General features: G+C 38.8%; 1 protein-coding gene across 50 annotated transcripts; it reads left to right on the top strand.

The window, feature by feature from the left end:
- Positions 1 to 98,274: 98,274 nt before the first annotated feature.
- Positions 98,275 to 276,205, top strand: CLASP2 (cytoplasmic linker associated protein 2). 50 transcript variants are annotated; one of them, XM_073902391.1, is made up of 43 exons: positions 98,275 to 99,041; positions 114,812 to 114,890; positions 124,807 to 124,910; positions 127,310 to 127,401; positions 128,561 to 128,636; positions 130,209 to 130,306; positions 136,524 to 136,594; positions 157,472 to 157,618; positions 173,161 to 173,243; positions 175,382 to 175,474; positions 178,560 to 178,705; positions 181,651 to 181,786; positions 188,368 to 188,438; positions 191,888 to 191,947; positions 193,364 to 193,441; positions 194,409 to 194,576; positions 197,000 to 197,055; positions 197,870 to 198,043; positions 204,763 to 204,786; positions 206,441 to 206,458; positions 208,534 to 208,635; positions 208,788 to 208,814; positions 211,733 to 211,759; positions 214,356 to 214,526; positions 214,960 to 215,067; positions 218,633 to 218,695; positions 219,660 to 219,766; positions 221,513 to 221,536; positions 222,906 to 223,150; positions 224,812 to 224,875; positions 235,057 to 235,220; positions 236,230 to 236,308; positions 236,441 to 236,491; positions 240,349 to 240,492; positions 252,466 to 252,609; positions 253,777 to 253,883; positions 255,286 to 255,439; positions 258,554 to 258,782; positions 266,638 to 266,831; positions 267,351 to 267,479; positions 269,914 to 270,120; positions 271,641 to 271,757; positions 275,353 to 276,205. In XM_073902391.1, exons 1-43 carry the CDS (start codon positions 98,847 to 98,849, stop codon positions 275,437 to 275,439), a joined length of 4,713 nt encoding a protein of 1,570 aa, XP_073758492.1. In that variant the 5' UTR covers positions 98,275 to 98,846; the 3' UTR covers positions 275,440 to 276,205. The 50 variants fall into 50 exon arrangements, with proteins under 50 accessions (XP_073758492.1, XP_073758493.1, XP_073758495.1 ...); XM_073902392.1 differs by having other exon boundaries at positions 98,276 to 99,041; positions 173,164 to 173,243; XM_073902394.1 differs by lacking the exon at positions 211,733 to 211,759 and having other exon boundaries at positions 98,276 to 99,041.
- The last annotated feature ends 12,153 nt before the right edge of the window (positions 276,206 to 288,358 follow it).

The raw sequence follows: 288,358 nt of genomic DNA, 5'->3' as shown, positions 1-288,358 counted from the left end.
TGTGGTCTGTTTTGATTGGGGCTATTTACATGAGGTGTAGGCCTGCTTTGCCTATATACATGGGTGTTACCTTGGCTTATTTCCTCAGCTGTTCTTACCAAGTCAACCAGTTCCGTGTTGCTGGTGCCTGCAAACACTGTAAATAATGTTGCTCTGTCCTGTGGGGGGCGGGGTGCAGCTTTTAGACTCACCTTTTAATTTGTTCTCTTGTTTTCATATGCAGAGGTGAGAGTGTCTCGCCTACCGGGTGTAGTCCCTACTCTGTGAGCTGGCCTTAGGCTCCAGGGGCCACTCCAGGCCTGTGCAGCTCAGATAAAACTCTAACCAACTGACCAGCCTCGGGGTAGAGACAGCCCACGCTCTGAAAGCTTTCTGATGCGCCATTTTTAGCTGGGGCCTTTCTGTTTCCATTTGGACTGGCTGCCTCGATGGGGTCCTGGGCTTCTCCAGCAATCAAGCCTCCCAGGTATCTCTTCTGGGACAGGACTCCCAACCATCTCATGCAGCCCTTCCAGGTCTGCTTTCAAGGGAAATAATGCACATTTGTCTAGGTTAAGCTTTGGAATTAGGCGGATGCCAGCTATCCCTAATAACCTGCTCCTGTGACTGTCGCTCTTCAGCTACCGTCCCTTGTTTGCGTCCCTGGTCACCATGACTTGCAGTGCCCTGCCCATGCTTGCGCAGTCAGCACGCTGGCAGTTGGCCTGGGGCTGCAGGGTGCTCTCCAAATCTGTGGTGCTCGAGCTGGACCCCAGCCCCTTGAATGGGCTCAGGATATAGGGAGCCCACACTCTAAAAATCTTTCTGAGGCTACATTTTAAAATGGGTGTCTTTTCTTGGATACGAGAACTATTGGAATTAGGTGCGTGCCAGGTACTGCAAATAGTTTCCTGGAACCCAGCATCTCCCTGCAATGGCCCTGTAGGGCCAAGCTGCCAGTAACAGCGAACAGCGGACCTGTGCCTATATGCTGGCTTCCCAGGTTAGGTAGCCAGGAACCTCGATAAAGCCATGAAATGGGAAAGACAAGGTCACAGTGATGTGGGAAACAAAGGCAAAAGAAAAAAATTTCCGTGTAACCTGCAGTCATTGACAAATACTAGAGGCAGGCAGAGTATGACATTCCTCCGGGAGACTCCCAACTGCCTTACTGTTAATGCCTTGCTAGAGGGAAAACAACCTTAGCTTGACAATAGCTAGGCCCCTGGGATCCTGTAAGTCTTCTTTAACATATGAAAATGCTTTCGGAAACTTCCTTTATCTCTACCCTCCCCAAGATACATTTTAGAAATCATCCTGCAAGCTGTGGAGAAAGGGGAACCCTCCTATGCTGTTGGTGGGACTGCAAGCTGGTGCAGCCACTCTGGAAAACAGTATGGATTTCCTCAAAAAGTTGAAAATAGAGCTACCATACAACCCAGCAATTGCACTACTGGGTATTTACCCCAAAGATACAAATGTAGTGATCCGAAGGGTCACGTGCACCCCAATGTTTATAGCAGCGATGTCCACAATAGCCAAACTATGGAAAGAGCCAAGATATCCATCGACAGATGAATGGTAAAGAAAATGTGGTCCATATATACAATGGAATATTAGGCAGCCATCAAAAGGAATGAAATCTTGTCATTTGCAATGACATGGATGGAACTGGAGGTTATTATGCTAAGCAAAATAAGTCAATCAGGGAAAGACAAGTATCATATGATCTCACTGATAAGAAGAATTTGAGAAACAAGACAGGAGCATAGGGGAAGGGAGGAAAAAATGAAACCAGAGAGGGAGACAAACCATAAGAGACTCTTCATCTCAGGAAGCAAACTGAGTGTTGCTGGAGTGGTGGGGGGTGGGAGGGATGGGGTGGCTGGGTGATGGACATTGGGGAGGGTATGTGCTATGGTGAGTGCTGTGAATTGTGCAAGACTGTTGAATCACAGACCTGTACCTCTGAAACAAATAATACATTATGTTAATAAAAAATAATAATAATTAAAAATTAAAAAAATAAATCATCCTGCAAGCATATGGCCCACTGATATTCATCTGAACGGTCTCATGACTGAGGGTTTACTAAAAGGTAATAAATGACCTTTTCCCTAAGAGCTAGTCCCCTCAGGATCCGGGAAACGTTTCCAAAATACCTGGGAGGCTTGTGCTGTCGTTAACCCCCCTCCCAACTTGAGAGTATATAATCAGCCACTCCTCATGACCCCGGTGCAGCTTTTTCTGCCCTCTGGTCCTGTCCCATGCTTTCATAAAACCACCTTCTCGCACTAAAAATGTCTCAAGAATTCTTTCTTGGCCGTCGCCTCTGAACCCCAGCGTTCAAACCGCATCAAAAGGAGTGGGCCTTTGGGAGTACAGTCATCTCTTTAATTCCAAGCCCTCTCCAGCTCAAATAGGCATATTATCCTGAAGGCAGAGCTGTAGGAAACTGGAATGCTTTGCCAGGGCAGGGTCTGGCAGGGTGGCTGGGTAGCCCCCAAGAAGAGAGATTTGTGGGCCTTGCTACAGGAGAGGCCTGAGTGCAGATTAGGCAGCTGATTCAACTGGGGACTGTCACTGATTTGAGCTGCTACCTCAGAGTAGTTCTTAGGGGGTTGGGCTCCAACCAACCTTAAAACTATGCAGTCCTTTGGGGCCATGCTCAAGCTCCCTAGGCCTAGAAGATTCCTTCTGCCCCAGGCCTGCTGAAAGACTACTAAGCATAAGGAGGCTTCACAATTCAGGGTCACCAGCTATCTGAAAGAGGAGAGGTTTGCAGAAGCTGAGGGACAGGTGTTGCCTGGGGCAGCAGGGTATGGCTAATCCCAAACCCTAGCCTGCATATTTCCCCTGCAGGCACCAGTTGGAGGACCCTGCACTGCCTAGTCAGGGTAGGTCAGGGCTGATGACTGGTGACTCCTCCAGCGAGAGTCACCTGGGTTCCCTGGTTTGGGAGGAACCTGGGGCCTGTTGGGGCAGCAGGTCCAAATGAGGACTCACCCAATTTGCAGCTGCCAGATCAGAGTGATTTTAAGGGGGTGGGCTTGCATCACCCCTGGGGACTGCAGTCTTTTGTGTCCTTGTCCTAGCCCCACAGGCCTGGAGGGCTTTGTCTGCCCAAGGCATGCTGGGGGGGTGGGGGTTACTGCGCATGTGCAGTTGAGCACTTCAGGGTTGCCAAGGTCAACCAAGAAAAGGAGGTGAAACTTTAAAAAGCCATTGTATTTGGGGTCTCAGACGGGGAGTACAGATTATCCTTGCAGGCAAATCCAGGGGAGCCGCTTTGGGTTACTGGACCAACTATTCTATTGGCGTAAACAAAGGAAACTATTCCTGGTATGCATTAGTTAACTATACTGTGTTCAGAGAGTTCAGACCAACAGTTTTATGGTCTAGATGTCAGTGGTCCTGTTGAATTTTAGAGCAACTGCTTGTAAAACAGTTGCCTCTTCTGTTCCAGTTCAAATGTCTTTTTGCCCAGTTCGAGTTCGTTAGCTATTTGTTTTAAAAAGGAAAATGGAGTTTTTGACATACAGAAGCTGTATAGTTTCACTCCAGACACTGGTCACAAGAGATGACTCTTAGAGGACAGGGGGATGCCTAATGACAAGCCCCGGCCTGCACAGGTGTATTTACCCACAGCCCCCCCCCCCCCCCGCCCCAGAAGGCACAGCAGGAAGATACGGGACTGCACAGGCAGAGGGGTGAACAGGAAAAGCTGAAGAGGAGAAAAGGTGAGAGTATGAGGGGGAGGGTTCAGCTGAGCTGGCTTCTAACCTCAAATACTGAGACCCGCGCCCCCTCACCGCCCCCCCCATGCACCACAGTTCCCATGACTGAGGCAAGATGGGGTGGTGCACAGAGGTCTTGGTGTGATTGGTGCGGTGTTGGAACCCTGGGGCCTGGGTTTAAATGTGAGCCCTGAGAGGACTCCCCTGCCTGGTTATAGCAGCAACAACGTGGGGGTTGCCTTTTGGACCTGGGGGTTTCCCCCTGTCCTGCTCTACGGAGCAGGAAGGTAAAGCAGCTCAGGGGCACCATTCTGGAGGAGGCACATTCTGAGGCAGTGAGACTCTGCCCAGGACCTGGAATCAGCGGCCCCTCCCCTGCACCCACTCTGAGGCTCCCAATCCCACCCAGAGAAGAGAGCCTGTGGCTCCTTTAACCTTCTCCTTTGTTGACAGAAGGGCACTTGGGATGGCTTTTTGGGGATCCACCCTTTTCTGGCCTCTCACCTCCCCACAACTCCTGGGGCCAGGAGCCCTCCCTGCAGGGGCCTCAAGGGGTCACCGGCATCCTTCCAGTTGGAGCTCAGCTTGCAAAAAGCAAGGGCTCAGTCTGATCTCTGTTTCCCTGGGCAAGCCTGTGAGAGCTGATCCCAGACACCAGCTGAGGTAGGCAACCTCCTGTCACTGCTCCTTTTTAACCTGCAAAGTCCAAGGGTGGCCTGGAGCAGGCTAAGCTTCTATACACTGCCAAAATATCTTTCAAAACCAAAGGTGAGCAAAAATAGTGTGGAAAGAAAGAAATAAAACCATCTCTCTTTGCAGATGAAAAATCCCAATTAATCTACACAGGGGGAAAAAAAAACAACTACTAGAGTCAATAAACTAACTGTAAAGTTGTAGGGTAGAATATGGACAAAAATCAGTGGTGTTTCTATCCACCAGCAATGAACACTCTGAAAAGGTAATTAAGAAAACAATTCCAGTTACAAGAGTACCCAAAAGAACAAATTATCTAGGAATAAATGTATTCAAGGAGTCCAAAGACTTCTACACTGAAAACTCTACAGCATTGCTGCAGGCAGTTAAAGAAGGCCCAAAGAAGTGGAAAGGCACCCTGTGTTCTCGGCTTGGAGGGTTTCGTGCCATGAAGGTGACAGTACCACTCAAATAATTCAACACAAGTCCTAGCAAGTGTTTTTCTTCATTTTCTAGTTGCTGTCAGTCCCTCGCAGTACATTTCCTTTCAGCCAGTTTTCATCTCTCAGAGTTAGATGGGATCTTTTTGATATGTTGCATTTATCGACATAACATCTTAAATTTATGGACTACAGTTATAAAACATGTTTGAACGTCTGCCTCTGGTGATTCGAACATCTGTGTCAGTTCTGGGTCATTTTCAAGTGATTGATTGATATCCTCCCTTAGGAGTCATTTCCCCCAGGGGTGCCCGGGTGGCTCAGTCGTTAAGCGTCTGCTTTCAGCTCTGGTCATGATCCCAGGGTCCTGGGATCGAGCCCCGCATCGGGCTCCCTGCTCAGCGGGAAGCCTGCTTCTCCCTCTCCCACTCCCCCTGCTTGTGTCCTCTCTCTCGCTGTGTCTCTCTCTTTCAAATAAATAAATAAAATCTTAAAAAAAGAAAAAAGGAGTCATTTCCCCCAGCTCTTCACATACCTCAAAATCTTTGAGGGAAGGCCAGACATTCTGAAGTTTACTGTGTTGGTTGCTGGTTATTTTTATATCAATTTTATTATTTTTATATAAACCTATGAATTTCAAGCTTCGTTCCAGGATGCCTTTACATTATTTGGAAACAGTTTGATCTTTTCTGGTCTCACTTTTATGATTTAAGTGGTCCAGAGGAGTGCTCAGTCGAGGGCCAATCAGTTCCCATGACTGAGGCAAGACCTTCCTGAGGGCTCCACCCACACCCCATGAATGATGAGGGGTGTCTTTTCTTCAGTCTCTCTGTTGGGAACAAGCACCATTCCCAGTTTGTGTGAGTGCTGGGCACTGTTCCCTCTAATCCTTTCAAATGACACCCCCCGCCCCCGTAGTTGCCTTACTCGGAGGCGCTGGTCAGGACAGTTCTGCATGCTGGCGGGGGTTGGGGAGGCCCTAGACAAATCTTTCTAACTGACTTTCCTTAGGTCTCTTCTCCCTGGCACTCTGACCTGTGGACACCAGCTACCTTCGACCCCCAGGACTCTCAGCTCAATGTCCTCAATTCCACGAGGTCCACTGGGCACCTCTTCAGTTTCCCCTCCCCCACCTTGCTTGGAAACTCGCTCAAGGCAGTAAATTAGAGCAATTGCACGGCTCACCTGTTTGTTTTCCATCCCTCAGGGATCACTGTCCTCTTTGCCTGATGTCTAATATCTTGAAAATTTGTGTTTCATGTATTTTGTCTGGTTTTGTTGTTTTGTTATTTCAGGCAGGAGGGCAAATCCAGTTCCTATTACTCTGCAATCGTGTGGCACCCCTATGTTAAAATCAAAGTTGGAAAATGTCAATGTAGATTCTCAATAGAGACTTTTACAGAATACAGAAAACAGCCAAACCCAGGGTGAAAGTGTCACCAGCTAGGCCCCAAGACCTGACATTTACTGCCCACCTGCTTCTACTTACTGACCTTTGTCCCGCATTTTTCCTTAAGCTCTTCTTTCCAGCTTATCTCTTATCTCAGACAAATGAAAATGAAAGCACCCTCAAAGGATAGGGACTTCCCTGCCATGACCACCCAGAGTAGTTTGTACTTAACCCCTGACTCACACTTGCACAGATGGACCATGGAGTGACCTGTAGAATGATCAATGACTACCTTTACCTCATTATAAACACTCATATCTCCACCCAAGGAGGAGCCTGAGCCTCATTTACATAAGATACAATGTATAAATAGGCATGTTTCCTTAAGGCACATGCACGACCTTATGCCCCCCTCTACATATGATGACAACACTTCTCTATCTAAACGTTACAGGACTTTTTCTCCGTCAGTGCCCATGGTTCTGGGTTACACCGCTTCGAAGAATGAAGTAGACCGGACAGAGTGGTGGGCAGCAAAGCAAGGTTTATTGAGCGATAGTGAAGTGATAGTACAAAGCTTCCAAGGAGGGAGGGGACCCCCAAGAGGGTTGCCACTGGAGTTTCTACGTCTAGGGGTTTGTATGGGCTTGTTGGCAGGCCCATAATCTGCTTAACCCTCCCTGCACCTGTCATCCAATCGGATTTTTGTCTTCTGTCTATCATAGGGAAAGGGTGGAGGGCTCCTTCCAGGGTGGTGTAAAATCCTTTTAAGGGTGGTTTCCATTTAGGACGGGGCCCCTTATTCCTGCCTGCCTGCCTTCCAACTATCCTTCATCGTAAATATTCATCCTAACTCTAAATAAAAGGAACCCATCCACCGTTACTAGGGAGTCAGGGCTTTGGAAGCCCTTCCCCATGATCTCCTTTGTTGCAAATGAAGTTTTCTTTGTGAGACAAATCAGTCTGGTACAATTTCTGACTCACCACAGAGCAAACTCACATTGGTTCGGTTACAAAACCCTGAAGTAAGAAAAACCCTTAAAGCTTGTATTTAAAAAGCACAGTGCCAGTTCGAAGAACAGTTTTTGCTTGACTCTGTCGGGGAGCATCGGAGCCCCATCTCCCTTGTCCAAGAGCTGAGGGATAGAGAGTTCCTGGGAGGTCTATGGTAAAGTTGGTCTTGCCAGTGGACAAGCCCCTTGAAAAGCACTGTCAGCCTTGATCATTTCTCTCAAGGGTCCTGCGAAGGAAAGATGAACACGACTACAAAGTGGCCTGAGGGGAAGTGTCAGCTTTCTCTGAGCTTTTATGGGGTATCCCCAGCTGACACTGGGCCCAGGCTAACTTCTTCGTGGAAATGGATGGAGAAACAACAGCTTTGCCCAATCCATGGGCTGTAACCTGAGCACAGAAGGAGGGGCAAAGATGCCCAAACCCTCTCCCAGGCACCTCTCTGTACTGGCCCAAAACAGACCAGGAAAGGCTTCTACTCACAAGGTCATGATAGAATGTTTGCCATCCAGAAGTGAAAAGTCAAGAAAGAATTCTTCAGATGTCTCCGGTGCAATAAAAGGTGGTTTTATTAAAGCACAGGGACAGGACCTTGAGAGAAAGAACTGCACTGGGGTTGTGAGGGGTGACTGATTGATTAGATACTTTTTAGTGGGGATTAGGGATAGCATACGTCTCTAAGGAATTTGGAAGCAAGGCTTCCAGGATCTTGAGGGGCCAGCTGCTGTTAAAATAAGGTTATTTATGGGATGCCTGGGTGGCTCAGTCAGTTAAGCATCTGCCTTCAACTCAGGAGTAAATAAATAAAATCTTAAATAAAAAAAAGATAAGGTTATTTACTACTGTCTAGTAAAATATTAGTCATGAGACTCTTGAGGTATATCAGTAGGCCATATGTTTAGAGGATGATTACTAACATATATCTTGGGGGGGGTGCGGTGAGATAAAGGAAGTTTCCAAAGGGATTTTCATATGTTTAAAGAAGACTTACAGGATCCTGGAGGTGGGGCTCATGTCAAGCTAAGGTTGCCTTTTGCCTCTAACAAAGCGTTAACATTGAGGCAGTTGAGTTCCTGGAGGAAGGTCACTCTGCCTGCCTCAAATATTTGTCAACGGATTTGCCTTTGTTCCCCACATCAGATCGGACTAAAAAGTTTGCAGACCTCACCTGCTAAGCAGCAAAAATGGGGCTAGATACCATTTATAAACAGGGGGTATTGCTGTCTGCACTCCTCATGCTGCGAGACACAGCACGTGTCCCCACGGGTCTTCCTCATTCACTGACTGAAGCCAGTTTTTGTCCAACCCAGCCCCAACTGCAGAATGGGAGTGGCCCGAAAGTCGGAATCCTGGCCCTTGGATTTTATTCTTTATGAAAAGCCTCTTCCCTTAAGCATTTAGTAGCACCTCCTCCACGCTAGCATAACTACAGCTTCTTGAGCGCTCAGTGCAGGGAGGTGTGCGGGCGTCCCCCCGCTGCTGCAGTTTGTGTGGCCACATCCCACTCGTCTGGGGAGGTAGCATGCACCCACGTGTCTCACGTCAAAAGCAGACTTCAGCTCCCTCCATTTTGACCTCAGTCTGTACTTTCTAATTGATTAAATTCTTTCCAACTTATCTCTGAACGCAGGCAAAAGACTCTGCGAGCAAAACATCCCGTGATGGGAACGGAAACTAACCCCTCAAGCAATGAGGACCACCTGAGCCAGCTAGCCACCACCTGTGACAATGATCAACTTGACACTCGGTGCCCCCTTGCACGTACCCACCAACCTTTGTCCCGCATTTTCCTTGCACAAACTGCGAAGTACTTTGGAGACAGTCTTTGAGACACTAGCTGGTATCTTCCTGGAACTGGCCTCCCTGAAATCAATTCCTTTCTTGTTTCAGCACCGCTTGTCTCTCTGCCTCTGGATTTTGTCAGTGGCTAGAGGCCAAACCCGGTCCGTTGCACCCCTGCACCCTGGCTAGTGTGCAACAGGTAAGCCCCAGACTGAGAGATGTGCCCTAGTGTAATTGTAGGAACTCGTCCATCCAGGACAGCTTCACACCCTCCCACTGTCCACACACAGTCACTTGGCCCCCAAAACCCTCAGCACCTGCCCCCTTCTCTAGCCTCCCAGCCCCCACGCAACTCTTCCTAATAAAATCCAAGCAACAGCTCTGGTACTTCCACAGCCCAGGGAATTCTATGGAGCACTCTACCCTTGGGCTGCGTGATTCACATCGGTGACATCTAGGGCCACCCCCTTCCTCCAGCCCACACCCTGCTTCCTGCCCCCAGCTCCCACCTGGTGTTCCAGCTCTGGTCCTCCCCCCGCCCCCGCCCCCACCAGCCTCCTCATCCTCTCCTCTGGAGGATCAGATTAGAATCTGATCACACGGGGCCAGTCCCCCAACACACACACACACACACACACACACACACACACACACACACACACACACACACACACACACACACACACACACACACACACACATACAGAAGGTCAGTCCTCACCCCATCTCTCGAGAAGCCCGGGCACATGTCTCTGCTCTCTCTGGCCAGAACCTGGTTTTGTGGAGACAGAGGAAGATAGCTTCGCCTGAGGAGCTCAGCCTCCACAGCCACAGGCCTGGGCAGCGCCTACCTGAGGACAAACTGGCAGATGTGTGGCCAAAAGTCAGGAACCCCTGGGCACTCAAGGCTGACACCAGCCCCTCAAGATCCCCACACACTGAGAATCCAGGTGCCTGCTTCTTTACAAGGCACGTTCTGAGGGCAGTACCAGGGCGCCCCACCGTGGCTCCCTGGGGGAGGCGCACAAGGATCCCCAAGTTCAGGCAAGGGCAGATCCAAAACCATCCTGTCTGCTCTATTTAGACCCAGCTGAGATTTCACAGCAGGAGGTTAGTGGGGGTCCCAGGAGCCTGGACTCTCTCACTGCCTTCCCTTCCTCCACCACTGAGCACTTCGCCCAGGAGGAGATTTCTGCAAAGTCGGCCCTTGGAGGAAAAAAGCCATCTGAAAACAAAGCAAAACAATTAACTCCAAAGGGCCTGGTACTTGGATAATTTTATGGTCATCCATGGAGCACTTCTAGGGTTCTGATTTGCCTTTTTTTTTTCTTTAAGATTTTAATTGTCAGAGAGAGCATGCACACAAGCAGGGGGAGTGGCAGGCAGAGGGAGAAGCAGGCTCCCCCACCTTGAGCAAGAAGCCCAATATAGGGACTCAATCCCAGGACCCTGGGATCATGACCTGAGCCAAAGGCAGACGCTTAACTGACTGAGCCACCCAGGCGTCCCGTGATTTGGCTTTGTTTTGAATTGCTCTTCTAGATTGCACCTTGGGGTAGTGTCTTAACTTGACTATTGAAATTAAAAAAGATATATTTTTAGTTCCAATTTTAGTAGTTGGCACCAGAGTTCATAGTGTGGTGGTAGGCAGAACAACATCCCCCACCCCCAGCTTCCTAGGAGATCCCCATTCTAATCCCTGGAGCCTATGAGTATGTTACACTGCATAGCAAAAGTGATTTTGCCTGTGTGCTTATGTTAAGGACGCTGAGATGGGGCAATTCTCCTGGATTGTCCAGGTGACCCCATGAGATTACACAGGGCCTTAAACTTGGAAGAGGCAGAAAAAGAGGTCAGAATGATGCTGTGTGAGGATTCTACCTGCTGTTGTTAGTGCTGAGGATGGAGGAAGGAGCCACCAGCTAAGGACTGTGGGGGACCCCAAAAAGCTGGAAAAGGCAAAGAAACAGGTTGTCTGCTACAGTCTCAGAAGGGAAGGCAGACTGATAGACACCTTGATTTTAGTTTAGTGAGATGCTTGTTAGACTTCTAACCTACAGAATCATATAATAAATGTGTATTCTTTGAAGCCAGTAAGTTTATGGTAACTTGTTATGACAGCAGTAGAAACCAATACACGTCTAGATCATTCGCTTGAGCAGTAATAAGGTCTGTGGGATGTGATAAACCCTATATAATTCTGCAGGTTGTCCATCGGAGACTGGCCGTCAGAGCTACTTTCACTTCTCTGGGTGTTACATTAAGCATCTGCCTCTTTTGTCCTTTCCATTCTTTTCTGTAGGATTGCACCCTCTTCCCTGCACAGAGCGCATGGTTCTTATGTGAATTATGCAAACTGAACATCATAGATGGTCACACAGGCGGATTTTTTTTTTAAAGAATGGGCTCTGTTTCGGTCACATAAGGGAAAAGGATATAACTTACAAAAAGCTAAATATTGGACAATCCTCCTCACATCCTTTTTTTTTTTTTTTTTTTGCAAGTAGTTTTACTAAGGCACAGGGCTACTTTTCAACATTTCATAAGGTGAGTTTGTGACTGGATCCTGAGCAGATCTGAGGTTTACGTGATATCATGTGGTTGCTTTCATACATGTTACGTACATAAAATGAGTTTCTGTCAAGAATATCTGACTCCTGCATTGGTTACTGATTACATTATCAGTGCCACCAACCCTGGCAGCTCAGGGAAGAAGGAAGAATTGCTGGGATGCTGGAATAAGCATCGGCCTAGAAGGGCCTAGAAGGCTTCAGATGTTGTTCCTTTGTCTTAAGCGATACTTAGTGGTTTTGCTGATTTGTCATCGATTCTGCGGATTCTGCCAGCGAGTTCCTGTGGATTGACAGCCAAAGACACTCATGAAAACACTTAACCCAACTTAACTCAACACTTAAAGCAGAGGCTGAGGTCCCTGCATCTACTATGAAAGTTGGGTGTGTCTCCGCCTCGGGCATCAGTCTGGTGGTGGTGGTAGTAGTTATGTTATAGTGGTTGCATTTTTTTGTTCTTGTTTATTTTAAATTTTTAACTTTCTCAGAAATAATTGTGACATGATAGCTTTATTTTAATTCTGGAAGACAAAAAGACATAAGGAAGGACTTTTCCCAAGGAATATTTTAAGACCTTTATGTCAACATTTATGGAACGACTTACACACTTTTCAATTAAAGGTCCTTAATTAAGTTTATTTATAGTTTTGATTCAACGTTAAAGAGCTATGTTTTTTAAGCTGTGGTCTGCAGCCCATCTGCATCAGGACTTTCTGGGGTGTTTCGGTAAGAAATGCAGATTGCTTGGAATTGGAGACCAGGACGTAGCTTCTATCTCCACCACTGACTCTAGGGCTCCCCAAATCTAAGAACCACTCTCTCATCTTTTTAGGTTGGGGATTCTTACAAAATGACAAGGGAAAGCTTATTCTTTTAAGCTTAGACTTCAAGCATTAAACTACAAGCTTTTTGTCTTCCCTACTTTTCCACACTCAGCCTGGAGACTGGCGCAGAACAAAGCAGGTGAAGAAAAAATGTTTATTTCTATATCTATTGCTTTAAGAGCCACCAAAAGATTGCATTTCATTTCCTCTAATAGACCCTGTCCACTAGTTACGTTGTCCTTCAACATAGCGCTATGGTAACACATGTGCATATGGATTATACACTTATATACACATATGCACATTTCTAAAGCACTGTGAGAGGCAGACTGGGCTTTCTCACAACTCCTCTTGCGTACCACGTAAAAATCATCGCTGGTTTGCTTGATACAAGACTTTCAGTGGGCTGTTCTAGCCATTGGTCCCAGTTCCCCCGAAAGGAGTTAGGATGATCAAATGGGACAGGGTATTAGAGTGAGGTTGCCACCGTTTGGAGATCGTAAAGGAATCGAAATAGGAGATGCTAGGCTAAGCAGGAGATGGCATGTGGGGAGCCCCCTCTTTCACGATGTGAATTCAAAGCACTCAGGTGCTGCAGTGTAGACTGACGTCCAACCTGATGGTGAGCCGGCTGAGCTGGCCCCAGGTGGGCGTGGACCAACCTGGGAATAGTCCTGGCTGAGCCCCCCTGCCCAGCAGGGCACCGCTGTCCATCACGTGCGTTAGAACTGCCGAGGAGCTCCCACGTGGATCCGTCGGGCTCACCACCTGAGGATGGGCGCTGAGGTGAGAAATGGCTCTTGCAAGTTCCCAGGCCACTGCGGCATTCAGAAGCAGTGTCATGAGGTCCCCTGCAAACCACGCAAGTTTCGCTGAGTGTGGGGCCAAGCAGACCTGGGCTGATGGTGTTCCTTATCTGCAGGAAAGGCTATCTGCCTTTCGCCCTGCCCTACCAGGCCACATCTCTGGCTCCTTCTGGATTCCTCCAGCAGGTGTGGAAGAGCAGAGCCAGATCGCCTCAGCGGAGAGGAAGCTGCACAAAAGTGGGCGAGGCTTATCCTTCCTGCTGTTTGAAGGACCTCAGGGGGCTCTGCCTCCCGTGTGGCTCCTAGAAAGCAAGGGTCACAAGACTGGGATGCACAGCAAGGCCCAGGGGATTTCACTGGGTGACAAAAGTAAAACAAGCTGAGAGTCCATTATCTGCCCTGCTGGTGGCTCCCTGAAGCTGCAGAGGGACTGGAGTGCAGGCATGATGAGAGCCTGTTTGGAGGACGAACTGAGGGGAGGCACTGCGGTGTGGAGGAGCCCCTGGTGCTACCAGGTTAGAGGCAAAGCTTCCCCCCCCCCCAACTCGGGTGACAATGGCCCCACTCAGAGCTCTGCACACCAGGTGACCAGATCCCACCACTCCCTCTGCACAGACCAGTTTACTCTGTAATTCACTTTGGAGCAAAAAGATGGCTTTTGGGACCTCCCAGGAAAAGAAGTGCTTACAGTGAAACATGGACATGTAGAAACAGCCTGTTGCAGGAAGGAGAGGACATTTTGCAGGAAGTCCGTCTGTGAAGTTCATGTCCCCTTTACTTATGAAGAGAGGGAGGGTCCACATCAGTGGGGAGCTCAAAGACCACCTAAGTCTAGTGCCACCTCTTAGAGACGAGGGGAAAGCCAGTTAGTGACAAGCCTGGGGTTAGAATCCAGGCCTTCGGGACTTTCCAGTGACCTCCTGGAAGTAGAGGAGTAACTTCCAAATGGGGAACTTGTGGGTAGTGGGGCTGTTGAGTTACCTTTGCTGGGGCAGAAATGAGGCCATCTTTTAAGAGCTCTTCTAAAAAGACTCAGGAAAAAAAGGAATCACCAGAGAAAAACCAAAGGGGAATTAGAAAAAAAAAAAAAAAAAAGGCAGGGAGAAATCATGGCCTGACCCATTTTCACTGCAGGATCAATATTTTCTCAGGTCACAGTCAAGAACATTCTGAGGAATATGCTCAATTGCTTATGGCAAAGCTTTAAGTCCAAGTTAAAAAGGCTAGTTTCTGATTTTTAAGCCATGTCATATACCTCAGGTCTTTCTTCAAAGCGCTTGCTGGGAATGTGTTAGTGTTTAAATCAATCTACAGAACATCTTCCCTGAAAGTTTCAGTTTTCATTTATCAAATTCTTTTTTAGGCCAATAAGACTCAGTGGTTTTCTTTTGTGATGTTGCTTAAAGAAAAAGACATATCCAAATCCCATTGCTGTTCTCAGCCCCACAGTGGGCAGTGAAATTGATTCATTAGGTTGCATGCTTTTGTTTTTCTCATAAAGTGGTATAGGAAACACCAGAGTTCACAACAGGCCTCAGCGTGCCTTTACTGGATGCTAATTCAGAGGAGGATTCCCAGATGTCTTCTGACACCGAGAACCAACTGATTGCATTTCTCCAGACCCCAGAAGCAGCCGAAGGGAGGGGTGAGTGGGGTGAGAGGAGGACGACAATGTGACAGGGGACCAAGATGGCAGGGGAGGAGGGGTGATGGGGAGGGAAACTAGAAGGATGCTTACTGAGGGCCTGTGCCCTACAAGTGGACTGGAAATTCACAGCAGGTCGGGGAGCACCTGCAGACTCCAGGCAGATGGGGATGGGTTGGCGGCTGGCTCTGTGGCTCCGGCTGGCAGGGTGGTTTCCTTACCTACACATTAGTCCTTGCCTTTTTCAAAATATCGTGTGTCCTGGCCACTGAATGAATAGGACAACCCCACAAGGCAGAAATGACCACCTGGGCCATATCAGCAAAACACATCCTCTCCTGGAATTAGCATAGTTGGGTCCCCTAAGGGGTCAACAATATTAATCTGCCCCTAGAATCCCCGGGAGGGACTGGGAAACCTTCACAACCAGAGGGGGCACTTGGGGGGGTTGACCCTCCCCAGGCCTGACCCAGGGATGCCAGGGTAAGCAATGTGTTGGCATCCAGTGGGTGGCTAAAAGTGGCTGTTGTCTCCTCAGCAACACACGTCCCTGAACTTCAGCTCAGCCAGACTTCAGAAAGCGAGAAGCAGGTTGGCGCGTTCCAAGGTGCTCATGTCTCTGCCTTCTCCATATTCTGTCATTTCTGTCTTTCATTTCCTCTCCTGGGGGTCAGGGGCAGGAGGAGAGGGTGCGTCACTGAAAAAGTCGCACTGAAAGCCACCGTGGACGACAGGTCTCCCTCCAGAGGCACTCGTCTACGGTCCCATCTGTCCCAACTCACCATTCAGCTCTGATCCGTAGGACCCTCAGGACAGGAAAGGACACTGCCTCTCACCACGTTGTCGGGCAGCGCAGGGCTGTGGGCTTGGCCAGGCTGCTGTGGGGACCAGAGCGGAGAGAGGCCGACCCCTCCCTCGGGGTGCGGGTCCTGGTCCCGCTCCCCAGCTCGCGGCCACATCTGCTGCCAGCACATGGGGGGAACGGGAGTAGCCAGGGGCATCACCAGGGCTGAGAGATCCATATTTTTTGAGACGAGGTTCAAGCTTCCTTCGTAAGGAAGGCACAGGAATGGGCCTGCTGGACCCGGTGAAACCCTCTTCTAAATCTGAGAGCACAGGATCTCCACCTCAGCAGTGACCTCCCACTTGCAAGAATTCACGACATTCCAGCTTCCCCCACACTCCGGAAGCTTCTAATTCTGCTCTACGCTCTGGAGTCTACGCGCCCTGATTTTCGCACTGGCACTCCGGTCCTACCCTAAATCACACCTTCTGCCTCACCTGGGCTGGATGAAGCTGTAGCTCCAGGGACTGAGAGGCAGCTACCGGCAATGCCCTCCTCCACCCAGAGAGCCCACACATCCCCCGGGGGCTCCTCCTGAGAGCCCGAGATAAGGGCTGCAGCTGCGAGCACACCTTCACACCCAGAGGGGGCCTCTAGCAAAGGACCTTGTACTCATCGCCTCAGATCCGTGGCTTCCTCTCTACTGGGGGAGCGCCCGGGGACAGGGTTAGTGGCTCAGACAGCTCATCAGCGGATGCCCTCCTCAACAGTGAAGTACTCTGAGAAGCCTCACTGTCTGCTTCCCTCCCTACTCAGTCTGCACAAAAACAACCCCACGACTGCCTGGCTTCCCGCCCCTTCCACACGGGTGGCCCGCAAGGATGTGAATCCACCATTTACAGCCGTCTGCTTAAGTGATTTTATTCTGCCTATGGATGACAACATGCCAGAGTGACCGTAACAGATAATAAGGTACCAAAGGGGGGGGTCAGGACAGCGCATGTATATGTCCCTGCTCAGCAAACGCTCTATGGAGGAGGATGTCCACGGTGCACGGCTTTTCTGTGGTTCTGAGAGGAAATATCAAGTCAGCTACATCTGGAGCAGAGCAGTTTATAGTGAAAACAGGAGATGGAGAAGAAAAGCCTGGCTGGGTGTCAGCAGAACATGTATCTTCAGTTCATAGGAGATGTAAAGCATTAAAAAAAATAGTGGGAGAAGTTGCTGAAATCAGAAGAAGAAAGGGCACAAAGGAAAAGTACACGTAAGAGCTATGATGTAATCAGCTCTGTGCCCTGAACTTCTGGGCCAGGGAAGGTGCAGGCTGATCACACAAGAGACATGATCTTTTTGACCAGCAGTTTGCCCTCCCCCATCTGCTGTCCAAGGGAGCCACAGTCATCAATGTGGCCAATGACATGGCAGCTCACCGTCCAGCTTGGAAGGGTTCTTCATTACTGGAGAAGCAGCCAAACCCCACTCTGAAAAATAAAACCACAACAACACAGGATCCACTTACCTGTAATCATGCCGTCAGTTCACTTCGAGTCAAAACAGACATCCTACCGTGAAAGAAGCCAGTCGTGGGAAGAAGTGTGACATTAAGTCCATAGAGGTCCTGGGTTCTATGTTTTTAGAATCTTTCTTACATCATCTCATAATGATAAAACTGTCAGGAGGCAAATTTTGTCCCTATTGACCAATGAAATATATAGGACAAATATTATTAATAAAAATATTAAAATTTCTGGGGAGAGAAGATCCAAAGAAATTGAGCTGGATGCGGAGAGCACTTTCCAGAAGGGAGAGATCACAGTGCAACGAAGCAACAGCAGAGCAATAAGTAAACCACAGGAGGAAGAATAAAGATAAGAAAGGTGGCCACAGAAGATACAACAAGCCAGACTAACGGCCTCGGATTCCACAGAGAAAAATCTCTACATTCAGATAATGTGTTCATTGGCGACCAAAGGTTACTTACACTAATAATTTTCCATCATCAGTCCCTGAGTCCTTCAGTGGCCATATCTACCATCTGCGCTATTGATGATGGGGGTCTCTGAGTCATGAGCAGTGGAAGAAGAGCTGGAGAGCTGGAGGATTCATGCCAACGTCCTGAACAGGAGAGGAGGAGAGGAAGCAACTGAGTCTAGAGAGAAAAGACAAAAACAATTTTCAGGAACCCTGGAACACAGGGCTCACCAGGCCCATGCACAGCCTCGTCTTCACCAGCGGAAATTTAAGGCAGCATGGTTCATCTCCACAATCACAAGTAATAGCAAACAAACCACTTAGTTTGTGTAGAGGCCACTTTTAGGGAACCAACTTGAGCACTGGAAACCTGAGTCAGGTAGAAGGGCCCACAGTGACCCCCAACCCGTTGGCTGAATGCAAATAGGACCATTAGGCGACTCACCTCAATATAGCCATGAGCCCTAGTTGACCAACGGGCTACTTACAATAGGGCACAGGTACCAAAAAAGGAAAATTCCGTATGTTCCCGTACCTCCTCACCTTCCTCCTTACCTACAGCTCCCAGCACTGCCTCCAGGCAGTCAGTTTGTCCTTTGCTGTCCTGCCCATTGCTTCCCTGTGGTGGTTTGAGTGATATTTAAAGGTTTTTTTTACAAACATTACACTGGTATGGCCTCTCTCCGGTATGAGTTCTTCGATGTTGAGTTAGATTTGAGAAACGGACAAAGGTCTTTTTACAACTGCTGCACATGTAGTGTTTCTCTCCAGTATGGATGTGTTGATGACGTTGAAGATCTATGTGCACACATCACCTCCACCACCTTCTCCACAGTTTAGAACAAGAAGATATTCCTTTAATGGAAGGGTGTTCCATGAGAAAGCAATTTCTAGTTTGATAAATTACCAGGCACATTTTCTAACCCCCCTTCTGAATATAATCGTGTATGCAGTGTCTAATACAGTGCCCTGTAAGTAAATACAAGTATGCATGCCTATATGTAATACAAATGTTAAAAATAGTAAGTCAAAGAAGGAATGGATTTGTGGACAATTAAACTCAGCATTCTAACCACGATGCTGATGAGTTCGTGCTAGAAAAAGTATAGTAGTATGAGAAGAGCAGATGGAAGTCATGGTGGGTTAGAGATGCCTTCCTGGAGATCAGGCAGCAATCCGCTGGTGGAGGAATTAGAAAATGTCACAGAGAAGACAGAAAGGATCCTGCTCAGGCAAACATGGCTTAGAGCACATTCTGTTCTCCAGCTCTGGCCTTTGTGGTGTGTGAGGAACAGGAGCAATGGCTGAGCCAGTGGGGCTGAGTCCTGCTGGTGCTGTGGGGATGCAGTGAGCAGGGAAAGGCTGGTAGGAGGGCAGAGGGGGAGACATAACGCTACAACCATCATGGCGACCGGAGTGGAGCCAGGCATCCACCTAACGTGGCCGAGCAGTTTCTATAGGCCAGGCCTGATGCTTGGCAGTCCACATACACTTTCTTATTTAGTGGCCACATGCTGTGACCTCGGGAGTAGCACCTTCACCTGACAGATGAGGTCATTGTCTGATAAATAAAACTGTGGCAGAACCAGGGGGAAAATAAGGATTAACATGCCCCAGGAAAAGCAGACATGCAAGTTTGAAAGCTCTTGAGATAATTCTGAGCAGAAGCAGCTCCTGCTTAGGATACAACTGAGGATATGGCGGTGGAGGTAGGAGGAGACGGTGAATTAAATGGTGCATCACAAGGAAAGAATGAAGAGGAAATAGAAATCTATGTGTGGGAGGACTGGGAGTGGGGTGGGTCAGCATTAACATTCATATTGAAATGGGGAACTGAAGCAGATGAAGGACATTGAGAAGAGAGGGAGAGAACTGGTGAAACATTTTTTTTAAGATTTTTATTTATTTATTTGAGAGAGAGAGAGCATGAGTGAGGGGAGAGGAAGAAGCAGACTCCCCACTGAGCAGGGAGCCCAACATGGGGCTCGATCTCAGGACCCTGGGATCATGACCCCAGCCGAAGGCAGGTGCTTAACCGACTGAACCACCCAGGCGCCCCTGGTGAGACATTTCTAAAGGCAGACACGGGCAGGCAGGGAGGTGGATGACGGTCACCAGGAATAAACAAGGTTACCGTGCCCTGCCTTCTCACAGCCAGGATTGCCTCAGGGACAGGAATGTTTTCCACCCAGCTGAGCTCCCCACAAATTAGAAAATGGGAAGTCAGCCTCGGGATCTGGGAAGGCCAGCAATACCAAGACAGAGCACAGTGAGGTGGAAGGACAGAGACTGGGGGTCACGCCATCAGCTGCACGGGGCGCTGGGCTGGCTCAGTCGGTAGAGCGTGTGACTCCTGATCTTGGAGTCGCTCGAGTGCAAGCCCCACACTGGGTGTAGAGAATGATGTGGGGAACAAAGGCAAAAGGAAATGTAGACAAAACTGAATCTCCTTATACCTTGTAGCCCATTGACAAATACTGGAGGCAGGCAGAGTATGACATTCCTTCAGGAACTCCCAACTGTCTTAATGTTAATGCCTTGCTAGAGAAAAAAATAACTTGGCTTGTCAATAGCCAGGCCTTCAGGATCCTGGAAGTCTTCTTTAACGTGTGAAAATCCTTTTGGAAACTTCCTTTGTCTCTACGCCTCTCAACTTAAAAGTGTATAACCAATCACTCCTCACAATCCCTGAGCACCTCTTCCTGCCACGGGTCCTGTCCCTGTGCTATAATAAAACCACCTTTTTTGCACCAAAAACATCTCAAGAATTCTTTTTTGGCCATTCATTCGCTCCTGGCCCACATCACATCAGAGAATACTTTAAAAAAAGGTTTAAAAAAAAAATCAGGTTCACATCCTGGGTCAGTTTCTTAGCTGCTGCAGACCTTAGTGTGTCAGTTAATGTCTCAATGCCTGAGTTTTCTCATGTGAAATAGAGAGAGTAATCCTGCCCTACCTCAGATGAAAATATTTGAAAAATTGTTTGAAGACTTGGTAAGTTTTTTGTTTTTTTTTTTTAAGATTTTATTTATTTATTTGACAGAGAGAGCACAAGCAGAGGAAGAGAGAGAGAGAGAAGCAGGCTCCCCGCTGGGCAAGGAGCCTGACGTGGGACTCGATCCCAGGACCCTGGGACCATGACCCAGGCCGAAGGCAGCCGCTTAACCGACTGAGCCACCCAGGCGTCCCAAGACTTGGTAAGTTTTAAAGCACTCCACAAATACAAGGGATAGATACTAACGTACAAAACTGTTCATTGTTGAGCAATTCTTATTGCGACAAACACTTGCAAATTATTTCACATAATGCTCCAAATAACTGTACACTCTAAATGTTACTATCCTCATCTTAAGGATGAGGAAATGGAGGTTTGAACACCTGCAGAGTTAAAACACTTTGCCCAAGGCAGGCAACCTGTATGTGGCAAACTCCAAATCTGAGCCAGGTCGGACCCTAAATCCCACCCAAGACTCTAGATTGAAGCACTTCGGATTTCACCCTGACCCTAAGGAGACTGGAAGAGGCAAGTCTGTCCCTTCTGCCACAGACATCCTGGTGACCGTCCCACTGGCTGTGGGCTTCCTGGTGCCCTTTTCCTTCCTCCCTTGGAAGAGCTGCTGCTTGCTTCCAGGGTCTGTGCGGGCTGGCAAGTCCCGGTTGACAGAGGAGGGGCTGAACCTGGCTTGCCCTTCCCCCCCGCCCCCCAGCCCCTCACTATCCAAATACTGCTCCACCGAAAGTCAGTTGTTCATCTGGATGCTCTCCTCCAGCTTTCCTCACAAAAGCTCCCAGCTCTGCCACCAGGTAGCTCAAGTCCCTGCTCAAAGGGACCTGGTGACAGGCATCCCAGGCAGAGGCTAAAAGAAGAGACAGGAGGGTTTATTGGCACGGATCCAAGCATTTCCAAGCATTCGTCTAAACACTCCTCTAGGACATTCCTTTCTGCTCAAGACTGCACAGTCATCTCGGGGTCCCAGGTGACACATCTGGGACAGAGCTGCCACCCTTCCTGTGTGGGGCCTGGCACATACTGAGATACTACACACTCCTGTCTGGAAATTTCCCTGAGGCTTATGTGCCCCACGGGTACTGGGCAGATGAAGTCAAGCCTATCATTCTATCTCCACCTTAGTCCTGCAGACCAGACAGCGGGGTCTTCCAAGACAGGGGTCAGCATGGAACTCCTCCCTGAGGAAGAAGGAGAGTCGATGCCTCCACACTCAGGCAGCACAGAGCAGTGGGGGAGGAGGACTCCAGGCCTTTGGTAGCACGTAGGATGGGAGGCCGGCACAGACCAGGGGTCACAACTCATTGACTCGTTCGACTTCGCCATTTCTTTTACTTGCACTCACCACACTGTGTGTTTTTATGTACTGGGGATGAAGAGATCTAAGAAATATTCTACGAGATCACAATCTCTTACCTGAAAACTTTGAAGCCATGTTTTTTTCAAAAGATAGAAGTTGTTTTGGTTTTTAGAAAGGCAATAGGATGCATATGCCATACATACCCATATAGCATATGCACCCAGCTGCATCTGGGTCACAGGCTTTAATCAAGCACATTCATATTTCTATGATGAGTTGGTGAATATTCTCCTAAGTGGGATACATCAAGACTGGGAATACCCTTTTGTCATTCGGTTAGGTTTTGTCACCAAATGAATATATGGAAAAGATTTCAATTCAGACCTCTTGCTAAATTGTAAAATTAAGGTAGTGGTAGTAGCTTTGAAATAAATCCTAAAAGACCCTAAAAAGGGAGAAAGGCACAAAAGGGGAGGTAGTTCAGGATGAAGTGATTTCCAGATACTAAAGTTCCTGCAAAGTTCCACGAAGCTCCTCCCTGTCTTTCTTTCCCTAAATCTAAATTCTCACAAAGTTTGCCCGTTTTATTTTAAATTTTTTCCTTCTATCCATTCTGCTTTATCTTCCCAAGAGCACCTTAGATTAGACTCTTATCTCTAATGCCCAGAATATCTCTGTACCCACTCAGCAGGTTTCCCTGGTTCTAACGTCTCCGGACTCTAGATGTCCCACCTGTCTTACCCTCTGAGAGTTCTGTTCCCATCAAGTACCTGTTTTGCTTGGAAAAAAGAAGAAGACGAAGATAGCAGGAGGGGAAGAATGAAGGGGGGGAAATTGGAGGGGGAGATGAACCATGAGAGACTATGGACCCTGAGAAACAAACTGAGGGTTCTAGAGGGGAGGGGGTGGGGGGATGGGTTAGCCTGGTGATGGGTATTAAAGAGGGCATGTTCTGCATGGAGCACTGGGTGTTATACACAAACAATGAATCATGGAACACTGCATCAAAAACTAATGATGTAATGTATGGTGATTAACATAACATAATAATAAAAAAAAATACTCGTTTTCCACTGTCCACTTTGTAGAATGTGAATTTTCATCCTACCTTGTAGACCTACTTCTCACACCCCCAACAAAAAGCTACCCCACAAGCAGGTTATTCCCAGCACTCCCCACTGACCCAACACTCCTGTGACTTTGCGCAGAAGCTATTCCCTCAGCCCTCAGACTGCTTGCACCACCACATTTCTTCAAGTTCTGGTTCACGTCTCATCAGCAAATTAGGAAATTCAATCAGGTTTTATGAAAATTCAAACTTGGCTGAATATTGAAAATAATTAAACTGTATTACTCAAGGAACTTTTAAACATATAATCAAGAAAACTTAGAATTGAAAACTTACAAGTCAACATCCCACCCAAAGCAAGAACTGCTTCTATGGCATCCTTGATAAATCACCTCTGTTTCAAGAGGGCCTGGATGGAAAGCTTGCTCCTTCACAAACCAGCTGTTCCACGCTTAGAAGGCTCTAGTGATAAGGAAAGCATTAGCTGTATAGGTCCACATTCCACTGAAGGTCACCCTTTGACCCTTGTTCAGCCTTCTAAAGGGAAACAAAACACATCAGCTCTTCTTCACCTGACAGTTCTTCACATAAAATTCCCATCTCCTCATGATCTTTTCCAGGCCTAATTTTTTTAGTTCCTTCAACCATTTCAAGATGTCTGGCCCCTCAGCAATGTGGGCCCTATCTTCATTATGGTGTCTAATTTGTCAGTGTCCCTTTTACAAAATGGTGCCCCACAATCTAGCAATATCTCTGACATGGTCTCACCATATGGACACTGTACTTACACTACTTCAGTCTCAGGTTGAGTTGGCTTTTCCAACAACCTTGGCCAATGGGTTGCTTGTGTAAATGTGTTTCTACCTAACTCCCTCATCCTCATGCCCATGAATGGTTCCTCTCCAGTACTTCTACCATTGATATTTTTAATCAACCTCAGGATTTTTCTTAAATCTTTGCTAGATTTCATCATATTGACCTCAGCCCTCTGTTCTAGCCTGCTTGGATTTATTATGTTTAGAAAACCCTCTCTCATTTGTAGAAGATTCTCAAATACTAGATTACTTCAGCAGGTGGCAAAAGTCCTTAATAAAAGAGTTTAAAATTTAAATCCAGGCTTGAAATCCAAGTCCTATTAATGGTATTTCTGTAAATTTTTTTTGGATATTTTAATTTTCTCCCTGGGGAATGGGTCAGGGACAACACAGGCTCTCTACTCTACCAGCTGCATGGGCAGTCAGTATGCATTATTCACAATATTTGAGAGCTTTTCACATGACGATCAGGACAGTTTTTTGTATTAAAAAAAATCACTGTATAATCTGGACTTCAACTTTTTTCTGGCCATCTAGGTGGGTGGAGCTGAACTCTTATGGCCTATTTTTAAGGATGCCTGAGCTGGATCTTGCTCGTGTCACCAACCTCTGGGCTTTGTATATGAGAGCTCCCCTCTCTTCTTCTTGGGAACCCCAGGGCTAGCTGGGGTTTTTTCTGAGACAGAACTCTGTAGCTTTCCAGAACTCCACAACCCCCAAGACAAAGACCTCATTGCAATCCTAAGTATGGGCAGGAAGCTCATGGAGAGGGGGAAGGAGGGAACACATACCTTTCAGCCCCTTCTGGAATTTCCATAAAGTGCCGGGTCTATCTGTAGCTCTGACTGGAGGGGACTGGAAGAACCATGGTTTCTCTTGACGCAGCTGCTGCAGGAGGGCCAGCTCACGCTGCAGGTGCCAGGGGAGAGGCAAGGGCCTGCTGAGCGGCTGGGGAGCCTCAGCACCCCCAGAGCAGCCGGCTTTCAGCCAGCCTTTGCATCAGAGAGTTGTAGTCCTAGCTGTCAACCTGGGGATCACGAAGACCATCACTTTTATTTTAACAATGTGGAAACAGAGGCCCAGAGAAGTGAAGTAACCTTGCTTGAAGTCATGCCATTAAAGTTAGCTAGGAACAGACACGGCAGCCTTGTATTCTCACTGCTCCTGCGGGGCTCCTCCCACGTTGGCCAGCTTATGCTGGGGATGGGCATCATGGCCGTGTAAGCGCTTTCCTACCTTGTGGTGAGACTAATATCCTTAAACTAACTGGGAGCACGAGTACATCCTTTCTCCAGTATCTGATATGCTGAAGCCTTCTATAACAAGGTTTTTTAATCTATCTTTGGAGTAAAAAGGACGTTCCCAGAGAAGTCCTTTCTTCTGCTCAAAGTCATTCATAAATTGGGAATAGCAGAGGGGGGTGGGCAACAGGTTTTGAAAAGGAGCCAGTGACTGTCTTGACCATATCCCTTCTTCTAAATCTAAAAATGGGGCCGCCTTCCTTATCAATGGGCTCCCTCTTAACCTGGGGTCTTTCTCCTGGAGGGATAGTTGTTCTTCCTGGAAATGCAAGATCTCTTGCTGCTTCTCCTTCAGGTCAAAAGCCACTGCTGCCCCCTACCCCTTTATGGTGCTCCAGCTCCCTCTCCAGCCCTTGAAGCCGGATCGGGATTAGGATGGAGAGGACAGCAGAGCTACCCTCAGGCATTCCGTCTCCTGGGAGGGCTCTGGTGAGCAGCACACAGGAGCCCTGGGGCCAAAGGTCAGCAGGAAGAGGAGCCCAAGCACATCCATACAGACACACAAAGCTAAGGCAACAGGAAGGCCAGCGGATGCTTCAGCTGCCCAGGAAAGCAGAGAGTGTCAGCTCACTAATGGGGAACAGGGAGGCTCCGTCTTTGCAATGCCCTTGATCTTCTGGTTTAATAAAGCCTACTTTACTTGTAGGGAAAACACTCTGGTTTCTAAAGCTCACTATTTTCTAAGTTTTCACACACCCTCTGTGCAACAACCCACTCTTGAATTTTGCCGAAGAATCAACGTCAAGACTTCTTGCCTACGGTTTTTAGACTAGATCATTATCATCTTTTTGGAAATGGGGACATCTGTTCTTTTATGGGCTTGCAGCATCTCTCTGCTCTTCATGATTTCTCAAAGACCACTGACAGGGACTCTTGAGAATCAGGCTGCAGTGCTGTCGGGCTTCTGGGGGAAGTGCCCGGGCCCGTACTCATGGAAACCTTACTATCTTCTCCCCTGTGAGGTCTGTGCTAGGCTGTCCAGGCACAAGAAGGAGGTTTAATCACTGTGCTTTCTCTCTTATCTGTTAACTCTGGGGACAGAACTTTTGTTTCTTCCCTCAGCAGTAACCTGTGCTCACACCTTCCTGCTCTGAGGTGGCTAACTTAGAAATATCACTCACTGTCTTTTCCTGATTCCACAAGCCTTCTTTCATTCTGGGCTTAATCCTTTTGGACACTATTCTTCATCTTTTATGGCGATTTAATAAATATTTGTAAGTAAAAATAATTTGTTATTGCTAGTATATTGATTTGATCGAGTCAATTCGCCCTAAGGTCAGCTGCCCCACGGGGCCACACACCCGCCCGTGGATGCCCATTGAGTAGGATTAGAAAAGCTCTGGGGGACATTTTGCCAGTGCTTACAGACCCAAAGTTCTGAGGATTACAGACAAGAGACAAGCCCTGAGAGCTTGAGTGAGGGGAGGTGGTGAGGAGATATGGGGACGACACATCAGGACCAGGAGGGACACACAGAGCTGCAGTAAAGTCTGCAGGGGTAGAACAGACACCTAACTGGTATCCAGTTTGAGAACTATTGATTCCGACTACTTGAATATCTGTGGGTTGCATGGGGGTGGTGGATTTCCTAGAGCTATTTGTCCCTGGAGCCCACAGTTGGGACCTCTCAGGAAGTAGCCCCTTCTAGACTGAGAATAGCCATGGGACTTTGGGTTGGTGGGTCTGGTTAGCTCTGTCATCTCCACCTCCTTCTTTTTGCTTCTCTGGTTGGTGATTGGTGTGGCCAGGGAGGAAAGGGACCTGGGAATGAGCGCAGTTTGTGGCTTTTACCACCTCTGAAAACATGACCCAGCTGAGCCCGAAGGCTCTGGTTTTGTTCCCTGAGGACTGTGTTCTCGTTGTAGAGCTGAGGTGTGGACTCCGGGCCTGGACTATAGATGTTAGAGTTGGATCCTGTCCCAGGAAGTACAAGCAGACAAGTTACACGTTTGGGTAACAGATGCCTTCAGAAGTTACCTGTTCTATATCTCCAGAGATATTGTCCCAATCCAGCCGAAACACCCGGGGACTCCAGTCCTGGGCATAAAGACCGATGGACCAAATGCCTGGTTTCTGTGGGTCTCTGCATGGTGGATTCAGGGTGTGCACCACTCCGGGCCCTACCTGCAGTTGTTCAAGAGACTTTTTCCCCTAAACAGCTGCTGCTGTGCTCGGGGCAAGACAAGGATGTGGAGAAGGCATGGCCTCCGAATGACAGCAGCCTGGGAGGAGGGGGTTAGGACAAAGGCCACCTCAGTGAGTGGCTGGCGGAGGCCACGGCAGACCTGGCCGTACCACCTGCCAATCCCATGACAAGGGCACAGAGAAGTTAGCAGGCAGTCTATGAGCAGACTGAGGATGGGATGAGCAGTCCGATGACTCCGGGGACAGAACTTCTTCATTCTGCTGTGAGGAGAGTTAATCTCTGAGCTCAGATACATCTACAACGTGAGGGTACTAGCACGTGCCCCATCCGCCTTGCTGGGTGGTTTGTCAGGAGTAAGTGGAGTGTTTTGAAAAATGTGAAGTTCTGCCTAAGGGCCCTCCCTTCAGAAGCTCCTTGATTATGACCCAAAATAGGAAGGCCTAGACTTCTCCTCTGGCTCTTGTGGGCTGCGCAGCTGAGCCCGTGCTCCATCTGCTCCCTCAGGTGGGCCTCACTGCCGATGGACCCCTCCAGGACTGGTGCAGGTGCCAGATGTCACCAAGATGCTCTTCCGAAGCCCAGTGCCTACAGCCATCCCACCAAGAAAGTGGGGAAGATGGAGAACCCTGGTCACTAGTGGAGCCCACATCGTGATGGGGCACAGCCAGGGGTCTCCCAGCAGGACCCCAAACATCCCCATCCTCACGCGGACACCCAGGAACACAGGTGACTTTGCTTAACGAGTAAACTGGCTTTCAAACCCAGGACAGCCTTTCACTAAGCAAGTCCCACGGGCCTCCTCCCACACAGGGGTAAGGATAAGGGAGTTTTAAGTGTACATGTAACTGGTAAGTATAAGGCAGATCCATCATGGTTTAGAAAAATAACAAGCATCTGGAAAGGTGTGGCCACCTCCTGAGTGTGACTTTGAGTGTGAAAGGGAAGGCTTTATTCTAACCTAATACCTTTCCTCTCACTAATACCTGACGGAACATTCTCTAGCAAGGGACAAAGCCCTACCTCCACCCTTACAGAGAAAAACTAAGGTAAAAATACATGGATATAAAACTCATCCTGTGTAATTAATGACTGGTACCAAATACTCCCCTTGAATCACTTTTAATAATGAAAGGATGACAGGAGAACCTGCACTGACCTAGGGATCTGAAGGCTAGTTAGAGAGGAGGAAAAGTCAGCCCCAAGGAAAGAAAAAAGATGCAGAAAGACAAGTGGGTGGGGTACTAACGACAGATGACACCACCTGTACCATTTTGCTGAGGGTGTGGTCTTTCCCTGAAAATGACAACTATCTTAACTGTTGGAACCAAGCTGTGTCCCAGCATTCATTCACCTCTCCACTTGACATGATGTCTCCTGGCCCTGACCAGGACAGCTAGAAGTGGGAGAAAGTTTGATGCAGAGGATATACTTATAGGGTGGGGAGCTGTGTAGAAACAGCCTCCCAGAGGTACCTGGGTGGCTCAGGTAGTTGAGTGTCTGCCTTCGGCTCAGGTCATGATCCTGGGGTCCTGATATCCAGCCCCATATCAGGCTCCCTGCTCAGTGGGGAGTCTGCTTCTCCCTCTTCCTCTGCTGCTCCCCCTGCTTGTGAGCTCTCTCTTGCTCTCTCTCTCACTCTATTTCTCTCCCTATCAAATGACAAGAAAGAAAGAAGAAAGAAAGAAAGAAAGAAAGAAAGAAAGAAAGAAAGAAAGAAAGAAAGAAAAAGAAAGAAAGAAAGAAGGAAAAGAACAAATCCTTACCGATGGAAGACTCTCCTATGACTATGCCTGGCATTCTGGAAGGTTCTAAGAGTGGGCTGTGAGGAAGTCAGGATGCAGGGAGAGAGAAGGATATGAATGTGAGAGCACAATGTGGGTCCCTGACTTTTTTACACCCCTACACAGGCTGTGCAGGTTGTTCTGGACCTACCTGAGCTCCACAGGCCTGGAGGAACCCCGCTGTGCATGCACCAGCCAGCAGGTCAGAATAGCAGGGACCTGAAATACAACAAGTGTTTGGGGAGACAAGGTCAGGGGAGCTGGCCGTTGGAGCTTCAAGGCACATGCCCATCTCCAGGCTCTACCCTACACAAATATCAGAATCCCTCTAAGATCAGAATTGGAAAAAAAAAAAAAAAGTTCAGTTCCAGTGCCTGGCCAGGCTGGGCCTCACGGGATGGTCAGGGTACGCTCTAATAAGATATCTGGGACAGGGCACCTGGGGGGCTCAATCGGTTAAACATCTGCCTTCGGCTCAGGTCCTGATCCCTGGGTCCTGGGATTGAGCCCCGAGTTGGGTTCCCTGCTCAGCGCAGAGCCTGCTTCTCCATCTACCACTACCCTCTGCTTGTGCTCTCTCTCTCTATTTCTCTCTCTCCGATACAGAAATAAAATCTAAAAAATAAAAATAAAAAGAGAGAGAGATATCTGGGAGCACTGATGAAGGCAGAAGCAAAAGACCCCATCAGGCAGCCAGTCCAAATGTGGACTGACTCATGCCAGTTCAAGGCTGCCACCTCACCACGTTTCATCGATGGGCTCCATTCACTGAAGAGGCTATGCAGGTTTTGGGGGACCAGTCCCAGCTCCATATAGCCAGGGAGGGCTTCTGAATCTCCTCTAACTCTGCCTGACATTCTGGAAGATTCTAAGAGTGGGCTGTGAGGAAGTTAGGATGCAGGGAGACAGAGTACATTTTGCACATGCAAGAGCTGTGCAGGTCAGCATAGCCCAAAAGGGGCAAGGGTTGGGAGAGGCTGGTTCACCGGAATGGGTGGTGGGGGGTACAAGACGTCTACCTCATTCCAAGACTTATCCTACACTACTGTGCATATTCCCCCTGAAGGCAGAGCTGGAGGAAACCACACTACCTCATCAGCATCAGGCCCAGTAGACTGGCCTACGTGTCCTCCAATAAGAGACACCTGAAAGCACACATTGCTGTAAAGAGAGGGACCCAATCAGTTTAAAAATGTCACGTCTGGAAGATTTTTGGGAAATGCGCCCTCTCCACCCTGGAGGCCAAGTTGGTGCTCTGGGACCAGCTGGAGCTCCATAGGTCTGGAGGGCCTCAGCTACCCAATGCCAACTGATGGGGTGCACACTGTGCACACTCACGCCATGAAGGTCAGGGAAGCCTGGGGACCTGAATAAAGCAAGTATCTGGAGAGCCCAGGTCATGGGAGTGGGCTGCTGGGGTACAAGGTGAAGGCAAAGAAGAAATGTTCCTCTGTCCAAGGTTCTTCTAGGTGAACAAAGAATTAAATTTACATGAGATAGATTAATAGGAGGAAAAACCCCCAAGTTTTATTACATGGGCATGGAGGCCCAATAATGAAATTGAGACCTAAGGAAATGACTAAGGCAGGCAGCTTTTATACTTTTTAGATAAAGAGGCAATAAGCCTATGAGGAATTGGCAGGATAAAGAAAACAACTTTGGGAGCTTCGATTAGTAAGAAATTCTGAACAGAGTTGGAGCTGGGGTAGTAAATCAGTAAAAAGCAAAAAGGGTGGTTTGGAAAGCCTTCTCAGCTCTAAATTTCCCATCTCTGGTGATAAGGCTGTCTCCTTAGCTCCTGGTGCACAGAGGGTACCTTTCACATGGGAGATTTATTTCCCGCTTTCAGGGGGACAGAGGAGGATCTGAGTGTCTTTCCTGCCCAGGCTGCCTATTAAGTAACTTTTATTTAAAATAATCAATATGCCAAAATGGCACATTTGGGGGCAGCCTGCCCTTGGCTCCTACAAAAGCATCCGCCTAACTCTGAGCTCAAACCTATACAAAAGTGTATATTCGTTTTGAAGGCAGAGCTGGGGGGAACTAGGCTGCTTGCCAGGTTGGGGCCCAGCAGACTGGGCTGGAATATCCTCTAATAAGAGACACCTAAGAACCTTGATGCCTGGAGAAGCCAGAGACCCCAGCATCTGGGGTCTGAATGGGGACTGACTGTCCAGTTTAAAGCTACCACTTCAGAGATTTTCAGAGAGCAGCTGTAGGGAGAGGCTGGGTCACAAGTGTGGGCTCTGGGAATCACCTGATATCTGCCTGATTCCAAGTCCTAACACAAATGTGCCTCCCCCCCACCCCCTGAAGGTAAAGCTGGAGAAGTATGGACGCCCTTGCCAAGACGGGGCCTGGTGGGCTGTTGGGGCTCCTCCAAAAAGAGACATCTAGGAGCCTTGATGACTAGGAAGCCTGGGACCCCAACAGGCTGTCAGTCCAAACAGGGACGGACTGTTGCCTGTTTAAAGCCACCACCTCAGAAAGATTTTTTGGATGTGGGCTCCTTCAGACCCAGACGATATGCAGAAGGTTCTGGACCGACCCTGACTCCTGTGGGGGAACCCATTGCCCTGGGTGGGCTAAGGGGTATACCCTGTTCATGCACAAGCTGCCCAGTACAGGAAAACCAGGGACCTGGCACAGGGCAAGTGTCTGGAAAGGCCTGGGCACGGGAGAGGAAGCAGGCTGTGGTGGGTATGAAGCATTTGCCTAATTCCAATTTCAACCTACACAAAGGTGCATATTACCTCAGAGGGCAGAAATGGAGAAATATGGACTGCCTGCCAGGTTGGGCTCCATGGGGTGGTTGGGGTATCCTCCAGGAAGATATCTCTGAGAGGCCTGAGGGCTGGAGAAGCATGGGACCCCATCCAGCAGCTGGTCCAAATGGGAACTGTCTCCTGTTGAGAGCTGCCCCCTCAGGATGAGCTTAGGGGTGGAGACACCTGGGAGCCCAGTTGGACCGGCTGCCGGATGGTGTCCCTGTCTCCTCCAGCCATCAAGGCTCCCAGGTGTCCCTTACTGGAGGATACCTACGGCCAGTCGGCCGGCCCCAAGGCATTTTAGTTGCCTTCATCTCTACCTTCAGGTTGATTGTGTGCATCTGTGTAAAAGAAGGCTTTGTTAACACGTTTTTACCTAGTACCTCAGTAGCCCTCTCTCGTGACCTGGCCTGTGTATACCACGCCGGGGTTCCAGGTTTTTGTTTACCTCGCACTGGGCTCCAATGGTGCATGTGCAGTATGCACCCCATCAGCCCATCTCAGGCAGCTGTTTCTTTGTAGGCCTTTGGATTTATGGCTGGTTCCAAAGCGTGTGCCTAGCCTTCTGGGAGAGGCATCCCACTCCTGAAGCATTTCCTAGGCTCCATCTTTAAGCTGGTGACAGTTTCCATGGGGAGCAGTTGCCGAATGAGTTTCCAGGCTTCTCCAGCCATCAGTTATCCCAGGGATCGGTTATTGGAGGATGCCTCTGCCAGATGGCCCTGCTCTACTCTGGCAAGATAGTCCACTTGCTGTAGCTCTGCATGCATGGGGCAAAATGTGCATTTGTGTGGTTTGGGCATAGAATTAGGCAGATGCAAATACCCCAGTGGCTTACACCCATGGTCCGGCCTCTTGCCCCAGCTTGCCTTTTATAGGCTCCCATCTCCCCTGACTTTCATTTCCCATGCATCCAAATTCTGCACTCGATCCCAGCCTTGGGCTCCTGGGGAGCCAGAGGACTGTGACACTCCCAGGTACCTCTTATTTGTGGCGACCTCAACCATCTTGTACTGCCCTGCTTTGGATTCCTCCTGCTCTGTCCTCAGGGGTAATATGCATTGTTCTATAAGTTAATACTTGGAATTGGGCTGATGCCGGGTCTTCCCAAGAGTCTTCTCCTTGACCTGCTTTCACAGGATGTGGTACCGTTCCAGGACCCTGGTTGGCTACCCTGATCTGCGCTGCCCACATTTGTGGAGCCCACCCTCCATTAGCACGCTTGAAGCTACAGGTGCACTCCAGGACTCCACAGGTCTGCCAAGACCTCAGCCACCTGAATGGCTTCAGTGTGGAGAAAACCACCCCCCCACGGTAATATTTCCGAAGCTCCATTTTAACCTGGGACTGTCAGTCTTCTTTAGACTGCCTCCCTGAGGGTGCCTTGCGTGTCTTCCAGCCTCAGGGAACTCCCATCAGGCCTCCGGTCCCAATGAGGACTGGTTTTTACTAGTTTAAAGCTGCCATCTTAGAAAGATTTTCTGAGGTGGGATTCTTCTGCCCACAGGACTATGCAGGTGGTTCAGGACTGGGTGGCGCTCCACAGGCTGCTCTCCTGGGACTGGCAGGGTGGGAACAGCACATGCGTAGTCTGTGCAGGTCACGAGTCTGCAGAGGCCAGGTCAGTGAAGCAGGTTGTTGGGGTATAAAGCATTTGTCTCCCAGGCCCTAACCTATCATGTGCCTATTTCCCCCAAAGGCGAGACTAGAGGAGTCTAGACTGGCTTGCAAGGGTGGGGCCTGGTGTGCTGCAGGGCTTATCCTTCAGCGAGTGACATCTCTGAGTCTTGACTATGAGCCAAGCCCAGGACTTTATATGGCAGCCAGTCCAAATGGGGACCAAGTAGTGCCAGTTTCAGAAAGATGCGGGGTGGGGGAGTTATAAGATCCCCCTGCCCTGGAGGCTGTGTAAGTGATTTGGGACCTGTCCAATCCCACTGCCTTGGGGGGGCCTCGGCTGCCCTCAGCAGGCTGATGTGGTGCATAAAGTATATGGGGGAACCACACAGTTTGGGGGGGCAGAGACCTATAACTATAACTGAGCAAGTGTCTAGAGCAGACCTGGTCCTGGGAGTGGGTTGTTGAGGGTAAAAAGTATCTGCCTCATTTTAACTACTAACCTACACAAATGTACATATTCCCACCTGGTAGAGGACTTGGAGGAATCTGGACTGTCTGCCAGGGCGGGGCTGAACAGGATTGTCAGGTACCATCCAGTAAGAAACACCTGGGGGACTTGGTTGCTGGAAGAATTTTGGGACACCATCCCCAGGCAGTCCAAATGGGGACTGACAATCATCAGTTTAAAACGTAGGACCCTGAGGTCCTTCAGGCAGTTGGGGTCCTGACAGAGCTCCATAGGCTGGAGCATTCCCTGCAGTCCAGGGCATGCTAACAGGGTGTGGACTGCATATGCACAGTTGGCTGAGTTCAGCGTAGACAACCATGGTCCTGGAATAAGATCATGTCAGATAAGGCCAGTTCAGAGGAGGGGGTTATTGGTGGTACCTGGCATCAGCCAAATTCCACACCTTAACCTACACAGATACACACATTCTCCCTGGAGAGCTGGAGAAATCTGGACTTCCTTGCTGGGCGGGGGGGGGGGCAGTGAGAAATGATCAGGGTACCTTCCAGTAACAGACACCTGGGAGCCTTGATGTCTGGAGAAGGCCAGGACTGCCTTGGGCAGCAATCCAGATGGTCAGTGACTATTGCTTGTGGAAATCTGCCATCTCAGAAAGTATTTCAGGAAGTGGGCACCCTCCTCCCTGGAGGCTAATGCCAGTTTTGGGGACCAGCATGAGCACAGTAGTCCTGAAGGGCCTCAGCAGCCAAAGGCCAGCTGATAGAATGCCTATGTGCAGGGGGTGCCGGTCAGGGGAGTCGGGCACCTGAAACATGGCAGCTGTAAGGAGGGGCCAGGTCACAGGAGAAGGCTGTTGCGGATATCTGGCATTTGCCTAGTTCCAAGCCTCATTCTACACAAATGCACATATTTTCCTTGAAGGCTGAGCCGGTATTAGGCCTGGTAGACTGGTTGGGGTTTCCTCCAATAAGAGACAGCTGGGAGCCTTTGTTGCTGACCAAATTGGGGACCCCATCAGGCAGCCAGTCCAAATGGGAACTAACTATTGCCAGTTTAAAGTTGACTCCTCAGAAAGACTTCCAGGGGTAGGCGCCATCTGCTCAAAATTCTATGCAGATGGTATGGGACAGACCCAAGATCCACAGGCTGGGAGGACCCTGGCTTCCCTTGGTGGGCTGATGAAAGAAATGGAAGATAACATAAAGAAATGGAATTCCATGCTCATGGATTGGAAGAACAAAATATTGTTAAAATGTCTATACTAGGGGTGCCTGGGTGGCTCAGTCGTTAAGTGTCTGACTTTGGCTCAGGTCATGATCCCAGGGTCCTGGGATCGAGCCCCACATTGGGCTCCCTACTCAGCGGTGAGTCTGCTTCTCCCTCTCCCACTCCCCGCTGTTTGTGTTCCCTCTCTCGCTGTGTCTCTCTCTGTCAAATAAATAAATAAAATCTTTTTTTAAAAAATGTCTATACTACCTAGAATCAATCTACACATTTAACGCAATCCTTATCAAAATACCAACAGCATTTTTCACAGAGGTAGGACAAATAATTCTAAAACTTATATGGAACCACAAAAGACCCTGAACCCTGAAAAGCCAAAGCAACTGTGAAAAAGAAAAGCAAAGCTGGAGGTATCACAATTCCAGACTTCAAGTTATATTACAAAGCTGTAGTAATCAAGCCAGTACGGTACTGGCACAGAAAGACACATAAGTCAATGGAACAGAATAGAAAACCCAGAAATAAACCCACAATTATATGGCTAATTAATCTTTGACAAAGCAGGAAAGAATATCCAATGGGAAAAAGACAGTCTCTTCAACAAATAGTATTGGGAAAACCTGGACAGCTTCATGCAAAAGAATGAAACTGGACCACTTTTTTACACCATACATAAAAATAAATTCAAAATGGATTAAAGACCTAAATGTGAGACCTGAACCATAAAAATCCTAGAGGAGATTATAGGCAGTAATTTCTTTGACATCGGCCATAACAGCACTTTTTTAGATATGTCTCCTGAGGCAAGGAGAACAAAAGCAAAAATAAGCTATTGAGACTACATCAAAATAAAAAGGTTCTGCACAGCAAAAGAAATAATCAATAAAACTAAAAGGCAACATACTGAATGGGAGAAGATATTTGCAAATAACTATCCAATAGTTAGTATACAAAATATATAAAGAATTTACACAACTCAACACCCAAAAAACAAATAATCCAATTTAAAAATGGGCAGAAGACATTAACAGACATTTCTCTGAAGAAAACATCCAGATGACCAACAGACAAATGAAAAGAGGCAACATCACTCATCATCCGGGAAATGCAAAGCAAAACTACAAGATATCATATCACACCTCTCAGAATGACTAAAATCAAAAACATAAGAAACAACAAGTGTTGGCAAGGATGTGGAGAAAAAGGAACACTTGTGCGCTATTGGTAGGAATGCAAATTGGTGCAGCCACTGTGGAAAACAGTATGAGGTTCCTCGAAAAGTTAAAAATAGGGACACCTGGCTGGCTCAGTTGGTAGAGCATGCTACCCTTGAGCTCAGGGTCCTGGGTTCGAGCCCCATGTTGGGTGTGGAGCTTACTTAAAAAAGTTAAAAAATAGAGCTACCCCACTATCTAATAATAGAAATACTGGATATTTATGCTCAAAATATAAAAACACTAAATCAAAGGGATATATACACCCCTATATTTATAGCAATATTATTTATAACAGCCAAATTATGGAAGCAGCCCAAGCGTCCATCAATAGATAAATGGATAAAGAAGATGTGTGTGTGTGTGTGTGTGTGTGTGTGTGTGATGGAATATTACTCAGCCATTAAAAAAGAATGAAATCTTGCCATTTGCAACAACGTAGATGGAGCTAGAGAGTATAATGCTAAACGAAATAAGGCAGTCAGAGAAAAACAAATATCATATAATTTCACTCATATATGGAATTTGAGGAACAAACAAACAAACAAAGGGAAAGAGAGAATGAGAAACCAAGAAACAGACCCTTAACTATAGATAACAAACTGGTGGTCACCAGAGGGGAGGTGGGTGGGGGGATGGGTAAATAGGTGATGGGGATTAAGGAGTGTACTTGTTGTGATGAGCACCTGGTGATGTTGAATCACCATATTGTATTACCTGAAACTAATATAACACGGTATGTTAATTATAGTGGAATTAGAATTTAAGAAATTTTAAGAAATACTTTATTGCTAAAAATGCTAACCATTATCTGAGCTTTCAGTGAATCATAATCGCTGGTTATAGATCACTATAACAAAAATAATAATAATTTAGAAGTTAGGCATATTATGAGAATTACCAAAATATGACAGAGAAGGGAGGAAATGTTGGAAAATGGTACAAAAGGACTTTTGTGTTGCAGGTTGCCACAAATCCTCAATCCGTCAAAAAAAAAAAAGTGATATCCGCAAAGTGTAATCAAGTGAAGCACAATAATTTGAGGTATTCTGTCATAAGCCTTTTTAGTACTAAAAAAGGAAAAACTGGGGTTTTTTTTCTTCCTATGTAGGGGAAAACCCAGTTCATCCCTTCTGTGTCTTTTTCCTTGTGGGTCTCCTTTGCTTTCACAGAGAACACTTCACTTCTGATACTTGTGGTCACCACATGTGTGTGGGGGGGTGGTTCCCCACAAGAAGGAAGTCTTTGACACCAGCTGGCTGTCCAACACAGTTTAAGTCTTAACACTAGCTATCTGGAGATAGTGTTAGATCCCACAGGTCAAGGTCTCAGTCCTATTAGACTGCCCCCTACACACACAGCTCAGATGACATTCACAAGCCCAGGTTGTCACCTGAGTTTCTGACCAACAGGTTATACACTGCAGGTTCCAATGAGCCCCTCCTTGGGCTTGATTAATTTGCTAGAGTAGCTCACAGACCTCAGGAAACACTTACATTTACTAGTTTATTAAAGGATAAAATAAAGGATACAGATGGTCAGCCAGATGAAGAGATACTTAGGGCAAAGTGTTGGAGAATTCCAGGTACAGGAACTTCTGTCCCCATGGAGTTGGGGATGTGCCGGTGTGGATGTGTTTACCAACCTAGAAGATCTCCAAACCCCATACCAGTGGGATTTTGTGGAGGCTTCCTTATGTAGAAATGGTCAGTTATTAACTCCATTTTTAGCCCCTTTACCCTCTCTGGAGGGTTGGGCCTGACAATTCCAAGCTTCTAACCATGGCTTGGTCTTTCTGGGGACAAGCCCCCATCCAGGATCCATCCAGCCAGCCCACTCAGAGTCACCACAACAAACAAAAGATGCTCCTAAAGCTCTTACCACGTAGAAATTGGCAAGAGTTGTAGGAGCCCTGTGTCAGGGACGGCGTCAAAGACAAATGTTACAAGGGTGCTCCTAGTGTTCTTATTATAAAATTAAAAGGGTTTTAGGAGCTTTGTGCTGGGAACCAGGGGCAGAGACCAATATATAGAGAGTTTCTATTATCTCATGAATATTATTTGACTTTTTTAAAATGTGTATATATTACTTCAATAAAATAAAAATTAATTTAAAAGGTAAAAATTTAAAAAGCCAAGACTGGATGAGATCATAAGGTAGAAAAAAGAACTCTCATTCTGAGCCCAGGGCCCATGCAGTGTTTAGACGTCAGGAAGACGAAGAGGAGCCAGCAAATGAGACCAAAGGAGCAGCCAGAACCACAGGAAGAGAACCATAAGAGAGTGGGGTCCTGGAGGCCAAGTGAAGAAAATATTTCAAAAAGGAGAGAATGGTCAGGCATGCCAAGTGCTCTTAGAAAGAATGAAATTTGCTTATTAAAATTGATGTAATCAAGGATAATCTTCAAGAGAAATTTTGGGGGAGTGAAAGCCTGATCTAAGTGGGCTCTGAAGAGTCTGTGAGGATGGAAAGTGGTGAGCTTGGTGACCCTTTGGTAAGAGAAAGAGAACAGCGACTGTGTGTCCCGAGGAGACTTTGTGTGAGCCTCGGTGTGTGGTTTCAAATGAAGACTTTTGAATGTTGGTGGGAATGACTTACTATGTCAAAGGCCAGGCCTGTGATTTATACCCTGTATTCCTAAAATAAACTCTGTTGGGTCAGACAGCGTTAACTTTTACATGATCCTGGATTCAATGTTAAATGTTAAGATTTTTCCCGTCTACGTGTAAGTATAGATTTGGAAGACTAAGCTGTTTTTACTAAGAAAATGAGAAAGCTATTTCTTGTGTTTGAAAGACACATATAAGAATTTGTCATCCCTTCAGCGTGTTATCACTCATTAAATCAGCTGGGGAAAGTGGGGAAACGTGGTTCAAAGGATCAAACACACCTGGGTCCTACTCTAGCTTTTTCTTTTTTTTAAGATTTTTTATTTATTTTTTAACAGAGAGAGACAGCGAGAGAGAGAACACAAGCAGGGGGAGGGGGAGAGGGAGAAGCAGGCTTCCCGCGGAGCAGGGAGCCCGATGCGGGGCTCGATCCCAGGACCCCGGGATCATGACCTGAGCCGAAGGCCGCCGCTTAGCGACTGAGCCACCCAGGCGCCCGTCTACTCCAGCTTTTTCACAATAAATGAAGTAAATAAAGCTATATAACACCAGGGCAACTTACTTTTTACTCCTTTAAACCTCAATTTCCTTGTCTGTAAAACAGTATCAATAATAATATTACCTATCTCATATTGCTGTTGACGATTAAATAAGATAAATTTATGTGTTTAGCATGGCACTTAAGTATAGCTAAATGCTTGGCAAGCTCAATAAATGTACTTACTATCACTAATGATTATTTTTCTTTAATGATTTCTCCAATTTCTTCTATTAGCTATTGATCCATTAATGTTTTCTATGCTTCTTGAATTGATTTTTGCAAAAATGTCTTTGGTCTTGTTAATGGATTGGGGTAATTTGGGTTTTTATCAGGTTGTATATTGGTAGCTCATTTATAAGCAGCAGGCTATAAGCTAACAGAGAGGGAGAGAAGGCGGCCAAGGGAATAAAACAGGGCAATGGATGAATCAAAGTCCACAGTGACATGGAGAGGTGAGACCAAGCACACAGATCCACGGGTCAGACAAATAGGCACAGCAGCTACTGAGGCTGGCGGAGAGGGATGGACTGGTGTAGATGATGTTACATGTGGAGAGAAGGAAGAAAGGAGAAGCAGAAGGAGTTTCATGTTACATGTATATTCTAATTCAACAAAAATACCTAAAATTACATTTTATGGTCTCAAACACTGTGAAATGCTTTTGTTTCTCTAAACTACATTAGCGTCACAGCATGGCATTGTACTTAAAAGCATTCATATGTGACTGATGTAAAAAACTAAAATGTGGCCCTTCCTAGAAGAAACAATATGGGAAAATATACAAAAGCCTGTGCAACACATTGAGAAAAAGTAAAAGCCTAATTTATGAGCAAAACACAAGCATTTCAGCAAAGCACATCATCTCCTGAGTGTTTTTATCGTATAGAAAGGACAGAAATTTCTTTGAGAAATAAAATCATAAAATCATAAAATATATATTATGATCCTGCTGTATTTATTAAATACATAATTTACTACTCGCTACTCATGAAAAATATTTACAGCATAGACATTGGTTGTGGGCACCTGGGTGGCTCAGTCGGTTAAGGATCTGACTCCTGATTTTGGCTCAGGTCATGATCTCAGGTCAGGAGATGGAGCTCCATGCTCAGCATGGAGTCTGCTTGAGATTCTGGCTCCCTCTCCCTCTGCCCCTCTCCCTGCTCGTGCACTATAAATAAATAAATAAATAAAATCTAAAAAAAAAAACATTGGTTATTTTATTATACTCAGAGTAGAAAAATTTAAAAAGCAAGAGAAAACTTATTAATTCATATCAGTATGTCAAAAATGACCACAGCTGTGGTTTCCCTGTGCATAAATTACCAAGCATCAAAAGATATTATCTGCGACAAGAAGGGCAGATAATAGTGTATCAACTAACCTACTAGGGAGTAATGTCTTGTTATGAATAAGTTATGTTGTAGGGTCATGTGTTATAGATGTTATATAATAAGAGTATTTTTATAAACTAAATGTTAACTAGAGAGTAATTACTCCATGTAAGCTTAAGTTCTTAATCATTTTTACAATTGTTTGTGGTAAACAAGAAAATGAGCAGTTAACTGGTGAAAGGTACGGATAAGAAAATGGGGAGCACTTAAATAATTCAGAAGATCAGCTCATTTCTTTTCACTTAAGAGTAGGGCTTTTTAAAAACCTGAAACTTGGGGCACCTGGGTGGCTCAGTCATTAAGCATCTGCCTTCGGCTCAGGTCATGATCCCAGGGTCCTGGGATCGAGCCCCGCATTGGGCTCCCTGCTCTGCAGGAAGCCTGCTTCTCCCTCTCCCGCTCCCCCTGCTTGTGTTCCCTCTCTTGCTGTCTCTCTCTCTCTCAAGTGAATGAATAAAATCTTAAAAAATAAATTAATTAATTAAATAAAAACAAAAACCTGAATCAGAAGTATTTATTCATTTTCCATGCATAGTGGTGACATGAATGACATTCAGCACATATCAAACCTTAAAACTAACCTTGGAAAAAGGTCCTTTTCCTGTGATAGTAGAATAAGTATAGGATAAGGAGATAGGCAAAACAGGGTTCAAATTCTATCTCAGTCACCTTCTATCTGGGTAGCTTTAAACAAGTTACCGCTGTTGTCCAAGCCTGTTTCCTAGGCTAACATTTGGGCATAATAATACTTTCCTCACAAGGCTACTGTAAGGACTTAATTAATGATAACTATTATGAAGAAAAGAAGGTTGATTCTTAAATTTTGAAATTTTTGAAACATTGAAAATCAGTTTTCTTAAATTTTACTTTTTGAGATTTTTTGTATTCACCCTTAACTACTTTAAGAAGCATCTTGAGGCGCCTGGGTGGTTCAGTCGGTCAAGTGTCTGACTCTTGGTTTTGGCTCAGGTCATGATCTCAGGATCATGAGATCGAGCCCCTCATAAGGCTTGTGCTTAGTGCAGAGTCTGCTTGTCCCTCTCCCTCTGCTCGTACCCCCCCAACTCTCTCTCTCTAAAATAAATTAATAAAATCTTTTTAAAAAATTTTTTTAAAGGAGGTGTCTTTAAATCCATTAAACCAGGCTCCACTTATTATAATTTTTTAAATCTTCAAGAAACTTTTCCTGTAAAGTTAGCATATTTAACTTAATTATGTATACCCTATGTGTTGATTATTGTAGGAAGAAATTTTTTTTCATGGTATCTGGCAATTAGAGAAAGTAAATTACATTTTAATAGGTATGTAGCTTGTTAAACCGATTTTGTGATAAACAACTGTAAATCTGTTATTTCTGTTGTTGCAAATCCTTTTGATCTATTAAACCCAACTTAAAGCTTTAACTGAATTAATTCTGGCTTCACACACTATACTGCAGTTAGTAGTTAACTATTGCTGCATAACAAATTGCCCCAGACTTTAGTGGCTTAAAACAATGAACATTGATTATCTGACAGTTGCTATGGATAACCAGGCTGAGACACAAGTTTTTTTTAAGACTGAGCCATGGAAGTCCCATACCATCACTTCTGCCATATTCACAGACCAGCCTTGATACAATTTGGGGGGGGGAATATACAACGGTACCAGAAGGTGAACATCACTGGGAGACCATCTTGGAAGCTGGCTACCCAACACCCACACAGGAGTAAATATTCTGAAGAGATGCATTTAACAGTGAAACTGCTTTTAAAAGCAGAGTATTTCATCTTAAACATAAAAGCATTCAACAATTTGTTGAATGAATAGATTCACTCTTACCACCTAAAGAGAAAACAATCAGCACATGAATTTATTGCCTTTTGGGGTCTGATCTTGGACCTTGATTGGTTAGCTTGCACAGCTTGGCCTTCTATGTTTTTTGGAGATGGTGGTCAGCAGAAGTGAGGAAGACAGTTCTACAACGGGGCACCTAGGACAATGGTGCTGCAGTCAATCACTACAGGTTTCCATGTTCCGGGGAGGCAGAATGAAGATATGGCATGATGTTTCCAAAGCACCTGGGGCTTGGGTCTCAGGACACAGAAGAAATGTCTTTGGAGGCTACCAGGATATCACAGTCAAGAGATAATGCCTGAAAACATATAGCGATTCACATAGCGTTTCTTCCTATGAAGTTGTGATATATGTATGGTCAGGATAGCTTTAAGACTTCTGCAGAAACACCCCATTTTTCCTCTCTACAACCCGAGTTTTCATTTGCAGGAAGCTGAGGGGACCCATCCCAAATCTAAGATCTATGGAGATAATATTTTTTGCAAAGAGCATCTCAGGTTAAAGCCAGTCTGGCCCGTAGGGGTTCCAGAAATGGAATGATGGGTTTCCCAGAAGCTTCTGTCTGGGGAATGATGCTCATAGTTCTCCACAGATGGTTCTTAATAAATATTTTTACATGAATAAATAAAAGAATGAGTGAAAGTGCCCACGTGTGAATTGAAAAGAAGTTTTTTAACTATTTAATGGGAGACTGAGTGTATGGCACACACTGGATAGCTAGCTCCTGCAAGCTTACCCTGAATGCCTGTTAATCACTCTCCCGAGAATCTAGAGATCCTGTCTCCCTCTATATTCCCATCAAGTACAATGTGCAGAAGAACATGTTGTTCAGTGTTCCAAGTCAGGGGGTTCCAATGGTGGCCAGCGAAGATTGCCCTGGTGGCAGGCCTAATATCCTTGGAAACCCTGGCTATGCGAGGAGGGGAAGGGCCACTGATGGTTGCCAGGGTAAGTTGCTATGAGCAAAAACTCGCTGCACATAGATCCCAGCAGATCCTTTGTCCAGTCAGGTTCCCCCCAATAACCCTGTGTCTTTTTCTCTGTCTCTGGGATTTTCTTTGGCCTCCCCAGACCATCATCACCCACCGTAGGCTTAGAGTCTGCTGCAGTGTGGCTATACACTGAGTCAGCAAAGATATGTGATACAGACTTAGTGTATCAGCATAATGTCATCCCATTCGGACCCAAGCTCCCTATTGCTGTGCCCTTGCTCTTTGATGGAAATGGATACCTTGGGAAAAGGCACCAAGAGGCCAGCACGATGTTCCTTCTATGAAATTCTAGCCCCCAAACAATAAAGTTTGTTACTGAATGTCTACTACTAGGGAATGGGGTCTCCTAAATGATTTAGTATCTATCGATTCCAATAGCTATAAAGAATAATCGTTAAACCCCTACAAGAACTGACCAACGTGTTTGTCTTGCCTCCTGCTGGCACACAGTAGACACTCAACAAACATTCCATAGATGAATAAATGCTGGACTATCTGCTCTGCCATACGAGCTCCATAAACAGCCAGAATTAAAGTGGAGTATAAAGCTCTTAAACCTCTTACAAGACATATATTGTTGCTTATGTGAAAAGAAACAAAAGCATGAACTGAATGAGGAAGGTATATTTGACAAGAGACTGATTTGAGTAAGAACTGAATTACTTAATGACAAGCCAAATTGCAATACTGGATCACATTTATAGCTAAAGACATTACCAAGCTAGGACAGAGAAGATGTGGTTCAACCAGCTACAGGAGCTTTGAAGTCAACCATTTCAACCTGGCCCCAGGTAAAACCGTGAAACTGGATTGGTCTGTCCGAGTGACCCCTAGACCTCCCTCTCTCCTTCAACCTTTTCCCTAAACTAACAATTCCCTCATGTGTTCTGCACTCTCCCCTTAACCTTTCTATGTTACATGGAAAATACAATGGTGGTAGGTTTAAAATATCTCCAGACATATTCCCGCAATCCATGTATTGCAAAGGTCTCAGGGCAAATTTCCCAGGCTGTAGATAGTGAGTTACACCACTGCTGAGTTGAAATAAACTCCAGTATTTTTCCTAGAAGAAAAGGCTGGGATTTCTGGCTTTTATTTCCTACTTTTTCCCAAATGTGTGCTTTAGAAAGCCCAGCTTCCTCCTCAAGTAGGGAGTTAGATAGAATTTGACCTGAGTTAAGGGAGGTGGTGCAGGGAAGTACAGCTCTTTAAGATGTTCAGTGATTATAGAACAGCCATTGAGTCCAGGGATTATTTGATCCGTAATCAACAACCCCTAAGCAACACTTAGGCAAGAAGATAATCTAATGCAAACTGAATTGGGTATTTCTTTGGGCGATCTATATAGAATCTCTTGTCCTTGCATGATTCAACCCACCCTTTTAAAAACTGTGAATCACCATGAATCTCATTCTCACCAATATTTTAATGCTTCATGGCTTGGGGGGAGATGAGTATTGTATTTCAAATCTGGCACATTATATCTAGCGTATATAGTGTTAACCATTGAAAGGGATTTTGAAGGCTTAATAAATATCTATGCTACAGCATGATACAAGATAGTCACTTAATATTGTGTGTCTGGGTGTGACATCTGGAACTGCTGCAGCCACCCTGTGACCATGAAGAAAGTGATAAAAGAAATTTTTGCTGGACTTTGAATATATACACTCAGACTTGCTCACTGCATGATCCGGACCCTGTAATATATAGCAGGGAGAAATAGCACCTGGCTTCCCAGAAGAAGGAACAGAAGGAAGCAGAGCAACAGCTTTTCAGAAAGCTAGCCAGTCAGTAGAAAAGCTGTCAGTGGTGAATTTGTGACTGTATTGTCTAGACTTGAAAAGCTGACTTGGGGCATAGCGATCAGCTATCCCAAGCTCCACTGTAACTAACCAATTTTGAACTGGCAATCCAAAAGTTTGTTTAAACCAAGCAATCATTTTTCCTTGTAAAAACTTGTGACTTCTGCCTTTATAGGTCCTGCCCTTGCCTTTGATCGGAGACACAGCCTTCAGAACGCTGTACTCTCTCACATACCTATAAATGAGTAAATCCCCAAGACTTTACCCTGAATTTGTCCCCAAAGTATTCTTTGCAGTTTAACAATTACTCTGCCTCAGAGTCTGTGTTTCTTTTGTCTGGAGGTCAAAACTGATACACCACAGATGGCAAAGTAGAAAGACAGAAGGAATCTGGTTCCTTGTTAATATCTTTCTATTCCTAGCTATGGAGCTCCTCTGCCTCTAGACTTTTTGCTTTGTGATATAATAAATTTTCTTTTTTTGTTTTGTTTTGTTTTTTTGTTTTGTTTTGTTTGTTTTGCCTAAGCCACATTGAGTTGTGTTTTCTATTTACTTGCACCAAGGGTAAAATAACCGATGTACCTTCTCTGGTTACTCTTTCAAAACTAATGCCCCACTCCATCACACATTGCTCTCTTATCCTCCTTATTATATATTTCTATGTTTGTTTACTTATTTATTGCTATTGTCTCCCACAAAAATGTAAGCTCCACAAGACAGGAACTTGGCCTATTCAGATGCCCAGTGTCTAGGAAGTGCTAGCACATCATCAATGCCCAATAATACTTGCTTAATAAATGTTGATTTAATCCATAGGATTACATATTATCTTAAATTGGGTTTCCTAGAAGCAAATCCTAAGACAGGGATGCAGAAGCATGTGATTTTTTGAAGCGGTGCTCTTGCAGAAGGAGAAGGGGAGTGAAAGAAGCAGGCTAAGGCAGGCAGAGTAACTCAACATGCTAGCTGAAGTCCAGGCTCAGCCTGAGCCCATGGAATGCTCCAGAGCGTGACGGTTCCATAGTTAGCACCACTTTAAAGCAAGCGCGGCAAGCTTTTTTTTTTTTACATCCAAATCAATAAGTCATTAGTTATTGACTATATGCTGCTTGGTGGGGATGGAGGAGAATGTTATCTCCCAGGCAAGTCAACTCCCATTCAGTGAAGGGCAATTCTCCAGGGAAGGGGGCAGCTATGAGTAGTTAATAGTCAACATTCAGGACAGCTGGGGGATGGGCACACTGCTCTGCTAAAGGGGATCCCAGGGGGATGAGACATATCTAGGAAGATAACCTAGAGAATTACTAAAAACAGAAGCAATAATAGGATTCAGGAAAATGGCAGGTTATAAATTTAATATATAAAATTCAACAGGGGCACTTGGGTGGCTCAGAAAGTTAAGGATCCAATTCTTGATTTCTGCTCAGGTCATGCTCTCAGGGTCATGGGCTCAGGAATTGGGTTCTGTGCTCAGCACAGAGTCTGCAGGGGATTCTCTCTCTCCCTCTCCTTCTGCCCCCACCCCCATTCACTCTCTAAATAAATAAAATCTTTAAAAAAAAAAAGTCCCTAATCAATAACTATTAGAAAATTCAGTGGAAGAAACTATTTTTAAACCCATACACTGATCAAATATCTAAGTATTCACAAATAAAAAATGTATAGAACTTAAATGAAGAAAACTTTAAAATTCTATCTTGTGACATAAAAGAAGACAAGTAAACTGAAAGATGTAACATTTCTTGGATCAGGAAACTAAACATGTAAATATATAAAATCTTCATAAATTGTCCTATAAATTCAATCTAATCCCAATTAAAATACAAACAAGAATGTTTTATCTTGAAAAATAATTCTATAATTCATGGTAACCAGGAAAATTTAAAGCAAAGTATGGCAGAAGACTGGTCCTACCACAGATTAATGCTATAATAATAAAAGCACTTTAATACTTGCAAAGCAGTGGGCAGATTTATGCAACAGAATAAAGGGTCCAAAATAGAAACGAATATGTATAGAAAGTTAGTGATAGAGGTGGTACCTCAAATTGATGAAGAATGAGAGATTATTATATATGATATCAAAACAGCTAGGTAACTTTTGGAGGACAAAAACGCTGGATCCCTACCTCATTCCTTAAACCAGAGGGAGCAAAGATGTTATGAAACAAATGAAAAACAAAAGCTTCTAGAATAAAGCATGGGAATACATTTTTGTTATTATAGAGCAGGGAAAACCTTACTAAGTAGTACACAAATCCATAAACCATAAACAAAGTCAAAGCTCAAATGATGAGAAAACTATTAGCAACACATTTGACGGGCTAGTTTCCATACTTTACAAAGAGCTCTTATAAACCAGTAAGATTAAAATTGTGTTAAGGATAAGGACAGATGGTTCAGAGCAAAATAAATACTAATGACCAATAAACTTATAAAGAGAGGCTTGACTTCAGCCACAGTTAAAGAAATGCAAATTCAAACAATGGAAGATATTTTTTCACCTTTTGGATTGGGAAAATTTTGAAGTTTAACGCTATCAAGTTCTAATGAAAATGTGGGAAGTCAGGGAAACTCACAAAGGATTGGTGGTATTGTAAATTAGTGGAAATTTTGTGTAGTTGATTTGGCAGTCACTTTTTGTGCACATACCCTTGACCTATCAAGCTCACTGCTAGAAATATTCCATAAGGCTAGGTTTGCAAAAGTTTACCAAGATAGGATGTATAAAGATGTTCAGTGAAGCATCATTTGTAATTACAAAACAAAAAGAAAAACTGGAAACAAATTGCTAATCAATAGGGCATTGGTTTAACAACTAAGATAGAATGCTCTGCTGTCATTTTTTTTAAAACATGATTAGTTGTGTTGTAGATTAGTTTGTGTTGATATGGAAATTATATGAACAGTAAGATATTTGATTTAATTAACTCATCCCTTTTTAGTTTAATTAACTCCCAAAGAGTTGACACCTTCACCACTCACAGATTAGAACAAAGAATGCATGTGTAATATTAAACGCCCCTAAATATATCTTTTCAGTTCATTGCACTGCCTCAATGTTGTCATCAACAACAAGTGCCATAGTGGTAACAAAACAGAAGCTATTGCAGACTTGCATGGGAGGAAGAATAGAACAGTGACTGAGAATACAGGCTGTCAGTGATTGATGCTACATAACAAGTTACCCAAAGTATAGCAGCTTCAACAACAAGTATTGATTATCTCAATTTCTGTGGGTCAGAAATCTGTGAGTGCTGTAGCAGGATGGTTCTGTCTCAGGGTCTTTCAGGAGGTTGTAGTCAGCTCAAGGCTCAAAGAGGGCTGGAAATGTGCCTCCAAACTCTCTCATTGTTGGCAAACTTCAGTTCCCCTCTGGCTTTTGGGCTTTCCATCCCCATGTGGGGCTCTCCATGGGGCTCCTGCCCATGGCAGCTGGCTTCCCCCCCACAGAAAATGATCCAAGAAAGAGAGAGAGAGAGCATACACCTAAGACAGAAGCCACTGCCTAATCTCAGAAGTGGCATACCATCTCTTCCACTATTGGTCTCACAGCCCAACATGTATGAATACCAGGAGGCAGAGATCAGGAGCCATCTTGGAAGCTGGCTACCACACAGCCTCTGGACTCAGAATCCAGGGTTTGAATCTCTTCATAACATTTGCCTCAGTTTATACACATGTAAAATGGGAATAATAACAGTTTGTTCTTTTGTTGTGAACATGAAAACCACTAATCTATTTTAAAACTTTAGAATATACTTAAGATATTTATGACTGAATTGTAGGACATTCGGTATTTGTTTCAAATACTCCAGGAAAAAAATTGGGGAATAAGAATGATGATGGTAGATAAAACAAAGATGGCAGAATGTTAAAATGGTTTTTTTTTAGATTATTTATTTGTTTATTTGAGAGAGAGAGAGAGAGAGAGTGCACAGGCCGAGAGGTACAGAGGAAGAGGAAGAGTCTCAAGCAGATTCCACGCTGAGCTCAGCCTAACTCCAGGTTCCATCCAATGACCATGAGACCACGACCTGAGCCGAAACCAAGAATCGGTTGCTTAACCAACTGTGCCACCCAAGTGCCCCTAAAATGTTTTGATAAATGGTTGAAAGTGGGTGATATATGGAGAGAGGTTCCTATATGAGCTTTTCTGTATTGCTTAATTTTCCATAATAAAATTTCTATAATCAAAAGTTATGTAATTCTTTATGTAAAATGTTTATAGTGGTATCTGGAACATAGTATAGACTCAATAAATGTTAATTATTACTTTTGGGATGCTCGATAAGCCAGATTTTTCTTTATTCAAGTGATATAATTTCTTATACCCTGGGTCTTTATACATGTATGATTCTGGATTAAATAACTTAATTTAGGTCTATATAATGTTTGCTTAAAAATCATTGGTCAATTCAAGGATCCCTGACTGGCTCAGTTGGTAGAGCATGTGACTCTTGATCTTGGGGTTATGAGTTCAAGCCCCACGTTAGGTGTAAAGATGACTTAAAAAAATTATTGATCGGGGTCGCTTGAGTGGCTCAGTTGGTTAAGTGTCCAACTCTTAATTTCGGCTCATGTCATGATCTTAGGGTTGTGAGATTGAGCCCCTCTTCCGTCCTCACTGGGTATAGAGCCTGCTTAAGATTCTCGGGAGCCTGGGTGGCTCAGTTGGTTAAGCGACTGCCTTCGGCCCAGGTCATGATCCTGGAGTCCCGGGATTGAGTCTCACATCGGGCTCCCTGCTCAGCGGGAAGTCTGCTCCTCCCTCTGACTCCCCCCTCTCGTGCTCTCTCTATCTATCTCATTCTCTCTCTCAAATAAATAAATAAAATCTTAAAAAAAAAAAAAGATTCTCTTTTTCCTTCTCCTTCTGCCCCTCCCCTGCCACTCGCGCTTGCACACACACATTCACGCTCTCCCTCTCTCTCTAAACAAAATATATATATCTCGATCAATTAGCTGTAATCATTTTTCTACCAGTGCCTAAGTAACCTTTGCAGCTGCAAAAATGCAGATGTAATTTCTTGTATCTTGTATGTCGTATTCATATCCTATGAGCCACAAGAGGGAGCCCATGTCCAGAAGCATACTAAAAGTGACAAACTTAGAATTACTGTTGACAAGAATGGCAGTCCACTGAGCTGTCCCTGTGAACAAACATAGCTAACAGTCCCCCAATCAGCATTCTCTACTCCTTCCCCCTAAAGAGAGGCCAACCTTATTTCCCAAGACTCCTTGAGGAAACAAGTGGAGCCCTTCCAGTGTGAGAGGAGTTGAGCAGACTATTTTTGTAGGGAGCGATGTGGGGTGGGGGAGACTGGGCACACATTAGGTGGGCCTGGTGGGGTGACCTGTACTTAGCTTCCTTGCTGCACCAGGGAAGAGAGCCAGAATCAGAGGAGCTGGTCTCAGACTGCAAGACTCAAGAATATTTGAGGGGCACCTCGAGGTATTCCTGACCGAAATATCTTATACCAGCTTGTTCTCCTTGCCTGAGATTTCCCTCTTTAGGGAGACTCATTCCCTTAGAAGTTGGCCATGCTGAAAATGCCCTTAATGCACAGGATAATGGAAAGTAAATACTTCTTTTGCATCTAAGGCTGTTTATCAGGTTACTCAGGAGGGACTAGGGGAGGGAATGAATGACGAAGTCACATGACGAACGCAGTCCTGGGAAGACACTAAGCACCCAGTTGGGCTAGCTAGGGGAGCCCAAGGGAGATGTGGTCAATTTCAGACTGTCCTAAAGAGAGTGAGAAAAATCACACTGAGACACTGCTTATAACAGATAATTACAAAAACTCATTTTTATGATCTAGGACTCAATTTCAATTATACTCAGCTTTGTAACCCAGTTATGATGGAAGCTTTGTGAAATATGTCCAGCCTTGGCTATTTTGAGACAAACATATTTTACATTTTTTTCATTTCTCGTGATCACTAAAACTTTTTTTCTCTTATACAAATACTGCTTTCAATTACAGAATTATCGACTTCAATGTTCTCCGTAGGATGCGATTTTCCTCATAATAAATAGAAATTTTGCCAATCTCGTTATGAATTTGGACCTAACTTGGTTAGAATAGAGCCCTTCTTGCAAACACTTAGCATATCAAGATCCAACAGTGGTGCACAACAGAATATGTAAAATACATATTGTTTCTGTGCAGTGTTAACTCCATTTATATTTAATAGACATTTATTGAAAGTCAACTATGGGGGTACCATGATATATAAGAACAGTGATAATATGACTTGCACACAATTTTTTAGACAAGTGGCGCTTCTGAGTTTCATCTGCTCCTTACTATATCCTCCTCCTTTTTTTTTTTTCTTCTCTCTCTCGCTCTTTTTTCTGGAAGGAGGGACATTTATGACTAATATAGCTCAGGTCAAACTTGTGAATATCCTACCCTTCTACCTTTTATTTATGTCATCCTTAAGTTTACAGAACAAAATCACAGGTATGGGCCTTTTTCCTCCTAAGAGTAGGCAAGTGAAATGAACTTTCGATCCAGGTGACCAAACACATTTAATGTGTGGTTTCGGTACACCTGATATTTAACATGATGGAAACAGAGTTGTCGGCAAACTCTTTCTCCTACCCCCGATAAAATGAGACAAACTAAGTAATTAAAGGCCCCTTGAAGAAAGCATCTGCAGGATTCTCCTGGAGGGAGAAAAGGAGAGATAGGATGGACTGTCTTAGTAGAGGGGAATGCAGGGGGTGGGGAGAGTCCCCAAGGCTGAGGGAACCGTAGGCTTGGTGAGGTCAGTAGGGCCACCCGTGCTTAGCTCCTTAAAGCTACTGCAAGGGATATCAGACAAAGTTAATTGTGAAACATTGTAGCAAGTCTCTACCTAAGAACCCTGAATGGGGCAACTGGCTAAAGACTCTGGAATTGGCCATCATTGCCCTCCGCTGGTGTGACCATTGGCCTGACTGTGACATTACTTCAAAAACTAATGATGTATGGTGATTAACATAACAATAAAAATTTTTTAAAAAGAAATCATTTTACTGATCTTTATGATTGTAAACATAACCCATGCTCATTGCAAAATGCAGAAAATGTAGGGAACTGTAAAGGCTCTGTGTACCATTTTAATGGGATCAGTTGATAAATACTAATTGATAACCTGCTTTTTTTTAACAATATTATTGTTTTTGGACATCTTCCCATGATAAGGAATATCAATTTATGGCCACAGAGTATTTCCTTGCATAAATATGTCAAACATAATGCCTACTGGTAGATATGTAGATGGCTTATAATACAGTTTTTATATAGAAATAGTGATACTGGGGCGTCTGGGTGGCTCAGCTGGTTAAGCATCTGACTTAGGCTCAGGTAAGGATCCCAGGGTCCTGGGATCAATCAAGCCCCTTGTCGGGCTCCCAGCTCAGCGGGGAGTCTGCTTCTCCCTCTCCCTCTGCCTCTCCCCCTGCTTGTGTTCTCTCTCTCTCAAATGAATAAATAAAATCTTTTTTTTTTAAAGAAATAGTGATACAATGAACAGAACTTTGCACATTAACTGAATTATTTTCTTAGGACATATTTCTAAAATTGAAATTGTAATAGAATAGAGTCAAAGAGTACATAAGGTACATAACAAAAGTACGTAACAAAATAGGTCAAAGAGTACATAAATTTTTAGAACCTTGATGTGTACTACCAACTTGTTTTCCAGAAGTTTACCAGCAATTTATATCTCCAGCAACAGAGTATTGACGGTGTGTATTTTTTTCACATCCTTATCAATTCTGGGCATTATCTTTTTGAAATCAACAAATTCATTTTTTACTCAAAATTTTAAGAATCTTCCAAGCCCCAGATACCAATTCTTTTAAAAAAATTTTAAAATAGTAATAGTCGATCAAACATTCAGCAAGGTAAGTTTCAACAGACCAGTTCCGAGACAATAAGCTTTCGTGAAGGAAAAAGCAATTATTTAAAAATTTATTTGCATAACATCTCATAGACAAAGCAAATGATAATTATTTAGATATACCGTGCATCACTCTCTAATATGAGCTGTAACGTGACCATGACAATACTTGTAGTTCAAAATCAATTTGTTATTGAATCACCCATATCGATCTTTGTCCTAAACACAAAAGAGTTTTGTCATAATGTGAACCCAGGGAAGGACTCCAAAAACAGAAATGCCTATAATTCGTTCTTCCTTTTTTTGTATATATGTGGAAATAAGTAAGTAGGTATTTAGACCAAATAATTACATCTGAAAATTATAGCTATTAAAGCCCACTTTAATGTCCAGTAAATACTTTTTAAAACTCCCTCAGACTGATCTAATTACATTAATTAAAAACATGTGCCTAGAATAGTGGTTGGGCTTCTTATTCTTCCCATAAGTAAGCACAGTCATTTAAAGAATTTGTAGTGATGCAAATTATAGTCAGTGTAAGTCAGAAGAGTGAAAATCTAGAACAACTAGAGCACTTTGACTTCGTGTTGGAGATAATTCATTTCAATTTAATGAATGGATCAATTACTTAATGAGCTCACCTTAAGTAGAAATGTATGCAGTCATTGGTCTTAGTGTCTAAAACAAACAAAACAAGCTACAATTTTTTATTGAGTTAAAATTCTTGTAACAAAATTCACCAATTTGAAGTGTACAATCCAGAGGTTTTTAGTATATTCAAAATGTTGTGCAACCATCACTACTCTCTAATTCTGAAACATTTAAATCACCTCAAAAAGAAGCTCCATACCTATTAACCATCCTTCTTGATTCCATCCTCCCTTGACCCTTGACAAACAGTGATCTACTTTCTTTCTCTGTGGATTTGCCTATCTGGACATTTCATATAAGTAGAATCATACAATATGTGACCTTTTAAAGTAACAGCTTTATTGATATATAATTGAAATACCATATTATTCACATATTTAAAGTGTGCAATTCAATGTTTTTTAGTGTCTTTATAAATGCATGCAACCATCATAATACTCAATTTTACAATGTTTTCACCACCCCAAAAAGAAACCCTGTACCTTTTAGCTGTTTCCTCCCTATCCTGCCATTCTTGCCAGCCCTCAGCAAACAGTAATCTATTTTTTTTGTCTCTACAGATTTGCCTATTCTGGACATTTTGTATAAGTGGAATGATACAGTATGTGGTCTTTTGTGACTAGTTCCTGTGACCAACACGTTATTATCTGACTTTTTTTTATTATAGACATGCTAGTCGGTGTGAAGTGGCATCTTGTGCTTTTGATTTTTATTTCCCTCATGACTAATTACATTGAGTATCTTTTTATGTGCTCTTTGGCCATTTATATATCTTCTTTAGAGAAATGCCTATTCAGATCTTTTGCCCATTTTAAAAATTAGATTACATTTCTTTATTACCGAGTTTTAAGAGTACTTTATATACTCTAGATATAAGTCCCTAATTGGATATATGATTGCAAATACATTCTCCCATTCTGTAGGTTGTCTTTTCACTTTCTTGATAGTGCCATTTGAAACATGACCCTAGAAGCTTTTAATTTTGCTTAAATCCAATTTACCTATTTTTTCTTTTGTTGCTCATACTTTCGGTATCATATCCAAGAAGCTATTACTAAATAGGAAGGATGTCATGAAGATTTACTACCATGTTTTCTTCCAAGAGCATTAGAGTTTTCACTGTTACATTTAGGTCTTTGATCCATTTTGAGTTAATTTTGTATGTGATGTGAGATAGGGATCCAACCTCATGTAGATAGATGTCCAGTTGTCCCCACACCAATTATTGAAAACACTGTTGTTCCCCCATTGAATGGTCTTGGCATTCTGTGAAATTTCCATTGACCACAGATGCAGAGGTTTATTTATGGAATCTCAATTCCATTCCATTGTTCCATATTGCTATCCTTTACCAGTACCACATTGTCTTGATTACGGTGTTTTGTAGTAAGTTTTTCAACTGGGAAGTAAGTAAGTCTTCCAACTTTGCTCTTCTTTTTCTATTCTTGGTCCCTTGAAATTTTATATGAGTTTTAGAATCAGCTTGTCCATTTCTGCAAGAAAAACTCACAGAATTTTGCTAGGGGTTGTATTGAATCTGCAGATCAATTTGGAAAGTACAAAACAAACTTATAAAATAATGTTATTGTTTAGGTTGTGCAAGACTTTTTGCAAAGATGGCCTCAGTCATTCCCTTCCTCATATATGGATAGATGCCATGATATTTGAGTTCCTCCCATCAAAAGATAGAGTCATTTCTCATCCTTTGAATCCAGGCTGGCCTTGTGACTTACTTTGACCAAAAAGAATGAGGCAAGAGTGACATTGGGCTAGTTCCAAGCCTAGGCTTAGAAATGTCTTCCACACTTCTTCTTATTCTACCACCATATGACCATGACAGCCTGCTGGAGGATGAGCAACCACATAGAGCAGAGATAAATCACCCCAGCTGAGTCTGTCCTAGATCAGCCAGCTCCCAGCCAACCTAGAAGTACCACAGATATGACAGGCAACCCAGCTGAGATCACAAAACCCTGGCCCAAATCAGCAGAGCTACCCAGTCCATCTGAAGACTCTAGAGGAATTTTAAACAGGTATTATTCAAACAATCTGATTAAAAAATGGGCAGAGGACCTGAATAGACATTTTTCCAATGAAGACATACAGGTGGTCAAGAGACACATGAAAAGATGATTAACATCACTCATCATCAGGAAATGCAAATCAAAACCACAAAGAGATATCACCTCATACTTCACAGAGCGGCTAAAATAAAAAAGCCAGGAAATAGCAAGTGTTGGTGAGGATGTGGAGCAATTGGAACCCTTGTGCACTGTTGGTGGGAATGTAAATTGGTGCAGCCACTGTGGAAAACAGTATGGAGGCTCCTCGAACAATTAAAAATAGAAATACTGGGGCACCTGGGTGGCTCAGGCCCTGAAGGCAGAAGCATCTGCCTCCAGCTCAGGTCATGATCACAGGGTCCTGGGATCGAGCCCCGCATCGGGCTCCCTGCTCCGTGGGAAGCCTGCTTTCCCCTCTCCCACTTCCCCTGCTTGTGTTCCTGCTCTCGCTGTCTCTCTCTGTCAAATAAATAAAATCTTTAAAAAAATTAAAATTAAAAATAAATAAATAAATAAAAATAGAAATACCATATGACCCAATAATTCCACTACTGGGTATTTACTCAAAGAAAATGAAAACACCAATTCCAAAAGATATATGCACCCACCTGTTTATTGCAGTATTATTTACAATAGCCAAATTATGGAAGCAACCTAAGTGTCTATCAATAGATGGATGGATAAGGAAGATTATATATATATATATTTGTGACAACATGGATGGACCTAGAGGATTCGTGACAACATGGATGGACCTAGAGGATATTATGCTAAGTGAAATACTCAGACTAAGAAAGATAAATACCATATTATTTCACTTATATATGGAATCTAAAAAACAAAACAAATTATAAACAAACAAACAAAAAGCAGAATCAGACCTACAAATACAGAAAACAAACTGATGGTTGCTGGAGGGAAAAGGGTGGGGGAAGGATGGGCAAAATGGGTGAAGGGGAATGGGAAATACGGGCTTCCAGTTATGGGATAAATAAGCCACAGGAAAAGGCACAGCATAAAGAATACAATCAATGATATTGTAACAGCGTTGTATGGTGACTCATGGTAGCTACACTTGTAGTGAGCATAGCATAAAGTATAGAGAAGTTAAATCATTATGTTGTACACGTGAAACTAATGTAATATTGTGTATCAACTGTACCTAAATTTTTTTTAAAACAAATTTTTAAGGTTGTTATTTTTTTTTTGAGATTTTATTTATTTATTTGAGAGAGAGAGCGCACAGACAGAGGGAGAGGGAGAAGCAGGCTCCCTGTTCAGCAGGGAGCCTGATGTGGGGCTCAATCTCAGGACCCCCAGATCATGACCTAAGCTGAAGTCAGACACTTAACCGACTGAGCCACCCAGGTGCCCCCAAGGTTGTTATTTTAATATACTTATTTATGGAGTCGGGTTTTTTTTAGCAGTAAATATATAGGCAAATAAAAAAAATAGGCAAATTTAAAAAATAAAATGTCTACAAAAATATGTCCTCCTTAAGGACATAACATAGGCATGTTACACAGGAAAATTAAAAAATAAAATGTGTCCTCTTGGGTGCCTGGGTGGCTCAGTCAGGTAAGTATCCGACTCTTGATTTCGGTGCAGGTCATGATCTCATGGTCGTGAGATGGAGACCTGTGTCCGACTCAGTGCTGGGCATGGAGCCTACTTAAGATTCTTTCTCTCCCTCTCCCCAGCCCCTCTCGTGCGTGCTCTCTCCCTTAAAAAAAAAAAAAGTGTCCTCTTTATGGCTTTATGGATAAACAAAATGTGGTGTGTGTGTGTGTGTGTGTGTCTGTATTTGTATATATTTATATATATGTAGACACTTATACAGTGGAACGTATTCAGCCTTAAAAAGGAATGCAATTCTAATGCATACTATAACCTTGAAAACATTATGCTTACTGAGATAAGCCAGACACAGAAAAACAAACATTGTATGATTCCACTTATATGAGGTATCTATAATAGGCAAATTCACAGCGACAGAAAGCATAATAGAGGTAACCAGGGGCTGGGGAGTTATTGTTTAATGAATAGAGAAGTGCTACTTGGGAAGATGAAGAAAGGTCTGAAAACTGATAGTGCTGATGGTTGTACAACATTGTGAATATACTTAATGCTACCAAATTGAACCCTTTAAAGTGGTTGAAATTGTAAATTTTGTTATGTGTATTTTGCCCCATTGCTAAAAATATGTTTTCTTTGACCCTGAATTTTTAAATACATCTAGTTAACTCACGCACCTGGATGGACGCTCCAGAGCAATACAAACCCACGTGAACACATTAACCTTCAGAGCAGCTCTGTGAATTCTCTTGATTGGCCCCACTTCTGGTTCTAGCAGTTTGCCCTCCTACAGTGCCTCCCAGGTCCTTACTTAGTGCTTCAACCTTCGCTCCTTGGAATTGACAACAGGATTCTACTTCCTGAGTTTGGCCTTTGGTACTCCCCAGCACAGATTCAATCCGTGCCTATGGTCCTTTTCATTTCTGACGCCTCTGGCAGCCACCTTCTTGCCCCACCTGCTTCCCTACAATCCCATCTGGACTTTGATATGCCCCAGACAGGCTTTTCAGAGAAAATACTTGCAATATTTGGGACATAGTTATACTAAAAATTATTAATCGCCTATAGGAAGTTCAAATTTAACTAGAATGTCCTATATCCTTATTTGCTAAACATGGCAAGTGGATTTTGGGGCAAAAATGAATCAGGAAAAATATATGAATGCTTTTTATTTTTATTCTCTTTCCTGGTGAAGCCATTTTTCAAAGCACTACCTATGTTGGTATGTCAAGGACCTCAGCAGCCAGACTAATAGTCACAAGCTTAGTTTGAAACACATGCAACGGTACCCTCCAGAGAGAAAATAACGAGTAATGAATCTAATAGTGTTTTATTCCACTGAGCTTTGCAGTCAATGTATTACTTTGTAGCAAGCTACAGAGTGTGCATTTAACCACATAAATATACATTATGTTAATTTACAATGAAAAAGCACATTTTCTCAAATTATTTAAAAAGCACAATTATAGCGAGCACATGCCAAAGTTTTATTTAACTCATTAATGAAGAAAATAGAAAACAGAGAAAATAGTTTGATGAGGATATGAGAAACTGGGATGGAAATGTCAGTGGGAAAAGGAATGTTGAAATCAGATGGCTGAGTTAGATATGAAACCAGATCATATCCTACAAGGCAATAGAACCATAACCTCTGGGTTATCTTCTTTACCAGAGAGGGGGAAAAAATCATACCTTGCCAATTTTTACAAGTTAACATCTAACTCAGTTGTTAGCCAAACAAAGTTCTATTTCTTGCAGGATATGACCCTCAGGTGAGTCTATTAGAAAATGCTCTAACACGATGTTAAAATGTTACTCATCTTTTCACCTTTTGTCCAATCTGTATCATTTTTTCAGTACAGCATATACTACATTCATAACTACATTTGGTATGGAAAAATAAAGGATAGAGACCAATAATATGCTTGACCCCCTTCCATTCCAGCCGGGGGTGAGCCTGGGATGGTAGATAAAAATCCACTCTTGCCTCAGTTCTCCGTATCCCAGGGCCTCTCACCAGTGAATACAAGTCCAGCATTTAAAGTTGTAAATGTTTCAAACAGAAGGCCACCTAAATACAAGCCAACTATTTCATGTGGTGCTCATCCAAAAAAACACAATTTGTTCCAAGTCTGGCGGAAAAATTGACTAACATCTGGTCCTAAATTGAAGCCTTGCTAAGGATTTCTAAGGCTAACTTTTCCTGTTTAAATTTTGGCATTCGTGCTGAATTTAGAATCTAGACAAACCACAAATCTAGACAAACCTTCTGTAATACTGATCTTTTTAACTGATTTTTTTTTGAGGAGGTCAATACAAATACAAAAAGTACAGTGAGGTTGTAATAGACAACTATTGGGCCCACATCCCTTCTTCTAATCTTGCTCCCTCCCAGCTGCTCTGAAGACTGATTGCTAATTGCTCAGAGCTGCCCCTTTTCTAGAGAATGGCCTTTAGCCAATAAGAGCCTCCTAAGAGGATACTCCCTCCTCCTGAGGCCGCCCACAGCCAAGGATTGACTGATGAAGGTACAAAAGCCTGGACCCTTTGTTTCAAGGCGGGACCAACTCTAGGGCACAATCCAGGCTCCAGAACTCCTCAAGATATCAGGAGAAGCTAGACTCCAGCTGAGACACCTTCTTGCTTAGCTTTTGATTCCTGCCTTGTCCTCCTTACCTCCCCTTCTCCTGAAAGCACACACTCAAGAATTCCCGTCTCAGCCTCTGTGTCTAGAGAATCTGACATAAGACAAGGGTATCTGTCTGCGTCTTTCCTTCAAGGCACCCAGTTCACTCTTAAGAGGTAACCAGGATTGTCAGTGTTTTGGGTCAACTTGCAGAAACATAAGAAAATGTATAATATGTAAATATAAAATATTAAATATGTATTTTTGTGGGCTTATCTTTGTTTTATGTAAACAGATGATATCATACACTATAGCTGTTTTGCCTTTAGACTTTTTATTTGATAATGAGTCTTAGAGATGTTTCTTACCCAGTACACATAGTGCTCTTTCTTTTGTAAAAGTTTTGAGTACCCTGGTTTTTGGTTTGTTTTTTTTTTTAAGATTTTTGTTTATTTATTTGACACAGAGAGAGAGAGAGCACAAGCAGGGGGAGTGAGAGAGGGAGAAGCAGACTCCCCGCTGAGCACAGAGCCCAATGCGGGGGCTCAATCCCAGGACCCTGGGATCATGACCTGAGCCGAAGGCAGACGCTTAGCGACTGAACCACCCAGGCGCCCCTGTCATTTGTTTTGGTATAAAGTGAGAAGCAGTAATCCAACTCTCTTTTCCAAATGAAAGAATTCCAGTTATCTCAATATAATTTATTGAATAATCCATCTTACCCTTCCTATTTTATTAATAGCTATTATAAAAATGGATGTTGGATTTCATCAAATGCTTTTCAGTGCATGTAGAGATAATTATATGATTTTCCCACTTTTTCTATACTAAATGGTGAATTATTGAAAAATCCTTGCCTTCATGGAATAAATACCACTTGGTCAAGTTATATTATTCTTTTAATGTACTTCTTAACTGTTTGCTAATATGCTATTTAGGATTTTTTTAATGGGTGTCACTATTAAGGATTTTTTTTTTTAAGATTTTTATTTATTTATTTATTTGACAGAGAGAGACAGCAAGAGAGGGAACACAAGCAGGGGGAGTGGGAGAGGGAGAAGCAGGCTTCCCGCCGAGCAGGGAGCCCGATGTGGGGCTCGATCCCAGAACCCTGGGATCACGACCTGAGCCGAAGGCAGATGCCCAACGACTGAGCCACCCAGGCGCCCCTATTAAGGATTTTTATATGCATATTCACAAATGATATTGAGCTATAGTTCTATTTTTTTTTACATTATCTTTGTGGTTATCTTCACTTCATTAGAAATTTAGAAGTCTTATCCATGCATACTTTAGAACATAGAAGCATGAAGTCATTCTTCCTTGAAGATTTGGTAGAAGCCTTCAGTAAAAATGTCTGTACTAGGGTGCTTTTTGGGGAATAACCCTTTAATATTTCCCCATACACATGCTTTTTCTATGGTAATCAATCTCTTTATATTTTCTATCCATTCTGAGAAAAGTTGGTAATTCTTCATTTGGGCCAGGTTCTCAAATTTACTTTATAGTGATGTACAATGTAGTCTCTCCTGGATCTTTTAATTTATCCTGTATCTATTTTTGATTCTCACATATACATTCTTATTTACTGCATTTATAATTTCATTCTTTTAACCTTAATTAAATTAAATAACAGTTTACTTATCTTGCTTATTTTGAAGAATTAGGTTTCAGTTTTAATCTCTCAGATCTGCCATGTTTCCCAAGTTTCTAACTTCTGCTTTTATCTTTATTAATTCATTAATTTTTGTACCACTAGGCTTATTTTCTTGTGCTTTTCTGATTTCTTGATTTGAACATTTAACTCTTTACTGTCAAGATAGCTTTTTAAAAAATTAAATATTAGGAATTTCCATTTTCCTCCAAGCACTGCTTTGTATGTATCTCAGATGTTTTACTATTTTCACATTTCAGTTTTAGTTTCCTCTTTGATATAAAAAATGTTTATGATTTGTTGGTATAATTTTATTAATTTCTAATTTAATTGCACCAGGTACAAAATAATATTGCCAAAAACTAATGTTGCCTATATTATTTCTAATTTTTTAAAATTTATTGATTTTTAAAAATCACATCTTGTAACCATTTCTTGGATGCCTAAAAAGATGTATCTTTATTTGAAGAGTATAGACTTTTATGAATTAGAGCTATGTATTTCTTGAGATGTTTGAATTCTTAGTGGAGAGACACAGAAAACATATTTTTTAAAACATGGTTTTAATGCTCCTTTGTTGTAGACTGGTTTTAGTGGCATAGGGACAAGATGAAAACTGTTGTTTTAAAAATTATAGTTGCATCTTGCCATTTGCAACCACATGGATGGACCTAGAGGGTACTATGCTAAGTGAAATAAGTCAGAGAAAGAAAAATACCATATGATTTCACCTACATGTGGAATCTAAAAAATAAAACAAACAAACAAAAAAGCAGAAACAGACCCATAAATACAGAGAACAAACTGATGGCTGCTAGTGGGGAGGGGTTGGAGGGGGATGGGCAAAATGGATGAAGGGAAGTGGGAGGCACAAGCTACCAGTTACAGAATAAATAAGTCACAGGGATGAACAGTACAGCATAAGGAATATAGTCAATGGTATTATAATAGCACTGTATGGCGATAGATGGGAGCTATAATTGTGGGGAGCACAGCCGGATGTATAGACTTGTCCAATTACTACCTTGTACACCTGAAACTAATAGAACATTGTGTGTCAATTATACTTCAAAAAAATGTTTGGTTATGATATAAAATTCTTAAAAATAAATAAATAAAAATTATAGGTATAATTTTTATCTTTTGCTCTATAGGTTGTAAGAGCTATATTATTTGGACAAACACTTTCAAGAGTTTTCAGTTGACACAAAATAACCAAGTTATTGTAACATGACTGATTTAGGAGTGGTGATGATGGATATACAGTTTTAAAGTTCCATTTTCTTTTTTTTTTTAAGATTTTATTTATTCATTCGAGACACAGAGATACAGAGAGATAGAGAGCATGAGCAGGGGGAGGCTCCCCGCTGAGCCAGGAGCTGGACGTGGGGCTCAATCCTAGGACCCTGGGATCATGACCTGAGCCGAAGGCAGACGCTTAACCGACTGAGCCACCCAGGCATCCCTTAAAGTTCCATTTTCTCTATACTAACACTCTTATATTATGTTAAAACTTCTGGTGAGCCTGTTATATAAGGTGCTTTGGCAGAAACTAAGGAGTGATCTCTGAGAACACTTGAGGCAGTGGAGAGCTCCAGCTTCCTGGAACAGTTATATGGGAAATGGAGACCAGAGAAAAGGGCCTGTTGTTGGTACTGAGGATTGAAACCTTGAGTAAGATACAATGCCATAGAGAGGCTGGGTTCAAGTGTGGGTTAACTCAGGAGTGGACTTGAGACACCTTTTGGCATATAGTAGCTAGCACAAAGCCTTTAAGGAGAATTACAGCCTGCTAACCCAGGGGTTGACACCATCTATGCAGTAGATATGTACCTTATGCTATTGTAAAAAATAATAGTTCAGTGCTTGCTTGAGCACTTACTATGTGCCAGCCACTGGTACTGGGTGTGTATGTGTGTGTGTATTCATTTGATTCTCACTACAGTCCCATGAAGCAAGTACTAGTTTAATCTCCATTTCACAGATAAGAAAACAGACTTAAAGAATGATCCAAGATGGCACAGTTGGGATTTAAATACAAGCAACATGACTCCCAACTGAGTCTTTTAAGTATGGAAAGTAAACTAAAGAGACTTCTGGTTGCAGATGAGATGGAATAAACACACTTCTTATTCCTTCCACTAAGTACAACTCAAAACCTTGGACATCATATATAAAATAAATCAAGAAGACCCTGAAAGATAGAGCAAAGAAAATAAAATGACTAGGGACCTCAAGACCCAAGGAATGACATGCATTGAGTTTCCTGAATTTTCTTATTCTCAACTGGGTGCTGGAGAGGCTAACAACAGAGAAATGCCAACAGATGTAGAACTTTCCAGCCAAAGGATAGCTAAGTCTAGCAAGACTGAAAACTTGTAGACAGTAATTGTCCTACTGCAGTCAAATGCCACAGGAAAAACCGAGGCCCTACCCACACCCCTGTCAACAGAGGCTGAGTGGGAGGCCTAGACTTTGCCCTCACACAGCTGGGATGAGGCATTCCTCTTCCCTTCTTCTGCCCCAACTGGGGTGGTATCAAAGAAGGCCAAGTGATGAGCCAGGACTTTTCATCCTAATCAGTCAGTAACAAGTCCCTCCATCCTCTGAAGTCTCAGAGGAGACCACGGAAAGACCTTGGATTTCCATTCCACCTGGCAGTAGCAAGGCAGCATCATACTTCCCCCACGAGATGGTGTCAGAGGAAACCCACTAAAATTGAAGATTTAAATAAGATCCAGAGTCTCATAACATAATAACCAAAATGTCTGAAACTAATTTAAAACATCAATCCTTTTCCCAAGAATCAAGAAAAATCTCAGCTAGAATGAGAAGAGACAATCAACAGATGGCAAGACCAGATGACAATAGACACTGAAATGACTTGACAAGGATTTTAAAGCAGACATCATAAAAAATGCTTCAGTGAGAAATTGTGAACATGCTTGAAACAAATGAAAAAGTAAAGTTTCAGCAAAGAAATAGAAACTATAAAGAGGAGCCAAATAAAAAATTTAGAAATGAAAAATACAATAAAATATAAAAACTCACTGGATAGGCTCAATAGCTGACTGAGGAGGAGGTAAGAATAAATCCATGTGTTTAAAGTTAGATCAATTAAACTTACCCAATATGAATGACAGAAGGAAAAGAGACTGAAGGGAAAAAATGAACAGAACCTCAGGAACCTGTGGGACGGTAACAAAAGGCTTTCGTTTGTGTCATCAGAGAAGAGAGTATAAGGCTGAAAAATTATTCGGCAAAGTAATGGCTGGCTTGTCCCCAAATCTGGAATAATATATAAACCTATAGATTCAAGAAGCTATTGAACCCCAAGCAGGATATGCCCAAATAAATTCATGCCAGAACACATCATAATAAAAAAAAAATTTTTTTTAAGCAGAGGCTCCATGTGGAGCCCAATGTGGGGCTTGAACTCATGACTCTGAGATCACCACCTGAGCTGAGATCAAAAATCGGAGGCTTAACCAAGTAAGCCACCTAGGTGTCCCCATAATCAAACTTCTGAAGATGAAAGACAGGAAAAATCTTGAAAGCAAGAGAGAGAAATGATGTTTTACCCATACAGTAAAAACAATTTGAATGAGAGCAGATTGCTCACCAGAAATCATGGATTCCAAAAGAAAGTGGCACAACATTTCTGAAGCATTTAACGAAAAGAACTGTGAACTCAGAATTATATATCCAGTGAAAATCGTTTTCAGGAATGAAGGGGAAATCAAGACACTCTCATATAAAGAAGAACTAAAAGAATGTCACCAGCAGACCACCCCTAAAAGAATGGCTAAAGGATTTCAAACAGAAAGAAAATTGTAAAAGAAGGAATCTTGGAACATCAGGAAGAAAGAACAATGGAAAGTGAAAATATGGATAAATACAAGACTCCTCTTCTTGAGTTTTTTAAATTACGTTTGTTGAGGGGCGCCTGGGTCGCTCAGTCATTAAGCATCTGCCTTTGGCTCAGGTCATGATCCCAGGGTCCTGGGATCAAGCCCTGCATCGGGCTCCCTGCTCCGCGGGAAGCCTGCTTCTCCCTCTCCCACTTCTCTGCTTGTGTTCCCTCTCTTGCTGTCTCTCTGTCAAATAAATAAATAAAATCTTAAAAAAAGAGGGTATTATTGAATAAATAAATAAATAAATAAATAATAAATTATGTTTGTTGAAGCAAAAATTGTAACATTGATGTGATTCTCCATATATGTACAAGAAAGAGTTTAGACAATGAGGCAGTGTGTAAAGAGAAAAGGGAGATAAAGTTTCCATACTTCGCTCATAAAACAGCAATACCAAAACAAAAGAGTAAAAATTTAAAGAATATAGAATACTATAAAGAAGAAAGTGATAAATTATACCAGTCCCCTTAAAGAAAGTAAACCAAAGAGCTTCTTCTGAAATGGGAATGTGAGAGATTCCATATTACTACACTGCTCAATATGACAAAGGTCAAGTTTGTCCCTGCTGTAGGCAGACTGACTATGGACTTTAGAGAAAGAGATGTGTTCTATGCCTAAAGAGCAGTGTATGTGGAAGTGTGTGTGCGTGTATGTGTGTAAGCGCACACGTGAGGGAGAGAGGCAGAGAGATACCATGTTTGAACTCATGGCTCAACCTGTTTTCATGAGCCACCTAATGTGCGTTTCAGCATTTCATGCTCCCTGGGAACTCAGCTGACATCAGGCGGTATGCACTCCTAGGGAAGCCATTCCCCCTTCCTTCAAGTACAAAGTCACGCAGCTCTGGCAGCCCAAGGAGGCAGGAGGGGATTCAGGAGACAGCACTGCTCCCTGACCATGGACTCCTCTTGGAGAAGCCAGACAGCCAAGCAAGCGGATAAGAAGACAAGAGTAGAAGACTGAGAGTGATTTTTGTCCCTGGCATGAGAGAATACCTGGGGAACTCTGAGAACAGATAGGGCATCTGGAAGCAGAGACTAGGAACCTCAGTGGGCAGACAGGGGCCCAAAGTCATTGAAATGAGGCTACTAAAGGAAATGTGGCTTCATTATATTCTTCAGTTTAGTGCAACTTAGACACAAAGACTATATATAGTTGCAGTCTTAAAGATCTTCAGGTGCTACTTATCCTTCAGATCTAGGTAGCTACAACACTTTTGATGAGAGACCATTTTTTAAAATTCTGAAAAAAAAAGAAATTTTGTAGATTCCCTCACTATTCATTGTCTAGAAGATTTTACTATTTGAAGTTGTTCCTACTTGCAAACCATACTCTCCTAAGATGTGGTTAGATTTTATTTTCTTATATTTTATTTTCATTTGAGTTGGAAGACAGCTGACCTTCATATTTATTTTAAAAATCATATTTTAAAGGGTATCATTAAATCATTATGGTTGCACTAGTTGGAATTCTTTTGGTTGCAAGTGACAGAAACCTAACTCAAGTTAGCTCAAACAGAAGAAGATCATGGCTACTTTTAGTCCCATCTGGATTTGGGGGGCTCAAACATAGTCTTCACAGCCTCATTTTTTTTTTCCCTACAATCAGAAGCTAGGTCTGTATCTCAGAAAATCTGTCCAACAAACAAACAAGAAAAGCCTTGGGGAAAACTATAATTGGCCCAGCTTATTCATATGCCTATTTCTGAACCAATCACCATTCCTGGGGAAATGAATGGCCAGGCTCAGTCACCCGTGGGTGAGTGAACATTGAGAGTCTCACCAGATCCACACAAAGTGACTCCCCCACAGGAAAGAAGAGGCCTGGTATCAGAGTAAGAGGAAAGGAATGCAAATCACACCCAAAATGATAGATGTCTAACAGATGTCTACTGTGCTTGGCAACCTGAATACAAAGGTAATAAAATGTAGACACTACCCTCAAGGGTCTCATTTTCCCCAATTTTCTTCCTTTTTCCTTCTTGATTCCTTTAACAATTTAGTAAATTGCTTTACCTCATTTGCAAAGTGGTATTCTGGAGACTGGAGACTTCTAGTTTCTATTTTAAAGATTTTTGAGATACAGGAGTTTCCGTTTCTGAATTACATTCAGGAAAAATTCCGGATTGTTTTGGAACTCCCCAATCACTGTGAGAACAAAAACACTTTAGATTAAAAACATTGCTTGCCCACTATGGTTGTGAGTAACATACAACTGGTAAAACCAGAGGCTCCTTTTATAAAAAGAAGTGATGCATGATTAAAGCAGTCCTGAGGAAAAGAATTCCAATCTAGATCCACCCATTATGACGTAGCTGTGCCTTTGGCATGTCCATACATGTTCTGGGCATACCTTACATGTGTGCTTCAGTCATGCTCACTCCACCCATCCCAAGAACCTGGACAGTCAAGGTCTTTTTTGGATATTATTAGCCTTGGGTAAGGGTTGGGCTACGGTGTGAAAAGGGAAGGGGCTTATATGAAACTGCAAAAGCCAAGACCCGTTATCTAATTTACTTGCCTCCTTCATTTTTAAGAATAACCATTCATAATATGACTAACTCATGAATTTATTGAAAAGAACTTGAAAGATTGCTTAGTCTGTCCTCTTGCTTCATGGGTAGATCTCTAACTGATTTAACTAAGGAATTAATCCTCAGGCAGTAACATTCCATCCACCTGTGGTAATTTATTGCATTGGGGCCCATCCCTACTACTCAACCCAGAACTTGGTTGGGTTGGGAACAAGATGAGGCATAAACGCATGGAAGTATTAATGAGTGATAGAAATACAGGAAGCAAAACATTTTTTAAGATTTTATTTATTTATTTATTATTTATTTATTTATAGCATGAGCAAGGGACTGGCAGAGGAAGAGGCCGAGAGAGAACCCTAAGCAGACTCCATGCTGAGTGCAGAGCCCCCCGCCTCCGGGGGCGCCCAATCCCATGACCCCAAGATCATGACCAGAGCCAAAACCCAAAAGTTTTAAGAGTGCTTTTTGAAAAGAGACAGGATTCTTTTAAAAGTTATGTGATCACAGTTTTAGTTCAACATGGTGGATAAACCATATCTATTTTCCTGCTCCATCCTGGAACTTCACCAAATTAATTACAGTTGAATTTTTAACGGCTTTATTGAGGTATACTTGACATGCCATAAACTATACATATTTAAAGTGTACAGTTGTGTGTATGTTTGTATGTTCATACACTCCTGCCACCATCATGATCAAAATTATGAGCATATCCATCATCCCGGAAAGTTTCTTGTGCCTCTTTGTAATTTCTCCTTCCTACCTCTCCCTACCCATTCCCAGGCAACCACTGATCTGCTTTCTGGTCACCACACATTAGTTTGCATTTCCTAGAATTTTATGAATATTAAATCACACAGTATGCATGTTTTATGTCTGGCTTCCTGCAGTTAGCACAATTGTTTTGAGATTTGTCATGTTGTAGAATGTACCAATAGTTCATTCTTTTTATTGCAGAGCATCATTTCATTGTAAGGCTATACTGCATTCTGTTCACTTATTACTTGTTGTCTGACATTTTGTTATTCCCAGTTTTGGGCTATTACATAAAATTTCTATGTACATATGTGTACAAGTCTTTGTAGGGATGATTTCATTTCCCTTGGGTAAATACCTAGCACTGGAATGGCAGGATCTTATGAGACGTGTATGTTTAACTTTTAAAGAAATTGACAAATTGGGTTATTCTATTTCATGTTTCCACCAGCAGTGTAGGAAAGGCCCCGTTTCTCCACATCCTTGCTAACAGTTGGTATAGTCAGTCTTTTAAATGTTATTCATTGTAATAGGTATGTGGTGCCATACCGGTCTGATTTTAATTTGCATTTCTCTAATGACTAGTGATATTGAGCATCTATCTTTTCACCCATATATCTTCTTTGGTGGAATGTCTGTTCAAATCTTCTGCCCATATTTTAAGTGCCATTTGTTCCCCTAATTTTGACTTTTGGGAACACTTAATATATTTTAGATACAATCCTTTATCTAAATTCTACTCTGCAAATATTTTCTCTGAGTCTGTGGCTTGGCTTTTCATTCTTTTAACATTACCTTTTGAAGGGCATTCATTTTCAGTTTTGTTGACATCCAGTTTATTGATTTCTTCTTTTATAGATTGTGCTCTTGGTGTTATAGTTAAGAAATCTTTGCCTCACCCAAAGTCACAAAGATTATTTTCCTATGTTTTCTTTTAGAAGTTTTATAATTTTAGGTTTTACATTTAGGCCTGTGATCCATTTTGAGTTTATTTTTGTATATGGTTAAAGTCATTGATTGAAAATTGTTGTTTGTTTGTTTTTGCATATGAATGCCCAGTTGTTCCTGTAGAAACATTTGTTGAGCAGTCTATCCTTTCTCTACAGAATTGCCTTTCACATTTTGGGAAAATCAGTCATCCACATATGGGTGGTTTTATTTCTCATCCTTCTATTCTATTCCATTGCTGTTTGTCTCTCTCTGTGATGATACCACACTATCTTGGCTTCTTTTTTCTTTTCTTTTCTCTTTCTCTTTTTTTTTTTTTTTTTTGAGAGGGAGTGGGGGAGGAGCAGAGAGAGAGAATCTCAAGCAGACTCCATGCCTGGCGTGGGGCTTGATCTCACAACCCTGAGATCATGACCTGAGCCGAAATCAAGAGTCAAACGCTTAACCGACTGAGCCACCCAGGCACCCACTATCTTAGTGTCTGTAGCTCTTTAATCTTGAAATTAGGTGGTGTTAGTCCTCTAACTTTGTTCTTCTTTCTCAAAATTGTAGCTATCGTAGGACCTTTCCATTTTCATTTGAATTCTGGAATCAGCTTATCAATTTCTACACAAAAAGCCTACTGGGATTTTGACTGGATTGCATTGAATCTATCGCTCATTTGGGGAATATTGACATCTAAACAATACTGAGTCTTCCAACCCATGAACATGGTACATTGCTTCATTTATTTGACTTTCAAAATTTCTCTCAGAAATATTTGATAGTTTTCAGTGCACAAATCTTTCACATCCTTTGTTAGATTTATCTCTAATTGTTTCATTTTTTATGTTATTGTAATTTGTAGTGTTTTTCTAAAATTTCAATGTTATAGTGCTCTTTGCTTGTACTTGGACATAAAATTGATTTTTACAAATTGATCTTGTATACTGCAAGCTTGCTAAACTAACATATAATTCTAAAAACTTTTTAGTACCTTCATTGGATTTTCCATATGGACGATTATATCATCTATAAATAAAGACAGTTTTACTTCTTATTTTCTAATCTGGGTGCCTTTTAATTTTTTCCATGCCTGATTGCACTGGTTAGAACTTCAGGTACAATGCTATGTGGAAGTGATAAAAGTGGGGGATTTTAGGGGAAAAGCATTCACTCTTTTACCTTTAAGTATTATACTAGCTGTAGCTTTTTTATAGATGCCCTTTATCCAATTGAACAAATTCTCTTCTCTTTTACTTAGCTTGCAACCAGATCCTCTAAAAAGTTATATGATTGGATTTCCAGCTAGACATGCCTGCCTGGACATGCCATTTCATTGGTCCTTTCTGAATCTTATCAAAATAATCATAGATGAATTATTTTTTATTCCAGTAAAACTCAAAAATGTGTATCGATTGAAATGTGGTGAACAAAAACAAATCAGGAAATCTGAGAAATTGCCAGATATTATCAGTCAGAATTTACACAAGACCTTGAAAAGGACATTAGGTCAGATATATTAAAGTATCTTGAACATTTACTTGTATCCATGTGCCAGGGATATTGTGACAAAATCAGATTGTAAATTACCAATTGGCTTAGGAAGGTGCTCAGCATTGCTACCATGGAGACTTAATCCAAAATGACTAATTAAGATTTGTTAAACTGTGTTGGCTGTGAGTTTCCTGGAAATGTTGGAAGTGGTTTGAAGACCAGCTTGCAGTGTGCCCTGAACCACCCTACCGACTTTGCTGAGAAGTTCTTCTCTTCTGTGAAAGCTGTGGGCACAGATGGCTCCACCTTGTCAGGATTGCAGTCACTCAGAGTTGAGGTTGATCTTGTACAAACAAAACAGATGTTCAATCAGATGTGCCCGAAGACCCTGGGCACAGTGACTGCAAGTGACATGAGTGGAAATTACTGAAGGCTTCTTATGGCCATTGTAGGACAGTAGAAGGGATTTTTCAAATGAATAAAGCTATTCATACCTTGTCCTTCAAGGCAATTTCCTTCACAGCAATTGACCTGCATGCAGCGGTATCAACCATCAGCTAACCAAAAGAGGTTTTTATTAAGAACTATGTCAGGGTAATGTGCTTGGTTTGCACAGGTAGTTATTACCTTAATTCCAATGTTATTTTTTTCTCTATGTACAATCAATGCAAAGCCTTTTCCTAATGATAGAGTAATAAAGCAATGCTTGTAAAACATAATTCTCATTGCTCTTATGCTAATCTGGATGCCAAAATGAATACAATCACAAGAATCTCATTCAAAAAGATGCATTTTAAACACATATATAAATAAAATATATTGGCAGCAAATTAATTACTGGCAGCAAAAAATATATAGATCTGTAGGAATAAAAAATAAAATATTGGCAGCATAAAAAGCAAAGGAGTGAAAACTGACTTAAAAGCACTAAAAAACCTGGAAACCTACCTACTTTTCTACTGCAATGGGAAACAGATTAGAACATGAATTTGAAGGACAAACCCCAGAAAAAATGTGAACTCAAAAAGACCAAGTAAGTCATTGGTAAGGTAAGGGGGTGGGAAGATTGGTTGATAACATGTATAAGGAGGAGTGAATACATCAGTTCAGAATAAGAAGTCACTTCCCCCAGCCTGTACCACCGCAAGATCATCCTTCCTCCACCATAGTTTAATACTGGAGGTTTAGACACTGGAAAAATTTTAACCAAAGAGGATCTGAGGCAGAGCTAAGGGCAAGCATGGAGTGCCATAATGGAAAGAAGGGGAATACATAAAAGTTTAGATACTGAATGGGGGAAATTGCTAGTATTCTCTCCTTGCTGATTCCTAGGATATTAAAAACCAGCTTGTGAAACTGTACTAGTTTCTGAGAGCAGTCATAACAAAGCACTACAAATTGGGTGACTTTAAACAACAGACACTTATTGCCCCACAATTCAGGAGGCTAGAAGTGCAAAATCAGGATGTTGGCAGGGCCATGTTTTCTCTGAACCATCTAAGATTCTATGTGGCTTCTTCCAGCTTCTGGGAACCCAAGGTGTTCCTCGCTTGGTGTGTAGGTGTATCACTCCAATCTCTACCTCCATCCTCACATGGCCATCTTCTGTGTGTGTATCGTCCTGTCTATTCTTACTAAGGACACCATCATACTGGATGAAGGGCTCACCCTACTCCAGTATGACCTCATCTTAACTAATTACATCTGCAATGACACTATTTCAAAATAAGGCCACATTCCAAGTTTCAGGAGGTGAGGACTCCTCCTCACGGTAGGGGGGGACACAATTCACCCCATAACCACATCCTAGGCAAGAGATTGGGGGGTTAAACTCTGGGAAAATTGACTGAGTTAAGAGGGAAAAAAAACCTACAGATCCTGACATTTGCTGAAGCTCCAGTCAAATATCCAAGTTCTCGCCTGATTGCCCCTGGTGATCGGACTCACACACACACAGCTTCACAATGCTTCCAGTAGCTTCTTATTACTTGCCTTATAAATGAACATTTCAGGAAATATCATGAAAGAGATTTTTTTCTTAAAGATTTTTTATTTATTTGATAAAGAGAGACACAGCAATAGAGGGAACACAAACAAGGGCAGTGGGAGAGGGAGAAGCAGGCTCCCCACTGAGCAGGGAGCCGATGCGGGGCTCTATCCCAGGACCCTGGGATCATGACCTGAGCCGAAGGCAGAGGTCTAACGACTGAGCCACCCCGGTGCCCCATGAAAGAGATTTTTTAAAGGAGTAAATAAGTAAAATCTTTAAATAAATGATGTCTTTATTTATTTAATAAAGTAAATAAATAAAATCTTTTAAAAAGGGGGGAGTGCTCTGGTCATGATCCCAGAGTCCTGGGATCAAGCCCCGCTTTGGGCTCCCTGCTCAGCAGGAAGCCTGCTTCTCCCTCTCCCACTCCCCCTGCTTGTGTTCCCTCTCTCGTTGTCTCTCTCTGTAAATAAATAAATAAAATCTTGAAAGGAAGTCAGAGTAACAGAGTATGCAGGGAATGGGAAAAAAATCTGTAAGAATCTTCAAAGAGATAACAGAAGACATCATATCTGTGACATAGGAAGAGATTTCTTAAAAGTCCATTAAGAAAATTAGCTCTTGGGGGTAAAAATATGGTAGCCATTCTTTTAAGTTCAATAAACAGGTTGGAAATGAAAATAGAGGAATCCTCCTGGAAAGTGGCAAAAAAAAAAAATCAAAGACATCGGAAACAGGAGAAAAAAAAGATATGAAAATAGTGAGTTTGATTATTCCAGGAAGTCCAACATCCAGCAAATAGGAATTCCGGGAAGAGAAAACGGAGCAATAGAAGTGAAAGCTTTTTCAAAGAAATAAGACAAAAGTCATCCCATCTGAACAGATTGCAAGGGTTTACTCAGTGGCTGGCAAAAAAAGAATTACAAGGAACCATATCAAGACACATCACTACAACTGAAATAAACAAAACATTATAAAGCTTCTCAGGAAAAAAAAAAAAACCCACTGGAATCCAGAAGAGCTTGGAGGAATGATTTCCAAAATGTAAGACAAAATGGATTACAACACAGAATTCTGCAACCCAATTACCTACGTATGAGGGTAGAATAAATATACAATTAGCAATGTCAGGCCTTAAATAATTTATCTTCCAATGGAGGATGCGATTCCTAAGGTAAGAGTGTAGACCAAGATAGAGAAAATATAGAATCCATGACACAAGGGACAGAGGGAATTCCTTAAATTATGGTGAAATGAATTCCCTTGACAGCTGTATGACCCACCTGGAAAGCCACCATCGGGACTGGAACAGGACAGAGGGCTCCTGGAAGGAGGCCTTTAAAGAAAACAGTTGAATTGATATACTACTATGTGTCTACAGTCACTGGGAGTAGTTTTACCACTCTGAAAAGATTCTGAGGATGAATTAATGATAGGTATAAAGATACTAAACAAACAAAAAACCAAGGCAATGATATATTCATAAGTTGAATAAACAAGAAGTACACAAAAAAAGGAGATATAATCACAATTTTCTCTGTGGCTCAATAGTAAACAATAGTTACATAGTCCCTAATCAAATAAACTATGAATATTGAGCTAGCCACAAATTGTAATTATATGTGGAAAATGAGATGAGAAAAAGTGGAGGTGAGGACAATGGGAATGTAAAAAAAAATAAATCTTCAATTTCATTTTGAAAAGAGTAGTTAATGTTTAATTTTGAAAAACCAAGAAATAGCCTCATAAGCTCGTATTTATCAATGTGGTAATAAATACTAAAAAAAAAATAGTTAAAAGTGTTTAAAGAGGCTATAATTATGCCAGTATGATGGCATCTGCCAATATGAACCACTAACAGTTTCTGAAGTCATGACTTCAGAAGCATTTCTCTGTGATCCTTAAGTATTTTGGAGGTTTCTGAGTAAAAAGTAATAAATAGCATTATTCAGAATTTTGAAATAAAGGATTAACTATGACTTTCTCAGAAAGCTGGTTACATTCTAAAAAAATCATTACAGTCTTAAAGATGGCTTTGAAATTGTTATGAAAGAACAACTTACCTTGCCTAAATTATAATTAGCCAGACGTAGTTTATTTCAGCCATGGTGTTTTTGAGTTATTTCCATGTGATTGTTTACTTCTGTTAAACTTAATATTAACCTCTGATGGTCTCTGCTGTGTTGTTCTAGATTCCCAAGTCATCGAACTTATCAATCATTGAGATATGGTTCTTGGAAGCTTAAAAGTAGTAATGCAAATAGTAACCTAAATATATCGCTAAGAATAGCTTGGCTGTTCTAAGCACTTGCCAGAATCACTTGTCTGGGCAAGGCCTAATTTTAAGCTTTTGAAAATGAGCAGTAAATGGAAATTTCAGAGCACCAAGGGACCAATAAAGGAGTCAGATATTCTGTTACTCCTTTTTCCTCCACGGAGGAAACAACCTTGTGTGCACATTCAAATCACTAGGGAAGGTTTTAGAATTCCAAACCCCGGGCCTGATCTGAGACCACGTAAATCAGGGCCTCTCGAGGCGGGACCCAGCTATGGGTATTGTTTAAACTCCCTAGGTGATTCCAGTGTGCAGCCAAGACTGAGAACTGCTGCTCTGTGAAAAACCATGAACAACATTCAGATACTAGCACACTGTCTTCCGCCCTCTCCTTAAATAATCTCAGCCTTCTGCTTGCGAGATGTCCAGGCAAAGTTTGATCCCCCACCTTTTTTGGGAAGATGGTGTTGAGAAGAGATTTCACTCTCAATCAGATACCTGCCTCAAAGGCCAAGGTGGCTCCAACCCCACATAAAACCTCACTCAGGGCAGTAAAGATGGGCGGAAATGACATCCAATTATAACTCCATTACCCACTTGAGCTGTTTCATAAGCAGGTTTCTCTCTGTTCTTTTACTTGCAATATTAAACATATAGTTGGTACTTTAAAAAAATAACAATTTTATCAAGGTATAATTTACATAGCATAAAGTTGCCCATTTAAAGTATACAATTCAGTGGTGCCACTATCTAATCTCAGAATATTTTCATCACCCAAAAGAACCCCACCCCTTTAGCAGTCACTCCCATTCCCCTTGTAGAGAATTCCCAGCTCTTACACAACCACTAATCTACTTTCTGTCTCTATGGATTTGCCTATTCTGGATATTTCATGTAAGTGGAATTGTACAATATATGGTGTTTTGTGACTGCCTTCTTTCACTTAGCATATTTTCATGGTTCATTCATGTTGTAGCATGTATCAGTACTTTATATGAATGAATAATATTCCATTGTATGGCTATACCATATTTTGCTTATCCAACCGTCAGTTGACATATGTTTGGGTGCCATTCACCTTAGGCTATTATGAATAATGCTGCTATGAAATTTGTGTACAAGTTGTATATTTTTATTTCTCTTGGGTATATACCTAGGGGTGGAATTGCTAGGTCATGTAATAACTATATTTAAACTTTTGAGAAACTGCCAGGATGTTTTGGCACAATTTTTGAAACAAAGATGACTCAAGTAATGTTGCAAGTATTAAATGTTTCATTTGTTACAATAAAATGGAATTTATTTTTCTAAAGATGTTCAGAGAGCTTAATGTGACTTTCTTAAGAACAGGAAATAGCCGCCCTCAAATTTTAATTTTAATCGCTTCCCCCATTCTTCCCTGGAGAGGAAAAAAATGTTTTATGAATGATAAGGGGACCTATGATTTGTGAATATTAAACCACTCTGCAGCCCAGGAATAAATACCACTTGATCGTGGTGAATGATTCTTTTCATGTACTATTGGATTCGATATGCTAGTATTTTGTTGACAATTTTTGCACCCATGTTCATCAGGGATATTGACTTGTAGTTCTCTTTTTTGGTGAAGTCTTTGTCTGGTTTTGGAATCAAGGTAATGCTGGCCTCATAGAATGAGTTTGGAAGTTTTCCTTCCATTTCTATTTTTTGGAATAGTTTGAGAAGAGTAGGTATTAATTCTTCTTTAAATGTTCGGTAGAATTCACCTGTGATGTCATCTGGCCCTGGACTTTTGTTTGTTGGGAGATTTTTTTTATTACTGATTCAATTTCAGTTTCTTTGCTGCTTATCGGTCTGTTCAAATTTTCTATTTCTCCCTGTTTCAGTTTTGATAGGTTATAATCTCTAGGAATTTATCCATTTCTTCCAGATTATCCAATTTGTTGGCATATCAATTTTTCATAATATTATCTTATAACTGTCTTTCTGTGGTGTTGGTTGTCATTTCTCCTCTCTTGTTTGTGATTTTATTTATTTGGGTCCTTTCTCTTTTCTTTTTGATAAGTCTGGCTAGGGGTTTATCAATTTTATTAATTTTTTCAAAGAACAACCTCCTGGTTTCATTGATCTGTTCTGTTGATTTTAGTTTCTACATCATTCATCTCTGCTCTAATCTTTATTATTTCCCTTCTTCTGCCGGCTTTAGGTCTTGTTTGTTGCTCTTTCTCTAGCCTCTTTAGGCATAAGGTTAGGTTGTATATTTGAGATTTTTCTTGCTTCTTGAGGTAGGTCTGTATTGCTGTATACTTCCCTCTTAGGACCACTTTTGCTGCATCCCAAAGGTTTTGCACCATTATGTTTTCATTTTCATTTGTTTCTATGTATTTTTTTATTTCTTCTTTGATTTCCTGGTTGACCCATTCATTGTTTAGAAGCATGTTGTTTAACCTCCATGTTTTTGTTTTCTTTCTGATTTTTTTTCTCATGGGTGACTTCAAATTTCATAGTGTTGTGGTCAGAAAATATGCATGGTATGATCTCAATCATTCTGTACTTGTTGAGGCCTGATTTGTGACCTAGCATGTGATCTATTCTGGAGAATGTTCCATGTGCACTTGAAAGGAAGCAGCCACTCTGGAAAACAATACGGGAGTTCCTCAAAAAGTTAAAAATAAAACTACCCTACAATCCAGCAATTGCACTACTAGGTATTTACCCAAAGAATATAAAAATACTAATTCAAAGGGATACATACACCCGGATGTTTACAGCAGCGTTATCAACAATAGCCAAATTATGGAAAGAGCCCAAATGTCATTGACTGATGAATGGATAAAGAAGATGTGAGAGATTCATATATAACTCCATTATATATATATATATATATATATATGCATATAATGGAAAATTACTCAGCCATAAAAAGGAATGAAATCTTGCCATTTGTAACAACATGAATGGAGCTAGAGAGTATTTTGCTAAGCAAAATAAGTTAGTCATAGAAAGACAAATACTATATTATTTCACTTATATATGTAATTTAAGAAACAAAACTAATGATCATAGGGGAAAAAAGAGAGAGGCAAACCAGGAAACAGACTCTTAACTATAGAGAACAAACTGACGGTTGCTAGAGGGGAGATCGGTGGGGGATGGGTTAAATAGGTGATGGGGATTAAGGGAGTGCACTTGTGATGAATATAGGGTAATGTATGGAAGTGTTAAATCATTCATTATATTGTGCACATGAAATTAATATTACACTATATGTTAACTAACTGGAATTTAAATAAAAACTTTAAAAAAGTTAGGGTGCCTGGGTGGCTCAGTCAGTTAATCGTCTACTCATGTAAGCCTCTAGCTCAGGTCATGATTCCAAGATTCTCGAATGGAGTCTCACGTTGGGCTCCCTGCCCAGTAGTGAGTCAGCTTCTCTCCCTCTGCCCCTCTCCCCATTCGTGTTCTTTCTCACTCTCTCTCAAATAAATAAATAAAATCTTAAAAGAAAACTTTAAAAAAATGACTACAAACTATAACTATGACTAACTGAACATTTCGATGGAAGCTCAACAATCCATTTGTCCCTGGACCACACTATACAGTCTGTTTTGAAACTGGATCAATTACTGATATGAGGTCATCAAAACGTTTCTCTGTTTTCAAAGAAGCAGTGAACTTGCAGGTAAAAATCTGTTGAGTTTTTTCATTATCTGGTGCAAAACAATCAATTCCAATATGCCTAACAAATATCGAATCTTGTTACAAACATGGGAAGAGAACCAAAACTAAAACAAAAAAAATCAAAAAATAATTCAAAGTTGCATTCTGAGTAACAAAAACAGGAGTAAATTACATGGTAGTCAAAAAGCTTGGAATCTATCCAACGAAGTTCACAACAAACATTAGGCTTGGAGAGCTAAGGGAAGGAGTTATTAGCAAAAAATGTATTTATTAAATGACTCTGTTGGACATAGAAAATAAACCACCATAATATATACATTTTCACAGATAGATACTTAGCACTTTACTTGGACAAAACTATTCCTGCAGAGCAAGAGTTAGCTCTTGACATAGACGAGGGGAAAGTGCTGGTTGGTTAACTTCTTTTTCTGTTTATCATCTCAAACCCAACTTCTAGGAGAACATTTCTTTTTCCTTTTTTTAGCTTTGACCCACCTCACCCACCTCGACCTCCTCTGATCTCAGGAGGTGGAGGACAGGCACAATAGCTGGCTCCCCTCGGGCTCATATTTTTTTTTTTAAGATTTTTATTTATTTATTTGAGAGAGAGAGTGAGAGAGAGAAAGCACATGAGAGCGGGGAGAGTCAGAGGGAGAAGCAAACTCCCCGCTGAGCAGGGAGCCCGATGTGGGACTCGGTCTTGGGACTCCAGGATCATGACCTGAGCCGAAGGCAGTCGCTTAACCAACTGAGCCACCCAGGCGCCCCCCTTGGGCTCATATTAAAACCAGTGCTCAAGTGCTCGCTTCAGCTGGACACATACTAAAGCTAATGCTCTAGAAGCTATGAGAAGAGAGAGTTCTGCTATCTCCATTTCTGGGTTTTCTCCACGCAGCAGTGTGGTAAGCAGGACAGACTAGGCCGTGTGGGTCCATAGATCCTTGGTGGATCTTCATAGGTTGTAGCTACACCAGTGGGAGAAACGATAGGTGTTGTTAAAAATAAAAGTCAGCCATTTTACCAACAAAAATGGATTTATTCAGGAATAGTAGAGAATTGCAATTTGGGACAGGCAAGCTCTGGCAAAACCATAGACAAGTCCAAAAAACAAAAGAGAGGAGAATTATTTTATGGAAAAGAGGGAGAAATTTGGGAGTGGTTGTTCTGAACAAATATCCACCGGAAAAAAGCAAGATTTCAGGGTGATCACAGTTCCTCACTGGGTGAGTTGCAGGGTTTCTTGCATAAAATGCAATGTACACGTTTCCCTGTTGGGACCTGTAACTGATGATTCTTTCCTGTTGATGACTCTCCTGTTGGTCTCTGCAACTAAGAAGACTTCCGTAGGGGACACTGAGTGATAGGGCTCCCCCTTCTAACCTCCTCTTCTAGCCGCTAATCCATTTTAGTGAGTTTCCCTTTATTAATTTCACATGGGTCTGTGCAGTGGCCAAGCTACTCAAGAACTCACAGGTGCAATGTATTCCTTAATTGAAAACCTACACTCTTCCCTCAATGATTTAATTAATCTTTTCCTGAAACTCTAAATGTTATGGCCAATAGACCTCCTAAATGCCCCATCAGCTCTTATATACAACTTATTTTATTTTCACACATTTTTGCTTCTTATTGTATAATCAGCATGGACAGAGGTCCTCAGTGTGCGCTCATATGTCTGTGTAATTTGTTCTCAGTCAAGACCTCCATCCCCTTGGGCAGGTCTCAGCTCTTGCTCACTTCATTTTTTGATTATACAAGTGCAGAAATTGAACTACCCCCGCCCCATCATCACACCTGTGCCCCTGCTGACCAAAACATATTCATCTAAGTCTACTGATTCAATGCATTATTTTTTTCACTAAATTATTCACAAAATATTTTCACCAAACATTCCCAAATTTATATCGCCATATGACTGTGTATCTTCCTTTCCAACTCCTCTATTTAAATATCGGTTATATACTTATCAGCTGTCAGTAAGTATCCCAAATTCAAATAAACTCCCTTTCAAATTAATGTTACCTATTATTTATAATAATATCAAAAGTCTGGAAAATGTGCTTTTGTGTCAGTATTAGATGGCACACCAGGGATATAGGTAGCAAGAGAAGGCAGCGATATGAGAATTAGAAAGTTTGCACTGAATATCGCTCCACATACTGCTTGTGCAAGAGCACGAGAAAGGGGAGCAGCAGAGAGAGAGGGAGAAGCAGGCTTCCCACCGAGCAGGGAGCCCGATGCGGTACTTGATCCCAGAACCCTGGGATCAGGATCCGAGCTGAAGATAGATGCTTAACCATCTGAGCCACCCAGGTACCCTATAGCTTTACTTTTTATCATAACACTATTACATGCTTATTGGAGGAAACTAGAAAAATATAGAATACCTACAAAGATTTTGTGACAACACTTAACAGGGACTTCTAAAAGGTGGTTCAAGCCACCTGTACACAGGATTTATGTGATAGAACAGTCATCCCCAGCCTCGTTCTAGACCATTTCTCCCTCCTTTTCATTGTCTCTGCCTGGGGCCACATTCTGGAAAAGGAAGTGGAAGGAAGGCCATGCTCACATAACAATGAGCCAATGATTCTCCTTGATATCTTCTAAGCACCCTTTTATCACAAGTCCTTAGCACAAGGGTTGCTTGAACAAAAAGGCTACTGGTATGAAAGGAGTAAGTTCTAAGGATCTAATTTGTAATGTGTGACTGTAGTGGATAACACTGTATTGTATAATTGAAATATGCCAAGAAAGTGGAACTGAAATATTCTCTCTCTCGCACATACACACAAAAGCAAATATATGGAGTGATGGATGTGATAATTGACTCGATGGGGAAATCCTTTCACAATGTAGACATACATCAAATCATCATACTGTACACTTCAAATATCTTACAATTTTGTCAGTTATACCTCAATAAAGCTGGAGGAAAAAAAGAAAAAATACAAAATAGAGTAAACAACATGGATATCATAATCTGCTATGGAGCTATAGCCATTGTTGACATCTCTTTTTGTCTTTTGTCTAGTTAGATAGGCTAAAAATTATATTTTAACTGCTTTTTTTTGGAGGGGGGGTAATGATTGGTGTTTTCTTCCAAGTCTGGAACTAGCATGAGGCAAGTGAGATGTCTAGGGCACGAAATTTAGGAGGCACTCATTCTCCGGATTCTGTAGAGTCAGCATGTACTTGACCCTGAGAGTTAGTGTTTTCTCAGATTTTGCGCTGTGGCACCTCTATTCCCTGCCCTGTTTCCTTCTGTGATTTCTCCCCCACTTTCAGGCTGAGACAGCAGGAAGAGAACAGCATGTCTCTTCCTCACTTGGTAGTTTCAAAATCCTTAAGGAATGGAAACGGCTCAAAATACAGATAATGTCTGGGAGGGGGAAAAAAACAGAATAATGTAAGAGCCAACTCCTGTCTTGTTACTAAATATGATTCTACAAGTAAAGAGGAAAGGAGCAGCGGAAGGGAAATAGGAAAACGATGGAAGTTTAAATAGAGACAAATCCTTGCAACTTGATCACCCCTGGGCAGACCACAGGGACCAACCTCCCAAGGCACACCGTGCTCCAGCACAGCCTGAGAGTAGCCGAAAGGACAGTGGGATCTACAGATGTCTTGAGAGTAGGAATGAGGAACATTCCTCAACAGGGAACCACTCAGGCCTGATAACCCAGGGATCCAATATCTGGCTGGTGTGAGGATGAGGAGTCCTACTAAATTACCCAAAAGGCTCCTGGAACTTAGATGCAGCTTGACGAAAAGAGGGCGGTAGAGGAGACACACAATTTGATCAAGATTAAATTGTTACTACCCTAGTGGAATGGAGACTTACAAGAATAATTATACAGGAAATTATATAGGAGGGAAAAAAATGTAATGGCTTTTTGCCTATTAGAATATGTTCCCTAAGGTTTGTACCCATCCTGCAAGCACAGAATGACCCCTTACATGCTTCATATCATATGCCCATGGGATATGAGTGGCCAAGTGAAGGGATGAAGTTATATGGCAAGGATTCAGTCTTTCAGAAGACAGAGGATCCTCTCAAGAGCTCTCTTAATACTACATCTTTCTTTATCTTTTCAACCTAACATACTCAATACCCATACTATTTTCTCCAGTTAATGTGCTCTCCACTTCCAACTTTTTGCTTAGAATCTTATGTGCCCTCCAAAACCTAGCACATAAGACCATGAAGCTGTAAGCACTCTTTGAGGTGTCACCCAAAGAGCGTTCTGAAGGGATCTGAGCAGGGTATCTCTGGGTTTTCACCATGCCTGGCAACAAACTTAGTCTTTGAGGACTGCTTTGAGTCATTCCGAGCATGATACTCCTGTTCATCCTTGTTTTATGGTTTGTTGCTTCTTTCTTTTTTCTTTTGTTGTTGTTTTGTTTTGTTTTTGCTAATTTATATCCAACCTCCTTATGTTTCCTTATGAAACAATAAAAACTTTCAAAATGTCTTAAACAAAGGGGTGCCTGGGTGGAGCAGTAGGTTGAGCAACTGATTCCGGGTTTCAGCTCAGGTTGTGATCTCAGGGTCATGAGATCCAGCCTTGTGCCAGGCTCCACACTCAGCGCGGAATCTGCTTGAGATTCTCTCTCCCTCTCCCCCTGCCCCTCTTTCTCATGCTCTCTCTCTCTCTCTCTCTCTAAAATAAATAAATAAATCTTAAAAAAAAGTCTTAAACAAAAACAAATACCAGATAGTCCAAAGACTTATATCTATAAAGAAACCATAAAAGTTCATGGTCAAAGGCTTCAGAGCTGCTTTGGGAAGGTAGGAGCTGGAGAAGTTTAAAGTGCCGTATGGAAGAAAATGGAAAGAATTTGTTTTTTATGTTTTTCCCCCCTTTGGAGAGGGCAAGCACAGAGGAGAGAGGAGTGAGTACAGAAACAAGAGATGTAGCCAAAGTGTCCTGAGAACAAGAGGGCTTGATGTCTGATTGTGAGATGCTTCTGCAGCTCTACCTTCCAAAACATTCCTTGTGGACTGCTACATACTCAGAACCTCGGGTAAGCAGAAGCCATTTTTGGTATGAAAACTAAGAAATGGATTGAAGACAGGGTAGAGATGAAGGAACAGCCTCACGCTGCACAATGGAGAGCAAGAATTCAGTTGGAAGCTGCCAGAGCCTGCATGGCCATGAGACCATAACTCCATAGGGAATTCACAGATCTCTTGGCCAGGGCACTGAGTTTCCTTTTCCCCACGCCATGGAAATGAACCTTCAGGCCGATCTTACAGGACTACACTAGGGAAGCTCTTTATGAGATACTTTTACAAAATCAAATGCAACCGTAATGTGGGAGAATTTATGTGCATTGTGTGAAAACACAAAACAAGAAAGAGACAGAGGTCACACCAGAACCCAGACATTAAAGGTCTTAGTGTGGTCTTCTATTTTATCTTACTGTTCCCAGCAGTTTGCAATGGCAGGCACAAGGTTACTGCATCTGAGGCTTCTCTGAAAACCTTAATAATGAACCTGGGAGTCTGAAAAATGGGTTCACTGAAACCATCTCAGCCTCATACGTGTCTGAAAAGCTGTTCACTCACTCACATTGGTTTGACCCCAAGTTGCCCTATGCACTTTGTAAAACTGGCTGGCTAAAGTTTCCTTTTCTATAATGTGTTAAATTTCTTCTAGTCCATCTTTCTTTGTAAAGGCTTAACAAGTGTTGATATTAAGGGAAAGCGAGCTAGTCATGACCTGAAAATTTTTAGAATGCTACAGATCAATTCCTGAGACCAGAAAGTCTCTATGTGTTCTATTGAAAAAGGAAAAGGATTGGCGTTCTCAAGAAACAGCCACTGTGATTGGGGATGTAAGGCGTATGAAAGCTGGAAAAATCATAGGAGCCAGGCCAGCAGTTTATAATCTGTCTTTCAGAATTAAAGAGGTTACTGAAGGGGCACCTGGGTGGCTCAGTCGTTAAGCGTCTGCCTTCGGCTCAGGTCATGATCCCAGCGTCCTGGGATGGAGTCCCCACATCGGGCTCCCTGCTCAGCGGGAAGCCTGCTTCTCCCTCTTCCACTCCCCCTGCTTGTTTTTCCTTTCTCGTTCTCTCTCTCTCTCTCTCTCTGTCAAATAAATAAATAAATAAAGAGGTTACTGAAGATTTTTAAGTAAAAAAAGTAACATTAATTCTTGAAAGATCACTGGCTCCAAAGTGCAAAACAGATCAAAGAGAAGCCAGGTGTCATAGCTCAGATTTCTATAACAAAATACCATAGACTGTGTGGCTTAAACAACAGACATTTATTTCCCACTGTTGTGGAGGCTGGGAAGTCTGAGATGAGTGCCAGCATAGTCAGGGTGCAGATGGCTACCTTCTTTTTTTTTTTTTTTAAGATTTTATTTATTTATTTGACAGAGACAGAGACAGCGAGAGACAGCGAGAGACCGCGAGAGCAGGAACACAAGCAGGGGGAGTGGGAGAGGGAGAAGCAGGCTTCCTGCTGGGCAGGGAGCCCCATGTAGGACTCGATCCCAGGACCCTGGGATCATGACCTGAGCTGAAGGCAGACGCTAACAACTGAGCCACCCAGGTGCCCTGATGGCTACCTTCTTGTGGTGTCCTTACATGGGTTGGGGGAGGAGAGAGAGGACTAATCCCATCATGAAGACCCTACCTTCATGACCTCATTTAAACATAATTACCTCCCCCAAACCCCACCTCCTAATACTATCACATTGGACTTCAACATAAGAGTTTTGAGGGACACAAACATTCATTTCATAATCAGGGAATAATTTCTTAAGGAGGCTGTTAGAATAATTCAAGAAGGAAAGATGTAGTTCTTTTCGAGTAAGATTCTCACGACTATCGAGGATCTGAATGAGACATTAGGAAAATAAAGATTTAATGATTTCCTTATCGATTACTTCAGATACATAGATACCTAAAAGGAAAAGTGAGCCTTTGTGGACTTAGCCTAATTGTTGAGTGCCAAATGTGATAGTAAGGTAATACAGGATATTAAAGCTGCCCAGACTTGTGACTGCCCTGACATGGTCCCCCTACCTGGGGTGTCAAACACAGGTGACACCTCACGTTCTTGGAGCTTAGGCTGGAAACATTAATGATGATCCAAGATGATCTCATCTTGACATCTTTTTATGTTTGCAAAGACCCTGTCTCCAAATAAGGTCACATTCACAGGTTCTAGGGTTAGGACATGGGCATATCTTTTGGGAGGCCACAACCAAACCCACTATAGATATTCCAGTGCAGGAGTTCTCAGAGTGAGTCCACTATTTTTTTTAAAGATTTTATTTATTTATTTGACAGAGAGAGATATAGCAAAAGAGGGAACACAAGCAGGGGGAGTGGGAGAGGGAGAAGCAGGCTTCCTGCTGAGCAGGGAGCCCGAGGTGGGGCTCGATCCCAGGACCCTGAGACCATGATCTGAGCCGAAGGCAGATGCTTAAAGACTGAGCCACCCAGGCACCCAGCCATCTGCCTTTTTTGAAGAAATGTCTATTCATGTCTTCTGTCCATTTTTTTCTTTTTTTAAAAAGATTTTATTTATTTATTTGACAGAGAGAGACACAGTGAGAGAGGGAACACAAGCAGGCAGAGTGCGAGAGGGAGAAGCAGGCTTCCCACGGAGCAGGGAGCTCAATGCAGGGCTGGATCCCAGGACCCTGGGATCATGACCTGAGCCGAAGGCAGACACTTAACGACTGAGCCACCCAAGCACCCCAAGTCCATTATTTTCATAGTAATACTAAGACATTATTGGCTTGTTACATGGGGTTGATATTGGCACTGATGGTACAAAAGAATAGTGGGCAAAACCGCAGTTTTCTTAACATGAATAATGCATTGACACTCATTGCACCAGAGAAGGTGAGGTGGGGACAGCGTGGGGAGAGAGTAGAAGTGGAGAAACAGGTCTCTTCTGGAGCTGGGTCTATGGGAGCCACAGTGGACCCTGGCAGGACTAAGCAGGAACAAACAGCTGAGGCCGAGGCAAAGTGGCAGCTCTGGTTAAGCGCATAGGGATATGTATTAGAGTAGCCTGAAAGCAGGCATCAGAGAATCTATTATCAGAGACTGGGGGTTCAGAAGAAATGACCCAGCCCTGTGACAGTCATGGGGTTACCAGACTGGCCTCATTTTCCCAGGTACAAGTTTTGGGGGACCTAGGGTATAAGATAAAGATATAGTCACCGTGGCAAATTTCAAGTTTTGTCCGAAGCAGTGAAATGAGTGTGTACTCTCCCAGAGGGACTATGGTGGCAATCTGCTCTTGTAACGCATGGATGCGCAGAGGCTCGAGGCTGAGGGCAGACTTGCTTGGGTTTTGTCTTAGCCTGGGTTTCTCCAAGGGCAAGGACATGGGTGCAAGTAGTTAGTCAGAAAGTGATCCCTGGAAGGGTGGTAGTGAGACAGTGAGACCTGGAAGGAAGGAAAGCAAGAAAAGGGGCCATTAGTGAGTGAGTTACTACTGGGGGCAACTGGGGCTCAGTCACTCCGGGGACTGTACAGAATACTTAGAATTGTCTCACGGAGAGGCGAGGAAGCTGGGGTATTTATCTACCAATCCTAAACCTCTTTGGTTGAAGGTTGCTCTTGGGCGCTCAACCCCACCTCAGCTTTCGTTGTCAAGGAAAACTGTGGGGAGAGAAATGCAGGAACTGAATGTATACAACTCTCCATAGGTGGGGTTACTGAGAGTTTTGAATCTCTTTTCCCTGGTTTATTAGTTATGTGACTTTTGTTCTCTGTGCTTCAAAGGCCCCATCTATGGAAGCAGGATGATAGTAATTGAACCTTATAGGGTTCCCATGAGAATTAAATGACAAAAGACATGTATGTGAACTGCTTAAAAAATTCTTAGGAACAGCCTTGGTAATACGGTTATCATGGATGTGGCTGGGTGGCTCAGTGGATTAAGCGTCCAACTCTTGGTTTTGGCTCAGGTCATGAGCTCAGGGTTGTGAGATCCAGTGTCGGTCTCTGGGCTGTGAATGAAGCCTGTTTAAGATTCTCTCTCCCTCTCCCTCTGCCCCCCACAAATAATAGTATAGTTATCATGTAATCTCTGCATTGTTCATTAAACTGATTTGTTAAATTAATTACATTTACCTCTTATACTTTAGAAAAGTGATCATTTATATGGTGTTAGTTGCTTTTTTTTTTTAAGCAATCTAGTGGGTTTTTTTCTTAAAAGATTTTTCAGTTTCTTTAGTGTTTACAATTGTGAATTTCTATCATTCATCATTATTTGTTGCCTGTGTAGTCTTTTTTTTATTTTATTTTATTTTTTTATTTATTTGAGACAGAGAGAATGAGAGAGAGAGAGAGAGAGCACATGAGAGGGGGGAGGGTCAGAGGGAGAAGCAGACTCTCTGCCGAGCAGGGAGCCCGATGCGGGACTCGATCCAGGGACTCCTGGGTCATGACCTGAGCCGAAGGCAGTCGCTTAACCAACTGAGCCACCCAGGCGCCCTGTGTAGTCTTTTTTTTTAAAGATTTTATTTATTTATTTGACACAGAGAGAGAGACACACAGCGAGAGAGGGAACACAAGCAGGGGGAGTGGGAGAGGGAGAAGCAGGCTTCCCTCTGAGCAGGGAGCCTGATGCGGAGCTCCATTCCAGGACCCTGGGATCATGACCTGAGCCAAAGGCAGACACTTAACTAACTGACTGAGCCACCCAGGTGCTCCTACATCCTGTACATTTTATTTTATTTTATTTTATTTTATTTTTTAAAGATTTTATTTATTTATTCATGAGAGACAGAGAGAGAGAGAGGAAGAGGGAGAAGCAGGCTCCCAAGGATCAGGGAGCCTGATGCGGGACCCGATCCCAGGACCCTGGGATCATGATCTGAGCTGAAGGCAGACACTTAACGACTGAGCCACCCAGGCGCCCATCCTGTACATTTTAGATGAACTTCAGTTTATTGAAATGGTGATTGGAACACATCACTGTCAAAATAATTACAGGGAGATTTAGGTAGTTCTGGTTGCCAATAACCTCAGTAATTTCAGCTTTTCCTGAATTTCTTCTATTCTCACTGTTTCAAACTTACATTTAAAACTTACTCTTTTGGGGGCACCTGGGTGGCTCAGTTGGTTAAGCGTTTGCCTTTGGCTCAGGTCATGATCTCAGGGTCCTGGGATTGAGCCCCACGTTGGGCTCTCTGCTCAGCGGGGAGCCCGCTTCTTCCTCTCCCTCTGCCTGCCACTCTCTGTCTCTGCCAAATTTTATTTATTTATTTGACAGAGAGAGACACAGTGAGAGAGGGAACACAAGCAAGAGGTGTGGGAGAGAGAGAAGCAGGCCTCCCACTGAGCAGGGAGCCCGATGCGGGGCTCGATCCCAGGACCTTGGGATCATGACCTGAGCCTAAGGCAGATGCTTAAGGACTGAGCCACACAGTCACCCCAAATAAAATCTTAAAAAAAAAGAAAATACAATTTTCAATATTTAAAAAGAATTACAGTTAAAGATGGTGTGGTAGTCAGCCTCCAAAATGGTCCCCATCGTTGCCTCTAGTTTTCCATGCCCTAGTATTGTCCCCTCCCACATGACCTGTGTGAATAAGGAGACTCTTGTGGAAATGATGGCATGTGACTTTTGAGATTAAGTCATAAAAGACATTGCGACTGTTTCTGTGGCCTTGGATCACTCACTTTGAAGGAGGTCCACTGCCCTGTCATGAAGACAGTCAAACAACCCTATGAAGAAATTCATGAGGTGAGGAACTGAGGCCTCCTGCCAACAACCATGTGAATTAGATCCTCTGATACCGGTCAAGTCTCCGGATGATGCAGTTCTGGCTGACAACTTGCCGCTTCATGCAAGAATCTGAGCCAAAACCCTCCAGCTAAGCTGCTCTCAAATTCCTAGCCCACCAGAATCTGTAAGGTCATAAAAATGTGTTGTTGCTTTAAACCGTGAAGATTGAGGCAATTTGTGGGGTGCCTGTGTGGTGCTGTCAGTTAAGTGACAGACTCTTGGTTTCAGCTCAAGTTTCTGATCTCAGGGTCATGAGCTCGAGCCCTGTGTTGGGCTCTGAGCTCAACACAGAGTCGGCTTGAAATTCTCTCTCCCTTGCCTCTGCCCCTCCCACTTGTGCTCTTTCCCTCTCTCTCTCAAATAAATGTATAAATTAAAAAAAAAGATTAGGGCAATTTGTTACTCAGCAATAGGTAACTAAAACAGAAAATGAGACAGAAACCGAAGTTTCAAAACACAAACTTCGTACTTTTTTCTTATCAGAAAACTCACTGCGAAATGAAGTGGAAATGTGCCATTTGGAATAAAACATCCATTCACAGGCAACTGGGCAGAAATTAATGTTATGGGAGTCACTGGATAATTTTTGTCAGAAAAAATTTTAAACAGTCTTTAATAAGGTGAGGAATTTAATTTTGAAAATACCAACTGGGTGGATCCTTGCAGCCTGGGCAAGAAATCGCACACTAATACTGTGGTTCTCAGTGATATTTTCATGGCCTTTCTTACCACAATCTTATTCATCTTTGACGTATTTGACAGGAAGACATTACTGGACTCCCTGGTAACATCAAAGCACCAAATTTTCCAATCATTCGTTGTGCAGAAAATTTTCTATTTTTCCAGGCTTTTATGGAAAATAAGATATTGGCTACCATGAAAAAGCGGTATATTATTTATTTTCCTTGCTGAATGTGTGTGACAATACCTTTTTTTATTAATTAATTTATTTTTAGAGAGAGAGAGAGTGTTGGGGGGCGAAGTGCAGAGGGAGAGGGAGGGAGAGAATCCCAAGCAGAATCCTTGCTGAGCATGGAGCTCAACAAGGGGCTTGATCTCAAGACCCTGAGATCATGACCTGAGCTGAAACCAAGAGTTGACGCTTAACCTACTGAGCCACCCAGGTGTCCCTGGGACAAAACCTTTTAGAGATTACAAATTCTAACAAGAACTCCCCCATGTAGGTCCCAGGAACCAGCTGAACTGGCCTGGCTGCAATTACTAAGCTCAGGCTGTCATTTCCTGCCTCTGCAACCAGATTCTTTCTTATCTTGTGGGATTCCTTCTCTGCTTCTCCTTGCTGAAATCATACCCCTGCTCCCATTCACCTCATTTGCTCGTTTGTCAAGAAGCTTCTCTTAAATCTGCCATGTAAGAGTAAACTTTCCCACCTTGGACCATACCCTTTTACGGATGTTCCCACATTTAGCATTGTTAACATATACATTTTTGGAGTTGGGAGTTTAGAGTTAAATTCTAGAAGAATTTGATGGGCGCCTGAGTGGCTCAGATGGTTAGGCGTCTGCCTTCGGCTCAGGTCATGATCCCGGGGTCCTGGGATCGAGTCCCGCATCGGGCTCCCTGCTCAGCAGGGAGCCTGCTTCTCCCTCTGCTTCTCTCTCTCTCTCTCTCTCTGTCTCTCATGAATAAATAAAAATAAAATCTTTAAAAAAAAAATTCTAGAAGAATTTGATTTCCTTCTGGATTTGAATTACACTTTATAGAGCTTAGCTCAAATTCTTAAAAATGGCAGGAGACGGGGTGCCTGGGTGGCTCAGTGGGTTAAGCGTCTGCCTTGGGCTCAGGTCATGGTCCCGGGGTCTTGGAATCAAGCCCCGTATCAGGCTCCCTGCTCTGTTCCTCCCCCTGCTCCTGTTCTCTCTCTCTCTGTCTCTCACAAATAAGTAAAAATCTTTAAAAAAAAAATGGTAGGAGACTTGAAGGTATTTCCCAGTTGAAAGGTTATACGAGTAAGGTTTTCTGCACCTCAGGGACATACTAGGAATTTAGGAGAACTGATGCCATTGGTGGTACAGAGTTGGGCAGAGCCCTCCTGATAGGCAGAGTCACAGAAACTTCACAACTTATGGTGCACATTCAACCCGATCCCCAGTTTAACTCCTAGCCCCCTTCTTCAGCAAAGCATTCCCCTCATTGAGAACCCACCTTTGAGTTTTTTTACATCAGAAACCAGTGAGAAAATATTTACTCACAGAAATAATTTTACAAGTATCACTGAGACAGGTAGGTCTACTTCATCATTTATTAATTTCCAGAGCAATCTATGAATACATATATTCAAATATGTTTGCTACATTTATGAAGTCTTTTCACCTTCTAATGGACTTAATTTGATCTTTACCAAAAAGTAAAAAAGTCTCTGGTGGTGAGTGATGGGATTAGATTTTGCCCTACTTATAAGTTAATAACTTAGCCTGTTGCTGTTTCACAGATTCTTGGGGCAGAGACAAAGAACTTTTTACCCATGACACATGTTTGCAGTGATTCCCACTTTGCCTCCCAGATCTCATGAGAGTTCGAGTTACAGGAGAGAAACAGAGGTTGGGGAACTCTTCGTTTTATAGCAAGCAGTAAACAAATCTGTTCTTTGCCCTGGAGGGAGACATTATTTCACCCCTCAAAGTTGCGGGCTGCAAACATAACCCTGAGAAGTAACCCAGGTAAAGAGTGGTCAAGGTCTTGAATTCTTGGCATACCCATCAAGACTTAGCGAGATTCATGGAGGAGTATCTCTTTCAACAATCATTATTAATCCCCTTTATTTAAACTGAAACACTGAAGCCCAGAGAAGTCAATAGATCACTTTATGTACACAACCAGTAATATCAGAGCTTCTGTTTTCTTATTCTAAATTGGTGCTACTTTCAATAAACCTGCACTATCTAAACTTTAAAATATTTTATTAATAATTTTTAATTTTGATAACAGATCTAAACAATTATTTAGATATTAATAAAATATTAAATATAATAAATAAAATTATTAAATATAACATTTTAAAACATTATCGCTTATAATTATTAAATGTTATTTTAAAATATTATTATATAAAATATTATGAAATATAATTTATATATTCTATATATAACTTCACCCATTTCTTTTTTTAAAATTTATTTTATTTATTTGAGAAAGAGAGTGCATGGGGTGGGGGCAGAGGGAGAGAAAGAATCTCAAGTCAACTCCCTGTTGAGGGTGGAGCCCACCATGGGGCTCAATCCTACAACCCATGAGATCCTGACCTGAGTTGAAATCAAGAGCCAGACACTCAACCAACTGAGCTACCCAGGTGCCCCTAACTTCACCTGTTTCATTTTCCTTTTAAAATGTGGCTACTAGACAATTTTTAATTATATTTATTTTATGATCATATATATATTATATTTCAATTGGATAACACTGCAATGACTCTATTATCCTTTATTTTCCTTTTAGTCCTTTTTTCCTAAAAATTTCCCCCATTTTTCAGTAGTTCTAACATACATACTGCAAATGCACCATGTACTAATCTTAAGTACACAACTTGCTGAGTTTTTACCTATGCATATTTTGTTATAATTGAATAAGGAAAGGGTTAAGGTAGGGGAAAGGTAGGGGCCCCTGACTAGGCTCTGAAACTATTTCTAGCAGGCAGAAGCACTAAGTCAGAGTGAACAAGAGATAAGGAAACAGACCAGCTGGCCCTAAATATTAGGGAGTATTCTTCTTTGGCGGCTACAGTGTATCACAGAAAATGGCCAAACCTCAAAGAATTAAGTCATTAAGGGTGTTATCAATAGACTATGCTCAAACCAAGATGGCGCAAGAAACTCAAGGCCACAAGCTTCCCAGGCAGTTCTCAATAAAGACTGCCACTAAAAGCCCTCAGTGGCAACTCATTCAGGACCCTTCTCACTTTAGAGAGCTTCTTTGCTTTCTGCTCTCACCTTCACGTTCACTTCACTTCACCCTTTTGTGTCTGTGAGATTCATTCTTCGACTTCGTGAGACAAGAACCCTGCAATCCTGTAACATAATCACCACTCAGACCAAGATGCAGAATGTTCCCTCCTAGTCAATAACCACTGACTCCCATTCTTTGTGATAACTTATATTACCATTAGTAAGTTTTCCCTGCACTGGAACTTCATATAGAATCACTCTTTTGTGTCTTGTGCTCAACATAGTTTTTTTGGGACTCATCCTCATTGTTGAATGAATCAATAGTTTATTTTTTATTGCTTTGCAGAATTCCATTGTATGGCTTTATTTCCAGTTGGTAGGCACCTGGGGTGTTTCCAGTTTAGGCTATTTTGAATAAAGTTGCTCTGAACATTTGTGTACATACTTAACCTCTGAGGAGGGCTGTGATCTACCTTTGGTAAGTCATCTAATGCCCCTCTCCCACTCCAGTATTTTAACATAGTGCCCTACTTGATGGATATTTATTGAAGTATGGTTTCAAACTAGCAGTGATTTGTCTCTTAGTCTTCAAATGGAAAATAAAGTCCAATGTCATAACAAAGTCTGCTCATAGTTTCTACTATCATCACAAATAATGAACAAATAGGTCAGGAAGTCAGTCTCCTGTACTTAAATGCTCTATTTCAGTCTTGTTGCCAGTTAAAAATAGACTTGTGCTACCAGATACATTTTAGTGACTGCTTAGGAAAGAATGTAGATGTTTTCTACACTGTTTTTACCCATTTCCTTCATCTCCTTATCTTTTTCTTTTTAATAGTAATTCAGAGGGGTGCCTGGATGACTCAGGTGGTTAAGTGTCTGACTCTTGGTTTCAGCTCAGGTTATGATCTCAGGGCTGTGAAATCGAGCCCCATATCAGGCTCCACGCTCAACACAGAGTTGGCTTAAAATTCTCTGCCTCGGAAGAATGAAGGGGGGTATATTGGAGGGGGAGACGAACCATGAGAGATGATGGACTCTGAAAAACAAACTGAGGGTTCTAGAGGGGAGGGTGGTGGGGGGATGGGTTAGCCTGGTGTTGGGTATTAAAGAGGGCACGTTCTGCATGGAGCACTGGGTGTTATGCACAAACAATGAATCAGGGAACACTATATCAAAAACTAATGATGTAACGTATGGTGATTAACATAACAAAAAATTTTAAAAAAAGATTCTCTGCCTCTCCCTCTGTCCTTGTCCCTGCTCAAATGCTCTCTCTAAATAAACAAACAAACAAACAAACAAATAAATAAATAAAATAGTAGTGCAGAGAAAGGCAGGTTCTAAGTGGAAATATTATAGAGACATTCAAAGAAAGTCTATGTTACACAAAGAGTGTTATTATTTTGGTAGTTAATGAAAAAATTTTTTTTTCATTTTCTTTCCTTTAAGATTATGTATTTGGGAGACGACAGAAGCCAGACATCCTCGGTTTTGATCATGCATCTGAAATCATGAGCCAACTAGACTTAACCTCTGAGTCTCAGCTTTCTTGTCTCTAAAATGGGGATTCAATACCTTCCATATAGGATTGCTTAGAGGATTGAAAGACCTGGCATAGGTCAAGCTGAGCTCTTCAGGCAACAGCCTTTGTGAAACCGAGTTCTCATTGGACACATGCCTTCTTCCTATATGAGCTGCTGTTTGTTTCCTGTTCTTTGTCTCTCCGAGAACTTGGGTTTTGTCAGGTATCTGTCTACCAAGTTTCCTAAACTGTGTGCTCAGGTACGCCAGGGTGCTGCAGCAAGCTCACCTAGAGCAGTCCAGGATATTTTAAATTTTAAAGGGAAACAGTGATACCTGGCATCTGTCAGAACTATACTGGCTCCAGGAAGTTCACAGTTTCAACATTAAATTGTGGTACATTTCTACCATTGATGTCATATCTTTGCAAGGCTGTTTTCTGTGCTGCATGGAAATCTATGTACAACAGAATGAAGATGGCGGAATCAATCCCATCTGAATCCAAGGTTTGAGAAATTGCACAGTGACTACGAGGTACAGACATCTCATAAGTACCTAAGTGTGGTTGTTGAAAAATAAAATAAAAAATGTATTTTTCTCTGGGTGCCTGCATGGCTCAGTGGGTTGAGCATCCGACTCTTGCTTGTTTCTTTCTGCTCAGGTCATGATCAGGTCATGAGATGGAGCCCTGCCTTGGGCTCCGCTCTCAGCATGGAGTCTGCTTGGGATTCTTTCCCTCTTCCTCTCCCCTGCCACCAGGACTCTCTCTCTCTTTCAAATAAATAAATAAATAAATCTTTAAAAATGTATTTTTCTCAATTTCTGTGTATTATTTTTCATAAGGTTACTAAGTTCATTAAATTGTTCGGATCTTACTATTCAGTAGGTGGTATTTCTTAGGTTTGTTTTTTTTTTTTATCTAGAGGTATGTGAAAAAAATGACTGAGATACTAAGTGCTGTGAGCTAGAAAGTCTGAGAATTTTCTGTTCTAATGATGTTTAACCTAGGATAGACAACAGTGATATAGAGAAATATGTAGATTTTGTAGTGTTGCAACAGTCAAGACTACATTCTGTAGATAAACTTTTCCCCCAGGAAGCCCCTTCTTTAATTAGTTAATTCCTATGTACCCTCAAATCTCAATTTAAATATAACCTCTTGCAGGATTTACAACTGTCCAACTTCCATTCACAGTGCCATCTAGATAAGGAACCTCTCATCTAGGCTTCCCAAAATCCTTTGCTTATTCCATTGTAGCATCCTGGAAATATTGATCTTTTTTTTTTTTCTCTACTTGAGTTTGTTGTGGGTGGGGATTTAAATGAACTTTGTATCTATGTAATCTGGCGATGTCTGGCATGTAACAAGTGCTCAGAAGATATTTGTTGATAAATTAATGAAACACACACAGGTATATATGGGTAATAGTAACCAGTGTTTACTAAGCATTTTTTTTTTAAAGATTTTATTTATTTATTTGTGAGAGACAGAGAGAGAGGCAGAAGGAGAAGCAGGCTCCCAAGGAGCAGGGAGCCCGATGCGGGACTCGATCCCAGAGTCCTGGGATCATGACCTGAGCCGAAGGCAGATGCTTAACCATCTGAGGCACCCAGGTGCCCCTTTACTAAGCATTTTATAGGTACTTCCAGGGTTATTCAAACGACATCTTATGAGCTTATAACTTGAAGACTATTTAGTATTTTTGTGACTTAAAGACCAATTAGTGTGATCCCTGAGTTCAGAAAGGTGAATGGAGGGCTAGGAGTAGCAGTCACTTTTGGTGATAGGAGCACACTCACTAAAACGTCTAAAACTAATAACCCTGACCACACTAAATCCGGTGGAGAACGTGGAGCAACTGGATCTCTCAGGCACTGCTGGTGAGGGTGTAACATGGTCAAGCCACTTTGGACAACAATTTGGCGGTTTCTCCTAAAGTTAAATACACGCTTATCTGAAGACCTAGTAATTCCAGTCCTCAGTGTTTATCCCAGAGAAACGAAAACATGTGTCAACACAATGACTTACACACTAACGGTTATAGCAGCTTTATACATAATTATTAAAAAGATGAAAACGCAAAGGTCTATACACAGGTGAATGGGTCAACAATTGTACTGCTTCCATACAATGGACTTCTACTCAGCAATAAAGAGGGACTACTGAAACACCAACAGTACTGGGTAAATCTCAAAACATGATGCTAAGGGGAAGAAGTCTGGCTCAAAAGAGCACAGGCTGTATGAAGTGATGTGATGTTAAAGAACGGGGAAAACTACGCTAAGGTAATAGAAATTAGATTAGAATTGCTTGGGAGGGAGTGGTTATTGACTGGGAAGTTCCTGGAACTTACCAGAGTGGTGGGAATGTGCTACATATTCGTTGGTGCTGTGGTTACCCTGGTGAATACATTTGCCAAAAACTCATAGACTGTACACTTAAAATACGTGTGTTTTATTCCATGTAAATTAAATCTCAGTTAAAAACAAAAAAAAATTACATGATGACCCAATCAACGATGGTGACTGGAAGCAGGGGTCATGACGTTCTTTTATGAGGAAGTGTATTCTTACAAGGTTAAAAAAAAATGAGCGTGGAGATGGGGAAGGGGGATTTCCAAGTACCAGAAACTTTCCTAAGTACTGACTTCAAGCAGAAGAAAACTTGGAAGCGTTCTCTATTTTACAGAGTGAGGGAAGGACGTTGCGATAGTTGATGCCGGATATGGGCCAGCCTCTAGTGAGGTGCCGATCCAGTTCGACCCCAACTCCCGCCAGGGGTCCCACTACGCCCGGCGGCTTCCTCGGGAGCAGCCGCCGCCGGCAAGTTGCAGTCGGGAGGGGAGGGCACTCGCCGGCGTCGCGCTGACGTCACGCGCGTGCTGACGTCGGCGGCGGCCGCGGCCTCTAAAGCGGGCTGTGTTGCGGGGGGCGCCGAGTTTGAGTAGTTTGGGGGCCGCTCGGCGCCTGGCGCTAGTCCCGCCGCCCGCCGCGCCCCGTGAGCCGCGCGTCGGCCTCACCGAGCGCGTCCGGCCCGTTCCCGCGGGGACCCGCACTGGCGGCTGGGCGGTGCTCGGCAAAAGTTGGTCCCTCACGGGCGGGCGGCCATGGAGCCCCGCAGCATGGAGTACTTCAGCGCCCAGGTGCAGCAGAAGGACGTCGGCGGCCGCCTGCAGGTCGGCCAGGAGCTGCTGCTCTATCTCGGCTCCTCCGGCGCCATCCCGGACCTGGAGGAGGACCTGGGGCGCCTGGGCAAGACGGTCGATGCGCTCACCGGCTGGGTGGGCTCGAGCAACTACCGGGTAAGCGGCGGCGGCGGCGGCGCGGCCGGGCCGGGCACGCCCTCTCCGGCCAGCCCTTTAATCCCGGACGTGCGCGACCAGCCAGGCGAGCCCCCGGGGTGCGCCTGGCGCCTCGGAAACGGCCCGTGAAGGGGAAACCTGTAGGCTCAAGGGTCCCTGGACGCGAGCCGGGGACTTAGTTCCCACCAGGACCAAGTTTTTCCCCAGTTATGAACAATGACAAATTCAGCGATTCCGTGACACAGTGCGGAGTTTTTTTGGCATTAGGACACAATGTTTAATCAGCTGTTTAACAAATCATCGATACTTTACATACAGAAAGCGCTCGAAGACTTTTTGCATTTGTACGTATCTTGTAAACACTATTGAACCAAGACAGGACATTAGAATACAATTTTTAAGTTCAAAAGAGTATCAAGTTAATCCCTGTTAATTAGTGCTTTTTATCTTACTTAATCTTGTTTCTTTTTTTCTTTTTAAAATTTTGAGTCTAGAAGGTTGTGTTCTTCGTCTCTGAGGGATCTTTAGAGCTTAATCAGGTGCCTGATTGCCTGATTAAGTTTACCGTTAAATCCAATACAAAGGTGCTGACCCCAGGGCATTATGTATTTGTTTCATTTATTGTCTACGGAAAGTAGTTGAACGCTTCCTGTTAGTTTTGCTGCAGTTGAAGACTGCGGATTTGAAACCTGTGTGCTAGTAGGTGACCTAGTGAAACGTGTCCAAGTGGATTAGTTGATGAAAAAAAATTACGAGCTACAAGAAGAATGAGTATTTTGAAGAGCTGGTAGTAGGCAGGCTGTAATGTAGCCAAGTTGAGAGACCAGGTAAATATTCTGTAATGAGCCTGTACTGTAGTTTTTAGCAGTTATCTTTTTTCTAGTCTTCTGGTGGCAGTGTTGCTTTAAAATGCTGGCTCAAGTCTACGGATGAAGTGATTTTTCTAAGTAATTTATGCTTATAATCCTGCGAATGGGCTGTACTTTGAAAGCTTTATTCTCCTAGAGTAGAAAGTTAAACTCTACAGTTACTATGCAGATTTAATGGTGAACTTACATGAGTTTTGGAAGGGGTTGACTTTTACAAGGATAATAAACCCTATGGAATTAACCACCTTGATGCTCTATTACATACTATTTCATTATTTTTTAAAACTTTAGAAAATGTTAACATTGAATGATATATCAGAACTGTTTGGGAGGTTATTATTTCTTTGGGAGAAACAAGCTAAATTTACTTACACTGTGAGGACATATGCACACTCAAGATAATTGATTTTATGTTGCAACATAGGCTGTTGTAGAAAGTCAGCTCTTTGGTAATGCTTGCTCCCCTTCCCAAGTAAAGGGTGTCACCTTCTACGCTGGCCATAGGGAGTTGGCTTTGGACCATTTCAATCTTCAGATATACCATCGTGTCACCTTCTACATCAGCCATGGTGAGTTGGCTCTAAAGATGTACCTTCAGTGAATGGCATTTGACCAGTCCCATCTCTTGAAACACATCTCTTGGCTTCTGTAATACCACAATATCCCAGTTTTTCTTTAATGTCTTTAAGCACTACTACTCAGTGCTGTATTTTCCTTTCAACTGGTCCCTAAGAATTAGAATCCATCAGGGATCTGACCAGGTTCTCATCTCTTTACTGCACTTACTGTATCAATCCCACTACATGAATTTTAGATTCCATGGTCTCTTGCCTACTTAAGGCCATTAATTCATCAATTCTACTTTCTCCTTCTTGAGTCATTAGTTCTCTTCTTTCTACTGAATGCTGTATATAAAATCTTTTCTGATGTTGTTAGAGGGCATTTGGGTTAGTTTCTTCCTTGGGTTTTATAAACTAAGTTACCAAACTAGGTCATCATTTTTTACCCAAGGTACAATAACACATATTTAAGTCTTTAGGAAAAAAGTGTATTGTGGAATTTTTTGAACATACACACAAATAGAGAATTGTACTTAAATTTCAAATTATGCTGAACAAAATACAATTTTCTTCAGATTTGGTACTGCTTTAGAATTTGAGTATCTTAATAACCATCATTACTTCCAAAAATTTGAGTGATTATACTATATGTTGGGTATTGTTCTAGATACTAAGGATCCAGCTGTGAACAAAACTAGTAAGCTCGTTCATTTAGCGTCATTTGGATATTTATTGAGTACCTACCATGAGCAGGCACTCTTCTAGGCACTTCAGGTACAGTAGTGGGAAAACCAAAATCCTTGCCTTTGTGGACTTAGATTCTAGTGGAGGTAGAGGAATACACACAGATGAGTAACTAGAATCTACAATATGTTAGAGGTGGTAAGTGCTTTGGAGAAAAAAAGCAGTGAAGGGAATAGGGAATGTTGGGCAGGATGCAGGTAATCAAGAAAGGGAGGTGAAATTTGGGTATAGACATGAAATAAATATAGGAGTGAAGGATGATTTAGGCAGAGAAAACTGCAAATGTGGAGGCCCTAGTTCTGTGGAGGAACATAAAGAAGGACAACATGGCTAGAGTTTATAAGTGAATGATGTATTAAGAAAGATGAAATTGGGGAGACAGGTGGAAAGAGCCTTAGAGGATTTTATTCAAAGTCAGTGGAGGGTTTTAGGTAGAAGGGTGGCTGCTTTGTGGAGAGTGGACTGTAAAGATGGCGATGTTGAGAAGTGCAAGATTTTGAGATACGCTTTGGTGATAGAGCCAGTGGGACCTCCCGTTGGGTTGAGAGAGAGGAATTAAGAATAATTGTCTTTCTTGAGCACCTCTCGTATACTCGGCAAATTGATGGAGGAGTACTTGAACCTAGGGAGGTTAAGATTTTCCTACTCCCTTTCTCTACTTTTCTAAAACTCTTCAGTATCCTATCATTTATCAGTTCTACTTTTTTATATTGTTTATCTGCAAATGTAACAGTAAGTTGAGTCTAAAAATGGAGAAATAAATAGTATTTCTGTAACTATGAAGTGCTGAACTAAGTAATATGCTAAGATTTCAAGTCTTCTCAGAATCCAGAATCACAGCCCCTTTGCCATTTGAAGGATGAGACTTTCCAATGTCAGCTTCACCTTGATTGTATTTCTTATAAACTCTCAGTTTCTTAAAATACACCATTTCTTAGCTTGCTTAAACAAAACTTGAGATCTATTTATATATGGACCTTGCCTATTCTTTTTACTTACAATAAAGAATGTCCACGTTTTTAATTTTTTACTGTAAACATTCTTTTACGTTGTCTTCTTGTATATATGCATGAGAGTTTGATTAGGGCAGTGATTCTGAACCCTGTCAGATTCAGTGCCCTCTTTTAATGTCTCCCTTGTAATCCTGAAATAAAATTTATAGATAATACCGAAGACACATAATTTTTTAAAATCCTAATAATGTCCTAGCTGTACTAAAAAAAAGGAAAATTATATGTAATTTGTAATGACAAAATAGAATTCAGTATGTAAATGCCCCATAATGGTAGCTAGATGGCTGTACCAGTACATAGTTTTGCTGTAAATGCTACTACAGCCAGTTCAGACCACTACGGGTGTGTGGTTGCTGGGGATTCAGACTTACAAGTGGCATTACTATTGGTGATTGTGATATCCTAGAACTGTAAATCCTGAAACTTATTTTCCTTGAGTACTCCAATTTAAGAGTTTGACCGCCCCAATCCAGTTAGCTTTTAACTATCCCACACGCCTCTAGTCTGAGCTTACATTTCCTGGTCAGTCAGTCACACCCAGCATTCATTCTTAATTCTCTTCTCCCTGTTCATACTCGTTTATGGTCCTGATTTGATAAAATGGAATCCTGGTTAATGCAACTCTGCCTACCTCCACACCTGTGGTGCCTACATCTGCAACTAAAGGTAGATGGAGAAGAATACAAAACCTCTGATTTCATTTTAAATTTCTGACCTTCAAGGGGGCCCTAATTGGTGGCTGGCAATCATCTGTATTTTCTAGTTCATTCAGTCTTTGACAAACTATTTTATATCTGTCCCCCCCCCCCCCCAGACCTACCAGTATCTCTTCTATATTCAGTGTCAGCTAATGGCCTTACTTGCTACTTTACTGAGAAAATTGAAGGAATTGGAATTTCTTAAGATTCCCATTAGGGTATGTACCCACCTCCCAGCATTCATACCCATAGCAGGCTCTCGGTGTTTGTTAAATCTAAATTAAAGCACATTTGTCCCTTGATTTACCAGCTGGAACACTTATGTACTAAAACCATGCAAAAGAAAAGTTCTAGGCTCTGATAATTTCAAACAGGATTTTCATTTACTTGAATGGCTGGCAGCAGGGCTGCTAAGTATGGCCATGTAACTTTGGGCTGCACAGCTCCAAGAAATAATAGTGTGTTGTACTACCCCCTCCCCCAGTTTAGAATAACTGTTTTTGGGTATATGTCTAGGAGTGGAAATATTGGATTATACTTCTGTCTTGTCCCGCTCACTTGATCTAGAATTAATCAGTACCTTTAATTTTAAGTCATTTGTTTCCCTCCTTTTTTTGAGGGAAATAGTTTTATTATATAATTACCTAAAAATAACCTGTTACTTCTTTTTAGGTTTTCAATGTTGTAAGCCATCAGGTTTTACTTCCTTGATCTGTGCATACAAAGCTCTACTTGACAATTATTCTATCCCATTCTTTTTTTTTTTTTAAGATTTTACTTATTTATTTATTTGACAGAGAGAGGGGAGAGAGAGAGAGAGAGAGAGAGAGAGAGAGACAGACAGCAGGAGAGGGAACACAAGCAGGGGGAGTGGGAGAGGGAGAACAGGCTTCCCGCTGAGCAGGGAGCCTGATGCGGGGCTCATCCCAGGACTCTGAGATCATGACCTGAGCCGAATGCAGATGCTTAACGCCTGAGCCACCCAGGCGCCCCTAGTCTATCCCATTCTCTACTCATTTTCTTAGATGCTGAGTTAATTTGTGGAAAAAATGTACTGTAAACCATTAATATTTCCTAATGAGAGGAGCATTACAGGAAGTCTGCTTGTTACAAAGAATACATATCTTTTTTTCTTTTCTACTTACAGTGGAAAACATCTGTGATTATGAATTAAGCTTATCTTCTTCCTAGATTTCAAGAATTGTTGTTAGGCTGACTTTTACATGGGAAATTCTAGTTGTGGTTCTTAAATCACAAGTAGTCATTACTATCTCGTGCATTTATTTAGCTTTGTTGTTGGACAACATTTCTGATTTAAACTATTTGGCAAATTAAACATACTGAATTGAATGAAACTCTAGCCAAGGCGACAACTTGTGTGTGATTTTATTGACATCACGTTAGTTACTCAGATATGTTAAACCACTTCTGATTCAGAGGTGAAAAGGGAGAGTGAGAAAGAGAATGGGAAAATGACCCTAAAGGTTCTGGGACTTCTTGGGGTTAATAAAATTTCATAAATTTTTTTAAGTTTCGGTTTTATGGCTTTAAAACACCCTAAAATTTAAACTTGGTCTTAGCCCCAAATTTGCTTTTTAGAGTTTCTGTTTTTCTGTGTGTTAAAAAATGTTATTTTTGCTTTTAGTTTTTTTAGTATTTTGTTTTATACTTTTATATTTATAATTTAATATGTCTCTATTCTTGCTTTTGTGTTTTATATGTACCTGTTAGAAATTTCGTACACTAGTTTTGCTTTTATGTTTTAAAGGACCTGAATGGAGGGGCGCCTGGGCCGCTCAGTCAGTTGAGCAGTCTGCCTTTGGCTCAGGTCATGATCCCGGAGTCCCAGGATCGAACCCCCGTATCAGGCTCCCTGCTCAGTGGGGAACCTGCTTCTCCCTCTGCCCCTCTCCTCTGCCCTCTGCTCATGGTGTCTCTCTCTCTAGAATAAATAAATAAAATCTTAAAAAATAAAATAAACAACCTGAATGGAAGCATTTGAGTTCCTAAGGAAGTGGTGGGGAGCAAATTGGAATATAGCTCTAGTTTTCTTCTCTTCTTTCTTGATGGTTTCTTATTCTACTGAAAGGACCCTTAGCCAAGATGTAGGCTAAGTTGAAAGATGTCCAAATGGAAATTCAGGAAAGTCATTTGTCTCTAGCTCCATGGTAAATTTTGGTATTTGCTATATTAAATTCACCCACCATATTCTTTAGGAATGTGTTGGCTTATTATTGGGTCTTTATTTACTAACCCATGTGAATTTTAGAATCAGCTAGTCAAGTTGCACTAAAAAATTGGGGCTTTTATTGGAATTACATTGAATATCCTCTTTTTGGGGGAAGATTGGATATCTTTCTTTTTTTTTTTTTTAAAGATTTTATTCATTTGACAGAGAGAGACACAGTGAGAGAGGAATACAAGCAAGGGGGAGTGGGAGAGGGAGAAGCAGGCTTCCCGCGGAGCAGGGAGCCCGATGTGGGACTCGATCCCAGGACCCTGGGACCATAACCTGAGCCGAAGGCAGTTGCTTAACGACTGAGCCCCCCAGGCGCCCCAGATTGGATATCTTTATAATGACCTCTTTTACCCATGAAAATTATTTGTGCTTTTTTTTTTAAGATTTTATTTATTTATTTGAGAGAGGGAAAGCAAGAGAGAGATCACCAGTGGAGGGAGAGGCAGAGGCAGAGGGAGAGGGAGAAGCAGACTCCCCACTGAGCAGGGAGCCTGATAGGGGCTCGATCCCAAGACCCTGGGATCATGACCTGAGCCGAAGGTGGATGCTTAACCAACTGAGCCACACAGGTGCTCCTATGTTTTCTTTAATATGTCTCATTAATGTTTCATTATTTTCTCCAAATAGGTCTTACGCATATTTTGTTAGATTTATTCTCATAGTTATTGAGAGTATAAATCCTATTTTTTGTTTTTAAAATTATGCTTTCTGATACATTGAAATGAAATGGCATTTTGGATATTGATTTTTGCGACCAACCTGCCTGTAATTCAAAACATTTTTTCTGCAGTTTGTGGATTCTTTTAGGTTTTCTCTACATATGGTAGTCCCTCCTCATCTGTGGGGGATACATTTCCAAAACTCCCCAGCAGATGCCAGAAACAGCAGATAGTACTATACACACACTATGTTTTTCCTTATACATACATACCTGTAAGAAAGTTTAATTTATGTTAGGCACCATAAGAGATTAACAGCAATAATAAAGCGGAACATTTATAACAATATACTATAATAAAAGCTATATGAATGTGGTCTCTCTCAAAATCTCCTTGTACTATACTCACCCTTCTTGTGATGATATGGGATAATGAAATGATGAAATGAAGTGAGTTTAGTGATGTAGGCATTGTAACATAGTGTTAGGCTATTACTGATTTCTGAAGAGGATTATCTATCTACTTCTGAACCACAGTTGACCTTGGGTAACTCAGGCTGTGGAAAGCAAAACTGGGGCTCAGGGGGGACTACTGTATAATAATATCAGATAATAATAATAGCTTTGCTTCTTTCCAGTTCTTTAGTTTTGCTTGGTTTGGGTGCATTGGCTAAGACTCTCAGAATTAGGTTGAGTAAAAGAGTGTGGGCCTTGAGTTGTTCTTTTGTTTCAAGGGTATGTTCATTTCACCATTAGGAATCACAGTTCCTGTAATTTTTTTTAAAAAAACTTTTTACTATAAAGAATTTTGAACATATGTAAAAGTAGACAGAATAAAATAACAAATCCACCCACAACATTCATCAGTCCATGGCTAATCATGCCCCATCACTTTGTCACAAATCACAGATACATTGTTTCATCAATGAGACTTTTGATTTAGTGTCTGGAAGATAAATGTTCTTTAAAAAAATTGTTGGAGTGCCTGGGTGGCTCAGGCAGTTAAGCGTCCAACTCTTGATCTCAGCTCAGGTCATGATCTCAGGGTCTTGAGTTCAGGCCTCATGTTGGGCTCCCAACTGGGCATGGAGCCCACTTAAAAAAAATTGTTAAAAAATTGTTAACATAACCTCACCACCATTATCATATGTAAAAAAAATAATTCCAAATATGCAGGGTCAAATTTCCAATTTTTAAAATGTCATGCAAATTTTTAAATTAGATATTTATTTGTTTATTTTAGTAGGCTCCCACCCAACATGGAACTCAGTGTGGGGCTTGAACTCACGACCCTGAGATCAAGACCTGAGCTGAGACCAACAACAGTTGGATGCTTAACTAAGCTACTCAGGCACCATACACTTAGTAGCCTAAAGTAACATAGGTTTATTTTCTTATCGTTTTGGAGGTCAGAAGTCCTAAATGGGTTTCACTGGGATAAAATCAAGGTTCCAGCAAGATTGTATTCTTCTAGAGAACTTTGAGGAGATAATTTTCCATATTCTGGAAACCGCATGCATTTCTTGGCTTAAGGCCTCTTCTTCTGTCTTCAAAGCCAGCAGTATAGCACCTTCAAATCTTTCTGACTACTGCTTTTGTCATTGCATCTCTGTTTACTCTCCTGCCTCTCTTTTATGAGGCGTCTTGTGGGCCCAAGATAACCCAGAGTTATCTCCCCACTTTAAGACCTTTACCACATCTTTAAAGTTCTTTTTACCACATAAAGTAACATTCTCACAGGTCTTGGAGGTTAGGATGTGGACACCTTTGGGAGGCCATACCTCAGTCAACATGTTTATTAAGTTTCTTTGAATTTGTTTCTCCCTCCGTTTCTCTTTTTAAAAGTTCTTGGATTTTAGGGTGCCCGGGTGACTCAGTCGGTTAAGCGTCTGCCTTCAGCTCAGGTCATGATCCCAGGGTTCTGTGATCAAGTCCTGCATAAGGCTCCCTGCTCAGTGGAGACCTTGCATCTCCCTCTGCCCTTCCCCCACTCTTGAGGGTGTTCTCTCTCTCTCTCTCATAAATAAATAAATCTTTAAAAAAAATTCTTGGATTTTATTTGTAGAGTTTCCCACAGTTATGTTTTTGCTGATTTCATTCCTGTGCTGCTAGTTCCTCTGTATTTCCTATAAATTGGTAGTTGGACCTATAGCTTGATCAGATTCAGCCCTTTTTCCCCCTCAGGAGGCACATAGCATCAAGAAAGCACATAAGGTATGATAGTATCTTTTTATGATGTTAGCAACCATTAATGTTCAGTGTTTAGATTTCTTAATTCATTAGGGTTTGCAAAATGATACTCTAATCTTGTTTTTCTTTCACTTATTAACTAGAATACTTTTATAAAGAGATATTTAGACCATTTACTTCTGTTTGGTTACTCATTGGCATAGTTTATAATAGAAAGGCATACTTCATTTTGTTGTGCTCTACATTATTGTGCTTCATAGATACTGCATTTTTCGCAAATTGAAGGTTTGTGGCAACCCTGCATTAAACAAGTCAATTGGTGCCCTTTTTCAGACAGCATTTGGTTACTTTGTTATCTCTGTGTCACATTTTGGTAATTCTTGCAGTATTTCTAATTTTTTTTGTTGTAGTGTGTTTGTTATGATGATCTGTGATCAGTGATCTCTGATGTTACCATTGTAATTGTTGGAACCACACCCACTCAAGATGGCAAACTTAATAAATGTGTTCTGACCACTCCACTGACCAGCCATTTCCTGTTTTTCTCCCTCTCCCTGGGCCTCCCTGTTCCTTGAGACACAACCATATTGAAATGAGGCTCTACAGTGGCCTCTAAATGTTCAAGTGAAAGAGTTGCCTGTGTCTCACATTAAATCAAAAGCTAGAAATGATTAAGTTTAGTGAGGAAGGCAAGTCAAAAGCTGAGACAGGCCAAAAGCTAGGCCTCTTGTGACAAACAGCCAACTTGTGACTGCAAAGGAAAGGTTCTTGACGGAAATTAAAAGTGCTACTCCAGTGAACACACAAATGATAAGAAAGCAACACAGCTTTATTGCTGATACAGAGACAAAAGTTTTAGTGGTCTGGATAGAAGATCAAAGCGGCCACAATACTCCCTTAAGCCAGAGTGTCGTCCAGAGCAAGGCCCTAACTGTCTTCAGTTCTGTGAAGGCTGAGATTGGTGAGGAAGCCATGGAAGTTTGAAGCCAGAAGTTGGTTCATGAGGTTTAAGGAAAGAAGCCATCTCCATAACATAAAAGTTCGAACAAGTTATTCAAAAGATCTAGCTAGGATGATTCATGAAGGTAGCTACACTAAACAACAGATTTTCAATGTAGATGGAACAGCCTTATATTAGGAATAAGATGCCATCTAGGACTTTCACAGCTAGAGAGAAGTCAATGCCTGGCTTTAAAGGACAGGGTGACTCTCTTGTTATGGGCTAATGCAGCCTGTGACTTTAAGTTGAAGCCACTGCTTCACTTAAATTGTGAAAATCCTAAGGCCCTTTGGAATTAGGCTAAATCCACTCTCCTGTGCTCTATAAATGGAACAACAGCGCCTACGGGAGAGCACATCTATTTACAACATGGTTTCCTGAATATTTTAAGCCACTGCTTAGACCTACTGCTGAGGAAAAAAAGATTCCTTTCAAAATATGACTGCTCGTTGACAATGCGCCTGGTCACGCAAGAGCTGCAGTGGAGATGTTCAATGAGAATTATTGTTGTCTCCATGCCTGCTAACATGCCTGCTAATCCATTCTGCAACCCATGGATCATGGAGTAATTTTGATTTTAAAGTCTTACTGTTTAAGAAATAACATTTCGTAAGGCTATCGCTGCCATAGATTGTGATTCCTGTGATGGATCTGGGCAAAGTAAAGTGAAAACCTTCTGGAAAGGACTCACCATTCTAGATGCCAAGAAAATTCATGACTCCTGGGAAGAGTTCAACATAACATAAACAGGAGTTTGGAAGAAGTTGATGGCTTTGAGGCATTCAAGGGAGGGAGTAACTGCAGATGTGGTAGAAATAGCAAGAGAACTAGAATTAGAAGTGGAGTCTTTGCTGTGCAGTAACTTTATCTTGATGTAGTCCCAATAGTTTATTTTTGCTTTTGTTTCCCTTGCCTCAGGAGACATATAGAAGTTGCTACAGCCAGTGTCAAAGAAGTTACTGCCTATGTTCTCTGCTAGGATTTTTATGGTTTCAGGTCTTACAGTTAGGTCTTTGATCATTTTGAGTTTATTTTTGTGTAAGGTGTAAGAAAGTGGTCCAGTTTCATTCTTTTGCATGTTGCTGTCCAGTTTTCCCAGCACCATTTGTTGAAAAGACTGTCTTTTTCCCACTGGATATTCTGATAGGTTAAATAGGTGATGGGTATTAGGGAATGTACTTGTCGTGATGAGCACGACAAGGGTGATGTAAGTGTTGAATTACTACATTGTACACCTGAAACTCATATAACACTGTATGTTAACTAACTGGAATTAAAATAACCTAGGGGAAAAAAAAAAGAAACAGAGCCTGAAAATGTAAGTTGCTACAATCTCATGATAGAACTTGAGCAGATGAGTTGCTTCTTATGAATGAGGAAATGGTTTTTTTTGGGATGGGATCTACTCCTGGTGAAGATGCTGTGAAGATTGTTGAAATGACAGCAAAAGATGAAAAATATTACATATATTTAGTTGATAAATAGCATCAGAGTTTGAGAACCTTGACTCCAATTTTGAAAGAAATTTTGTGGGTAAAAGGCTATCAAACAGCATCACATGCTACAGAGAAATCATTCATGAACGGAAAAGTCAATTGTTGCGGCAAACTTCATTGTTGTCTTTTTTTTTTTCCTGAAGATTTTATTTCTTGACGAGAGAGAGACAGTGAGAGAGGGAACACAAGCAGGGAGAGTGGGAGAGGGAGAAGCAGGCCTCCCGCAGAGCAGGGAGCCCAATGTGGGGCTCGATCCCAGGACCCTGAGATCATGACCTGAGCCGAAGGCAGACGCTAAACGACTGAGCCACCCAGGCTCCCCTTTTGTTGTCTTATTTTTAAAAAATTGCCACAGCCACCCCAGCCTTTAACAACCACCACCCTGATTGGCCAGCTGCCATCAACATTGAGGCAGGACCCTCCACCAGCCAAAAGATTACAACTTGCTGAAAGCTCAGATAATTGCTAACATTTTTTAGCAGTAAAGTATTTTATAGTTAAGGTATTTACTTTTCTTAAGACTTAATGATATTGCATGCTTACTAGAGCAAAGTATAGGGTAAACATGACTTTTATATGCACTGGGAAATGAAAAAATTCACTTGACTCACTTTGTTGCGATATTCCCTTTATTTAAGTGGTCTCGAACAGAATCCACAGTATTTCTGAGGTATGCCTTTAGTTCAAATGATTCTTTCATTTATTAAGTGTCGAAATAGTAAGGTGGTCTTCTAGCATCCTCCAATATTGGCTAAATAGTTTTTATCATTATGAATTCTTGTATTTAAACATATCTAATGTTATTTCAAGACAATGCAATTATTATCCTTATTAATACTTAAACGGCTTATCTTGACATGACCCTAGTAATCTCTTATAGCATCTTCGCTGTCTGGTATCACAAGATGTCCTAGTTCCTGCTCCTGCTCTGGAATCAGCCACTTCTCCAAGGAACTCTGGTTCTTTTTAGTGGGAAATAGTATATATGTGAGTGCTAGTGGAACTCATTGTTACATGTTTGATTGTTTCTAGATTTTTTTTTCAATGAATAGAATGGGTTTTATCTTAATTTTGAAGAAAAATATATCATGAGTTCATAGTGATTCTAATTTAGTTTCAGGACTGCATTTTTCCTACTTCTGTATGTCTTCTGTCTCCTTCAATCAACAAGATTTCTAAAATCATTGAAGTTTCTTTTATGCAGAGTTTAGTGTTTGTTCTTAGGATATATCCCCCTGGAAAGAGATAATCAAATTACTAAACTTTAAAATCACTTGAAATAGTTAAAATACTAATTTGGTATACGTTTAGGTTCACTTATTTTGTTTTCAATGAAATTAGTTATTGCTACAAATTCAGTGTATTCAAAATAATCTGGCTTCCTTCTCTATTCCTTATAGCCTGTTCCTAACCATTAAAAATAGTTTTTATTATTATTTTTCCATTGCTGTTATTTATTTTTTTTTTAAAGATTTTATTTATTTATTTGACACACAGAGAGAGCGAGATCCAGAGAGAGAGAGAGAGAGGGAGAGAGCACGAGCAGGGGGAGCGGCAGGCAGAGGGAGAAGCAGGCTTCCTGCATGAGCAGGGGGCCCGACGTGGGGCTCGATCCCAGGACCCTGGGATCATGGCCTGAGCTGAAGGCAGCGGCTTAACCAACTGAGCCACCCAGGCGCCCCTCCATTGCTGTTATTTTTAATAAACATTTCTAACTATATCTACACATAGTCTTCTTTGTATATATACATGCATTGTCCCAACTTAGTTTTTTCACTTAACGATATATCATGGAGGTGCACCTGGGTGGCTCAGTTGGTTAAGCGTCTGACTTGATTTTGGCTCAGGTCATGATCTCAGGGTCGTGAGATCAAGACTTGTGTCGTGCTCCACGCTTAGCGGGGAGTCTGCTTGAGATTCCCTCAGCCCTCCGCCCCCCCCACTCACTCTTTCTCTTTAAAATAAATAAATAAAATCTTAAAGAAAACAATATCATGGAGGTTATTAGGATTAAGGAGGGTAGTTCTCATTTTTATTTTTAAAGTGTTATAGTGGGGCACCTGGGTGGCTCAGTCGTTAAGCGTCTGCCAGGGTCCTGGGATCGAGCCCCGCATCAGGCTCCCTGCTCAGTGGGAAACCTGCTTCCCCCTCTCCCACTCCCCCTGCTTGTGTTCCTGCTCTTGCTATATCTCTCTCTCTGTCAAATAAAGAATATAATCTTTAAAAAAATAAAATAACATATTATAGTACCCTGTAGCATGGATGTACTATAGTTTATTGAATCTGTCTCATATTGATGAATGTTTGGATAGTTTCCGGTCTCTTGCAATGAATAATATTCATATGTCCTTTAATAATTTTGTTAGTGTATCTTAGGGATAGATTCCTAAATGCGATCTTACCAAGTGTGCATGTTTTCCTGCTAATTTGAGATACTGCTTTTATCATCTGTAGAATCTGTTAAGTCTGTGAGCCTATTAGATTTTTCAATTATGTTTTAACAGCTTTATTGATATAATTTACATATATACAATTTATTCATTTGAAGTGTACAATTCATTGATTTTTTTAGTATATTTACAGATATGCACAACCATCAGCACAGTTAATTTTAGAATTATTTTCATCACCTCAAGAAGATCCCTGTACCCTTTTGCAGATACCACTTCATCCCCCCATATTCCCTAGTTCTAAGCAACCACTAATCTGCTTTCTATCTCTATAGGTTTGCTTGGTCTGGACATTTCTTATAAGTTTAATCATACAACATCTCACCATTTGTGACTTTTTTTTTCACTTACAATGTTTTCAAGGTTCATTCATGTTGTAACATGTACCAGTCAGTCCTGTTCATGACCACATTTTTGATTGAGTGCATACCCCACATTTTCTTTATCTATCAGTTGAAGAACATGTGGGCTTTTGCACCTTTACCTATTATGAATAAGGCTGTAGTGAACATTGGCATACAGGTATCTGTTTGTGTTCTGGTTTAACTCCTTTGGATATATACCTAGGAGTGGAATTAATTGTTGGCCACTCAGTGTTTTTGTAACACCCTTCACCTTATACCCTCCCTTTTTTCCTGTGCTTCATAGATGGTTTTTCTCCATGTTCTCTTCTCCAGTGGCAAACTCCTCCTTACACTGTCCTTGCTAGCCTGGTTGTGGCGAGTGGGAGTGTTCTCTGTTTTTCTGGTCCAGCTTAAGTCTTAGGAGCCCTTGGTTCTTGAGTCTTAGGGATGAGGCTTTATCAGAGGTCCTGCCTCTCCTCAACTATAGACCTCTAATCATCTGAGCCCAGGATGATTTTCTGCTTCTCCCTCTGAAGTAGAGAACTTTTTTCTTTCCTCTTTGCTCAGCAGCAGTGAGTTTTTACCTGTGTCCTGGGGTGACAGTATTTGTCTTTCTCTCAGTAGCATCATACCTTTGTTTCTTACAAAAGTGTGGGAAAATAAAGGTTTGTGCCTTTCCTACAAAGGCAGCTGCTCCCTTCGTCAGACTTGGACAACCAAGAGAGATTTTTTCCAATCATGAGTGTCCAGTGGAGGTTTGTGGAGAAAGAGCCTGTAAAATGGGTGTCTCTCCTTTTGTGTCTGTGGCTACTAGGGATTATATATTTTCATGCTATCCCATATTCAGCTATTAACAAGTTAAATATAGTTGAACTCTTAACCCACTTGTATCACATTTTCATTTTCCTTCTGTCCTCTGCCACATGTGTCCTACTGCTTATGTCCCAGCTCTCCTTGGGAGCATCTATCTTTCCTTAAATTTCAGGCTAGTTGATTATCCTACAACTGCAGCTTTCTTATGGATTCAAGAATAGATATGGTTCTATAGATTATTTGGCTTTTTCTTGTTACAGTGGGAGTGGTATTTTTTTCCAGTGTCTCCATCCTAGACAAAAGCTGGAATTTCTGTATAATTAAAGGTGCTGTTATTTTTAACTTTCATTTAGGAAACATTTCAACATTATGGGAAAGTTGCATGTATAGTCAGTGAACTTCTTTGTACCCTTCACCTAATTTACCAGTTACTAACATTTTGCCAAATCACTTTATCACTATCTTCCTGCGTATTTATACACCATTATTATTATTGTTATTATTGTTATTATTATCGAACCATCTGAGAATAGGGTGCCCTAACCTCATGGCTGTTTATCCCTGAATACTTCAGTCTCCTTCTTATTTTTTAAAAAAACTTGGTAATATATGAAGATCTTTATATGTCAGTGATTATAATTGATTTGAAAGAATGCATTGGTACTTTGTATTCATTAAAATTCTTTCTATCTGTAGGTATCATTAATGGGATTGGAAATTTTAAGTGCCTTTGTGGACAGATTATCAACACGATTTAAGTCCTATGTAGTAATGGGTAAGTTAACTTTATCTAAAAATTATTTTAGGTTTTGACATACTGACTTTTTTTCTCACTGTTTTTAATAGAATTGGTTCTCTGTGAATGCAAAAATGTAATTTTGTACAACCCAGAGATCTAGTTAGCATTTTAGGTTGCCTAGACATAAAAAATTTTTAGCCTATTTAAATAAATATTTCCTTTGAGACCAAAAAAAAGCAAAAAACACACTAAATACACTGTTGTTTTTTAGATTTTTACTTCATATTTTAAAATGTTTTACTGTAACTTTTACTTTTTTTGTAACATTAAAAATTTATAACTTACACCATGACTTTTTTCCCTTTTTTCTCTTTTTAATTATTCATTTATTTTTTTCTTTTCAAATTTTTATTTCAATTCTAATTAACATACAGTTATTGGTATATTGGTTTCAGGAGTAGAATTCAGTGATTCATCACTTACATAGAACACCCAGTGCTCATCATAACAAGTGCCCTCCTTAATACCCATCACCCATCTAGCCCACCCCCCACCCACTTCCTTCCATCAACCCTCAGTTTGTTCTCTGTCATTAAGAGTCTCTTGTGGTTTGTTTCCCTCTCTCTCCTTTTTTTCCTCCCTTCCCATATGTTCATCTGTTTTTGTTTCTTAAATTCCACATATAAGTGAAATCATACGGTATTTTTCTTTCTCTGACTTCTTTCACTTAGCATAGTATACTCTAGTTCCATCCATGTCATTGCACATGGTTAAGATTTCATTCTTTTTGATGGCTGAGTAATATCCCATTATATATATAGGTGCACACACACCACATCTTCCTTATCCATTCATCAGTTGATGGACATTTGGGCTCTTACCGTAGTTTGACTATTGTTGATGATGCTGCTGTAAACATCATGGTGCATGTACCCCTTTGAATCTGTATTTTTGTATCCTTTGGGTAAATACCTAGCAGTGCAGTTGCGCTGGGTCATAGAGTAGCTCTACTTTTAACTTTTTAAGGAACCTCCATACTGTTTTCCAGAGTGGCTGCTCCAGTTTGCATTCCTGCAATGCCACTTTTTAGACTGTTTGTGACGGACCAGTTCTTTTGTTGCTAGTCTGTTGCAGACGAATATTTTGTAAAATACAATAAAAATAAATTACAGCAAAGTGAAAGGAAAAAAGATACAAGGCCCAATTTTTTATTATTAGATTCAATAAATAAAATTATTTTGGTCAGATTATTTTTAAAATTTTATTTTATAAACACTCTCAGTTTTTTTTTTTACCACAAATAGTTTGTAGACTGGTCCGGGCTGCCAGCCATACTTTGAGGTGCACTTACAGTAGTGTGTTTGCAGTACATTATAGTATACTAATACAATGCTTTTCTTTGTTGGTGGTTAGGATTACAATGTTGACTTTGACCTGTTTTCTAAACCTGAGTGACCTTCATGTGTCTTTTTGAGTGCTTTGATGAGTAGATTTGGTTCCTATTATATAGAAATATTTAAGGGGAGAAAAAAGAAATATTTAAGGGAAACCTCAGATGTTTGTGACTTTCTTTTATGAATTAAGTTAATGCTTCATAATGCCTCCCACTTATTTTTGAATTATCTTTGGTCAACTTTTTATTCATGTTTGGTATACCCCTAAATTCTGCTGCTTTCTTCTTTTTGTAAACTTTTTTGTTTAGCTATCTTTTTAGCAGAAGCATCTTAGTGAGTTTCCCTTTATTCTTCCCTTTTTAATCAATACCTGGTATCAATTCATTCTTTACATGAATATCCTCTAGAAAGGTGATTTTTTTTTTACTGTGTCTGTCTTCTGCTGAAAAATCCTATGATAGGGGCGGGGCCCCTGGGTGGCTCAGTCGTTAAGCATCTGCCTTCGGCTCAGGTCATGATCCCAGGATCCTGGGATCGATCCCTGTATCAAGCTCCCTGCTACGTGGGAAGCCTGCTTCTCCCTCTCCCACGCCCCCTACTTGTGTTCCCTCCCTCCCTGTGTAGCTGTCAAATAAATAAATAAAATCTTTAAAAAAAAAAAAATCCTATGATGTTAAAAACTGCTCTGCAAACATTTTACTTGCTTATGTATTTTCTTAAAACGTTTTGAATCATTGTTTAAAATTAGAACATTTTACATAAAAATTCATGTTTATGACTTATCTTAAACAATTGGTCATTGTGACAACCCTGATCTTCCACTCCTATGGGTACTTTTTGGCTGAAGTTTTGTCATAGCTTCCCTTTTGAATGGGTCATGAGCTGATTCATAAGTCCCTCCCATCTCCTCTTGTCTCCTCATAACTGAGACTATCAGTTATGATACGGCAAGCTCGGAATACTGCCATTTTTAGAGCTGGTTCATTTTTGGCATTTTCTGTATGTCCCTAACTGTAGGCATTTATGTTTGTAACCCCTGCCCTGTAGTAGTTCCCTATTATTAGCTGTAACAGATAGTATTTTAGGCTTGACAGTAATTCTAGGTATTACGTATCTTGCTTATTTTTTGAACACAAGGAGGGCCAGATGGGATTTGATGGTCCGACTGCTCATAATGAGGCAGTAGGAGTATTGGGACCAGAATCCTAGTTTGTTGCCTCCCAGGACTGCCCTGCTTTCAGAACTTCTGTTTTGTTGTCCTTTGGTGTTCTGGTTCTCTCAGCATGTATGTCTCTTCTGCGTCTCAATAGCCTTATTTATCAGTGATCTTTAGCAAGTACTTTTTTCCACATTAGCTAATCAGAAACTTGCTCAGTCATTTATTAGTTCTGGCCTAATTTGGTCATGCTTCTGCTGTGCTGTTCCTTCTTTTTGAAATCCTCTCCTTGGGGCGCCTGGGTGGTGTAGTCAGTTCAGATAAGTGTCCCACTCTTGGTTTTGGCTCAGGTTGTATGATCTCAGGGTCCTGAAATTGAGCCCCACATCGGGTTCCACGTGGAGTCAGCTTGGGATACACTCTGCCCCTCCACCCTTCTCTCTGTCTCTCAAATACATGAATAAATCTTTTTTTTTAAAGATTTTATTTTTTTATTTGACAGAGAGTGAGAGAGCACAAGCAGGGGGAACAGTAGAGGGAGAGGGAGAAGCAGGCTCCCCACTGAGCAAGGAGCCTGATGTGGGACTCGATCCCAGGACCCTGGGATCATGATCTGAGTCAAAGGCATTCACTTAACCATCTGAGCCACCTAGATGCCCCTACATAAATAAATTAAAAAAAAAAAAAGAAAGAAATCCTTTTTTTCTCTTTAAAAGATTTACTTCAGATTTCAATATCTAGGACCTTTTCATATTAACCTCACCCTACACTGAAGTTTTCTTTACTCCATGTCTTATACCCTTAAATACTTAATAAATTACATTAAGTTGCTTTTATTCGTATTTCGTATGTGTTTTACATATATCTACATAGGCTTATATGTGTAATTTTTTTTATCTTCTAATCTACTCTTTATGGTTACTTCTGTGCATTAATGTTAGCCAGTATCATTTTCACTTTGAACCCTACATGTTCATCATTTTCCTTGGTGAAACTTGAACTTGTTATTAGTTGAGAGTCAGTGTGGTATAATAGGAAAATTTTATCACTACTCTGCTACCATATATTGCCTACTTGTCATCCATTTATTAGGCCTTATCTACTTCACATATATGAGATTATCCTTACACTATTTCTAATTTGTATGGTAGCTCCATAAGATAGGCAGTATTATCTGTGTACTCTTAAGGGGGTACATTACTAAACTAAGAGTCCCAGGGTTAACTTTCTTGTTTTACCCTGTCTTAGAATTTAGCCAAACCATGTTAGGAGCCTTTCTGTAAAAGGAAGGAATTGAATTAAATTATGTGTGGAAGGTTGTTTTTTTTTAAATAATGTAATCCTAGATATATGTAACTTGATGTGAGTGATTTTTCTGTTGGTGCACTTAGGTTATTATAGCTATTTTTACCTTTTTACGTTAAAAGTGAAGAGATGTTTCAGGAAAATTGAGATTCATGTTCAGTTTTAGACAAAGTGCCAGACAGAGTATGGGCTCTATTGATATACTTCTTTAATAAAAAATATTTAAATTTTCTTTTGTGAGCACATGTACTGTGGAAAAATAAGCTTTTCAAACAAAAAAATATATACAATTTACATTTAACACTGATTACCCACCCTGGTTTATGATAACTGAATTCAGTAAAGGATCTCATGTTTTACAAATTTTAAGCAGATAGGTTTTTTTTTAATTATGTTAGTCACCATACGTTAACATCATTAGTTTTTGATGTAGTGTTGCATGGTTCATTGTTTGCGTATAACACCCAGTGCTCCATGCAATACATGCCCTCCTTAATACCCATCACCAGGCTAACCCATCCCTCCACACCCCTCCCCTCTAAAACCCTCAGTTTGTTTCTCAGAGTCCATAGTCTCTCATGGTTTGTCTCCCCCCTCCGATTCCCCCCGCCTTTGTTTTTCCCTTCCTACTATCTTTTTTTTTTTTTTTAACATATAATGTATTATTTGTTTCAGAGGTACAGGTCTGTGATTCATCAGTCTTACACAATTCACAGCGCTCACCATAGCACATACCCTCCCCAGTTTCCATCACCCAGCCACCCCATCCTTCCCACCCCCCACCACTCCAGCAACCCTCAATTTGTTTCCTGAGATTGAGTCTCTTATGGTTTGTCTCCCTCTTTGGTTTCATCTTTTTTTTTTTTTTTTAAAGATTTTATTTATTTATTTGAGAGAGAGAATGAGATAGAGAAAGCATGAGGGGGGGAGGGTCAGAGGGAGAAGCAGACTCCCTGCTGAGGAGGGAGCCCAATGCGGGACTCGATCCTGGGAATCCAGGATCGTGACCTGAGCCGAAGGTGGTTGCTTAACCACCTGAGCCACCCATGCGCCCCTCTGGTTTCATCTTGTTTCCTTTTTTTTTTTTTTTAAGATTTTATTTATTTGAGAGAATGAGAGAGAGAAGGAGTACATGAGAGGGGGAGGGTCAGAGGGAGAAGCAGACTCCCTGCTGAGCAGGGAGTCCGATGCAGGACTCGATCCTGGGACTCCAGGATCATGACCTGATCCGAAGGCAGTTGCTTAACCAACTGAGCCACCCAGGCACTTTTTTCCTCCCTTCCCCTATGCTCCTTTGTCTTGTTTCTCAAATTCCTCATATCAGTGAGATCATATGATACTTGTCTGTCTCTGATTGACTTATTTCGCTTAGCATAATACCCTCTAGTTCCATCCACGTTGTTGGAAATGACAAGATTTCATATTTTTGATGGCTGCATAATATTCTATTGTATCTATATACCACATCTTTATCCATTCCTCTGTCAATGTACATTTGGGCTCTTTCCATAGTTTGGCTGTTATGGACCTTGCTGCTATAAACATTGGGGTGCAGGTGTCCCTTTGGATCACGACATTTGTATCTTTGGGATAAATACCCAGTAGTGCAATTGCTGGGTCGTAGGGTAGCTCTATTTTCAACTTTTTGAGGAACCTCCATACTGTTTTCCAGAGTGGCTGCACCAGCTTGCATTCCTACCAACAGTGTAGGAGGGGTCCCCTTTCTCCACTTCCTCGCCAACATCTGTTTTTTCCTGAATTGTTAATTTTAGCCATTCTGACTGGTGTGAGGTGGTATCTCATTGAGGTTTTGATTTGGATTTCCCTGATGCCGAGTGATGTTTTTTTTTTTTTAATATTTTATTTATTTATTTGACACAGAGAGAGACAGTGAGAGAGGGAACACAAGCAGGGGGAGTGGGAGAGGGAGAAGCAGGCTTCCTGCCGAGCAGGGAGCCCGATGCAGGGCTCGATCCCAGGACCCTGGGACCACGACCTGAGCCGAAGGCAGACGCTTAACGACTGAGCCACCCAGGTGCCCTGATGTTGAACACTTTCATGTGTCTCTTGGCCATTGGATGTCTTTGGAAAAATGTCTGTTCATGTCTTCTGCCCATTTCTTGATTGGATTATTCTTTGGGTGTTGAGTTTGATAAGTTCGTTATAGATTTTGGATACTAGCCCTTTATCTGATATGTCATTTGCAAATATCTTCTCCCATTCTGTCGGTTGTCTTTTGGTTTTGTGAACTGTTTCTTTTGCTGTGCAAAAGCTTTTTATCTTGATGAAGTCCCAATAGTTCATTTTTGCCGTTGCTTCACTTGCCTTGGGCGATGTGTCTGGGAAAAAGTTGCTGCAGCTGAGGTCAAAGACGTTGCTGCCTGTGTTCTCCTCTAGGATTTTGATGGATTCCTATCTCACATTTAGGTATTTCATCCATTTTGAGTCTGTTTTTGTGTGTAGTGTAAGGAAATGGTTCAGTTTCATCCTTCTGCATGTGGCTGTCCAATTTTCCCAACACCATTTGTTGAAGAGACTGTCTTTTTTCCACTGGACATTCTTTCCTGCTTTGTCAAAGATTAGTTGACCATAGAGTTGAGGGTCCATTTCTGGGCTCTCTGTTCTGTTCCATTGATCTCGGTGTCTGTTTTTGTGCCAGTACCATACTGTCTTGATGATTACAGCTTTGTAATAGAGCTTAAAGTCCGGAATTGTGAAGCCACCGGCTTTGCTTTTCTTTTTCAACATTCCTCTGGCTATTCGGGGTCTTTTCTGGTTCCAAACAAATTTTAGGATTATTTGTTCCATTTCTTTGAGAAAAGTGGATGGTATTTTGATAGGGATTGCTTTAAATGTGTAGATTGCTCTAGGTAGCATAGACATTTTCACAATATTTGTTCTTCAAATCCATGAGCATGGAACATTTTTCCATTTCTTTCATGAGTATGCTATAGTTTTCTGAGTACAGATTCTTTGCCTCTTTGGTTAGATTTATTCCTAGGTATCTTATGGTTTTGGGTGCAGTTGTAAATGGGATCAACTCCTTAATTTCTCTTTCTTCTGTCTTGTTGTTGGTATATAGAAATGCAACTGATTTCTGTGGATTGATTTTATATCCTGCCACTTTACTGAATTCCTGTATGAGTTCTAGCAGTTTTGGGGTGGAGTCTTTTGGATTTTCCACATAAAGTATCATATCATCTGCAAAGAGTGAGAATTTGACTTCTTTGCCAATTCGGATGCCTTTTATTCCTTTTTGTTGTCTGATTGCTGTGGCTAGGACTTCTAGTACTATGTTGAATAGCAGTGGTGATGGACTTCCTGCCGCGTTCCTGACCTTAGGGGGAAAGTTCTCAGTTTTTCCCTGTTTAGAATGATATTCGCTGTGGGTTTTTCATAGATGGCTTTATGGTACTGAGGTATGTACCCTCTATCCCTACACTTTGAAGAGTTTTAATCAAGAAAGGATGCTGTACTTTGTCAGATGCTTTTTCTTTAAGCAGATAATTTTAATTGAAAATGCAGTTACAGAAAGAGTATTAGAATAGTTGGGCTACCTGGTCATCAGTTTTGCATCTTTTAAAATGGTATGCATCCTCATACAGTGCTGAGAGAATAAAACATACCGCCTGTGCTTTAAATCTCTCCAGTATTTCACTGTTCATATTCCAGTCTGATCTATTCATTTATTTAACAAGTTCTTAATGTCTATAGGGTAAAAACACTGTTTTGGATTCCTATAATTATCTATTGACTATCCATCACATTGAATGGTAAAATTCAGTGGTCATTATATTATATACAGATCTTTAGGATTCTTAGACTGTTGACTATTCCAAATGCTTATTACAGGCTTAGCACAAGTCTTTTTTTTTTTTTTTTTGTACCAGTTTTACTTCATCCTCTCACTAGCCATGTGAGGTATCGGCCTGCATCCCTCCTTATTTTATAGACAAGGAAACTTCGAAATGCAGAGAAGTTTATATAATTAATAACTGGTAGAGCTAGGAATAAAATCTTATTCTACTTGATACCAAGGGAGTATGTGTTAAAAAGGAATTCTAATGCAAAAAATTCACGGATTTTTTTTAATGACTATAATAAAAAGTTTATGTAGTGTAAAGTTTTCATTGTTTATATTTTATAAAATTTTAGTTTTTCATATTGAAGTGAGCTGTTGTTTGGGTCAACATATTAATTTTCTTTTTGGAGTTAAATTCCACCTCTCAAGAATGAAGTGGCTATTTTTTTTTCATACTACTGTTTTGTGATTGTTACAACACACACACACACACACACAGACACACAACACCTCAGTTACAAGTAAATAGAAATAGTTATGACTGGGACCTAATTGTGTGGATTATTTAAATCTTCATTTCAGCTTGCTATTTTGGGGACTTTGGGCAAGTATTTAATCCCTTTGGGCCTTCTCTATCAAATGGGCCTACTCTATTTCATAGGATTGTTATGAGGATGACATGAGATAATTCAGTGCTTAGTACATAATAATATTTAATATTTATTAAGTGTTTATTACTGTCTTCTGCCTCTCAGAAGCTATCAGAACCAGAGTCCCACAACAGCCAATCCTACAGATGTCAGTGATTTTCTCTGATGTTAACAATACATCTAAGCAAGATGAGAAGTGTTTATATTATTCTGACTGACAGGTACTTCAGTTGCCTCATGATTAGGCTTATGATTTTATGGCAGGGACTTAGTTTCCTTATACAGTCGTTTCCTTGATTAAGCTTAGGTTTTTGGATAATATCATTTCATTTGGTATAGTGGGCTTCTCACTCTAGTCGAATTTTCTTCCAAAAAAAATTTAATTTATTTTTTCCTTAAGTGTTGTTGTTTATTATTATTACATCAGTCTGGTTGTTATATTGCAGACAATGTTATATTGTTGAACATATTTACATCAAATTATATATACAATTAATTATAATTATCAGTAAATGAGAGAAAATCCCTTTCTCCATCTCATTTCTTCTTCTTTTCCTTGTCTAAACTAGGTCTCAGCCTTCATTGCCTCAGGGAAAGGAAGGCTATAACTATCATGTCAAAAGAGAAAGGAAGTTAATTTCTTTCCCTTCGAACATGTAGAATGATGCTAGCAATGGTGAGGGTGGTAGGTGACACAGAGTGCTTACTCAGTGCCCTTCACTCTAAGTGGTTTACATTTATTCCCTTTTTCATTTTCAGTCATCTTCTGAGGTGAGTGCTGCTGCAAACATTAATGGTTGAGGATATAAAGACAAAAGGAGATGAAATATTGTGGCCACGCACCTTGTAACACCACACAAGGGGCAATGGTAATTTAAGGGATTACAGAAAGATAATTTTGACTATGAGATATTTTTGCCCTGTCAGTGGACTTAAAACCCTGAGTTCTAACTCCCGCCTCCCTTTCCCTTCACCCTCACCCTCAGTAGATGTGATTATTTCTTTGTGGTGCTTTGTTGATTTATAGTTACAGAAACCTTTTTCGTGAAAACTCTCCAAGAACGGACTCTCACCTGCCTTTCCTGCCTCCTTCCATGAAATAGTGCCACAGTCTTGGACATAGTAGAGAAAAACTTTAATCCCAGGGGCCTAGGCTTTTATTTTTGTCAGTTGAGTAATATGTCATACATACATAAGTGTATATCACACATGTAATTGTACACCAACACCTGCCTGTGCCCAGGTCGAGAAACTAGAACTCTGCCATCCTAGATACTTCCTGTCTGCATTCCTGATAACACCTCCCTCTCTCCCTCCCTCTACCAGAGGTAACCACTGACATGACCTTTTAGATAACCATTTCCTGCTCATCTGTAGAGCTTGACTAGCCATACATGTCTCCAAATAGGATAATATTTAGTCTTGCTTGTTTTTTGAACATTATCATAAGTGGATATCATGTAATATGTATGTTTTTGAAACTTCCTTCTCCGTTATTTTTTATTAGACTCATGAGTAAAGGAAAGAATTTTCTTACCTCTTAACTTTTCATTTATGGAAACAAGCTGTTTATAATTTTGTAAAATATAGCTTATAATGGAGATGAATTACAAATATTTACTCTCTTTCTCTTGCCTTTCTCTAGTTATTGTAGCTTTAATAGACAGAATGGGAGATGCCAAAGACAAGGTTCGAGATGAAGCTCAGACTCTGATATTGAAATTAATGGATCAAGTAGCACCACCTATGGTAGGCTTTCATTTTCAAATTTACATTTTGCTAATCAATGATGAAATATCAGTAAAGATAGCTGGTAATCACAGCAAGTCATTGAAGCCCCAGGGGACAGGAAAGCTGAAATTTAAACAATGAATTGTTAATTCTTTAAAGGAATTGAAATTCAAGATAAAATGTCAATATTTGACTTTTTGGGTTTTTTTGCTTTTCTTTTTCCTATTTCCTACTCTTTGACACTTTATACAAAGCTAACTCTGAGATTTTGCTGGACGCTGCTGATTATATTATTCTTTAGGATTTTCTAGTTTTTCTTACCTACAGATAATAGTGTTCAGTGAGAAAGGTCATTTTGAGAACTACTGAATGTTATATTAATTTGTGCGACTTTTACAGCAACAAGAAGAAAATTTCTTATTTGAACAGGTGGTTACTGATTGTATAAGGCATATATTCTGTGACACTGACTTGTGTTTTATGAATACAGTAGAAAAAATTAGCCCTTATGGAGATGTTTTGAAAGGAGAGCAAAAAGGGGCGCATGGATGGCTCAGTCAGTTAAGCATCTGACTCTTGATCTCAGCTCAGGTCTTGATCTCAGGGTCGTGAGTGTAAGTCCCACATTGGGTGGTAAGTTTAAGTCCTATATGTATGTTTTTGAAACTTCCTTCTCCATTATTTTTGATTAGACTCATGAGTAAAGGAAATAATTTGCTTACCTCTTAACTTTTCATTTATGGAAACAAGCTGTTTATAATTTTGTAAAATATAGCTTATAATGGAGATGAATTATAAATATTTACTCTCTTTCTCTTGCATTTCTCTAGTTACTGTAGCTTTAACAGACAGAGTGGGAGATGCCAAAGACAAGATTCGAGATGAAGCTCAGGCTCTGATACTGAAATTAATGTTGTTAATTATTATTATTATTAACAATTTCCATCAGGTTATTCATCAGGTTATTCCAAACATACAGCTAATTGTCTCAATCAATCCTTTCTCCACATTTAGAAACGCCATCCTTACCATTTATTAGATTCATGCATACACACACACACACACACACACACACACACCCTCTTCCTGGACTCTTTATTCAGTTCTACTAATATTTCTCTTTTCTGCCAAACTTTCTGGAAGGTAACTTGGAAGTTTATTAAAAAGCGTGACAATAAATTGACATGTAAACAAAGATTTATAGAATGTTAAGTAGAAAAAAATCAGAATTTACAATATATACAATGGTATTATGGGTTATTACCTAAAATACAGTTAAAATTATAACACATATTACATATGTTTTATAAAAAATTGCAAAAATTAACTGTTTGCCCAGATATTTTATACCTTAGAATGAAGTCCTTGTTAATAGTTTGGTGGGTATCCTTCAACACTTGTTTAGTGGTTCAAATTTTAACTCATTTTTGACATGCTGTTATAAGCAGTTCTATAAGGAACATCCTTGTACATGTGTCTTTGGATGTACATAAGAGTATTTATATAGAATAGTGTTCCAGAGATGGTGTGGCTGCATCAGGTTATTCACATTTAAGATTTTCTCAATAAACTTCCAAGTTACCTTCCAGAAAGTTTGGCAGAAAGAGAAGTATTAGTAGAACTGAATAAAGAGTCCAGGAAGAGAGGTGTGTGTGTGTGTGTGTGTGTGTGTGTGTGGGTGGGTGTGTGTGGGTGTGTGTGGGTGTGTGTTTGTATGAATCTAATAAATGGTAAGGATGGTGTTTCTAAATGTGGAGAAAGGATTGATAGAGACAATTAACTGTATGTTTGGAAGAATAAAGTTGGGTTCCTTCCTACACCAAATTCGTGTAATTGCTGTGGATTATCTGTTACAGTTATGTATGCTTTTTACAGAAGAAAATTATATTAGGTAGCAATAAAATGACTTTTACCAAATAATGTTTCTGTATTTGGATCCAGTGCTAAAGCGAGAAAAGCCTGAATTATAAAATGTTGAAAAAGCCTGTTCCATGTGACAATTTGGAGTAGTTGCTAGGCAACATTGGACCTTTTAAATGCTTACTGGACTACTGGGCTTATAATGATAGCATTGTTGTTGGGAGGTTTCTAAAGCTTAGAAAGAAATCTATGTCCATGGAAATTCTAAGGTTTTTAGGTATTGGACGTAGTTTTTCTGAGAATAATTGAAATCCAAAGTGAAAGATGGACATAGTTTTTCTGAGAATAACAAATCTAAAATGAAAATACTAAATAAAAACTAAAAATGTGATTAAGATACTTAAAAATGGGTGAGAACAACATTAGTATAAATTTGGTAGAGAAGTAAAGTCTTATGGGAAAATTCAGTTATCATTAAGGTTGGTGATAAGGTTGGGAATAAAAAAAGATTATAACATGAGTAATTTAATTTTTTGTTATACTTGTTTTTTAAATAGTACATTTGGGAACAGTTGGCTTCTGGTTTTAAGCACAAGAATTTTCGATCTCGAGAAGGCGTGTGTCTGTGTCTTATTGAAACCTTAAACATGTAAGTTTTATGATTACTGAAAATAGCCATCTTGTTTTTCATTTTTCTAAAAGGAGAAAGCAATATCCATTTCATAAAGCTTGAAGAAAGCTATGGAAGTAACATTTTAAATAGTTACTAATTGATTTCTGGTATGAGAGTTTTTGATTCGATATCTTTAGCTGCTAATGTTTTATGTGTATGTTAATTTAAATTATTAGTGATAAGAAGTGTTTTTCTTTTTTTCTTGAGTAAGTTAATAGTTGCTACCCAAAATAGATGGTCGTATAACAAGTATGTTGATATAACTTAGGATCTACTTCTATTCTGGACCCAGTTTGGAATTGTTTTTAACTCGGTGGTATTTCAAATATCATAGCCAATTCCCCCCAGCTAGGCTTTGTAGACCAGTGTGTATGGTTACCCAAATCACAGACCAAACAAGACTCTCCCAGATAGCTAGACAGTGAATCAGGTAGCAGTATGTAGAGCTCTGAGAGTAGAGAGCCACAGAGCTCAGAACTCCAGTCCAAAGAAGTTGTTAGGGCTTTTGATCTCTTTTTGAATTATTTGTTCAAGTTCTGTGCAACGAGATAGGTGATATATAGTAGCTTTCAAATTTTCCTGTAGTGTTACTTCCTTTTTTCTAACTATACCTTCATTTATTTTCTATTACTCCACTGTGGTCCTTTCTGCCATCTAGAGCTTGTAAGTGCATTCAGTTCTGCACAACTTTTGTGGTTTTTGGCTCTCCTGTCATTTGCTTTCAACCCATGACCTCATCAAATATTAATAAGCATAATTAAAGGTTTTATTGGAATGCAAATTTATTTGAGACCCAGCATCTAAAAAAAAATCACTATTTTAAAGCAAAAGCTCAAATTTTCTTGAGTGATCAGTAGGTTGCTAGGTGTTAAAAGTGCCATTTGAACATTTTGTTCTGTTGGATCATGTGTTGACAGTTTTCATTGTCAGTCATGATTTTTCAAGTTTGCATATTTCACATTGTTTAGAATTAGTTTTTGCTTGTGTCTGACGTCCTTCATGTTTTAATGATGTGTACCCATGCTCCTCACCATGTTTGTCTTTTTGATACAGACAAGAAGAAAGTATAAGGCTATTTTGTTTACTGTTCGATTAAAACCAAATTCTCTTTATTTTTGTTTCAAATTATATTTAGTTTTGGGGCTCAGCCACTAGCCCTCAGCAAGTTGGTACCACATTTGTGTATCCTGTTTGGAGATTCCAACAGTCAGGTAAAATTTTACTTACATTCAAGCACTGACTAACTTTTTTGGCTATCTCTTTTTTCCTATTGCCCTTAACTCCATTTTAAAAAAAGAAGAGGGAGGGCGGAGGGGGGTAGTGAAAACAAGATTTCACCTCGTTTTTCTTTTTTTTAAATCCACCAAAGTTACTTTCCAAGAACACATTATATTCACATAAGTTGCTTAAGTTTGTTACTCGCTTGGCTGGTATTAAGGATATATGGGACTAAAAGGATGGTTCTGGCATTTGAAAGATGGAGTGACAAAGAACCTGCATTCCTTTTGATAGTCCTCCTACATGCTAATTGTGAGGACAGATTGTCAGCTTCCTTTCTTCGTTCCTGAATGTGGTTGCGTAACAACAACTTTTTGCAACAGTCATAACCCTATTTAACAGAGGGAATTTGTACCCGTGGTGTATCGCTTGTTAGAAGTTTCTTTACCTGAGCTGTGTATGCTGTAGGCATAATACAGGGGTGTATTCTGGGTCTTGTCCATCCTAGTGGAGTTGAATCTTGACTATAACCTTTTGGGCATAGCTTGGGCATTTGGAATAACCTTGGATAAACTTTTCCTTGCTATTAGGCCCTAGCTCTGCCTTTGGATGTTTGAAGAGAGTTCCATAACCTCTTTACTTGCTCTTTGACCGTGAGCTGTGCAAGGGAACTAGAGCTGTCTTCCAAATTCCTGTCTTGAGGCCACATTTTTTTTTCTTTTAATTGTGTTAAAATATATACAACATAAAATTTACCATTCCAGTAATTTTTTAGTGTACAATTCATTGGCAGTTAAGTACATTCACACTGTTGTGCAACCATCACCACCATCCATCTCCAGAACTTTTTCATCTTCCCAAACTCTGTACCCATTAAACAATAACTCCCCATTCTTCCCAACCCCCCAGCTCTTGGCAACCACATTTTACTTTCTCTCCATATGATTGTGCTATTCTAGGTACTTCATGAAAGTGGAACCATACAATTTGTCCTTTTGTATCCGGTGTATTTCACATAGCATAATGTCTTCAGGGTTCATCCATGTTGTAGCATGTGTCAGAATTTCTGCCCTTTTGAAGGCTGAATAATATTCCATTGTATGTGTATACCACATTTTGTTCATACATGCATCTTTAGGTGGACATTTGGGTTTGTTCCACCTTTTGGCTATTGTAAATAATGATGCTGTGAACATTGGTGTTGAGTTCAGACCACATTCTTGAAGGGCAGTTTTATTCCAGGAAAGTATATTAACTGCAATAATGATTTGTATTCATACAGTTATTGGCAGTTCTTTTGTGCAGTCTTACTACAAATAGAAGATTTTTAAAAAGCCACATTGGTAACGTTTACATACATGTTTCTTAGATTTCTACAAAACGTTTTACAAGGTTTCTCTAGAGTTTTCTCAGCAGGTCCTCTTGGTTTTTGTTAATGACCTGCCAAAATCTCTCAGGGGTTTAGAGGCATTAAAACCAACTGAGAACTTCCAGTTGTAATGGTGCCTTGAGATGAAGTGTTTTATTATGTCTCATCTAAGTTTAAGTTCTGAATTCTTTGGCAGGTGAGAGATGCTGCTGTATTAGCTGCAGTGGAGATCTATAGACATGTGGGAGAGAGAGTGAGGGTGGATCTTTGTAAGAGAGGAATTCCTTCTGCTAGGTAAGTCTTGCTAAATTTGTTTTGGTTTTGTTTTTTTTTGGCCCCTCGTTTTATAAGTTTTAATATCATGTGTTTCTTTTAAATACGTTCAATTTTCTGAGATGTTTTAAAATTCACAGGATACATAAAGATATGTAGGTTATCACCACTTAAAAAGTTCTTTACATCCTGTAATTTTTTTGGACAATGATTATATACTCATGTTATTTAATATGTAATTAAATATCATCCAGTAAACTGTCTTTTGATACCAGACAGTAATAATCATTATTTGGAAGATACTTGAGCAAGAATTTAGTAAAAATATTAATCTATTCATTAAGTAAATATTTTTTTGAGTGCCTCCTGTTGAAAGGTATTACACAAGATACTGGTAACAGAAAGCTATAAAATTATTAGTCACTACTGGGGCGCCTGGGTGGCTCAGTCAGTTAAGCGTCTGCCTTTGGCTCAGGTCATGATCCCAGGGTTCTGGGATCGAGTCCCACATTGGGCTCCCTGCTCAGCAAGGAGTCTGCTTCTCCCCTTCCCTCTGCCCCTCCCCCACACTCGCTCGCACGTGCTCTCTCTCACTCATTCTCTCTCTCAAATAAAATCTTTAAAAAAAAAAAAGTCACTACTAGTCACTACTCGGGGCGCCTGGGTGCTCAGATGGTTAAGCAAATGCCTTCGGCTCAGGTCATGATCCCAGGGTCCTGAGATTGAGCCCCACATCAGGCTCCCTGCTCAGTTGGGGAGTCTGCTTCTCCCTCTCCCTCTGCCATTCCCCCTGCTTGTGCTCTCTAGCTCTCTCTATCTGTCAAATAAATAAATAAAATCTTAAAAAAAAAATTAGTCACTACTCTTAAAACCTAGTCAAATAAAAAGAAAATTAAGAATATCTGAGTACAGTAGCATCAGATCAGTAAAAATCCCATTGATGAGCTTCTCATGTATCAGAACATTTTTTCCAAAGGTACTTTTTTTCTTTAATAGTTCTCAGAGTTTCTATTTTTATTAAAGATAATCCAGTTAAATTTTTTTGTAATCCAATTTTAGTCCCCATTTTAAGGGGGGCTTGAAAGGAATTTTTTAACTTTTTATTACAGAAAATTTCAAACACAGACCGAAGTAGACTAGTATAATGAGCCTTCATGTACCCATTACCCAGCTTCAACAATTAACAGCTCAGGGCCAGTTTTCATGTTATAGTCTTACCTACTTACTCTTGTTTTATTTTGAAGCAAATCCCAAGTCATAATACTTCATCTGTAATTCAATACATTCAATACTGTCATCACAACTTAAATTTTTTTTTGCAAATAATTCTATAAATCAAATATCCAATCAGCATTCAAATTTCCAGTTGTTTGATAAGCGTTGTAAGTTTGTGTATATGTTTTTAGGTTTCTTTGAATCAGGATCCAAATAAAGTCCAACAATTGATATGTTCTTACAAGTCTTTCTAAATCTTTACCCCTAACACTTTTTTCTCTTGTGTTTATTTGTTGAATAAGCTAGGTAGTTTATCCTGTAAAGTTTCCCATATTCTGAATATTGCTAATTCTTTTTCTGTGGTTTCTGTCTTTGTATCTTACAAATTGGTAGTTAGATCTGGAGACTTGATTAGATTTTTGGTGGGAGGAGTGGGGTGTCAGGAGATGTAAGACTACTTCAGAGGTATGTTCTGGTATAACTCTCATCATATCTGGCTATCTCTCTTACCATGTATTTTTTTTTCCAGTACCAATTATTTTTTGGTAATAAGATTGTCCATTAAATATGCATTTTGTTTGCTTATTCATTTTCTACTTCCAGGGCTAACAATTTCATTTGAGTAAATTCTACATCATTTTATGTGAATGAAAGAAATGATGTTAACGTACTGTATTTATGTGTATGAGTGTGTATGTGTATGTATATATATTACATTATATATTTTAAAATTTATATTGAAATTATTTTTTAATAATTTTACAATTTTATGCAAGTATGACATCCATACAGAAATGTATGTTAATCATAAGTATGCAGCTGTGTAAATTATCATAAAGTGAGTACACCCATGTATCCACATAGGTGGCAAAGTTGAACATTATAATCATCCAGAAGCTTGCCTAAACCCTTTTTAATTCTTGAATTTTTGAATTTTATATAAGTGGAATCATATAGTATGTGCTCTTTTGTGTCTGGCTTCTTTCAGTTAACATTATTTTTTAGAGATTTATTTACTTATTTGAGGTGGGGAGGGGCAGAGGAAGAGAATCCTCAAGCAGACCCCCTGCTGAGTGAGGAGCCCACCATAGGACTTGATCCCACGACTCTGAGATCATGACCTGAGCTGAAACTGAGATGACTCTCAGTTGCTCAACCAACTGAGGCATCTAGGTGCCCCTTGTTGTTGTTGTTTTAATTCATTTGGGTTGTTGGATCTGCCATAGTTGGTTCATTTTCATTGCCATTTACTTTTCTCTTTTATGAGTAAGTCCTACCTAATGAATCCATACTAATGATGGACTTGTGAGTTGTTTTCAGTTTGTAGCTCTTTTGAATAATGCTATTAAAAACATCCTTGTACATGTCTTTTGGTATACCTATATATTCACCTCTTAGAGTATATCTAAAAGTGGAATTGCTGGGCCATCGGATGTGTTCACCTATAATTGATATTGACAGTTTTCCAGAGTGGTTGTACCCATTTATATTCTTGCTGGCACTGTTTGTAAGTTCCTATTATTCTATGTTTTCACTGATATTTAGCATTATTAGTCTTAATCTTACTAATTTTAGGTTTCTGATATTGTCATTATAGTGGTAATCTGCATTTTTCTGATTAGTAATAAAGAAGAGAACCATTTCATGTATTTATCAGCCATTTGGATATGTTCTTTTAAAGTGTCTTTTCAGGTCTCTTGCCTATTTTTAAAAATTGAGTGGTCTGTCATTTTAAAAAAATTGATTAGGACTTTTTAACATACATTCCAGGTGCAAGCCCATTGTCAGCTATGTACATGTTTCAGATATCTTCTCCCACCTTGTGACTTGCCTTTTTACTTTCTTGATGATGTCTTTTAATGTACATAAGTTATTAATTTTGATGTAGTTTTCAGACATTACCTTTATGATTATACATTTAAGTGTCCATATGTGTGTTTTAAGATTTTTACATTTATACTCAAAGTAAGATTAGCCTATAATCTTCCTTTTTCCTTAAGTTGTTTTTTTTTTATAAGTAATTTTAGTTGTTATGGGAAACTCCTTATTTGATTTCCCCCCATCAGAATCAATCTCATAGGAGTTTTATCATATGGGGATAACCTGCACTTTAATGTTCTTAAATAAGCCAATGACCTATTAATCCCATCCATTCTTATTTATGGTTTCTCCGACCATGAAGTGGTGAGTCTCTTGGCAGATAAGGAGTCTGAGACCAGAGCAGTGACAGGTAGTAGGGAATGGGAGGGTACAAGGTGTGATGAGCTTTGCTCTTTCAAGCATGCCAGAATGTTTTCTATCCTTAGAAATGACCTCATTTTGTAGGTAGTATTTTGAATCGTCACTGGACCCCTTTATGTCAAAGGGTCTAAAACTTTTTTTTTTTTAAATGATTCCTCTTTACTTTTTTTTTTTTAAGATTTTATTTATTTGAGAGAGAGAGAATGAGAGAGAGAGAGAGAGCACATGAGAGGGGGGAGGGTCAGAGGGAGAAGCAGACTCTCTGCTAAGCAGGGAGCCCGATGCGGGACTCGATCCAGGGACTCCAGGATCATGACCTGAGCCGAATGCAGTTGCTTAACCAACTGAGCCACCCAGGCACCCTTTTATAAGGTAAAAATGAATGAATTTTGGTTTACCCATTTCTTCAGATGATTGTTCCACTGTTTCCCTCTTTTAACTTTATACTGAATATTGCATTTATTTGAAAACTATATGCTTTTGTCATATAGTGGTCATTTTCTGACTTTTTTTTTCAAAAGGGTATTTCTGCCTATCAAATGCTGCTCCCTTTGTGATTTTGAAATTTCCTGTTGGATATAGCCCTTTAGGATAAAATTTCTGGTTTTGCCCACCCTTATTTATATCAAGAACATTCTTCTTTATTAAAATACCTAAGCTTAAGTATTATTTATATAAGCCATTGAATCAAATAGTTTTAAAGTAATAATTAAAAATTTTTCTTCCTGGGGTGCCTGGGTAGCTCAGTTAAGGAGTTGTATGTTTTATCTGACCACCTCAATTCCTTATCAGTTCTCTTCTCTCAGAGCTTTCTGTCCTCAGTTTCTTACTCCCATTTTGCTACTCTGAGTGTTAATTTCATGCTTCTTAACATCTTGTTCTGCCATTTTCCCCAAAGAGCTCTCCTGGTTCCTCTCCTTTCTGTACCTGGCCTGTGTGGTCTTCATTCTGAGGTGTCCCACCTTCCAATTCTGGTGTTCCCTCCCCCATTTCATCTTGTCCACATCTTGTCTCTGGGCAACTTGTCTGCTATCTGCTCAAGTCTCTGGAAGATACTACTCTGTAGGATGAAGCAACCCATGTCTTTAAACTGAAGTGCTTTCAGATGTGTGAATATTTTTAATTGTTGAATTTGGTGGGGGTAGGAGGTAAGGCTAAGGTTTAAAAATCACATTATGGGGGCACCTGGGTGGCTCAGTCGTTAAGCGTCTGCCTTCAGCTCAGGTCATGATCCCAGGGTCCTGGGATCAAGCCCCGCCTCGGGCTCCCTGCTCAGCAAGAAACCTGCTTCTTCCTCTCCCACTCACCCTGCTTGTGTTCCCTCTTTCTCTGTCTCTTTGTCAAATAAATAAAAATAAAATCTTTTTTAAAAAAATCACATTATGATGAGTTCCTAGAAGGTTTTCAACTTTAAAAAAATATATTTTGAAGATAGAAAGTGCCTGCATCCTCAGTTTACAAGTGAGAAATGACAGGATATGGACCACCGCTTAACTAAGGTTATAGAAATGACACTGTGACAGAAACATAAGGGTAAGTCAGAGAACATCTGGCAATTAAAAACAAAATGACAATGGCCCTCTTCCCTTGCCCAAATTTCTAAGTCATAACTTTAAGAATAAATCAGAGCATAGGGGCGCCTGGGTGGGCTCAGTCAGTTAAGTGTCTAACTCTTGATTTCAGCTCAGGTCATGATCTCAGGGTCCCAAGATTGAGCGCCACATCGGGCTTTGTGCTGCACGTGGAACCTGCTTGAGATTCTTTCTCTCCCTCTCCCCCCTCCTTCCCCTCCCGTGCTCGCTTGCTCTCTCTCTCTCTCTCAAAAAAAAAAGAATAAATCAGCATGATATATTGGAAAGTAAAGGCAAAGCAAACTAAAAAATACTGCTGTCAGCATGATCCCATTTTGATCTGAAGAAAATTTATATATAAATACAAACCATCAGGGCGCCTGGGTGGCTCAGTCGTTAAGCGTCTGCCTTCGGGCTTGGGTCACGATCCGAGGGTCCTGGGATCAAGCCCCGCATCAGGCTCCCTGCTCAGCAGGAGGCCTGTTTCTCCCTCTCCCACTCCCCCTGCTGTGTTCCCTCTCTCCCTGTGTCTCTCTCTGTCAAATAAATGCAGTCTTTCAAAAGAAAAATACAAACCATCAGGAAGCATACAATTCAAAAATATTGGATGTTGGGATTGTGTTTTGGGTTTTTTATTTTTTCCTAATTATATTTCCTCGTTTTCTTTTATAATGAGTGTACATTGCTTTTGTAATAAGAAACACATTGTTAACTAAAAAAAAGTGATAGCAGAAGTGTAGAAATAATTCTGAATATAATCAGAAGAGTAATGGAATTGGTGTTGAAGAAAGTAGTTTAATAGAGAAATGTCAGATTATCTGTCATATCTGTATTACTTTAGTTTCTAGCATTTTATATTTCATTGTTTTTATGTTTGCCTTATGTTTCCTTTGCATGACTTTATGTACTTTTTAAAGAGGGCTTGGTGACTGAGTGCATTTATAATAAGGTTGTAACAAGTATTTTTGATGGGTTTGGAGAAATACTTTTATGAGGAAACATGAAACTGTGTGCATGTAGATGCTGCCTGTGTTTGGCTGCTTCTCTACTCGAGGGCTTGGTGTTTTCTCTCAGTAAGTGAGGTAATTGTAAAAGAGAGTTGTATGAGACTAACTGAATCCCTGAACTTATTTTTCTCAGGGAGGTGGTTAGGGAAATTGTTTCTATTTAAACTGTATATAAAACAAACAAAATGTGTTCTTTATTCCCAGGTTAGAGATGATTTTTGCCAAATTTGATGAAGTGCAAAATTCAGGTGGTATGATTTTGAGTGTCTGCAAAGGTAAGAATAATTAAGTTATTCCAGTTCTCAAACATTTCTAAGATTATTTAGCAACGTTTTAGGTACTAAAACATGTTTTAAAGCCAACTATTTTATCACTGATTCAGCAGATTTGATTTCGTGGCTTGAAGCTTAGGGTAAAATAACAAAGTTTACATACTGCTAATTATTACCTATTCTCTGACTCTTTCAGAGTAACTGAAAATTTAATTTTGGGTCAACTGCGAAAACTGATACTATTTTTTTGCCTTATTTTTTGTAGCTTCTGGGTTGAAGATATGTTGACCCTCTTGCCTTCCATGTTTCATGCATAAAATGTGTTTTTTATTCCGAAAGTAATTGTTTTACTTAGTTGTTTTAGTAAAAGTTTTGGGGTTGATGGGCTTTATTACACCTATGTGTAGACTCTCAGTGATGATACTGGTGAAGAGACCTAGAAGTAGAAACTTCACCAGCATGATCATCTTTGGCTTCTCAGTTGGAATTCAAGGAGGTTTCGGGTAAATTCTGGCACTCACTCAAGTTTTGTGGTTGCTCTTCTTTTTGTAAGATTGCTAGATTGTGTTTGGTTTTAGTGGGTGGCATTTACCTAGACTTTAGTTTTTATCCATGTATGTGAAGAATATATTCTATTTCCAAAGATAGCATAGGTGGTTTTTCCACCTAGGAAAGGAGGTTCCTATTAAAGAGAGTAGGGTGGGAAGGTGCCTGGGTGGTTCAGTCTGTTAGGCGTCAGCCTCTTGGTTTTGGCTCAGGTCATGATCTCAGGGTCCTGCACTCAACCGAGAGTCTCCTTCCCCTCTCCTCTCCCTCTGCTTCTCCCCATGCGCGCACATGCACGGGCTTTCTCTCTCTCTAAAATAAATAAATAAATCTTTAAAAATAAAGAGAGTGTGGTTAGCTTAGTAACGTAATTGATGTTGGGGGGAAGATTGGTGTGTGAGTTGTATAGTCAAATAATGGAAAAACTAGTTACTAATATAATTTAGTTCTTTTTCTCTGGATTAAACCAAGACTGAGCCTTGCTGTGTTGCAGGAAGGCAGATGGAGTGAGAGTTTAGTGTTAAAAAGATTGTGTCTGCCCTAATCTAAACTTAGTTCCAGAAGTATCAGTTGACTTCAGCACTACCAGTCCTCACCCTGATTGCCAGGTTTTCTCACTCTTCTCTGAATAGAAGGTGTTTTAAGTACTTTATCCTTATTTTTCCAGCAGTTACTTTATTTCCATAGAAACCAGAAACAGCAGGAAGATGGATAGTTGTTAAAATTACTTGGATTGAGACTGCTGTGTTTTCTTACCATTTATAGTGCCTTCTCATTTGTGTATTCCAGACTATGTAGTTATAACTCTTAAGAGAAAAGTATAATGCATATTATAAATTTAAGATATTGATTATTTGGATACAGTTTATTTTGAAAGTGCTGTCTTTCTTGTATTTTGTGAGGTTATTTCTGTTCCTTCAAAATAGAAGATTTTATATTCCCTATTCTCTTAGCTCCCTTTTTCTTTCTCTCTTTTTTTCTCTTGTTTCTTTTTCTCTTGTTTCTCTCTCTATAAATGGAGGTTTGGGGTCAGTATCTGGCATTTCTTTCTCTTGGAGGGAGTCCTCAGAGATTTTTTTGTATTGGAGATTATGATCTGAATATTCAAATGTGGTCACATGTGAATGTTAAAGTCTAAGAGGTTATACAGTGGGGTGTAGAAGTAGGTCAGGATGTTTTGATGACAATATTATGCTGTCATTGAAAAAAATACTTTAATGAATTCATTAATAAGGGAAGAGACTATAAGAGGAAAGGCTGTTTATCACTTTGGCAAGTAAGTCCCAGGGCCCACGTTTCTCCTCTCGCTTGTCTGTATTCTCTCTCTGTAATGTAATCCAACCCAAAGGCTTTAAGTGATAACTATTTGTTGTTGACTCCTAAATGTGTGGTCTGGTCCTCATTCATCTCTCTTATGTTCTAGATTTAGTAGCCTGTGGCCTCGATGACATTTGCATTGGAGTGCCTAATAGGATCTTAGGCTTAACATGTCCAGAAGTGGAAAGCCTGTTGTTGTCTCTTCCTTCCCCTCAAATTTGTTGTTCCCCAGTTTACCCATTTCAATCAGTGCCACCACCATCAGCTCAGGCTAGAAACCTGAATTGATCCCCCAGTCTGTCTACCTTTGGAATCCTAATATATCTAAAATTTGTTCATTTTTTTCCTATCTCCACTGCTAAAACCCCACTGTAAGCCTTCAGCTTTTACCTGGATTATTGCAATAGATTTCTATTTCATGTCTGCCCTCTAGAATCTATTTTCTACCCAGAAGTGAGAATGATCTTAAAATGTAAATTAGATCATGTCACAACAGGAAGAAGACAAAGTTTCTACGTCAGGGAGCCTACATTCTAGTGAGGGAGATAGATCGTAAACAAGCAAGTAAGCAAATAAGCAAATGAATATCTAGAGTGATTAAAGTTGGTAATGGAAGAAATACAACTACTTTTTATTTAAGGAATTTAATGAAATTAATTTAAATTCTTCCTAAAATCCTTGCAGCTAAGTGAAAACCATTAAATGAAAAAATTATTTCCACTAACATTATAGTATGTGTCATCCCAACCCAGGACAATGAATAATTTTTTAATAATTTTTATAGGTAGAGAAATCTATTAATTGAACATTGAAAATGAATTTTTGTAAGTAATAATTTGAAGGCAAAAAGTTTGTACCCAAAGTAATACTCTTTTTTTAATTTCTGTATTTTTTCCCTACAAAATTTTCAGCCCTTATTGGCTTATTATAATTGTGCACTCAACCTAAAACTTAAAAGTTATAGAACAGAAAAACAATTTAGGGCAGAATAAAGGCTGAAGATGAAAACTTGTGGAAATAGTTCATGCACATAATAGACTGAGAGCCATTGAAGATACCACCTCTTCTCTCTCTCACTTGATGTACAGTATGTGCAAAGCAAATTGTTATGAATGCACCCAAACATGGCATTCAGTTCAGATTTGTTCCATATGATATTCTACAAACTGTTATGGTAAATAAAATTTTTTAGTGTGTCTGTGCCTGAAGCCATAATAATGAAACATCAAACTTTTTATAATATATTGATTTAAAATGGTTTAGGATGAAAAAAGTCATTTTAGTAAACACAAAAACAAACCCAGGTTATAAAGGTGGTATAACCTGATTATAAGAGTTATTTTTTTCTCTTTAGTCTACCTCTTCTCCCCTTATGCATATCTCGGTGCACAGTCTTACATCTCATGCTTTCGTCTCTGGTTTCTTTCATAACTGCCATATCTATACTCTTGATTTAAGTTTTGGTTGAATTCTTTGACTTGATTTTCTAGCAAATTAGTTCATCACACTCAAGACGCAAAGTAAATTACATCATCAGAGATTTGAGCATAGCATTTAGTTTAGGAAAGGGAGAAATGCATATTTTTTTGTCTTGAAGGTTTTTCAAGCCAGACTTTAATTCTCATATTACAAAGTAAGTTAGGCAGAATCCCTAAGTACAGTGGAATTAGCTCTGCTGTTAGAAGGAAACTAAGTTTAATGTTAATCAGATCAAGGCTGGAAGGAGGCATTACCAGCCCTGGAAGATGGAAAAGACAAGAGTTGCAGGCCCCCTGTGATTATGGCTGGCCCTGTTGTCATGGAGCTTTCTAGACCATCTCCTACACTGAGATGTAAACACCAACAGTGTTGGTGGCTGTGACTGCAAGTCTTTTTCTCTTTGCCTGTGAAAATACTATGCATAATTCTGATTTGTCTCATGTGCGTAGGACCTAATGAAGTCTTGGGGTGAAATCATTGTAAAATGTTTCCCCACTTCTCTATTTGAAACAGTTGTTAGGAAAAGATTTGCTCTAGGAGGCTGGCAATGAAACAAAGCATAGGAATTAAGCTTTGAAATTACCTTGAAACTTGGCTTAGAAGAGGCAATAAGGTAACTTGCAGTCTAGTTTTTTATATGCCTGTAGCATACACATTAGTGAAAAGCAAAGCAGACCTTTTCTTAGATTGATTTTAAAACGTGTCTGTTTGTGACCATGAGCCCCAGGGCCTTCCCAGAGCTTGACAATGTGCTGATGGTTGTGCCGCTTGGATGGAGGGTGCTCCGTGCCCTGCAGCTGCGCACTGGCTAGGTTCTGTCTCCACCAGAAGCAAGCTTTGTTCCGTGTGGCTGTGCTGTCCGCACACAGAGCAGCCTTTGATGGGCTGCCTTTGACGTGATTTGTTTACGGCAGCCAGAAATGCTTCCTGCATAATGAGAGCAGTTAATCATGGAAACTGGGCTATTCCTGTTTGTGCACTTCTAGCAATCTTCTGTTGTAAATATTAAAAGGTAATGACAAAAGGATGAAAACCTTTTTAAAAAGGCACAAATCAGTTAATCCATCAGATCATGTGATTGCTACTGATTACAGGGATATCTTTAGGGAAGCAGAAAATGATTGCTGAACACATGCCTTGTGTTTTGATGATTGCATTAAAAGTCCCCCAGTGGGATGGCATTTATTGGCTCCCAGAGCTCTTCTTACATTAAATTTCAGGCAGCCAGTACAAGGAGAAGCATCATAACCTGTATATAACCACATAGGCGCAGTTAAAGAATAATCTTGATCAGGCTCTGCTAGGTTCTGCTAAATCGACGAGGATTTTCAGCAAGACCCCAGACTTTTATTTTGAAGTGGAGTAGCAGCTGTTGGCTATTGCGGTGCAGAGCTGCAGCGCGGCCTGGGTCACACAGTGCTCCGGGTGTCTGCAGGCTGCAGGCCGAGCCCAGTGGCGCAGGCAGCGAGCTGCATTTATTTGCTGTGCCGTTTGACCTCTTGGTTTGAGAAAGCTCCCTGGACCATCTGAATGGCTATGGGAGATGGTAAGTAAGATCTATTTTTCTTCTTATGCTTGTGTTATGCACTTCCTGTTAAAGTGACGATCATTTGCTGTGTAAGAAATATATTTCTCCCTAAAGAACGAAGGACACTTGTGTGTGTGTTGTATGTATGTGTGTGTGTACAGTCATGTGTGCATATATGCACATGTGTGCTTACTTGCCATTTAATATCCTTTTCTACTTGATATGTCTATACGGGATCTGGCAAATATGACAATTTACCTTGCAACCCAGGCAAGCCCTCAGTCTTTGGTAGTGGATATGAAGGGCTATTGGAAGAAACATGGAATATATGCAAAAGCTTTGAAGAAAGAATATGGAATGTGGCTCTTAAAAGAATGACAGATTTTGGCAGGAAGGTTTGGTTAGCAAGCTTGTCATCTTTCATGTTGTATATGACAACAAGTAGAATTTTGTGGTAATAAAGTATTTAAAGAAGCAAAATGGCTTGCCATAGACACTATTTTAATTAATATGCTTGTGGTTTGTCAGTGTCCCTAGTAAATAGTTTTCTAGAAAATATTGCCTTTTACAAGTCCTATATAGGGTTTAATTTTATAAAAATTGATTTTGCTAGTGTTTTATTATAATAATAATTTTTTAAATATTTCTGTAGTGCTTTTATAATGTTCCAGAACACTTTAGTATACTTAGTATACATTAACTCCTTAGGTACAAATAACTATAATAGAGTATTTTGGTGTTTCCATTGCACAGATTGGGAAACTGAGTGATAAGTCCTAGATTTAGGCACAGAGAGCAAACCAGAACCAAACCTAGAACCTCAAGTTGCATTTGGTATTGTCCTTCATAACACTTAACTACCTGAGCGTGGTTCTTTTTTCATTATTAAAGCTTTTGTTAATATGCTTAGAGATATATTTTATAATATCAGTGCTAGAGATGTGTATGAAGGGGACCTTAAAGTTCCTGAAAAATATTATGTGTATTTTTCACTAGGTTCTTAAGACTGGTCTGTATCTGGAAGTTTTAAGTCTAACAGTTTTATCCTTCCTTATGACGATACAGTGACTTCTCTCTCAGGAGTTTGTCCCCTTAGGACTGTGAGGAATGGGATGCAAATGTACCAAAGTGATGATGTTGGTAAATAGTCATTTAAACTGTTATGTACATGTTAATAGAAATATGATAGTATATTTTGTTTTGGTATTGTAATGGTTTATTCCAAGAATATACGTAACTGTTCTATATGTCCTTTTGGAAATAATTTTAACTACTAATTTTTAAGACAAAATCCATCAAAATTAGCAAATTAAGTTCTCATATACTTAAGAGCATTGCCAAGTTTATACATTTATTTATGTTTTAAATTTATGTTTTAAATGTAGTTTACAGGTGACTCTAAATGTTGCATTTGATTGGGAGCCATATCCAGATTTTCTTCTTTCTTAAACGTAGATTTGATGATTATTAGTGTATATTTAATTTTCTTTTTTCAAGCAATACATAAATACATTCAGACTACTTAGGAATGTACTAATTTTAAAAAATCAAAGTAATAGCCTTCTGTGAAGTTCAGAAGGTAACCTTACTGCTCATTCTGTTCTTCAAAATGGAAATACTTTTGTTGTATTTTATTGATAATTATAGTAATACACTTTTATTTAAAAATAGGAAATCTAGCAGGGGCACCTGGTTGACTCAGTCGGTAAAGCATGAGACTCCTGATCTTGGGGTTGTGAGTTCCAGCCCCATGTTGGGCACAGAGTTTACTTTAAAAAAATTAATTGAAAAAATAAAAATAGGTTATCTAAATAGTAAAGATACATAGTAACAGGTCATCCTGCGATTTGTAGTTTTTAACAGTTTCATATATACTTCTGTATATTAGTCTTTCTCACATGTAGTACACATATACTAGTATCAGGTGTACATGTGTAACAAATGGATTATAAAACAAAACAAAACAAATGGGTTTTGTTATTCCTAACCTGTGTTGTTTCTTATTCTTTGATTTTAATTAACAGAAATATCTTCTTTTCAAAATTCAAACAATGCAGATAAATTTCCCTCTGAACCACCTTCAAGCCCAGATATAAACAGAGGTGAACACTTTTATTAGTGTGGTGTCTGTCTTTGCATACCTTTTGCTGTCCCTTACATGCATATTAAGTATCACAATAAAGGTTTTTTTATTGTGTTTACATAAATAATATTGTTCTGAAAGTATTTTTGCCATTTGCTACATCTACTTGGTATGGCATAGAGTTTTTCTTTCTTTTTTTTTTTAATGTCCTCATGTGTAACCGTCTTGTTTGAACTGTTGAATAACATTCCATAGTATGGATGTATCATAACCATTTCTTCTGTAGAATTTTAGGTTGTTTAATCACATACAATTTTCTAAATGATTCTGAAACACTTTCTACAAATAATGTGTGTGTGTGTGTGTATACACACACGTATATGTTTCTTAAAATACTCTAGAGGTAGAATTTCTGTATCTAAGTTTTTATTCATTTCAAATTGTGTTAGTTGTAGCTAATTTCCTCCAAAAGAGGCTTTACCACTTATATTCCCACCATCAGTGCCTGTTAACCCTGCATTCTTTTCAGTCCTCGCTATTATTATTTTTATTATTTATTTATTATTATTATTATAAATTTGCCTGTCAAATGGGTGAAAAATATCTCACCCTTTTAAAAACATCTCTGCTGTCCAATAAAGTTGATCATCTTCAAATGTTTGGTTATTTGTATTTCCTTTTCTATTTGTATTTCTTGTATCTCCTTTTCTTTATTCTTACCCAGGAATATAAAACCAAGTAGTCAGATGGTTGTGAAGTAGCTCTGGGCAGTCAAATCAGAGTTAAAAACCTGTAGGATTATTATGTGGCACTGAGCCCTGCAATCTGCCTCAAAAGCTCATGAGAGGAATTTGGCCTTTTGTTGTTATGCTGCAGAGTGGCTGGAAAGAAGTAAGGTTTTGTTGCAAATAGATTGTTTCTACTCTTGTAACATTTCAACACAGTCTATTCTTCTAAACATGAATCTTAAAAAAACATATAAGTGATGATATAACCTTGACTTTCCAAAGGGAAACCTAGATCACTCCTGATTTGGAGTGGTCATATCACTACTGATTTGGTGGGAAGGGAACAATAGCAAGAAATTAGTGCTGAGTAGATACCTCCTCTTCTGTACCCTCGAATATTCTATGTGCTATGCTAGAATTGGGTTAACACAAATCACTGAAAGAAGGCAACCCTTTAACTTAGGGGCAAAAAGGCCAAACTTCTTTTCTGGAAGCAGTGATAATGGGGAAAACAAACAGTCTGTAGGAAGAAAAAGTAAATTACAAGGGACAAAAGATTGGGCATTCAGCAATATAGGTGGTAGTAGTGGGCGCTAAGATAAAAAATCTTGAAAGACTCCGTTTACCCATTTGGGTGCAAGGTCTTTGGCACCAGTAGCAACATATCCTCCAACATAAAGTTGTTAATGAACCTGAGTCTTCAAGAAATGGTTTACATTTTTTTTTGTACATGTAGAATGTATAGTTGTTGTTCTTGACAGCTATTATGACCAAGTATAGTTGTCATGAAAATTTACCCAAAATGACTAGTTTTTGTGAAGGTTCTAAATAAACCTTATTGGGGTGCCTGGGTGGCTCAATCCCTTAAGCATCTGCCTTTGGCTCAGGTCATGATCTCAGGGTCCTGGGATTGAACCCCACAGCAGACTCCATGCACAGTGGGGAGTCTTCTCCTCCCTCCCCCTTTGCCCTTCCCCCCGCTTGTGTTTTCACTCGCTCTTTCTGTCTCAAATGAATAAATAAAAAATATTTTAATAAATAGATAAATAAACATTATTATGAGCATCATTTATTATTTACTTTGATATTATGGCTATTGTGAAATATGTTGTTTTTAATTTTATTAATACCAAGTAATGGTTTAAATTGTGTCTGCCCCTTCATTGAACTATCAAAGGTCTTAAATTTTTAATGGGCTCCTTTAAAGAAAAGAATAAAAGTCTTCAAGTAGGTTTTTAACTAGTGAGTTAATAACTACCTAGAAATTCTAAGAGACTTTATGAAATTTCTTGGTCTCTTTTAAACTTTATATGAGATGGACTTTTTTTTAAAAATAGAATTGTTAACAATTTAAGATTAACTGTGCTGCTGAAAACACAGCATCTTTATGTGAATATTAAAATTTGGCCATTTTATTTTGAAGAACTTGGATTTTTAATTTCTAGTCATTTTACTGAACTTTTTTGTTTTAGTTTAAATTGAATACATTTTAAATGTTTGCTATTTGATTATTTTACTTCTGAAGGCTTGTGATTTTTCTTTAGCTCTGAGAAATCTTCTTTTATTTTTTTTGATAAGTTTCTCCCCTTCATTAGCTTTAGGCTCATTATGGAGTTGTTACCAGTCAGATATTGAACCTCGTATGTTGATTCACTATCCATTATGTTTTGTCTCTTCACCTAAGTTTTATGTCTTTCTCTTTTCCCTTATATTCTAGGGGATCTCCTTAACTTTCTCATCTAATCCTTCCATTAAATTTTAATTTTAGCAAATAAAAGTTTATATGATTATAAGAACTTTTTTTTCCCTTTTCTGGTGGTCCCATTTTTACAGAAGTGCGCGTGCGTGCACTCACATGCATACTTATATATAAAATATCGAGCTTTCTGAGTTGGGGGTGGGAAGAGTTTAATGATGAAATCATTTCATGGGTTTTCAGTGATTCCTTGCAAATCATTCCTGTACTTGTTGGCTTAGAGTGTCACTTCTCCGTCATTCTGTGAGGTAGATCGGTCCTCACTGTTGTTTCAGTCTGCTTCTGAGAATCTGAGTTGCAGCTTTCTGTGGTTCTATTCTTCAAAAGCTTTCTGTCCTCTTAATTTGCATTTTATGAGAATTTGTTACTATCTTTTGGGTGCTGATTTCACATACTTTGCCCTGCCTCATTTTCTGTGGTCTTACGATGTGCTTATAATTTTATTGGGGTTCCATTACAGGGTTTTTTAAGCAAGAGAGCAAAGTGATTCAAATTATCATAGTTCTTTTAAGGAAGAATTTCAAACATACCCACAAATAAAGAATATTGTGACAAACCTCCATTACTACCTACTCTCCGGCTTCAAGAAATTATCAGTACATAGCCAATCTTTATTCATCTGTATCCCTGCCTATCTTCCCCAGCCCTGCCTATCATGCTGGACCAGGGTATGGATGTGTAGACACACGTGCACATGCACTCACACACGTAAAGTAAAACATCTTTTTAAAAAGGCAATTAGAGAACTTTTTGAAAGACAGTAGGGGGCGCCTGGGTGGCTCAGTTGTTAATCGTCTGCCTCCGGCTCAGGTCATGATCCTAGGGTCCTGGGATTGAGCCCCGCATTGGGCTCCCTGTTCCATGGGAAGCCTGCTTCTCCCTCTCCCTCTCCCCCTGTTTGTGTTCCTGCTCTCACTGTCTCTCTCTGTCAAATAAATAAATAAAATCTTTAAAAAAATAAAGTAAAAGACAGTAGAAGTTTGTTTGTTACCAGGAAATATTTTATTGACAACCAGTTTTCACACCTAAAAAATTAACCCTTAGTATCAAATATTCAGTGTTCAGATTTACTCAGTTGTTTCCTAAATACCTTTTTACAGATTGAATTTTAATTCAAACAAGGTTCACCATTTTAATTGGTTGATATATCGCTTAATGCTCTATTCATCTGCAGCAGTTTTCTCTCTTTTTCTCCTCTTGCCACTTATTTGTTGAAGAAAAATATATCTATCAGGTAAAGTTTTCCCACATGCTAGATTTTGATGATTACATTGCCATGGTGATTTTATGTTTTTGTTTTAAAGGTTTTTATATCCCCTTTATTTCCTGAAAATTAAAAATTCTAATGGCTTGATCAGAATCAGGTCTAATTTTTTGTTTCTGTTTCTTCGGCGGTTTTTGGTACACATTTTTATAGGTGGTATTCATTTTTATCAGAAGCCATGCAGTGCCTGATTGTCCTTTTTTTGTATATTATTATTGAACATTGGGTTCAGGTGTTGTCATCCTGATCTATTCTTTATGAAGTTCCCCCATCAGCCTTTAATTTAACAGTTTTAGCAGCCACTGGTCCAAATTACATTTTTAGATGATCTCATTGTCTACTTTGGGGTTTGGAAGGTCGAGAAAGGAAGCAGGGAGACCAGTTAAGAAGTTGTTATAGCGGGGCACCTGGGTGGCTCAGTCATTAGGTGTCTGCCTTCGGCTCAGTTCGTGAGCCCAGGGTCCTGGGATCGAGCCCCGCATCGGGCTCACTGCTCCGCGAGAAGCCCGCTTCTCCCTCTCACACTCTCCCTGCTTGTGTTCTCTGTCTCGCTGTGTCTCTCTCTCTATCAAATAAATAAATAAAAATCTTAAAAAAAATAAAGTTGTTGGAACAATATAGAAAGAGAAGATAGTGGTCTGGTCTTAGATTAGGAATGGCACCAGAAGTAAAGAGAAATTAGGTGGATTTGAGATATAATTTGGAGTTATGTACAACAAGAATTATTAATACATGATCCGTGTGGGGCAGAGAACTTGGAATGTGGCTCCTATATCATGAGCTTGAGTAGCTAGATAGATGGTGATGTCATTTACTGGGATAGAGGTAGATTTAGGGAGAACAGAGAACAGGTTTGAAGATGGTGTTCGTGTTAGGTTACATATGTCAGATTAGAGATACCTTTGAGATATCTATGGGGGAGAAGTTTAGTAGGGCAGTTGAATATTTACGTCTGGAAATAGGCTAGAGACAAACATTTGAGAGTTGTCAGCATATAGATGTTTTAAACTGTTGAGAGTGGATGAAGACATTTCAAAAGTGTGTAGTCTGGCGAGAAGGAGGATATTCAACATTTAGTGATTGGATAAAGGAGAAAGAGACTGCGCTAGAGGGACCTGTGAGGTCAAAGGAAAGCCAAGGAGAGTATTCTGTTGTAAAAGCAGAATGGGGAGTGTAGGCAATTGAAACTTGAGTTTTCTGAGACACCTGTGATAACATAGCCTATAGTGATTATTGTTTTCTAATCTCAGTTACTAATTTATCTGTTACATATGACCATGGTCATTGTTAGATATGTAAGAGGGTAAAACCACTCAGGAATCCAGAGTCCTCTTACTCATTGTTTTAATTAGAATAAGGAAGGATATAGCTTCAAGAGAAAAGAGGAACTTTGGTATAAGAAGCTACTTAATATGAAACAGTATATTTGTGCATGAAAATCTATGGTGTTGTAGGTTCTTCTTTCTGAACTAGTTGATTTACTGAAGAAAAGCCACACAAAATGAATTTTTTAAATGAGATATATAAAGTTTTGGCTTTATCTTTTGCTTGGCATGTAAGAATGGAGGAGTTTTTCATCCTTTATGTGAATTCAGAAGCAGAAATTTCAGGTTTTGGAACACATGTACCCATAAAAGTGAAGTGAAAAGTTTGAATAGCCATTTGAGTATAGGGCTTTCCTTTGAAGGGAAAAAGAAAAAAGGGAAAGGATTTGATTATGGTAATATAAATTTACAGTTCATATCTGAAACCTTGGGGACCAGCTATGTTTTGGAATTCTGCGTAGGTCAGATTTTAGAAAAGTAATGGTCATAACCATATATGATAAAACAACTCCAGCTGGGTCTGGGGCTGCACCTTGTAATCAAGCACATTAATATTTTTACAGTTAAATATATGCAAATTCACAATGAGTGAAATAAAAACAATAAGTAGCCTCATGTCAGTTCACATGTTTTGCCGTAAACTAAATTCAAATCAGTTTAGATTTTGCTACCAAATGAATTTTAAAAGACAACAATTTAAAGAAAAGTTAACACCTGTTCTTCTCAAACTATTCCAAAAAAATAGAAGAGGAAGGATGCTTCCAAATCCATCTATGAAGCCAGCATTACTCTCATACCAAAATCAGATAAAGACACTACAAAAAAAAAAGAACTACAGGCCAATATCTCTGATGAACATAGATGTAAAAATCCTCAACAAAATTTTAGCAAATCAAATCCACCAGTAAATTAAAAATGATTCCCCATGATCAAGTGGGATTTATTCCTGAAATGTAAGGGTGGTTCAGTGTTCACAGATCAGTCAACAATGGTACATCACATCAACAAGAGAGAGTTTAAAAACCATATGATCAGGGGTGCCTAAGTGGCTCAGTCAGTAAGGCATCTGCCTTTGGCTCAGGTCATGATCTCAGGGTCCTGGGATTGAGCCCCACACCAGGCTTTCTGGGAGCCTCCTTCTCCCTCTCCCATTGCTGTGCCCCCTGCTTGTGCTCTCACTCACACTTGCTCTCTCTCAAATAAATAAATAAAACCATATGATCATTTCAATAGACACAGAAAAAGCATTTGACAAGATACAACATCCATTTTTGAGAAAAAAACTCCCAACAGAGTACACTTTTATTTAACATAGTACTCGAATTCCAAGAAAAAGAAATAAAAGGCATCTAGACTGGGTAAGAAAAAAACAAAACTTTCACTATTTGCAGATGGCATGATACTATATATAGAAAACCTGAAAGATTCCATAATAGTACTACTAAAATTGATAAATGAATTCAGTAAGGTCACAGGATACAAAATCAATGTGCAGAAACCCGTTGCATTTCTATACAATAATAATGAGGCAGCAGAAAGAGAAATTAAAAAAAAATCCCATGTACAGATGCACCAAAAATAATAAAATACCTAGTATTAAACTTAACCAAGGAGCTGAAAGACTTGTACTCTGAAAAACTATAAAACATCGATGAAAGAAATTGAAGATGACACAAACAAATGGAAAGATATTCTGTGCTCATGGATTGGAAGAACAAGTATTGTTAAAATGTCTATACTATCCAAAGCAATATACATATTTAATGCAATCCCTATCAAAATACCAACAGCATTTTTCACAGAACTCGAACAAACAGTCCTAAAATTTGTATGGAACCACAAAAAGACCCCAAAGAGCAATCTTGGAAAAGAAGAACAAAACTGGAGGTATCACAGTCCCAGATTTCAAGACACACTACAAAACTGTAGTGATCAAAACAATATGATACTGGCACAGATAGGCACATAGATAAGTGGGACAGAACAGAGAGCCCAGAAATCCATGATTATAGTCAATTAATCCTTGACAGAGGAGGCAAGTATATGCAGTGGGAAAAAGACAAATCTCTTCAACAAATGGTGTTGGGATAACTGGACAGCTACATGCAAAAGAATGAAACTGGATCACTTTCTTACACCATAACACAAAAATAAACTCAAATGGAATAAGGACCTACCTAAATATGAGACATAAAACCATAAAAATCCTAGGAGAGCACAGGCAGTAATTTCTCTGATACTGGCCATAGCAACATTTTTCTCAATATGTTTGCCTAAGGCAAGGGAAACAAAAGCAAATATAAACTATTGAGACTACATCAGTAGTAATAATAAAGTTTATGCAGAGTGAAGGAAACAGTCAACAAAACTAAAAGACAGCCTACGGAATGGGAGAAGATATTTGCAAATGACATATCCAAGAAAGAGTTAGCATCCATTAATATATAAAGATTACTCAGCCATATAAAAGAATGAAATATTGCCATTTGCAACAACATGGAGGGATCCTGAGAGTATAATGCTAAGTGAAATAAGTCAGAGAAAGACAAATGCCATATGATTTCACTTGTATGTGGAATATAAGAAACAGAGGAACAAAGAAAAAGAGAGACAAACCAAGAAACAGACTCTTAACAATGGAAACAAACTGATGGTTACCAGAAGGGAGGTGAATGGGGGGATGGGTGAAATAGGTGAAGGGAATTAAAAAGTACATGTGTCATGATGAGTACTGAGTAATGGCTAAAATTATTGAATCACTATTGTACAACTGAAACTAATATAAGACCGTATGTTAACTACACTGGAGTTAAAAAAAAAAAAAGACAAAACATGCTAAAGCTAGACTCTTAGAATTTACTGACTTTCAGGCATTGCAGATAAGGGATTATGGGCTGTCATCTCTCAGTGCTTGCTGACAACAGTGTCCTTTTGTTATATGAATGCAACAAAAGGTAGAGTCTTCTTCTACTTGGGCTTCTTTTTATTTCTTCTTCCTCCCCCTCTGTTATCTCCATCTTTTTCTCCTACTCTTCTTAGCTACTCTCCTTTCTCCTCCTTTTCCATTTCCATCACACACATAACCACTGCAGCTTGCCACTTTATTAGTTTTTAATCCTCTAGTACTTTTTAATAGGTTCATCTTGTTCATTTTCTGCACCAAACCATAATAATTTCTTTTTGAAGCATTGGAGTGAGAACAAAGGTGTCAACATAATCATGCTTTCTGCATTTAATCCTTTTTTTATTCAGTAAATATTAAAGCACCTACTATAAGTATCCCAGGTGATTTTTTTTTTTCTGATTTATCTTCCAGTTCACTTCAGTTGTATCTAATCTGTCATGCCTGCCCACTGAATTTAAATTTCAGTCATATTTTTATTTCTAGAAGTTCTGTTTGGTCTTTTTAAAAATCTGTCACTTTTGGGGGCACCTGGGTAGCTTAGTCCATTGAGTATCTGACTCTTGGTTTTGGCTTGGGTCATGATCTCAGGGTCCTGGGATTGAGCCCTGCATTGGGCTCCATGCTCAGCAGGGAGTCTGCTTGAAGATTCTCTCTCCCTCTCCCTTTGCCCCTCCTCCACTCACACGCACATGCTCTCACGCTCTCTCTCTCAAATAAATCTTAAAGAAATCTGTCACTCTTTAAATTTTTTTTTTAAAGATTTTATTTATTTGACAGAGACACAGCGAGAGAGGGAACACAAGCAGGGGAAGTGGGAGAGGAAGAAGCAGGCCTCCCGCAGAGCAGGGAGCCCAATGCAGGGCTCGATCCAGGACCCTGAGATCACGACCTAAGCCAAAGGCAGACGCCCAACGACTGAGCCACCCAGGCGCCCCTCTTTACATTTTCTGATCCCTGAAATTATTTTCAAGCTTGTCTAGTAAAGCTTTTATAGTCTGTGCTTCATAACTCTAGGATTTTTAGTGGATCTGTTCCTATTATCTGTTTATTCTTGCTCTTGGTGTCTTGTTTCCTGTCATGCCAAGTGACCTCTCAAAAATTATTTGTGCACATAATATGAGGCCAGAGACATTATCCCAGGAAAATTTTGCATTTGCCTTGGCTTTTGCGTGAGAGTAGGAATACTACCAGCATGAGCCTACTAAGTTCCAAGGGCTTGACTCTCTTGACTGTCCAAGCAGTTGACCTTAATCAAGTACTCCTTTTGATTTACTTCTCTATTGCTCTCTTTTGAGAAAAATTGGAAAAGAAAAAAGGCTGTAAGAAGATAAGGACTTACTTATGGTTCACTTTAACCTTGATATTATAGTTGTTTGGTGTACCAGCTTTCAGTGGGAACAATATCATATTAGACTCTATATCTTTTTTATTGCGGACTTCAAAATCTGTTCCTTTGCCTCACAAGGCCTTCAGAATAGAAATTCATATGTACTGATTCTGTCCCCTTTTCTTACTATTTTGTCAGGTACTTAATTGTTTTAAAGAAGATTTTTTTAAAATGTCTATTCTATTGTTTATAGTTGTTTGCCTTTGGAGTTTCGTTTCAGTAACCTGGAGACTAAAGGTCTCCCTACTATGAAATGGGTCCTTCTAAGCATTGTTCCACATGTCATAGTTGTGGCAGTGGACAAAACAGACAAAACTTCTTACTCTAATAGATAATACATTTCAGTGGGAAGAGTCAGATAATAAACAAGGTAAAATATATAGATGGTAAGTGCTAAGGAGAGAAATGAAGCAGGGAGGTAGGGAGTAGATCAGTAGTGTCAGGATGTTGGAAAGTTCATAATTTTAGTATCCAGAGAAGACTTCATTGGGAAAGAGATAGAAGAATAAAGTTATGAAGTTGGTGAGTAAATAGGGCAGCTATGGAGGGGAAGAGCATTCTAGGCAAAGGGAACAAGTGCAGAGGCCCTCTTAGGAGTCTCGGCAAGGAGACTGGTGGGGCTGGATTGGAGCAAAAGATGGAGAGCAGCAAGTTGGGTCACGTTGGAGAGAGAACTACATAGTATTTAAGATCTTGCAGATTTTGAAGTACTGGTAGGCCTTTTTATGGAGTCATAAGAGGATTTTGAGCAGTGGTGTTGTGACTTTGTTCAACTCAGGACATTATTTTGAAAACAAGCTCAAAAGGGCAAAGGTTGGGAAGTAGGAAGAAGGGTTAACTATGATACTTACCCTGGGATTTTTCTAGGTAATGGGATTATAGGGTAAACAAGATAATGTTTCTGCTCCCTTTCAGTCCAACTTCTAGTACACTCTTAAAAGTATTATTTCAGGAAGTGATAGGTGCTAGGAAGAAATATAATTGATTTGGTCTGAATATTTTATAGTTAAAATGTTTTTAAGCCTAGAATATTTATAATCTTCATAATTACAAAACATTTTTAATTTGGGGACTTGTAATGATGAATTCATTTTATGAATTCTTTTAGCTTATAGTCAAGATATAACATTATTGGAAGTGGTAAAAAATTTTCCCCCTCTGTAGATATGTCCTTTTTTATTTTATATTTTCGAAGCTGTGTTACTGGGTTCATAAAAGTTTAGGGTTCTGATTTTTTTCCCTGTTGGATTGACCCCCTTTATCATCATTAAGAGTCTGTCTCTAGTAATACTGCTTCTTAAAACTGCTTTGTTTGAAATTAGAATAGCTACATCAACTTGGTATTTGCCATAATCTGTCATTTTACCTTTAACTTTTATGTGACTTTGTAAAGTATATCTCATTTAAGCAGCCTCTTTTTGAAAATTCAATATTGGTCTTTTACTTGGAATATTTAGTTCATTTACTTTTAAGATAGTTACTGATGTATTTGGCTTCATTTTTGCCCCTTTGCCTTCTATTTCTGTTTCATCCACTTGTTTCAGTCCTTCTTTTTGTCCCCTTCCTGCTTCTTTTCAGTTAATCAGATTTTAAAATTTTTCTTGTATTAGTTTATTTATGTATACAGTTACTCTTGTTTTAGTGGTTATCCTAGAGCAGGGACTGGCAGACTGTTGCTTGCAAGCTAAATCCAGGAGTACCCTCCTGATGTACATAAAATTTTATTGAAACACAGCCACACCCATTTGTTTACATATCATGTATCACTGCCTTGGCACTACAATGGCATAATTGAGTAGCATAATTGAGTAGCTGCACAGAGAGACTACATGTGTGTGGTTTACAAAGCCTAAAATATTTACAATATGGCCCTTTATAGAAAAAAATTTGCCAACTCCTGCTGTTGAGCAGTGGTTCTTAAACTTGACCATACATCGGAGTCACTGGGAGGGTTTGTTAATACACAGAATGCTGGGCCCCCATCTCCAGAGTTTCTGATTCATTAGATTTCTGTTGGGACCAGAGAATTTGCATTTTTAAGAAACTGCCAGGTGATGCTCAGCTGCTGGTCCAGTACCGCTGACCTAGAGGTTACAATATGTATATTTGACTTAATCAAAAATTGTGTGTTTACTACTTCCACAATAATGCTTACAAGTCTTAGAACCCTTTAACTTTGTTTGCTTACCTCTTAGGAGCACTATTTTATAATAATTTCAAACTGGCAAGTCAAAGGTCCATCAACAGAATGGATATTGCTAGATTATAGTACACTAGATAACTATAAGCAATGAAAATGAATCTTCCAAACATATTGAGTGAAAAGAAGCTAGATACCAGAGTAGGTATTGTATGATTCCTTTTATATAAGGCTCAGGAATGGGCAAAGCCAATTATGAAGTCAAGACTAGTTAGTTGGCTTTGATAGGAAATAATGATTTTGGGGAGGCCAATGAGGGTGCGTATAGGATGCTGATAATGATCTCTTGGTCTGGAGACTGGTTACACGGGCATGTTTGTTTTGTGAAAATTCATTGCACTCATACTTACGATTTATACACTTTCATCTACCTTATTTTGATAAAAAGTTAAAATTTAAATTCCCAGTAGTTTTAGAATGTTAAGAGTTAAATTTTTTAAAGTGGTAGAGACATTTACTCTTCATTTCTTGTGTGTGTAGGAACAGAACACTGTTTCCATGGGAACTTCTGGCTACTCGGTGTTTCAGTACCTATCTTTCTGTGGATTTGTGTGTCTACTCTGTCTCTCTTAGCTATATATTTTTTTACATGGAGATGGCAAAAAAGTTTATTTGGGATCGTATTAGTGTTTTTATTTTTATTTATTTTTTTAAAGATTTTATTTTATTTGAGAGAGACCACAAGGACAAGCAGAGGGGGAGGGAGAAACAGATGCCCCGCTAAGCAGGGAGACGCAGAGCTCAATCCCAGGACCCTGAGATCATGACCCGAGCTGAAGGCAAATGCTCAACCTACTGAGCCACCCAGGCGCCCCCCACATTAGTGTTTTTAACAGAACAAACCTATCTATATGCAGGTTTTAAGTGATCCCATCTGGCTCCCTAATATTATGCTAAAAAAAAATGTCTTTTAACTTGAAGGTACTTTTTTCTTATAAATTGTGCTATTTAAGGAAAAAACCCACTTGCTGAAATTGAGTGTGGCTTTATATTGGTGTGTCTATTTGATTTTCTTTTTTCCAAATAAGTCTTACCACTTATTTGGTATATTTTCTTTAAAATGTATTTAGTAGTTGGACTTGAAGTATCCCTTTGTAGTAATGATTTCATTCTAGTTGATTTGGGTATTTGCCTAGGTAAGGGGGAGCAGGTTGAAAGGAAAAAGATTCTGACATATTGATCTGAAGCCTGTGGTAAATCTGCTTCTCTGCCTCTCCCATCTTTTTTGTCGTGGTTGGTTTGTGCAGGGTCCTAGAGAAAACCATCTTCTCAGACAAGTAAATGCATACAGCTTGCGATTTTTTTGTGGGGGCTGGGGTTCCATTTTATACAAGGAGATGATACGAGTGTGGTCATTAGTAAATATTCTAAAAGGAGCTTTGGGTAGAATATTTTAGAATCATTTATGAAAACAAATTGTTTGATTTGGTTTCTGTGCCCTAAATAAACAGAAAATTGTAAGATTACAGAGTTAATTATGCACAGTAATGAGCACTGTGATATTCCATGTTTTACTGATGCAATAAGCACCACAGCAGAATGAATATTGCATAAAACCTTATTTTGTATTTGTATTAATTTTCATGTGAATTCCATAGGAGAAAACAAATTTAGGTTTATAAACCTTTGTATTGAAAGCCTTTGAAATTTAGGTAAAGAATAAGGATTGCAGCTGCATAGATAATTTTTTAAATACATGGAGAATTTTTACCTTTCATCTGGCAGTAGCTGCCATAAGATGATGTCACCTTGTAGCTGATTGGCTGTTACAGCACCTAGGGCAGGGAAGAGAAAGAAAAATGCCGGCACAAACCTCAGTGGTGGTTCTGTGGTTGTTTCTGTCTATTTTTGATAGAATCTTTGATTAGTACCGAATCTACTGTATTTGGCCATGTGAACCATTGGGAGCATCCTAGGGTGAGGGAAATTAAGAGCTTTCAGAGGAATGAGGCGACTGATTTGCAAACGGATCTGTGATTGTAAGTTGCAGGATCTGGGTGTAAGGAATAAGGCAGGGTGTGCTGGAAGATACACTATGGGAGGAGCTGGGAGAAAATGCTTACATGAGTAGCAGAAAAAATGAAAATGCTCTTTGCTATCCTTCGAGTTAATATATTTGGTTTTATGTTTTGACTTAATATATAGGTAGGAAATAGGATAATAGTGCAATCAAATTTTAAATTATACTGTTATTTTATGTGGTGTTAGCCAATATATAAATGCTTATTCAAAGGAGCTTTATTTTGTATTACATCTTACAGAGTAATGATTTTATATATAGCTTTATTTGATTTTTGAGTCTTATGGAAAATGGAGCAAAGCTTAATTCTCTTAAAATACATTTTTCTAATGCTTTGTGCAGATAAAAGCTTTGATGATGAAGAATCAGTGGATGGAAATAGGCCATCATCAACTGCTTCAGCCTTCAAGGTTCCTGCACCTAAAACATCCGGAAATCCTGTCAACAGTGCAAGGAAGCCTGGTTCAGCAGGTGGCCCTAAGGTTGGAGGTAATGTAAATCCATTTCAAATCTGATGTGCATGCCTCATGCCCTTCATATGGACACACATACTTAGAACTTCAGAGGAATATGTTTATTCATGACTGCAGCAAGATTGCAGATCTGGAGAGTCTATTGCAACACACAGAAGAATAAGCTGCCTTTTCAGAAATGTTTTTAAAATACTGTATGTTGCTGTTTCCTGTGGATTAGTGAAGTCTTAAGAGTATTCCTTTTTCAGATGTCATTTTTAAAGGGAGACATTTAAAGGAGTGTTGGGATTTGGGTTTTTTTTGTTTTTGTGTTTTAAGGAGAGAGCAGATTTTTCAGAATTTGGCTATTAATTTTCAGGTGCTATAGTTGTTAAAGAAATAATGATTTATGTAACATTTCTATAAATTCATATAGTAGTGAGTCTTGAATACTTCAGTGTTGAAAAAATGGTTGAAGATACTGGATATTGAACCATTTGTCACAATGGGAAATGGGTGGTGGTCAAGTAAAATTGCCTTAAAAATGGTTTCTGAATTAGATAATAATAAATAGGAAAAAACAGTTTTTATGAATATATACAACACATAGTACATTCTTTGATCACATTAGAACTGCTTCTAGCATATTGTTTATCTTTTTAAAATTTTTATGGGTTTTTTTCATATTCTAATAAGAAAGCCATGAGTACTTCTCAGGTGCTAGTTTCTGCCAGGTCTTTCTGATAGAATGAATCCTATTAGAATAAGCAAATATTTAATGCTAAAAGGACATTAGCTTTTTTCTCTTTTTCTCTTTCTTTCTTTTCTTTCTTCCTCTCTGACTTCCTTTCGTGTGTGTGTTGGGTGTGTTTTAGTTATAATTTGGGAAAACAGATTTTCCTTGTTTATGATAACTGGTAGGAAAATCATAGTCTTCAGAATTTTTGTTTTTCCTCTTTTTATATATATCTCCTTTATTAAAAGCATAAAGGAAAGAAAAATCAACTGTATATTTTGACCAGGTCCTGTAAGTTGTGTTCTCTTGATCTTTCTATACCACTGAACATTAATTTCAAGTCATATATATTCTAAATGTAGGAAAAATACCATAAAGATTGCATTTTAACTATCTTTTTTGTGCCATGTAACTCTCAAGAAAGATAGTATGATATATATAGACACACTTATATATTTATATGTAAATGTATACATATATTTACATATATTCATATGCATATAAATAAATAGGTGAATATTGTGAAACAAATGTCTTACTGATTTATCTGGGTATTTTGAGTATTTTCATTTTACTGGGTTTTTGTTTTGTTTTGTTTTGTTTTTGCTTTGCAATTATAGGAATATATTCTTATCCAAATGTTAGTTATCATATCCTATTACATGATATTTTCTATTATGTATTCTTATCTCTGGTAAAAAGTATGATATTCTGTGGTTTCTTTCTTTTGTAACAAATGGCTACCTTGAATTACTGCAAGGGGAATTTTTTTGTCTTGATTTTTGAATTAGAGATTTCTGATATATATAATTATTCCATGAAACGTCTTATTTGACTTAAAATGAATTAATATTTGAAATACATGGTGATAATATATAATATTTTTGTGACTCTGAGCCATTGGTGTATAATTAGCTCTGTATTTCATGTTTTATTATCCTTTCTTAGATGAAGATTGAGGTTGTAGTTTATCCAGCAAAGCTCACTTAATTTTGATGTTAATTGAATTGATAAAATCTGATATTCTTTTTAAAGAAACAGATTTTCTTTATGCCACCTCGCCTTCTCTGGTTTGTAGTGCTACCAGATACGAAAATGCTAGGTAGCTTTTGTGATCGTAGGCATTAATCACTCATAATGATTATATCATCCATCTAAGCAGCAGCTCTTTTGATAAAAAAAATAAGGGTGAGGCCTTCATTCCTTCTCTCTTCTCCTCCTCATCCTCTTTTTCATCCTCCTTTTTTTGGCAATTGCAGATTCAGTCTGCAATTTTTTGTTTGTTGCTTTTGTTTGCCACAGCTTATTTAGGTTCACTACCTGTTTTTCTAAGAAAAGAGTACTAGCCAGAGGATATTGATATTGCTTCAGAAATTAATGCCCTTCTTGGCTGTCAGTCCTTTGAAAATTTAACTTTAGAGTTTCTGTTCTTGGCACAGGCTTAATCTTTAAATTAGTTCTAGAAAGTTTTCTGAAAGTTGTAGAATCTTGGAGTTAGAAGGGACGTTGGCATATAGTTCAATTTACTATTCAAGTATAGTAGTCCCTTTTATAATGTTCCTGATAGCATGACTATTCAACATCTGATTAAAATAATGTGTGCTCATGGATTAAAATTCGGAACAAAAACCATCTACAGTACCACTACATGTGGGTATAATCAACTGATAAATTATGATGTAATTCTAGTTGCTTAATAAATTATGATGTAATTCTAGTTGCTTTCATAACTACTTTTCCAATAATTTTTATACATAACACGGTTCTTAAGAGGAGGACAGAATTGGCACCGTTCATTGTATCGTTTTGTATACCTTTTCTCTTACTAGTATTTTATGTGGAGCATTTTCTCAAATTATTAATTGAAAACTATTCATAGCTAAATAATATCTAGGTTGCTTTCAGTATTTTTGCTCTTATAAGCAATTACATTATCCTTTTACATATATCTTTTCGCGCATTTCCTCCAGTCATTTCCTTGGAATAAATTTCTCAAGTTTATTGTTTCAAAAGATACAGTTATTCTTTCAGTTTGGCATAGTGTCCTCCAGGAAGGTTATAAGCCAAATTCAATTCTGAATAAATAAATTCTATTTTATATTGCATTAAAATCTGCCTCTTTGTAACTTAAGCAAAGAAGATGAATTATTTGTTAACATGGTACTTTGAAATACTTGAAGGCTGGGTTGCCCTCTCTCTTTATAGCTATTCTGCTTTCTAGACTAGACATTTTCTTTCTCATAAGTTTATATGGAGTAATGGGGATTCAGTATAGGCATTTCATTTGCTACTCCTAGGTGTGTAATATACAGATAGGTATGATTAGTTCCTAATTAAAGGAATATGGTAGATGGGGGGGTATGTCTATATTAGTTGAATAAGCCCATCACAGACCACTGGGTTTAGGAAATATTTTTTCAGGTAAGATTACCAAAATAAAAATAAAGTGAACTTCTTTGAAATCCTGACTGAATCTACTTTTGAAGTTTGGGAATTTAATTTACTTGTCTCAGAGATATATGTCAAGATTAAAGAGATGCATGCTATTTTTAACAGAGTATCCTATCCTGTTAATTAAAGCCAGTAGGACCTGTGTTTTATCTTTAGTGTGTTTTTCATTGTATTTTAAAATTGTCTTTTCATTGTCTTTAGTGTAGTTTTGTAGTTTAGTAGTGTAGTTTTTCTTTGTTCTTTGGCTCCCTGTGCCAACCTGTTCTACTTATATTGTAATTGTGTGGCCTTTCAGTCAGGGAGAATCAAAAAAAGGATTGTGGGTTGCTCCATACCAACATATTATTGCTATAGAAATCCATATTATGTGGGAGTCAAAAGTGTTACTTACTTTTGTGCTTTAGTAATTAGAATAAGGATAAAATGAATTCCCTTAAATAGTTATTTTCTGAATAACATTTATAACTTCATAATAGGAATTAAGGTAAACACGTTTTCTTTTCTTTTGGCTTAATGGCCTAGAAAATAATTGCTGAAGGTACCTGATTGTTTAAAATATTTATATCTCTAGAGTATTTTAGGTAATTTTTTAAAAAGATGTTTGTTCTCACATATATTCTCTTATTTAAATCAAAACCCCTCCAGTTAGGTACTTTATTATCTTAATTTTACTGATGAGCAAACTAAAGTTTAGAGAAGTTAACTTGCACAGGGTCATGCATCTAATAAGTGCACTAAGCACAAAAAATACTTTGCTATACTGCTACCCACCCTAATCTCACCGAGTAAATAAGTATTCTTCTAGATCCTTTAGCTCTGAGATTATAATCTACAATAATGATCACTACCTTTCAACATCCATAAATCAGTCATTTTAAAGCTCAACTAGTACGATTCTCCGCTATTTTATTTGTGAATAAAGCAAACCTGAATTTTTTTCATTATTAAGTAGAAATGCTTTTTAGTATTGTTGAAATCACCCTCCTGTACCAATAATTTTGGCTGCTATTCTTTTTAAAATACAGAGATTGAATTAGATGATAATATAATTGTTATTGTTTGTAATTTGTACCAGATTTTGAGGTTAGTCATTTTTTACTGAGGCTTTTATGTAATCATGGAGACACGTCATTGGTTAGATCATTAGTTCTCAAAGTTCTGTTGTTCTTTCTCACTTGCTCATTCATTCAAGTAGACAGCATTTTCTCTCTACGGTTGTTTTCATCTAATATCAAAGACTGCTTTGAAATAGTTTTAGTTCTTATAATTAACTACCACCTTTTCAAATTCAGGAGTACTTAGTCATCATTTTGATATATTTGTTTTACTTCATTTATGTCTGACCTGAGGTTTTATTAAGAATGTCCAAATATGGGACGCCTGGGTGGCTCAGTTGGTTAAGTGACAGCCTTCGGCTCAGGTCATGGTTCCAGGGTCCTGGGATTGAGACCCGCATTGGGCTCCCTGCTCGGCGGGAAGCCTGCTTCTCCCTCTCCCACTCCCCCTGCTTGTGTTCCCCCCCCCCTCGCTCTGTTAAATAAATAAATAAAATGTTTTTAAAAAAATGTCCAAATATCTATTTTCCATGCTAATCATTCTCATTTTTTTCCCCTCAGGCAACCACAAAGTTGATTTTTTTTTCTTTAAAAGAAATAAAGGGGCACTGGGATGGCTCAGTCAGTTAAGCATCTGCCTTTGGCTCGGGTCATGATCCCAGGGTCCCGTGATCAAGCCCTGCTCGGCAGGCCCTCCATCCCTCCCCCTGCTTGTGCTTGCATGCGTGCTCTCTGTCTCTCTCTCAAATAAATAAAATCTTTTTTTTTTAAATAAAGATTATGAGAATCAGTATATATTTAATAAAAGAAATCTCACAGAATTTAGTGTTTAATCTTGGAATCCAAAATTTTAACTGATAAACCTCAATTTCTTGCTTTTGAACTTTATAAAAAACGAAATAACTTTCCTTAAACTATATACTCATGTCCTGAGATTATGTGTGGGAGGAGGACTTCTTCTCTTCTTCCCCTGATGTAAGGAAAGATACTAAACCAGAATGTTTTAGCCTTTATCTGAAAGATTATCTGGCCCCAATTCAGGTGAAGAGACTGAGCCTGTAAGAGTTAAATGATGTATCCAAGATAAGACAGTTAATAAGCAGAGATGAAACAAGGACCCAGTGCTTGGCCAGAGGCTTTTTCTTGGGTCATCTCCTATCCAGTACTGCATGTGATACATATTTTTATCCCATATAGCAAGACACTGTTATTGGCGTTTGGAAATTAGGGATTGGCCAGTAGCCTTTCTCTGTTAAATTACAATGAATGCCACATCTTTTACTATCCATCATAAGAAGCGCTGTTTGTTTTTGTTTTTTTTTTAAGATTTATTTATTTGAGAGAGAGGGGGTGGAGGGGGGCAGAGGGACAAGGAGAGAAATCCTCAAGCGGGCTCCCCACTGAGTGCAGAGGGCAACACAGGGCTCAGTTCAGGACCCTGAGATCATGACCTGAGCCAAAATCAAGAGTCGTATACTCAACTGCCTGGGCCATCCAGAGGCCCCTGGTGCTGTCTATCTGAACTTTAGTTTTAAGGTAAATAAGATTCAAGTAATTCAACAGGTTTAGTCTAATAGTATCTTGTCTCTTTAATACTGTTGCTTTGCAGTAACCGGTGTTAAGTTTGATATGTATCCTTCTACATTTTACTCTATGTTCATTTATGTAGGTATGCAGATTAGATTTTATGTTTGCCCATATTAAACACACTAGTAAATACTTTGCAACTTGCTTTTTTTCACAGAATATTCATCCTTCAACAAGAATGACAGCTCTCACATCCTTTTAATAGCCATATAGTATTCCACATTATTGATGTACCGTGATGTAATAAACTGTTTACAAGTCAGGGTCATTCGGGTTGTCTACAATTTTATGCCATTTTAAGAATGCCAGTTTCCATGTCCTTATTATATTTGGACATTCTGGTGCTTCTAATCTGTGGAATAGATTTCCTCCCAGTGTTCAATTAAAGATTGGGTATGTTTTTAATAAAGACATTATTTTACCTTTTCCAGCATTGAATGTAACAGCCTCGTTAATTGTTGTCATTTTGATAGGTGAAAAATGGTGGGGTTTTTTGGTTTTGTTTTAATTTGTACTTTTCCATCCACCTATCCATCTGACCAGCAGCTAGCAAATATTTTCTGAAAGCTTTTACCATGCTTCTGCTTTTGTGACCTCTGGAAAACATCAGCAAAAACAAAGACACTGCCTTCCTGGAGTTTTTATTCTATTGAGGTTCAGAATATTTAAATTCATTAATGAAGTTAGCATATCTTCTTCCGCAAATTACATGTTGTTGTTATTTGCCCATCTTTTAATTGGGCTGTTTTGTCTTTCTCATCAGTCTGTTACAGTTTTTTAAATATTCAGATCTTTTATTCTTTTGTTAAAAGTCATAAATATTGGGGCGCCTGGGTGGCTCAGTCATTAAGCATCTGCCTTCAGCTCAGGTCATGATCCTGGGGTCCTGGGATCGAGCCCCGCATCGGGCTCCCTGCTCAGCGGGAAGCCTGCTTCTCCCTCTCCCACTTCCCCTGCTTGTGTTCTCTCTCTCGCTGTCTCTCTCTCTCTCTCTCTCTGTCAAATAAATAAATAAATAAATCTTTAAAAAAAAAAAGTCATAAATATTTCCTCAGTGTCTCCTTTGTGGCAGTTTACATCAAAACTTAAAAATTTTTGTTGTGGTAGGTAAAATATCTGTTCTGTTCTTTTTGACTTCCAAATTTCCTATCCTGAATAAAAAGGACTATTTTCCAGTCCCAAGCTATGCAAATGTTTTCCAATTTATTCTAAACATTATTTTACATTTAATTTGTTCAGTATATCTGGAATTTATTTTTGTATAACGTGGCAGTATATCCCTTTTATGTTCTTATGCATGGCAAATTAATGTCCATGCAATTAAAGAAAACATTCTTTACTTCATTGAATGAATACTGTTGTATGTATTTCAGTTATTTTCTATAGTTTCTTTTTTTATTTTCCAGATCTGTATCTCTGTACCTACTCTAGCTTTATAGTGAGTGGTTTCCCAAACTTTTTATTAAGAAAAATTTTGAGCATATAGCCAAGTTGACAATGCGATGAACACTTATCATCTAGATTGAATAACTAGTTTGCCATATTTAACTCTCTATATAAATATATTCCCATACATATTCTTTTTTTTAATCTCAGCATTTGGAAAGTAAGTTGTAGACATTATGACATTCCAGCCATAAATATTTAATATGCTCCTCCTGAGACTTAAAGGTATGCTGCATTATATCCATATCATTATCGTATGCAAGAAGATCCCATAATATTATGTATAAAACAATCATATTACCAATTTTTATACCCATAACATAGATACATTTTTTGAAGAGTCTAGGCCAGTTGTCTTAGATTGTCTGGATTTGTTCTGGATTTGTCTGATTTCTTTGTGATGTTATTTAACTTGTTCCTTCTAGCCCTTTTATTTTTTGTAAATTCTTTTTAAATTTTTATTTATTTGTCAGAGAGAGAGCACAAGCAGGGGGAGCAGCAGGGAGAGGGAGAGGGAGAAGCAGGCTCCACGCTGGGCAAGGAGCCTGATGTGGGACTTGATTCCAGAACCCTGGGATCATGACCTGAGCTGAAGGCAGATGCTTAACTGACTAAGCCACCCAGGCGCCCCTATTTTTTGCAAATTCTTTCTTTTTTTTTTTTTAAAGATTTTATTTATTTGAGAGAGCGAGAATGAGAGAGAGAGAGAGCACGTGAGAGGGGGGAGGGTCAGAGGGAGAAGCAGACTCCCTGCTGAGCAGGGAGCCCTATGTGGGACTTGATCCCGGGACTCCAGGATCATGACCTGAGCCGAAGGCAGTCGCTCAACCAACTGAGCCACCCAGGCGCCCTATTTTTTGCAAATTCTTAAACTATATACTCATGTCCTTTTAAGCCCTTCCATTCTATATTCAAATTTCCTCAAGTATCCTAAAAATTGTTTTTATAACAAGTGATTCTTTGAGGCCAGGAAGAATTTTTAGTTTCTTCGTTCAAGAACGCCCTCTTCTGTTGGTGTGATGAAATGGCAGCTGCTTTACGAAATGATACCTGGGCGGCTTTCTTCTTGATTCTGTGATAGTATCTTATTTCAGTAGAGCCCTCGTCTTCCCTTTCTTCCTTTCCTTTACCCACCAAGCTTCGAAGGGGGGATACCTCTCCTTTTTAAGTGTTACCTACCTGAGGGTCTTGGGGGGAATCCTAGTTAGAGGGCTGTGTTCCACCACCACTACCAGGGTCTTCGTCCTCCATACAGTTTCCTCTGATTTTTCTCTCTGTGAAGACTCTATAGTTGACATTGCTGGCCTTGGATGTTCATATTTCCCCATTTACTTGTAAATTGAAGTTTGAAGTGTTAATTAGTCTTCTCTTAGTTGTATTACAGGTATGTGCTGTGGGTAATTTTATTTGCTCTTCTTTTTGGTCTCTAGTTTTTGGAATATGTAGTTGAATATTTGAATTTAGATAACTACCATTTCCCATGGGAATAAAAGTGTCTACTATAATTTTTAATCTTTAGTAAGGAAATGCCTTTTTTTCTTGATAAACCATTATCTCAGCATTTTGTTGAATTTTAAGACATTATTATTTTAATAGTTTCTACTTTCACCATTGATCTGAATCACTTTTTGTCATGTATCAAAGTCTCATATATTTGTGGGACATTTTTGAGTCTCTATTTTGTTCATTTGATTGATTGTTCTGTTCCTGAACTAAAACCTAATTGTCGTAATTAGCTTTTTAAATCTTGATAGCTGGTAGGGCAGATACTTCCTCCCCCATATTCATCTGTTTGTTCCTAATGTCTTTTGTTAGTTGGTATCTTTGTGATTCTGTCCACATTATTTCTTTAAATGTTATATTCACATATGCTTTGTACTCTGTAACTAGACAATATCTATAGTGCTATATCTATTATTTGTTACCTGTGACTCTTAGTTCATAATGGTTTGCCTTGTGTATTTGAACTTTGTGAAATTGCTTGAAGGGAGTTCTTCGGGCTTAAATTGGGGATTGTAGAAGCTTTTCTTCAGAGATTTATTCATGCTCAAATCTGGGGAATCACCAATCAGGGACCCCTCCAGCCTCTCCTAGGTCTTGTCTCAACTCAAGAATTCCAGGTTACTCCTCCCCACCTGTTGGCTGGGGAGCCCACTCTTGGATGGGAGGAGTTGTAAAGTTACATTGTGAAAGGAGCATTCAAGAATATGAGGAATTGTTACAGCTATCCTTGCAAACAATCTATTGCAGTTTGTCCTCTGACCACAGCAATTCACATGCCTTTCACATACAAGATACACTCACAGACATTTCTCAAAAGTTTCAACTCATATATAGCAATCAGGTTCAAAGTCCATGATCTTTAGTCTGCATCAGATCACTTGCGAGGGTTCTCTGGTGTGGCTGCTCTCCATCCAGAGGCCTGTGAACTAAAAAGATATCTTACTTGCACCCCACATGCTCAGTATACAATGGTGGTATCAGGACACAGTATCCATAATAGACATTCCATTCAAGAAGGGGAGGAATAGGGGTGCCTGGGTGGCTCGGTTAAGCGTTGGCCTTCAGCTCAGGTCATGATCCCAGATTCCTGCATCAGGCTCCCTATAGGGAGCCTGCTTCTCCCTCCCTCTGCCTCGCCGCCGGTGGATACTCTCTCTCTCAAATAAATAAATAAAATCTTAAAAATAAAAGGGGGGAATGCCTGGGTGGCTCAGATGGTTAAGCGAATGCCTTTGGCTCAGGTCATGATCCCAGGGTCCTGGGATGGAGTCCCACATCAGGCTCCTTGCTCAGTGGGGAGCCTGCTTCTCCCTCTACCTGTTGCTCCCCCTGCTTGTGCGTGCTCTCTCTCTCTGACAAATAAATAAAATCTTTGTTAAAAAATAAATTTAAAAAAAAAGGGGGGAGAAACAGGAAGTTCACTGACATAGCAATTTTTGAATCCAACAGGAACCTGTTGTCAGTTTCCCTTACTTCAGTGATGGTGTTTCTTTGATGAAGGTTTCATTCTCTCTTTGGGTGTGGTTTTCTAAACCAGTGTTTTCCTCTGTTCTTGGTTCTGCACTGAACTCTGGGCTCTGCCTCCTGAACTATTTCCTTCTTTTGCCTAAAAATCTTGTGTTGCCACTGTGCATATCTTTTTCAGCACTACTTGAAGGAAGGCTCTTACGCTAAACTGTCCATTTCTTGGTAGCACTCTTCAGAAGCAAAGTGTTGCCACTGTGCGTATCTTTTTCAGCCTCTCAGGTAATGCTCTCGTTGGTTAACTCTCTTTAAAAATTATGGGTTGTATATGAATTTTATTGGGGTTTAAGCCATATTTACGCCCTGTTGTTTATCATATTTTTCTCTTGAGGGCTAGTCTCTTCATGGTAGCATGAGAAGAACCTGCCCCTTTCCACCTCTGAGACCTGTTCTCCTATATCTGAAACAAACTGCTTTATCCTTTGTCTCTTTCACCTTTGTATCCAGCACTTCATCTTATTAGTTGTTAAGGACTAAGTAGAATGAAGTTTTCACTTTATACTTAAACCTTTAAGTAATATTTAGGAATTTCTGAGAGTACCTACCCTAGTCAGTCTAGCATACTAGAAACCATGCTATCTCGTGAACGCCAGAAGCCTCTAATCTCCACCACCACCCCACCCCCCACACCCCCCCCCCCCGCCCCCCTCCAAGTGAATACTAGTTTAGGGTGAGTTCTAGAGCAGGGATCAGCAAACTAGGCCACAGGCCACATCCAACCAACTGTCTGTTTTTGTTTTATGCATGAGCTTGGAATGTTTTTTTAATTTTTAAATGATAAAAATATTCAAAAGAAGAATAATATTGTGTGACATGTGAAAACTATATGAAATTCAAATTTTAGTGTCCATAAATAGAGCTTTATTGGAATACAGCCTTATTCATTTACATGTTGTCTGTGGCTGCTTTCATGCTACAGTGGCAGAGTTGAGCAATTGCAGCAGAAACTATATGGCTCACAAAGTCTAAAATACTTATTATCTGGCCCATTACAGGAAAAATTTACTGACCTCTGTTTTAGAGTAGTTAGACAACTGAGCAAAGCTGTTCTGTTTTGTTTTTGCCCATTAATATCTTCTGGTATGACTGTTAACCCAGTTATATTTAAAGAGCTGTAGTCAAGCTGGAAGCCAGCATTGTTCATCCCTTCAGTCCTGCAGCCTCTACTTGTGCTCCTGCTCTCAAACTTAACTTTATTTAAATACAGCTCCGCTTTGTGTATACACTCACTGTCCTTTTCTTGAAGTAATATTTGGCATTAGAGCCCATCACTTGTTTTGACTCTCTGCCTATAGTATTCATTCTCCTTCCTGGTGCTAAAAGTACTTTATAGTATTTTTTAGCTGAATTTAAACCTGTATCAGAAAATGGAATAAATGCTTGTGAGAATGAACAGTTTATTCAGCAGATTATTCCCTATGCAGAGATCCTTTTTCTACTTTTGTTGGCCACAAAATCAAAACCAAGGGGAGGGGAAACACAGGCAAACTAGGATTGTAAAAAGGTTTACTTGCAGTACATATAAGAGATAAACGAGCCAACCTCAGCATGTCCTGTCTTTACACTATTCACACACCCAATATGCTCCCATTAGCAACAGCTTTGCTTATACAAAATGGTTCTCAAAGGTAAGAGTGAGATAGATTGGGGTCAACTATTTAAAACCATGCAAGTTCTTGTGGAATTTGGTAATGTCCGTGTCCAGGTTTAGAGACCTAATTGTCACAACTGAACTGGTAATAAGGCTGCATTTAGTGATATTTGTAGCCTTTTGTCTCTGCAGCTTCTGCAGGACTTTTAAAAGCCATTTAATTTCTACTTCACCTACCCGCCCCCCTAGGTTATTTGTCCCTACTCATAAGACGTAACTGACTGGATAATAAAACTAAGGCGTTATGATCAGAGTGAATTGTGACTTTTAAAGTTAGACTTTCCTATGCATGTTCTTAGTCAATGGCACATTTTTCTGGCTTTATTTGGGATTTGTTCAGATGCTCTGCATTCTCTTGAAGGTGTTTGACATTGTGTTGTGGCTGGTGGGTTAATGTGTTAGAGTTAACATTCTGTTCTACATTTGATACCTTTTGTAAACTGCCTGTAAGCTGTAGTAACTCTTCATACTGATCTCCCCTTCAGTTTTTCATTCCTCTGTAAAATTTCTGTCTTCCACACTTGAGCACATTGATGTTGTCAGTTGGCTGTGCTCTGGTACATCTGCACAGGTCTCCTCCACCAGTGGCCTCTTCCAGGAACCACTTGTTCTCAAAACTTGCCTAGTGGTTCTTCTTGTTACTGTAACAAAGTAATTTGCAAGAAGTGGTATATAAGTGAACAGACTATATTTAATGGATGTGTAAAGAAAACTGTTTTATGAAAACTGTTGAATTTTTAAGAACTACATGATAAGGACAAGTCCCTAAAGAAATTTCTGTTCAGGGACATCTGAGTGGCTCAGTTGGTTAAGCGGCTGCCTTCGGCTCAGGTCATGATCCCAGGGTATTGAGATCGAGTCCCACGTTGGGCTCCTTGCTACGCGGGGAGCCTGCTTCTCCCTCTGCCTGCCGCTCCCCCTTCTGCCTGCTGCTCCCCCCTGCTTGTGCTTGCTCTCTGTCTCTGTCTCTTTCCCTCTCTCTCTGACAAATAAATAAATATCTTTTTAAAAAAGAAAAAAATTTCTGTTCAGTGGCCTGGGCTGGGCAAGACAACTGCAAAAGATTGGGAAGAAATTGTAGAAATCTAGGCTTCTGCTTTCCTTTCAGGGAACCCATTGTCAAAAACAATGAAACCCAGGGGCGCCTAGCCAGCTCAGTCAGAAGAGAGAGCTACTGTTGATCTTGGGGTCATGGGTTCAAGCCCCACATTGGGTGTAGAGATTACAAAACAAAACAAAAACTTCAAAAAAAATGAAACCCATATTAAGAGATTGATAAATGAATGTAGTATAAGATGTTAAGCTAATGTGATTAGGTATCTTATTTTTTGTTTCTTTGTTTAAACTGATTATTTTCAGTTAATCTGTTATTAGTACTGATCATGGGGATAGGGTCAAGAGTTTTATTGTTATTTGTTATGGGATTTTTTAATAATATTTAGGGAATAGCTAATTTATTTACTATTGTAAATGAATTTCGTACAGCAAGAATGCATTCCTGTCTCTCTTAGTTTATTAAATTGTCATTGCTTTTAATTTGTAGTTTTATATTGTCTTATAACTTTGTTACACTTTTCTGTGGTCCATCTCTTAATGCTGTTAAAACTCACATGCAAAAAGATTATCTTCAAAGGTTTTTTTTGTTTTGTTTTTTCAGGGTGAGGAGCTTCTTACATACCTTTGGAAATCTTTAGCTTTTTTTTTTTATTAGGATGATGTTAAATTTTTAAACCCAATTTTGAAAATAATATTTCCTTTGGTAGATGATAAACCTAATTGGGGAGCTATTATTATTTAACTTTTTAATTGGATAGATTTTTAAGCTAATTATCCCTTTGGATATGCATCTTATCTGGTTGAAATCCATTTCAGTGTGTTAAATTATTACCATGAAGAAATAAATATACAGAGTTAGAAACTAAGTACCACCTGTATCGGCCAGAGTTCAGTCAGAAGACAGAAACTGCAGGGGCGCCGGGGTGGCTTAGTTGGTTAAGCATCTAACTCTTGGTTTCAGCTCAGGTCATGATCTCAGATTGTGAGATTAGCCACGCATCAGGCTCCAGGCTAGTGTGGAATCTGCTTGAGATTCTCTGACCCTCCCCCGGCTTGTGCACACATGTGTGCTCTCTTTCTCTAAAATAAATAAATCTTTAAAAATAACTGTTGTGGGTTTTTTTTTTAAGATTTTATTTATTTATGTATTTGAGAGAGCGAGAGAAAACAAGTGGGGGGAGGGGCAAAGGGAGAGGGAGAAAATCCCAAGCAGACCCCCGCTGAACGTGGAGCCCTACATGGGGCTCTATCCCACAACCCTGAGACCATGACCTAAGCCGAAATCAAGAGTTGGACACTCAACCAACTGAACCATCCAGACTCCCCAATAGTTATTTTTACAGAGAGAATTTAATATGAAGAATTGTTAAATGGGTATGGTGAATTAAAAATCAAAAAGAGAACACTAAAATGTCATCGAGGTAGCAATTACAGTCAACAGCTCCTACTCCTAGAGCTGGAGGAACAAAATGAGGAGGTTAAAATTATTAAAACTTAGAGGTGGGGCCCTGCAGAGCTGTGGCTCAGACCTCTGTGAGGGAGTACGAGCTGGCTGGCATCTCTGACAGGCCCTGTGAGCTGGATCAGTGAGGGTTAGAAAAATTGCAACAGGAATCAGGTGCTGGGAGCCTCCTGCCAGATTTGCTAGGGTTTTATAGACAAAAACAGGGAGCCAGAAGGAGCATGTCCCTTCTTCTGTCAGCTTCCATCTTTCCAGCACCCCTATTAACAGAGTTTAGCAGGAAGCCATTAGAATCAGCAGGAAAATGGTTTGCCCAATCCTGGCTAGGCCCAGCATCACTGAATATGAAAGAGTGGATTTGGAGCTGAAAGTAGCTTAATTACTGGCTCTTAAACAGCTACTACTTCTTAAATTTACTTTTTTTTTAAGATTTTATTTATTTGACAGAGACACAGCGAAAGAGGGAACACAGCAGGGGGAGTGGGAGAGGGAGAAGCAGGCTCCCCACCGAGCAGGAAGCCTGATGCGGGCCTCAATCTGGGATCAGGTCTGGGATCATGACCTGAGCCAAAGGCAGACACCTAACAACTGAGCCACCCAGGAGCCCCTTAAATTTACTTTTTTATTGTTTATGTGCAGTAAAGGAAGATTTGTTTGCATATATAAATTTAATTTTAAGGCCCTCGTTTCTTTCACATTTGCTTTCCTGAACACTGCAGCATACATGGATCCTCTGCTCTGTTATTTGCCATCATTTATTGACATTTAGTGTCATTTAAAATTGCCATTTACCTTTTTAAATGATTATCTTTTCACCTGTATTTCTTGTGTACTTGCTACTGTATTGAATAAGGATAGGAGGGCTCTGTTCTTACAGTTTGAAGTTTACAACTAGTCTACCTTAGTACTTTATAGAGAGTTAATCAACCATTGCTGTGGACCTTGACTTTTCTGAAAGATGGTGATTTTTTTAATGCTGTCTTATAAAATGGAATGTCTCTCAAAATTATGCCTTTGTTGATATCAAAAGAGTTATATTTTTCATATTTTCTTTGGTGCTAACATGCTTAAAAATAAACTTTAAAAAAATAAATTTCCTTTTGATTAGCAGGTGCTTCTAAAGAAGGAGGTGCTGGAGCAGTTGATGAAGATGATTTTATAAAAGCTTTTACAGATGTCCCTTCTGTTCAGGTAAAGATACCAGTAAAGTGGCACTCCCCAAGAATAGTGCTTGCATACCTGTTCGTATAATTACTTTTGTCCCTTTTTAAAAATTCTCTTTTTTCTTAAATGACTATGTAAGTAAAATACTTGGCTTATTATTACCAAGCTCTTATTTGTTGGTACAATTAGGTTTTCAAATGATTTTTCTCTGAGGCTAAAATAGAATCTGTAATGAATTATGACATTGCAATGTTCAACTACATCCACTTTTTTTTTTTACCTCCTACCTTTTTGTCCACTTTATCTCTGTCTCTTTTACAGGCATACCTTTCTCTATCTGGCTGTTGAATATTGGAATTTCTTAGGGATCAGTTGTGGGCCCTCTCCTCTCCACTTTCTTACTGAGTCATTTCCTTCAGACCCATGGCTTCAGCTCCTGCCTTTACATAGATGACGCATCTCTCTTGAGTGCCAGAATAATTTCTCCACTGACTGCTTACCTGACATGTCCTTATAGATATCCCAGAGGCATCTCAGACGCAACCCGTCCAAAATGGGGCTCATGATCTTACCCTTACAAATCTGCGCTTCTAGTGTTTTCTATGTGCAAACCATGACTTACTTCAGTTATAAAAGTCAGAAATCTAGGACTTATTCTACTGCATCAGATTTCTAACTTAGTAGTATTCACACTTCTTTTGCTTATATTATCTCCTAAAAGAATGTTTGAAAAGTTGTCTACCCTCTCACCAAAGTAAATTTTTGACTTTTCTCTTTTTCTTGTTGGGGAAGGGGGAACCTTAAACTGTATTCCAGAGCAATGCATCATAATAAGATTCAGAATGGCAGAGGGGCCTGCCTACCTTCTGAAATTGGGCAGAAGGACTGTTGTGAGGGCAGTTTGGAGGCAGGAAAAAACTGGCTCAGAATCCTGCAGTAGTCATTCTCTGACAGAATGTTATCTTGACCCTCTCCTACCTCCTCACCTTGTCTCATGCCCTGCTCCCCTTTGTAGTGTTGTTGGGGAAATTAATGGCTGTTGAAAGTGAAAGACTCTTTTGATGAAGGTATCTGTTTGATATTACTTGGATGGTATCACCAGGATCCCTTTCTCTCCCTGTCTCTGGATTCCTCCACATGGTCTTCCCTCATGGTCAGCAACATGGCTGCAACTGTTTGAGCCTCACACCTTCACTGCCCTCTGTGTCTTTTCTGATTGGTCCTGTAAAATTTGTGAGAATCCTTCTGATTGAACTGATTTAGATCACATGCCCACCTCTGAACCTTTGTGATGTAGAGAAATAATGTGCACCAATTGATTATGGTTGGGTCATTGGCTCTCCTCCTGTCCCCCTTTGCACTTTTTACTCCCGTGCTTTGGCCTTCTTTCAGTTTCCTTCTGTCACAGAGTCTTTGCACATGCTGTTCACTCTAGGGAAGGCTAATCTCACTACTTTGCCTGATGATGTTCAACTCATCCTTCGCTTTCAGTTCAAGCTTGACTCTTTTAACTAGTTCACACCTCCCATATAGACGTTCATGGAACTGTAATTCTTTGACAGTACTTTCTATTTGCAGTTTTATATCATTTGATTAATATTTTTCTCTCCCTGCCTGGATTATAAGCTCCATAAGGCAAAGACCATGCCTGGTTTTGCTCACCATAATATCCTTCATGCCTAGCATCGTGCATCCCTGTTATGTGAATATTTAAGTGAGTGAAGGGATAATGGTGTTTTTGGCAAACAGTTGGCTCCTGAGGAAACAAAGCATGTAGCTTTCCTGGCTACAGTGTGGGGGAGCTAACCTAAACCATGTCCTTTTGCAATAGTGTGTATGAATGCAGTAGGTACATACCTGAAGTCATTTTGAGAAATTAGGCCTATTATTAGTTCTTAGGATATTTGCATCATGTTTTTGAATGACAAAGCATTTTGAGAGTATATCTAAAGTTAGTCATGAGCAGAGAAATAGCACAAGGGTAACAGGCAAGGAAGACAAATTAAAGCATTTTACTTTATTGTCTATAATGTATATTTTCCATTAATAATGGTGCTAGAATAGGAAATAACGTTATTACTTGAAAGATTACTATAAACATTGGGGCATAGTTTTGATATTGCTTATGGCAAGAAATATTAATGTTATAATTTTGTATCTTTAAGATCTATTCTAGTCGAGAACTTGAAGAAACATTAAATAAAATCAGGGAAATATTGTCAGATGACAAACACGACTGGGATCAGCGTGCCAATGCAGTAAGTTTTTTATTTTTTATTTTGTTATCCTTCTCTTTTTTTTTTTAATGTTCCAAAACATGGAAATTCAGTAATATTACTACATGGTATTTGCTTATGAAATAGAGCATATGAAAGCTAACATTTCTTTCTGGAAAACACTTTGAGGTAATAGGAATTTTCCGAGTTGGGTCAGTTTTTACTGTTTCTGCTGATCTGTGGAGCCTATCTCACTCATTTGTTAGTCTCTCCACATGTGCTACTTATTGACTGACTAAGAAAGTGTGAGCTTCACTGATGTCTGGGTGATGGCTTTGTGTGGGTTTACATAGTTGTTCATCAGTAGGCAGTGTTCTCAGTTCTTATAAGGTTTTCCTGTAAAACAGTTCACTTTGCCCACGTGCTCAGTAATTCCATAGTATTGACATTAATTGATGACAATATATCTGTTTGGCTTTTTTTCTTTATTTTCTCACATATGTCTCTGAATATGATGAATATTTTTCACCTGTGATTTAAAAAGAAAGGTCTCCTATCCTTGAGTTAAGAATATTGTATTCTAAATTTGTTGATAAAATATTTGATAATTTTAAAATAATATCTATGTTGACAAAGGACTGTATATTTTAAAATTTGTAAACTTGCCAGATTTACATCTGAGGTTCCAGATGTGTCCTCTAGAAGCCAGAGAAAGGGTTCCATTTTTTTTTAAAGATTTTATTTATTTCTTTGACAGAGAGTGAGAGAGAGAGCACACGAGCAAAGGCAGAGGGAGAGGGAGAAGCAGACTCCCCTGCCAAGCAGGGAGCCCGATGCAGGCCTCGATCCCAGGACGCTGGGATCATGACTTGAGCCAAAGCAGATGCTTAACCTACTGAGCCACCCAGGCACCCCAAAGGGTTCCATTTGAAGACTTCTGCTCTGAGAGTTCTCAGTCTCCATTTTGATTAATAAATCCTATGTGGCCCTTTGAAAATTGCCCTTTATGATGCTACAAACAAAAGATTTTTCAGCTTCTCTTTAATAGGAAGTTTACATATTTTAAGGTATTAAAATATTTTAACAGAAAATGTTGCTCCATATTTGCTAAATATGATTCATTATTCTGTCTTCAGTTCTGAGATTAGTCTGAGATAGAAAGACCTCTGTCGTAGGTAATCTGTGGAGAAACATGACAAATTAAATGTTGTCAATATAAAGCACAAACTTTGTACTTAAGAGTTTTTTGTTGGGGTGCCTGGCTGGCTCATTCAGTAGAACATGCAACTCTTGATCTTGGGGTCAGGGGTTCAAGGGGTTGTGAGTTCAAGCCCCGTGTTGGGTGTAGAGATTTTTTTGTTTTACTTCAAAACAACCCTTTTGGAAACACAGGTGGTCTTTTAATTTTTTTAATTAGAAAAGTGACATGGGCTCATTGTAGTAAGTGGAACAGTACAGAAGAATAAGGGAAAAGTTAATAGTTTACTCCCTATTAAGGAAATAGTTGTTTTCATTTTGGAGTATATCCTCTTCTATGTATATGTATGATAAGATAAACACAGTTTTTTTCTCCCACTTCTATAAAAATAAATGAGATCATACTAGATATGTTACTTAATAGCTTGTTTCCATTCACTTTCTTTCATAAATTATGCCCATTCAGTACAATTGCTATAGATGCCAGGCATATATTGTTGCTCAGATATTTATTGAATGCAGATCAACATGTGCATATATTTCTTAGTTAAAAGATACCATGTAATTTATTAAACCATTTCCCATTTGATGGACTTACAGTTTTTTATTTTTTGCTATTTCAACAATATCGCAATAAATATCCTTGCACACATTTATAACAATGGTGTTTTTATTTTTGTAGGTTAAATTTTTCAAAGTGGGATTGTTGGGTAAAGAGTAGATACAGTTTTATTTTAGTGTTGCCAAAATATTTTGAACAAAGGTGTTAGTGACTCATAATCTTACTTAAATAAGAGCATCTCTTCTTTCTCATACTGGAAGCTGTTAAGTCTTTTTAATTTTTGCTAGTCTGATGGAGAAAAATGATACATCTTTGTTGTAATTAGCATTCGCTTGTCACTAGTAAGGTTGAGCACATTTTCATATATTTATTTTGCTCAATTTAATATTGGATTACTTGTCTTTATCTCATTTTATTATCATTCTTTGTGTATTGTATTTAATATGTTGCAAGTAATTTTTTCCAATCATGTTGTGATTTGTTTGGTTAATCTTGTTTAGGTGCCTTCTGATTTCTCTTCTACCTATGATAGTTTCCCTCATATGCATTAAGATTATATAAATTGTTACAAAATTTTTCCTACTATTGTAATATCTTTTTTATGGTTTTCACTGTCAATCCATCTGATTAGTTTTAAAGATCTCTTTAAAAATTTAGAGAACGTCAGAGTTTAACATGAAATTATATATAATAATGGATAGGATAGGTAAACTTTTAACTTCTCAGTATGTGTGAGCACAGATATGCAAATGTGGGTATCTTTTGATGTAATTTTATTAGGTATGTCTGGTGTTAATATGGAAAACATTTGTCAATCCTATATTTAAAAGTAATGCTTAAGGATAGAAATGGGGAGAAAGAGCTATTTATTTCACAAAGTGTGAAAAATTAAAATATGGACCTGGCTGACTAGTTGGTCCAGTTGATTCTGTACTTTGGCTTATGGGTGAATATAGTTTCCAAATTTGGCCCTTTAAAAAATAGTCTTCTTGGTAGATACTGGTAATTTTGCCCATTTTGAATGTACTTATGCCACTGAATTGTATGCTTTACAATATTTAAAATGATAAACTTTATGTTAATGTCTATTTCACCACAATAAAAACTTTAAAACTTACCCTTAAGACTTTAAAATGTACTTAGCTATTCATACGTTACATATAGCCATTTTGTATATAACTAAATCTGTAACATTCTTTTCCAGAAAGCTTTCTTTAGTTTGCATGTTTTATTTATATTAATGCTGTTAAAATGTCTGAATATAGTTATAAAATTTTTTAAATTTTTGTTCAAATAATGAAGTTTTGATAACTTTTTTTTTGGTATTGACATTCTTTATGCCAATAATGAAAATTCTCTTTACTTCAGCTTAAGAAAATTCGATCATTGCTTGTTGCTGGAGCTGCACAATATGACTGCTTTTTCCAACATTTACGCTTGTTAGATGGAGCACTTAAACTTTCAGCAAAGGATCTTAGATCCCAAGTGGTTAGAGAAGCTTGCATTACTGTAGCGTAAGTATGTTCTTTCTGTGATAAGTTTTTTTTATTCAGTTCTCAGTGATTCAGTGCTCATTAAGTAAAGCAGGACAACCCCAAAACAGCATGTATATAATCCAAAAATAATTTTTAATATCAAGATTCCATTTGTGTGATTTTTTTTTTTTTAATCTTAACAACACTATATAAACGTTAAAATGTGGTTATATGTATAAAGCCCATGGCTGCCTTTTTGGTCACTAAGTCTTTAAGAAGAAAATTAATGGGTCTGAGAACTATTCAGTTTTCTCTTTACTAATTTGGATATTAAGCTCTCTATTTCTGATATTTTAACAGTTATTCTGGAATTATAACGTGTCATTAACCTATCAAGATTCAAATTTATTCCGCATGTTTATATTCTTCCAAAATTCTAGTATGGTACAACACTTAAATTTCTTTTACCTCTACTTCTGATCTGTGTACTGTTGTTATATAAGCATTTCTTTGAAGATAGGGAACACAAAGATGCCCACTATTAATATTTCTAATCAAAATTGCATTAGATGTCCTGGTCAGAATAGGGAAAAAAAAATTCCAGGAAATAAAAACTATGAGGGTTTCCTAGAAAAGGAACAAAGCTGCCATTATTAACAGGTGGTATAATTATCCATGGAAAACCACAAGAATATATAAACAAATTATTTTAATTAAGGGATTTTAGCAAGATGCTAGATATGTCAATATACAAATATAATTGGATATCTTTTAAAAGCAAAAATAAAAAAACAGAAATCTACAAAATGTAACCTTGAGAAATATTCCATGGTGAGAGTTCTGCTTCTAGCAATCCTGCAATAACTGGTACAGAGCTAGCTCTCTTGCAAAATTGGATAAAACATGTGAAACAGCTATTTATAGATAATGGACAGTGGACGGAGCAAGATTGTGATTCTTGAAAGAAACAATTCAGTTGAGCAGTATAATCACAGTTTTGACCTGGAGGTGCTTTTTGGACCATGGAGAAGAGAGGAAGCATCCAAGGAGAGCAAGACAGTTTCATGAGTTGAAGAAACAGAGACTGGAGTTTCTGAAAATTGGAGTGGTTAAAATTTACAGTGCAGAATCCTGGAGAGTAAAGAGAGAAACAGAGAAAGAGCTATAGAGAACTGGATAAGGGATCCCATGAGTCTAGCTGAATACGGATCTGTGCATGTGAAAGGTGCAACTCCCTGAGGATGGGAAAGAACTAGTGCTGGAGGCTATAAGGTAAACAACAGTTCCCAGAGCTCATACGGGCTGGGAGAAGTTCAAGTTCTGATGAGTCAGAATGGAGAAACCTAGTTGAATACCCGGGGCATTTGGCAGAGATCTCAGAAAGGCCATTGTATAGGAATAATACTAAATTAGTTTTAAAGTAAGGCTCCTTCCGATAAACTGATAAAGATCATGCTGATTCCCAAGTACATCACCTGCCTACCAAAACAAAACTCACTCTTTAAAGGAAGACCACTCTATCCAGACATAGGTGGTACCTCCTTGCTTCTGATTTGAGGTTCCTTTTTTTTTTTTTTTAAGATTTTATTTATTTATTTGACAGAAGGAGAGAACACACAAGCAGGGGGAGCAGCAGAGGGAGAGAGAGAAGCAGGCCCCACACTGAGCAGGGAGCCCAGCGTGGGCTGATCCCGGGATTCCGGGGTCATGACCTGAGCTGAAGGCAGACGCTCAACCAACTGAACCACCCAGGCACCCCTGAGGTTCCTTTTTGCCTGCGAGTTTAGACATTAGAAAACTTGATAGTATAACGGAACACTAGTAAATAGGTCTGAGTACCTCTGTGAATCAAGAACCTGAATTTTTGGAGCTAATTGTATCCCAACAGTGTATTTTAAATAAGACATGAATATATAAAAAGTAACCAAAACTGCAAGCATTGTCAGGACTGTGAGTGAAGACAGCATCCTTCTTAAGTGTTCTAACTAAATCATGCAATTAAAGGCTGAATTTAGTTGTTTAATTCCAAATTCGAAAGAGAAGACAGATGAGCTTAGGGTCACCCAACGAACTAGTGTATGGTAGAGCTGTATTTTCAGTCCAGAATTCTGAAACCCTATACCAAAGATGTAAGGGAGTATTTCGGACTAAAACAGTAGTGGTACCAATAGAAATAGAGATTGTCTTGACGAGTACTAATATGGGTAAGATTTTGAACTTGTTTGTAAAATATGTTGAATTTAAGATTGATGTTGGGGCATCAGAATAGAAATATATGATGGATAAAGACTAAAGGTCAGAGCAGTCAGGGCTGAATGTTTTACCTGTCAAGATAATGGTTAAATTCTGACATCAGATGGCTTCTCTTCACCATTGTAAAAGATTGTAAAGGGGCACCTGGAGCAGCTCCTGGGCGGCTCAGTCGGTTGAGCGTTCAGCTCTTGATTTCGGTAGATCATGATCTCAAGGTCTGGGATTGAGCTCCCTGTAGGCCTCTGTGCTCAGTGGGGAGTCTGCTTGTCCCTCTCCCTCCTCATCTGACCCCCCAAAGTAAAAAATAAAATCTTTTTTAAAATGTGGGGGTGCCTGGGGGGCTCAGTTAAGCATCCAATTCTTGATTTCGTCTCAGGTTGTGATCTTGGGGTCATGGGATTGAGCCCTGCAGGCTCTGCATTCAGCATGGAATCTACTTGAGATTCTCTCCGCCCCCCACGCCCCCCACACTCTCTCTCTAAATAAATAAATAAAATATTTTTAAAAAGAGAGATATGGTAAAATGCCAAATTTCAACTTTGGACTAGACAAAGGGAAAGAAAAACAAGGAAATGAAGTAATATTTGCATTTCCCTTTCTCTTTTGTTTTTCTGCCATTTGAAGTGGTTAAAATAAAAATTTTAAGTTAATTCAGTAAGAGCATATTTTTAAATTATATAGTCCTACCTATACTTAATGTTAAAAAAATTTTTTTTTGTTTTCCTTTACAGACATCTTTCAACAGTTTTGGGAAACAAATTTGATCATGGCGCTGAAGCCATTGTACCTACGCTTTTTAATCTTGTCCCCAACAGTGCAAAAGTCATGGCAACTTCTGGATGTGCGGCTATCAGATTTATCATTCGGGTAGGTTCTTCTCTTCTGTGTTTCTCCTTCATTCTCCCCACCTCTCTGTTTTCAGTATACTTAAATAAGTCACTGGTACTTTTTTTTTAACCCCAAAGGAAAAATCACTCTTGAATGACTTTTTCTGAAATAAAAGCCATACTTGATTATTACAGTTATTATAGAAAAATAATACAGAAGATTACTAAGTAAACATGCTTGCATACAGAATATAATATACACAGGTACATGTACGTGTGTGTGTGTGTGTGTGTGTGTGTAAAATTATGTTATAGGTAGTAACGGGCAGATGTAAAACAAAAATGTTATAGGCAGTGGTATGACAGGGAGATTCTTAGTATTTCTCATCTTCCATATCTTGAATGTGTTCCCAAAAAACAGAGTTAAAAAAATGAATCTACCCTCTTGAATTCTGTTCTTCTACAACTAATCACTCAAGCCATTCAATATATACTTTTCCAAACTTCTGTGCCTACACAAACTATTATTTATTACAAAATATAAACATAATATTTGTATTTTACATATATATAAATAATATTTTTTAACTTGTTTTTTAAACTTCATTTACTTGGGCAGCTTCCCTTGTCCATCCATATAATTCTTCTTAATGTCTAGATTGGTTCTCTGTTAAAGGACAGTAACATTAAATCATCCTCACCATTCTTCCCCCTGAAGTTTATGGAGTCCTTTTTTCCATCCTTTTCCTACATTGTGTATTATCAGTCTCTTAAAGGCCTTATAATTTGATAAATGAAATATTTTTTCATATTCTACTTCACATTTCTTAGATTACTTAGAGATGTTAGGTATTTTTTTCCTTTCAGAATTCTTCTGTGGATTGCCAGTTTATACTTTGTACATTTTTTCCTCACTGATTTCGAGGGTCTTATGTATCCTATAAGTATATTGATTCTGTGTTATAGATGTAGGTACCAGTCTGTCAGTTCTTCATATATTGTTTAAGCTATTATTTGTTTATATGAACTTTCAAATTTTTATGTATTGAGACAATGCTCTTCTTGTGGGTTTTGTTATAGTTAAAATGACCTTCCCCATTTCACAATTATAAGATATTCAGTTGTTTGAAGCTTCTTTAATATTGCTTCTTACATTTAGATCTAAGTGGATTTTGTTTCCTTGTGGAGTATAGGTATCTAATACGATTTTCCCCCCAAATACAAAACCAGTTGACTCAGTGGCATGTATAATTCAGTCTTTTCTTGGCAATGCCAGCATGTTCACATAATAAATTTCCATTAGGTATATGAGTCTGTTTCAAAACTCCTATTCAGTTTCTTTGATCAGTTTGTTCTTTCCTAGTAAAGAGATGAAGTTTTGTTTCAATACTGCTGCACCAGAAGGTTGTTTCAGCAGTGAAATCAATTGCCTATTTAGAAAGCTATGAATCCTTTTCTGTTTTAATATTTTTTTAAGGTTCTCTCAATCCAGCACCATGGTAACTGTGTTGAAAAGTAGTAGGAATTATTGAGATCTTTGTTTTGTCTCTGAGTCTATGGGAGTACCTTAATTACAATGTTTGGTTCAGGTTTCTATGGATACTCTATATTAGATTATGGGAGTTTCCTTCTGTTGATATTTTTGCTAAATTTTGATCAGGAATAGATGTGAAATCTTATCAACTATATTTAATATCTTTAGAAATGATTATTTATCCATTGTACATTCATGAACTGAATTTTGGCTGACCATTGTAAATCATTATACTGCTAGATTCATTTGGCTAATACTTCAGTTAAGATTTTGGCATTCATTTTAATATATGAGTCTTTATAGAATTTCGTGTACTTTTCCCGTTTTACATATTTTTTATTACATTCTCTTATTAGGGCTTGCTGACCTTGGAAGTTCTTTAATGACTTTTCTAGTATTTTAGACTCTGAGCACTTTTGTATTATTTGTATTTTCTCAGTATATCCTTTTCATATAGACTTTAAGAATCTTTGGCATGAGGTCATATACTGTATTCTCTTAAATAAAAAAAAAGTCTCTACCACTGTGGTTCTATTACCATTTTTTTGTTAACAATATTATTTTTTTACACTTGTCAGAGGCATTATTCTTTTTTTATTTTTTAAGATTTTATTTGTTTGCAAGAGACAGAACGAGTGGTGGGGAGGGGCAGAGGGGAAGAGAGAGAGAGAGAGAAGCAGACTCCACGCTAAGCAGGAAGCCTGATGCTGGGCTCGATCCCAGGACCTAGAGATCATGACCCGAGCCAAAGGCAGATGCCCAACTGACTGAGCCACCCAGGTGCCCCATTTATGAAAGTTCTTTCTTCAAATTTTAGTTTTATAGTTTTCAGAGGTGTTCTTCAGCTTTTTTTCTAATCTTTTAGTTCCTATAAGTTTCTTAATTCCTTTCTTTGACTTGTGTTCTCTTCTTTTTTTTTTTTTCCTAGATCTTTGTTGTATGTCCTTAGATAATTTGTTGCGGTTTTTATTATTATAAGGCTGTAGGTTTTCTTTTGAGTTTGGCATTAGGAGCATCCCAGTGATTTAGATTTACCAAATTCTTTTTATATTTATCACTTGTAATTTTCATTTCAGCGTCCTCTTTGAATTACATAATGATATTATTTGCATTTTCAGTTGGTTCTTTTGTTACTCTTGTCGTCCTTAGTATATTACATTCTGATCAGAGAATTTGGTTATACAGTTTCTTCTTCAGTGAATGCCTTGAATTTTATTTGTGTCCCAGTACATACTAAATTTATATAGGTAGTCTTTTAGTACTCGCAGAATATGGAATTTGTTTATAGAGTACTTTGTTCATCTCTAAATCTAGCTTGATATTTCATATTATTCAAAATCTTTATGGTCTCATTTTTTTTAAAAGTCACTTTATCTGGCAAATTCTGATTCTAGATTTTTGTCAATTTCATTTCCCTAAACAATTCTTACTTTATTTTATGTATGGTCAAAGTTTTTTACTATTACCATTTTGAAATAGTGTTTTTTTTCCTATCATTTCTGTTTTCTATTCATTGTGCATTTTTTTTTACCTGTTTTTTATGTTCTTAGAAGTTCCTTATTCTTGATCAGTGTCAAGAATAAAACCTCTGTTTTACTTTACTCACATTTTTAAAAGTTTACATTTTATCTCATTCATGTTGTTTTTCCCTTAACCATTAAATCGAACAAAAACATTTTCATTTTCAGCAATTGAAAATTGCAGTTTTTTGGGTGCGCCGAGGTGGCTCAGTCGTTACACGTCTGCCTTCAGCTCAGGTCATGGTCCCAGGGTCCTGGGATCGAGTCCCTCATCAGGCTCACTGCTTGGCAGGAAGCCCGCTTCTCCCTCTCCCACTTGCCCTGCTTGTGTTCCCTCTCTCCCTGTGTCTCTCTGTCAAATAAATAAAATCTTTAAAAAGAAAAAAGAAAGAAAATTGTAGTTTTTTACTTTCATTCCTGACCACTGTTTGTTAGTAAACTCTTATCAACCAGTTTTTAATTGGTTCTGCATAATTTGTTTGATTTAGTGTGTTCTCAGTTTTCGTGCATATTTATCTTTGCATGTCTTATTTTTTTATTTTTTACTTTTACTTGAGAGAGAGCTTGTGCACACACATGAGTTGGGGGTGGGCCAGAGGGAGAGGGACAAGCAGGCTCCCCACTGAGTGTGGTGCCCAACACAGGCTTGACCTGAGCTGAAGTCAGAAGCTTAACTGACTGAGCCACCCAGGCACCCCTGTCTTTGCATATTTTGAAGTGGCTTTTCTTTGCCTTTACAGAAGAACTAAAAAATTGGACCTTAGCTTCATATTCCTTTTTCCTTAGAATTGTTTATTTTTCAGGGGCAGCTGGCTGGCTCAGTTGGTAGAATGTGCGACTCTTTTTTTCTTTTCTTTTTTTTTGAATGCTCCAAAAGACATTTCTTTTTCTTCTTTTTTTTTAAGATTTTATTTATTTATTTAATACGGGGGGGGGGGGGGGAGAGAGCAAGCATAAGCAGGCTGAGCAGCAGGCAGAAAGAGAGGGAGAAGCACGCTCCCCACTGAGCAGGGAGTCCAACATGGGGCTCGATCCCAGGACCCTGAGATCATGACCTGAGCCACCCAGGTGGCCCTAGTGTGCAACCCTTGATCTCAGAGTTGTGAGTTTGAGCCCCATGTTGGGCGTAGAGATTACTTAAAAAGTTAAAAAGAAATTGCTTTTAATTGTTTACTTTTCATTCAGAATTGTTTTCTTAATTTTCTATTGTTTAAGAAGTGAGATACCATTTGTTTCTTTTCTAAAAAAACAAAAATAAAAACTTTAGGAAGCTTCACAGAATTGTCTCTGTGTTAGAAGTTTCCCTACAGCAGGTCTAGGAGTCTTCCTCCATTAGTGCTATCCTTGCACACAGTGGATAAGGATTTCTGACGAAGGTGAATTTTCCTTAAATTATGTTAATTTTCTTGGATCATTTATTTATTGCTTCTGTTTTCTTTGTCAGGTTTTTTTCTTCTGTTAGTTTTATTATACAGATATTGCAACCTCAGTATCATTTATCATTTCTTGAATTTTTTGTCTTTTGCCTTATAGCTGTATACGTTCTCAGGAAAAATTTCTTTTAATTCTACTTATGTGACAGTATCTGTGTTGTCATTCTTAGGCTTTACATATCATAACATTGCTTTCAAATTTCTCATTTTTCATAAGCTTGCTTAATGTTATTGATATATTATTCTGTCATCTCAATGAAAATACAAATCAGGTGGTTTTTGTTGTTTTATGTTATTTCCTGTTTTCTGTATTGTGTTTGTCTCCCAGAGGACTGCTTCCTTAGATTGCTATATTTGATTTCTAATTCTTCTTTTAATTCTAAAGAATCTTTGTATTTTTCAGTTATTGACTTGTATTAATAAATTAAAATCTAAATCGTCTGACTTGATGTTTGGTTGAAATGCTTCACCTGTAACTATGAGGTTCACTTTTTATTTTCCTTTGGTATAGCTCCCCCTGAATATGGTGTAGTAATAGGTCAGTGTATCTCCCCATTCCTGCCACTGTGTTGAATGTGGGCTAATCAGCAGTAGGGTTTGGGGGAGGTTATGAGAGAGAGGAAAAGGATGGTAGGTAAGACCTATATAGTGTGTTGTGACTGGGGAGTCTCCTTGGGCTTTAAGTCCATAGCCACTTTTGGGGAATGGGTTCTTCCGGGTGCTGTAGGAAACAAGTCCACACAGCCCTTCCATGCTGAGTGTTGTATAATTCTCATTTTGAACAACTTCAGGTCTGTAGGTGGTTTCCCTCTGTAATAGCTGAAAAAAGTTTGCACTTTTATTTTGGTTGAGTTAGTTATAGCAGACACAGATGGGATACATATTCTCCTTCAGTGAAAGACTTGTTTTTCCAGTACTGTAAGCACTACTGGCAGACTGTTTTTAGCGGCCTCCTCTTCCAGGATTGCCGCAGCTGCAGAGAGCTGCCTTTTCCAGGGTCTTGTGCCTTCCCTTCAGGGCCCACATCCAATAACTGATTAATGTGGAAGCATAAAGTTTTGGCCATTTTAAACTAATTCAAGACTACTCTGAAGGGCCATTTTAACTCCAGAGCTCCCTAATGGCTTTTAACGAAAATATCCCGTGGCTAAATCAGATTGATTTCTTTGTCTGCCAGTTCCTGCCTCCTTCACCACCCTTCCACAGGTGTTGATTCCAAGGGCACTTCTTAATATCCTGTATGGTAGACTTCATGTCAGAGCCTGCTTTCTAGGTAATCCATCTTGTACCATTAGCTCAGAAGAAAAAGTAGGATATTTGAAGCATCAAATATGTATGTTTAGGTTACTATTTCCTTCTTCTGTCTCCTGTGTACTTTTTTAGTGTTCACTTCACTAAAGAAGAGTGTTTAAGAATTACTGATAGAAATCAAAAGATTTTATCTGTTGGGCAGCTGGGTGTCTCAGTCAGTTAAGCATCCAGCTCTTGATTTCAGCTCAGGTCATGATCTCAGTTGTGGGATCCAGCCCTGCATCACGGACTCTGCACTTAGCAGGGAGTCCGCTTGAGATTCTCTCTCTCCCTCTCCCCCTCGCACTGGCACACACTCTGGTTCTCTCAAATAAATAAACAAATCTTGTATCTGTTGAACTTTACCTGAATTCTAGACAGCTGTGGTTCAGTCACAGTGAAGGTTACATTAAAATCACCATTTCCAAGTGCATTCCCAGTAGTTACGTGTGCAGATTCACTCCGCTTACTTGCTTTGATGACTTAGTAGTTATTATTTTCCACCAGCAGTAGCCTATGGCACCTCAGAGAGCATGACACATGCATGCCCACTCCTTCTAGTGCTCTCTCCCCAGAAATACACTGTCCTAACAGGTCTTTGCAATTACACAATTAACCTCTCTTTCTAATACAGTATTTCAGCCACACCTGCCCTTCTGAAACTGTATCATGATTACCGTTACTTTAATTGGGGTAATTTCTTTCCAAATCTGATATTATGGGGTTTTGTTGTTGTTGTTGTTCTGTTCTAATATATCTGAATACTGGGTTGTAAGGCAAATAGAAGAAGGGATTATATGAAGTGGACAATATTTTTCAACCTTTTCTAAAACATCTTTTTCAGCATACTCATGTACCCAGACTTATACCTTTAATAACAAGCAATTGCACATCAAAATCAGTTCCTGTAAGAAGGTAAGTTTTGAGGGAAAAAAATTCTTAGTATAGCTTTAATATTGTATTATGTTTAATTGTTATTCTGGTACAAAAATTAGTTGACACTAATTTCTTGCCTTCTAGAAACCTTAGTAAATTTTTTTTTTATCTTATGTCCTATAAGGAAAAAGGAATGAAATGATCATTATAACCACTCACGTTTCTCAGTTTTATCATATTAAGCTTTGATTTCTTTGGGCCACTGGTTGCCTGGTTTTCAGAGAGGATGGAGTCGAGAGTCAGGTCTTTGCTAGAGTCCTACAACTGCCATTGAATCACTGTCCTACCTTGGGCAATTTAAACTGCTCTGAACTTCAGTATCTACATATGTTAGTAGGGCTAATGATATTGATCCCATAGAATTGTGAGGATAAAATGAGATAGATACACATTAGTAGAATTCAGTGTAGTGTTTGGAACAGAGCAAATAGCCATATCAGGTCAATCTGTCAGTCTCTCTGTCTCTCCTTATGATTTCTACTGTTTTAATGTCATCACTGTCACCAGCAATACTAAAGACAACAAAAACAAGGTTTGTACATTTGATGTTTAAGAAAATTGTGAAGAATCAGGGACGCCTGACTGACTCAGTTGGAAGAGAATGTGACTTGATCTCGAGGTCATGAGTTGAGCCCCATGTTGGGTATTCAGAGTACTTAGTTACATAAAGAAATACATACATACATACATAGAAAAATTGAATCAGGAGTACCTGGGTGGCTCAGTTTGTTGAATGTCCGGCTCTTGGTCTTGGTTCAGGTCTTGATCTAGGGGTCATGAGTTCAAGCCCCGCATTGGGTTCCATGCCGGGCATGGAGCCTACTTAAAAAAACAAAAAAGAAAGAATAAGAAAACAAAATTGAATCATACCATGTGATTTCACTCATATGTGGAATCTGAAAAACAAAACAAATGAACATTCAGAAATACAGAGAACTAATGGTTGCCAGAGGGGAGGTGGATGGGCAAAATAGGTTGAAGGGGATTAAGAGATCCAATTTGAGTTATAAAATGAATAAGTTACAGGGATGTGTAAAGTACAACAAAGGGAATATAATGAGTAATATTGTTTAACTTTGTATGGTAACAGGTCATAACTACAGTTGTTGTGGTGAGCATTTTATAATGTCAAATCACTGTGTTATATACCTGAAACTAATATTATATGTCAAGTACAATTAAAAATAAACTTTAGAAATAAATAATTTTAAAAATAAAGACATTTAAGTACCATATTCTATATGCTAATTTGGTACATATACCCATCTTTTTTGAATTCATATTCTTTTCTTGATCTCAGTTTCTTAACTATTTTAAAATTATGTTGGCTTGATTTATTTTATTCAAAAACCATCTTAAACGATTTTTGCAAGACAGTAGACATAAGTAAATAACTACATTTTTTATATTTGCAATGAAAGACATTTGGTTCACAACAATTTAAACTATAGTCCTATCTGATCATGTTTTGATATTATTTCTATTGCTATATGCTTATAAAATCTGTTCTTATTCATTTGGTCATTATTGTTTCAATAAATATTGTTTGAGTAACAAAGAAAGTTGAAAAAACTCTTTTTACTTGATAAATATGTATTTAAGTACTTTGACTGCTGGGAAGAAACCGAAAGAGACATTGTTGCCTTTAAGTGATTCAGAGTTTTGGCAATAGTTGTTTGATCACCGATCTCTTCAGTCCAAGATCAGCAAATGACAGCTTACTGGTCAGATCCGGCCAACAGTCTAGTTTTATACAGCCTGCAAGCAAAGATTATTTCTTACATTTTTGAAGGGTGGTTATAAAGGGGGAAAGTAGAAAAATATGAGGTAGAGACTTGTATGTGGTTCACAAGGCCTAAAATATTTACTGTCTAGCCCTTTACAGAAAAGGTTTGCCAATCTCTGTCTTACATTGAGGAAAGTGGTAATTGGAGAAATAGGAATGTGACAGAGAGGAAGAGTCAAGAAATGCATCATAAAATTGCCTTGAAAATGGGGAGCAATTCAGTAACTTTAGGGGAATTGAGTGGGTGTAACCTACGCAGAGATATAAGCTTGCTGAGTGCTACAGAGCCATCAGACAGGCCATTGAGGCCAGAACTCGTGATAAATGGAAAGTCTCAGTAGGAAAAGAAGCTAACAGGGCAGAGGGGCTGTGTAGGGAGGGCAGGATTAGGTTGAAGTCAGAATATAGAGGGCTTTGAATGTCTACAAAGAGAAATTTTGACATTGCTCCATACTTTGACAGTTTTTGGTGAGGAGGTAATACTTTTAGTTTTAGTTTTTTTACTTTTAGTTTTTATTTCAGCTATGACCAATGATTAAAAAGGGACAATGAGAAGTATGGGTTTAATTAAGTAGGAATTCTTTCTTATAGCTTATATAAGAGGGCAGAGTCTGAACCAGAGCTGTATTGATGATAATAAGTTGAAGATTTTATTCAGGAAATAATTCAAGTGATTTTGGGTGTAGAAATGAGAATTTGATCATTGGATATGGATGAAGAGGTGATATCAAGTGCTTCAGACTGTGAGTTCTGAATCAGAATGCCAGGGTTTAGGTCCTGTCACTTTAGGCAAGTTAATTTTACCTCCCTATTTTCATTTTTTAAACTGTATAATATGGGCTATAAAAGACTGGATTCGAGAGGGTAAGAATTAATTTGTTTTTTGTATGTAGTGTTTGAGTTGATTCTCCACCTGTGTAGGGATGTCCAGTTCAACCATGAACTGCTTGAAACTTTGACTTAACAGCTGAATCGAGGAACCAGTGCTGGAGATAAAGGCCTAGATGTGAGAAGTATAGCTAATAGTCACAGCTGAGGGCACAAATACAGATGTTGTTACCCAAGTAAAAACTATGAAAGAGAAGTGGGCTAAGATTAGCACCGACCATGTGAGCACCTATTTAAGGGAAGGTGGAGGAAAGTGTTAATAAAAGAAGAAAAAGAGGGTACAACTGTGTCATCAGATGTCAAGAACGAAGAGAAGCTCAAGAATGAGTCAGTTGAAGAAGTTGAGAACTAGAGGGCTTAGGAGATACTTGATTAAAAATTACGCATATTTAAGAAAAGCAAAAATGGAAGATCCATACCATCTTTCTTGGTCACCATTGTATATCTTCAGTTTCTACTGCAGAGTAGGTGTTTGACAAGAATTTTTTAAATTAAATGTATTAAATTTTTATATTTGATGAACATTTTAAGGTAAAATCATGGGGAACCCTGAAGGTTTTTTGAACTATTTAGCATAGGAATAGTTGGAGCCTTAAAGTAAGTTAAGTATTTGACAGTTAAGATAACTAAAAACATGTGTTATACTTTAATTCAGAGAACAAAGTTCAGTATTAGAGAAGAAACTAATTAACATTTAAATTAATATAACTTAATATGTTAAAACACTTGGTTATAATTAACTTTTATTTTTCAGGCGTTCATTTGAATTTTTAGATTTATTGTTACAAGAGTGGCAGACTCATTCACTGGAAAGGTATGCATTGACTTCCTTTCCTACTTCTCCTCCCATTGTCACCAGTTCTTCAGAAGTGAATGGGTTTTGGGGCACCTGGGTGGCTCAGTTGTTAAGCACCTGCCTTCGGCTCAGGTCATGATCCCGGGGTCCTGGGATCGAGGGGTCCTGGGATCGAGCCCCGCATTGGGCTCCCTGCTCAGCGGGAAGCCTGCTTCTCCCCCTCTCACCCCTCCTGCTTGTGTTCCCTCTCTTGCTGTCTCTCTCTCTGTCAAATAAATTAATTAAAAGCTTTAAAAAAAAAAAAAGTGAATGGGTTTTGCATTATTTCTCCCTTTGCTTAAAAGTTATTTGTACTGGTTTTCCTTTAAAGCTGTGATGTAGTGTGGCTCCTCTTATTCGGTGCAGCTGTGATTTTCTTCTTTATTTGTGAGTTAAGTGAGGATCTCTTAAGTAGAATGGGGTTATAAAGGTTAAATTGGGCAGAAATTTTAAAATGTATCTCCAGACAAGTGACCTAGGTTTCCTGAAGTGTAATTAATCAACTAATAAATGATTTAAGATAGAAGGAGGGCCCTTCTTTTCAAAAGAAAGAGATTTTAAGAAGAGATGCATTGGGAAGTTTCTCTGTACCAGTTGTCAGGTGTCATTGGTCAGGAATATACTGGGCAGTGTCTAATGTAGCTCTGAGATGAACAAGAGGAAAATGTGCACAGCTAGTTGGTCACTAGCTAGTTGGCTATTTGCATGGTAATAATTTCAAGTTTGAAGCTTGGGGTATACCTGCATTTACATTGAATACCTTGCTGATTTTCCATTTTCATGGAAATCGTTAAACCTATTTACAGCCCATTTTTAAAAAAATAGAGTTTGTTTAATGTAGGCATGATATAATTCTAAGTTTCCTTTAAGTTCTTTTGTGGCAGCTACTATTCATTTAGGTCAGATCATAACTAATCATACTATTAGCAAATCATTTCTACATTGGTGGGTTGGTGAGGAACCACACCAAAGGGTTTTTGTTTTTTTTTATTATTCATTAAGAATTTAAAACGTGAGTACTATACTTATATACATTATCTGGACTTCTTGTAAACATAATTACATTCAACTTTTTAATGTTTGGCTTGTCAGGAGGAAACCATACATGAATGAAATGTGTGGGGTGGATTATGAGAAATCTTAGATTTATTATTGCACACTAATCTTTTTATCTCCCCTGCCCCTTTATGTGTAACATATAGGTAGTAAATATAATTTGTGGTGAAATATAGTTTTACTCATGAATCTAAAGGTGCTTTGGGGGACCTGGTTGACTTAGTTTGTAGAGCATGAGACTCTTAATCTCGGGGTTGTGAGTTCAAGCCCCATGTTGGGTATAGAGATTACTTAAAAATAATAAAATCTTTGGAAAAAATAACATGTTTTGTTTTATAGACATGCAGCCGTCTTGGTTGAAACTATTAAGAAGGGAATTCATGATGCTGATGCTGAGGCCAGAGTGGAGGCAAGAAAGTAAGTCTATAATGTATTTTTGTGACAGTTTAAGTGTACTTGGATCTTTACTTTGAAAGGAATTGTACTGGAAGAATGAAAATATCACAAGTGTCTCAAGTATTCTACTTGGTTAGCTCTTTAGTAAATTCGAGATAGATTTTTCTCCATTAAATCTGTACTAGATATATGGGACCCCTGGCTAGCTCATTTGGTAGAGCATGCAACTCTTGATCTCAGGGTTGTAAGTTTGAGCCCTGCATTAGGTATAGAGATTACTTTTAGAAAAAATCTGTACCAAATGGCTAACAGTTGACTTCACATTGTCATTTGTATAATCATCATTATTCGTATTCCATCATAACATCCTCACTTTCATTATGAATAAAAATAGCTCTCATTTATTGAGAATGTGTTAAGTACCTGATACTGTGGGGTACTTGGTATACATTACTATCTAATCTTGAAAATGATCCTCCAAATGTGGTATTTCTATAGATTGGCAACAGAAGTTTGGAGATTTGGGGGTTAACTCCAGGCCACACAAACTGTAAGGAGCACAGCCAGATTTTGAACGGAGATCTGCTTTTCTCAAAAGCCTACCGGCTTTCCACCAAAATTTGTTAAATTTAGAAAGTATTCACTTGAGGGGTGCCTGGGTGGTTCAGTTGGCTAAGTGTCCAACTCTTGGTTTTGGCTCAGGTCACGGTCTTGCAGACGTGGGATCAAGCCTCTCCTCAGGCTCTGCGCTCAGTGCGGACTCTGCTTCAGTCTTTCTCCTACCCTCTCTGCCCCTCCTCTCTCTCTCTTTCTCAAATAAATAAATTAATTAAATAAATAAAATGTTTTTTTAAAAAAGTATTCACTTGATATGTAGTAGATATATTAATATGGTCTCATCTTCATTCTCAAATGTACGCATCTTATGTGAAGCTATTACTTTATGTTCTTTTTTCCCTTTTTTGTTGTTTGTTCATTTGTTTTACAGGACATATATGGGTCTTAGAAATCACTTTCCTGGTGAAGCTGAAACATTGTATAATTCCCTTGAGCCATCTTACCAGAAGAGTCTTCAGACTTACTTAAAGAGTTCTGGCAGCGTAGCATCTCTTCCACAATCAGACAGATCCTCATCTAGCTCACAGGAAAGTCTCAAGTAAGGTCATAGAAATGATATTACTGATTTCTTCCTCTCCAGTTCCCTGTAATTTCATAAATTAGATGATTGAATATCTGCTTGCTTTCACTTGAAGCCTTGAAAGAATGATAACTGGAATGTGCAGTTGACCCTTGAACAGTAGGGGTGCCTACCCATAACGTTAAAAATCTGCATATAACTTGACTCCCCCAAAACTTAACTACTAATAGCTTACTGTTGACTGGAAGCCTTACTGAGAACATAAACAGTCGATGGACACATATTTTGTATGTTGTATATATGTTATGTACAGTATTCTTACAATAAAGGAAGGTAAAGAAAGGAAAATCTTATTAGGAAAACCATAGGAAGATAAAATACATTTATAGCACTGTACTGTATTTGTTGAAAAAAAATCTGCATAGAAGTGGACCCACACAGTTCAGATCTGTGTTGTTCAAAGGTCAACTGTACTTACTTTTTTGGCCTGTGTCTCAAGGGTTGGATTACATGCTGGTGTAACTTCTTTTGGGGTGAAGAGTTTAGTGATTCAAATTTTGTTTCTGTATGTTCATGTTTGTGAAAAATATTGGGAAACATTGATTTATATACATTTTTTAATAACCCCAAAATAGTTCATACAGTAAGCAGCCTGTTTCTGGGGCATTATAATGGAGGAATGGTAGTGGGGATTCAGAAGTCATCTTCAGAACCCTGACACAGCACTATGTAACTAGTAAAAATACATTGCTTTCCTGCCTCATCTTTTGCACAACTTAAAACTCCCTCAGGGGGCCCAAATTCCCTAGTATCTGACTCACTTCTGTGTAATTCCATTCTCATAATTATGTTGGCTTCCTCAAACCCTTGCTGCCTTGGCAGCCTTAACTCTAATTTTCTCTCTCTCTAGCCCTATGAGGTTGCTAAAATCTCTAGTGCTGTCTCTACTCCCAAGCAGTGGCCTCAAGTATCTGCAGGTTTCCTCACAGAATGTGAGCTTACCCCTATGCGATTCCTGTCCCTTTGGGACTTTGACCCCACAAAGACTGCTGCTTGCCTTGGCAGCTCTCTGTTGTGGGAGGGAGACCAGGGTGAGGCAAGTGAGGCAAGCTAGGGCACAAGACTCAAGGAGGCACTCCCAGGGTCTTATGGGTACTGGACTAACATGCAGTGACTTAAAGGTTTTCAGAATAAAAGCAGATAAAATCCGATTTCAATATAATTATTGTAGGAATAATTAACCTATCAAAACTTCTGTTTAAATTTGTGATAAAACCTTCACTGCAAATGAGCTTTGTTGTGTTTTTCCCTTTTATTTACTTTGCTCAAACTTTAAAGTGCCTGTGAATCACCTAAAGATCTTGTTAAAATGCAGAATCTAATTCAGTAAATCTGGGACGGGGCCTGAGATTTTGCATTTTTTAACATGTTCCTAGGTGATATCTTTGCTTTTTGAGTATGGACTGTACTTTAAGTAGCAAGTATCTAAACAAGATATTTTATCTTATTTCAGTATTAACATCTTTAAACATAAACAACTTTTAAGTTCTGTGAACCTTGAAGTGGTCTGCCTCAGTCTAATAGAATAACAGTTTTAAGGGCCAGTTATAAAAACAATACAATACTGGGTTTAATAACCAACTACCAAATTTACAATTTGATAATAATGACTTAAAGAATATTTTTCAATAGCCTGCTGTTAACCTGTTTGGAGTCTTTGCTTCTCTCTTCCCCCCACTTTTAAGATTTATAGATATACTTTCCTAATCCCCCTTACATACTTAGATGTATTATTTATCTATGGGCTGCAGAGTGGCATTATAATTAAAGATAATCAAAAAAGATACTAAAAGAGATGGTGGATTCTTTGAGATGATTTGAGCTGTTTTGCTTTCTAATCATGTTATCCTCAGCGGTAGTTCTTAGCCTCATTTCTCTTATGCCATGCAGTAACGCTCAGTAGCACTGCTGTAGGTGGTGTGATAACCTACATAATAACTGCATGAATTGCCAGTGGCCACAGCCATTATGGCTTAGGTGAAAGAGGCTTTGGTCATGCTGAATTCCCTGTGTGCTAGTGATAACTCTCTCTCTCTCCTTCTAAGGAAAACATCTTGGAATACAAGTGTTGGAGTGTGCTTTATTGTATCCTCTATGGTGAGCACTGTAATGGGTGCTGAGGACCAGAGTGAACAATAGCAAGCTGGTTGCCTGTCTTTGTAGAGCTTACAGTCTGTTCATCGCTAGTTATTTCATTTTTGCTTCACGGCTAACTGAGATACCACTGATATGTGACAACGATTGTTCTAAAATGATTTGTAAGAGGAAAATGAAAATTTAGAAGTAAACCATTCAGAAAATTCAGTAGTATTTCATTAATTGTTTTGAGAGGAGTAATAAATTACATCTTCTTACTAAAAGTCTTTCTTATTACCTTGCAGTCGCCCTTTTTCTTCCAAATGGTCTACAGCAAACCCATCAACTGTGGCTGGAAGAGGTAAACTGCCTTTCTAAGCAAGAGTCATAGCATATTTTACATAGAAACCTAATACCACATGTATATACATTGTATCTGTGTCTGTATACTGTATACATAAACTACACATAATAGGTACAATGTAGTGTATACAATATATATACATATGATATAGTATACAGCATAATCCAAGTTCTCTGAAGCACCGCTTACCCTTACTGATGCACTCTGTTTTCTCTTGTTTCAGTTCTTTACAGTGCTGGTCATGACCCACTCGGTTGATATCGCCTATTCATGGATAATAACTCAGTTTATAAAACTCTTTTAAAACTGAAAAACTAAAGAACAGAAATTTAATGACTTAATGTGTGTTGCCTAAGAGTGGTAGAATCTGCATTATTTTCTGAATAACCGTGTCCTGGAGTAGTTCTCCTTGCATTTTTCTGATAGTAAAAAAAATATGAGTGCTGCCATCTATTTATCATACAGTGCTTCATTTTCATGAATCAGTCATGAGCATCATCTCTTCATCTACAAAACAGTTGTATGAATTTTACAAAGGATAGGTGCTTTTTTCCCATTTTATGGAAGAGGAAAGTGAGGCGGAAAAATGTTGAGAAAATTGTCCCAGAAGATGTAGTTGTAACAGGATTGAAATGAAAGCATTCTTACTTTAAAATACTATAAAGTACTTTCTAATGTTCGTTTGTACACTGCTTCCTTTTTGACCATTCGTCATCTTGGATTAGCTCATGATGGTTTCAGGTTTATATAATTTTCATGCTGTTTGCAGTGATTTAAATAACATAGGTTACCTATGCTTTGTTCCCCATAGTATCAGCAGGCAGCAGCAAAGCCAGTTCCCTTCCAGGAAGCCTGCAGCGTTCACGAAGTGACATTGATGTGAATGCTGCTGCTGGTGCTAAGGCACATCATGCTGCCGGGCAGTCTGCACGAAGTGGGCGGTTAGGTGCAGGTGCCCTGAATCCAGGTTCCTATGCATCGCTAGGTAAGACAGCTAATTATGGGGTATTGTACATTGTTTTCTCCCTGGTTTCAGTGAGGTCAGGACAATGGTGATAGCTTAATCATTTCTATTTCATTCTTGCTAGTAAAGGATAGTCCATGTGTTATAATATGAATCTAGACTTAGAACACAATTCTAAGTATTTAAACTACCTTGTTTCTACTTTTTCCATTGTTATCCTGCTAATCATCTTGATCAGAGGAACAATTCTTCATTCCATGTTTGCCTGTAGAATTTTCATGGTTCTGTACTACTGCCACACTCAACTGCTGGTTACTCAGGGAGTTGAGAAGGGCATTGGCCTTGTATCCAGCTTCTGTTCCCTTACCAAGAAGTTAAAGCCTTTTGGGGATCTGGGAAAAATGCAAAGCTTAATTAAAATCAAAGTTTAAACATGTATTCCCAAAGCTCTTTGGGATAATAGTAATAATAATAATTTATGTTTATCAACTTTATTAGAATTTTTTTTAGTCTATCTATCTTTCTCTCTATCTGTTTAAGTAATCTCTACACCCACCGTGGGGCTTGAATTTATGACCCCAGGATCAAGAGCTGCGTGCTCTTCAACTCAATGAGCCAGGCATCCCTGTGCTTATCAACGTTAAAAGTTTGAGGCTGGTTATTCATACTGCTTATCTCTGTTTTGTGCTTCATTTTTCTTTTGGGTAGAACACTAGGCAGGCAGATCATTGGAACACAGTAGGAAGTGCAGAGATATTGGGATGAACTGTTGTACATGATAAAGTTGGCACAACTACATTCAGTGAGGAAAGGATAAATCAGTAAATGGTGTTTAGACACATGGTTTACAGTTTGGTATAAAATTGTTAGAACCATTTTTCACACCATATAAAAATTTATTCCAGATGACGAACGAGTTAAAAAGCAGCTTGATGAAACCAAAGTAGTTGTGTATTCATCTAATCTGAGGTTGGGGAAGGAATTTCTAAACATAAATGACAAAAAACCACAAGGGAAAAGTCCCTCTGATTTAAATACTAAGTGTGAAAATATAAAATCAAGTGGCTGAAAACTTAAAGGGGAAAAAGTTTATTCACATACTACCAAAAAAGCTAAAATGTCAGCAAGTTTTATAAGTCTATGAAAAATGGGCGCCTGGGTGGCTCATTCATTAAGCATCTGCCTTTGGCTCAGCTCATGATCTCTGGGTCCCAGGATCGAGCCCCGCGTTGGGCTCCCTGCTCTCCAGGAAGCCTGCTTCTCCCTCTCCCCCTGCTTGTGTTCCCTCTCCCGCTGTCTCTCTGTCAAATAAATAAAATCTTTAAAAAAAAAAAAAAGCATGAAAAACAGATGACCTTATTTTTATAGAAAAATATTTACGTATATCAAAATTGTCCCCCCAGAACACCAGAACAAATGTTGAATCTTAGCTGGAATCAAACAAGTGCAAATTGAAAGAGCTGTAAATATAACAAAAAAGTTAGGCTTAGTGCCTACTGCTGATAGAGAATGTAGTTAAAAAGTGCTGATGTGAATTAAACATGGAACACTTTTTCTAAGTGGCAATTTAGTAATACCCATAAAGCTTTTCTTCTCTTTTTTCTTGAAAAAAGTTATTTTGAAAAACTTTTTATTATTGAAATAAAATTGACATACAGTATTATACTAGTTTCACAGGTACCACATATTGATTCAACAATTCTGTATATTACTCAGTGCTCACCACGATAAGTATAGTCACCATACAATGTTATTTAACTCATGAAGCTTTTTAAATGTTCAAAATTTTTTTTTTTTTAATTTTTTTAGAGAGTGCAAGCATGAGCAAGGTTTGGGAGGGACACAGGGAAGGGGAGAGAGAATCTTAAGCAGGTTCTGCACCCAGCACAGACTCCATTGCAGGGCTCACACAACCCTGAGATCATGACCTGAGCCAAAATCAAGAGTCGGATGCTTAAATTGCACTGCTGGGTATTTACCCCAAAGATATAAATGTAGTGATCCAAAGGGGCACATGCACCCCAATGTTTATAGCAGCAATGTCAACAATAGCCAAACTATGGAAAGAGCCAAGATGTCCATCAACAGGGGCACCTGGGTGGCTCAGTTGGTTGGGCGACTGCCTTAGGCTTGGGTCATGATCCCGGAGTGTTGGGATCGAGTCCCACATTGGACTCCCTGCTCAACGGGGAGCCTGCTTCTCCCTCTGACCCTCCTCCTCTCATGTACTCTCTCTCTCTCATTCTCGCTCTCTCAAATAAATAAATCTTTAAAAAAAAAATGTCCATCAACAGATGAATGGGTAAAGAAGATGTGGTATATAGATACAATGGAATATTATGCAGCCATCAGAAAAAAACCTTGCCATTTACAACAACGTGGATGGAACTAGAGGGTATTATGCTAAGTGAAATAAGTCAGTCAGAGAAAGACAAGTATCATATGATCTCACTGATACAAGGAGTTTTGAGAAACAAGACAGAGGATCATAGGGGAAGGGAGGAAAAAATGAAACAAGATGAAACCAGAGAGGGAGACAAACCATAAGAGACTCTTCATTTCAGGAAACAAACTGAGGGTTGCTGGAGTGGTGGGGGGTGGGAGGGATGGGGTGGCTGGGTGATGGACATTGGGGAGGGTATGTGCTATGGTGAGCGCTGTGAATTTTGTAAGACTGATGAATCATAGACCTGTACCTCTGAAAGAAATAATACATTATATGTTTAAAAAAAGAAGAAGAAGATAGTAGGAAAGGAAAAATGAAGAGGGGGGAAATCGGAGGAGGGGGAAGAACCATGAGAGACTATGGACTCTGAGAAACAAACTGAGGGTTTTAGAGGGGTGGGTGGGGGGACAGGTTAGCCCGGTGATGGGTATTAAGGAGGGCACGGATTGCATGGAGCACTGGGTGTTACACGCAAACAATGAATCATAGAACACTACATCAAAAACTAATGATGTAATGTATGCTGACTAACATAATAAAATAAAATAAAATAAAAAAGTCGGATGCTTAACCGACTGAGCCACCCAGGTGCCCCTAAATGTTCAGAATTTAGACCCAGTAATCCAGCGTTTATAGATAATTACGCCAAGAAATAAAAAAATATATTTTTAATAATAGATGTTATTAGAGTCAACCCTGCTGTGTAATAGAGGGGGTATGATTGAATTATGATATGTCCTTATAAATACTGTGCAGCCATTAACAAATAATATTTTCAGCAAAGATCAAATGATACTATCAAACAATGTGATAATTTCATCATTTTGTATAAAATTATACATAGATAAATATACATATACTAGACAAAGGTGTTAAAGATGTCAACAGTGGGTTGTTTAGTGCTTTTAATTTTCATAAAATTTTTCTGTATTAGAGACATTACTTTGCTAGGAATGCAGTGTTATTTCAGTATATGAAAATGAACCAACTAAATACACTTTATTAATAGAATAAAGGACAAAAACCATGTAATTATTTCAGTAGATGCAGAAAAGGCATCTGACAAAGCCCAACACCTTTTCCTGATAAAAAAAAATAATCAACAAACTAGGAATAGAAGGGAAATTTGTGAACCTGATAAAGACCATCTATAAAAAATCCACAGCTAACATCATACTTCATGTGAAATACTGGATGCTTTCTCCCAAGATCAACAACAAGATAAGGATGTCCACTCTTTCTTTTTTTTTTATTTTTTTGGCTTGGTTGGACTTTTAAAATCTTTTTTTTTCTTTTTTTTTACTATGTTATGTTAATCACCATACATTACATCATTAGTTTTTGATGTAGCATTCCATGATTCATTGTTTGCGTATAACACCCAAGTGCTCCATGCAGTACGTGCCCTCTTTAATACCCATCACCAGGCTAACCCATCTCTTGCCCTTCCTAACAACATTACCATGGAGGTTCTAGCCGGGTCATTAGGGCAAGCAAAAGAAATGAGATGTATCTAGATTGGAAGAAAAGTAAAACTGTCTGTATTTGCAGAAAACATGACCTTATATAGAGAAAATCCTAAGGAATCCACAAAAAAAACTTTCAGAGCTTAGTAATGAGTTAAGCAAGGCAGCAGAGTATAAGATCAGTATTTAAAAACCAATTGTATTTCTAAATGCTAGCAATAAACAATTTGAAAATAAAGTAAGAAAACGATATCAATTTATAATAGCATCAAAAATAACAAAATGCTTAGGAATTAATATAACAAAGGAAATGTAAAACTTCTCTAGGAAAAACCACTCCTGTGTTTCTTCTTTACTCTTAGACTCATAATACTGCTGACACCAGATTTGTTGGTTTTCACACCAACCAGTTCTACACCAGCTGGGTGTCCTACATTTCAATTCAGTTCTGACACTAACTATAATTAGCACAGACCTCACAGATTAAGGGCTCAGTCCTATAAGACTGCCCGTGCCTGCCCCCAACCCCACTCTTCAGACATCAATTGCAAATCCAGGTTGTCACCAGTGCTTTTGAACAAACTGACTATAAATCAGAGGTTCCCATAACCTCCTCCTCAGGTTCAATTAATTTGCTAGATTGACTCATAAAACGCAGGAAAACAGTCTACTTACTAGATTACTGGTTTATTATAAAGGACTTGTAAAGGATTTGAATGGGCAGATGAAGAGATACATGGGGCAACGTCTGGAAGGGTCCTAAGCACAAGAGTTTTTGTTCCCAGGGAGTTATAGTGTGCCACCCTCCTGGTACATTTATCAACCCGGACAGTCTCTGAACCTTGTACTTACGGGATTTTTAGGGAAGCTTCATCACATAGGCATGATCAGTCATTAACTCAGTCTTCAGCTTTTCTCCCTTTCCCAGAAGATGGAGAATGGCTAAAAATTCCAAGCTTCTAATCATGGCTTTTCATCTTTCTGGTGACCAGCCTCCATTCTCTCCAGGAGCCCACGAGGAATCACCTCATTAAAACAAAAGACACTGCTATCATTCAGGAAATTATAAGGGTCTTAGGTCAGGGTATCTGTGTCAAATATTAGAACAAAAAAGATACTCCTAGTGCTCTTATAATTTAGGAAATTATAAGGGTCTTAGGAACACTATCAAGAACCAGGAGACAGAGAACCAAGCGCAAAAATTTTATATATATATATATAATTATTTTCACACTTGTTCACTGAAAACTACAATACATTGTTAAAATCTAAATTAATGGAAAGACACCCAGGTTCTTTAAAGACTTACTGCTGGGGGCACCTTGGTGGCTCAGTCGATTGAGCATCCAACTCTTAATTTCAGTTCAAGTCATGATCTCACGTCCCGCCTCGGGTTCTGTGCTCAGCAGGGACTCTGTTTGAAATTCTCTCTCTCCCTCTCCCCCACCACACTTGCTCACTCTCTCTCTCTAAAATCTTTAAAAAAAAAAAAAATAAAGACTTAACATCGTTAAGATCGCAAATTGACCTATAGATTCAGTGCAATCCCTGTCAAAAGTCCGGATGCCTTTTTATAGAAATTGACAAACACATCCTAAAATCCGTATGAAAATGCAAGGGATCCAAAGCGGATGAAACAATTTTGAGAAGGAACAATCTTGGAAAAGTTGGTGGACTCACACTTCCCAATTTCAAAACTTACTCAGCTCTACAGTAATCAAGTCTCTGTGGTACTAGCATAAGGATAGACATATAGACCAATGAAATGGAGTTGAGGGGCCAGAAACAAACCCATATATTTATGATCAGTTGATTTTTTTCACAAAGGTGCCAAGACCATTCATTGGGGAAAGAATTCTTTTCAACAAATGGTGCTGAAACAACTGGATAGCCACCCCCCTCTTCTGCCTCTCTCCTGTTATCTTCCTCCCTTTACCCACTCCCCCCTTTCCTCCAGACAGCTTTCTTATACACATGACTGATGTACTCTGCTTTCTTATACTTTGAGCCTTGCTTGTCATGGCTGAACGTTTATGGATCAGAGGGAGTGTTCCATTGTTTTTCAGCAAACACTTAATGAGCACTTAGTTTTTGCCAGGCACCCCACTAGGTAATGGAAATCCAGAAATAAATGCTTCTGTACTCAAAGAGTCTCTCAATCTAGTGGTAGATTGCTGAAGGATGAGCAGCTGAAAATCTTGTTGCATTTTATGCATTTAGAATTTGAAGTCCCAGTGAGACATCAGACTGGAGGTGTTGGGGAGTCATAGTAGTATCATGAGAAAGAGAGAGATACAGTGGCATCAAGATAGCATGGCAGGGGAACTCAGGAGAAAGATCTGTGCTTGTGAGATTAGATTTGTAAGTCATTAGAGACTTTTCTTACTATAATCTTGCAATGTTAAACTTAATACATTACTTAAAAGAGTTGCTACTGGGTTTTTTCTCCTAGTTCCTTTGGGAATGGGGAGAATGGGGAATGGGGATATGATGAGTGTTTGATTTCAAGAAACTCAGAAGACCACAAAGCAAGAGGTCTGCCTCATGATGGCAAGGATCCCAAGTTGGGATATCGGCTTCACTAACTTCTCACTCTAGGGGAGTGAAAAATCAAACTCATTATCGATTCTTTGTTTTTGTACCCTTTTCTCACAAAGGAACCTCATCTTGTTTAAATCTCCAAGTATGTTTTAGTTGAAAACAAGTTTCATATACATGTCTATGCTATGAATTCTGTCGTCTTAAAAATAATGTTCTAGGGATTATAAAATCATGTTTTTCTAATATACTAAGTTCTCCTCTGTTCTTTGCTTGCTCTTTCATCAAAGAGGATACTTCTGACAAGATGGATGGTAAGAACTTACTTTTCTAATTCTACAGATTTTTACAGCTCTTGGATTCTATATAATATCTTCGTTCTCTTTTTGAAAATAGACTGCTTATTTTGCAGCAATCTTAATGTAAATATGGCTACATAATTCTCTAAATTTTGGGTTAGGTATATCCATTTTTTGGGTTTCCTAGTCTATTCAAATATTAGGTTACTGTTGGCTGTAAGTTAAATCAGTTATCTTAATTTTTTTCCTTAGCTCATAGAAATATTCTTGATTTCTTAAGTCAGTCTCTGAAATAGAATCAGAATCAGAAGAATGCAATCTCATAAGTCATTTGATAGAACTCTTTATGATACAGAGAGAGACAAATGAGATATTTTACAGATTCAGATTCATACGGTTATTTGTGAAAACAAAATGCAAGTTACAATGCTGTCTTTTTAAGAGTAAGTTTTAAACAAACATTTATTCAGGACTGAACTTTAATTTCAGTATTCAAGTGATTATAGTTTATCTATAGTTGCTTGGATCAGTGTGGTATTTTTTATCTGTATGGTATTTGTCAAGTACTACATAGCATATTATCTACATTTTCCCTTCACTTCATCAGATACCATAATGTTGTCTAGGAACTTGAGCTTTTTTTAAGAACTTGTAAGAAGATACTGAATCTGTAAGTCTTAGTATGAGATCTAGGAAAGTTGAAGAATTGTATGTTTTTCTGTCAATTATTACATAGCTCTCAGACGTATCTTCCATTCTGATGAAATGGGAGATTTATTTAATCTTGGGTTGGGTACATGACTGTTATTTATAGTGTCTCTATGTTCCTCTGTATGTTTAATATATTTCATAAGTTAAAAAAATTATTGAATGAAATGAAAGCCTACCACAAGATAGTTTCTGTATTTTAAACCCTTTATGGTATCACTTCTCACACTGAAATTCTCTGTCCTTAAACTATTCTCACTTTCCAGATTAAGATCTTTGTTTGGGTCAGAAACATCAACCTATTTGAAGAATCATCTGTGTCACGTGATGTGTTATTCTCACTGATGTTCAATCCTATGTTTAAAAAAATCTGTATATACACATACAGAGATATATCTGTTATTGCCCTTTAGTATAGTGAGTTGTGATATTTTCACTTGTTCATTTCTGCTACTTTTCATTGACATCTTAGGGAGCATACATAAATGTTGAGTAAATACCTGATGGATTGATAGGTCTTTGTAATGCTGTAATGAAAATACTGGGTTAATGAGGCCTTCGTCATGGATTTGACTCCCATGTTTGTCAGTTAGCTTTTCTAGTTCTTTTATGGACAACTTTTTGAAAATGCACAGAAAGTATTCTTATTCTGTAAAAACCTTCATTTCAGAGAGAATAATGACAGGGTTACATCTTTCTTGAGTGATTAACTTCTATAATTTTCTTCATTTCAAATTTGGAGTATGAAATGTAGCAGATAAAAGTGTTGTGGAATTTCACCATTTTCATTTGTTTAGTTTTAACCTTTTCTTGTGCTATGAGTCTTTAGATGACCTCAAAGACTAGAAGATATTTTTTTTTCACTCATTCATTTTACTCTTGGGTGGGAGGTGTAAATAGATCTTAATACCAGCATTGGCAGAATTTGTTGAAATGTTATTATTTTATTTCTCTTATTTAGGAGCAACATCTGAAGATGGTAAGAATTATACATTTTGTTAGTAACACAGATACCTCTATGTTAATATTTTCATTAGTAGGAATTAAATATTAAACACTAAAATAGGCTAATTTTTTTGCAAAACTATATAGTTTGCCAGCTGTGATAGCTTCTACATTTCATGTTTGGTTGTGTTAGTTACACATGTGAATTTTTTTTCTTTAGTTCTTCATCTCAAGTTTTGCTTTGTATCTTGGATCATCTCATGCTGGAAAAACATGATTGCTTAACATGTTTAATAATATCTAGTATAAAGTTAGTAAATAGTTTTTTTCAGTAGCATCATTAGATGTGCTTTTCTTTATTTTTGTGGTTTTGTTTTTTAATTTATGCTAATTCATTTATACTTTGGGGGAGCATGCTCCATTGCTTTATCAGGGGAGTTTAAATGAATTGATTTAGGCCGCTTTTAAGTGTGTCTTTGATTTAGAATCAGTGGAGAATTGCATATATGATTTGAATTTGGGATTACAAAAAACTTGCTAGATAGACTACTCTCTTGAGCCAGTTTCCTTTAAGAAAATAACTGATTATTGCTTTTGAATTTGTAGAAAGGAAAAAAATTTAGTTTTTTAATTTATATTGCCTGAGGGCTGTCATTAAACCTCTGATTTTGAAACACACTTCTTTTTCTCCTAAGTTTTACATGATGACCTTTTCTTGTGATATAAAACCAAGTGCATTTAACATTTTTAGTCTCATACTTACTCTGATATAGTTGAAATATTTCATATTTTTCATATCAGTTGGAGTACTCTAAAAATGGTTTCTGGCACTGTAGCATTATAATTTAGAACAATAGTATCAGAATAGTTATCCTAATTTCTTTGTTATATTGGATAAATTTTCCATTTCAAAAATAATCATTTTGTCTTTCTGTTTTACTTCTTAGTTGGGAGAACATTGTATCCTACTCTAAACAGACTCTAAAAGGGTGAAAGGCCTGAACTATGGGCTTATTAAGGGCCTTGAAGAATTGAGAATGCTAGACTCACCAACTAGACTTCTGGTTTTGCTTCTGTTTTATTCCCGGTTTTTAATCACTCTCTTATCTTCCTCACGCATTTCTTAATTTTGTAATTTCTCCTTACTCTTCATTTATTTTTTCCTAATTAATATAGTCATATCAGGCCAGCCAGTATAATGATTGCCCCACAAATTGTACCTTTTAACTTAACAGGATTCTGAGCCCTTCTTCATGATTATGTTTTGTATTGGTTCTGATTTGATATGGTTGAGACTGCCTGAGAACACCATAGTAGCTACTAGTAATATATTTTTTTTTTACTAATGACACTTAGGTACTTTGATAAACATTATCTCCTTTGGTTCAAAATTCTAAAAATAAATGTTTGTGGCTTGGTTTTGTGGAGGGGGATGAGGCAGTGGTAGAGGAGAAGGGAGTGTGCTGAGAAAAGTGCCAACTCTTATGAGATTGGTATTTCCTCAAATCATTTTATAAATGAAACTGGTTGGGGGAAGAGAATAGTAAATGTGTCCATGTCTGTCTGTAGTAATCTGATGTTTAGCACAGGATAAAAATACTAAATATTTAGCTAATATTATCTCTTCCTGCAAATCCCTTTTAGAAGTATATTTTCAGTCAAAAGAATTATTTGGGTTGTTGTTTCTAATAAGATTAGGCTGATATTTAAAACTATAGACTGTATTTGAGAATAAACGAAATTTTATGGAAACTGAAATTTTAGAATTGGAACTGCCAGTTAGGAAACAAGTATCATGTCTGTCGTAATTATCTTAATTATAACTCTACTAGACTAATGATATCAAACTAAGAATGGAAATCTTTTAGTTTGACTTTATTTTTACCCTGGAAGGAAAGTTAGCTTAATGGTGCAACACATAGAAAGCAGTATGTATTCTGAAAATTTTTAAGAGAAATATCACCTGTCAGTGATGGTTACATTGTTATAAAATTTAACAGCACTTAAAAAGCACAACCAATTAGAAAATTACAGTGACATTTTTTTCCTCATTACTAAAAATCATTATAGAAAAATGTCTTTAATTACGTAAATAATTTTATTCCTTAGGCCGGGTCAGAGCAAAGCTTTCAGCACCACTTGCTGGCATGGGAAATGCCAAGACAGATTCTCGAGGAAGAAGTCGAACAAAAATGGTGTCTCAGTCCCAGCGTACGTATTGCCTGAGTTTTCCTGGATTTGTAATGCACTAGGATAATTGTGTTGTTTGTATATGACTGTATTAGGAGATTGACCAGTGGATAAAGACAAAGCTAACTTCAAAAAAGACAAGCCACATACTGAGTTCTTGTTCTGTACTTTAGGTTCATCATCACCTGACAAAAATGAAGGTATTTTTTTTTTTCAATGTTTTGGATCAGTTGTTGTGCATGTTTTGGAATTTTTTTGAGTGAGTGTTGTCTTGTCTTTGGTGTGTTACTAGGGCTGCATCATTGATATCTGCCACTTAGAAAGAAAAAATTTCATCTGCTGTACAAAGTTTTGCATGGAGATATTTTAAGTAGCACAAATCTCTTAGCATTAAGGTTTTCACAGTCTACTCAGAAACTTGCAAATGTAGAAAATTGTGCTTTTTAGAAGCAAAATAATTGCCATATGTTAGCATCTAATCTGGTTGCATCTAGCCAATGCTATTCAAGGACGGACATGTGTGTCTTCATACTCTCCCAAAATCTATTAGAATACAGTTAGCATTTTTGGCAGGTATATACTGATTCATAGTGAGGAAACATAAAATGACCAGTTCTCTTATATTTCTTACTAAATTTAAGATTTATATTTTTACTCTTTCATTGGAAGCTGAGTTCCTCATAAGCACAAGTATTAAAAAGCACAATTTTGAGGTCTAGGTAAAATGAATGATCCATTTCTACATGTTCCAGAATAGTAACCCATACATTTATGGCATTATTAATTTAAGAGTTTGTTCCTATTCTTTCTTTATCAAGAGATTTTCATTAGCACTTAGCTATAAAAACAGCATTTTTCCCCCTAGGGAAGTAATTTGGGTGTTATTCTACATACTTGGCTATTTTGAAAAGAAATATATTTAACTGTCTTCCACAGTCGTGTAGGTGATTTATCAAGATATAGATGTCCTATTTGTTTTTTAATTTGATTCCCAAATCTTGGAATCAGGGAAAAGAGCTGGGCTTGGAGGGGGCCAGGTGGTGATTACACAAGTCCTGCCAGCCGGTTCTCCTTTTCTCCTCTTTCCAGAGTCAAAAAAATCCAGGCAGAGAAATGATGGGAATATTCAACAAGAGCCCTAAAAATAAGGAAATGCTTGGTAAAATTGGTTTGCAAATTGAGGATTATTTATAAATAGGAAAAAAATGGAAAATGCCCTCAGGGTAAGGGCTCTTCTTCCAAATTCCAAATTAGGAATAGATCATATCACATTTTCCCCTGATCTTCTGTATTTTTAATTTTTTTTTCTGTATTTTTAGAGTAATTTTTTTAAGTAACTCAATCATTAGCAGTTGTAGCATAGTTGCTTAGAGCCTTGCTACTCCAAATGTAGCATCAGAATCACCTGGGAGCTAGTTAGAAATGCACAATTTCATGCCACCATAGATGTCCTCAGTTCAATCTTTTTAACAAGATCACCAAGTGATTTGTGTATAATAAAGTCTCAGAAGTATTTGATCTAGATCATGGGCTCTGGAGCCATATTACCCACATATGAATCATGGCTCTTCCAGTTTACTTAAAGTTGCTATATTTCTGTATATTTATCTATAAAATGAAGAGGATAATCTCAGAGGATTGTAGTGAGGATGAAATGTTATATTTTTATTCCATTAAATGTTACATATTTAATGTACTTTAAGACATACCTGGGCCCGGAATAAGCACTCTGTATTTCAGCTGATAAAATTGTCCTCCTTGTTATTATTAACCTAATGTCAACTGAATTTTAAACTCCTGTTGTATACTTTTGTACCTTGTTGTTTATGGCCTTCAGGAAACAAATAAATAATGATAATGTTAGGAAATTTAAAGCATAAAGAAGAATAAAGATAGCAACACAAAACTGTCTCTATCCAGTATCTTAAGGATAGCTCTTTTTAGTTCTTTTCTAAAGTAATACCAAGACAGAACTTGTGACAAAGATTCAAAGTGCTTTGTGTATGGTTTTCTAATATATTACCTAAGGACCTCCCTTTTAGGTATACTGTAATTACTGATCACTTCAGTAAGATGTAGAATAATTTTTTTACATTTGATTTTTCACTTTGAAACTCAGTCTACAATACTTCAAATCCTCTCCTGAAGTATGGGAACATAATGATAGGTTTTTTAGACCTGGTAGGATTTTAAGATCAGAAGACTTTCTCACTATAAAGTCACTTAGGTTTTAAATCATATTGAAGAGGTTTTTGTCTGTTTGCTTGCTTATTTATTTGAATGACTGTATATTCCATTCCAGATTCTTTTGAAAAAAGAAATTGTGGCCCTGTACCATTTGATGCAAGTTCCTTTACAACATATTTGCACAGAAATATTGCTATGACCTCCATCTTCACTTTGTTGTGAAGTAATTCATTAGAGTTTGCATGATCTTTCCAAATTTTTATATTACCATTTAGGAAAAAAAAAAATCCCTTGGGTCAAAACAGGTGTGTTCTGATGACTAACCAAAATAAATAAAGGCAGACCCAATGGAGAGACTTCCAGATTTATACTTACATAAGGATGGTGTCTTTTGTTATTGTTGGTAGTAACTGGTTGTGTACAAATGGCTGTACAGCCTGTCAGAAACTCGGTCTCCTCACCCCGATCCCCTGCCATTTTTTGTTTGTTTGTTTGTTTTCTGTGCATCTTAAAAAAGATTTGTAGCTTTTTCATGTAAGCTTTCTTCAGCTATAAGATGTTGTAGTTCTTCTTTACCTGTAGTTTTAAATTAAATGTTTAAATAATAAAAAGTTAAACATTTAATTATTTAGATTATAGGCTATTAGAAAAGCTGAAGAATTTATATTTACTTTTGCAACTTCATTTCATCTGCTTTGTACATGAGTGTCTGATTTCAGCTGTAAAAGCTACTAAATGTACTGCTTTTGTTACAGACGTCTATGGCTTAGGGAGTTTTCTTTTAAAGTTTGCTTTTTTTGCTTTAAGGTTTTTTATTTTCTAAGAACTGACCAAAGCTCTCTTATTTCCATCTGCCATTCATTTTAAATCTGCTCCTTCCCTCTTCATGGATTATAACCCTTACCCTAATTCTGCCTTTACACTTGTTCAGGATCACAATCTGCTAATACCATTGGTGGTAAGAATCTATAGACTTTATGTGTGCATCTATTGTTTGATCACCTCTTTTCATTATCGAGAATGGGTTCTATTCAGCAGAAATTCTCAATATAAAATTCCATTGTTGTGTAGCCATATTGGGGCAAAAATTGCCAATTATCTTTGGCCTTTCTTTATTTTATTACCAAAACCTTGAGTTGTTGAAATTATCCAAGTTGATCCCACAAGGTTAGACATTCAAAAGCAAAGGAGTTTTAGTAATGCCTTGAAAGTACATAAAAAGTATAAAATGGTAGTTTGAAAACTTTAGGTAGCACGAGAGAAATTAGATATCCAGTTTCAAGTTTTGCAAATTAGAATATTTTCTAGTAGCATGCTATTCTCTAGGTACATCATGCCCCTTTTGATCAACTCTGTGGTTTTCTTATAATTAGCCTAGGTAGTCCTTGGCTGGGGAAAGAGCCCTGATATTTTCTCTAAGTACAGATAATTCCAAAATGAGTCATAGGCATTGGAATTATCACACTGTCCATAGGGGTTTGGAGTCAGTGGAGAAGAGAGGGTAATGATGAAAGCAAAATAAACACTGCCAATTTTTCATCATAATGAACACTGCCAATTTTATTTTCTAGGAGAGGGTATGAATGAATTTAAATATAGAAAGAGTGAGCTTGCATAGTTCTGATAAACATAGTTAACCTATAATAGGTGGGGTGATTACTCTGCTTCTATACTGCATGTTTCCTCTCTGCTGAATAGACCCACATTTCAAGGAATACTCTAGTCTCCTACCAACACCTTTACCCCTTAAATTTATATCAGTTTTAACAGAATACCATAGTGTATGTGTTCATTCAGTTCATTATTTATACTTTTTATATTGTTGCAAGTGTTCCCATAAAATACTCCATTGGCTTATCTTGCATTGTGAGTTTGTGGCATGTTGGGTGTTTGGATGTTTTGGTGTGTATGTTTAGTTTAGATACTGCATGGAGAAAATAGGTGCCTTGTGGGTATCCTTAAGGTTATAACTGAAAAAAACCTGATTTGAAGATTCTTCACCTGAAACACCAAGAAACAATTCAAACGAACCATCATTTTAAAGTAGAACTGAATAATTTAGAGTTCCTTTTAGTCAAATTGTTAATTTCATTGGAAATACTGCTTTATTTTATACAGTATTGCTGTAACCAGTGGAAGATAATTTTCATTTTGTGTGCTGGTAGAGTTTAGGAATTAAGCATGAATTTAATTTGTATTTAGTAAAACCGTGTCAAGAAAACTAGTGAGGGTCGCAGATCAGCAGCCTGTGGACCACATCCAGCCTACCTCCATTCATTTATTATTTGGTCTACACAACATGATAAAAATGAGAAAATTTCAAAGTTTTCATAAAAAAAAAAAAAAACCTAAAACCTGGCCGGTATTACCTCAAGACACAGCTGGCTGGAACTGAAAAGTCACCCTTCCCTGCCTTACACTCAGTGCTCCTCCCACATTAACATCTCCTGCTTGACCACATTGGCATTTGAGTCTTTAGTTTTTGCTCTGTGAAAAGGAAGCATGATTGGGTAAGATTATACAAGGTGAGCAGTGACTGCCCTGTTGGTTAAGAGAAGTGATGCCCAACAGAGGGCAAAGGTTGCTTTCATGAAGAGTTGCTTTCATTTATTTAAGTGCAAGTTTAACTTTTCTCTGATGCTACCATTCAGAATGTAGAGTTAAATTATATTCTGGAGTTACCTAGTTTGTTTTCCTAGTCAATGCAGACATAAAATATTTTGATTGACAAGGAACTCATTTCCTTAAAAGTTAACCCATGCAATTCTAGTTTAAAACCATCTCCCTTAACTTTTTTTTCTTTAACCCTTGCCCCAATCTGAGATTTTTTCTGGCTTCCCTCTCTCTTTTTCCCTGACCACATATCCTCTGCCTTCCAAGACTGAGAATCACTAGTTTGGAAAGGGCCTGACTTCTCTGACATTTTCTCTTAGTTATTTTCTACTCTTAGTACCCCTACATCTACATCCTAGGCATGGCCACCCAAGATCCCTTTGCTGTTAAGCAAATAGCAAAAAGCAAATTTCTTTTTCAGCTGGCCCAATTTTATAAACATTTAAAATGTAATTTTGTAAAAATTAAAAATATACATAGTAGCAAGATAATTTTGCATCTCAGAAGGCAGACCATTTTAACATGAAAATTTTTATTCTTAACAAAAAATAGCAGTAATGGGATGACTAATTCTGTTCCTTGCAAATACATAGCTTTCTCATATATAGTTACAGCCATGTGAAATGTACTGTCAGAAAAGTTACTTTTTTGGAAATCTTATATACTATTTGTGTTCTGAAACAAACATACTATTAGTGTTGTCCTGTACCCCTCAAAACTGAAAATAGATTTTACATGATTTTTACTGTTCAGTCCTAGTATTATAGCATACTTTTTTTTCCAGGTTATGACTATACATGTCTTCCTCAATCCATTTCCTTTGAACTCAGAACTTGCCATACTATCCCAGTTTTCTCAGATGTATTTCTTGAATTGTTATCCTTTCAACAAGTTCTCTTAGAGTTCACATCTTAACATTTGTATGTATGTTTGGTGTTCAGCTGGCAGCCGGTCGGGGTCTCCAGGAAGAGTTCTGACCACAACAGCCCTCTCCACTGTGAGCTCTGGTGTTCAAAGAGTCTTGGTCAATTCAGCCTCAGCACCGAAGAGAAGCAAGATACCACGGAGCCAGGGCTGTAGCAGAGAGGCTAGTCCCTCTAGGCTGTCAGTGGGTAAGGTTTTCTCTATGAGACTTGGGACCTCTTCTTTTGTATTTCAGGCTTGGGTATTGGAAAGCATGGCAGACGTCAGTTGGGCGCTTAGAAGCCAGAAGAAAACAACTCAGAATTTAAAGAGAATTGAAATATAGGTTATAAATTGAATTAGGTATCTTACCTGGAAAGTATAATTCATTTATATTTTAATCCTTTTGTTGGCAGCCTTCTTACGTTTGTAGAATACTGTTTTACCCTTGTAATCTCATACAAACTAGACTATATTCAAATTTAACTGTATTCCTGGTAATGCTTTTTCAAGGGTAATTTGTTCTTAGCCTCCCAGAAAGATTGATCAGTTTTTAAGAAAGAAAAATAAAACTAACCTATCAAAAATGCAAATTCTGTCTTTTATTTCCTCCCTTTCTGTGCTGCTGTTGCCTGGTTCCAGCCCGAAGTAGTCGTATTCCTCGACCAAGTGTGAGTCAAGGGTGCAGCCGGGAAGCCAGTCGAGAGAGCAGCAGGGACACAAGTCCTGTTCGCTCTTTTCAGCCTCTCGGTAAGTACTTGGGCAGGCGTTGGGTGCGTTTCTTTCCTCTGTGTTACCACCATCTGATAACCTCAGCATACATGGGGTTTAGCTTTCTTCATCGACTGTCTCTTTGCCTCTCTTTTCTATCCTGATAGAAGAGTCAGAAGGAAATTACATGTTTGGGAAATTCCTTTGACATTTACTTGTTTTAAATGAGTAACTTAGACCTTGTATAAGCACATTGCCTCCATAATCAAGTAAATATCACAGATTTAAACTACAGAATATTGCAGTCAAGATTTATCTTAAGAAATAAACCTATACAATTTAAAGGTAATATTTAAATATTCTCAGGTGAAGTATGGACCATTTCATTTGATAAAATAAATTCTGTTGGTTTCTTCAGCAGAAGTATTAACACTTCAACTTAGATATTTAACTTAAGTTATTAGAGTGCTGCAAAATACCATATGAACTACTAACATTTTAAAATGGGAGAAATTAACATTATTTTTTTACTATTTTACAGTTTAATAGTCGTTTCCCATTTATTAGTTTGTGTCATGTCCCTGCTATAAAACCTCTCTGTTTCTGGTTATATAGATTATATTATAACCTTGACTATAATAGTATAGTTACCTCAATTATAAAAATCTTAAATGACTTTTTTTAAGCTTTTAGTATTTGAGAATAATCGGAGAGGCAGAATTTTTTACACTGAAAATTTTTAGGATTTCTGCATGGTCCTTCAGGTTTTTAACTAGTACTTTGTTTATATATATGTACATACTTAACGCCATTTCAGATTTTTTCTTTTAATTCCATAAAATGTAGGTTACTGTAATACATAGAGAATTTCTCATAGTTCTCGTTGCCTGTTGGAATTATTACTTCATTCAATAGACATGTTAGTAGAGGATATCTAGAGATTAATTTCTGTTCTCTGGGCCATTTGGTTCAAATAAATCACTAGACTGTCCTGCACTGACCTAGAAAACCCCCATTGAGCTAGGGACACAGACAGGGATATCCTCAGCCTTCATTGTTTCTGTTCCAGTCCCAGGTGCCAGAGCTCCCTTTCAATACTTTGCCAGAGATATTTTTAGTTCATATACATACAGGCTGTGTATATGCACACACACAAACATACATGTAGATGTACGTGGTAAATCTTCATGTATATATGTTTTAAAAATGAAATAAATCCTACATTTGTATAAAATAAGCATGCCATCTTGAAGGGTTGAAGGAAATGGAGTGGGAGCTTAAGAGCATATGTTCTAGGGTCAGATGGCCTGGGTTCTGTAACTTCTGTACCTGAGTTTCCCAGTCTGTAAAAGTAGGATAATAATAGATGTACTTGTTAGGATTGTTTTGAAGAAGCTATAAATGAGCGAATACATAAAACAAATTCCCCAGAAAGAGTGATTTGTGTAATAAAAGTATTTTAACTGCTCTGATTAATTGGCACACAGTGAGTGCTTGGTCATCATCGTCATCGTCCCTGCCTCCACTACTGCTCCTCCACCTTTTCCCCTAAAGCTCTAACTGCTTGCCTAGAAGTAGTTTACTTGTACTTTAGTGGCAAGGATCTTCGATATTTTTAATGGTATAACACCTGCATCTGAATAATGCTAATGCTGCAGAATTATTAGAAAACATGAGATATCAAGAAGAAACCAAAATGTGTTTCTGTACCTTTTAAACCTTGGAGTAGTCAGAGATTAGAGGAAATTTATAGTCAACTATTAATCACTTAAAAAATAAACATTGTTAATATGCCTGTTTTTAACGAGAAATGGTGGCTAGCCATTCATTTTCTAGATTCATCTCAAAGCCTCCATTTGGCAATTTAAATCACTTAAGTTTTTATTATTAAAGGAAGCTGTTCTCCTGATTCTAATGAAACATTCTATTTGGATTAAAGAAGATTATATCTTTTAATCACATAGTTTTCGAAGAATTGATTTTTATAGCCCTTTTATTTACATATGGATACTGCACAGTGAAGGTAGCAGATTAGCCCTGTTTTTTACACAGGGCTGAGGAGTAGCATTCTGGAAAATCAGGTTATCCTTCCCACTCCCATTGTTTGCTGTGTTTGCCTGCATTCTGCTGTCCTTACTGTGTTTATTTGGTGGATTCTTTTTTCACCTCTGACTTGAATTTCATCTGCCATTCAGCAGATGAACCCCAAAGTTTGCCTTGCATTCAGTTGTAGCACAAGGTCAGTGTGAAGATCCTAAAGCATCAGAAATAAATTAGAGCTGAGCAAAGCCAATCTTCTCTAGAACTTGTACCCTAGCTATTATTTATTTCTGGAGCCAAGTTTCAAAAAAAAAAAAGGCTTATGTTATTATAAGCATGTGAGTGGTGCCTCTTACCTCTTACTTGCAGAGCCACAGGTAACTGTTGATTCCAGAAAATTTTTCAAAAATTTTCATCCATTAGGCATTTCCATATTGGTAACTCTCACCATTTAAAAAATTATTTCTGTCAGGTAAAATTAAAACTATTAGTATGTTTTATTAACAATACCAGTTACCTTTCAGGGTCTGATTAAACCTTTTGTGCAGCATTCTTTCTGTTTAATCCTTTCTCTCAATCTTCATGATCTTTTTTGCGTTCATTAAGGTCCCGTGGCAAAGAAAAGAGTGATTTGTGTAATAAAAATATTTTAACTGCTCTGATTAATATATCTAAATAAGAGTAATCTGTTTCATTAAATATTAAAATGAGTCTTTCCTGGCTTATTTGTTTCTGTATGTAAGAAGAAGAATGACTTTGTAGTGTTAGGAAAATCAGGATTTTAAGATACAAAATTTAAAATATGCTAAAATTAGATTCAGAGAGACATGTCATAAATAGAGGGAGACATGTCACATTTCTAGGTCTTTTGATTAGATCATTAATACTTTTTTATGTTCAAATGTGCTTTGATATTTAAATAATCTTTTACTGAATGCAGAACTTATATTCTATGAAACATTGTGGAAAATATTTAGGCTAATGTAAATGAGGTTTGTTATCTTTTGAACAATGTGGAGATGGTACATGTACTGTTGAAGAGCAAAGAGCAAAGGTCTTGAAAGAGGACAGATACTGAGGTGTTTCACTTACTAGTAGTATGGCTTTGATCACATTAATTAACTTCTCTCTCTGCTTGAATTTACCCATCTATAAAATGGAATAGTAATACCTGCTTCATTGGGTTCAAGATTAAAGGAGATAGGGCTATTATTGGTTACTAGTTACCATAGTGGTTTTTTTTTTTTTAACTACAGTGTTCATTTTTTTGTTTCATGCTTGTACTTTTGACATTTCCTTCCATTTGAATAATTTTTTTTTTTTTTTTTTTTTTTTTTTTTTGTCTCCTGTGGGCTTATGTCTGTCCCCTTAGGTGTAAGATCTTTTGTGTGTCAAGGATGCTATTACAGTGCTAATGTTCAGTTGCCTGACTTGGCAGTATTCTGATCCTTAACTAGTACTAGTAATACCAGTGTTGACTAACTCTCCTTGCCTGACTATAGTGCTGCCACTATTCCTTGTTTCTGTGGTAATAGATGAGGTTTGTATGGTCCTGTTATTCCAGCCTCCAGACACCATTCCAGATCTACTGGTGCCCTCTACGCCCCCGATGTGTATGGGGCCTCAGGTGAAGGATGAGTACATTTTCACTATCATCTGTGCATTCATCTCAGATTTTGTCCTTTTCAGTTTCCATTGAATTGTATATTCATGTTTTTAAATCAATTTGTTTTTATTTAAATTTAATTTGTTGGATAGTAAGTCATTTGTGATTTTTTAATTTTCCCCCAAGTAACTTTTTCCCCTTCCACAACCTTATTTGGGCATTTTTCTCACTGGCAGATGACATTTTTGTGTGTGTGTGTATAACCTAAGTTATGTCATGTTTAAATATGGAATTGTTTTATGTTCTCAATTATGTACTTCATCTTTGTACATGTTTTGGAAAAAAAAAAAACCAAAATGGTGGATGAAGTGTTTTAATTGTAAATGACGGTGTAGAAAGTAGTTGAGGGGGAGAATCCATCTCTAGTTTGTCTTTACATATCTCAGAATGTTGGGCACACAGTAGGTGCTTAACAAGTATCAAATGACATGTCTTAGTTATAGATTGAAATCAACCTGTCTTGAAGAAGGAGAACTAATAATTGGAGGTTTTTTCCCTTGTAAACTGGTGTGGCTTTATTGAGCTCCCTAATCATTATTGGTTTGAGGTTTGATCTTTGTTCTGGACTACTCTGTGGCTCACCTGAATGGAAGAGATTTGCCTGACTGATAGAGCTGGACTAATTGCATGGGCTATAGATTTGCAAGCCCTTAGCCAGCCATTCTTTCTTCTATCTTCTGGTCATAAATGTATCATAGCTACTATTCTTTAAATTTATTTTCCACACACTGTCAGTAATTTTAATTGCCTTTACCATTTTATTTGACCAAAAACCAAATGTACCCAGAAAATACAAATTGCTTTTAAAATGCTTTGCCCCATTGGTTTTTTTTTTTTCCTCCCCTTAAGGATCTTAAAGTTTCCAATGTGACACTGTTAAATTTATGACTCTCTCAAAGCTGTTTTCCTCCTTCTGACGAATTAGGTCCAGGGTATGGGATCAGCCAGTCAAGCCGACTGTCATCTTCTGTCAGTGCCATGCGAGTCCTGAACACAGGTTCTGATGTGGAGGAGGCGGTAGCAGATGCCTTGGTACTCTTCTCCATTTCCTTATCGTTATAGATGTTCCCATTATGAAACTAATGTATGGGTAAGGCAGTCCACCAGTGCAGGAAAGGACATAGGAAAATGCTTGTGGATTAAATCGAGAATGATCAAATGTGGACAATTTAAAAAGCAGAGCAGTATAATCAATTCTTGATCTTTATTTCTTGGCCAGAATTTTAAGCCAAGGCTAAAAGTAGTTGATGGCATGTCAGGAATATAAATATTGATGTCACTAATAGGGTAATGTGTTTAATGCACTGTAGTACACTAAGAGTAAGGGTAGATTAGTACATAAATATGTAGACTACAAGCATATATTTCAAAGCTTGCTTAACTTTGGGTATTTAGGGATTGTGTTAGTTTGGGGTAGGATTTTGTTTAGTCTTATGTATATTTTCTGAGCTGAGAGAAGGTACAGCTTCAAGACACATGATAATTAGGATATCCTCCTGGCTCTTTATGCCTGACACATTAAACAGTGAGATTTAAAAACATCATCTATAGATCCATGACAATTTGTCAGAAGAGAGTGCTGTACATATTTACTGCTGTTTTTCTCACTTAAAATTATGAAAGAAGTATCATTTGAACAATGACAATAATTGGCTTTTGCTAATTTCCCAGGTCAATTCAGTATGACACTTTCTGTTTCAAATTATATTAATCCAATGTTTGGGAAGCATTTGCTCAGTTTCTTACACAGAATGTATAAAAGGCCTCATCTTTGTTTTGAAATAAATACATTATGCCTTTTAAGACTGTCTTAACCAGTGTTGATATAATATAATTTATGCCACATATTTGAGAAGTAAGTTTTGAAAAATATTCATTGGTCATAGCTATAATACAATAAATGTAATCACATATGTAGTTCTGTTCTAACAGTCTACGTGTGCTGAATTTTTTCCTTTATCTCAGCTATTTGATTTTTTTATAAATAATGTAAGTAGGAACTTTGTTGTCTTGGGCAGGGGATATATTGATCACATCTTGTTCTGATAAATCAGTCAGATGCTTTAAATTTACTGTTTTTCATCAGTGTATTTCTCAAATCATATTTTCTCGTTTCTTTTTAAATGGAATTATGCTCACATAAATCTTATTTATTGAATGGCTTATTGAACTATTACTTATAATAGTAAGATGTGTTTGAATTATATAAGGAATATTTAATTACCAGGGCCGAAAGCTGAATCCCAGTTATTTGATTCTATCTACTTCCATTATTTGTATAGCATAGATATTCCGATTATAACTATTAATTTCTAGAAAAAAATCTTTCCAACTACTAAGCCTAATTTGCACCTTGGGAAAATCACAGAAACAAAGTTAACTTTGGAAATGACAGGATTCAAATAGAAAATTTGAGGGGCACCTGGGTAGCTCAGTCAGTTAAGCGTCCCACTCTTGATCTCGGCTCAGGTCTTCATCTCAGGGTCGTGAGTTTGGGCCCACGTTGGGCTCCACACTGGGCGTAGAGCCAACTTATTAAAAAAAAAAATTGAGTTTCTTTAGGAAAACTGGTTATGGGAATATTTTTGTAGCTTAGGACTAAAGGATATTGGCAAGATTAAAGATATAGTCTGCTAATAAGCAGTTCTCATGTATCTATATATTAAAAAATTTAATGTTTCTGATTATGGGCATTGTTTATGCCTACTTCATTGTACTGTTCAGCAAAATGTTTTTCATTATTTTCAATTTTTCTCTTTAAAAATTTACTGCTCTCAGCTCTTAGGAGACATACGGACTAAGGTATAGACATTGCTGTTTTCTGACATCTTATGATACCATAACTTTTTTCTTTTGCTTCATCAGTTTAACAGATGATAGTTTTCTAGAAAATATTCAAGTGGAAGTAATAAGATCCTTTAATACATCCATTTTTCTGTATATATAATTATCAATAGGGAGATGCTGCTTGAATGTCCTATGGGAGTTCTTGTCGTTCCAGCTTGACTACTCCATACAGATGAGATGTTATCATTCACACTGATGTCTGTAACAAAACTGATTCTAGAACGCAACACAGGAATACCACATTAGCACTTTCTAAACTAAGTTGGTGTCTCTAAATCAGTAAGGGCATTTAGTGATGGAAATGTCTTTATAAAACTATTTTGAATTAAATTCAAGTTACTTTTTGCTTTTAGATTTTAGACTTTGGAGAATTTGTTGTAGCCACTGGAACTGTTTTAAATTATTGTTCTTATTAACATGTTTCATAGAAATATGTTCAGTGCTCATTAGCCTAGATTCAAATATCAGATTATATAAAGATATATTTCCAGTCCTTCCAAGGAAATCTCAAATAAGCTATTTACTCTCTCATTTCATTTTTATATGCAAGGTATAATTAGCAGTTACATATATTAAATGATAAGCTTCAGATGTAAAGAAATCAAAGGAATCTAAATAGGCTTTCTTGCATTTATTGAAATAGACGGTATAGACACATTGGGAAAAACATGGAGGACCTTCAAGGAGCTTGCCTCCTACAAATAATAGCAAGCAAAACAGGTTCTCATCATCCTTTGTATTTCATTTCTCAAAGAGACATGAGGGTTGGGTACAAAGGAAGAAAATGTAGCAAGAGAAGTGGTAGCAGATGTAAAAGGGAGACTAGGAAGAAGAGAAAGCAGACAGGAGAAAATAGAAGTCATACAGGAAAATGTGTTTCCTGATCCATTCTCATCCTTTAAAGAGTAATATTCTCTTCTTCACCAACTCAAATTTCTAGTAGTTTCTGTTCATTTATACTCTAGTAGTTCTTGGTTTCCATGAAAAGGAAAAAGAAGAGGGAAAAACCCACAATTTGAGCACTTCCCACTTTAATATCTGAACTTCCATATAGCCTTATTCTGTTTCTACTATATCCCATAGTTTAAAAATATTCATCTTCTACTAACTTCTAAAACATGTTTTCTGAAGCAAAACTAAATATTGATAATAAAATCAGTTATCAATTGATTGATATTACATTGATAATAATTTTATTACAGTAATTAGCCTCATGCTTGGTACTGATTTTAAAACAAAAACCAGTCTTTTTGTGATCAATGAAATTGTAAAATACCAGTATATTCTTTTGACTACTGCTAATGAGAGCCTTTATGTATAACAGAAAAAACCTGCTCGAAGAAGATATGAATCATATGGAATGCATTCAGATGATGACGCCAACAGCGATGCATCTAGTGCTTGTTCAGAACGCTCCTATAGTTCTCGAAATGGTAGTATTCCCACATATATGAGGCAGACGGAAGATGTGGCAGAAGTACTCAATAGATGTGCTAGTTCCAACTGGTCAGAAAGGAAAGAAGGCCTCCTGGGTCTGCAGAACCTATTAAAAAATCAGAGAACACTAAGGTGAGTTGTGTTGGCTTAAAATAATTGTTCTGTCAGGTTAGCACTTTGAACTTGACTTTGTCTTCATAACACCTTAGAGGTATTAGTATGGGAACAGACTTGTTTTAAATTCAGAAGATGGCATCAAAATATTTTCCCAAGCTTCAGGACCATCTATACTATCTATACTATAAATTTTTATTTAAAAGGAAACTTTTTATTCACAAATAGAAGTTCATGAAAAAGGTTATTTTTAAAATTAAAAAAATAATAAAGTGTACATTAGTTTAAAGCTGGCTGGTTTATTAAAATTCATTCCTGATAAATTTTTCAGTGAGAAGAAAGAATGTTTATGCTCACTTGAACATGAAGGTATATTCTCAGTGTTCATGTATTATGTGAGTCATAGTGTTATACAAAATGGAATTGGAGTGAATTTCTCTTAACTTTATATTGGTTTTATAGTTTGTCTGATTTGGTTTGATTTGATTCAGTTTTCTTTCCTAATGGCTTTTATTTGCTTTTTCCCCCCTAAATTCTTTATTGTCTTTATCTGTGTAATGTTTTAAACTTCTCTAGTCAACCCCTTTAAGAACCTAGATTCAGATAATTCGTAAGTTTGAGTGTAGTGGAAAATTAGAGGGCTACTTCCTGCCTTGATACCTGAAATCAGGGTTAGAGTTGCTAGCTGTATAGTTACTTTAGGAAGTATTAACCTATTTAATTTAAAATAGATGTTCATCAGTGTACTGCCTAATATATTTTAATGTTTGCCTATCAGACTCCATGAATCATTGCAATAAATCATAATATTGTTCCTAACTCCATCAAGATTAGGTTAATATTAGGTTCAGTATATCATTATCAGTGGCAAGAGAGTAGGCATAGTGTAGAAAGATTTTAGCCCTCAGGTGGCCAAATTTAAGAAAACATCTTAGCATTTAAAGGATAAGATTCAGGGGCGCCTGGGTGGCTCAATCATTAAGCGTCTGCCTTCGGCTCAGGTCATGATCCCAGGGTCCTGGGATCGAGCTCTGTATCGGGCTCCCTGCTTGGCGGGAAGCCTGCTTCTCCCTCTCCCACTCCCCGCTGCTTGTGTTCCCTCCCTCACGTTCTCTCTCTCTGTCAAATGAAATAAAATCTTTAAAAAAATAAATAAATAAAAATAAATAAAAGATAAGATTCATGTGCTGGGAATGTCATTTGTACAGTTTCCCCTGTCATGCTACATTAATGAAATACAATTGTAGTTCTTTTCATATAACTTTTAAAATAATGTGGGTCGCAACAGAATTATTGTTGCATTTGATAAATTTGTATTTATCCCTGATTAGTAAGTCCTACACATTTTTTGATTTGGAGGACTGTTTTGATTTTTTATAAGAAGCCTATTTACAGTTAAGGTTATTTTTAAATGAATTCTTCCTACAGCAAGTTATTAATAAGCTACTTTTGGGGCACCTGGGTGGCTTAGTTGGCCAAGCATCTGACCTCTGCTCAGGTCATGATCTCAGGGTTGTGGGATCAAACCCTGCCCCCGTGGCGCCCCCCCTGCCCCCCCGCTCAGCAGGGCCTCTACTTGTCCCTCTCCCTATGCCCCTCCCCCTGCTTGTTCTCTCTCTGTCTCGCAAATAAATCTTTTTTAAAAAAGATATTAATAAGCTGCTTTATTATTTTGACAGTCGAGTTGAACTGAAAAGATTGTGTGAAATTTTTACAAGAATGTTTGCTGATCCTCATGGCAAGGTATGTTTTAGTATTTAAGATTATTTACTCCTATGGGATGTCATCTGTGGATTGCCAAAACAATAACAATAAAATAATAGCAAAACACTGTAAGCCATTTTTTTTATTATTGCCCCAAAATGGTAATAATCTTTTCAAACACAATTGAAATTGTTTGATAAAATACATAATTTAGAAATTGCTCTCTGGTAACCATTTAAATTTCTCCAAAGAGAGATTATCTAAGACTATAAGCTGAGGGATATAGTAACAAGCATGACCCATAGAATTAGTCAAACTGAATGTGTTTGTATCACTAGAAACTTTTTACTGTTTGTAATGGGAAAAAATTGGGGTAAGTTGAAAAAAGGTCTTTTTATTGTTTTCTTCTTTTGCAGTGTTAATGTAAATATTTTCTTATCTTAAAAGTGCAGTTGTGTAGAAAAGAATGGCCATTAAGTAACACAAAAGCACAAATACCGTGTTGGCCATAGTTTGGTAGTAACATTAAAAACATTTCATATGTTGAAGTAGTCCATAAAAATTTTCAGAACACTGTTTAATTTTTAATTGTTGATTAAAACATACTTTGTTTTAAGCACTTAGGCACAATCTGCATGTGTACCTGGAAATTTTGGTTCACCCTGCAGGATAATTACTGTTGTAAAATATATTTGGTTACTCTGTTTTCAGTAATGTGTCTGACAATGGTGAAACTTTATTGTCTCTTTTTAGGTTACCAGTTGTCTGCATGAGAATTTCTAACCTAAGTGAGAGGGAGATGTGGAAGGGAAATTATAAAAAAAAATTAATTTCACCTTATTTTTTATTGTCTTCACTTTATTGTTGCACATATCATTCTCATTTTTTTCTATTTTTGATATTTTCATTAGTTGCAACACTACTTTAAAGATAATAAAATCCCACTGTATATATAAACCAAAATCCAGCTAAAGATTATAAATTGCTTCTACTTTAAAACAGTTTTCAAAGATTATCCTCTATCAGAAGGTGTATTTATTTTATCCAAGAATGCAAGTTTCCATTAAAGACAAAGATTAAAAAACACTTGGTAAGCAGTTTGTTTAAAATTTATAACTTTCAGGGGTGCCTGGCTGGCTCAGTCAGTGGAGCTTGCAACTCTTGATCTCAGGATCATGAGTTCAAGCCCCACATTGGGCCTACAGGTTACCTATAAATAAATGAATGAATGAATGAATAAATGAATAATAAATGAAGTTCATAACTTTCAAACTGAACATGTAGGTAACTGTATGATTTTATACTTACATTACTACCACCAGTTATAGCTGTAGGACTTGCTTTAATGCAAAAATTTCTATAAATCTTGAACAAATTAATTGTTGATATATTTTCTTGGCAATATAAACCAAAGGACAAGACAATTGTGATCTGGATGGACCTCTTTTACAAACAATATTTTAGTAATTATACAACTTTAAAAAATAGAATTTTTTTTTAAGATTTTATTTATTTGTCAGAGAGAAAGGGAGCACAAGCAGGGGGAACAGCAGAGGGAGAAGCAGACTCCCTGCTGAGCAAGGAGCCCGATGTGGGGCTCGATCCCAGGACTCTGGAATCAATGACCTGAGCCGTAGGCAGACACTTAACTGACTGAGGCACACAGGCGTCCTTAAAAAATAGAATTTTTTTTTTTAGATTTTTATTTATTTACTTACTTATTTGACAGAGAGAGACACAGCGAGAGAGGGAACACAAGCAGGGGGAGTGGGAGAGGGAGAAGCAGGCTTCCTGCTGAGCAGGGAGCCTGATGTGGGACTCGATCCCAGGACCCTGGCATCATGACCTGAACCGAAGGGAGACGCATAACGACTGAGCCACCCCGGCACCCCTAAAATATAGAATTTTAAAACATCTTCAATAAGTGATATAATTCTTCCCTACTGGAAGGTATAAGACCGAGGCTGGATTATTTCTTGAAGTCCCAGCTTATTTTTTGCTAGGACAATAATACAATTTAGTTGGATGCTAGAATTTACACAGTAATAAAAAAGAAACACTTTTTAAAGAGTCTCTTGGAGATGAGATAGGAAAGCTGAGTTTCATGTTGGGAAAGGAACTGAACTGAGCACATATGCTTGGCTTCCCTTAATAGACATGGAGAACCAGCTACGGTCCTCCCTAGAATTGTCACGAAGGTGACTTTTTGGTTTTTCTTCATCAGGTTTTATAACAATATACAATTCTTACTAACCCACCTGGTTTTGTTTGTTTGATTAGGTTTTTGGGCATTTTAGTTCAGTGAAGACCAAAGTAATGGGAAGATTTTTGTTAATTTGTTTCTGCTTGACTTTTGTTTGGCGATTGTCCATCGGAGGCTCTGCCAGTAATGTACTTCATTAAGAATAAACTGGATATGTCACCATACTGTGCTGAGTTTAAAATGTGAGGGTTTGGGGCACCTGGGTGGCTCAGTTGGGTAAGCATCTGCCTTTACCTCAGGTCATGGTCTCAGGGTCCTGGAATCGAGCCCTGTGTCTGGCTTCACGCTCAGCAGGGAGTCTGCTTGTCCTCCTCCCTCTGCCCCTTCCCCTGCTCATGCTCTCTCTGTCTCTCTCCCAAATAAATAACTAAAATCTTTTAAAAGAAAAATAAATAAAATGTCAGGGGTTTGATTTGAGCTTTTGCATCATATCCTGATACTATTAAAATAGCAGATTTCTCCTTCCCCATTTTTTAAATATATCTTTATAAAGTACCAACAGCTCCATCTTCAGGGTCAAGCAACTGATTTTGATACTTTATTTTCTTTCCAGATACAGTTTTGTTCTTTATCAGAAGTAGACCATTTTTTGTTCTGTAAAGGGCCAGATAGTAAATACTTGCAGCTTTGTGTGCCATAAGGATCTCTGTCACCACTACTCAGCTCTGCCATTGTAGCACAAAGGCATCTATAAACAATATGTAAACAAATGATTATGGCTAGGTTGCAACAAAAATTTATTTATGAACATTGAAATTTTAATTTTCATGTAAATTGCTTTTTAAAAAAAAACTTTTTAAAACCAAAAATGTAAAAACCATTCTTAACTTGCAGACTGTAGTTTGCTGGTCCCTGGTTTCTGTGCTCAGTTCTGGGTTGTTGACACTACAGTAGAAACACATATCCAGGAACCTCTGCTCGCAGAGCTCATGCCACCAGTTGAAGGTTAGGATTTTTTTTTTTTTTTAAGATTTTATTTATTTATTTGACAGAGAGAGACACAGTGAGAGAGGGAACACAAACAGGGCGAGTGGGAGAGGGAGAAGCAGGCTCCCTGCTGAGGAGGAAGCTGTCTGCAGGGCTCCATCCCAGGACCCTGGGATCATGACCTGAGCCGAAGACAGACACTTAACTGACTGAGCCACCCAGGCACCCCTAAGTTTAGGATTCTTGAAGGGAAACAATGTACAGGCCCCTGGGTGAAATCATCCCTGTGTATTCTGGTATTTCCCTGCCATTCTCCATTACTGATCTGTGAGTTTTGTTTAAATGCTCAGTGCTGCCTTGTAATCCTCCTCTCGTCTTTCTCTTCTCTTCTCCAAGGAGACCATGATAGTTTCTCTCCTCAATACTGCAGCCCGTATACCTCCCAAGCATATGTCCTGGCTTCTTAGCTTACCTGAAAAACGGAAGCCATCAAGCAGAATCTCTCATTTCCTGCCTCCAAACCAGCCATCTTAACTACATAGAAAACCCATTCTTTCTACCTTCCCTTCTGTTGAAATGGAGGGAGGTCTCACCTTGAAGCTGTCGTTAGCCTCAATATTCTGTTGGACCTAATTTTTTGCTAATGTGGTCTCATCTGCTTGGCTTCCGTGAATTTCTCATAAATTCCATTTTGCTGGTTGACATTTCTTTTTGTTATCAACTTTATTGGTTATTCAATGTGTCTTTTCTGTCTCTTTAAGGAATGTGATCTGTCTGTTGAAGTGCCTGTTGTGTCTCATCTAGTCTCCCTCACAACCTTTGTCTTGCAACACCTATCTCTCTCATGTGTTTTACTAAGTGTTGGCTCTGTGTAGATTCTTGCCCTGGGCTCTCTTCTTTCATTCTGTACCTTATCTGAAGCTTCAGTTACCACTTGCTGTAATCTAATGACTCCCAAAAGTGTACTTCCAGCCCATATTTTTCTCTTGTGCTTACTTAGTCACGTGCCTTCTTGGTCATCTTCAACCTCAAAACCACTCTTCCTCCTGTGTTGCTTTATCTCATTAGATGAAATCTCCATTCCCTCATTGCTCAGGTGAACATTTTGGGCATCATTCTGGAAACCCACTTAATCCTAATTGATTCAGCCTTCTAAATATCTCTCCATTCTCACTGCTAGTTCAGAGCACAGTGGTCTTTTGCCTGTTGCACCTCCTCCACACTGCATCCTTTAGTAATCTTTGTATAAAAGATAAATCTTCTCTACCAGCTTAAAACCCTGCAGTGACTACTCATTGCCCTCAAGAAAATGTCGAAACAAAGCCTGTCATTTTGCTTGTCATTCCTTCCTCACTCTCACCCCAGCCTGGACTATGTCCATGTCCCCCCAAAGGAGTCATGCACTTTTTTCTCATAGCCTTGAAAAATGGTATCAGGGACACTTCTTTGTCTTCCTCAAGCCTGGGTTAGCTCTCCACTACTAGTGAATTGTAGTCACTTAATCTATAACCTCAACTGTCCTGAAACCTCACAGGGCAGAAACTATCTGAAGCCTTGCCCCCAGAATGGGCCATAGTGTTTAGGAAGAGACATCTCATATCACTAGCTTAGGTAGATTTTCCCGTCTTTTTAGGTTAAAATCAACAGTTCAGTCTCTGTGTTAACACCTTCTGGATAATAGCCTGCTTCCATGATAACTGAAAGTTGTTCTCATTTATGCCCAACACAATTGAGACTATCGACTGTCCTCAGCAGAAACAAGATACTTGGAGAAACAGGTTGTGGCCAGCCCCATCTACTTTCTGCCATCTATACTTTCATATAGGATCTCCTCCTCCAGCCCTGAGAATGTTTCCCTCTTACATATTTTAGGATATTAGGCGAGCTCTAGTATACAGTGAAGACACCCCAGAAAGGAAGGGCCAGGAGAGAGCTCTTTCTGAATACCATTGAAATAGATGATGGATTTTTTTCCTGGTACGGGATTGGCAAATAAAGTTTGCAAGCTGAAATTATTTGATGCCTGTAACTTGATAAACTTTTTTTAACCTCAAATACCACATGGAAATAAGTCGTGATGGATGATGCTGTATGTATACATAGATAGACAGTAATTTAGAACATAAGCTGCAAATGTTTGATTTAAAGCCCGTTAATATTTTGCTAGAGAGACGGTACAACACAATGATACCAAGTATAGATAGTAGAGCTAGATTATGTGGGTTCAAATTCTACCTCCAACATTTATCAGCAGTGTGCGCCTTATTTTCCTTAGCTGTAAAATAGAATTAATAGTAATACCTACCTCATAAGATTGTGAGGATGATTGAGTGAGTTAATATATGTAAAGCCCTAAGTATACACCAAACACTGTTTAAGTTTTTTAAAACTAAGTAAGTTTGAAGAATGAAGGAGTTCAGGGAAGATTTTTATTTCGACTGCTCTAGAATCATTTTTTTCCCTCAAATGTAGGAAGTGTCAGATGCCAAAAGTTACCTTATGTGTTCTGACATTTGCCTCTGAAGGAACTGTTTGAAAAGAGCCACCTTCACTGCGATTCATGCTTTGAATTGGCATTTCATGATCTGTATAGTCCTACCTCTTGAAGTCATACCATTTAGCCTTGAACAGCTAGGGAATGAATTTAATCTATGGCTACTAAAATGGAACACAGTTGGGTGCCCAGTCACATCTGGTCTCCTGAAGAGTGTTCTAGACAGCAAAGCTGTCTGCAGTCCTAGGATCAGGAGACCATAATGCACATCTAACCTGGGGAAAACTTAAAGTTGTGGTATAGACAGTTACTTTTTATTTCCAAACAACTATAGTTGTTCTAAACCTTCACAGATACCACTTAACTTGTAAATGTATTGCTTCTGAAGAGGAAAAAAAAAATTAGATACTGTACTTTGTAAGTAAATGTTGGCACTGTTTAGAAATGGGGGCAGGTGTCTTAGTCTTATATTCTTTCTGGAGGTGGAGCCTCCAGGATATTAGGGTCTGGAAAAGAAGTTGGTTTTCTGGATTTTGTTTGGCAAGGTGAGGGAGAAACACAGGAAAATCACATGCTCTTCTCTCATACTGTTCATTTAACTCTTATTTTAAAAACTATTTTGAGTTTATCATGAAACTTTGAAAAACATTTGTCACTTTTATTTTCTAAGTGTTTTTCTTCCATACAGGAACTTTGCATTGATGGCGACTAATTTGTGTGTTTTTCTTTTTTTTCTTTTTTTCTTTTTGCATGCTGTCCCCTGTGTTGGAACTCTCAATAGAGAGTAAGTTGGTTCAATATTTGTTGGAAACCTAACTTTACTGCATGACTGTGAAATTAACCCTTTTTCTCTATTTTCTCTCCCGAAGAGTTCATGCAGTGTTGGACACTTTGCAATCCACGAAATGCTATTTGCAGTTATGCAAACTGTCATTCTGTTTGGAAATGTGCTTTTTAATCTACTAATTAATCTAATTTGATTATGTTCTTCTGTTCTGTATTTGATGACTGGCACACCTAAGATGTAAGTGAGATTGAGAAAAGACTGCCTCAACTGTAATAGCTCAAATGTTATCATTGTTTTCCAATAAAGTACACTTGTGAGATATGTGGAATTATAAACTGATTCCATTGAAGGTTCCATTGAATTATTAAAAATAATTCCCAAGTTTCACAATTATTAAAACATCTTTAGCCCCAACCCCCACGTAAGTACTTTCTAATATTCTATAAACGTCATTCTTTGAAAGCAAACAGTTTATGGAGCAGTGGTTCTCACATTTCTTTTCTGAAATCAAATTTTTAGCCCTAACATAAACATATCTACTTTCCACTTTCTTCATTAATTATAGATAAGGAAATGGGAGGATATCAACATCTAACTGAACTCTGTGTGCTAGGGCAGTCAAGTAAGAAATTTTATGTGAAATTCCCAGTATATGTTTTGGATAGATATATATAGGCATGTATCTTATCACTTAGTAAGTATTATTGATAAGATTTAAGTATTTTGAAAAATAATAGAATTCTTTATGTGGAGTACTATAAATAACATGTCTACATTTTTGTTCATCTGTACTCTCATTATATATAATCAAAAGAAATTTCTACTTAGGAGAATCAGAGCAGTCTTCTTAAAGAAAATAGCAGTTCAGATCTTGGCAGGAACATAAACTTTGGATATGTCAGCATGAGAAGAAAGGGCCTCCTGGAAATGACTGGCATGAGTCCAGAGAAATGGGAGATGTCAGAAAGTTTATAGGAGAGAGAAAGAAGAAGTTAATCTTGGCTGGGATGAAGGGCAGATCTTACACATCTTCCCTTGCCATTGAGAAAAAAGGGCTGGCTACCAATTACAGGGTAAGTTTCCACGTAAGAGAAAATCCTTACTCTTTAAGGAACTTTTTCTGCACGTTAATTGAACAACTTTTTGTTCAGTCTTCAGCCTCTGATAAACTTTGAGCTTGGTTCTAATTGGTAATGCAAGACTATATAAAAATAGAGGCTTTATTCTCAAATGTTATATGTTCCAGATGGGAAGATGATATAAATACAGAAAAAGTTAAATAGCACCATAAAGCTCGTCACCATCGAGCTCATCCCACAGCAGGTTCCAAGTGGCTATATTCTAACATGGTCTAAGAAGCTTTTTGGCTGAGACTTGAGTGGTAAACTTTGTAGCACGTCACATGCTGTGTGTAAATAGAGGAAGTACAATTGAGAATAAAAGAGTAAAGATAGTAGAGGGGACCATACTGTAGAGAGCAAAAATCCAGAATAGAAAGCTTAGTCTTAAAGAGGAATAAAATTGGCTCTCCCTTATAGAAATGATTATTAGAAGGATGGCTATAGAGGAAGTGAAAGGGGGAAAAGTCAGTAGAGAGTTTTATGTTGAATGACAGTAAAGCGGATGAGGTAAGTTATCTCGTAATAGAGTGGATGGAACATAGCTGAAAGCCAGCTAACTTAGCATTAAGTTGTGACCCAGCCTTCACTATGGAAACCTTGGACAAGTCATGGCATTTTCTGGTTCTCAGTTTCCTGAGAACCAGATAAAATGGGAGAGTTGACTTAGGAATAGTGAAAGCTTAAAGTTGGAATCTTCAGGAAAAGAGGCAGGAGTTGAGACAAGATTAAAAGTAAAGCAAAGAATGAGAATGTTGTGCCTGGCAAACTAGGTTTGGAGGATGGACAGAAAGCCCTGATGTGTCGTGTTTGCTGTAATTCCTGAAGTGTAAATACCCCCACCATGGCTAATTTCAGGCTATCAACTACCTTACAAAATTCCTGAATATTTAAAACAGTTAGCTTTCTAGGCAAGTACTGAGTCCAACCCACCACTGGACAGATTTGCCAGGTACCAATAAGAATGAGTACTACATTAGATAACATGCATTTGTGCTAGAGTAGGTTTAGTGGAGTTCCTCAACAGTGTTCTAGGCCCTGAAGACACAAAGGCCATTTAATACTGAGACAGTTGGGCCAAGTTTTAAATCTAAGAGAAGCCAGGTTTTTAAGTGTGGTCCTGGAGGTGGAATGGAAGTTAATGATTCTGCATTGTGAATAAGATCAGTGTTGAAGAGATACTGCCTGGCCATCAGAGAGTATTAGAAAATCTAAAGTAGTCATAGTTCCTGCTTATACACTTATAGTGCATCTTGAGCAAATAGCTAAAGTGTATTTTTTTCTAACTCGGATTCAAATATTAAACCTTAGTTATAATTCTAATCAGAAAAATCCTTCATTTCTAACATAAGAGAAAAAATGGGAGTTCATGTATAAATGCATAAAGGAAATTGAAGAATAAGATATATATTGAGAACAGACTCTTTAATTCTCAAATAAGCAAAGTTTTGAGATTATTAACTTTTTTAAACCGTAGTTTTTATAGTCTGTTGTGATTATACCTTGTCTCATAATATAATGACTGACATTGGTCCTAAGAGTTTTTTCTTTACCTAGAAATAAATTCTCCAGTATGGTATTGAATTTCTTATAGAGATAGAACCTTAATGTTGGTCATTTTTCTTTTTTTTTTTTAAAGATTTTATTTATTTATTTGAGAGAGAGAGAATGAGAGATAGAGAGCACGAGAGGGAAGAGGGTCAGAGGGAGAAGCAGACTCCCTGCTGAGCAGGAAGCCCAATGTGGGACTCGATCCCGGGACTCCAGGATCATGACCTGAGCTGAAGGCAGTCGCTTAACCAACTGAGCCACCCAGGCGCCCTGGTCATTTTTCATAAGTATTTTAATGAGAGGCATTATTTAAGAATATTAGCTTTCCTTTCCTTAAAATTTTTTACTTTATAAAACTTTTTTAACTCGTAGATTAATATTGGAACCAAGTATAAAACCCATCAAAAGAAATGGAGACTAATAGCCATCAGTGATTTTTTTTTTTTTAGAAATCACTAAAATTAAGATGTAGATTTGTATCCTGAATTTATTTTAGGTACAGTCACCGTTATCCCAGATCATTTAAAATTACATTTGGGGCAGTTTTAATAAATACTATATCTCATACCAAAAGAATTTTTGACAACTGACATATTGAGAAATCTAGGAGTCTTTAATTAGCCCAACATGTCAGAATGTCCTTATACTTTAAGGTAGCTGTCAGCGAAGTCATCTTCTGATTAACTCAGTGCCACTCTTCCAAAGAGCTGAGGGCTGGTGAGGCTATCAGTAGGTAATGCCTTGCCCTAAATTTCAAATAAAATGGATTTTAGTTTAACCGCATGAAGCTATGGCATCATTGACAACATTAGGTGTGCCAGCCATTATGGCCAAAGTTTCTTTACCAAGTGATGCTGCATGGAATAGCTAATTGTTGAACTTCGGCAGAAGTTGGATAACAGTTCAAACGTACTCTTGTATCACAGAGTCCAATGAAAAGCAAGAGAGATTGTTTTTCCGCTTGGCTGCCAAACGCTGTGCCTCTGATTCCTGAATTCCCTTTCTATTTCGGTTTTGAATTGATCATACAGGTCAATATTTCCTCCTTTTTCTCTCCCCTTCCCCATTTATCCACTGTAGGTATTCAGCATGTTTTTGGAGACTCTAGTGGATTTCATACAAGTCCACAAAGATGACCTTCAAGACTGGTTGTTTGTACTGCTGACGCAACTATTAAAAAAAATGGGTGCAGATTTGCTTGGGTCTGTTCAGGCAAAAGTTCAGAAAGCCCTTGATGTTACCAGGTAACGTTTTCTTCAAATACTTCAAGTTTATCCAGTAGTAATCAGGAATGTTTAGTTTCTGTGTTTAGATTTCTGAGTCCTTCTGATCCATTTAGGCTGCATGGGCTTCATTTGAGAATTGTTAATGATGCCCATTCACATGGGTATATCTAGTGCAACACTGCTCCTTAAATCAAACACTGCCTTTCTTTTCTAAAACAATCATGAACATTGGTTGAGTAATTCAAAGGCAGTATTTTATCTTAACTAGGATATTCAAAGTAGAGTTGAAGGTCTTATTCAGTCTAATGTTAACATAAAAAATATTTCCTAAATTTAAAAAGAATGTTTTATTATAGCACTTAAATATTCAGAATCTTTTTTCCAGAAGATTTTGAACCAATGATGTATTTCTGCTTTCTTGTGTAGATTGTTGAGGTGAATTATTTCAAATACCCACTTACTAGGTTGAGGTGAGTCTAGAATTCAGATATTAGGTCTGGGGAAGTATCTCTGATAATGTTCAACTTTTTTTTTCTTTTACTTTTTTATCTTAAAGATTTTTTTATTCATTTATTTTAGAGAGAGTGCAAGCGGGGGGAGGGGCAGAGGATGAGGGAGAGAGAGAATCTCAAGCAGACTCCCCTCTAAGCAGGGGAGCCCCATGTGGGCCTCGATCTCACGACCTTGAGATCATGACCTGAGCTGAAATCAAGAGTTGGACCCTTAACTGACTAAGGCACCCAGGCGCCTCATTTTTTCTGATTAAATCCGTACTTGAGGCAAGATAGACCATTATTTGCTGTAGTGTTGTTTTTTAACCCCCATTAGGATATAGATTCAAATGTTCACACTGTTCTGGGAATAACTTGTATGCTGTACTATATAGACTATACTACTTACAGATACGACTTCATGCATGCTCTTTGAATGACATACTATGTTTTGGTATTCAGCATTATCTTCTGTTTAGTTTGCTAAATGTTTACTTGATAAATTTTTGTTTTGCTTTGTTCTTTCCTTATTTCAGAGAATCTTTTCCAAATGATCTTCAATTTAATATTCTAATGAGATTTACTGTTGATCAGACCCAAACGCCAAGCTTAAAGGTAAAAAATTGAAGTCTTTCGAAGACATTGTAAGGAATTGAAGTATTTTATTAATAAAGTTATGTTGATATTTGTATTTCTGTCCAATGAGAAGCCGTTCCATCAGTGGATTTTGTTTTTATAAACTTTCAGACAGTCAAGCCAGCACTTCGGGACCAGCTTCACTCTTTTTGGAGCTCCAAGGTTTTTTTGTTTTTGTTTTAATCTTCATTATTTCTTTTCTTAACTCTCTTTAAAAACTCTGCCGTGTTTCAGAGAATGTTTGTATGCATCTGATTTCAACTACTAACCTCTGTAAGCCCTTTAAGCATGCACGGATTTTATTTCAAATGTTATTCAATTGCCAGACTATCTCTTGGAGAAGCTTCCTGGGGATTTCCATTTAGAAAGCAGCACAAGTATGGCCATCTAACTCTAAGCTGGTAATGCAGACTTGCTCTATAAAGTCTTATCTAATTTTATGTTTGTGATTTCCCAACACTTATTTTTTTAGTTTAGAAGTTTGAATAGGTATTGTGGGCAAAATTTTAGTTTTGCCTATGTCTTTCTTTTAGTAAACAAAAATTTTGAAGTTTAATCTCCCTGCTATTCTCCAGTTCTCCTTAACTGAAATAGTCACTTTTCTTTTTGCAATGTGATATTTCTAATGTGTGCATAAAGTTTAAAATCAGGATTAACTTTCTCAATTATTAGCACACATTTTTTAATTTATGTGAAAACGAGATGGATTCCAATTTGTGACTTAAAATGGTTACTAGGTTTAACATAAAAGAAAATATAATTTAATGGAAAAGCCCCTGAATTCTTTACTAGAGATGTTTTCTTAGTGAGTTTTATTAAATGAGATTAAAGTCAGGGAAATAACAAGCATATGTGCATTTACAAGCCTTACATTTTTCTGCTCTCTTCTGCACGAAATATATTTCTACAAGCATTATTGCCCATGATTGATTTTCCTTTAAGATTCTGAATATGATTTTGCCTTAAAAATCACAATTATGTTTCTTACCAGGGATGATTTACACTCAACATAATGTTAATTTCTCAGAGCTGCTTTGTGAAAGGGATTCCATCCATTTTGATTTTAAAATGTGACCTACAGAAGGAGAATCATATACTTGATTTTACTGATAAATGTTTTGAACTCATTCTTTGTCCTAACCATTGTGTGAGGCAGTCCAAGAAATATAAAATTTATAATTTTGTATCATTATTATAATGCCCAATAAATTGTAATAAGGGTTATGATTTAGGTACCAGGGGTAGGTAGGTATTCAAGTGCTGTTGAAAATGTACGTAGAGCTATTTCATGGGCTAGTGGAAAAGGAGGTCTAAACCATTAGCTTAAGAAATGAGGGTGATAGGGGAGTTCAGGGAGAGAATAAAGTTGTTGAATGTCTAGAGAAAAAGACAGTGGGAAACAGACAAATTAAAATTAGCTTTCCTATTGGAAAATGGAGACTGGAATTACAGACTGTTTCTCTAAAAGCTATATATTTATATGGCTTTTATATTTTATATACACATGCAGTACGTATTATATAAACATACATACAGGCAAAGCTATAGAGGAAAGTCATTCTTCAACTCCTAAATTGATATTTTAGGATAACAAGGAAAAGTTAAATTGGAGCCATACCTATGCCAAAAATGAATAATTTTCAGATGGGTGACAGATTAAGATTAAAAAACTGTTCTGAACAGGTTATAGAAAAAAACAACTTGAGTGTGAGATCTATAAAGTTCTTTATTGAAAAAATGATGCATCTTTCAGATAAAGGAGAAAGTTTTATATAAAATTTTATCTCTCACAGTCATGTGGTTAAATGTCAGAAAAGAAGCAATAGAATGGGGGAAATGGCAATACAGAGTGATTTTGAGTAAGTAATATTTTAAAAAAACAATTTTGGTGACCTCTTTTTCTGGGTTTCACAGATCTGTTGTAAAGTTATGCACACTTTAGTAGCAAGATAATTTTTCCTTCTCTGAAGAATACACGTTTGTGTTATTAAAATTATAGACTATGTATATAAACTTGTGAAATACTCTACTTAAATCTAAACTTTCAAATGATTATTATGTGTGTATTGTGATTATTTTGCCGAGTGGCATAGTAAACACACCTACTCTGTGAAACCCTTTAAAACTTTATGTGCCTCTGGGGGCACCTGGGTGGCTCAATCGTTAAGCGTCTGCCTTCGGCTCAGGTCATGATCGCCGGGTCCTGGGATCAAGCCCCGCATGGGGCTCCCCGCTCCGTGGGAAGCCTGCTTCTCCCTCTCTCACTCCCCCTGCTTGTGTTCCCTCTCTTGCTGTGTCTTTCTCTGTCAAATAAATAAATAAAATCATTTAAAACTTTATGTGCCTCTGTAAATTGCCAAGACACTGCACTAGTTGAATCTCACATAGCACAAATAAGTACATTCAAATATTGATGGTGGCAAATTGAAAACAAACTACGTTGATGTTCATTCTTTGATTTACTTAAATTGCCATCTTTCAATTATTCACACTGATAAAAGGTGACACAGCTTTAAGAATCCAGAATGTTAGGTGCTGCCTTACTTTATTGGGCCTGCTACTGCAAAATTAACTGTAAGTCTCTTTTCCTCTCCACTGCACATTTTACCTGAGATCGCTTTTAGGTTAATTCAGTTTTTTTCAATACATCTCTTATAGTTCTTAAAATGTATTCATTTTGAAATGTAATCTGATCACTTTTTTCTTTCAAAAATTTTTTTAAAGATTTATTTATTTTAGAAAGAGCATGTCCAAGAGAGGGAAAAAGAGAGGGAGAGAAGCAGACTCCCTGCTGAGCGCAGAGCTTGATCCCACGGGCCCCAAGACCACGACCTGAGCCAAAATCAAGAGTTGGACGCTTAACTGACTGAGTCACCCAGGCACCCCCTTTTTCTTTTATAAACTGGAGTCAGAAGGAGTAAAATGAACAAGAGTCAGAACCTTATTTTAACACTTCACTTCCTATATATTGACTTGGCACAGTACTTCCCAAGTACCTTATTTGGGTTGAGTGACACAAGTGGCATCTTAAGATCAGTAACAAGGGAAGAAAGATCATTGTTATCTTAATCTTTGGCAATATTTTTTCATAGTTGCTGTTTTAATCATACATGTAAACCTTCCAAGTCAGCAAATCTGTATTTAGCACATGTTCAGCATCTGCTGTACACTATGCCAGGTGCCATTTCTAAACTGCACTAGCAAAGTCCTTTAGAACCATTATTTACAAATTCTAGAATGTTAGAAGATGTGACACGTGTTCTCAACCTGTTTTTCTGCTCCAACACACCTGAGAGAAAGGAGATAATTTAACTCTAAGGATAACAAAGGCTGAGCATAAGGAAGAAGCATGTGTGCTTTGCCCCACCTGCTGATTTTGAAGCCTGCATTCTACCACACACCTACCTAGCATGCACCCAAGCATCAGGAATTACAAATAAGTGTTGTATTTTTTCCAGTGGTACTTCTGTAAAATTTTTTTGTGACGCTTCTTTTGAAAGGTAGTAGTTCTAGCAATTGATGGACCTATTAAGGAACAGGATCTTGTTGGGTGAATGTTACTGTATGTTTGGGAGAAAACCTGTATTGCCCACCTCAGTTACTTACTTGGTTTATGATACATTATTTCCAGAATACTTTTGGTTCATTTCCACAAAAGCCAAATTACACTTAATTTATAAAGATGGGCTCCTAGGGAAATCTAGACAAGTCAGCTGTAAGCTCTGAAGGCAGGCTCAAGGAAAAGGGTCTAATCTTGTCAAGAGAGTCTTCAGCAGTTGTTCAGACACAGGAAATGAAACACCTGGGACTTAAAAGTTCTGCATATGTGAAAACAAAAATCCACATTACCATGTATTTGTACCTCAGGTATGTAAATGGTTATATAATTTCTTTGTTGTTGTTGATGGTGTTTCATTTTATATTGGTCGAAAAAATAATCACCTAATTGTTTCTGAAGTATTGTCCGTATCCCTCACTGACCATCTGATTGTCCTCTCTCATTGTGCTTACCTCTGTAGGTGAAGGTTGCTATCCTTAAATACATAGAAACTCTGGCCAAACAGATGGATCCAGGAGATTTTATAAATTCCAGTGAAACTCGTCTGGCAGTGTCTCGGGTTATCACTTGGACAACAGAACCCAAAAGTTCTGATGTTCGGAAGGTATGTTTTAATTTAAGGTTTAGAAGGTAAATTAGATAAGCAAGTCAGTCATTTTGGATTGCCAATGAAGGGAACTAATATTTCAAGACATTACCAGTTAGTATTGAGTTATTAACCGGTGACCTGAAGACTTTTTTTTTTTAAATCTTCTCTTTTAAATTATTTTAAATTTTATCCATTTAATATCAGTATAATATAAAAAATAACTGTCCTGGGACACCTGGGTGGCTCAGTTGGTTAAGAGTGTGACTCTTGGTTTCAGCTTAGGTCATGATCTCATGGGTCATGAGATCAAGCCCCAGGTTGGGCTCCGCACTCAGCGGGGACTCTCCTTGAAGATTCTGTGCCTCTGTCCCTCCCCCTACCCGCATGCATGCTCGCTCTCTCTTTCTCTCTCAAATAACTTTTTTTTTTCTTTCTTTTTTTTTTTTAAATAAACCTAAACATAACTGTCCTGGTGCGCCTGGGTGGTTCAATTGGTTAAGCATCCAACTCTTGATTTCAGCTCAGGTCGTGATCTCAGGATTATGAGATTGAGCCCTGTGTTTTGCTCTGTGCCGGTTGTGGAACCTGCTTAAGATTCTCTCTCTTCCTTTCCCTCTGCCCCCCCCGAAAATAAATAAATAAATAATAACTGTTCTTGCCACAATCCTCCCAACCTCTAATCTTGTAACCATTCAACATATAGTCGACCCTTGTTAGTATCCAAAATATGTAAAGAATTTATACATCTCAACATCCAAAAAAACAAATAATCCAACTGAAAAATGGGTAGAAGACATGAACAGACATTTCTCCAAAGAAGACATACAGATGGCCAACAGACACATGAAAAGATGCTCCACATCACTCATCATCAGGGAAATGCAAATTAAAACCACAATGAATTATCACCTCACATCTACCAGAATGTCTAAAGTCAAAAACACAGAAAACAAGTGCTTGCAGGGATGTGGAGAAAAGGGAACCCTCTTGAATGGTTGGTGGGAATACAGATTGGTGCAGCCACTGTGGAAAACACTATGGAGGTTTCTCAAAAAATTAAAAACAGAATTACCCTATGATCCAGGAATTGCAATTTTGGGTATTTACCCAAAAAATACAAGAACACTAATGGAGAGGGATACATGCACCCCTATGTTTATAGCAGCATTATTAGTAATAGTCAAACTATGGAAGCAGACCCAAGTGTCCACTGATAGATGAATGGATAAAAAAGAGGTGCTATATACACACATATATATAAATATATAATGGAATGTTATTCAGCCATAACAAAGAATGAAGTCTTGCCATTTGAACAACATGGATAGAGCTAGACAGTATAATACTAAGCAAAGTAAGTCAGGAAAAGACAAATACCATATGATCTCATGTGGAATTTAAGAAACAAAAGGGGGAAAAGAGACAAACCAAGAAACAGACTTTTAATTCTAGAAAACAAACTGATGGTTACCAGATGGGAGGTGGGTGAGGGGATGGGGAAAATAGGGGATGGCGATTAAAGAGTACACTTAACATGATCAACCAAAAAAATTAAAAAAAAAAAACCCAAAAAATATAGTTGACCATTGAACAACACAGATTTGAATTGTGCTGGTCCACCTACATGCAGATTTTTTTATAGTGTAGTACTATAAATGTGTTTTCCTTATGATATTCTTAACATCTTTTCTCTAGTTTACTTTATTGTAAGAATACAGTATATAATACATATAGCATACAAAAGGTATGTTAATCAGCTGTTTATATTACCACTAAGGCTTCTGGTCAAGAGTAGACTATATTACCGCTAAGACTTCTGCTCAAGAGTATGTTAATCATCTGTTTATATTACCACTAAGGCTTCTGGTCAAGAGCAGAGATTTGACCGTGCGGGAGGTTGGTGCCCCTAACCCCTGTGTTGTTCAAGGGTCAACTGTAGTCTACATCTTTCCCCTTGCAGGTACCAATGTATTTCAAGTAGGAATTCACAGTATTTCTTGATTTACTCATTTTAGGCATTATCTATTGATCTGTTGATAAATTTAGCCAGTATGTAGCTTTCTATCTACCTTTGTACATAAGAACTTAGCTTTAGGGACACCTGGGTAACTCAGTTGAGCATCTGCCTTCGGCTCGGGTTGTAATCCCAGGGTCCTGGAATTGAGCCCCACATCCGGCTCCTTGCTTGGTGGGGAGCCTGCTGCTCCCTCTGCCTGCTGCTCCCACTGCTTGTTGCTCGCACTGTCTCTCTCTTGGACAAAAAAAAAAAAAAATTTAGCTTTACCCATCCTATTCCCACATCCTTTCCTGTATCTTTCCCCATAATCTTTAGAATACTTAGGAATCAACCATTGGCAATCAAAACAAAAGATTTACCTTTTGTCTGTGGAAGTGTTCACTCCTACACCAAGTGGTTTATTGCTACCTCCTTTCTTAAAGAAGCTTTGTTGTGGTGTAAATAATTTGCCTTGTTTTTCATTTGCTTGGGTGTTTTTTTTTTTAATGTTGTTTAACTGTTCATATTTTCAACATCTCTGTAACATGCTTATGGGTAACATTTTCCATATGCTCAAAAACAAGTTATTTATTTCATGGGGAGCTCCTTTCTAGACCTTCTATTCTCTTTGTCATCTTCCTGAGACCTCTCTTCACCCCTAAACTTTCATTTCTCACATTCTATATGTAGCTCTGTTTACTCTCTTCCTTTGTGAATCATTTTCTTCAATATTTGCTGCAAAGAAGCACATAGAATATATATTTTATGACCTTTATTTCTAATGGTGAACACTTTACCCAACAGAAGCAGAATATACATTCTTCTCAAGGGTACATGGAACAGTCTCCAAGATAAGACCATATGCTAGGCGATGAAACAAACCTCTCAGTAGTTTTCTTAAAAGGACAAAAATAATACAAAGTATGTTCTCTGACCACAGTGGAATGAAATTAGAAATTAATAACAGGAAAATTTTGGGGGCTCACAAAAACATGGAAATTAAACAACTTATTCCTAAATCACCAGTGGATCGAAGAAGAAATCAAAAGTGAAATTAGAAAATACAGTGAGGTGAATGAAAGTGAAGACGTGACATACCAGAACTTAAAGGATGCAGCTAGAGCAGTGCTTAGAGTGAAATTTATAGCAGTTAATGCTATAATAATAAAGAAGAAAGATCTCAAATTAGTAACCTTAACCACTACCTTATGACACTGGAAAAAGAAGAACAAACTAACCCTAAAGTAAGCAGAAAGATGTAATCAAGATTAAAGCACAAATCGGGGTGCCTGGCTCAGTTGGTAGAGCATGTGACCCTTGATCTTAGGGTCATGAGTCCATGTTGGGCGTGGAGCCTACTTAAAAAAAAAGCTTAAAGCACAAATTAATAAAGCAGAAAAACAATAATCAGTGAAACTAAAAGCTGGTTTTTTGAAAGATCAACAAAATAGGCTAACCTTTAACTAGACTGACAAAGAAGAAAAGAGACTAAAATTACTAGAATTAGAAATGAAAGAGGGTATAATATGACCAACATTACAGAAATAAAAAGAATTGTAAAGGAATACTATGAATAATTACATGTCAGTAATTTAGATGAACAAATCCCTAGAAAGATGTAAACTACCAAAACTGATTCAAGAAGAAATAGACATTAATAGAACAAGTAAAGAGATGGACTTAGTAATCAAAAAACTACCCATGAAGAGAAGCCAGACTCAGATGGCTTTGCTGGCAAATTCCACCGAACAAATTACTACCAATTCTTTAGAAACTCTTCCAAAAAACAGAAGGAACACTTTCTAACTCATTGTGTGAGGGCAGTAGTACCTTGATACCAAAACCAGATGAAGACCACAGACACACACACACACACAGACACACACAAAACCTACAGACCAATAACTTTTACGAATATGGATGCGAGTTAACCCTCGACAAAATATTAGCAAACTAAATCCTGCAACATATAAAAGAGAATTATACACCATGACCAAGTAAATGGGATTTATCCCAGGAAAGCAGGGTTAAATTAACCTCTGAAAGTCTATTAATATAATACACCATATCAATCAAAAGACAAAAAAATACATGATTGTTATCAAGAGAAAAGGCACCTGATGGTACTCCTGGCTGGCTCAGTCAGTGGAGTATATGACTCTCCATATCAGGGTTGTAAGTTCGAGCCCCAAATTGGGTGTGGAGATTACTTAAAAATAATACCTTAAGAAAAAAAGAAAAGGCATCTGGCAAAATCTTAACGTCCTCTCGGGATTTAACAAGAAATAAATAAATACATAAAAACTAACAATGGAAGGAATTTTCTCAACCCAGTAGAGGGCACCTGCAAATATTCACAGCTAAACTCATACTTAATGGTGAAAGACTGGATGCTTCCTCCTTAAAATTAGCAAGACAAGTATGTCTGCTGTCACTATTTCTATTCAACATACACTATACAATTCAGTATATACTATGCATTACACTATACTGTGGTCTTAAGTGTGCAATATGGTAATGGTATGTCTAAAAATGTGCAATTCAACAATTTCTATTATCTGTTCAACTGGGGGTTCTAACCACGACAGGAAAAAATAAATAAAAGGCATCTAGATTGTAAAGAAGAAGTAAAACTATTTCCATTTGCAAGTGATATGCTCTTGCATAGAGAAAATCCTAAGGAATCACTAAAAAACTATTAGAACTAGTAAGTTCATCAAGTTTGCATGATATAAAACAGTATACAGAAATCAATTATATTCTAAACCCTTACAATAAGCAATCCAAAAATGAATTAGGAAAAGAATTTCATTTACAATAGCATCAAAAAGATTAAAATCTATAGGAATACATTTGACAAAAGTGCAAAATTTAAATAGAAACTACAAAATAGTTTTAAAAGAAAATAATGACTTAAATTGAAAAACATTCACGTTCATGGATGGGAAGATTTAATATTGTTAAGTTGGCAATACTGCCTAAAGTGATCCATAGGTGAAATGTAATCCCTGTCAAAGTCCCAGAAATTTGTAGAAATTTACAAGCTGATTCCAAAATTCATATGGAATTGCAAGGGTTCCATTATAGCCAAAACAATCTTGAAAAAGAACAAAGTAGGAGGACTTAACACTTCCTGATTTCAAAACCTAGTTTAGGCATACCTCACAAATCCTGCAGATTCAGTTCCAGACTACTGCAGTAAAGCCTAGTCACATGAATATTTTCATTTCCCAGTGTATATGAAAGTTATCTTTGCACTATGCTGCGGTCTATAAGTGTGCAATAGCATTATGTCTAAAAAAATGTACATACCTTAATTTAAAAATACTGCCAAAAAATGATAACCATCACCTAGGAATTCAGAGTCCTAATCTTTTGGCAGGTGGAGGGTCTTGTCTCAATGTTTACTGATCAGGGTGGTGGTTGCCAAAGGTTGGGGTGGCTGTGGCAGTTTCTTGAAAGAAGGCAGCAGTGGAAAACAGGATGGAGATTTCTCAAACAGAAATAGAAATACCGTAGACACTACTGGGTATTACCCAAAGAAAATGAAGATGGTAATTTGAAAAGATATTTGCACCCCTGTATTTATTCCAGCATTATTTGCAGCATTATTTACAATAGCCAAGATACGGACGCAATTCAAGTGTCTATTGATAGATGAATGGATAAAAATTAGGTATTCATATACGGTGACTGTTAGCAGCCATAAAAAAGGCGGAGATGTTGCCATTTGCAACAGCATGGATGGGCCTGAAGGATATTATGCTGAGTGAGATAAGTCAGATTGAAAAAGACAAATACCATGTGATTTCACTTACATGGAATCTAAAAAACAACAAATGAATAAACAAAAAGCAGAATCAGACCATAAATATAGAAAACAAACTGATGGTTGCCAGAGAGAAAGGGATGGGGCGGGGGGATAGGGAAAATGGGTGAAGGAGAATGGAAAATACAGGCTTCCAGTTATGGAATGAATAAGTCACGGTTATAAGAGGCACAGCATAGGAAATATAATCAGTGATATTGTAATGGTGTATGGTGACAGATGGTAGCTACACTTGTGGTGAGCATGGCATAACAGAAGTTAAATCATCATGTTGTACACATGAAACCAATGTGACATTGTGTGTCAACTCTACTCAGGTTTTAAAAATTGTTTTTAAATAATTCAAAATAAAAATCATTTCGAATTCATTTAAAGAAATAAGACAAAAATGGGGCACCTGGGTGGCTCAGTCATTAAGCGTCTGCCTTCGGCTCCGGTCATGACCCCAGGGTCCTGGGATCGAGCCCTGCATCAGGCTCCCTGCTCTGTTGGAAGCCTGCTTCTCCCTCTTCCACTCCCCCTGCTTGTGTTCCCTCTCTCACTGTGTCTCTCTCTGTCAAATAAATAAATAAAATCTTTCAAAAGAAAAAGAAAGAAGACAAAAATGAAGTTTGCTGCATCACCTCTTCCTTTTACCATTTCTCTGTAGTATGAGATGTTGTTTAATAGCATTTTACCCACAGTTTCTTTCAAAACTGGAGTCAGTCCTCTCAAACCCTGCTGCTGCTTTACCAACTAGTTTATATAATATTCTAAATCCTTTGTTGTTATTTCAACAGTCTTCACAACATACTCACCAGGAATAGATTGCATCTCAAACAACAATTTCTTTGCTCATCCATAAGAAACAACTTCTCATCTCTTCCAGTTTTGTCATGAGATAGCAGCAATTCAGTCACATCTTCAGGCTTCACTTCTAATTCTCTTGCTAATTCCACCACATCTGCAGGTATGCCCTCCACTGAAGTCTTGAACCACTCAAAGTCATCCATGAGGGTTGGAATCAACTTCTTCCAAATTCCTGTTAATGTTGATATTTTGATCTCTTCCCAGGAATCACAAATGTTCTTAATGGCATCTAGAATGCCAAATCCTTTTTCAGGTTTTCAGTTTACCTTGCCCAGATCCATCATAGGAATCACTATCTATGGCAGCTATAGCCTTACAAAATGTATTTAAGTAATAAGTCTTCAAAGTCAGAATTACTCCATGATCCATGGGCTGCAGAATGGATTGTGTTAGCAGGCATGAAGACAACAGTAATTCTCATTGTACATCTCCATTGCAGCTCTTGGGTGACCAGGCGCATTGTCAACGAGCAGTCATATTTTGAAAGGAATCTTTTTTTCCTCAGCAGTAGGTCTCAGCAGTGGCTTAAAATATTCAGGAAACCATGTTGTAAATAGATGTGCTCTCCCCCAGGCTTTGTTGTTCCATTTATAGAGCACAGGAGAGTGGATTTAGCATAATTCCAAAGAGCCTTAGGATTTTCACAATGGTAGGTGAAGAAGTGGCTTCACCTTAAAGTCACAGGCTGCATTAGCCCATAACAAGAGAGTCACCCTGTCCTTTAGAGCCAGGCATTGACCTCTCTAGCTGTCGAAGTCCTAGATGGCATCTTATTCCTAACATAAGGCTGTTCCGTCTACATTGAAAATCTGTTGTTTAGTGTAGCTACCTTCATGAATCATCCTAGCTAGATCTTCTGAATAACTTGTTGGAATTTCTGTATCAGCACTTTGCTGCTCCACCGTGCACTTTTATGTTATGATGGAGATGGCTTCTTTCCTTAAACTTCATGAACCAACTTCTGGCATCAAACTTCCATGGCTCTCTCACCAATCTCAGCTTTCACAGAACTGAATTAGGGCCTTGCTCTGGATGACACTCTGGCTTAAGGGAGTATTGTGGCCGCTTTGGTCTTCTATCCAGACCACTAAAACTTTGTATCAGCAATAAAGTTCTGTTGCTTTCTTATCATTTGTGTGTTCACTGGAGTCAAGAACCTTTCCTTTGCAGTCACAAGTTGGCTGTTTGTCACAAGAGGCCTAGCTTTTGGCCTATCTCTGCCTTCCTCACTAAGCTTAATCATTTCTAGCTTTTTATTTAATGTGAAACACACGCAACTCTTTCTTTCACTTGAACATTTAAAGGCCATCGTAGAGCCATTAATTGGCCTCATTTCAATCAATATGGTTGTGTCTCAGGGAACAGGGAGGCCCAAGGAAAGGGAAAGAGATGGGAATGGCTGATAAATGGAGAAGTTAGAACACACACAACATTTAGTGATTATATTCACCGTCTCATACAAACATGATTCGTGGTACCCCAAAACAATTACAATAGTAACATCAGAGATCACTGATCACAGATCACCATACAAATATAATGATGAAAAAGCTTGAAATGTGAGGATTACCAAAATGTGACAGAGACACGAAGTGAGTAAATGCTATTTGAAAAAGTGCGCCAATAGACTTGCTCAGTGGAGTTGCCACAAACCTCCAAAATATATAAAGAACTTAATACAACTCAGTACCCAAAAAACAATCCGATTTAAAAATGGGCAGAAGGGCGCCTGGGTGGCTCAGTTGGTTAAGCGACTGCCTTCAGCTCAGGTCATGATCCTAGAGTCCCTGGATCGAGTCCCGCATCGGGCTCCCTGCTCAACGGGAAGCCTGCTTCTCCCTCTAACCCTCCCCCCTTCATGTATTCTCGCTCTCTCAAATAAATAAATAAATCTTTAAAAAATAAATAAAAGGTCTGAATACCAAGCAAAAAATAAAAAAATAAAAATGGGCAGAAGACATGAACAGACATTTCTCTAAAGAAGACATACAGATGGCCAACAGACACATGAAAAGATGCTCCACATCACTCATCATCAGGGAAATGCAAATCAAAACTGCAACGAGATATCACCTCACACCTGTCAAAATGGCTAAAATCAACAACACAGGAAACAAGTGTTGGCAAGGATGTGGAGAAAAAGGAACCCTCTTGCACTGTTGGTGGGAATGCAAATTGGTTCAGCCACTGTATGGAGGTTCCTCAAGAAAATTAAAAACAGAACTACCCTGTGATCCAGGAATTGCAATATTGGTATTTACCCAAAAAATACAAGAACACTAATTCAAAGGGATACATGCACCCCTATGTTTATAGCAGCATTATTTACAATGGCCAAATTATGGAAGCAGCCCATGTCCATCAGTTGATGAATGGATAAAGATGTGTGTGTGTATATATATATATATATATATATATATACAATGGAATATTATCCAGCCTTAAAAAAGAATGGAATCTTGCCATTTACAATGACATGGATGGAGCTAGAGAGTATAATGCTAAGCAAAATAAGTCAGAGAAAGAGAAATACTATATGATTTCACTCATATGTGGAATTTAAGGAACAAAACGAGCAAAGGGAAAAAAAAAAAGAGAAACCAAGAAACAGACTCTTAACTATAAAGAACAAACTGAAGGGACATCTGGCTGGTTCAGTTGGTGGAGCATGTGACTCTTGATCCCAGAGTTATAAGTTCAAGCCCCACGTTGGGTGTAGAGATTACTTAAAAAAATCTTTAAAAAGAAAAAACAAACTGAAGGTTAGCAGAGGGGAGATTGGTCGGGGGATGGGTTAAATAGGTGATGGGGATTAAGGAGTGCACTTTTGATGAACACTGGGTGATGTATGGAATTGTTGAATTACTGTATTGTATACCTGAAAGTAATAACACTGGCACTGTATGTTAACTAACTAGAATTGAAATAAAAGCTTAAGAAAAAAACGGAATACAGTATTCTAATGAAGACCTGATTTATGTTGTGAAATAAGTAAATAAATGAATAAAATGCCTCTAGTAAAGCAAATATACACTAAAATATAAACTAACAAAAATGAACGACTTTATCCGAATATACAAAAAATAATTGCATTTTAAATCATACAGCTTAAACCCATATTAATGCAGAAATAGACAAATAGATCAGTAAAACACAAAGGACCAGAGGATCAGAAACAGTTTGGTTTATATAGGAGGTTAATTCATGATAAGGGTGTCACTTCATGACATGAAAGGATATATGCATTGGAAAATGGTTTTAGAACAGTTGGCCTCTCTACCCCTGCAGGGAAAGAAAGCTGAATCTCCTACAGCAAAATAAAGCCTAGATGGAATAAAATATGCCTTAACAATCATTAATTCATTTGCTCAGAGTAACTTGAGGCAGTTTCAGTGTTGTTCCAAAAACACAGGATCATAAAGTTTTGTTTCAAAATACAAATAGTTTTTTGTTGTTTTTTTTTTTTAAGATTTTATTTCAGAGGGGAGTAAGTCAGAGGGGGAGACGAATCATGAGAGACAATGGACTCTGAAAAACAAACTGAGGGTTCTAGAGGGGAGGGGGGTGGGGGGATGGGTTAGCCTGGTGATGGGTATTAAAGAGGGCACATTCTGTGTGGAGCACTGGGTGTTATGCACAAACAATGAATCATGGAACACTACATCCAAAACTAATGATGTATGATGATTAACATAACAATAAAAATTTAAAAAAAAAGATTTTATTTCAGAGAGAATGCATGTGCGATGGGGAGGAGGGGCAGAGGGAGAAAGAAGGCAGAGAATCTCAACTGCTGAGCATGGAGCCTGACAAGTCTCACAGTGCTTGAGGTCATGACCTGAACCAAAATGAAGAACCAGACACTTAATTGACTCAGCCACCCAGGCGCCCCCCAAATAAAAATAGTTTTATTTAAGTACTATTAACACATTCAAGGACATACCCACACAGTGTATATTGGGCTTATAGCTGTTTTTTAATTATATTTTTATTATTTTTTTTTACTGTTTATTGTATTTTTCCTTCAGCGGTATATGATCGCCCTCTTCCGATTTCTTCATGTATAGAGTTCCATCATCTTTCAAGGCTGTGTTGTATAATGTGCCATTGCTCTGATGTAACATAATTTAACCATTCCCCTAGTGTTTTATATTTAGGTGTCATAAACATAGAACACTTAGGTTTTCATAGAATGGGGTCTGAAAAGGTCCAGGACAAGATATGCATATTTTCATCTGAGTCATGATTGTGAACTATTTGGATTTCTTCCTCCTCTCATTTAAGTTTCTGTGGTAATCTGAATTTCAAAGTTTGGCTTTCAGTAATTCTGTTGATTACATTAAAAGAAGAAAGTAAATTTGTAGGTTTTCTTAACCAATCTGAGTAAGCTTTGTTTTGTTCCCATTTCCACCAAAACATTATTTTCCATTTATACAAAATGAATAGTGAAGTATTAAGTTGCTCTGAATGGACTTTGTATAGCTTAGGGGGGGTATATACAGCTTTCCTCCACTATCTGAAAGTAGAATGTTCCTATGAAACCTTTCATATGCCAAAATGGTGTAAAGCAAGGAAGCAATTCCATTAATTCATATGGAAAAACTTGTAAGACTTCCCAGACCCCAAAACATAGCGTCTTTTAGGCTTTTCTGATACCTCAGGATACATCTTGCTAACAGACGCACAAAATAAATCAAGATAAAGCACAGAATGCTTACATACACAGTTATGGTGGCTTGATACTGAGTGTAGTTCCTGCGAAAGGAGCTTGGTGGTACCATTCTCACTGCTCAGAGCGAGTGCTGCCTTTATAAAGGCTCACTGCAAAACAAATGCTGAATACTATTTTTGCTTTTTGCCTTCAATGTAAAAGTGAAGAACTTCTTTGTTTTTTTTTTGGTACTGTTGTAGGTCTTTCATAAGAGCAGAGTGGTGTAATGTGAACTTTTGAAAGGTGTAGGATACCTGTACTTGTATATTTCCATCCATCTTTCTTCTTGTAATCATTTATGAGGAAAACTGAAGAAGTAGTGTATATTGGTAGAATAACCCCAGAAACCAGTTAACTTTTGCCACTGAGTGCTAGATTGTATTTGTGACATTTTTTATATTCCCTTCTTACCTTCAAAAAATAAATGGCAGGCCAATTGTTTTCTCATACTCTCCCAACAAAGAAATTTGAAAGCATATAAGGACATCTTTTTCTGTATTAAAGATGGCCTAATGCTATTGAACAGAATTGTTGAGTGAAGAAAATTGTCTCCTTTGAGTAACCAAAATATACATCTCTACTTACTGTGTCTTTGTTTTCTAGGCAGCACAGTCAGTGCTGATTTCCTTATTTGAACTCAATACCCCAGAGTTTACAATGTTATTAGGAGCTTTACCAAAAACTTTTCAGGATGGTGCTACAAAGCTTCTTCATAATCACCTACGAAACACTGGAAATGGAACCCAGGTATCTTTCAGTTATTTTCTTGACTATTATGTGATGTGATGGTTTCACAGCAATTGCTTTCTTTTACATGTCACTTTTGCATCTGTATTAGGCAACATCTCCTAAGCAGTATTAAATACGGTCCTGGAAAGAACATAGTCCTTAGGCTTGTCATGTTTATGTAGTAATTTGGTATACATTCGGTTGGTGGTGAACGATGGCCAGGGTATGAACAAGGAAAGAAAACCAGTCCTTATTTGAGGACTAGAAGGGATGACTTGGTTAACAATAAGATCTGAAGAAGGTAGGGCTTTAAAAGGTGTGTTCACAAACCTGTTGACAGGTTTGTGGGTCGTAGTTGCTTGAATACAGAATTTTGTTTTGGGGAGGTAAGGTCTGAATAAATGAAATATTACAGTATTATATGTAACTAAATGGCAAGAATCATTTACATAATATGCCAAAAAAATTAAACAAGTTTTAAAAAGACAGATATTTGATCATGTATAAAGAAAAATTAGATGCACTTATGGCAGGCTTAATGGAAAGTCTGAGGGTTAAAAACAATCTGAGAACAATTTCTTGGGACTAATTTCTTTTTAAAAGGAGAGGGATTGTTTATATCTTAAGAGGTAGGCAAAATAATAATAACAAATTTTACTTTAGTACACTTGCGAAAATCATTTATAAAGCAAACTCAAGGAGGAATAAAATTTGAATATTAGTAATGGTTGGAGGAAGGAAATTGGCTTAGAATGAGAGGCTAATTTAAAATTGTCAGTTTGGGGGGAGTCTGGCTGGCTCAGTCTGTAGAGCATGCAACTCTCAATCTCAGGGTCATGAGTTCAAGCCCCACTTAGGGCAGGGAGTCTACTAAAAAAATAATTCTTTTAATTTGAAAATTAATTAAAATAGTTTGGGATCCTGTTGAATCTGTGAGAAGGAAGATGTTGATAATATTTGAGAGCAGGAAGTGGGTGAAGAAAACAAAAAAGACTAAAGAGGTAGATTTCTGAATGGGGAGAAGGTTTTTCCCTATGGAAAGCAAAGATAAGTACATGATTATTTAAAATACCTACAAATATGGCTCTTTCATATTGTTCAACTTCTTGATTGCATGGCTTCCTTAAGAGCCTTTTAGTTGAACTTACTGTCATATGTTAATATTTACTTGACTACTCCAATCAGGGTTCCATGGGGAGTCCTTTGACGAGACCAACACCACGTTCACCAGCCAACTGGTCCAGTCCTCTTACTTCTCCTACCAATACATCACAGAATACTTTATCTCCAAGGTAATTAAAGGGTTATTTTCCATCATGGTTTGTGTTTGCCAATTCCCATTCTTAGACAACAGACACTAATATAATTCCATTTATATTCAATATAATATTGATTTCTACTTGACTTGAAAGGTCTTGACTCATAGAATCTTAGCAGATTCAAAAAACTTTAAGTATATTCCAAAACTAACCCTTTAAATGAAAATAATGCATAGGATATCTAATTTTTATGTAAGTGAAAAGAAAACTTACACAGCTTTTGTAAATTAGTGTTTGAAGCATTAAGTGGAGTAGTTATGTTACTCAGATATGCTTATAGACAAAAACAAAAATAGAGAAGAAAAAAGAAGGAAAGGCTAAATATAAAATGGCATTATGTCTGTGTCTTTAGGAAAGAATGTGACTGTGAGATTGGTCCTTGATCTAAAATATAAGCTATGTAAAATTTTCACACACTTAAGCAGTTCAAGCATTGGCTGTATTTAAGATGAAGTTCTTGACTCATTAATAAACTAATATTTTTTCCCTTTTGCTGGCCTTTTAAAAAATCATTTGCATAGTAGTCCATATTTACTAACATAGTTATTAACTTGATTTTATTAGCCATATATCATAGCATGCTTCATATTTATTGCAATTTATAGGATACTTCATCAGCATCTAAGGAAGAAAAATACATTGCAAACTTAACATCTAGATTATTATTCCTTGTGACACACGTAACAATTTCATGGCTAAATTCCAGCTTCAGCTGAGCTTTAGAGTTTAATTATAGAAGTAATGTCAGTAACATGTATGTTCGGTGTTAAAACTTCCCTTCCTTCCTATAAATTTGTGTAAAATACATTTATCTTCTCTTTCAGCTGTACCATTATTGTAAGTTAATCACAGGAGTTAGCAAACTTTCTGTAAAGGGCCATATGGTAAATATTTCAGGCTTTGTGGGCCAGGCAGTCTTTGTTACCTCTACTCAGTTTTGCTGTTACAGTGTGGAAAATAGCTGTAGCAGATACCTGAATAAATAAGTGTTGCTGGTTCCAATACGATTTAATTTATGGACACTGAAATAAGAATTTTTATGATTTTCATTGGAAAAGTGTTAGGAAATGTTATTTTGACTTTTCTCTTAACCATTTAAAAAGTAAACGTTTTTAGATTTCAGAGGTCATGGTTTGCTGACCCCTGGTTAATCAGAACATTTTTGAAGGTGACAGACAAACCGGGTGTTAAGGGCTATGCCTTTAGAGTCATTGTAAGCTGCCCTTGGTGGGTGGACAAGGGGACATATACCTGAACCATTTATAGTTGTCAGGTTTTGCTTTGTTTTGCTAATTACGTTTTGAGTATCCTACATAATCTCAAATGTGTTTGTGTTTTGAAACTATACATAAATAATTAGTTGTCTTTTTCATAGTGCATTTGATTATGACACAGAAAATATGAACTCTGAAGATATTTATAGCTCTCTTAGAGGTGTCACTGAAGCAATTCAGAATTTCAGCTTCCGTAGTCAAGAAGATATGAATGAGCCATTGAAAAGGGATTCTAAAAAAGATGATAGTGATTCCGTGAGTATTTGAATATTCTTACATTGCAGGCTTTTCCATTAAGAGGTGTTTTTTTTTTTTTTTTTAAGTTTTTTTTTTTTTTTGGAGAGGGAGAGATGGTTAAGGGGGGGGGGGGGGGTGGGCAGAGGGAGAGGGAGAGATTCTTAAGCAGGCTTCGTGTCCAGCAGGGAGCCCGACACAGGGCTCAATCCCCTGACCCTGAGATCATGACCTGAGCTGAAATCAAGAGTCAGACGTTCAACTGACTGAGCCACCCAGGTACCCCTCGTTAAGAGATCTTTGTTGGATTTTTTTTTTCAACTTTGCTTTCTGTCATTTTTCCGATGTAACTTTTTAAGGGATCAGTCACTCTGCAAGCATTCACTGAGTACACACGCCAGGCACTGTTCTGGGTCTTGGATTTTACAAGGCAAAGTTGCTGTCTTCAAGTTCCTTATAAATTTTCAGATAGAGATGAGTACTATTGAATTTTATGTTAGAACACAAAGTGAATCTATTTTAGATTATTTGGTCAGGGAAGACCCCTCCCAGTCAGTGGCATTTGCTTTGAGAACAAATAAAGCCATACAAGATCTAGGAGAGAAGAATTCCATAAAAGAAGTGGCAAGTGCAAAGACATTTAGATGGGAACAATTGTGCATAGTTGGGAACTGGGATGAAAGGCAGTGTTATTGGGTTGTTGTGAAAGAGTTGGGGGGTGGCACATGGGCCAGATCACATGAGTCTTATAAGACTAAATACATTTAGGTGTTTATTTTCCCATTAAGAGTAGTGATAGAGATTTGCATCATCAGTTTGGGGGCTCCAGTTGAGAATGTTATGACCCATTTTTCTGACATTGGTGAATATTGTTTAGTTTGTTGCTTCTGCCATCATACAAAGAGTAGTTGTTTTGGGTTGGGGAGGGGAAAAAAGAGTAGTTGTTGTGTACACTGCTGCTGAAGACTTTCCTCAAAACAAGCCATCCCACCATTTCCTATGGAATCTGTGGTTCCTCAGTGTTTGCAGAATTGTAGAACTTTGCAGTGCTTCAGCACGTCTCTAAAGGGCTCCCTCCTCTGCCTTCCTGACTGCTTTCCTGCTGTCTTTTCTCCCAATGCCTATCTGGCAGATGGTCCTACTAAACTGGATGCCAAAAACCAGCTTACCACTCAGATTTGAGGTTCCCCACCCCAAAAGCTACATGAAGTAGCAATAACAGTTTAGTAATACAGATCATTGCTTGAGACTTTTTTTTCCTCAGAGATAGCAGGATACAGTGTGGGGAGCTCAAACAGTGGATTCTGGCAGAAGTGAGTTTAAATTCCAGTTCCTGGCAGTTATTAACTAATCATATACTTTCACTTCTAAGCCTCAATGTCTTCATTAAGAAACTAAGGATATTACTGCCTACCTTAAAAGTTACTGTGAGTGTAATAAATTATATGACTCATTAGCTACATCCAGCTGCTTGTTTGAACTTATCATCTTTCCCCCTAGAGCTCCTCTTTTCTGTTTCAGTTGATAGCAGCGCAAGTTGCTCAGCCAAAAACCTTGGACCAAGGAGTTGTCCTTGTCTCCTCTCTTTCTGTCATCCTCCATACTCTGTCAGGAAATCTGTTGGTTCTGTTTTCAGAATATATCCAAAATCCATCCACTTCCCATCACTGCTATTCTGGCTTGAAACATCATCATCAATTCTCTCACCTGGGTTATTAAAATAGGCACCTAACTGGCCTTCTTGATACTGCCCATTGGCCTCCTGTCATCCGTTCTCACTCCTCGACTTCTAACTCAATAGGAGGTCCCAGAATAAAAGCCAAAGTCTACACAATAGGCTTTTCCCCCTGTTACCCCTCTGGTCTCATCTACTTTCCTCTGCGCCAACCACACTGGCCCCCTTGCTATTCCTTGAACTTCCTGGGCATGATCTTGCCTCAGGGCCTTTGTCTTGGCTATTCACTCTGTCTTAGATATCCTTCGTCCAGATAGCTTGATGGCTGATTTCCTCACTTCCTTCAAGTCTTTGTTCAGATGGCTTACTCTGACCCTAATCTAATCTGCACCCTCCTTCCTCCCACCACAGCACTCATGGTCCCTTTAATCCTGCACTGCCTCCCATACACTAATCAGCTTCTACCATACCGTATACTTTACTCATTCATTATGTTTGTAAATATCTGTCCCCCCACTAGAATGTAAACTCCATGGAAGTGGACATCATTCTCTCTTTTGTTCACTAATATAGCCCCACTGCCAGGAACAATGCCTGGCACGCAGTAGGAGCACAGTACATGTTTGAAGAATATTTGTAAAGTACCTAAGTAATGGCTTAACACATAGTTGCTGTGAGTAGACAGTGACAATGGTGATATTGATGGTAGTAATGATTTTCATACTAGTATTGGCATCAGTGTTAGTATTGATGTTTTGGTAAGTATGTTAATGCATTCAAACTTCATCAGGCATCTTTTCAAAAGTTACAGTCCTTGAGGCCTTTTTTAAAAAAAAAATTTTATTCTCTTGTACTTTGTTGTCATTGTGTAATTTACCACCTTAATAATGGAATCTGGCAGTTTTTAGTTCTGTGTTGCTAATGAAAGTCCTTTTATATCCTTAACTGGCATAGAGAAGCTTTTGGTAATCCCACTGAATATTGTTTGGTCAAGCCATTAGCAAGGGAACTATAGGAATCATTAGAAACAGCATTCTTTTATGATTTTTATTTGCCCTCACAGCTGTGCGTTGTTTTTTTTTTTACATCTTCACTCTAAATTTTGACATTTTAAATAAGTTTTAACTTATTATGTTGATTCCCATTACTTAATTTTTTTCAGCTGTTTATTGATACCTTTTTTAAAATAGACTTTGGGAAGTAGTAGGGAAACATCTTTTTAGAATTTCAAAGAGATACTTAAAAATGAATTAATTTGTAGGGTGCCTGGGTGCCTCAGTCGGTTTAGGCATCTGACTCTTGATTTCAGCTCAGGTCATGATCTCAGGGTCGGGTCGTGAAGTTGAACCCCTTCTCTCTCTTTCCTTCTGTCCCTACCCCCCACTTTCTCATTAAATAAATAAATAAATGTTTTTTGAAAAATGAATTAATTTGCTATGCCTTCTCCTCCCCATTAATAGATGTGTGGTGGTCCAGGGATGCCTGACCCAAGAGCAGGAGGTGATGCTACTGACTCAAGCCAAACAGCCCTTGATAATAAAGCTTCATTGCTCCATTCAATGCCTGCTCACTCCTCTCCTCGCGCTCGAGACTATAATCCATATAACTACTCAGATAGCATCAGTCCCTTCAATAAGTCTGCCCTCAAGGAAGCCATGTTTGATGATGATGCCGACCAGTTTCCTGACGGTAGGTTCTGAGTCATATTTTGTGTTTTAAAGGACTGGTAATCAATGAAACAAAAGAAATACACGTGCTCTTTTATTATAACTCCCGAAGAAGTAAGGAGCTTTGGGGTGGGAATGTTTCTCCCATCTTTTAGGAGCTCATTTCTAGTTGTTTGGTAGTTTTCTACCCCAGAATGAGAAACGGGGTAATCCTGAGATCATCATCAAAATCAGGAAAACCTTACTGACTGCCCAGAAACAACTGAAATCAATTGTAGCTTATAAATTTAGTTTATCTCTAGGCACAATTCAGTCATTAATTTTTATACCAGCATGACAAAACCCTTTGAAGAACTACCCATTCTTTATAATAGCCCTTTAATAAAGTGTGAAATCATAAACAAACTCTAGTAAGATGCATTCAAGACCAAATGTGAGGTAAGCTACCATTAGAATTTGGAGCCAGCTTAGGACTAGCTCTACACTTTCAGTGGCTTATTCCAAGGGTGTGGGACTAGCTCTGACACTCACAGTGGCTCGGAACAAGGGCATAGGACTAAGTTCTAACACTTACTAAACTGTCCAGCCTGATATTTGGTTGACTGTCCAGAGTGTCACATCTGAGAGAGGGTGGAGATATACTACCTACCTGCCCTTCTAATTACAATATACAGTTAGGTTCATATAAAATGTATAAAAACTGATATAAAATATAAAACATTGCAAATGGTTTAGGTATTTTTAATAAGAAGGAATTACATTTTTTCTTTACAAATTACATAATTCATTAATTTTTTTTTTATTGGAGACTCAAGTAATATAAAATAATAGATAACTATGTGGGTGAATTTGAAAGTACCCAGTCTCATGCTATTATACTTAGGTAGTTTCTCGTTTTCCTTTGTTCCCCCAGTATTGCTGTCAGTGAACATATTTCTGCATAAACTTTTATGCACATACAGAATTAATTTACTCTAAGAGATTCCTAGAGATAGAATTGCTTGATTAAGAGATATGTAAGTTGAAATTTTGAGAGTTACTACCCAATTACCAACTCGAAACACTTGGCCAGTTTAGGTAGTGCTGATTTCCTCACCGGCACAGAATGTTCAAACTTTTAAAATTTTGACATCCATCACCATGATGGATATAAAATAGGCCACCCTAACGAGCATTTCCTTAATTATTAGGAAGACTGAGAAGTTAGGTATCAGAAATATTTTTTTAATTTTTGTAATTTGGTAAGTAGAAAAATCTCTTCATTTTTATTTCTTTGATTACCAATAAGGTTGACGAATCATGTTTTTACCAATATGTCATGTTAAGAGTCTTAATATATCACAGTTACCACAAAGGCAAAATTATGACAGCTTGCCAAACTAAGTCTAAATTACATAAGAATCTATAAAATTGCCAAAATGATTCACTTTGATGTGTTTTGATTTGTCACAAATGGTTGACTCTGTTACTGAGGTTTAGTCACAATAGCAGCAAAACAGGAGGGAATAAATTGGACCTAGCATGAGTGTGTCGTTTAAACCCTCCCTTGCTGCAGCAGCATGGTAAACTGAGACTTAGTTTTAGCAGCTTTAATTGTTCTTAAATTATTTATGTACAGAGGTCACATGCTGGCGGACCAAATTGGTTCCACTGACATTTCTTGCCTTGGCTGCAATATATATATATTTTTTATTTTTATTTTTTTTAAACAATCAAAAGTGTAAAAGATGGGGGTACAGCACAAAAACTTTTCCTTGAGCCATTTGAGGGTAAGCTGCCAAACTGATCACCCAAAATACTTTAGGATGTACTTTCCATAAACAAAGACATTCTCCCACATAACCACAATATACTCATTCAAATCAGGTAATTATCATCAGTACATTAAGAACCACCTGCCCATAAACCCCATTAGAGTTTTGTCAGTTGTCCCAGTGATACCTTCTAGCCAGAGGATCCACTTCAGAATCTCACATTGCATTCAATCATGTCTCTATTGTCTTCTTCAGTGTTCAGTCTTTCCTTTGTTCTTGTGACCGTGGCACTTTTGAAGGTCAGAGACCAATTATTTTGTAGCATTTCCCTCAATTCAGGTTTGTCTGATGTTTTCTCATGATTGGATTCAGGTCATGTGCTCTTGGCATCAGTGTCCCAGAAGTGATAGTGCATTCTTCAGGTAATACATGATTTCACTTTGCCCTTTGGTGATATAAACTTTGGTCACTTGATTATCATGGTGCTTACCAGGCTTCTCCACTGTGAAGTTACTCATTCTGTAATTAATAAGTCTTGTGGGGAGGTACTTTAAAACTGTATTAAAATTTATTCATTTAGAAAGTTTCATTTGCAAATTTCTAACTGTATGAACTCATGGTTTGCATTGTATTCAGTGGGTTATAATTTGTAACGATCATTTATTTTGATGCTCAGATTGTCTTTGATTTGACCTGTTCTTTTGACATGTCCCCATCCTTGCATGCTGGCATGACAAAATATTGTACTGTCCCTGCTTCAGTCCTGGAATCAATCATTTCTCCAAGGAGCGATCCTTGGTTTCATTTAATAGAAAATGGTCTTTAAAGGCTAGAATCTGGGCATGAGGTATACTCACTGCTAGTGGGATATCACTATTCCCAAGACCTCTCAGTGGCCAGAGCTAAGGAATGTATGTGTGGTGTGTGTGTATGCGTACACACACTGATTTACAACTGTTTATTTCTGTATCAAAAGCTATGAGTTTACTCCAATTCCAGTTTAGCACCATAAGATTAATTCTAATTTCCTCCCTTTCCACATTGATAAAGCCCTTTTTTCTGACACTGAGAAACCTGGCTTTCATTATCTTTAATATATTTACCTATTTGATCAATCCTCCTGTATGCAACCAGTTTTCGATCTCTGCCACTACCTCCTCACCTTGCTGGGCTCTGCCACTCCACGTGGACACCCTCAGTTTGCTTGGGCTCTGACAGGTCACACCTGGTCACCACTCCATGTGGACACCCTTCTTTCCCTGGCTGAGCTCTAAAATTCCATACTTTGCCACTATCACGTGTGGAAGGAAGCCCTGCTTACTCTGCTCAGGAATCTGTGTCCCCAGGCCTAGTCATTTGTAATTTTGATGATTGGAAAAAATCTCTTCATTTATGAGGTTGAGAATTCGTGTTTTTACCAGCTGCTTATGTTAAGAGAGTTAATATATCATAAAGCCAAAACTATGACAGCTTAGCAAGATTACCCCACGTGGGGGACGCCTGGGTGGCTCCGTCGGTTAAGCATCTGTCTGCCTTCAGCTCAGGTCATGATCCTGGGGTCCTGGGATCGAGTCGTGAGTTGGGCTCCTTGCTCAGCAAGGAACCTGCTTCTCCCTCTGCCTGCCACTCCCCCTGCTTGTGGGTTCTTTCTCTCTCTGTACCAAATAAATAATTAAAATCTTTAAAAAAAAAAAAAGATTGCACACTTAGTAACTGACTGATTCTCTTTTCCTTTACTAAAGAGCTTATATTTTCCATTTGTTAAAGGAAGACATCTTTGGAAATTATATAACTGAAATCCAAACTGGGTAGAATATTTTTGAACTTGGAATTATTTCTTCGCAGCATAATATTTGATTGATTTCTGAGACGTAAGACAGCCATTTTATGTTGAACACTCTTTGAAAATGGATAAGCCCTTAGTTAAGCAAAATAGTAGTTGCTCTAAGCTTCGTATAGCAATTAGTCATTTATTGCTTATGTTCATTTTTAAATTTGAGATAGGGAAGACCTTGTTTGACATTATTTTATTGTGAACATTGCTAACGTCACCCATTCTTTTTAATTTTATTGACCGCCATTGCTCTTTTGATTTTCCTTCCATGTCTGCCCCAATGCAAAATTTCTCCTCCTTTTTTTGTCTTTATTTTTTTTTTAAAGATTTTATTTATATATTAGAGAGAGAGAATGAGAGATAGAGAGCATGAGAGGGAAGAGGGTCAGAGGGAGAAGCAGACTCCCCGCCGAGCAGGGAGCCCGATGTGGGACTCTATCCCAGGACTCCAGGATCATGACCTGAGCCGAAGGCAGTCGCTTAACCAACTGAGCCACCCAGGCGCCCTTTTTTTGTCTTTAAAGTCCATAACTTTTGGCAGGAGATAATAATTTTGTTCAAGTCAGAATTTCCATAAAAAGAAATTGTTTTGAAATTCTTAGACTTATTTAGTATGTCTGTTATTCAGATGTTTCTATACACATTACAGACAAACACATTAGTGATAAATTTTTCAAAATTAATGAGTCAGAAGAATTTAAAACTACTAATGTCCACATCTAATTACGATCTTTGTAAAGTTTACCAGGGACTATAATATTCCAGAATAATACTGTTAGTGAGGATGGTTCTGTTTATTCAAGAGAGACTCATATCAAAGTTTGCCAATGAAAAGAATATCCCATATTTTTTCAGCACTGCAACAGAAATATGACAATTGTAATCATGCCAATATTTGTCATAAGAACAAAGAAAATTAGTATTAGTTTACTGTGTTCCAAGCCCAGGTCTTCACTATGACCATAGGAAGTTAGTGCTCTCTGCCCCACATAAGAAAACTGAGCTTCCACAGTAATTGAGAATGTACGTTTGTTGTACAAAGTAAGAGGCACAGGTTTAATGGGACTCCAGAGCCTTTCTTTTCCCATGACCATGATGCCTCTCATGAGGAAATACAGTTGGTTACCTTTAGGTTTATCTCATTTGTATCATATAAGTCAGTTTTGTAACAAAGTATGTGTTTTCTTTGGCAAAAATTATTTTCCTGTTAGTCATCTGTTCAGACCACTTTATGTCCAGTCATTTCTGATTATCTCCTAGAGTAATTACAAAGCCTATATTCATGGAGAAAAGAGCTGCATTCCTTTGGAAGCATTTTGTGTGTGTGTGAATTCCCTTTATTGAGCTGAAATAAAATACACTTTTACCAGAATGATTCTCTGACATCTGTGGAAGTCTGATGACATGACTTTGCAGGAGTGACTTTTGTGAGGTTTATGGAGATGCATTTGTCCTGCCGCAGTAGCTGCTGTTAAAGCAGCAGTACTGTTCCAGTGTTGGTCTATATAATAAAATTATTTCTAAGACAGTTTTTATCCTCCAAGTTCAGATGTCATCTTTGAACAGAAATTTCTTTTTTATGGTTAGCATTTTACAGAGGTTCTTCCAAAACCCTAATTTGGTTTACCTTGGTGATCATTCTTCCCAGACTATCTCTCATTTTTAAGTTCAGCAATCACATTCTGTGCTCTGTGTATGAGGCTGTTAGTGCTCTAATTGTAGTTCCATGAGCGTTGTCATAATAAACTTCCTTTTTAATAGTTAGTGAATGTTGTCACTGCATTTTGGTTCAGTTTCCCTTCCTTATCGTCTGTTACTTTTACTCTAGTTGGATTCATCTATTTTTTTATTTTTAGAGAGTGGGGGCTTGGGGAAAGGGCAAAGGCAGAGGGAGAGAGAATCTTAAGCAGACTCTGTACCCAGCGCGGAGCCCAACATGGGGCTCAGTCCCATGACCCTGCTATAATGACCTGAGCCGAAATCAAGAGCCAGACGCTTAACCGACTAACCCACCCAGGCGCCCCTGAACGCATCTATTCTAATGGTTCAGCTTGATTTCCTTTCCTCAGGTTTCCAAATCCCCTTAAGTAAAATATAATTTTTCTTTCCCCTACTTGTAGGTGTGGGTTCCCCACAACCTATAATGTCAAACCATTGGTACCTCTAGGTCAGTGGCTAACCAGCTGGCAGGATGAGGCATAGTAGTTCATTTTGGGGAAGTGGGCTCTTTCCTCTTGAGCCTTTGCTTTTGTAGGCAACAGCTATCTCCCAGATGCTAGATCTACAAGCCTTCTCTGACCTATTAGGATCAGCATAAGTGGCAGCCCTTTCCTATGAAAGACCAGCACGTTCTTGCCAAGTGGACCTACAGCAGTATAGCTCCATGCCGTCAACTGTCTTCCCTGGAGATTCAGGAGAGGAAGTAACCCCAGGTGTATCTTCCAAGCTCAGGCACCATATTCTGTGGTTATTTTATTCCAGAGGAGTTAAGGAAAAGAGTCTATGGCACAAGCTCAGGCCACTGGCTGCCAAAGTCCCAGAAGGGCTGAATTTGTCATTTATTTTATCAACAAAAGAATTTAGGAAGAATTCTGGCATTTTGTAATGTTTTAATATGAGCTTTGGGTTGTAACTGTCTTTCCTACAAAAATTATTCAAAGCACCGTAAGTGTCCTCTAACATTCATAAAATTCATGAGTTCATGATTATACTTTAAAAAAGAAAGCATAGGGGCGCCTGGGTGGCTCAGTCATTGGGCATCTGCCTTCGGCTCAGGTCATGATCCCGGGGTCCTGGGATCGAGCCCCGCATTGGGCTCCTTGCTCGGCGGGAAGCCTGGTTCTCCCTCTCCCACTCCCCCTACTTGTGTTCCCTCTCTCACTGGGTCTCTCTCTGTCAAATAAATAAATAAAATCTTTAAAAAAAAAAATAAAAAAAAAATAAAAAAGAAAGCATAAACAAATGAAAACTCTTGTCTCTGAATTTAAGGGAAAATATTAAGTATTTATTCTGCCTCTTCTATCAAACTGCTGTGTTTCAGGGTAATCAGAATACCTCTAGTTGATAAAATTACTCTCTACAAAAGAATTCCAGCCCATTTTTAATTCCTAATAAAATAATTCAACAATCAGTGGGTGAAACCATTACTCAAAAGGTTGATTGGGGTGCCTGGGTTGCAGAGTCGGTTAAGCGTCCAACTCTTGGTTTCTGCTCAGATTGTGATCTCAGGGTCATAAGATCCAGCCCTGCATTGGGCTCAGCTGGAGTCTGCCTGATATTCTCTCTCCCTCTCCCTCTGCCCCCCCCCCCCCGCTCACATGCACCTATTCTCTCTCACTCTCTCAAATAAATAAATCTTAAAAAAAGATTATTTTTAGGGGGGTAGTGCCTGAGTGGCTTAATCCGTTGGATGTCTGACTCTTAATTCTGGCTCAGGTCCTGATCTCGGGGTTGTGGGATCAAGCCCCACATCAGGCTCTGTGCTGGGCATGGAGCCTGCTTAGGAGTCTTTCTTTCCGCCCCCTTAACAGCCCCCCCACCCCGGCCAAGGGCACTCTCCCTCTCTTAAAAAAATTTTTTTTTTTTTTAAAGATTGATGGGGAACTTTACAATGGCGGGATCAAGTTGTCACCACTTAAATCCAGTGGTCATTATTACTATCACTAAAAATGGAGTACCCAAACATTGTGAGCCTCCTGGCACAACACCCATAGAAATGCATACTGATGTATGTAAGGATTAAATGATCTCTTTGCCATTTACTAGAAATATTTCAGGAAAAAAAGGGGAGGGACAAAGATGAAGTAAGAATGGTAAAATCTTGATAATTCTTAAATCTGGGTGAGGGCATATAGGGGTCCATTATATTTTTTCCTTATGTGAATTTTCATTATAAAAAGTCTTAAACTAGGGCGCCTGGGTGGCTCAGTTGGTTAGGCGGCTGCCTTCGGCTCAGGTCATGATCCTGGAGTCTCAGGATCGAGTCCCGCATCGGGCTCCCTGCTCGGCGGGGAGTCTGCTTCTCCCTCTGACCCTCTTCCCTCTCGTGCTCTCTATCTCTCATTCTCTCTCTCTCTCTCAAATAAATAAATAAATAAATAATAAAAAATAAAAAAAATAAAAAGTCTTAAACTAGAATTGGTGTTTTCAAGATGACAAACTGGAAAAGAAAATTAGTCATTTTTTTTTCTTAAAACAAACATTGTCTGTTTCATAATGTTATAGAGTTGTCATCCCCATACTTAGCTGACCTCTAAAGTTACAGAATTAACATTATGTCCTCTTGCCAGATCTTTCCCTAGACCACTCTGACCTGGTCGCAGAGCTATTGAAGGAGCTGTCTAACCATAATGAACGTGTAGAAGAAAGAAAAATCGCCCTCTATGAACTCATGAAACTGACACAGGAAGAATCTTTCAGTGTTTGGGATGAACACTTCAAAACAATATTACTTCTATTGCTTGAAACCCTTGGGGATAAAGAGGTAAATGGCAGGATATGTAAATAATAGCCTGTTTTTCCTGTCTTGGATTGCCTATCCTTGCCTGTTAATCAAGAGCTACACAGATTTGGAAATTGGGAAAATCAGTCTCTTTTACTGCTTCTTCCTGTGTGAAATTTTCATTGTGAGTACTTTTTCTTCTAAACCAATAGCTCAGTGATTTTGAACAATTGACAATGGGAAAAATGAAAGGTTGCTGATAGTATTTTTATAGGAAAGTACAAATTACTTGTTTTGCATACTTAAACTGGTTGTTCAGAAGTGTAATTTCTTTTCTCATAGGATGTTGTTGGTTCTTGATCTCCTATAAGTATAAAAAGTGTGATTCAAGTTTTCAACTAGAGATGTGAAAACTTAATTATGTAATAGACCATATACTTCATGCAGTTGTCCAGGACTTATCCCTGCCCCAATGTTAAGACCCTTAAGTTACAGAAATGGAAAATGTAGAACATTGTCTACAACCCAAAATATTAAAAACATTAAAATATTTCTTCTTAGCCTACGATCAGGGCTTTGGCATTAAAGGTTTTAAGAGAAATCCTAAGGCATCAACCAGCCAGATTTAAAAACTATGCAGAACTGACTGTCATGAAAACATTGGAAGCACATAAAGATCCTCATAAGGAGGTAAGTTACCAGACCATTAAATTATTATTTCATTCTCAGTACTTCTGATATTATTGCATGAAACGTATAAACATTGCTTAAAGAATACCCTTGAAGAGTATCAATCATTCAGTCAAATGAACACTTAACTTTGATGTTCCAGGTAATATATCTGATGAAGATGCAATCATATTTTTCTATTAAATGAATTATGGTGATATGGTCTTTCACCTAAAATAAGCCATCTCTAAGACATAATCTTGATTTCATTTTTTCCTTCTTAATTTGACTTGTAGTTTTCTAATTTAGAATTCACCAACTGTCACTGTCCACTTACCAGTAAGAATTTTTGAAATAAGTAATGAAGACAAGAATCATTATTATTTTAAAGTGGTAAAGTACCTATAGGAACTAGATGTCTGTTCAGAGTTTATTCAATAAAATAATGAGGACAGCTTTCCTGAAAGAGTCCTATAAATTTGTCTCATCTATCTGTCTTTTTATTTATAGTTGTGTAAAAAAAAAAAGACTTTTTAAGCTTTTATTTAAATTCCAGTTAGTTAACATACAGTATTATATTAGTTTCAGGTGTACAATATAGTGATTCAACACCCGGTGCTCATCAAAGCAAATGTACTCCTTCGTCCCATCACCTTTGTCACCCTTCCCCTCCCCCGCCTCCCCTCTGGTGACCAGTTCTCTATACTTGAGGATCTGTTTCTTGGTTTGTCTCTCTCTCCTGTCTCATCTCTTTATAGTTGTAATATACCCATCACCATCAATTATGTTGATATAACCCTGAGGATTTTTATTAAGTTTCAGAAATAATTAGAAAAGGAAATTTCAAATAGAGACAGCAGTTCTAAGAGAAAGCACCAGAGCAGTAGCATTAGGTGCCTCTGGTAGAACCAAGACATAAGCAAATGAGGTCAAAAAAGGAAAGTTAAAAAATAGCAGTGAGACAAAATAGATCAAAACTAAATGTAAGAGCTGAAACTATAACTTTCAGGAGAAATAGGTATAAATCTTTGTCATCTTGGATTAAGCAATAGTTTCTTAGACATAACACCAAAAGCACAAGTAGCCAACAACAACAACAAAAACATAAACTGGACTTTATCAAAATTTAAAACTTTTGTAGTTTCAGGATGCCCACGCGGCTCAGTGGGTGGAACATACAACTCTTGATCTCAAGGTTGTAAATTCAAGCCCCACACTGAGTGTAGAGATTACTTAAAATCTTTTGAGGGCACCTGGGTGGCTCAGTTGGTTAAGCATCTCACTCTTGGTTTCGTCTCAGGTCATGATCTCGGAGTCCTGAGACCATGCCCCCTGTTGGGCTCTGCACTCAGCTGGGAGTCAGTTTGAGATTCTGTCTCCCTCTCCCTCTGCTCCTCATGCTCGCTCTCTCACTCTCTCAAATAAATCTCTAAAAATATATATATAATAAAGGGGCGCCTGAGTGGCTCAGTCATTAAGCGTCTGCCTTCGGCTTAGGGTCCTGAGATTGAGCCCCGCATTGGGCTCTCTGCTCAGCGAGAAGCCTGCTTCTCCCTCTCCCACTCCCCCTGTTTGTGTTCCCTCTCTCGCTGTCTCTCTCTCTCTGTGTCAAATAAATAAATAAAATCTTCAAAAATTATATATATAATAAAATGTTTTTTTAAATAATAAATAAAAATTTTGTGCTTCAGTGGCACCTGGCTGGGTCAGTCAGTAGATCATGAGACTCTTGATCTTGGGGTTATGAGTTCAAGCCCCACATTGGGCATAGAGTTTACTCAAAAAAAATAAAAATCAGTGTCACAAAGAATGTTTAAAAAAAGAAAACTTTGGTGCTTCAAAGGGCACTCTAAAGAAAGTGGAAAGAGAACCCACAGGATAGGAGAAAATTTTTGCAAATCATATGTCTGGTAAGGTAATATACAAAGAACTCTTACAAGTCAACAACAAAAAGAGAAATAACCCAATTTAAAAATGGACAAAGGGTGGGGTGCCTGGGTGGTTCAGTCGGTTAAGCATCCAACTCTTGACTTCACCTCAGGTCATGATCTCAGGGTCATGAGATCTAGCCCCATGTCGGGCTCCATACTGAGTATAGAGCCTCCTTAGGATTCTCTCTGCCCTTCGTTCCCAACCCCTCTCTCTCTGTCAAAAACAAACAAAAAACAAAAAAATAAATTACCTGCATTAGCCAACATTAAGAGAACACAAAAGAAGGAAGACTATCTGGAAGAAATATTTCTCCCCATATATCCATTCTGGCTTCAAAAGTTATTGACATTTTGCCAACGCTGTTTTATGTGTACCCTCACTTTTTGTGTGTTTGTTTACTGTAGTTTCAAAGCAAATTATAGATAACTTGTTGTATTGCATAGCTCATGAAGTTTGTACTTCTGGGACATATTACAACGTTTTAAAATTTTACTCCAGTTTAAACATTTCCTCTTTGTTTTAGGTGGTAAGATCTGCTGAGGAAGCTGCGTCAGTGCTAGCCACTTCAATCAGTCCAGAGCAGTGCATCAAAGTGCTTTGTCCTATCATCCAAACTGCAGATTACCCAATTAATCTGGCTGCAATCAAAATGCAAACAAAAGTGATAGAGAGAGTATCCAAGGAAACCCTTAACTTGCTTTTGCCGGAGATTATGCCAGGCCTAATACAGGTGAGAAACAAAATGAGAGGAACAAATTATGATACATTTGGGATTCGGTTATTTTAGGCACTTTCTAGGCAACACTAGTGGCAGGACCAAGCCTTCTTGCTGTCTTGGATATTCAGAGCAAAGAAAGACTTTCCATAACTAGGTGTGTGTGTGTGTGTGTTAAATATATACATAACGTAAAACTTAACCATTTAGTCATTTTTAAGTGTGCAATTCAGTTGCATTAAATACATTTATGATGTTGTACAACCATAACAACTATCGAAACTCTGTACCCATTAATAATCCCCTATTCCCTCTTCCCATAGCCCCTGGTAATTTCTATTCTACTTTTTCTCTTCTGCTTTATAGGTTCCTCATGTAAAAGGAATCACACAGTATTCTGTTGTGGCTGGCTTATTTCATTTAGCGTAATATTTTTAGGGTTCATCCATGTTATAGCATGTATTAGAATTTAATTCATTTTTTTATGGCTGAGTAATTTCCATTACTATGACTACCACAATTTGTTTATCCATTCATCTTTTGATGAATATCTGGGTTGTTACCCTTTTTTAAATAACATAAATATTGCATTGATCTTCCTTATACTTCCTTATACTTATATGTATATGTATATGTCTAGAAGTAGAATTCCTAGGTACTGCCAGATTTCTCTCCAAAATGGTTATACTAATTTACAGTCATAGATGTAATGTGGTTTTTTCTATGCACACAAACCTTTCATCCACATAAACATTTTAATAATGAGGTCATATTTTATAACATGCTTTGCTTAATCATAAATTGTTAACTTTTTCCATCCAGTAAATTATATTCTATAATGTAACATAATTACTGACTAATATATAGTATGTATAATAAAACCACTTCTGAAGAGAATTAATCATTAATTTCTTTGTGCATCTTTGGTATTATCTTTGACTCTGTTGTAAGCCTAATAGTGCTCACTAAATTGTGGGGTCTTTGAAGATAAGATCCAAATCTCTTCTTTGTACTTTGGTACAAAGAACAGAATGTACGTAGTATGTGTATATCATACATATAGTGGGTACTGAATAAATTTTTGCCAGTTGAATAACTAAGAGTAATGGTAGGGATAGGACAGATGTTGAGCTTAATTCAGCCTGAATTATAGGAGTACCTTGACTGCCAGGCCCAGTTTTACTCTGTTTAGATTTTATTCAATAGTGAAGCGCTCTTGGGCTTCCTGCAGCTGAATGCTTTAGCAGGGCTCATCTGCAGACTTTACAGAGCAGGTTGGCTAAGGGGCAGCTTTCCAGGCTAAATAAGGTAGAACCTGATAAGGAAAGCTAATAGTGGAGTGGAGGTGTGAAGGGGAAGTGGAGGGAGAGAAGGGCACGTTTCTGCCGGGAAAGGTAGGGAGGTTAACTTCAGTCACTAAAGCTTCCTCTCCGTGTTACGCCTGCAAGCTCATCTCTGAGCCACATTTTCTGTCCATGTTGGAATGGTACTTTTTCCAGTCCCCCAGGAGTGCTAACAAGGACTTCTCTCCCTAGGGTTATGATAATTCAGAGAGCAGTGTTCGGAAAGCTTGTGTCTTCTGCCTGGTGGCTGTTCATGCGGTAATTGGTGATGAACTAAAACCACATCTCAGTCAGCTCACTGGCAGTAAAGTAAGTAGTGATGCTTTGTTCTAAAGGTGGTGGCTTTGGTACATTTTTCAGATTTAGTTCTTTGTTATGTTTTAAGGATAAATTTGTTATTCAGCTTTGAACAAGTCGGGCCTTGAGCATCCAACTCATCTCCCACCGTTTGAATTTTAACTGTTTCTACTTTCACGTGTTCACTCAGGTGAGGTCAAGTAGGGTAGGTTGCTCTGAAAGAAATGCCTACAGCCAGTGGATTCCTTTCCTACCACCACACCCAAATCCTTACTCCCAAGGACTGTTTAAGAATAAACAGTGGTTGGGGCGCCTGGCTGGCTCAGTTGGTGGAGTGTGTGACACTTGATCTCGGTTGTGAGTTTGAGCCCCACAGTGGGTATAGAGATTACTTAAATACGTAAGTACATAAATGAATATCTTTTTTTATTTTTTATTTTTTAAAGATTTTATTTATTTGACGGAGAGAGACACAGCAAGAGAGGGAACACAAGCAGGGGGAGTGGGAAAGGGAGAAGCAGGCTTCCTGCTAAGCAGAGAGCCTGATGCGGGGCTCGATCCCAGGACCTTGGGATCATGACCTGAGCCGAAGGCAGACGCTCAACGACTGAGCCACCCAGGCGCGCCATGAATATCCTTTTTTTAAAAAGAATAGTGGCTTTATATATTCATGGATTACTTTATATCTCCCAAAATGTGGAACACTTGAACATTTGTTTAATTTTCCCCTGTGAACTATGATAATCAAATATTTGCTGTCGTTAAGACTTAAAAAAAAAAAAAAAACTCATTGGGTGGCTGTAGTCATCCAATGAGATCCCATCCGTGAGAAGTTGATCATGTCTTATTGTACTCTATGGAAATGTTCCCTCAGAATTCTTATGTTGAAATCCAATCCCAAATGTGATGGTATTAGGAGGTGAGCCTTTGGAAGGGGTTTAGTTCATGAAGGCAGAGCCTTCATGAATGGGATTAGCATCCTTATAAAAGACCCCTGAGACCCCTTGCCCTGTCTGCTATGTGGAGTTACAGCAATAAAATGGCTGTCTGTGAACCAGAAAGTGGGATATCACCTGGATCTTGCACTATCCAGTCTCCAGAACTGTGAAAAATTAATTTCTATTGTTTATGAGCCACTTAGTCCATGGTATTTTGTTACAGCGGCCTTGATGGAATAAGATGAAATGTTGATACTAATAATAAATGTAAATCTATTTACCCAAGAACCATTGGTCAAGCACTGTCTATACATCAGACATTGTGCTCAACATTTAGACACTGACCCTGTTTTCCCAGGACTCACAGGAAGCCAGGAGCCCAGTAAAATGATGACAATTTTTATCCTTACAATTGTTTTCTACCTTTATGAAAAGTTTGAGACGGAATAAAGGAACAAATGGCCGAAGCTTAAAAAAAGACTTAAAAAAAAATAGGGGTGCCTGGCTGGCTCAGTCAGAAGAGCATGAAACTCTTGATTTCAGGGTCGTGAGTTCGAGCCCCACATTGGGTGTAGAGATTACTTAAATAAATAAGCTTTAAAAAATGTTTTAAAGACATGGGGCACCTGGGTGGCTCAGTTGGTTAAGCGACTGCCTTCAGCTCAGGTCATGATCCTGGAGTTCCAGGATCAAATCCTGCATTGGGCTCCCTACTCAGCAGGAAGTCTGCTTCTCCCTCTAATCCTCCCCCATCTCATGCATGCTCTCTCTGTCTCAAATAAATAAAATCTTTTAAAAAATAAAAATAAATAAAGACTTAAAAAAGAGTCTTGCTTTCCTCATTTCTTTGAAACTATCCAACATTGAAATTTATTCTACAAAGTGAGGATAAACTATGATTGTTGAATTGTTGCTTATGAACCAGTTTGCAGGAAACACTCATCCTCATTTAAACAGTTTTCCAAACCCTCGCTATTGTCATTACTATGATCAAATTTATTTTTGAAATAGCAAAAAGGTGGAGAAAATACCTATAAAGCTCAGGTATACACCTTACATTAAATACTTACGTGAGTTATAGATAGAGCAGTGGTTCTTAACCCTTTCTGAGTTACAGACCACTTTGAGATATGGGTAGTATCTCATCCCAAGAAAAATAAATAAATACAGAAAATTTTACACATAGTTTCAGAGGATTCATTGAGTCCTTGAATCCCATGGACACCAGGTTAGAAACCCTTGAATCAATGCGTTAATGTTTAAATCGCAAACTTTCAACAGCACAGTTTTCTTTTTCCTTTTTTTTTTCTTTTAAGATTTTATATAATTATTTGACAGAGAGTGAGCAAGCACAAGCAGGGGGAGTGGCAGACAGAGGGAGAAGCGGGCTCTCCGCTGAGCAGGGAGCCCGCCGTGGGGCTCAATTCCAGGACCCTGACATGACCGGAGCCAAAGGTGTCACACAGGCACCCCTCTTTTTTTTTAAGTAAACTCTACACCCAGCTTGAACTCAGGAGCCCCACGTGCTCTACCAGCTGAGCCAGCAAGATGCCCCAACACAGTGGTTTTCAAAGAAGAAACCTCAACTTTTATGATAAGCTCAAGATTGTGTCCTGATAATCCAGAGATGTCTGTAGAAGAATTAAAATTAAGTACTTTGTCAAGACTCTTTTAACTCTCGGAAACTGAGGGTTGCTGGAGCTGAGGTTGGTGGGAGGATGGGGTAACTGGGTGATGGGCATTAAGGAGGGCACTTGAAGTAATGAGCACTGGGAGTTGTATGCAACTGATGAATCACTAAATTCTACCCCTGAAATTAATAATACACTAGATGTTAATTAAATTGAATTTAAATAAAAAATTTTTTAAAAATTAAGTAATTTGTCAGAATACTAGGCATATGAAGACCATAGGTAGGTTGAAAAAATATTTGGAAATGACATTAGATGAAAAAAAGTAAAGTACAGAATTGTATTGCATTGATTAAAACTTTATAAAAGTATGATCTCATCTAGCAAAGACTATAAATTGACACAGAGAAATCAAGAACATTCTTGGAGGGCAGTGTTATAATTGTTTAAGATCTTGGGTCCTGGAACCCAAGTGCCTAATTTCCTATCCTGGCCCACTTCTTACCTACCCCTGTGACTTTAGGCAATGACTGGCATGTCCTATGCCTTGATTTCCTCATCTATAAAGTACTGTTGAGATAAAAAGGTACAGTGTAAGGTAGTTAGCTTATTATATAGCACATGGTGCTCAAATGTTTGTCCTTATTGTCTTAATGATGACTTCTTTTTTCTAAGTTTAAGTTTTACATGCTATCACTACAACATTTTTTGAAAAGGCATATTAGAATACTCAGTCATCAGGGGTACCTGGCTGGCTTAGCCTGGTAGAGCATGCAACTCTTGATCTCAGGATCTTGAGTTCAAACCCCATGTTGGGTGTAGAGATTACTTAAATAAATGAATAAATAGAATACTCAGCTGTGAACAGACTGAGACTTGAATTTTTTTTTTGGTAATTCTTAATTATCAACAATACTTGGGTGTAACTTAGTCTAAAATCTGTCTTTTTAAATTCATATATGTGTATAATTTTTTTAATGAGCATCTTACTATAATTTATAATTGGCTCAATGACATACGTTTGGCTTGAATCTGCAGATGAAGCTACTGAATCTTTACATCAAACGTGCACAAACAGGTTCTGGAGGAGCTGATCCCACTACTGATGTTTCTGGACAAAGTTAGTGAAGCTGATTAAAGTGAACCAGGCCTCTCAAAGAAAGGACAGACAGACCACACCTCATCAACGAAAGGAAATTTTCAAACACATCTTTTGGAACTTACCATCTTTCCCAGTTTTAGTTTTTTGTTTTGTTTTGTATTTTCTGTAACAGAGGGCTATCCTCAGTCTGCATGTAACTTTTATGATAGTTATTCCAAATTCAAGAAGAAGCAGTATTAACATCAGTTGATCAGTACAAAGTAATTTTTAATCGAATTCATCATTTCACATGTTTGTACTTCTTTGTCTTCCCATTAACCTTTGCCAGTGTTATGATTGTATAAATTTTTTTAAATGCTGGTTAAAGAGGAATGCTTAAAGCTTTAAAAGTTAAACAGTCTAAAACATTTTTTTTGCCTCTATTCAAATGCAGAATAATATTTTTATTGCTACTTGGAGTTTTGTTCCGTATCATGTCCTATGCTAGAAATACTGAAATGATGTGAAACAAAGCAGGACTAATTTGAACTACAGCTGGACTCTATTGGTGTGATGGTGATACATGTCATTAGTTGCAATTTCTTTGGGGTGATCTGTAGTTTAAAACTAAGACCTCAGAGAAAGTGCTACAGAATCAGCCAGTTCTGTAACACTGATACTGCTTGTTGGTTGTTGATCTTGCCATCTTTATTTAAAACCATGTCCCCTCTAAGATCCCTTAAGAAAGCTGCACCAAATCATCTGCCTGTTGTTTTCTTGATACTTATTAAAATAGAAGGTTTTATTGCAGGGTTTTTGGTTTGTTTGTCTTTGTTGTGAATGATGCTTTTTTCGTATTTATTAATCTCAAATTCACTTATGAATAAACTTGATAATGGAAAGAGACAAAAAAAAATCAAGTGCATGTGTGTCCTTGACCGTCTTCTGTTTCTCATTTAATAAACAAACTTATTATTGAGACATGGGAGTCAACCAGCACCTTTTCTTTAAATGGTGGAACCTGGTTTCCTTTTACCATGAAATTGTCTTACTTGAAAACATTGATCCTGTTGAGAGAGAAGATGGTACAACGCTATTATCTTTGTGTAATGGACTTAAATTCTCTACCTCTTCAGGGCTAATCCTTATAACTGAGCTGCTGCCTGTAGTATCTTTTGGGAAACTACTTAAAGGGTGATTTTCTGTTACATTTTAACAAATTTTTTTAATCACCTTTTGCTACACCTATTCTTTTCATGTGCAGCCAACTTTCAAAAATTACCAGTTTCGTGAAAGGTAAATTAGATCATTTGGAACCAGGATACTAATGATTTCTCATCTTGACTTTTTTTAAAAACATAACATGAAGTGAATTTGACTGGAAAGGCAAATAGCTATTAGGGAAGCAATTTGCTATGGTTACAGAGTTATCTGTACTTTCTTTGTTTAATTGAAAAAATGTAGAAATGTATGTAAAGAATTTAAGACAAGAGTACTGGATGGATGATTTGTCATAGGCTTTTCCCTTCGTTTCTGTTCTAGCAGCAGGAAAATAGTTTCTCTATATCCCCTCCCCTTTACCTGTAACAATTTTGTTTTCTACTGTTAATTACATTGTGTATTTATAGTTCTATGCTTACTGTTGTGCATATACTGGCAATAAAACTGTACATAACATTACTTGAAAAAATTAACAATGTATATCAGTTGTTTTTCTGTCTTACTCTGAAAAGTCACTTAGCTCCTAACTAGGTTTTTAAAAAATATTTCAGAGGTCCTGTATTAGTGCTGTTCTCATGAATTTTATAAGTGCGTCTGAGGAAAACATTTATCAGGAGTGGCCTCCACAGTCAGATGGCTGTATATGCATGTGTATGACAGCTTTTTTTTTTCCTAAGATCTTTATTTGTTTGAGAGAGCACAAGTAGGCAGAGAGGCAGGCAGAGGGAGAGGGAGAAGCAGACTCCCTGCTGAGCAGCGAGCCTGATGTGGGGCTCGATCCCAGGACCCTGGGATCATGACCTGAGCCGAAGGCAAACGCCCAACTGACTGAACCACCCAGGAGCCCCTGACAGCTTATCTTTAAGAAGAAAAGGCATTTTATTTATTTTTTTTTAAAGATTTTATTTATTTATTTGACAGAGAGACGGCGAGAGAGGGAACACAAGCAGGGGGAGTGGGAGAGGGAGAAGCAGGCTTCCCGCAGAACAGGGAGCCCAATGAGGGGCTTGATCCCAGGACCCTGGGATCATGACCTGAGCCAAAGGCAGCTGCTTAACCAACAGAGCCACCCAGGTGCCCCAAGAAAAGACATTTTAAACATTGAGTTATTCTCAGTTTCTCAGTTATGTTTTATGTTCCATGACCTTTTGTATGTTTTATAATCATTTTTAGTCTAAATATTGATTTAATTTTGACCTCTGCTTTAAGATCCTGCTTTAATTACTGTTGACAACTAAGTAGTATGATGTAAGCTGAATAATAACTCTGCTTGAAAACTTAGATCAAGCACCTGGCATCAAAACACAGGCACTCAAATGAACTGAGTAATGAAAGAATACGGTGTAATGTGACTAAGTGAAAGCTAATATATAAAAACATGAAAAAAGATTTAAAATTCTATAATTTTAGGGGCGCCTGTCTGGCTCGGTTGGTAGAACATGCAACTCTTGATCTCAGGGTCATGAGTTTGAGCCCTATGTTGGGCATAGAGATTACTTTAAAAAAATAAATAACAAAAGTAAAAATATATATACATATAAAAAAATAAAAATTAAAATCTATAATTTCAGTTAATGAGGCTTTAAGAAAGTTTTACTGACGATTCAAATTTGTTCATTCCAGAAATATATTTAGGTGTCAGCTATTAAAAACTGGTGGTAAGTTCCTGGTTAAATTTTTTCTTTCCACCTTTCTCCCTAAACATTATCAGTATCATTCATTTACTGCACTGCTCAGAACTAATTAAAATCACATAATTCCTGATTATAAACCATATTTGTTTCTTGGGGGTTTTCAAAATCTATAAAAGCCTTCTGCCATTTTCAAGTAGGATGTGGTTTGAACCTGAGGTTTCAAATTTGGAGTATATTTACTGTATTCCTTCATATTCTGTCTTGTAAACTTTGAGTCAAAATGACTTTTCACCAAATATGTCTCCAATAACAGACTGGAATCTTATCAAGCCAGATCTGTTTATAAATTCAAATGTATCTTATTAATTTAGAATAGCATTTACAGGAAATAGAAATGAGGATTGGTACATTACTCCATAATACATGAGGGGGTTTTTTTAAGCTTAATCTTTGACATCTTTGCTTCCTGTGTTGTTTCGGTTTATCTCATTGCAATTAATCACGTACAGTTTTACAGCTATGCAAAAGAGAGAATTAAGCTTAAAAATGCTATCAGTGGGACACCTGGGTGGCTCAGTCGTTAAGTGTCTGCCTTTGGCTCAGGTCATGATCCCAGGGTCCTGGGATGGAGCCCCGCATCGGACTCTGCTCAGCAGGGAGGCCCGCTTCTCCCTCTCCCACTCCCTCTGCTTGTGGTCCCTCTCTCACTGTCTCTCTGTCAAATAAATAAATAAAATCTTTTTTAAAAAAATAAAAATTATCAGTTAAGTTACCCACCTCCCTTTTTTTTTTTTAAGATTTTATTTTTAAGTAATCTCTACACCCACTGTGGGGCTCAAACTCACAACCCCAAGATCAAGAGTTGCATGCTCCACTGACTGAGCCAGCCTGGCACCCCAAAAGTTATCTATCTCTTTAGAGCAGAAATAAATTATGTAGAAACTAGAAAAACAGTAGAACCGATCAATGAAACAGGAGCTGGTTCTTTGAAGAAATCAATAAAATTGATAAACCTCTAGTCAGACTAATCAAGAAAAATAAAGGCCTCAATAAGATCACAAATGAGAGAAGAGAAATAACCAACACCACAGAAATACAATCATAAGAGAATATTATGAAAAACTATACCAACAAATTGGACAGCCTACAAGAATTGGATAAATTCCTAGAAACATAACTTGCCAAAACTGAAGCAAAAAGAAAAAGAAAACTAGAACAGACTGATAACCAGCAAAGAAACTGAATCAAAATCTCCCCAAAAACAAACATCTAGGACTAGATGACTTCACAGGCGAATTCTACCAAACATTTAAAGAAGAGTTAATATCTATTCTCAAAAATTCCACAAAACAGGGGCACCTGGGTGGCTCAGTTGTTAAGCATCTGCCTTCAGCTTGGGTCATGATCCCAGGGTCCTGGGATCGAGCCCCACATCAGGCTCCTGCTCTGCAGGAAGCCTGCTTCTCCCTCTCCCACTCCTCCTGCTTGTGTTCCTGCTCTCGCTATCTCTCTTTGTCAAATAAATAAATAAAATCTTTTAAAAAAAATTCCACAAAACAGAAAAGGAAGGAAAACTTACAAATTTATTCGATGGGGCTAGCATTACCCTGATACCAAAACCAGATGAAGACATCGTGCAAAAAGAACTACAGGCCAATATGAACATAGATGCAAAAATTCTCAACAAAATGCTAGCAAGCTGCATTCAACAATACATAAAATCCTTTACCACCTGGGATGCCTGGCTGGCTCAGCAGAGCATGCAACTCTTGATCTCAGGGCTGTGAGTTCAAGGCCCATGTTGGGCATGGAGCCTACTTTATTTATTTATTTATTGAAGATTTTATTTATTTGACAGAGATAGACACAGCAAGAGAGGGAACACAAGCAGGGGGAGTGGGAGAGGGAGAAGCAGGCTCCCTGTGGAGCAGGGAGCCCGATGTGGGGCTCGATCCCAGGACTCTGGGATCATGACCTGAGCAGAAGGCAGACGCTTAACAACTGAGCCACCCAGGCGCCCTGGAGCCTACTTTAAAAATAAGAATCATTCACCATGATCAAGTGGGTTGCAAGCATGGTCCAATATTCACAAGTCAATCAACATGATACATCACAGAAAGGATAAGAACCATAGATCATTTCAATAGGTGCAGAAAAAGCATTTAACAAAGTACAACATTCATTTGTAATAAAAACTCTCAACAAAGTAGGTTTAGGGGGGACACACCTCAACATAATAAAAGCCATCTATGAAAAACCCACAGCTAACATCATCCTCTGGGGAAAAACTCTTTTCCGCTAAAGGTCAGGAACAAGACAAGGAAGTCTACTCTCACCATTTTTATTCAACGTAGTACTGGAAGTCCTAGCCACAGCGCTCAGACAAGAAGAAATAAAAAGAATACAAATCAGTAAGGAAGAAGTAAAACTTGCACTATTTGCAGATGACATGATACTACATATAGAGAACCCAAAAGACTCCACCCCAAAACTGCTAGAACTGATAAACGAATGTCACAGGATGCAAAATCAATGTACAGAAATCTGCATGTCTATCCACCAATAATGAAGCAGCAGAAAAGGAAATTAAGAAAACAATCCCATTTACAATTGCACCAAAGAGGTAAACGATCTGTACTCTGAAAACTATACAACACTTATGAAAGAAATTGAAGATGGCACAAAGAAATGGAAAGACATTCCATGCTCATGGAGTGGAAGAACAAACATTGTTAAAATGTCTCTACTACCCAAAGCAATCTACACAATTAATGTAATCCCTATCAAAATACCAATAGCATTTTTCAGAGCTAGAACAGACAATCCTAAAATGTATATGGAACCTTTACAAAAGCCCCCAAATAGACAAAGCAGTCTTGGAAGAAAAAAAAAAAAGCAAAGCTGGAGGCATCACTATTCCAGACTTCAGGTAATATTACAAAGCTGTAGTGATCAAAACACTATGGTACTGGCAGAAAAATAGGCACATAGATCAATAGAACAGAATAGAAAATCCAGAAATAAACCCACAGTTTTATGGTCAGTTAACCTTCGACAAAGCAGGAAAGAATATCCAATAAGAAAAAGTCTCTTCAACAAATGCTGTTGGGAAAACTGGACAGCAACATGCAAAAGAATGAAACTGCAACACTTTCTTATACCATACACAAAAATAAACTCAAAATGGATTAAAGACCTAAATGTGAGACCCTGAAACCATAAAAATCCTAGAAGAGAACACAGGCAGTAAGTTCTTTGACATTGGCTGTAGCAACATCTTTTTAGATCTGTCTCCTGAGGCAGTGGAAACAAACACAAAAGGAAACTATTGGGACTACATCAGAATAAAAAGCTTCTGCATAACAAAGGAAACAATAAAACCAAAAGACAACATACAGAATGGGAGAAGATATTTGCAAATATGTCCAGTGAAAGGTTAGCATCCAAAGTATATAAAGAACTTATAGAACTCAATACCCAAAAATCAAATAATCCAATTAAAAAATGGACAGAAGACATGAACAGACATTTCTTCAAAAAAAAGACAGATGGCTGTGGGTGCCTGGGTGGCTCAGTTATTAAGCATCTGCCTTCGGCTCAGGTCATGGTCTCAGGGTCCTGGGATCGAGCCCCACATCAGGCTCCCTGCTCAGCGGGAAGCCTGCTTCTCCCTCTCCCACTCCCCCTGCTTGTGTTCCCTCTCTCGCTGTGTCTCTCTCTGTCAAATAAATAAATAAAAAATCTTAAAAAAAAAAAGACAGATGGCCAACAGACACATGAAAAGATGCTCATCATTACTCATCATCAGGGAAATGCAAATCAAAACCACAATGAGATATCCCCTCACACCTCTCAGAAGGGCTAAAATCAACACAAGAAACAACAGGTGTTGGTGAGGATGTGGAGAAAAAGGAACCGTCATGCACTCTTGGTGGGAATGCAAACTGGTGCAGCTACTGTGGAAAACAGTATGGAGGTTCCTCAAAAATGGAACTACTTTATGATCCAGCAATTGCACTACTGGGTATCTACCCAAAGAATACAAGAACACTAATTCAAAGGGATGCAGGCACCCCTGTGTTTATAAGCAGCATTATTTACAATAGTCAAACTATGGAAGCAGCCCAAGTGTCCATCAATTGATGAATAAAGAAAAGGTGGCATACATATGTAATGGAATATTATTCAGCCATAAAGAAGAATGAAATCTTGCCATTTGCAACCACATGGATGGAACTAGAGAGTATAATGCTAAGTAAAATAAGTCAGAGAAAGAAATACCATATGATTTCGCTCATACGTGCAATTTAAGAAACAAACAAGCAAAGGAAAAAGAATAAGAGAGGGAGACAAATTTAATTATAGAGAACAAACTGATGGTTACCAGAGGGAGGTGGGTGGGGGATGGGGGAATTCAGTGATGAGGATCAAGGATTGCACTTGCTCTGAGGAGCACTGGGTAAGGTATGGAAGTGCTGAATCATTATATACCTGAAACTAATATGACACTGTATGTTAACTGGAATTTCAATAAACATAAAAGGTTTCCTTTCTTTATTATAAGCAATAGAGATTGCTTTTAAAAACTTAAAAAAATCTTTTTTTAAAAAAGAGCTTTGTTATTTCTTTTAAGATTTTATTTTTTTTTAAGTAATCTCCACACCCAACATGGGGCTTGAACTCACAACTCTGAGATTAAGAGTCCCATGCTCTACCGACTGAGCCAGCCAGGTGCCCCAAAAAGAGTGTACTTTAAACCAATCAAGAAAACTTGGGTGTGGCTTTTCTTTCAGTGGTTTTATTTCACAAGTTTTTTCTTTTCTTATAAAGTTGTAATACCAAATTTGCTCTCCAAACTGAATTTATGTCTCCGCAGCCGGCCACCCTACATGGCTAAGTTTAATTTAGCTGGACCAAGGGGGTACCCGTGGAGGAAGGACCCCAGATGGAGTGTTAGATATCCTTAGATATGTATTCTAAGATAAAATCTAATTGAACTAAAGAGTTCACCCGAGACTTATGCAGAAGAATAATGTGATTAGAATTAACATCACAAACACTGCAATCTTACATACTCTAAAAACTTCAGAAGTGAGGTGTTTTATGCTACAATTTTTTACAGATTGATCTCTGTGAATCTGGTTCTGATTACCTTTATTTACTTGTTAAATATTTTAGCACCTGCTGTGCATCTGAACCCCCTTCAATCTGTCTGCTGTAAATATGTAGTTGTAGATCTGATAATGAGAGAAAGGCATTAATGTGCTTTCAGAAGGATTAGTATGGGAGGCGCTGGCCCGGGACTCAATGACTCAGTGTAGAAAAGTGCCCAGTGGTGCTCTGAGCAAATCCGCCATCCTGAAGGGCATGCACTGTATGCAGCCCTGGTCTCCCAGGATTCTTCCACCGTTGGTGGTGTCAGACCTCTAAGGCAGTGTTTTTACCCTTAAGAAAGTATAAATCCGTTACTTTGTTGGAAGTGAGTACAAAAAGACTGCTTAATAATCAGTTTGCGGGTTTTATGTCTACAGCCAAATTTATACTAGTTTTTATCAAAATTTATCAGAGTAGAGACTTAGACTCAGAGTTAGATCATTTTGACAAAGCAAGAAACATGCTTTTTCTTCTCCATCCTCATAGAGCAGTGGTTCTCAACTTGGTGATTTTGCCCACTGGAGGACATTTGGCAATATCTGGAGACATTTTTGGTTGTCATAACTTGGCAGGGAGGGCCACTGACATATAGTGGGTAAGGCCAATGATGCTTGCTGCCAAACATCCTATAATACACAGGATTGCCCCCCACAACAAACAGGTATCCAGCCCCAGATGTCAATAATGCCCAAATTGGAAAACCTTGCGTTAAAGCAAAGGAGTCGCCATGGACAGCTGCCCTGGTAATATAGCCCAGTTTATTTTTTATTTTTTATTTTTTAAAGATTTTATTTTATTTGTTTGAGAGAGAGAATGAGCATGAGAGGGGGGAGGGTCAGAGGGAGAAGCAGACTCCCTGCTGAGCAGGGAGCCCGATGCGGGACTCGATCCTGGGACTCCAGGATCATGACCTGAGCCGAAGGCAGTTGCTTAACCAACTGAGCCACCCAGGCGCCCTATAGCCCAGTTTAAAAACATTGAGTTGGGAAAAATAAATAAATAAATAAATAAATAAAACCACTGAGTCAGGTTTTTTACACTAAAATTGAATAGAAATCACTTCTAGATGACTAATTTGAAGATAAATTTTCCCATTTTTAATACATATGGGCTCACATGCCAACCATTCAACATAAATCATTGACCCCCAACATAATCCAAACCATCCTGGCTCATTTTCTCTGCAACTTACTCCATTCTGAACTCTTAGTCTAATGCAGAGTTAGTCCCTCCAATTTTGGTCTCATTAAAGGAATGGTGATTTTATTTCAAGGAACTGATTATCGAGCTCCTGAGGGCAGAGAATTTCCATACAGTGAGGTTCACTCCAGGCCAGCAGCAGTGCGGTTGACCGAGGAGACCCTCAAGAATGGCCTTGGGGTTGGTTGGCCAGTGTTAAAAACTTGATAGTTATTCAAATATGGCATGATTCCACCTATGAGGTGCCTAGAGTAGTCAAATTCATAGAGACAGAAAATGGCATGGTGGGTGCCAGGGGCTGGAGGGAGGAGGAATAGGGCGTGATTGTCTAGTGGGGACGGTCACTGTCTGGGATGATGAAAAGAGGTAGACGGTGGTGATAGCTGCCCAGCAGTGTGAATGTCCTTAACACCACTGACCTACACATTTTAAAATGACTAAAATGGTAAATATTATGTTGTGTATTTTACCACAATTAGGAATAATAAAAAATAACTTGATCATTAAAATGAGGTCACAATAAAAAAGTGATTCAAGAACTCAGTTCACCGCCTGATTGCTAATAATGCCAATACGTAAAGATGATCAGTAGATAATCTATAGAATGCTATCTATATCCGTATACAAACAGCATATATATAAGAACTGAGCAGGCAAATTGAAGCAACTCTTTAAAAAAACAGCTGTGTTGAGATGTGTTGATAGTGCTTACCCACGGAATTGTGAAATTCCGATCTTTGCTTCCTCTCTTGTACACGCTGCTCATTTGTCCATGATGTCAATTTCCCTGATGCTGGCTTTGCTGCTCATCTCCCTCCATGTTTCTAGATTGAGCACACAGAATCAAGCCTCCTTTCAGATTTATACCATAGGCAGACCTACCACCCTCTGCCCCTTGTCACCCTTGCCTCTGCTGTTGCACCGACTACTGCCACCTGGCCCACAGATTTCCTCACCTTCCCAAGAGAGGTAAAGCAGCAGACTGGTTAAGAGAAGGGGTTATGCCATGAAACTGATCACATAAAAATCACTATTTCCACCACTTGGGTGAGTTACTTAATCTCTCAAAGCTTCAACTCCTCATCTTACAGAACAGGGAGGACAATAGCACTTATCACATGAGATCATGGTGGGGACTCGATGAAATAATGCCTGTTTATTAGGCATAGCCTGACACTCCGCATCTGATGGCCTTTAGTCTCCGACGGGGGCAGTGGTCATCCAGCTGACCCACTGGGATGCTGCCACACTTCATGCTCAGTCACTCCACCCTCCTTGGACCTGGGCTGCTCCAGCTAAGGATCATAAACCCAGCATTTCACTTGCTAATTGCAATGGGATTTAACAATTAGTATTTTTTTTATTGTGGTAAAAAGCATACAACATTAAATTTACCATCTTAGCCTCTTTTAAGTGTACTTTCAGTAGCGTTCAGTATATTCACATTGTATGACAGATCTCTAGAATTTTCTCCTCTTGGAAAACTGAAATTCTGTACCCATTAAAGACTAATTCCCCTCCCCCAACCCTTGGCAACCGCCTCCCTACTTTCTGTTTCTGTGATTCTGATCATTTTAGGTACTTCATAAGAATGGAATCATATAGTATTTGTCCTTTTGTGCCGGGCTTTTTCACTTCATATAATGTCCTTGAGGTTCATCTGTTCTTTGGCATGTAACAAGGTTTTCTTTTTGAAGGCTGAATAATATTCTATTGTATGAACATACACATTTCTTCATCCTTTCATCTGCTGACAGACATTTGGGTTGCTTCCACCTCTTGGCTATGATAACGCTACACAGTCTTTTTTTTTTTTTTTTTTGTAACCATGTATGTGTTTCTAGCACTGTCCACAATACTTGGAATATAGCAATACTATAGCAAGTCTTAATATTTGTTTTATAAATGTATACACGAATGAATTAGTTCAGTGACTCGTTAGAATATCCAAATCTCTTAAAAACAATAAATTGTTGTGCACATTTTCACACTTCAGATTTTTGCTGGTGTTTTACATTTTAGCTTGAAAGTACGTAATTGGGGCGCCTGGGTGGCTCAGATGGTTAATCATCTGCCTTTGGCTCAGGTCATGATCCCAGGGTCCTGAGATTGAGTCCCACGTCAGGCTCCTGCCTCAGCAGGGAGTCTGCTTCTCCTTCTCCCTCAGCCTCTCTCCCTGCTCATGCTCTCTCTCTCTCTCTCTACCTCTGTGTCTCAAATGAATAAATAAAATCTTAAAAAAAAAGAAAGTACGTAATAAACACTGTATACTGATTGTTCTTTCTCATGTGTCAGGATTTGTGCTCAGCACGTTAGATGCATTAAGTCTTCATTCCAATTCCATGAGTCAGGTATTATCATCACCCCCAATCTACAGAAGAGACTGAGACATGGAGAAGTTAACTGATTTGCCCAAGATCTTGTAGCCCATAAGCTTGTAACTAAGTTTTAAACCCAGATTATCTGAGGCCAGAGATAGAAAACTTAATCTGTGTTAGAAATGCTCTAGTTATTGTATAGGAACATTTGTAAGGTTCCGCTCCAACTTGGTGAATATTGGCACCCTTTAAGGTCTAAAGAGAAAAAAAAAAGCTATGGCATTTAAAAACTGTTCTTTATATATCATTTTTAATAACTGGAGCACAAAAAACACTGAGTTTCTAAAAATACATATATCCAACCTAGGGAAGTAATCAAAATTAGGTAAAAATAATAGTCATCATAGTTAAAGAAGAGGACGCAATTTCCATATCCTCTATCATACTGGAAGCATTGATAAAATGATAACTCGGCCCGAACCACGTTTGTCATGGAGATGTTAGGCATGACAGCAGGAACTCCCGCTCTCCCACCTCACTGACACTGCGAATACAGCTGATTACACCACCTTGTCCAGTTGTCCTGCCTTCGTTCACTTGCCTGTCTCCAAACCTGGATGCTGAAGTGTCATGAGGACACCATTCAACAGCCGTAAGGAGGGTAGCCAGCCCAGACTGAAATGCCAGGAGAGCAGGTGCTGGGAGGAATGTCTCCGAGGATAGGAGAGAAGGAAAGAGGGGACTCACCTGATGAGTGCATGTATTGAGGGGATTTTCTCAGATTTGGGGAGGGAATTAATGTGGGTAAATTGACAAGCACATGGAAAGCAAAGTATGTAGCATAATATACTGTATCGTCATCTGTCAATAATATTTAAACATAATGATGATGAAAGTTGACTCACTCAAAGAGCTGCGACAACTTTGACGAGGCAGGAGGTACATAGATCATTGAATCCTCACCTGCCATTGTAAAAAGGTGAATAGATAATATCTAGAAACAGGTATGGAAGGAAATTGCTGAACGTTGAAGGTGGCTGCTTTGGAAAGTAGCAGTCTCCTGAGGAGGGCGACTGGGGTAAGGGTCCGAGCTTTGTTATAAACTCAGCAGCATTTGTGGGCGCCTGGGTGGCTCAGTTGGTTGGGCGACTGCCTTCGGCTCAGGTCATGATCCTGGAGTCCCGGGATCGAGTCCCACATCAGGCTCCCTGCCCGGCGGGGAGTCTGCTTCTCCCTCTGACCCTCTTCCCTCTCGTGCTCTCTACCTCTCATTCTCTCTCTCAAATAAATGAATAAAATCTTTAAAAAAATAAATAAATAAACTCAGCAGCATTTGTGTCTGTTTTCAGCTATGTACTTCTACCACTTTGGTTTTCTTAAAAAAAAAAAAAAACAAATAAATTATACCAGCACTTCTAGATGTGTACTGTTCATGG

This window comes from Callorhinus ursinus, unplaced genomic scaffold, assembly GCF_003265705.2.
Source record: "Callorhinus ursinus isolate GAN/ISIS: 27379988/994484 unplaced genomic scaffold, GSC_fseal_2.0 scaffold1, whole genome shotgun sequence".
In the NCBI taxonomy this organism is placed as follows: Eukaryota; Metazoa; Chordata; class Mammalia; order Carnivora; family Otariidae; genus Callorhinus; species Callorhinus ursinus.
This window is presented reverse-complemented; position numbering and strand designations above follow the sequence as displayed.

Coding starts and splice junctions, on each gene's coding strand:
- CLASP2 (XM_073902391.1), top strand. CDS start 98,847: ATGGAGCCCCGCAGCATGGAGTACTTCAGCGCCCAGGTGCAGCAGAAG. Junction 181,787..188,367: donor CTATCAGATTTATCATTCGG/GTAGGTTCTTCT, acceptor CATCTTTTTCAG/CATACTCATGTACCCAGACT. Junction 188,439..191,887: donor AAATCAGTTCCTGTAAGAAG/GTAAGTTTTGAG, acceptor TTTATTTTTCAG/GCGTTCATTTGAATTTTTAG.